The following is a 274344-nucleotide window of genomic DNA, read 5'->3' on the forward strand; positions in this document are numbered from 1 at the left end:
CGTCTTCACTCTTTCCTAACAACCCTAAACATAACCCTAACCGCAACAAGAAGCTGAACCCGAGTTAGACCCGAAAAAACACGTACGGTGCCACTTTCTGCCATCAAAAAGTGCTCTCAGCGGAAGCCTTTGGGTACACCTGAACTCCCTGGGGGAGCCTTTACGCAACCCCACACTCAACAGGACTCTGCGTCTTCACTCTTTCCTAACAACCCTAAACATAACCCTAACCGGAACACGAAGCTGAACCTGAGTTAGACCCGAAAAATCACGTACGGTGCCACTTTCTGCCATCAAAAAGTGCTCTCAGCGGAAGCCTTTGGGTACACCTGAACTCCCTGGGGGAGCCTTTACGCAACCCCACACTCAACAGGACTCTGCGTCTTCACTCTTTCCTAACAACCCTAAACATAACCCTAACCGCAACAAGAAGCTGAACCCGAGTTAGACCCGAAAAAACACGTACGGTGCCACTTTCTGCCATCCAAAAGTGCTCTCAGCGGAAGCCTTTGGGAACACCTCAACTCCCTGGGGGAGCCTTTACGCAACCCCACACTCAACAGGACTCTGCGTCTTCACTCTTTCCAAACAACCCTAAACATAACCCTAACCGCAACAAGAAGCTGAACCCGACTTAGACCCGAAAAAACACGTACGGTGCCACTTTCTGCCATCAAAAAGTGCTCTCAGCGGAAGCCTTTGGGAACACCTGAACTCCCTGGGGGAGCCTTTACGCAACCCCACACTCAACAGGACTCTGCGTCTTCACTCTTTCCTAACAACCCTAAACATAACCCTAACCGCAACAAGAAGCTCAACCCGAGTTAGACCCGAAAAAACACGTACGGTGCCACTTTCTGCCATCAAAAAGTGCTCTCAGCGGAAGCCTTTGGGTACACCTGAACTCCCTGGGGGAGCCTTTACGCAACCCCACACTCAACAGGACTCTGCGTCTTCACTCTTTCCTAACAACCCTAAACATAACCCTAACCACAACAAGAAGCTCAACCCGAGTTAGACCCGAAAAAACACGTACGGTGCCACTTTCTGCCATCAAAAAGTGCTCTCAGCGGAAGCCTTTGGCTACACCTGAACTCCCTGGGGGAGCCTTTACGCAACCCCACACTCAACAGGACTCTGCGTCTTCACTCTTTCCTAACAACCCTAAACATAACCCTAACCGCAACAAGAAGCTGAACCCGAGTTAGACCCGAAAAAACACGCACGGTGCCACTTTCTGCCATCAAAAAGTGCTCTCAGCGGAAGCCTTTGGGTACACCTGAACTCCCTGGGGGAGCCTTTACGCAACCCCACACTCAACAGGACTCTGCGTCTTCACTCTTTCCTAACAACCCTAAACATAACCCTAACCGCAACAAGAAGCTGAACCCGAGTTAGACCCGAAAAAACACGTACGGTGCCACTTTCTGCCATCAAAAAGTGCTCTCAGCGGAAGCCTTTGGCTACACCTGAACTCCCTGGGGGAACCTTTACGCAACCCCACACTCAACAGGACCCTGCGTCTTCACTCTTTCCAAACAACCCTAAACATAACCCTAACCGCAACAAGAAGCTGAACCCGAGTTAGACCCGAAAAAACACGTACGGTGCCACTTTCTGCCATCAAAAAGTGCTCTCAGCGGAAGCCTTTGGCTACACCTGAACTCCCTGGGGGAGCCTTTACGCAACCCCACACTCAACAGGACTCTGTGTCTTCACTCTTTCCTAACAACCCTAAACATAACCCTAACCGGAACAGGAAGCTGAACCCAAGTTAGACCCGAAAAAACACGTACGGTGCCACTTTATGCCATCAAAAAGTGCTCTCAGCGGAAGCCTTTGGGTACACCTGAACTCCCTGGGGGAGCCTTTACGCAACCCCGCACTCAACAGGACTCTGCGTCTTCACTCTTTCCTAACAACCCTAAACATAACCCTAACCGCAACAAGAAGCTGAACCCGAGTTAGACCCGAAAAAACACATACGGTGCCACTTTATGCCATCAAAAAGTGCTCTCAGCGGAAGCCTTTGGGTACACCTGAACTCCCTGGGGGAGCCTTTACGCAACCCCACACTCAACAGGACTCTGCGTCTTCACTCTTTCCTAACAACCCTAAACATAACCCTAACCGCAACAAGAAGCTGAACCCGAGTTAGACCCGAAAAAACACGTACGGTGCCACTTTCTGCCATCAAAAAGTGCTCTCAGCGGAAGCCTTTGGGAACACCTGAACTCCCTGGGGGAGCCTTTACGCAACCCCACACTCAACAGGACTCTGCGTCTTCACTCTTTCCTAACAACCCTAAACATAACCCTAACCGCAACAAGAAGCTGAACCCGAGTTAGACCCGAAAAAACACGTACGGTGCCACTTTCTGCCATCAAAACGTGCTCTCAGCGGAAGCCTTTGGGTACACCTGAACTCCCTGGGGGAGCATTAACGCAACCCCACACTCAACAGGACTCTGCGTCTTCACTCTTTCCTAACAACCCTAAACATAACCCTAACCGCAACAAGAAGCTGAACCCGAGTTAGACCCGAAAAAACACGGACTGTGCCACTTTCTGCCATCAAAAAGTGCTCTCAGCGGAAGCCTTTGGGAACACCTGAACTCCCTGGGGGAGCCTTTACGCAACCCCACACTCAACAGGACTCTGCGTCTTCACTCTTTCCTAACAACCCTAAACATAACCCTAACCGCAACAAGAAGCTGAACCCGAGTTAGACCCGAAAAAACACGTACGGTGCCACTTTCTGCCATCAAAACATGCTCTCAACGAAGCCTTTGGGTACACCTGAACTCCCTGGGGGAGCCTTAACGCAACCCCACACTCAACAGGACTCTGCGTCTTCACTCTTTCCTAACAACCCTAAACATAACCCTAACCGCAACAAGAAGCTCAACCCGAGTTAGACCCGAAAAAACACGGACGGTGCCACTTTCTGCCATCAAAAAGTGCTCTCAGCGGAAGCCTTTGGGAACACCTGAACTCCCTGGGGGAGCCTTTACGCAACCCCACACTCAACAGGACTCTGCGTCTTCACTCTTTCCTAACAACCCCAAACATAACCCTAACCGCAACAAGAAGCTGAACCCGAGTTAGACCCGAAAACACACGTACGGTGCCACTTTCTGCCATCAAAAAGTGCTCTCAGCGGAAGCCTTTGGCTACACCTGAACTCCCTGGGGGAGCCTTTACGCAACCCCACACTCAACAGGACTCTGCGTCTTCACTCTTTCCTAACAACCCTAAACATAACCCTAACCGCAACAAGAAGCTGAACCTGAGTTAGACCCGAAAAAACACGTACGGTGCCACTTTCTGCCATCAAAAAGTGCTCTCAGCGGAAGCCTTTGGGAACACCTGGACTCCCTGGGGGAGCCTTTACGCAACCCCACACTCAACAGGACTCTGCTTCTTCACTCTTTCCAAACAACCCTAAACATAACCCTAACCGGAACACGAAGCTGAACCCGAGTTAGACCCGAAAAAACACGTACTGTGCCACTTTCTGCCATCAAAAAGTGCTCTCAGCGGAAGCCTTTGGGTACACCTGAACTCCCTGGGGGAGCCTTTACGCAACCCCACACTCAACAGGACTCTGCGTCTTCACTCTTTCCTAACAACCCTAAATATAACCCTAACCGCAACAAGAAGCTGAACCCGAGTTAGACCCGAAAAAACACGTACGGTGCCACTTTCTGCCATCAAAAAGTGCTCTCAGCGGAAGCCTTTGGCTACACCTGAACTCCCTGGGGGAGCCTTTACGCAACCCCACACTCAACAGGACTCTGTGTCTTCACTCTTTCCTAACAACCCTAAACATAACCCTAACCGGAACAGGAAGCTGAACCCAAGTTAGACCCGAAAAAACACGTACGGTGCCACTTTATGCCATCAAAAAGTGCTCTCAGCGGAAGCCTTTGGGTACACCTGAACTCCCTGGGGGAGCCTTTACGCAACCCCGCACTCAACAGGACTCTGCGTCTTCACTCTTTCCTAACAACCCTAAACATAACCCTAACCGCAACAAGAAGCTGAACCCGAGTTAGACCCGAAAAAACACATACGGTGCCACTTTATGCCATCAAAAAGTGCTCTCAGCGGAAGCCTTTGGGTACACCTGAACTCCCTGGGGGAGCCTTTACGCAACCCCACACTCAACAGGACTCTGCGTCTTCACTCTTTCCTAACAACCCTAAACATAACCCTAACCGCAACAAGAAGCTGAACCCGAGTTAGACCCGAAAAAACACGTACGGTGCCACTTTCTGCCATCAAAAAGTGCTCTCAGCGGAAGCCTTTGGGAACACCTGAACTCCCTGGGGGAGCCTTTACGCAACCCCACACTCAACAGGACTCTGCGTCTTCACTCTTTCCTAACAACCCTAAACATAACCCTAACCGCAACAAGAAGCTGAACCCGAGTTAGACCCGAAAAAACACGTACGGTGCCACTTTCTGCCATCAAAACGTGCTCTCAGCGGAAGCCTTTGGGTACACCTGAACTCCCTGGGGGAGCATTAACGCAACCCCACACTCAACAGGACTCTGCGTCTTCACTCTTTCCTAACAACCCTAAACATAACCCTAACCGCAACAAGAAGCTGAACCCGAGTTAGACCCGAAAAAACACGTACGGTGCCACTTTCTGCCATCAAAAAGTGCTCTCAGCGGAAGCCTTTGGGAACACCTGAACTCCCTGGGGGAGCCTTTACGCAACCCCACACTCAACAGGACTCTGCGTCTTCACTCTTTCCTAACAACCCTAAACATAACCCTAACCGCAACAAGAAGCTGAACCCGAGTTAGACCCGAAAAAACACGTACGGTGCCACTTTCTGCCATCAAAACATGCTCTCAACGAAGCCTTTGGGTACACCTGAACTCCCTGGGGGAGCCTTAACGCAACCCCACACTCAACAGGACTCTGCGTCTTCACTCTTTCCTAACAACCCTAAACATAACCCTAACCGCAACAAGAAGCTCAACCCGAGTTAGACCCGAAAAAACACGGACGGTGCCACTTTCTGCCATCAAAAAGTGCTCTCAGCGGAAGCCTTTGGGAACACCTGAACTCCCTGGGGGAGCCTTTACGCAACCCCACACTCAACAGGACTCTGCGTCTTCACTCTTTCCTAACAACCCTAAACATAACCCTAACCGCAACAAGAAGCTGAACCCGAGTTAGACCCGAAAACACACGTACGGTGCCACTTTCTGCCATCAAAAAGTGCTCTCAGCGGAAGCCTTTGGCTACACCTGAACTCCCTGGGGGAGCCTTTACGCAACCCCACACTCAACAGGACTCTGCGTCTTCACTCTTTCCTAACAACCCTAAACATAACCCTAACCGCAACAAGAAGCTGAACCTGAGTTAGACCCGAAAAAACACGTACGGTGCCACTTTCTGCCATCAAAAAGTGCTCTCAGCGGAAGCCTTTGGGAACACCTGGACTCCCTGGGGGAGCCTTTACGCAACCCCACACTCAACAGGACTCTGCTTCTTCACTCTTTCCAAACAACCCTAAACATAACCCTAACCGGAACACGAAGCTGAACCCGAGTTAGACCCGAAAAAACACGTACTGTGCCACTTTCTGCCATCAAAAAGTGCTCTCAGCGGAAGCCTTTGGGTACACCTGAACTCCCTGGGGGAGCCTTTACGCAACCCCACACTCAACAGGACTCTGCGTCTTCACTCTTTCCTAACAACCCTAAATATAACCCTAACCGCAACAAGAAGCTGAACCCGAGTTAGACCCGAAAAAACACGTACGGTGCCACTTTCTGCCATCAAAAAGTGCTCTCAGCGGAAGCCTTTGGGTACACCTGAACTCCCTGGGGGAGCCTTTACGCAACCCCACACTCAACAGGACTCTGCGTCTTCACTCTTTCCTAACAACCCTAAACATAACCCTAACCGCAACAAGAAGCTGAACCCGAGTTAGACCCGAAAAAACACGTACGGTGCCACTTTCTGCCATCAAAAAGTGCTCTCAGAGGAAGCCTTTGAGTACACCTGAACTCCCTGGGGGAGCCTTTACGCAACCCCACACTCAACAGGACTCTGCGTCTTCACTCTTTCCTAACAACCCTAAACATAACCCTAACCGCAACAAGAAGCTGAACCCGACTTAGAATCGAAAAAACACATACGGTGCCACTTTCTGCCATCCAAAAGTGCTCTCAGCGGAAGCCTTTGGGTACACCTGAACTCCCTGGGGGAGCCTTTACGGAACCCCACACTCAACAGGACTCTGCGTCTTCACTCTTTCCTAACAACCCTAAACATAACCCTAACCGCAACAAGAAGCTGAACCCAGCTTAGACCTGAAAACACACGTACGGTGCCACTTTCTGCCATCAAAAAGTGCTCTCAGCGGAAGCCTTTGGGTACACCTGAACTCCCTGGGGGAGCATTAACGCAACCCCACACTCAACAGGACTCTGCGTCTTCACTCTTTCCTAACAACCCTAAACATAACCCTAACCGCAACAAGAAGCTGAACCCGAGTTAGACCCGAAAAAACACGTACGGTGCCACTTTCTGCCATCAAAAAGTGCTCTCAGCGGAAGCCTTTGGGTACACCTGAACTCCCTGGGGGAGCCTTTACGCAACCCCACACTCAACAGGACTCTGCGTCTTCACTCTTTCCTAACAACCCTAAACATAACCCTAACCGCAACAAGAAGCTCAACCCGAGTTAGACCCGAAAACACACGTACGGTGCCACTTTCTGCCATCAAAAAGTGCTCTCAGCGAAAACCTTTGGGTACACCTCACCTCCCTGGGGGAGCCTTTACGCAACCCCACACTCAACAGGTCTCTGCGTCTTCACTCTTTACAAACAACGCTAAACATAACCCTAGCCGGAAAAAGAAGCTGAACCCAGCTTAGACCTGAAAACACACGTACGGTGCCACTTTCTGCCATCAAAAAGTGCTCTCAGCGGAAGCCTTTGGGTACACCTGAACTCCCTGGGGGCGCCTTTACGCAACCCCACACTCAACAGGACTCTGCGTCTTCACTCTTTCCAAACAACCCTAAACATAACCCTAGCCGGAACAAGAACCTGACCCCGAGTTAGACCCGAAAAAACACGTACGGTGCCACTTTCTGCCATCAAAAAGTGCTCTCAGTAGAAGCCTTTGGCTACACCTGAACTCCTTGGGGGAGCCTTTACGCAACCCCACACTCAACAGGACTCTGCGTCTTCACTCTTTCCTAACAACCCCAAACATAAGCCTAACCGGAACAAGAAGCTGAACCCGAGTTAGACCCGAAAAAACACGTACGGTGCCACTTTCTGCCATCAAAAAGTGCTCTCAGCGGAAGCCTTTGGGTACACCTGAACTCCCTGGGGGAGCCTTTACGCAACCCCACACTCAACAGGACTCTGCGTCTTCACTCTTTCCTAACAACCCTAAACATAACCCTAACCGCAACAAGAAGCTGAACCCGAGTTAGACCCGAAAAAACACGTACGGTGCCACTTTATGCCATCAAAACGTGCTCTCAGCGGAAGCCTTTGGGTACACCTGAACTCCCTGGGGGAGCCTTTACGCAACCCCACACTCAACAGGACTCTGCGTCTTCACTCTTTCCTAACAACCCTAAACATAACCCTAACCGCAACAAGAAGCTGAACCCGAGTTAGACCCGAAAAAACACGTACGGTGCCACTTTCTGCCATCAAAAAGTGCTCTCAGCGGAAGCCTTTGGGTACACCTGAACTCCCTGGGGGAGCCTTTACGCAACCCCACACTCAACAGGACTCTGCGCCTTCACTCTTTCCAAACAACGCTAAACATAACCCGGACCGGAACAAGAAGCTGAACCCGAGTTAGACCCGAAAAAACACGTACGGTGCCACTTTCTACCATCAAAAAGTGCTCTCAGCGGAAGCCTTTGGGTACACCTGAACTCCCTGGGGGAGCCTTTACGCAACCCCACACTCAACAGGACTCTGCGCCTTCACTCTTTTCAAACAACCCTAAACATAACCCTAATCGCAACAAGAAGCTCAACCCGAGTTAGACCCGAAAAAACACGTACGGTGCCACTTTCTGCCATCAAAAAGTGCTCTCAGCGGAAGCCTTTGGGTACACCTGAACTCCCTGGGGGAGCCTTTACGCAACCCCACACTCAACAGGACTCTGCGCCCTCACTCTTTCCTAACAACCCTAAACATAACCCTAACAGGAACAAGAAGCTGAACCCGAGTTAGACCCGAAAAAACACGTACGGTGCCACTTTCTGCCATCAAAAAGTGCTCTCAGCAGAAGCCTTTGGGTACACCTGAACTCCCTGGGGGAGCCTTTACGCAACCCCACACTCAACAGGACTCTGCGTCTTCACTCTTTCCTAACAACCCTAAACATAACCCTAACCGCAACAAGAAGCTGAACCCGAGTTAGACCCGAAAAAACACGTACGGTGCCACTTTCTGCCATCAAAAAGTGCTCTCAGCGGAAGCCTTTGGGTACACCTGAACTCCCTGGGGGAGCCTTTACGCAACCCCACATTCAACAGGACTCTGCGTCTTCACTCTTTCCTAACAACCCTAAACATAACCCTAACCGCAACAAGAAGCTCAACCCGAGTTAGACCCGAAAAAACACGTACGGTGCCACTTTCTGCCATCAAAAAGTGCTCTCAGCGGAAGCCTTTGGGTACACCTGAACTCCCTGGGGGAGCCTTTACGCAACCCCACACTCAACAGGACTCTGCGTCTTCACTCTTTCCTAACAACCCTAAACATAACCCTAACCGGAACACGAAGCTGAACCTGAGTTAGACCCGAAAAATCACGTACGGTGCCACTTTCTGCCATCAAAAAGTGCTCTCAGCAGAAGCCTTTGGGTACACCTGAACTCCCTGGGGGAGCCTTTACGCAACCCCACACTCAACAGGACTCTGCGTCTTCACTCTTTCCTAACAACCCTAAACATAACCCTAACCGCAACAAGAAGCTGAACCCGAGTTAGACCCGAAAAAACACGTACGGTGCCACTTTCTGCCATCAAAAAGTGCTCTCAGCGGAAGCCTTTGGGAACACCTCAACTCCCTGGGGGAGCCTTTACGCAACCCCACACTCAACAGGACTCTGCGTCTTCACTCTTTCCAAACAACCCTAAACATAACCCTAACCGCAACAAGAAGCTGAACCCGACTTAGACCCGAAAAAACACGTACGGTGCCACTTTCTGCCATCAAAAAGTGCTCTCAGCGGAAGCCTTTGGGAACACCTGAACTCCCTGGGGGAGCCTTTACGCAACCCCACACTCAACAGGACTCTGCGTCTTCACTCTTTCCTAACAACCCTAAACATAACCCTAACCGCAACAAGAAGCTCAACCCGAGTTAGACCCGAAAAAACACGTACGGTGCCACTTTCTGCCATCAAAAAGTGCTCTCAGCGGAAGCCTTTGGGTACACCTGAACTCCCTGGGGGAGCCTTTACGCAACCCCACACTCAACAGGACTCTGCGTCTTCACTCTTTCCTAACAACCCTAAACATAACCCTAACCGCAACAAGAAGCTCAACCCGAGTTAGACCCGAAAAAACACGTACGGTGCCACTTTCTGCCATCAAAAAGTGCTCTCAGTGGAAGCCTTTGGGTACACCTGAACTCCCTGGGGGAGCCTTTACGCAACCCCACACTCAACAGGACTCTGCGTCTTCACTCTTTCCTAACAACCCTAAACATAACCCTAACCGCAACAAGAAGCTGAACCCGAGTTAGACCCGAAAAAACACGCACGGTGCCACTTTCTGCCATCAAAAAGTGCTCTCAGCGGAAGCCTTTGGGTACACCTGAACTCCCTGGGGGAGCCTTTACGCAACCCCACACTCAACAGGACTCTGCGTCTTCACTCTTTCCTAACAACCCTAAACATAACCCTAACCGCAACAAGAAGCTGAACCCGAGTTAGACCCGAAAAAACACGTACGGTGCCACTTTCTGCCATCAAAAAGTGCTCTCAGCGGAAGCCTTTGGGTACACCTGAACTCCCTGGGGGAACCTTTACGCAACCCCACACTCAACAGGACCCTGCGTCTTCACTCTTTCCAAACAACCCTAAACATAACCCTAACCGCAACAAGAAGCTGAACCCGACTTAGACCCGAAAAAACACGTACGGTGCCACTTTCTGCCATCAAAAAGTGCTCTCAGCGGAAGCCTTTGGCTACACCTGAACTCCCTGGGGGAGCCTTTACGCAACCCCACACTCAACAGGACTCTGTGTCTTCACTCTTTCCTAACAACCCTAAACATAACCCTAACCGGAACAGGAAGCTGAACCCAAGTTAGACCCGAAAAAACACGTACGGTGCCACTTTATGCCATCAAAAAGTGCTCTCAGCGGAAGCCTTTGGGTACACCTGAACTCCCTGGGGGAGCCTTTACGCAACCCCACACTCAACAGGACTCTGCGTCTTCACTCTTTCCTAACAACCCTAAACATAACCCTAACCGCAACAAGAAGCTGAACCCGAGTTAGACCCGAAAAAACACATACGGTGCCACTTTCTGCCATCAAAAAGTGCTCTCAGCGGAAGCCTTTGGGTACACCTGAACTCCCTGGGGGAGCCTTTACGCAACCCCACACTCAACAGGACTCTGCGTCTTCACTCTTTCCTAACAACCCTAAACATAACCCTAACCGCAACAAGAAGCTGAACCCGAGTTAGACCCGAAAAAACACGTACGGTGCCACTTTCTGCCATCAAAAAGTGCTCTCAGCGGAAGCCTTTGGGTACACCTGAACTCCCTGGGGGAGCCTTTACGCAACCCCACACTCAACAGGACTCTGCGTCTTCACTCTTTCCTAACAACCCTAAACATAACCCTAACCGCAACAAGAAGCTGAACCCGAGTTAGACCCGAAAAAACACGTACGGTGCCACTTTCTGCCATCAAAACGTGCTCTCAGCGGAAGCCTTTGGGTACACCTGAACTCCCTGGGGGAGCCTTTACGCAACCCCACACTCAACAGGACTCTGCGTCTTCACTCTTTCCTAACAACCCTAAACATAACCCTAACCGCAACAAGAAGCTGAACCCGAGTTAGACCCGAAAAAACACGTACGGTGCCACTTTCTGCCATCAAAAAGTGCTCTCAGCGGAAGCCTTTGGGTACACCTGAACTCCCTGGGGGAGCCTTTACGCAACCCCACACTCAACAGGACTCTGCGTCTTCACTCTTTCCTAACAACCCTAAACATAACCCTAACCGCAACAAGAAGCTGAACCCGAGTTAGACCCGAAAAAACACGTACGGTGCCACTTTCTGCCATCAAAAAGTGCTCTCAGCGGAAGCCTTTGGGTACACCTGAACTCCCTGGGGGAGCCTTTACGCAACCCCACACTCAACAGGACTCTGCGTCTTCACTCTTTCCTAACAACCCTAAACATAACCCTAACCGCAACAAGAAGCTCAACCCGAGTTAGACCCGAAAAAACACGTACGGTGCCACTTTCTGCCATCAAAAAGTGCTCTCAGCGGAAGCCTTTGGGTACACCTGAACTCCCTGGGGGAGCCTTTACGCAACCCCACACTCAACAGGACTCTGCGTCTTCACTCTTTCCTAACAACCCTAAACATAACCCTAACCGCAACAAGAAGCTGAACCCGAGTTAGACCCGAAAAAACACGTACGGTGCCACTTTCTGCCATCAAAAAGTGCTCTCAGCGGAAGCCTTTGGGTACACCTGAACTCCCTGGGGGAGCCTTTACGCAACCCCACACTCAACAGGACTCTGCGTCTTCACTCTTTCCTAACAACCCTAAACATAACCCTAACCGCAACAAGAAGCTGAACCCGAGTTAGACCCGAAAAAACACGTACGGTGCCACTTTCTGCCATCAAAAAGTGCTCTCAGCGGAAGCCTTTGGGTACACCTGAACTCCCTGGGGGAGCCTTTACGCAACCCCACACTCAACAGGACTCTGCGTCTTCACTCTTTCCTAACAACCCTAAACATAACCCTAACCGCAACAAGAAGCTGAACCCGAGTTAGACCCGAAAAAACACGTACGGTGCCACTTTCTGCCATCAAAAAGTGCTCTCAGCGGAAGCCTTTGGGTACACCTGAACTCCCTGGGGGAGCCTTTACGCAACCCCACACTCAACAGGACTCTGCGTCTTCACTCTTTCCTAACAACCCTAAACATAACCCTAACCGCAACAAGAAGCTGAACCCGAGTTAGACCCGAAAAAACACGTACGGTGCCACTTTCTGCCATCAAAAAGTGCTCTCAGCGGAAGCCTTTGGGTACACCTGAACTCCCTGGGGGAGCCTTTACGCAACCCCACACTCAACAGGACTCTGCGTCTTCACTCTTTCCTAACAACCCTAAACATAACCCTAACCGCAACAAGAAGCTGAACCCGAGTTAGACCCGAAAAAACACGTACGGTGCCACTTTCTGCCATCAAAAGTGCTCTCAGCGGAAGCCTTTGGGTACACCTGAACTCCCTGGGGGAGCCTTTACGCAACCCCACACTCAACAGGACTCTGCGTCTTCACTCTTTCCTAACAACCCTAAACATAACCCTAACCGCAACAAGAAGCTGAACCCGAGTTAGACCCGAAAAAACACGTACGGTGCCACTTTCTGCCATCAAAAGTGCTCTCAGCGGAAGCCTTTGGGTACACCTGAACTCCCTGGGGGAGCCTTTACGCAACCCCACACTCAACAGGACTCTGCGTCTTCACTCTTTCCTAACAACCCTAAACATAACCCTAACCGCAACAAGAAGCTGAACCCGAGTTAGACCCGAAAAACACACGTACGGTGCCACTTTCTGCCATCAAAAAGTGCTCTCAGCGGAAGCCTTTGGCTACACCTGAACTCCCTGGGGGAGCCTTTACGCAACCCCACACTCAACAGGACTCTGCGTCTTCACTCTTTCCAAACAACCCTAAACATAACCCTAGCCGGAACAAGAAGCTGAACCCGAGTTAGACCCGAAAAAACACGTACGGTGCCACTTTCTGCCATCAAAAAGTGCTCTCAGCGGAAGCCTTTGGGTACACCTGAACTCCCTGGGGGAGCCTTTACGCAACCCCACACTCAACAGGACTCTGCGTCTTCACTCTTTCCTAACAACCCTAAACATAACCCTAACCGGAACAAGAAGCTGAACCCGAGTTAGACCCGAAAAAACACGTACGGTGCCACTTTCTGCCATCAAAAAGTGCTCTCAGCGGAAGCCTTTGGGTACACCTGAACTCCCTGGGGGAGCCTTTACGCAACCCCACACTCAACAGGACTCTGCGTCTTCACTCTTTCCTAACAACCCTAAACATAACCCTAACCGCAACAAGAAGCTGAACCCGAGTTAGACCCGAAAAAACACGTACGGTGCCACTTTCTGCCATCAAAAAGTGCTCTCAGCGGAAGCCTTTGGGTACACCTGAACTCCCTGGGGGAGCCTTTACGCAACCCCACACTCAACAGGACTCTGCGTCTTCACTCTTTCCTAACAACCCTAAACATAACCCTAACCGCAACAAGAAGCTGAACCCGAGTTAGACCCGAAAAAACACGTACGGTGCCACTTTCTGCCATCAAAAAGTGCTCTCAGCGGAAGCCTTTGGGTACACCTGAACTCCCTGGGGGAGCCTTTACGCAACCCCACACTCAACAGGACTCTGCGTCTTCACTCTTTCCTAACAACCCTAAACATAACCCTAACCGCAACAAGAAGCTGAACCCGAGTTAGACCCGAAAAAACACGTACGGTGCCACTTTCTGCCATCAAAAAGTGCTCTCAGCGGAAGCCTTTGGGTACACCTGAACTCCCTGGGGGAGCCTTTACGCAACCCCACACTCAACAGGACTCTGCGTCTTCACTCTTTCCTAACAACCCTAAACATAACCCTAACCGCAACAAGAAGCTGAACCCGAGTTAGACCCGAAAAAACACGTACGGTGCCACTTTCTGCCATCAAAAAGTGCTCTCAGCGGAAGCCTTTGGGTACACCTGAACTCCCTGGGGGAGCCTTTACGCAACCCCACACTCAACAGGACTCTGCGTCTTCACTCTTTCCTAACAACCCTAAACATAACCCTAACCGCAACAAGAAGCTGAACCCGAGTTAGACCCGAAAAAACACGTACGGTGCCACTTTCTGCCATCAAAAAGTGCTCTCAGCGGAAGCCTTTGGGTACACCTGAACTCCCTGGGGGAGCCTTTATGCAACCCCACACTCAACAGGACTCTGCGTCTTCACTCTTTCCTAACAACCCTAAACATAACCCTAACCGCAACAAGAAGCTGAACCCGAGTTAGACCCGAAAAAACACGTACGGTGCCACTTTCTGCCATCAAAAAGTGCTCTCAGCGGAAGCCTTTGGGTACACCTGAACTCCCTGGGGGAGCCTTTACGCAACCCCACACTCAACAGGACTCTGCGTCTTCACTCTTTCCTAACAACCCTAAACATAACCCTAACCGGAACAAGAAGCTGAACCCGAGTTAGACCCGAAAAAACACGTACGGTGCCACTTTCTGCCATCAAAAAGTGCTCTCAGCGGAAGCCTTTGGGTACACCTGAACTCCCTGGGGGAGCCTTTACGCAACCCCACACTCAACAGGACTCTGCGTCTTCACTCTTTCCTAACAACCCTAAACATAACCCTAACCGCAACAAGAAGCTCAACCCGAGTTAGACCCGAAAAAACACGTACGGTGCCACTTTCTGCCATCAAAAAGTGCTCTCAGTGGAAGCCTTTGGGTACACCTGAACTCCCTGGGGGAGCCTTTACACAACCCCACACTCAACAGGACTCTGCGTCTTCACTCTTTCCTAACAACCCTAAACATAACCCTAACCGCAACAAGAAGCTCAACCCGAGTTAGACCCGAAAAAACACGTACAGTGCCACTTTCTGCCATCAAAAAGTGCTCTCAGCGGAAGCCTTTGGGTACACCTGAACTCCCTGGGGGAGCCTTTACACAACCCCACACTCAACAGGACTCTGCGTCTTCACTCTTTCCAAACAACCCTAAACATAACCCTAACCGGAACAAGAAGCTGAACCTGAGTTAGACCCGAAAAAACACGTACGGTGCCACTTTCTGCCATCAAAAAGTGCTCTCAGCGGAAGCCTTTGGCTACACCTGAACTCCCTGGGGGAGCCTTTACGCAACCCCACACTCAACAGGACTCTGCGTCTTCACTCTTTCCTAACAACCCTAAACATAACCCTAACCGGAACAAGTAGCTGAACCCGAGTTAGACCCGAAAAAACACGTACGGTGCCACTTTCTGCCATCAAAAAGTGCTCTCAGCGGAAGCCTTTGGGTACACCTGAACTCCCTGGGGGAGCCTTTACGGAACCCCACACTCAACAGGCCTTCACTCTTTCGAAACAACCCTAACCCGAACACTGACAATAACCCTAAACCCTAACCCTAACCCTAACCGTAACCCTAAACCTAACGCTAACCCTAACCCTAACACTAACCCTAACCCTAGCCCTAACCCTAAACCCTAAACCCTAATCCCTAAACCCTAACTCAAAACCCTAACCCTAAACACTAAACCTAAACCCTAACCCTAACCCTAACCCCTAACCCTAACCCTAACCCTAACCTTAATCCTGACCCTAACCCTAACCCTAAACCTAAACATAACCCTATGCCGAACCATAAACCTAACCCTAAGCCGAACCCTACTTAGACCCTTAAAAAGACATACGGTGCCACTTTCTGCCATCAAAAAGGGCTCTCAGCGGAAGCCTTTAGGTACACCTGAACTCCCTGGGGGAGCCTTTACGCAACCCCACACTCAACAGGACTCTGCGCCTTCACTCTTTCCTAACAATCCTAAACATAACCCTAACCGGAACAAGAAGCTGAACCCAAGTTAGACCCGAAAAAACATGTATGGCGCCACTTTCTGCCATCAAAAAGTGCTCCCAGCAGAAGCACTTTTTGCATGTGGGCTTCCGTAAAGGCTCCCCAAGGGAGTTCAGGTGCACCCAACGTCTTCCCACCCTCCTTTTTTGGGTTTCCCCCCAATATTAAGAGTTCTTCCGTCCAATTTTGCGGGACCCCACAATTTTGAGGTTCCTTCCCCTAACTTGGGGCTTCCCCTAACTTAGGCCTAACCCCTAAGAACCCTGACCCCTAACCCTATGGCACCCACAGATCTAACCCTAACCCCTACCTCAAAAAACCCTAGAAACCCTAACCCTAAAAACCCTTACAGCCCTAACCCGATAAAATTTACCACACTAAACCCCTGAAGACCTACACCTAAAACCCCTAACCCTAAAAATTAAGACCCTCTAAACCCTAACCCAAAAAATTTAGACTCTGAAGGCCCTAACCCTGGAGACCCTAACCTTAAAAAAAAAATAAGACCTTAAAACCCTAACCCTAAATACCTAACCATAAATAAAACCCTAAGACCCTAACCCTAAAAACCCTATCAACACTAAAACCCCAAAAAACTTTAAAACTTTAACACACTAACGCCCAAACCCTAACCCTTATAACTCCAACCCTAACAACCTTAAAATCCTAACCCTAATCTCTGGAAACCCTAACCCTGAAACCCAACCCTAGTGCCTTAGCCCTGAAACCTTAAAACCCTAACACCTTGTTAGAAACACTCTGTAACCAATAACATAGGCTCAGGCAAGGATCTCAGTGAGGTAGCATTTTTATTCACGATTGCAATGGCAGGCGTCCCACAAGCCACCTACTAGTTCCATAACACAGTTTATATAATTTTTTTTTTCCTCTCGGTGACCAGGACCCTCCCCAGTTTCCCCATTGACTGGGTTATCCATGTTCACAATCTATCCAGTGCTTCACAGAAAATACACAGCTGCTGGCCTGTTACAAGTCAATTTTCTTTTTTTCTTGACTGTTTTCCTCTTTGAGGTGGTAATGTTTCTTACACTGTGATTTCCACCCAATTGCTCTAAGGATTCTGGTTGTCTGCATTTTACAAGGTTGTCTGTTAAGCTTTCTTATCACTGCAAGCGTATATCAATACCACCTTCCTTCCCTCTAAACGATGTGACTCTGTGCAAAAACATTTTTATTCCCACAACCTTGATCCCCTTACCCTAAAAGCCTTATTCCCTTTAACCCTAACAACTCTAACCACAACCCTAACCCTTCATATCAACCCCCCCACCGCTAATGACACTGACTAATGATCCAAACCCCAAACTGCCCCTAACCCCAGGCAACCGACAAAGAAACTGACACAAAGCTGAAAACTACAAAAAAGGCAAAACCCTGGATACAGACCCCAAATCACAAACACGCGACCAAAATGCTACAGAAAAGCCCCAGACGCAGGCCCCAAGCACTACAGCTAGGCCCCAGAAGCTCAAGACACATCCCAAAGCCAAAATGCAAGCCCCAAACGCTACAGAAAAGCCCCCAAACACCAGACGCAGGCTGCAGAAGTCTACAAGCAGGCCCCAACCCACCCCCAGACGCAGGCCCCAACCACACCCAGATGCAGACCCCAACTGTCCACAAGCAGCTCCCAACCCACCCCCCCCATGAACTGGACCCCCCCCCCACCACCACCCAGATGCATGCCCCAGGCCCCAGGCCTCAGCCCCAGCCCCCACACCCCAGACTCAGGCCCCAAAGGTGTACAACCAGCTCCCAACTGCCCCCCTCAAAGGGAGGCCCCAAAGCCTGCCAGAGGACCCTAGAGCGTACAAGCAGCTCCCAACCCCCCCTGGCACAGGCCCCAACCCCCCCCAAGACACAGGCCCCAAAGGTGTACAAGCAACTCCCCACCCTCCCCAGAGGCAAGCCCCAAAGGTGTACAAACAGCCCCAACCCCCCCAAGACCCAGACCCCTACAGTGTAGAAGCAGCTCCCCCCCCCCCCCCCCCCCCAAGGCAGGCCCTAACAGTGTACAAGCAGCTCCCACCCCCGCCAGACGCAGGCCCCAAAGGTGTATAAGCAGTTCCCAACCCCTCCAAGGCAGGCCCCAAAAGTGTACAGGCAGGCCCCTACAGTGTACAAACGCTCCAACCCCCCCTCCTCGAGGGAGGCCCCAGACCCACCCCCCCCACCCCAGAGGCGCCTACAGTGTACACGAAGCTCCCAACCCCCTCTCAGAGGAAGGCCCAAAGGTATACAAGCAGTTCCCAACCCCCCCTCCCAGAGGCAGGCCCCAAAGGTGTACAAGCAGGGCCCTACAGTATACAAGCAGCTCACAACCACCCCCCAGAGGCAGGCCCCAACCCCCTCCAGATGCAAGCCCGAAAGGTGTACAACCAGCTCCAAACCCCCCCCCAGACGCAGGCCCCAAGCCCCCCCAGAAGCAGGCCCCTACGTTGTACAACCAGCACCCAACCCCCCCAGATGCAAGCCCCAAAGGTGCACAAGCAGCTCCAAACCTCCCCCCCCCCAACCCAGGCTTCCACAGTGTACGAGCAGCTCCCAACCCCCCCCAACACAGGCTCCTATACTGTACAACCAACATACTGTTGGTGGGACGGCTCCTCCTCTGCCACACTTGCAAGAACTGGCAGCTAAGATGGGAGGCTTTGGATGCTCTTCACTACCTCTTCCGATTCATCCAGAAAAACAGTAAGAGAAGCTGTGGTGGGCTGCCCTCCCCTCCAGACACAGGCACTGCCTGATGCACTTGCTTGTTTTCCTAAGTAGTGCCACGGATCCTTCTTGTAGAGACCTCTAGAGTGGTCTTCCCAGGGAGAGGAAGACTTCATTCACTTCCTCTCCTTGAGCGGGGAGGTTTTAACAGGCTGCCACCGCGATGCCACCGGCACTGCCTCACCTCTGCTCCTGACCCATATGCTCTCTCCCAGCCTGTTGGTGCCCCATTTATCCAAGCCGCTCCTTCACAAAGGAGACGACCCCCCTGCCCCATCTTCCCCACCTCCCCTGAAGATCTTGCATCCCTGCACTACAGCGCTCCAGCCATGCGAGCCGCACCCCACACCTCAGTTAGTCCAACAGCGTTTTAGTTGTGTGATTGCATGCAGGGCTCTCATTCCTTTGAGTGTCCCAGGCCGGGAGCATGTGCATGCGTACACCCGAGGCACATGCCACTCCTTGCTCTCTTGAGATCTCTGTTGTTCCCACCACCTGTCCACCTTTGCTTTCCGTCTCTGTCCAACGCTTCCGCCCTGGGCTCTGCATCATATCCTCCCTCCTCAGCCATTCCTACTCAAAAGCTCTTTTCACCGGTTGCTAAGCCTCTTAACAAAAGCGGCTTGTCCTTGTGAATCTTCTTTTTGTCCCCCTCCACCGTCCTGTTTAGGAAGCACAGCACCAGAAGATACTCAAGAGCCTCAAGAAGAAGCTGAGGCCATATCCTGGCTTCCTTCACCCACTACCACTGACGTTGCCTTGGTAATGAGTTCCTCCCTCGCTGGCACACTCGTCCCATCAGCAGCAGGAGACTTGTGGGAGCACAGGGCTCCAGCAGCAGTGCGGCTGGCACGGCCTCACTGTTCCTGGCCCGAGCGTTCCTGCTGTCCCTGAGTAGGACGTCTCCATAGGTGGTACTCCAGCCTCACAGCAGCAGTTCCTCCTGGCCCTCCTGGCCACCAGCAAGCCCTGGATATCTGCAGGGCCAGCACACTGGGCCCGGGCCTCCAACCCTAGTCCCTCACCCTGAGGGCTCTTCTCAGCCCCCACCACGCAGGGACTGCAGCCCCTGCTTCCTGCTTTCCTGTGGCACTGCTGCCAGCACGGCCAGGCATCTGTCTTCAGAGCTGCTCTCACCGCTCAGTTCTGCAGCACCATCAGGGCACTTGGTGTGACGTGTCTTACGTCCCTTCCTCCCTGTAGAACTTTGGACAACACCTCCGGCCGTCTCAGAGGACAGACGTCATCCTCATGGTCATTGAAGCGCTGAGAGACTCCAGCATCTACGACAAGCAGGAGGCCAGCAGCCTGTTGGACATGGCCATCCAAGACCCTGCCTCCTGGCTGACCGATGTAAGTGGCCTGTAGTTGGATTGCCCTGCCCGTTAGCCCATTTCAGGCCCCGGTTCCTCCCTCCCAAATCCAGCCCTCTCAGGCACCTCAGGCCGTTTGAAGCCATCAGAGAGTGATGGGAAGGGCGGTTGTGTCAGTAGTAGCTGAAAATAGGGCTGCGCTCAACTTTTTCCTCTCCAGGTGCCAAAGATCGTGAGATGCATCCACGGAAGCGTGGAGTGCATCAGCACGGCACCAGCCCGGCAGAGACTGGACACACTCATCCTCTGGCTGACCAACCAGTGGCCAATGAAGGTGGTCAGGAGCCTGCTGAAGATCTCGCCGTCGTCTGACAGGTACTGGCATGCCAACCTTAAGGGCTTCTTGTATGGGAGGGGAGGGGACAGGAGACTTTCTGCCTGACGGATCCACAGAAAACTCCACGCTACGTTTACAGAGCAGGGCCCTCCATGCCGCCACGCTTTCCAGCCGTGGTTCCTTGGCCACAGCCAGGGCAGCCAGAGCTGACCAGGCCAGCCAGGATCCCCGCCACCACGCTCCCTGCCCGCCCCACATGAATGTCATCCCTGCCCTCTCCTGCTTGCCCAGCCAGGGCTCTCGGGGCACCCCAAGTGAGGGGGGCGGCAGGGCCAGGGCTGCAGGACAGCCTGGGGCCTGCGGGGCCTGTGCAGGCCATGGCGCCGTGGCGGAGCGTGCCCTGCTGACTGAGTGCTCTGTCCTTGCAGCGCTGCCCTGGCCATGTGGGAAGCAATGTTTTCCCACAACCAGACTATGGAGAAGGTCCTGAGGGAGACACTTGACGTGCTCCAGGACCAGCAGCTGCGCAGGCTCCCTGGCCTCATCACAGACGACAACTGCATCCATCACTTGGCGGTGAGTTACCGGGCGAGGCCTTGCTCCTCTTCAGGGCCGTGCGTGTGCCTCTGCCCATCTACCCCCAAACTGGCAGCTCCTCCAGGACGTACGTGCGGGAGGAGCAGGCAAAGAAAGGCTGCTGGGTGCTGCCAGGCACGGGGCACTCGGGGGCCCTGCGGCCCTCCACAGCCACAGCTGCCCCAGGACGGGCTGCCTGGCCCCGGTGCCCCTGGCCTGAGCCGCCAGGAGAGCCAGGAGCCGCACGGTGCCTGCAGCCCTGCAGGCTCTGGCAGTCTCTCGATGCTGTGTTCATTTCAGCTGCTGGCCCGCGCGGATGGTGGACAAGAGGACTTGGATGCCGTGTACCATCTCCAGAGGCTCTTGAAGCATCCCAGCCAAGCGATGCACTCACTGGTGCTCCACGTTCTCCTCCCCGTGTCAGAGAGACCTGCAATGGTGAGCAGGGCACACTTATGTGAAGGCCGGTGCGCCTTTGTCCTGAAGGTATCATGGCCTACTCACGGCCAGCTGGGAGGTCTCTGCTCTGCCTGCAGCTCTGTGGCGCAGAAGAAACGATCAAGAAATGGAGGCCATGGAGGGGCCCAGCGGCTCTCTGGGGAGCTTTCCATGCGTGCAGGGTTACCAACCCACGTACCTGTTGGGGCTGGTCCGAAAAGGGGACACAGAGTCTTTGCTCAGCTGCCCTCCTTTTCCTACCCTTGCTCCCCTCACATACGCAATGGGTGCCCATGGCCATTGCCTGTCTGGTGGCTGCTTCCCGGTGCGCTTCTTGTGCTGCCTCTCCACAAGCAAGATGGGAGCCTGGTGCTCTGGCACCACAGGGTTTTGGCCAGGGTGGCCTTTCATTGCTTCTCCAAAAGGAAACTGTCCTTCATACAGGCAAGAAGAATTCCGGTCCTGCTGCCAGGCATCATGGAGGGCCTGCAGGCTGCCAAGGCTGACACCAAGTTGAAGGCCCTGCTTCTCATCGGAAACGTCATGGGTCATGTGAAGAGGAAGCAGGCCAGCTCCATCGCTCTGCAAGTGGCTGGGGAGATCCTGCCACTGTTTAACGACGTAAGGCTGCTGCGGGACCTGAGCCCACAAATGGGCACTCTAATGACAGCTGCCCCCCGTGACGGAGACCTATTACGTTCCCTCTAGTGGGGCTGCGTCCTTTCGCTGTGGCTACTGATCTGGCCACAGCTCCTTTGAGCAGACTCTGATTCTGCAGCACCTCCATTCGCTTCACCCACCCTAACGCCCCTGCTCACCGCGGGCAGGGAGCGCCTCTTGCTGAAGTCTTCCTCTCCTCCTCCCTACCAGGAGTGCAGCCAGGTGCAAGAGCTCTCCATCTGCCTCTACAACAAAGTGATGCAGCTTGTGTTACGGTGCCACAGGAGACAGATGAAGAAGATCGTGCGGAGGGGCCTGCTCCCACTCTTTTTTCACCTGAGCGACCAGACCCAGAGCGTGGCCAAGGTCCGTACGTCATACCTGACTAGAGGGACTAGCACACTGCCGCCACAGGGGTTGCCTTGTGGGGAGGCAAGGCTTGCAGCCAGGTCCCCTTCCCTGGGCTGTGGTGCCATCCCTCAGCTTCTGCTGCTCTGCAGGCCTCCGTGGAAGCCCTTGTCACCGCTGCAGACTTCCTGAAGCGGGAAGAACTCAAGCGCCTGGCCCAGACAGAGCAGACCTGGAGGATCGCAGAGTGCTTGGTAACGACGACGCCCTGGTCCCAGCTCGATAATCCTGCCCAGCTTCCCCAGAGCACGCCGCCTAAAGCCGCATCCTTGCTCCCTTCCCTCCGGCACAGAGCCCAGAGCGCTCCTCTGCAGGCCCCTCTCCCCTCCCCGTCCCCTGGAAGCTGAAGGAGCCCCTGGCCCACCTGGGTCTCAGCAGCAGGACAGAGGGGGCTGAGCACCCCCCAGCCCCCTTGGCCAGCGGCTCTCTCCAAACCTCAGCCCCACAGGGCTGGTGGCTGGGAGATGGGAACGGCCGGAGGGGAAGGGGGGGCGTTGGCAGGAGGGGGTGGTCTGTCCAGCTGGGCAGGGTCTGCCAGCCCCGTAACCTTGTGCTCTCTCCAGCTCGTGCAGGACAAGAGGATGGTGGAGGAATACCTGCAGCAGAGCCTGCCGTACCTGCAGCACACTCAGGTCACCTTGCGCGAGGCAGCCGTGAGGTTCATCGGTGAGCCACAGCCCCCGGCGTCCCTCTTTTGGCAGCCTTTGGCAGCCCCAGCTTCTGCAGTGCCCAGAGAGTCCCTCCCCGTCCTGGACTGGGTCCCCAGGGGCCCCGTGCCACCCCGTGCCCATGCAGGTGGGCCTGGGGTGCGCCTTGCTCAGTCCCACCCTCTCGGGCACCCATCTTCCGCGGGGCCAGCCCTGCTGAGGGTGTGAGGGGTGCATCCAGGCTGGCTGGGCTGGGGCCTGGGCTGCTGCGGTGGTTTTACCGTGCTAGGCAGCTGAACTCCAGCACAACTCAGAAGAGGAGGGGAAGAAGTAAAGGAAAGCCCTGCTGAGAGAGGGAGTTAGGAGACTCTTATCAGGTAGAGATAGAGCGCTGACGGCATTAAACTAGGATGCTACTTAGTGTCTTTGCTAACTATGGTGCATTGTGCCAATTAATTAAAGCAAGAGGCCTTGGGCCCCTTACCAAGGTCAGTCTCCTAACAAGAGAGTGAGCCTGTCTTGAGAAACTGGGAGAAACTGGTCCTGCAGATGGACAAGAGCCAAGGAGCGCCTGAGTCTGTGCAAAGACAGGAGGTCAGCTAGCGGTGACGAGGAAGAGCCATCCATCTTCATCCCCACGGCTCCCGACGACCACCACCAGGAGGCACTGGGCAAGTGCAGATGGGAGGAGTTTACGGAGATGACTCCTTGGAACTAACTTTAATAGGAAGCGGGGACGGGTTATGACTATGTATAGGCGCTCTGTGAAACTCCACGCACATGTATCTCTTTGCTGCACATAACCACGGCAAGTTGCCGCGTCAGGCGCGCACGGCTCTGGCGGGACTACCCCTGTGGAGTCCCTTTTCTGCAAGCCAAAGGGTCATGGGCAGGGTCAGTGGTCAGGGCTGGGGTCAAAGGTCATAGCTGAGGTCACGGCAAGGACCCAGAGGCACGTGTGGGGACACCTTGGGGGGGGGGAGGGTCACATTTGGGGCCGGGGTCACGGGCAAAGGCCAAGAAGAGGTCAGCGGGCCGGGGGGTCAGGCCCGCAGAGCGGGACCAGGCCCCGTCTCCATGGCGACCGCTCTCCTCCCGCCCCCACAATGCGCCCCGCGCCGCCGCCCAATCAAGAGCGGGTCCGGCCGTGATTGACAGCGGAGAGGCGTGACCACCGAAGGGTCCAGGGGGCGGGACCGCAGGAGGCTCCTCCACGAATCGGATCGCGGAGGCCGGGCGGGGGGCGGGCCGCGCGGCCCAATGGGAGCGGCGGGCGGGCCGCGCCTCGGGGCGAGCTCAGCCAATAGCGGCCGAGCCGAAGGGCGGCCAATAGCAGCGCTTCGTGGGCGGGCCGAAGGGGCCGGCGGGGCCCAATGGGCGGCGGGAGCTGCGCGGCTGCGCACTGAGCGCTCGGGCGGCGGAGCGGCGCCGCGGGCCGGGGGCGGTCGCCATGGAGCAGGGCTACGGCGGTAGGTGCGGGCCGGCCCCGGGCCCGGGGCGCCTCCCCGGCCCTCCCGCCGCCTCCCCGGCGGGGCTCGGGCGTTTGGCGGCGGCGGCAGCGGCCGCTTCGGGGCAAGGAGGCGTTGGGCCCGCCTCCCGTGAGGGGGCGCCGCAGCCTATTGGCCGAGCGGCGCGTCGCTCAGCGGAGGGAGCCCGCTGATTGGCGGGCGGGGCTGTGAGGCGCCGGGAGGTGTTGGGGGGGGGGGGAGGGGGCGGCCTGAGGGGGGGGTAGGGACATGGCGGCGGGGGGGGGGGGTCCGGTACTGCCCCCCCTCACCTTTCACGGTTCCCCCCCCGCCCCTTTCTGGTCGGCGGAAATGGAGCCGGGCCATTTCTGAAGACGCCACAAAATGGCGGCCGCACGGCCCCGCCCCCTGCCCCGTGCGCCCGGTGTCTGTCCCCCCCCCCCCCCCCCCCCCAGTTTAAACCAGCCCCCTTTGCCCCCCTCCCTCAGCCCTCCCCTTCTTGCTCCCTCCCTCACCCCCCCCTTTTACACCTTCCTTCTACCCCCACCCCCACCCCACCAGGGGCATCCAGCCAGCCCCGTTTTTTTGGGGGGCCTCTCGGTGCGGCCGTGCTCGGTGCCCCCCCAGTCACCGACCTGGCTGGGGGGACACGCGCCCGAACAACCTCCGCTGCTGGTGTGGGGGTGTTGCGCCCTGGTGTTTGGGGTGGCATCGGGCTGGGGCACGCCACGGCGCTTTGCACCCCGCAGCAGCCCGTGTGGAACGGGGGGGGAGGCAGTGGGCGAGCCCCGAAACGTGGAGATTGGTGAGACCCAAAGCGTGGGGCAGAAGGTGGCAGGTGACATGGAGATCCTCAGAAAGCAGCAGGTGAGCCCCGAAACGCGGAGATCAGCGGCGTGAAGTGGGGTGCAAGGGGGCCCCGAAACGTGGAGATGGTCAGGAGGCAGCAGGTGAGCCCCGAAACACCGAGGGTGCCGGCAGGACGCTGCCACTTCGAGGAGTTTTCAGTCGCTGCCTGAAGCCCTGCTTGTAAAAAGAAGCCTCCTTCCTTCGCGTGCCTAGCGGCGGCGTGCTGGGTGCCGTTTCCCTGCCTCCACCAGTTTTTGGTGTCTCTTCAAGCTTCAAAACGACGCCGACAGAGATGGGAAGAGAAAGGAAGTTGTGCCAGTGGAAGTTTAGCGCCTGATTGCTTCCTCGGTTGTTCCAGGTCCCTTTTAAGGTCGTGCAGACCCCGTGTACGGTCGATTTTTGCAGTTCTGGGACCCGTGTAGCCCCGTATCCTGGTCCTCTTCTGGCAAATTCACGCTCTGCTTACTCTGCTCACCTTCAAAAACATGCAAGTCCCCCGGGAGCGATTTTTGACGGGTCCACAGCGGCGTTTTAGAAAGAACTCAGCAGTGGTGCCCGTTCTGCATGTGTTTTTACTCACCACCCTTCAGCAAACCATGCTTTCAGGATGCAGTCCGTCTCTTTTTAAGGGAGGTGCTGTGAACGGGGCAGCTGGATCGTCCTCCACAAGTGTTGCTTTCTCTCCTTCGACAACTTGATCTGAATAAACAGCTCCAAAGTTACTGCGGAGAAGGAATCTTGCTTTTTTTTTTTTTTTGGTTTCTTGAAACTAGTGAGCTGTCTAGGAGCTGGAATCTTCCCTCAAACAGCAATACATATGTGCGGCAGGGGAGGGATGCAGATGCTGGTATCGAGTCGCTGATACCCAAACATTTTACGTAGGGCTCTTTCTTTGAGAAACGTTGGTTTTGGAATTAGATGGCGACTGCTTAATTACCGTGTTCTTAATTGCTGTCAAAGTGTTGAGGTCTCTGCTTAACCCAGATTTCTTTATTCCTTGAAAGAGCACCGCCCCCGTGGCGATACCTGTGTGAACAGCCGCCAAAGGACACAGATGTCACCCAAAACTGAGCGGCTTTTTTCTTTATAACCCAGAGGCGCAGCCCACGAGGAGCCCGCGCTTCAGCAGAGAAAGAAGTGAAACTGTTTTTGGTGCGTTTCAGGCCGAGCAGCCTCCGTTTCCTTTGCGCCGCAGGCACGGCAGAGACGAGGCTTCACCGAAGACCTTGCAGCCTCCCCGGACTGGCTTTGTTTCTCCTGCTTTTGTCCGCGTGTGCTCGGCGGGCTGTTCATGTAGGAGGATGGGGGAAAAAATCGTGACCTGGCTGCCCTGAAGTTGAACAGGGCACAGCTCGGCCTCCAAAAGCATGGAAGGAAACCCGTCAGCGCCAAGGTTCCCCTTAGAAAACGTGGTCGTTCGCCTCTGCTCCCTGTTTGCTCACCACCTGGTGATTTCCGTGGTGGTTTAAACATTTCTGCCACGATTGCTGTGCTTTATACTCCCCTTCTCCCGAGCTTTGAGGAATTCACTGCTCCAACAGCCCAAAAAAGCCTTTAAAAGGGGGCACGCGTTCTGTAGGCCCGTGGTGAGCAGGGTCGGGTCTTGGGCAGGTTTGTCTCGTGAAGCTCTCACGTAGCCTCATGCCGTGGCTGCACCAAGTGCCTTTCAGAGCTGCTTTCTCTTTCAAAACTCCACCTGTTTGTGATTTGGTTTGTTTTTTATCATTTTCCTTAATTCTCAGTGTGTCATCGACCCGAGGGTCAACGAGATGTTTTCAGAGTTAATTGCAAATAAAGTATCAGTCAGGCTTTGGGCACGTTTTCCCCAGTGCAGGTGTAATTAAAAACATCCTTGATTTTGGGACAATTAAGGGAAGAAAGTGGAACTGTGGCTGGAGGAAGCACCTGAACCTTCTGATAGCTCTGTTATTTTATTTTTTTTTTTGCAGGTTATGGCACCTGGAGTACGGGGGCCAGCAACACCCAAGGTAAACTTCTGGTGTGTTCTGCTGAGCGTGCGTCGAAACCGAAACTCCCGAGGCCAAATCGCGGCCGGGTTTCAGAGCGGTGACGGCTTGGGGTGAGAGGAGTTGGGGGGCAGCCCCGTCGCCGCCGTTCCCCCGGGCTTGGAGCTCGGGGAGAAAAAGGAATTGCAGGCAATCACGTGCCCCAAACAGTGCCTCGGCACCAAAATGCTGCCGTGCGAACTCTGCGCAGGCACCTCAGGTGTTTTACTTGAGTTTTGGCTTGGTTTTTTGGGTCATTTGAGTGTTTTCAAGTGCAAATATTTAAGAAAAGATGTCCGTTTCCCATTTCATTCTCATAAGTAGCTGCTGGAAGTCCCAGCTTCTTCCTCGCCCATTCTGAAAAGTAATTTTTACCAGCGTTGCGTTTGCTGCATCCCTCCCCTTCTAGCTGCTGCAGGGCATTGCTTCCGGAGCTGACCCCGTCTCTTTTCTCTCGCTCAGGTACATACGCGACGAACGCCACAAGTTGGCAAGGTACGTGCTCAGCGCCTTGGTGCCCTGCTCGGTCTCGGGTCGGCCACACCGCGCGGAGCTGCTTTCCCCGCTCCCGAAGAGCGCAGGAGTTTTCCTCTGGTGCAGGAAAAACGGGCTCGGGGCCATTTGGTGTCCATGAGGAGCCCTCGTTGATTTCTTCGCCGCGATCGCATGCGGCTTTTTCTTTTGCGGGGCAGAATCTCCGTCCTGATGACGGAGAGCCGTCTCTTTCTTAAAGCAGGCAAATCGCCTCGTGGACGAGAAGTTAATTTATTTCATGCCTCCGTTTCTCTTTTGATCTCAAACAGCCAGATGTGTTACCTCTGATCTCAGTAACGCCACTTTTTATTTTTCCCCCCCCCTCAAAATCCGAGGCTTGCCCTTGAAGTTCTGGCATCTTGATGGTGTCTACACGCAGGCTAGCGCCTCCTGAATTAAACATGATTTGCATTTTGCTAGTAAGTGTTTCCTCTCGGAGCGGTGTTTAATTAATTGGCCCAGATTCGGATTGTCTGGCTGTTCTGAGCTGTTAATGCCTTCCCCAGGGAAAGCAAAAGCCCAAGGTGCTTTTATGAAATACCGTTTATTTGCTCCTCACGGGGTAAAATCGAATACTGCGCGGCAGGGCTGTCGACTCCAGCCTCCCAGCCCAAATCATTGCTGAAAAATTGAATTTTTCTTCCTTTGTTTCTCTTTCTGGGAAGCCCGGGAGCCCCAGCCAAGGCCCGAGGGCGCTCCCTGCTCTGGTGGGCTCACGATCCCCCCGCAACCAAAAGCCAGGCAGCTGGGGGGGGGATGGGGGGGGGGGGAACGCAAGGAAAGAGCCAGGCAGCAGCGCGCCGTCGGCCTTAACCGTTGTCAATTTTATTGTAGGCATGGCGGCCAAGGAGAATTATGAGGGATCTTCCTGGCAGACTTGGCAGTCGCATTACGAGAGCCCTAGGACTGACATAGCCAAGGGCACGCCAGGTCAGAAGCGGCGACTGCAGGGCTGTTGGAGGAAGCTTTGCTCTTAGCTCAGGGCTCAGGAGGTGGCGAGTGGGGGGCAACCGGTGCCGTCGGGACCCCCCAACACGTCCCGTGGGGTGACCTCCGGCCTTAGGGCCTCGCTTTTTCCTGTGGTGGCTGGCTTTGTGCTCTTCGAGTGCTCCTCACTGCTTTGATTCCTTTCTTTTTTTTTCCCTGCTGGATTTATTCCGTCCCTTTGGTTCTTTGTTTGCCGGGTGTGCGGTGCTCTGGTCGTCTTTGGGTTTTGGGACTGCGGCGTAGCTGCCTCAGGCTGACAAAGTCCCACAGTATCCACTGAGCTTGTTCCTAAATCACAAACGGAACCGGCAGCGCTCCGTTTCCGTGGTTAGAAGCGCCCAAAGGAGATCCGTAAGCTTTTAGCATTGGGAAACAAGAAACCTCTGACATTCTCGCTTTAAGAAGCCAGATTTCCTTTAAAGGAGCAAAGCTCAGCCGCAGCCTTGCCCGGTAGGGTCCGTTAGCGTCTCAGCTCTTCTCCCAGACTCCCTTGTCCCAATGACCCTGCATTAACGCTGATTTTTTTCCCCTTTCTGCCAGGCTACGAAGGCTATGACTACTACAACACCCAAACCACCGCCGCCAACACGGCGGCCACGTACAACTACGCCGCGGCCGCTGCCGCCACCTCCAGCACCTGGGAAACTCCCAAAACCTCGGAGATGAGCATGAACGCCGACGTCGGCTCCGCCATGCCCGTCGCCTCGTACGGCAGCGAGACCGTGGCGAACGAGAACTCGGATTCCATCATAGCCAAAATAAACCAGCGCTTGGATATGCTGTCGAAGGAGGGCAGCGGCGGCACGGGGGAAGGAATGGAAGACCAGGAGAGGTGACTGCCCAGCTTCTTCCCTTTTTTTTTTTTTTAACGGTAAAAAAGGGTGGCCTCGAATCACTGCGACGTCAGATTAAGCTGTTCTGGTTGCACAGCATGATCCGCTGTCCGTTCCAGGGTGAACGAACGAGATTAATCGCTTAATTTTTAACCTGTCCTGATACGTGTGTGCACGTGCACACCCCTTTATATACAAAAACATTTTTAATACATGAAATATTAAGCATGTCAAACCTGATGTATATATCAGGCACTAAAAGCGACCTCCGTGGTGGATTCGGTTAACAGATTTTGTAGAAGGCTTTTTCATTTCAAGAAGCCTCAAAGCTAGAAACACCTTTTCACCTACATCCGTCTTCCCTCCCGGCTGCCCAGCGTGCTTTTCTTTCCCCTGGGCTAAACCGTGCCAGCCTGGAGAGTCGTTTCATTTTGGTGCTCGTGTTGCCGCTCGAATGATAACGCAGAGCCTGGCAAGAGTTGCTGAATCGGCGAAGCTTCGCCTCTTTTTTTGCCGTTTGATGTTACTTTGGACGGCTGAGGGGCTTACCTGAACTAATTCCACACGTGGAGGAACAGCTCTGAGTTTTGCCTTAAGGGGCTGCTTGCTTTCCTTTTGGGTTCTCCATGGTATTAAAAGTACACCTGCGTGTTGGACTAAACCTTGCAGTTTGCCTCTTTTTTTAAGCAAAGTTAGGTTTTTGTTACTTCCTACAGGGTTTCCCTTTCAAGCCAGTGTCCGTGCTTTTGTCCCTGCCGGTGGTGGCTGATTGTTTTGATGTTCCCCTTTTCCTCCAGCTGAGATCCTTTAGCAGGCAGGATGTTCTCTTCTGGGTCCGAATCGCTGACCCTGCCGATGGGAAGCAGCCTTTCTTGCTTTTGCCTCGTGTAGGCTGCAGCGGGGAAGCTTTTGGGATCTGCTTTTCAGCTGGCAAAGCAAAGCTCGGGGTGATTTGGTGTTCTGCTATAAAGCTGGTGAGGTTGTAACCCCTCCAAAGGGTTTCTGTTCAGATCGTAGAATCATAGATCGAAGTTTCTGTTCGCATACTTGTGCCAAAAACGCAGCGTTTTGATACTGATTTTCCTGAGGCTAAAGAAAAGGTGGTGGGTACAGAAAGGGATCAGAATTTAAAAAGGGTTTTTTAGTCGAGAACATTTGGGTTTTGATACGAATAGATGCAAACTCTGTGCGATACACGGCTTTACTCCTGCTGCTGACTGCTCTCTCCTCACCGTGCAGCTCCTTCAGGTTCGAGTCTTTCGAATCGTACGACTCGAGGTCCTCGATGAACGACCGCGACATGTACCGGTCCGGCTACGACTACGGCGAGGTCGGCGCCGATCGCGGCGATTCCTTCGGGAGCCAGTTCGACGGCCGCAGGGATCAGTCTCGCAACCGGGCCAACAACTACGGCCTCATCCGAGGACGGGGCCAGAACCGCGTGCAGAACCGGGGGCGCCTGAACACTTTCAACCGCTCCGACCACTTCATGCCCTCCTCGAGCTCGGAGCGCCTCTCCGCTCGCTGGAATGAGTTGAACTACATGGGTGGGCGTGGGATGGGGGGCGCCGGCCCCAACAGGCTCCCCTCTCTCTTCTCCCAAGCCCTGGTCCCTGACTACGGGGACTATGGGGACTATGGAGACTATGGAGATTACGGTGACTACGGGGATTATGGGGATTACGGTGACTACGGAGACTACGGGGACTATGGAGACTATGACTATGGCATGATGGGGATGTCGGGCATGGGAACGGGACGGTACGGTAACGTGCCGTACGGAATGGGGCGGCAGCGGAACAGAGACAGGATGGGCGCGGTGCCCTGGCACACGAACACGCTCACGGTAAGTTGTCGCCGTCGTGGGTTTTGCTGTGAGAGCCCGGGCAGCTCGCTCTCCTGCCCCGGGAGGGCGGCTTGGCCGTTGGTCGGTGGAGCTGAGCCTCCTGGAGGAGCTCAGGTCGCTTCCCCCGCTGAGTGATCTCAGGGGTCCCAAACAGGGCGGTGTCCCCGTCCTGAATCCCCTCAGAAGGGCGGTGGGACCCTTAATGGATTTGTTCAACCTGGCTTTAAGTCCACCGGCAAATCCTTTTGTAGCCGGATTAAAGTCTCGTGGGGTCATCTGGGCTTGGCTGTTGTAGGGCCTGCAGCAGACGGGTGGAATACTTGAACTTCTGGGGCGTGGGGCTGGCTGATCTGGTTGTTTCCTTCCACCTGTAGCCCAAGAGGAGAGGTTTCCGAAACCGTTCAGGAGGGCGATCGGACAGTGAAGGAGGACGCAAGCGGAAGCAGTCCCAAAGTGGAGACGAGCCGGACAGCAAACAGGCAAAGACTGACAGCGAGGGCGACGACACCGAGAACGGTACGAGCCGAGCGCTGCTCGTTTTCCCCCCCGTGTTCTTAAGCGTTTTATCTTTTCAGCTGAAAGGTGAATTATCTTTTCAGCTGAACGATTATTTCAAAGCTGCCATGTTCTTCAGTTGCTGGCATGGGTGTCGCCATAATGTGCTTGCAAATTGTACCTTGTGCGCAGGCTTCGTGGCCTAGGCCAAAATTTAATGCCCCAGGTGGGCTTTGGGGGTGTAAGGACAGCGTTTGCAGCACAGACTGGGAGGCAAGGAGAAACCAGTGAGCCGTTGGCTGTCCTTGCTGGGGTTTTGAGCCATTATTGCAGTACTTGGTGACTTCCGAAGTAGCCTCTTGGAGCGTGTAATGGGGGAGAAAACTTCCCGACACCGGCTAAATGATTTTTCTTGCATGCAGCAGATGAGGGCGAAGGAGAGGAAAAATCAGGAGATGAAGCTGACAAAGGTGTAAGTAACTTTTTATTATTTTTTCCTTTAGTCTTTGTGGCAGCCATGGGAACATTTACCCACGTCAGCCGTTTGCCTTTTTGACTGTGCTGAAGGCAGAGTTGTTAAAATCACCTAGAAGCAGCGTTCTGAGCCCGTACGTTCCAAAAGTACTCGTTCCTCCTCATTTCCCGTGCCCTTCAGCAAGGATTACTGGCAGATTGATCTGTGTTGAGGTGCCTGTGCCAAGGCGCTGAGAGCCCTGGAGCGGGACAGGATCCCGCGCCTGTCCTAATGCTTCTGGCTCTCTGTGAGGCTCGTTAGGCAGAAGTCCCAATTAGTGGTGGTTTCCTTTACTCCTTTGCCAGGTTTTTGGGGGGAGGGGGGGGTCCCTGCAGGGCGCTCCTCAGACAGTGACTCAGGCGTGGAATATTTAAACGTTGATGGCCAGGAGTGATAGTCCGCAGTGACGTGCAACCACCTGTGCCAACTGACGGCCTTGCGGTGGTGGTAGTGAACGTAGACGCTCCGTCCCTGCGTCAGCAGGGGGGTGAAATCACCTCGTCCTTCCCCAGCGCTGCCGGTGGCTGGGTGGACAACGACACCTCCAGATGGCAGCACGTGACAGCGGCGTCCTTTTCTGTTTCTGTTTTTCCAGGAGAACGGGAGCTGTGGTGACTTTGCAGAGGAAGGTAGGGTGGCTCCCCCAGCGTGCGAGCCGGACACGCTCCACCTTGCTGCCTGCCTCGCCTTCAGGCACTGCCCAGAGTTTGATTTTTTTATTTTTTTTCCTCCATCAAAAGCTGATGCAGCTCCCGCCGGGATATACAGGGATATATGGCGGGATATCAGGGTGGTAGTTTTAAAACCCACGTGCTCTAAAGGAGCTGAAACAGCTTCTGCTGGCGTTGGATTGTCCTTTTTGGTGAAGACACGTCAGCCCCAAACGTGCTGTGCTTTCTGCGTTATGGTGACTTGCAGAAGCCTCGTTAGTGAGTGATGTCGGCGCTTCTGTGTTATGCTTGGGATTGAAACAAACGCGGCTGGGTGTTAAAGTTCTTGTTCAAGCCTCCCACTGCTGACTGGGTCTTGACTGGGACTGGTCTCTGTGCTCCTTTCACCTGAAGGCGTTGTCCTGTGGGGCTGATAGACCTCTGACCCACTATTTGTAGCTTTCTCCCCTAAAATATTGCCAAGATTAGGTCAGCTGAATCTCTGGGTCTCAGCTGTTTTCCTGACAAGTCTCGAGATTACTGGGAAGGCGACGTAATAAGTCTGTTTGAAACCGTTCTAAGGAAACAGAGCTGCGATGTTAGCACTACTAACGTCCGTGCTTCTGCTGCTTAACCTGTTTAAGTAGCTTTTCAGCCTTGTGAAAAATAGGTGGTTGGGGGGAAAAAATGAGAATACAGGAAGAAAAAATCATTCTCCCCCAAAAAGTGAGACGGGGGGTGTCTTGGCAGCATGCCTCTGCGGCACTGTGGAACTAAATGACTTTGTGACTGCCCTTTCCAGTGAGGGCATGTCCTCCCAAGACTTGAGTTGCTCTGGGAATTTGAGGGAGCTGGAGGAGGGGAGGGTTTGGGTTTTACGGCAGCTGCTGGAGGCCAGAAGTTCCTTCTGAAGCTGAGAATAAAGAGGAAGCGAAGGAACTTGGTCCCGAAATACCTCAGCCAGTGAACCGTGAGCTCGCACACAGCAACTCTGAGATTTTTGTTCTTATTTTTTCCTTCCCCTTAGCATCTGGAGACGGCTGCGAAGATGATGACGAAGAGGTGAAAAAGAAGAGGGAGAAGCAGCGGCGAAGAGATAGGATGCGCGACCGTGCCATGGACAGGTAGGAAGAGGGATAGCCTGGTCTGTTCCCAGCATTTCTGTGAACGATTGCATGTTGTAATATTTACCTGGGACCTTCTCTGCAAGAAGCCTGTCTGGGGAATCACGTTTTGGGGCTCTGCGTTCTGATTCCAGCAGTTTTGGGTTTTTTCTTCCCCCTTTCTGTCCCTTAGGACTGCTCTAAGATGGGAATACCGTGCTGTTTAATACATAGCTCAGTGTAGAGTTACAAATTCAGTGTAGAGTTACAAATTCAGAAGGGAATATTAAGTGGCTATATAAGCAGCCTTGCTATGACAGTAACACCATAAATCACCGAAAGACAGCTTAAGGTGGCACCTGTGGTTCTGTATCTCAGGGCTGTCCCAAACCAGGGAGAGTATTTTTATATCTGTTCAGTCTCCTGCGGTTTGAGTTTGTCCACCTGCTTTTAAACTTGTGTGGGGTTTTGCATCCTCTCCTGTGGTGTAATGACCTATTTTGGGGAGAAGTGGATGCTGTTCATTCAGTGGGGGTTACACAGCGATCACAAAGAACTGCCACAGCGTAAAACTGTGGCGTGGCGTTCTGAGGGAAACAAAAAAAGAGAGAGAAAAGTACAGTTGGGGCACTAGCAGCTGTGATTTTCTTGATGTTCTCACTAAAAATTCAGCTCACTTGGGTGCAATTGCTCTGTTCAGGATCCAGTTTGCCTGTTCCGTGTGCAAGTTCCGCAGTTTTGAGGAAGAGGAGATCCAAAAACACCTACAGAGCAAGTTCCACAAAGAGACCTTGCGGTACATCGGCACCAAACTCCCAGACAAAACAGTCGAGTTCCTGCAGGTACATGCACAGCCCCGTGCTGGCGCGTCTCTTCTGTGTCTTCTCTGCATCACTGCTGGGTTATTTGGGATTTCCAGGCTTGTCTGGGAGTGGAAGGGGTTATGAAATCGTGAACAGTCAGCCCTCTGCCCGGCTGGCTCGCATCACCACTCGTTAACGCGTCACTCGATGACTTCATTTAGTGTGATGCGATTTCTCCTGGGTTGGCGTGCTGGGAAGGGAGGTTGGCTCTGCGAATTTAAACAGAAAGGCCAGAAATAAATGCTCCAGACATTCTTTGCCCCCTGCACAGCTAGAGCTGAGGAAGGAATGGGGTGTTTCATTGTCTGGTTTTTTTTTTTGCTTCTTGGGGTCTGTTGAGGGGCGTTGCCGTCTGCCCTGGGGGACTGTAAGGTCGGAACCTGATGGGGGGGGCACCGAGCTGGGCTCTGGGGTGGATCTTTCATTGCTGGAAGGGACGGGGAGGGGAAAACGCCTGCCTCGTCCTCTTAATTCACCAGCTATGACAAGGCCAGGAGGAAGACCACAGGGACCTCGTTTCCCTTTTGAGGGCCTTGGTGTCTCGGTGCGTTGTGGAGGACAGCGAGCTCCTTCCCCTTCCTCTCTCTAGGAATACATCGTCAATAGGAATAAGAAAATTGAGAAGCGTCGCCAGGAGCTGACTGAGAAAGAGGGCACAAAGCAGAAGCCGGATCCTTTTAAGGGTAAGAGTCTGTCCCGTGGGGGGGAAGAGGGAGGGAATCCCAAAAACACGGGGCTCTCCGGTAGCACGCAGTGGTGTGGCCGCAGCTGGTGGCAGAGCGGCGGCTGCCAAGAGGTGAAACCACCGCCGAACCTCCCGTTCACCCCGGCCTACCAAACTAATCAGAACCTTGTGGGCTCCCTGCTGACTTTGAGGACTGCTGCGGCTTAACAGGGTTTCAGTCTGATGAATGTTGCTTCCGGAGGGGCTCTGTCCTTTGTGCTGCCGTGGGTCGGGGTCTGGATGCCTCGGTACCCGCTTTGTGGGATGTCACTTTGGTGGGGATCTGTCCTGCAGTTTCACAGGCGACAGATTCACAAAGCTTGTGTACCGGTAGATCCTAAAAGTAGATAAATGGGGGAAAAACTCCAAAGGTTTGCTACCTTTGTGGCTGTTAATTGCCTGTTAACACAGGCTGGGGCCTGTGTTTGCCTCTCACACTAAGAGGAAGCAGTGAAGTTGATCCGTTGTGGGCTTTGGCAAAAAGCGTGATGAGAGAAAATCCACGTAGCCTGACCAGCACGGCCGTCCTCGGCGCACAGAGCTGGTATTTGTGCTGAGCCCAGGAGTGGGGAATGTGGCTTATATAAGCCACGGGTAGGCTACAAAATGGGAGTTCAGGCAGAAAACCTGGGCAGAGGTAGAGAGGAGTGAAGCCAACGCTGGGGGAGGCTCGAGCTGGCCGTTCTGCCGTTAAATGGGCCTGGAGAGGCCGGCTGGCTTCCCGCAGGACTGGAGAAACCGGGGTTTGGTGCCCAGCGTGGCTCAGGTAAGTGAACTGCTTCGTACCTTGGGCTGTTAGCACAATCTCTCCTCCTCCACGTGGGTACTGCATCGGTACCGTCCGTTTTAGAGCAGAATAACCCCTGTCCCTGCCTCGTGGATGTGATTTTTGTCCCCAAAGGGAAGGCAGAAGTGGGAAGGCGTACAGGTGCTGAATTAGCACGTCGGCGCTGGCATGGGGAGAGCAGGTAGAAAGGTTCTGGTGTTCCCAGAACGTCTCATTCCTTACGCATCGGGGCTGACGTCTCCTCGTGGCTGCAGGTATCGGCCAGGAACACTTCTTCAAGAAGATCGAGGCGGCTCACTGCATGGCCTGTGACATGTTAATTCCTGCGCAGAACCACCTCCTCCAGAGGCACCTGCGATCCGCAGATCACAACCGAAACCGCAGGGTAAGCAACCAGACCTGGCTTCTGGTCGCGGTCGGTCTCTGCAGGTTTTTGTGCAGCGCTGCCTTTATTTCTGAGAGCTGGCCTCTCCTCCTGCGCTGGGGGGTTATCGGAGCACGTCAGTGACTTTGTGCAGCCAGCGGGAAGCGAGGCTGCCGTGGGAGAACGTGTTCTGAGCCAAAACTGGCGCCTGGCGTTCAGACAATCCAGACAGGCCCCGAACCGCAGCTTTGTGGAGACAGCCGGTAGCCTTTTCTTTTTGCCTCCTTGGTGTTGGACTAATTGAAGTCCGGGCATGCTGTATAAATGCTCAGGCTAAATGTTCCTTCTCTCTAATTTTGCTAAAATTCTGGCTTAAAGTCCCCTTTGGGGGCACGTGAGGAATTTGGGTAGGAGACAATCGGTGTCTGAACTGGCCCAGGCTGCGGAGGGGATTTAGAAATGGGGTGAGTTAGGCTGAAGAGAGGCAGTGGAAGTGCAGTGCTTGTGAAAAGCAGGAAGCAGCTTTTATTTTTCACTACGTGGGATAAGTACAGATCCTGCCTGTCCCACGTGTAGCTGCGTCATGTCTTGGGAGAAGGTGTTAGAAGCTTAGCAAAACAAACCGCCCTCTCTGGAAGATGTTCTGGGGCTCGTGGCCTGCCAGGGCATGGGAACGCTGTGCTGAACAGCAGCTCCCAGGAGGTTTGGCGCAGGAATTCCTCTCTACGGGGAGGTTGTGGAGCTGCCTTCGCTGCTGGAAACCCCTGGGGGTGGCTGCTGTCTCTCGATGCGAGCGCAGATGCAGACAGCGAGCTTCGGTCGGACCCACACGTCCCTCAGGGTAGTCTTTGTCTCCTCGGCGTTAAACATTTGACGTGTGCGTGGACTCGTCGCGCTTGGGATGAGTGATATTTGGGGCGATGTTCCAGCTGGCGCGCGTTCCTCTCCAGGGCTCGTGGCAGCAGAAGAGGTGCAGGTGCTCGCCTCTACCTGCTCCTTGTGGCGCTCTCTGAGAAGCTGGATTTTGAGGTCAGGCTTTGCAAGCCCTGCCGAGGAGGAAAGAATTCAGTATCTCGAGCCAAAATCCTCTTTTGAACTCTTCCTTCCCGCTTAGGACTGGCCCAGTGACGCTAACGTTGGGTTCCTTTTCAGATGGCTGCGGAACAGTTCAAGAAGACCAGCTTGCACGTCGCCAAGAGCGTCCTGAATAACAAACACATCGTCAAGATGCTGGAGAAGTACCTCAAGGTGAGTGGGCGAGAGAGTCACCAGCCCGTGCGGAGGTCCCGGAGCAGTGGGGGACAGGCGCCGCGGTGGTCCCGAGCGTTGGAGCGGCGCGGAGCCGCGCATCGCTGTGTGTGCTGCATGTTGGTCACAGGACACCCTGCTGCACGCGATGGGGAGAAGCGTAGATCCCACTCCGCTGCCTTTTTGCCTCTAGTCTAAACCTTGGGTCTGGTTTCTTTTTTCTCGGTAGGCGGTTTACAACCTCTCATGTTTTTTTTAACTTGCAGACTGTACCTACTGTAATTCCCAGGCGTTTGTAGAGCAGTTATGAAACCGTCCAAACAGAAACATAAGGAGACAAAAATAGGGAAGAAAAAAAAAAAGAGAAAAAGGAACTCTGGTGTGCTAAAGCCACCCCTCGAGCAGTGGCCTGGGGACCAAGCTCCCCCTGGTGCAGCGTGCGTGAGCTGGGCAGCACCGCTTGGGTCCAGGCCGGGCTGGAGTTGGAGGCGGTCGGCTCCTGTGCCACCCGCCGCCCCCACGCTGCACTGGGGCGAATTTTGCCCTGTGTAAAGAGCTGGGCTCTGCAGCGCTCCCGGCAGCTCAACCGAGTGACGGAGCCGAGTTCCCGTGAGCCGGAACAGCCTGGCTGTAGCCCCCCCGCCCCTCCTTCCCTTGAGGTGCAAGCTGGGAAGTGGCAGAGCGTTCCCCGGCCCTTCTTCAGAGCCGAGCTGGAGTGCGAGGAGAGGGCAGGGCCGGCGCCAGGTAGGGCTCGCTAGGTCCAGAGCAGCACTCGGAATTGCAGAAAGAAGCCGGAAGCCAGTGCAGCCTGCAGAGCAGAGCGCTGGGGGGAACGCGTCCCGTGCGGAAGGGTCCGCCGAGCGCGCGGGCGGCCGCGGGCCGCCCCCAGAGCCCCCCAGCGCAGAGCGCGTTGGCAGCAACGCGGTCTGGAGGTGGCGGGGGTTACGGGCGAGGCCCGCATCCGAGAGGAAAGGTCGCAACCTCGTGGCCCCGCGAAGACGAAACGAAGCGCTTTCGCCTACTGCTGCTCCCTGGGAGCCCAGGAGCAGCCCAGGATCCGACAGCAGCCCTGTCCGCAAAGCTGGCCGACAGCGCGGGCGGCCTCCCCCCCCCCCCCCCACGCGGGGGAGCAGATGTTTCCCCTGTCCCACCGGCATCACTTTGGCCTTCCCCGGACCGAGCCTCTGCCAGCTGGCTCTCATCATGCCCAGTCTCTGCTAGACTCTAGCAAAACTGCGACTCCGCCCTCTGGGTCCAGTGAAAGAGACTTTGAGCTGAGAGTTGCCAGCGTGTGATGGCGCTGCAGCCAAGTGATGAGGCCGCCTCCCCTAACGGCCTCTCATACACGTTGAACAGGAGGGTGACACAAAAAAACCCTGCGGTACCCCACCCGAGAGAGCCCTCGGGGCAGACGAGCGTTTGCCCGGTGCTACCCTCTGGGATCTCTCAGAGGAAAGAACGGAACCACTCAAGTGCAACTCCGTCTACCCCTGCCAGGGTCCGCAGGCACGTCAACAACTCCTCATGATCAACGGTATCAAAGGCTGCCGGCAGATCTAAATGAATCAGCACGGGCGCCTGACCTTTGTCCGTCGGCAGGAGGAGATCTTCGACCCATCCCAGCACGGTCTCCGTACCATTCCCAGGTGCAAAACCAGACTGAAAGGGGTGGAGGAAATCTGAGGATTCCAGGTAATGCCCGAGCTGCCTCGCCAAAACATTCTCGGCAACCTTCCCCGAGAAAGGAAGGCCGGAGACAGGGCGATAATTGACAAGACTGTCAGCATCAAGAGCTGGTTTCTTGAACGCGGTCCTAACGATTCCTCCTCTGAGGGATGCTGGGCGCCTCGCCCTTCCAAAGGGAGGCCGTGACAGTCTCCACCACTAGTGGACTTCATATCCCCCCGTAGCTTTTACCGGCGATAACGGACACGGGTCCAGATCGCAAGGTATAGCCTGAAGTTTTCCCCCCACGTCCTCCAGAACCTCGGTAGGTGAGACCGGCTGGCTGAACCTCAGCCAGGGAAGATTTACCGTTGCTTTTGTCCTCCACCTGCATGGATCTGCTCGTGTGGAGGCAGCCAATCTGGTCTGAACCTCTGATCGATCCGGTCCGTGAGGCAGAGAACCCGAGAGGCGCTGGGACTTAGCGAGCGGGGCCGGGCCTGGCTTTACCAGGCCGGCCTCTACTGGCATGCCTCCGCTTTTCGGGACGTCGCAGGCGCTGTGCTGGAGCCGGAGAGGTCGCTCTCCTGGCCTCCAGCACAGCCACGGCGGGGGGGGAGTTGAGAAAACTCTTCGTCCCGGTCGATCAGATTTCAGGCGAGGTTTCTGCCGCTGGCATGCTGCCCACCTCCCTTCACATTTCGTCTGTTGCAGGCCAGCCCTCCGCATACCTTGGTGACCGGTGAGGAAGGGAGAGGGAGTTTAGAAGCACGGTTTGTCCCGGATGGTGGCACAGTGTGGCGCCTACTCTCCGGCAGGGCCAGCGCTAGGGCACAGCACCCACTGACCATACAGTGCTCACCCACACCTAGCCCCGAAACACAAGCAGAGAGCCAAACAAAACGGTCCCTGCCCCGATGGGAGCAGTGCTAGGATCTGATGTCGGCCTGAATAAAGGTAACGAGGTCAAAAAAATAAAAAATAAACCCAACCCCGAGGCGCTCGGGCTCCTCGTAGTGGGGGAGAGAGCGAGAGCCGTGCTCGGGGGACTGCCAGGGCTGCGTGCACGTGAGGTTAACGTTAGCGCCGTGGCTCCGGGCAGCTGGACTCCTTGATCTCCAGCGAAGGGCAAGAGGAAGGCCACCAGTTGCTGATCTTCCCACTCCTTTCCCACCGTGTGGGAGTCCTGTGCCATCCCACCCAGCCGGGACCAGACAGAGGTTGAGGAATCGCTTTTTTTTTCTTTTTTTTTTTAAATTGTCTCATTGAGCCGAGTTCCTCCCAGCCGAGAGCGGAGCCGATGCCCCGGCTCGCTCTCCCGGGTGCTGCAGCACACACGGTTCTTAGCATAGGACCCAGCCCCAGCGCCCGCACGCTCAGCAGCGTGCCGTGCAGGAGGGAAGACTTGCGTGTTGCTCCCGCTCCTCCAAGATGCGGGATCCGAGCACCCTCCCGGGGCGCTTCTCTTGCTGAAAGTTTAGCGGCTTTGGGGCTTGACGCGATGGATTTCCACGATTGAGAAGCTGCCGTTTTCCGATCGGTTGCGAACCTCTGCGTTTCACGGCTGAGGTTGCCTCCGCCTCACTGCAGCCCGGTGACTATTCTCTCTTCCCCTCTCTCTTCCCCAGGGCGAAGATCCCTTCACAGACGAAATCGCCGACCAGGACGTGGATGAAGGAGAAGCCTTGGAAGGCGGAGATGGCGGTGGGGAAGGAGCAAACGAAAACACTGCTGCGGAGGCTGCCCAGGCCCAGGAGGGAGGAGCTGGGGACACGGGTGAAGCTACGGACGCGGCTCCGGCAGCGGAAGAGATGGAAGGGCCTTCCGAAGAGCTGTCAAAATCAGAGGAATTCCTGAAACACGCGGGGGAGCAGGATCAGCACCCCAAACAGCTGCTGATGCCCCCGTTTCTGCAAGACGACGACCAGCTCGAAGCGGAGGAAGCAGCGGAGGACACGAGTGAGGCTGCGGCGCCTTCGGACGCGGTGGCGCCTTCAGAAGCAGCGGCCGAGGCAGACTCGGAGGAGCCGCCTTCGGTTCCAGAAACTTCCCAGGAGCCAGCAGCAGAAAATAAAACTGAGGGCTGGGCGGCTAAAGAGGAGGAGAAGGGAGAGGAAAGCGTGAGTGAGGTGGCTCCGGCTGCATGCAGCGAGCAGGAGGAAGAGGAGGAAGGGGGGGAGGAAGAGGCTCCGCCGGCGGCCACCGAGCCGGAGCAAGAGTAACTGTGAATGTTTGTGTGAAGGTGATTGTCCCACGCCCTTGTTATAATCCCTGGTTTTGGTTTTGTATTTTTTTTTTCTTCCTCTTCCTGTCTTACTGTGCGCGGCTGGAGGCGGCGTTCCGCTCTCCTGCAAGGGGAGGGACCCAGCTGCTCTGCCCTGCGAGCAGGCGTGCGCTCCGCTGTCTTGGTCTGTAGATTTGCTTAGTTCTGCTCTCTCCCTGCTCTTTTTGGTTGAGGTCGAAGACTGCAGGAAGCTGTACATTCCCTGAGAGGCAGCACCACCTTTTTTTTTTTTTTTTGGAATTTTAGAATTGAAAAAGCTGGGTTTGCAGAATAAAACTGTGATTAAATCCTGACAGCTGTCTTGTTTTCTTTTAAGCACAGCAGTAAAGCTGGCTGAAGTCTGGTGTGAGGAAGACTCGGTCATTTAATGATCTCCCACGTCAGTAATATGTAAAATATCAGACTGAGGGGCACGAGGAGTTCACAGAGGGGGGCTCCCCTGCCGCTGCAGCCTCTCACATCCCCGTGGGCTCCTTCCTGCCTGTTTGTTCCTTCTGTTTTGACCTCTTGGGGGCTCGCATCGCCACTCTTGGTCCCTGAGTTACCCAGTGCCCTTTCTAAAGGGCTGCAAAACGTCCCCGCGTGGTTTTGGGGGATTGCAGAGCCCTGGTCCCATTCTTTGTTCCATCCCCACCCCCTGCGTGGGCTCAGGGCAGCATTGCTCTGGATTCTAGACCCACGTACCCCACAATAAATAGCGCGTGCTTGAAATGAAAATACTCAGAAATAACCTGAGTTCTGCCATGTTAGAGCCCGACAGCTTGCAATGTGATGTGAAGGTTTGGAGAAAGCGTGGCTGTCTCGCTGCTGCTGTGACAAGCCCTAGAAATAAAAGTTTCAGGAGCCTTTTGGGTTTTCCTGGTCGTTGCCTTTGACTGTTTTGTTCTGTCCAGAAAGCAAAGGCTGCTTCCTGGGCCGGGGCAATCCCCCCTGCGGAGGGAGGGAACCCCGGCTCTGCCCATGACAAAAGCTGTGAAAGCAGCAGCATGGTTTTCAAAGGTTTTTAAAAAACGACCATTTTCACAGAATGCTTCCACGGGGGCTTTTCCTCCTGGAATAGTTCCCCTTTCTTGTTTTGCCGATTTCCGCTTTCCCGTTGATTGAGAGAAGACGCCTTCGTTTTGGAGGAGAGAACAGGCTTTTGTCGTCAGCTTCACGCGGCCCAGGAGGTGAACACAGCGGCTGTGGGCCGGGTGCGTTAATTCAGCCCCCGGCAAAGGTGAGCCGATGAGATTCGAAGTAGCCAAGTCCTTGCAGGAGCTCGGTTCCTTGCAGGCTTTGATGGGCCCCGCAATATCACGCAGCCAGAGCTTGATACGCACCATGAACATGGTCCTGTGCTTGCGATCTCCTGAAAAAAAAATGGAGTTTCCCCTTGAAATTCTTTCGACGCCTATGATTCTTCTTCACTGAGTGTCTCAGGTTGTGCAGTTGGACGCTTTTCTGGCACTGAGGTAGAAATTTGGATTTCCTTCTTCAAAAAGAAATTGGGTTTCTATATTCAAAAAGAAATTGGTTTTCTATATTCAAAAAGAAATTGAAGTTGGTTTTCTCACTCTCACTGTGACCGGAATTTGTTCATCCTTCTTAGCAGCCGTGCTTTGCCGTCATGGCTTTGCTGAAGCTGCGCTGGGAGCCGAAGGGCTCGCGGAAAAGGAGCGATGCTTTTTGGAAGGGGAGGCTGCCGGCTGGAAATACCCGCTGGGGAAGCGGCTCACCTTGACCTCTTTCCTGGAAAACATTCTGGAGAAATTTGTGTTTTCCTGATCGCTTTCCGGAGAGCCGCTTTGACATCCTTGTTCCTCAGGGTGTAAATCATGGGATTGAGCAGGGGGGTGAGGATGGTGTAAGTGACCGAGATCAGCGCGTCCTGGCCCGACGAGGAGCTGGAGCCTGGCCTCAGGTAGATGAGGGAGGCGCAGGCGTAGTGCACGACCACCACGGCCAGGTGGGCGCTGCAGGTGGAGAAGGCTTTGTGCCTCCCCGTGGCCGAGGGGATGCGCAGGACGTCAGCGAGGATGAAGAGGTACGAAGCCAGGATCAGCATCAGCGGGACCATCAGCGCGAAGATGCCCAGCGCCACGATAACAGCCTCGCCGGCGTCGGTGTGCCTGAAGGCCACCCGGAGGACGGGGGAGATGTCGCAGAAGAAGTGGTCGAGCTGCCGGCTTGCCTGGAACGGCGAGCAGAACACCAGGGGGGTGACCAGCTGGGCCACCAGCAGCCCGCTGAGCGCCGACGCGGCCACCAGCTGCGCGCAGAGCCGCCAGGTCATGATGCTGCTGTAGGCCAGCGGGCGGCAGACAGCAACGCAGCGGTCGTAGCCCATGGCTGCCAGGAGGAAGGAGTGGGAGCAGCCCAGCAGAAGGAAGAAGTACATTTGGACGGCGCAGCCCAGGAAGGAGATGGCTTTTCTCTCCGCCACCAAGTCCACCAGCATCTTGGGGACGATCACGAGGGTGTAGCAGGTCTCGGAAAAGGACAGGACGCAGAGGAAGAAGTACATGGGTGTGTGAAGGCTCCGCTCCACCCTTATGACAGTCATTATAGCAGTGTTCATGCTCAGCGTGAGCAGGTAGAGAAGCAAAAACACCCCGAAGAGCAGCTTCTGCAGCTCCGCCAGGCTGGAGAACCCCAGGAAGATGAAGTCGGTGGCCATCGTTTGGTTTTCACTCCCCATGGAAGCTTTCCCTAAGCAGCAAGGCCAAACAGGGGCGCAGGAGCTTCGAGGGGCGGTGTCCACTGCCGTGCCAAGGAGAATTTGCCCCAGCGCCCCTCAGCAGACCCCTTCCTGGTGTCCGTGCCCCCACCACGGGCTCTGTTCCCGAAATTAGTAGGGCACAGGCGTGGGCTAGGAGCTGGTGAGCGCTGCGGGCAGCCCCCAGCCTCACTGCAGCTCCCAGCACCCCCCAAGTGGCTCAAGGACCCCCTTGGGTCCTTGGACCCAAGGAGCTGGAGCTGCTGGGGAAGCAGGGCAGACAAAGCAGGGCTTTGAGCAGCGCAGCCACCTCCGGCTGCAGTCAGTCCCGGACCCAGAAGGGGGATTATTCCGGCAAGGGGAGAGTGGGGAAGGGTCTTGGCTCCCCTGCGGGACTGAGGGACACGGTGGCCTGGTGTGGCATGGCTGGGATGTCCCCTTCCACCCCCGACGGGCGTCAAGCAGGGGGGTTGGGTGGAACAAGGTTCAGACGTCAGGGTCCTGCCACGGGACCTCTCCCTCCCCTCCTGTCCCCACAATGAGGGCGCAGAAAAGAAATCCAGGCGGGCTGGAGGGGAAAAAGAGCCCTGAAACCACACCTGTGCTGGCCCGAGGGATGCTCAGGAGCAGAGAGGGCTTGGGGAGCTTCGGCATGCTCATGGCTGGGGGCTTCTACGTGAGCCCCAGCCCTCCCGTCCCTATGGGCAGGGGGACTGCAGCAATTAGCTCCAGAGGCGCACATTAACCCACCCAAGGGCGGCGATGTCAGCACTCCGTGCTAGTTGGTTGCAGTGGGCATAATTAAGAGCCAACCTCCCTTAGGCAGACCCAAAATACCGTTGGCAGCTCTTGGTAATGGCCACGTGCTGAAGCCCAGGTTGGAGGATTTTTTTTTATTATTTTATTATTATTACTGCATTATTATTTTATTATTGCATTATTGTATTATTTTATCTTTTTAAAAGCAATACACACCCCCAATGAAAGGTGAAGAAAGGTCAGTATTGTCAGAGCCACTGCTGACCCTTGGGTGTACTTTTTGAGCAACGGCAAAGGAGCAGGATTTCCCACCTACGAGCTGATCAGCAAATCCACCCCACGCCCCTAAGATTACGCTCCCCAGACGATTAGTTTCCTTTCCAACTACGTGAAAGCATGGAAGCACCAGCTGGTGCAATGGCAGCGACCATGGAGGTCTCTGCCACACCCTGTCCCTTGCAGCAAGGACTTGCAGAGTTTAGCAGAATTGTACTTGGGAACAAGAAGCACACTACACAGCTCTCTTTGTTTCTGCACGGCTTCTAAAGAAAGCCATCATGATCTCATCACTTGGGCCAGGGAAATAACCATTTCGAAAGAATCTCAAACATTTTGTTCAAAAGCTCAATCCACGAGTTGCCACCGGGGTTGGAATTCTGCTGATCCCCAGGGTTGTTCTTCTCGGAGCCACTTGTGGACTTCTCGTTCTGGTCCTGTGAAGACAGTCGGGTTGTCAGCAAGCCCAAGGCCTTCCTGCATGGTGTCTGCAGTGCAAGGGGGCCAAGAAGCAACGGGAGGGAGCCAGGTGGGCCCCCATCGCCATTCCTGCCTGCCAGCCACAGCTCTGGGCACGTCCTCTCTGCCATGGTACCTTTGATTGCTGGTTGTTCGTACTCTCTTTCTCCTTCCGCTGCTTTCTCCGACGAGGCTTTCCATCTCTGAGTACCTTCTTCAACAACTTCTTTAGGTTTTCGGCCTCCCTCTCAGCCTCCCTCTTCCTCTCAGCCTCTCTCTCCTGCTCAGCTCTCTCATACTCGGCTTTCAGATCTGTTGAGAGAGAAGCAGAGATGTCTCAAAGGCAGGAGATGAGCCCCAGGCCCCCAAGGAGTACTGTCCCTCCCTGCCGTGCCAGTCCCTCTCCAGGCAGTGGCATTTCTCCAGCCCCAAAATTACTTTTTATCTGCTCTTCCTTCTCCGTCAGCTCACGGTCGACTTTGAGGATGGTTCTGGCCATAGGCTCTCTCTTCTGGAGGAAATCCTGCAGCGCAGCATCTGCCTGCAAGGCCAAGGGGAGGGCAGGAGTGAAGGGGTGAAGCAGCAGCTCCGGGCGCCTGGTTTTTTGGGAGAGGGCGGTGGGACTTGGATCCTCTGCCCTCGCCAGGTAGCTGCTCTTATTCCTACCTTCACCCCCTTGCCAGGCAGTGCCCGGTATCGCTCCACCAGTGCCTGCTGGTCGCTTTGGAAGAGCTGGTAGCCCCCCGACACGAAGTAGACCCCGTCGTTGATCTGTCTGTCCAAGTCCTGGAAGAGCTCCTGGAGGGTGGCCATGCACGTCTTGTGGGATGTCCGCTCGTTCTGGATCCAGAAATGATCCTTTATTGCCTCTAATTGGACCTGTGCAGAAGGACACCGAGGGAAGGCATCAGCCCAGGCCGAGTGGCCTCCACCACTCTCAAACTAGGCAAAAAAAAAAAAAAAAAAAAAAAAAAAAGGCCTGTTGAGCACTGGAACAGGCTGCCCAGGGAGGTTGTGGAGTTTTCTTCCCCATGGAGATATTCAAGATCTATCTGGACACATACCTGGGCAACCTGCTCTAGGGAACCTGCTTTGATTCTCGAGGTCCCTTCCAAGCCCTACAGTTCTGTGTGTGAGAATAAAGCCAGGCTGGCATGGAAATGGGGATCTGCAGCCTGTGGGGTGATCAGCGGGGAGGTGAAGCCCCCATGGGCTGCAGACAGGGACACTAACTCCTGTCCCAGCACCCAGAACCCCCATGAGATAAACCTTTCCCGCGTATTACTGTCAGGCCTGGTGTCTTATAAAACCAACCATTAGCAAAGAACCTAAAGCCCAGAAATGTTTTTATAAATATATTTCATAAAAAATGTTTGTATAAATATATTAATGGCAAGAGGAAGTCCAAGGAGAATCTCCATTCTTTACTGGATGCAGGGGGGAACATGACTACTGAGGATAAGGAAAAGGTTGAGGTTCTTAACGCCTTCTTTACTAGCCAGACCACTTATCCTCGGGGTATTCAGCCTCCCATCCTGGAAGTCTGAGACGGGGGCAGAAGAACCACCCCCACAGTTCAGGTTGGGGACCTGCTGCTCCACCTGGCCAAGTCCATGGGGCCAGATGGGATCCACCTGAGGGTGCTGAGGGAGTTGGCGATGGGATTGCTGGGCCGCTCTCCACCATCTATCAGCGGTCATGGTCATCTGGGGAGGGCCCTGGAGACTCACTAATGGGACACCCATCTATAAGAAGGGTCATAAGGAGGACCCGGGGACCTACAGGCCCGTCAGCCTGACCTCGGTGCCGGGGAAGGTGATGGAACAGGTCTTCTTGAACGTACGACCATCCAGCTGGCGACTGGTCACCAGTGGTGTTCCCCAGGGGTTGGTGTTGGGCCCATCCTCGTTAATATCTTTATGGATGGCTTGGACAAGGGAATGGAGTGCACCCTCAGTAAGTTTGCAGATGACACCAAGATGGGGTGAAGTGTCGCTCTGCTGGAGGGTAGGAAGGCCCCGCAGAGGGACCTGGACGGGTTGGATCGATGGGCAGAGGTCAGTGGGATGAGGTTCAACAAGGCCAAGTGCCGGGTCCTGTACTTGGGCCACAACAACCCCATGCAATGCTACAGGTTTTGGGGCAGAGAAACGCTACAGGTTTTGGGGCAGAGTGGCTAGAAAGCTATGCAGAGGAAAAGGATTGGGGGTGTTGGTGGATGCTCACCCAAAAATGAGCCAGCAGTGTGCCCAGGTGGCCAAGAAGGCCAACGGCATCCTGGCTTGTCTCAGGGACAGTGTGGCCAGCAGGACCAGGGAGGTGATAGTCCCCTGGTGAGGCCATACCTCAAGTGCTGGGTTCAGCTTTGGGCCCCTCACTACCAGAAGGACATCGAAGCCCTGGAGCGTGTCCAGAGAAGGGCTACGAGGCTGGTAAAGGGCCTGGAGCACAAGTCCTGTGAGGAGCAGCTGAGGGAACTGGGGGTGTTCAGTCTGGAGAAGAGGAGGCTCAGGGCAGACCTTATTGCTCTCTACAACTCCCTGAAAGGAAGGTGCGGGGAGCTGGGGGTCGGCCTCTTCTCACAGGTAACCAGTGATAGGACCAGAGGGAATGGCCTCAAGTTGCATCAGGGGAGGTTCAGGTTGGAAATGAGGAGACATTTCTTCTCGGAAAGAGCAGTCAGGCGTTGGGACGGGTTGCCCAGGGAGGTGGTGGAGTCACCGTCCCTGGGGGTGTTCAAGGGAAGGTTGGACGTGGTGCTTGGGGACATGGTTTAGTGGGTGACATCGGTGGTAGGGGGGCGGTTGGACCAGATGACCCCAGAGGCCTTCTCCTACCCTAATGTTTCTATGATTAGAGGGCACAGCACTGGCCTGGCCAGCAGGGACTACACTACTCCCCCCAGGCTAGGGGTGACAGTTACCCCGGGGGGATCCCGGCCGAGGTGCGGAGCACCTACCGTGAGCTCTGCCTGGAACCGCTCCCTGCTCTCCGCGAAGGCCCGCGCCATGAAGAGCCTCATCGCCTCCTCCTCACACCGTGCGTGCAGCTCCAGCAGCTCCTGGGTGGTCTCCGTGGGCAGCCCCTGCTCCATCTGACCCCGGTACAAGGCCACGGCCTCCTTCACCGCCTCCGAGTTTTCGATCTCTGCCAGGGCCAGCACCGCGTTCTCCAGGCACGGCACGGCCCCGCTCTGGATGGCCTTCACGTAGCTCACCACCAGGGTCCCCAGCCCTGCCGGGGAGGGGTGACAGATGTGCAGCACGACCAAAATGACCGGGGTCCTGCCCTATCCCCGCTGCCAGGATCCCCTCGCAGCCCCAAGCTTCTTTTTCTAGCTCTTTTCCAGCCACACGCAACAGCTAAGAGCTCCAAACTCAGAGGTAAGCGCCACAGCCGGCACAAAAAAATGTGTCTGTGCCCCCCCCCCCCAGCAGCATTTTGCTCTGCATCTGAGCCTTGTCCCGACACAATCCCAAGGGCCTGGACCCTCTGGACATCAGTACTCACTGCTCCCCGTTATCTTGTGGCCACCAGGGATGGTCTTGGGAAGACAATTCTGCCTGATGTAGCTGCAGAATCTCTCCACCTGCTGCTGGAATTCAGGGTCGAGCACCACGTCCGGGAGCTCCTCCAAGTGGGGCAGGTCCCTCCTCCTGGCTGGCTGGTCGAAAACGAAGCACTTGCGCTCCGGGAAGAGCTGGTGGATGCATTCCCGCAGCCGGTTGTAGTTCTGGGCCTCCTGGCTGCTCCCTGTGGGGTGAGAAGGGCCAGAAAAAGCCCCCGGGGCTCAGGCTCGCGGTGCCTTCCACCGCAGCTGTGTCCGGGGCTGGATGCGTCCAGCAGCACAGCACCGCTCCCCTACCATCCTTCAACTTCAACGCGTTCTCCAGGTATTCGTCCTCGGAGATTTCCTTCCCGTCCACCTCCAGCTGCAGCGTGAAATCCCGGACGGCCCAGACGAAGTTTGGGAAGAACGGGGCACGTCTGTCCAAACCCGGCTGCTCATCTTCTGCCTCCTCGGGTGCTGTTTTCACCTGGACGTACTCTGTCAGCTTCAGCACGTAGCTGGGGAGCTGGCTAAGGAAGCAGGGACCTCAGCTCTGAACACAGCGGCACCCCCGGCCCGCGAGCACTTGGCACTTTGTGAGCACTGGTGGAGCCTTTTCAGGGACAGAGGCCAGCCCGGTCCCACCAGGAGGAGGGAGAAAAGCCCCGGGGACATGGAGCAGGTCCCTGGGCACCACTGGGAGGTTTCCTCTCCTCACACAAGGATCTGGGATGTGGGATCCCTGTGGCCCCCAGGCAGGGAGCAGGGGGCATCCCGTGTGCCCCCACCCAAAGGATACTGCAGGTTGTCCAGGGCCTGCTGGTCAATGGTGCCCTTGCTGTTGTAGATCAGGGTGCTGGAGAGCAGCACGGCCAACACGAAGATCCACGTGTCATTCTTGGTGTCGCCCTGGAACAACGACCCCAGGTTCTCATCTTATCCAGCAGCCCCGTGCAAGACCCCTTCAGGCACGAGCCCAAATACCTGGACCCTGAGTGCTGCCAGCCAGCATCCCATGGCAAAACCATCCCCTGGGGAGACCCCACAGCATCTCCAGGGCTTCCTACATCTCTCTATCCTCAGTTCTTTCACTCTCAGGGTCCCACAACACGCTCCCTGAGCTCCCCGGTCCTGCTCTGATGCCGTTTGCCAGTGAAGCAGAGGAATTTGGCAGCTTGTCCACCCCGCCAGCCCTCTCCTCGCTCCCCGGGCTTTCTGCCCCACGGGGACAGCTCCGGTTCCAGAAGAGGCTCCTTCGTGGAAGGGACCAAACCCAGAAAGCCCAGGCCCGAGGGAAGCCCCTCCTTCTCCCCCACCTTCTCAGTGTCTCCCAGCCCTTCAGTGTCCAGCAGCACCAGCGTGTGTCCGGGCTTGCAGGGGTGAGGCATGCACCACATCCAGATTCCTTTGGTTTGCGCCCGCACGCTGGAGCCCAGGGCGAAACCTGTGGGTACAAAGAGCCTCAACAGCGTGAAATACCGAGCAGGAGAAGCCGAGAACCTCGGCCAGGCCAGGGGATGTGCACATCTTGTCCCCTTCCCTTACCTCTCCTCTGCCCTGCCAGCCTGTTCAGGAGGTAGGACTTGCCGCTGCGGTACGGCCCGGCGATGGCCACCACCACCATGGGCTGCGTGATCCCTGACAGCAGCAACAGGGCCTCCGGCTGGACCACGAGCCCCTTCCCCTCCTCATTCTTGATGAGGCAGATGGGCTCCGGCATCCAGGTTTGGGATGCCATTGCTCACAGCCACGCAGTCTGCAGGGGAGACGGGCTGGTTAGCTGGTTAGCACCCCACCCCAGGGATATCTTCACCCGACTCCATTTCTCCAAGCCAAGCAGAAAGGATGCCCTAGCTTCCTCCCTCCGTACCTCCTCTTTTTGCCCCTTCCAGGCTGAAGCTTCAGGGAGCTCATGAAGATCTGCTTCGTGCCCGATCCCCCCAAAGGGTCCAAGCTGGGGGCAGGCACTGGGGGGTTGCACACAGGCTCCCAGCCCCCTGCTCCCTTTGCTCCATCCCGGAGCAAAGATGGAGCCAACCTCTGGACCTCTCCATCCTCCCCCTGGCAGGGAGCTCTTCGGCTTGCTGGGGTCCGTGGGATCCCTTTCCCGTGCCCCCTGCCCATAGCTGCCTGCGTGGGGTTGGGGACAAGGGGATGGGGACGGGACTCACCTTCACCTTCTCGGGACTGCAGCAGCTCTGCAGCACCGTGGGCGCTGGGCTGCCTTATATCCCGTGCCTTTGTCCAGCCCTTCTCTGCCTGTTCTGGGAAATTACAGGGAGGAAAAAGAATAGAAAGCGAAAGATGGTGACTGGAGGTCAGGAACACCCTCCTCTGCCTTTCCCTGTGTCCTGCTGTTGGCTGGGATAGGGTGACTTTTCTTCCTGGCAGCTGCCACAGCACTGTGTTGGTATTTAGAATGCGAATACTCTTGGCAACTGTGGTGGTTTAACCCAGAATCACCCAAGTATCACACTTAGGTGATAAAAAGCAGAGGTAAAAGGTTGAGGTTTATCCCAGAGTCACACTTAGGTGATAAAAAACAGAGGTAAAAGCTTGTGGTTTAACCCAGAGTCACACTTAGGTGCTAAAAAAACAAAGCTAAAAACTTGTGGGTTGAGATAAAGACCATTTAATAGGACAGAAAACGAAGGGATAATAATAACAATGATGTCCCATGGTGTGGGATATCCCTTTGGCCAGGTTGGCTCTGCTGTATCCCCTCGCAGCTTCTTGTGCACCCGCGGCCTCCTGGCTGGTCGGGCAGCACAAGAGGTTGAAAAGTCCTTGGCTTAAGGACTTAAAAGAGTTTTGGGCATCACTTCGGGGTGCAGAGGGGCACCGGAAGGTGTGGTGTGCCCCGGTCTTTCCCTGCCAGCAGTCAGAGGATGCTGGTGCACTCTGTCACTGGTTTCTCTGGCATGCCCGATGCTTTCTTCTTCTTTTCATGCTTTGCCTTTCCCCACATCTCCTCCAACCAATTCTGGCCGTGGTGAGGGCCCTCCTTTCTCCTGATGGCCTTTGGAGGCATGGGAGCCCCCAGTCACAAGAGGGTTGAGTAAATCCCATAATAAAATGATGCTGCAAGTAGATGGAGCTGTTTCCCAAAGCAGAGCTGCTGCAAAGGACTTTCAAGAGCGACGCTGAAGCAGTACTTGGAGGAGCAGAAGTGTCTCCTCATCGTGAGCTTTGATTTTACAGCAGAGTAGAATCTGCTGGATTTTACAGAAGAACAGGTTTTCCACGAAATTCCCACTTGGCCCCATTTTGCCACGGTAGTACGTGTGTTGTCACGAACGAGGGAGGTAGCTGCCGTTTTCCCAGGAGCAGCTGGTGAATGCAGTCCTCCGCAGGGGTTGGGCAAGTTGTTTGGCGTTGTTGTTGTTTGGTTGCTACGTTTGGTTTTTGTTTTGTTTTTTTCTTTCCATTTCATCAGCTCCCAGATGAAAGCCGTGCACTTGTTCTGGCCAGAATCCTCAAACACTTCAAAAAGAAATTTAAAAAGTCATTTTTCCTTGAGGTCTGAAGGGAGGAAACGTCTCTGAGCAGTGCAGAAGGCACCCAGTGACTGCAGATAGTCTCAGGACATTTTTTTTTTTTTTTCCCCAAAGCTGTGGCTAGGAGAGGCTTCCCCCCTTACCATATTACTGGCAGTGCCTATAGGATCATGGAATTATTAGGGTTGGAAAAGACCTCCGAGATCCAAGGTCCAACCGCCCCCCTACCACCAATGTCACCCACCGAACCATGTCCCCAAGCACCACGTCCAACCTTTCCTCGAACACCCCCAGGGACGGTGACTCCACCGCCTCCCTGGGCAACCCGTCCCAGTGCCTGACCGCTCTTTCTGAGAAGAAATGTCTCCTCATTTCCAACCTGAACCTCCCCTGGCGCAACTTGGGACCATTCCCTCTGGTCCTGTCACTGGTTACCTGTGAGAGAAGACCGACTCCCCAGCTCCCCACACCATCCTTTCAGGCAGTTGTAGAGATCAATGAGGTCTCACCTGAGCCTCCCCTTCTCCAGACTAAACACCCCCAGTTCCCTCAGCTGCTCCTCATAGGACTTGTGCTCCACAGAGGCATAGAAAATCAAAATACCACCCATGCCCCCCTCCAGAAGGTGGAGCAGAACGTCTCAAGCCAGACTAGGACAACTTGGGTTCAAACTCTGGTGCAGGCACCATCGGCAAAGGTTGCTGGTGGTCGAGGAGGGGTGATTAACCTTACAGAGCCACGTACACATTCAAGATTTTCTGCTTTGGCAGCACCCTTCCAACACCACGGAGCCAAGGCTCAGGTTTCTCTCGCAGTTCTGGTCACAGCTGTGGGACAAGCCAAAGGCAGGGGGATTTTCCAGAGCACCGGGTTCAATCCTATTTAAATCTGTCATGGGGTTATAATCATAGACTGCAAAGGAGACCACTAGAGGTTCAGTAAAACAAAATAAAAACTAGAATGACAACATGACACATCTCCCCTTGCTGTGTAAGCTACGAGGGAGAGAGGAGGGCCGTCTCTTCCCCAGGGGTGGGAGCCAAGGGGGGCAAAGTGGCCGCCAGGACAGTAGCCTCCCTGGCCATGACCAAGGTGCCTGAGTGAGGTGAGCAGGGCAGAAATGGGGACAGAAGCCAGGCTCAACCAACAGCCCAGGTCAGCAGGCAGGTCTGGGCCCAAAAAGTCAATCTTTAGGCCCACATTGGGCCCCACGATGGCCAAGGCTGGGAAGTCAGCCTGCGGGCAGGATCCACGACCAGCCACGAGCGTGGCCACGGCTAGGAACCAGCTCTTCTACAAAATATGCCCGTCAAGGACTGGAAACCCCAAACTGAGCTCAAACGGGACCCACAGGCGGGGGTCGGGGTGGGTGGAAGCCCCGGGTGAGGCTGCAGAGGCCATCAAGGCCTGCGGGCCCTCAGCGCCCTCGGCCATCTTGGAAAGGCCAGCGACTGAGGAGGTTCCTCGTGTCTGGAAAACAGCGATGTTGTTCCCATCTTCCAGACAAGCATGGAGGTGAATATAGAAACTAAAAACACCTGCTGAATTGGGACGGGATTGGTGATTTCTGGAGGAGACGCCGGGGACGCCTGATGGCGGCCTTCCCCTCAAGAGGGGCTACGGGAAGGCTGGAGAGGGACTCTGTCAGGGAGAGTAGTGATAGGACAAGGAATAAGGGTTGTAAACTAAAACAGGGCAGATTTAGATTAGATTTGAGGAAGAAATAATTTCTTATGAGGGTGCTGAGGCACTGGGGTGTCACCCAGCAGAGCTGTGGGTGCCCAAGGCCAAGTTGGATGGGGCTGGGGGCAGCCTGGTCTAGGGGAAGGTGTCCCTGCCCATGGCGGGGGGATCTAGAATCATAAAATCATGGTTTGGGTTATGAGAGACCTCAAATATCATCCAGTTCCAACAATTAGATGATCTAATTCGATGAAGGAAGGGAATTCCTAACTGCCTTCTGTGACGCAATGTGCACAAGGGGGACAGGGGACGTTGCGCACCTTGACCGTAGTAAGACATCTGCCGCCAACTCCCACGGTTTATTTCTCAGCGAATCGGTGAGATAGGGACCGGATAGAGGGTATTAAGATAAATATAGATATATAGATATATAGATACATAGATATAGATACATAGATAGATAGATAGATAGATAGATAGATAGATAGATAGATAGATAGATAGATAGATAAAGCGTGTGGGAAATTGCCAGCACCCTCAGGCCCAAATCCGATCAGCAGCACCGTGTCCCGAGGGTATTTCAGTGCTTATCTGTCACGGATCAGCGCTTGGGCCAGGGCTGTTTCACGTCGTCCCCAATCCCCCGGGGATTAAAAAATTGGGGCAGAGCGAGGATTAGCACGCACAATGCCGTGCAGCGAGTGCTCGGGGGGGTGCTGAGCCTGACACAAAAATTGTTTGTTGTTTTTTTTGTCATGGTGTGGGCTGGATGCATGTGGCAAAATGTCAAAAAAAAAAGGGGGGGGGGGGGGGGAATGAGGCAAAGGAGCTGTGACACTCAGCTACAGACCACAGTAGAAAATGGAAAGATTTGAGATCTGAGTCCTGGGTGGCTGGGAAGAGAAAAGGGGGTTCAGTGGCCATCCATTTTCTGACGGTGAGGAACCTCCTTTTCCTTTTCCTTTTCCTTTTCCTTTTCCTTTTCCTTTTCCTTTTCCTTTTCCTTTTCCTTTTCCTTTTCCTTTTCCTTTTCCTTTTCCTTTTCCTTTTCCTTTTCCTGGTCTGTAAGCTCCGGTAGGAGACCTTCTGGATCGATATCAGGGACTATTGGCTTCACTGATTCCTTAAGCTGAAAAATAAAACCTAAAAAAGGCAGAGAGCCACTTTTCCTTAGCTAGCCACTGAAATCTTCCCTTATTCATTCCACCCAACACTTCCCCAATTGGCCACGCAAGACTTGAAGACAATTACGGCCGGCATCGTGGCTAATTAGGACTTCTGTTTTAACGAGTGCCCCGGCGCATTTGTGCAGACGCCGAGAGGGAGCCGAAGAGAGCTCTCAGGAGGTTGAAGTCAGAAGCAAACTTGGAGGTTTCTGAAAGTCTTAACGGGTCCCTCCGGGGGCTTTGCCACCTCCTTACCGATCCTCCCCGCTCCCCGTCCCTCTCCCCAGCCTCACGGGGGGGGGTTCCCATCTCCCTGGCTTCGCCGATGCCTCCCCGGCCTCGCTGGGCGCTGCTTTAAAAATGAAGCTTGGACGCGGTGCTTGGGGACGTGGTTTAGTGGTGACATTGGTGGTTGGACCGGAGGATCCCGGCGGGCTTTTCCAACCCTAATTACTCTGGGATTCTGTAATTCTGTGATCCCAGGGGTTTGTCGATGCCCGAGTTCCCCCAAAAGCCCACTGCTCACCAGGGACCCTGCTCCCGAACTCGCTTCCAGCCTTATTTTGACGCCCTCTTCCCCCTACGAACATCCGTTCTTGAGCCGTCCCCAAATCCTGGCCCTGTTTCTGCTCCAAATATCTTCTTTCTTTGAGGTCGCCACCACCCCCAAATTACGCGGGGACTCCGGCACTCAGCTCTTCTCTGCTCCTTCCACAGCCTGGGCTCAAGCCTGGCCGTGAGGCTTCGCCCTCCTCTTCCTCACCGCCCTCCCCGCAGCCCCCTCGATCCCCGTGGGACCTCGGCATCGCCCACCGGAGATTCCCCACAGGACCGACAGTCTCAGACTTCTGCAGAATTTTGTATTCAGGCTGATTATTATTTTTCTCGCGGAAGTGATACAAACGGGCCGACGACCGCGGTGCGGAGCTCCTCCGGACGTGCTGCCCAGGGAAAGGGGCGGCTCGACATCGAAATGCGGGGCTTTGGGAAATGAACGAGCTCTCCCCTCTTCCCCACCGCTTTTTTTTTTTTTTTTTTTTTGAGACGTTCCAGAAACTCAACGCTTTCGGCCAGTTCACGTGGAAGTCCCGCTGCTCAAAGCTTCGAGCTTCCATCAGAGCCCGTTTCAACCCCAAAAGCCCGATTCTGGCCCCGGGAGAAGCATCGGGAACAATGAGGGAGGGAGACCGGCCCCAAAAGCCAACCCGAGCCCCATCCCCGCTCCCAAACCGCACCCGAAAGGCAGCCGTGCCCCAGAGAGAAATAACCCAAAGCCGGTCCCAACCCAAACCTGAAGCGTAAGGTGCCCCCGAGCCAACCCCAGAACCCCGCCAGGAAAACACCACGCTGACCGAACCCCGAGATAAGCCCACTGCCAACCCCGTCGCTAACCCTAAACCTGCCCCGACCCTAAAGCACGCCATAAACACAACCTTAAGCCCCAAAAACAGCTTCAAGCCAAACCGGGCTGACCCCTACCCCAAATGCGACCCTGACCCCAAATGCAACCCTGACCCCGACCCTGACCCCAAATGCAACCCTGACCCCGACCCTGACCCCGACCCCAACCCTGTTCCCCCCCCCCAGCCCTCCCCAAGGACCCCACAGGTCCCCCCCCAGCGCAGCTGGGCTCGAGGAGAGCCCCCCCCCCCCCAACTCTCCCCCAATGTCCCCATGTCCCCCCCCCAAATGTCCCCACATCCCCCCCCAAATGTCCCCAATCACCCCCCAAAACCTCCCCATGCCCCCCCAAAGCGCCCGCATGTCCCCCCAAAATGTCCCCAACCACCCCCAAAACGTCCCCAATCACCCCCAAAATGTCCCCAACCACCCCCAAAACGTCCCCACACCCCCCCAAAACGTCCCCCCCGAAACATCCCCACCCCCCCCCAATGTCCCCACGTCCCCCCCAAACGTCCCCACGCCGCCCCCCCCCAAAACACTCCCAGAAGCGCCGAGCATTCCCAATTTCTCCCTATTTTATGTTAAAGTCACTTTACATGTAAAATACAAAAATAGGCCCCCGGGGGGGGCCGTGACCCCCCCCAAAGCTCCAGAGGACACAGTGAGCGCCCCCCCCGCCCCCCCCCCCATAGCCCCCTCCAGGGGACAGAGCCACCAAAGGGGGGGGGGGGGGTTGTGCTGCCCCCCCCCCACCCCCCCCGAGGTTGTCAGTGCAATGGGGGGGGCACGGGCAGACCCGGGTGTCGAGGGGGGGGGGCACCGCGCTTGGAGGGGGGGGGACAGCATGGTGGGGGGCACACAGCGCTTTGGGGGGGGGGGGGACAGTGTGTGACAGGCTCAGATTGGCACCAGAACGGACAGACCCTGACTGGGGGGGGGGCACAGGGTGGCTCCGGTCTGCAGCCCCCCCCCCAAATAAAAACCCTTTTGGGGGGGGGGGAGGTGAGGCTGGACCCTCATTGCTCACCCTGGGGGGAGGGGGCACACCAGTGTCATGGGGGGGGCACCTCTGAGGGATGCCCCCCAAGTTTGGGGGGGGGGGGGGGCTGGAAAATCCCCTGGTAGTGGTTAAGTGGGGGGGGCAACCTAAAGGGGGGGGGGGGTAGTGTTTTACGTCCCTGGACAGCCTGGGGGGGGTCCAAGGCCACTTGGGGATGTCCCAGGCTATTTGAGGGGGGGTCCCAGGCTATCTGGGGGGGGGTCCCATTAAAAATGGGGGCACCCAAGCCCCATGTGAGGGTCCCAGGCTACTGGGGGGGGGGGAGGGTCCCTATCCAGGAGGGGGGGCACCCAAACCTATTTGGGGGGGGGGGGCCTCAAGCCCATGGTAGAGCAGCTGGGGGGATACTATTGAGGGGGGGGACACCCAGGTCCAGCGGGGGGGGGGTCCCAGCGTGTAGTGACGGTCCCAGGCATGTGCGGGGTGGGGGGGGGGTCTGGTTAAAAAGGGGGGGGGGGGGGACAGGTTTGGAATTGGGGTGGGGGCACCCGGGTCCTTCGGGAGGGTCCCAAAAAAGAGGAGTGGGGGGAGCAGAGAGGGGGGGTGGCGCAGTTCTGAGGTTCCAGTGGGGGTGTTTTTTTGTTGGGGGGGGGCCCTCAGCAGCGCCCCACCTTGGCGTCGCCGATGGCCCCCCAGACGTCGAAGACGAACTCGTCGGGGAAGGCGAAGTCGCCGAGCTGCGAGTCCAGCGCCTGCGCCAGCGCGTCGGGGGTCGCGGGCGTCCCGGCCCAGCTCCACCATGGTGGCGGCTGCGGGGACGCGCAGACAGTCAGGGGACACCCAAGGGACACCCCGGGGGCACCCAAGAGCCCCCCCCGGGGGCACCCACGCGACACCCATAGGGCACCCAGGAGGTCCCAGCCCAGGGGGAGAGCGTCCCACGCGCGGCCCCGTATCCGCGCCGGATCGGTGGGTGCCCCCCTCAACACCCCTGGGTGCCCCCCCCAGCACCTCTGGGTGCGGGCACACCCCTGGGTGCCCCCCCCCCGCCCCTCCCCAGCACCCACGGGTGCCGGCTCACCCAGCTCGGTGTCGCGGATGCCCATGTAGCTCTCCAGCAGGTCATCCACCTTGGCGATGGCTCGCTCCTCGAAGGCTGAGGGCTGCGTGGGGGGGGGGGGAAACGGGGGGGGGGGTTATTGGGGTGCAGGGGGGGTCCCCACCCCAAAAAAAGCACCCTAGGGTGGCCCACCTGCTCCTCCACGGTGGCGGGACCCCGCGCGCGCAGCCGCAGGGTGCCCCGGCCGGTGCCCAGCTGGGTGCCGCCGCCTCTGCCCCCGACGCTCGCTGGCTGATCATGTCTGAAACGGGGGGGGGGGGGGGAAGCAAAAAGGGGGTGCCCCAAAAGGTCGGGGTGCCCCCGTTAGGATTTGGGGGTCCCCCGTGACACCCCCGAGTTTGAGGACCCCCGGCAGTTTGGGTTTTGGGGGCTGTGACCCGCCCCGATCGGCTCCTGCCGGGTTCGTGGGGTCCCCTCGTCTCCCCCCAGGGCAGCGTCAGGCCCCCCCTTAGGGTTTTGGGGTTCCTTGGGTACTACGTAACCCTCTATAACCCCCCCTTGGGTTTTGGGGTCCCCTGGGTGCCATGTAATCCTCTATAAACCCACCCCTTAGGGTTTTGGGATCCCCTTGGGGGCTATGGAGCCCTCCATGAGGCTCCTCTGGAGTTCTGGGGTCCCTTGGGTGCTACGTAACCCTCTGCAAGACCCCCCCTTGGGTTTTGGGGTCCTTTGGGTGCTACATAACCCTCTATAAACACCCCCCTTGAGTTTTGGGGTCCCCTGGGTGCTGTATATAAGCCCCCCCTGCGTTTTGGGGTCCTCTGTGAGCTATGGAGCCCTCTACAAGACCCCTTTGAGTTTTGGGGTCCCTTGGGTGCTATATAAGCCTCTATAAGACCCTCCCTTGGGTTTTGGGGTCCCCTGGGTGCTATGGAGCCCTCTATAAGCCCCCCCTGAGTTCTGGGGTTCCCTGGGTACTATACAACCCTCTATAAGCCCCCCTTCCCCCAGTTTTGGGGTTCCCTGGGTGCTACGTAACCCTCTTTAAGCCCCCCTGAGCTTTGGGGTCCCCTGGGTGCTACAGCCCTCCCCAATTTCAGCTCGGCCCCGTCCCCACCCGCAGCACCCCCCCCCCCCGGGCGCCTTCCTTCCCCGAGCCCCCCCCGGGGCGCCCCTCAGCCCAAGCCCACGGGGTAGGGCCCCTCCTGCCCTTTGCGGCGGGGCTCCCAGTTCTCCCAGTGCTCCCAGTGCTCCCAGTAGGGGCTCACCGAAGGCTTTGCGGGGCTCGGTGAGGCGCAGGGCGAAGGGGCGCCCCTTGGGGAGCTCCTTCAGCAGCTTGGCCACCTCGAAGTGCCGCGCGCCCACCAGGCTGCGCCCGTCGATGGCCTCGATCATGTCCCCGACGCCGATCACCGGGATCCGGTCGATCACGCTGCCCTCCTTGGATCCGCTGCGGGGTGCAGGGAGAACCCAGTGAGACCCCCCCCAGACTCCGGGGCCTGACCCCACGGCCCCCTGGGTGGGGCTCGAGGGGGTTTTGGGGTCCCCCTGGGTGTCCCAAAGGGGGGTTTGGGGTCCCAAGAGAGGTTTTGGGGTCCCCCCGTGTGCCCAGATGGGGCCCGAGGGGGTTTGGGGTCCCCCCGTGTGGCCCGAGGAGGGTTTTGGGGTCCCCATGTGTCCAGATGGGGGTTTTGGGGTCCCAAAGGGGGTTTTGGGGTGCCCCAGTGTGTCTAGATGGGGACTGAGGGGGTTTTGGGGTCCCCTCGTGTGTCTAGATGGGGCTTGAGGGGGCTTTTTGGGGTCCCGAGGGGGGGGGTTGGGGTCCCCCTGTATGCCCAGATGAGGTCCAAAGTGGGTTTTGGGGACCCCCCTGTGTCCAGATAGGGACTGAAAGGATTTTGGGGTCCCCCCGTGTGTCCAGTTGGGGCCCAAGGGGGTTTGGGGTCCCGAGGGGGTTTTGGGGTCCCCCTGTGTCCAGACGGGGCCCCAGGGGGATTTTGGGGTCCCCAAGTCCCCCCACAACACCAGCGGACACCCCCATGTCCCCCCCATAATGCCCAGGGCTGTCCCCAATCCCCCCCCCCCGCCCCCCCCCCAAAACCACCCTCACACCCCCAAGACCCTCGGGGCCATCCCCAGCACCCCACATCCCCCCGCTTCCCTCAGGGCCATCCCCACAGGGTGGGTGTGTGCACGGGGGGGTCCCGTCCCCGCGGGGGGGGGGTCCTGTCCCCACAGGGGGGTCCCTCCCCGCGGGGGGGCCGCGGGGGGTCCCCCCACCTTGATGAAGGCGTAGCCGGCGCCGTTGTCGGTGATGGTGAGGCCCAGCGCCTCCTCGGACTTGAGCACCTCGACCTCCTTGCGCTGCCCCTTGGTGTGGGCGAAGATGAAGTCCTCGAGGCCGATCTGCCCCCCAGCAGCTTCTCCATGTCCACCTTGTGCGTGTTCAGCGTGCAGAACATCACCTGGGGGCGGGGGGGCGTCACAGCGGGACCCCCCCCCCCAAAACCCCCCCCACCCCAAAAACCTCCCCCCCACACACCCCAAAACCCCCCCCCCCCCAAAACCTCCCCCCCCACACACCCCAAAACCTCCCCTGCCCCAAAACCTCCCCCCCCCCGCCCCAAAAACCTCCCCCCGCCCCAAAACCTCCCACACCCCAAAACCACCCCCGCCCCAACCCCCCCCCCCCCCCCCCGTGCCATCCCATGCCCTGGGGATCCCACCCGAGCCCCCCCCCCCTCCCAGTCCTGTCCCACCCCTGCCCCCCCACCCCCAGCACCCAAGGGTGCCCTCACCCCTGACACCCCACCACCCACCACCCAAGGGCGCCCTCATCCCCGAGACACCCCCACACTCCCCAACCCCCCACCCCTCAGCACCCAAGGGTGCTCTCACCCCCGACACCCCACCCCCTACCACCCAAGGGTGTCCTCATCCCCGAGACACACACCCCACCCCTCAGCACCCAAGGGCGCCCTCACCCCCGACACCCCCCAACCCCCCCACCCCCCAAGGGCGCCCTCATCCCCGAGACACACACCCCACCCCTCAGCACCCAAGGGTGCCCCCATCCCTGACACCCCACCCCCACCCCCAACCCCCTAGCACCCAAGGGTGCCCTCCCTCATTCCCGACACCCCCCCCCTGACCCCCTAACCCCACACCACCCAAGGGCGCCCTCACCCCCGACACCCCCCAACCCCCCACCCCCAAGGGTGCCCTCATCCCCGAGACCCCCCCAACCCCCCAGCCCTCAGCATCCAAGGGTGCCCTCAGCGCCAACACCCCCCAACCCCCCACCCCTCAGCACCCAAGGGTGCCCTCATCCCTGAGACACACACCCCACCCCTCAGCACCCAAGGGTGCCCTCACCCCCGACACCCCCCAACCCCCCAACCACCCAAAGGCGCCCTCATCCCCGAGACACCTCCCCCCTCACCCCCACCCCCACCCCTCAGCATCCAAGGGTGCCCTCAGGCCCGACACCCCCCACCACCCAAGGGTGCCCTCACCCCCGACACCCCCCAACCCCCACCCCCCAAGGGCGCCCTCATCCCCGAGACGCCCCACCCCCACCCCCCCCCACCCCCTCAGCACCCAAGGGTGCCCCCCCCCGCCGCCCACCTCTCCGGGGGGGATGCGGAAGGCCTCGGCGATCTTGCCGTAGAGCTCGCGCACGTTGCTGAAGCCCTCGATGCGCCCCGTGGGGCTGCCGTGCGCCAGCTGCGTGTGGAACACCAGGCGGGCCGCAGCGCCGGGGGGCGGCGGGAGCCCCGGGGGGGCGGCCCCCCGCCGGGGCCCCCCCGCCCCCCCTCCCCCCCCCCCCCCGCTTTGGCCGCTCAAAGCTTCGCCCGGGGCCCCCCCCGGCCCCCCGCCGCTTCTTCGTTCTCCACCAGCGGGGGGCTTCTTGCGGCGGCCCAGGCCCAGCGGCATTTGGGGGGGGGGGGGGATTAAAAGGGGTGCGGGGGGGGGGGGGGGGGGGAGGGTCCCGGGGGGTTGGTGGGCGTTGGGGGGACGCTCGGGGGTGATGGGGGGGGGCTCGGGGTCGCCCCCTCCCGGAGGCTGCTGGCGGCGGGGCTGCAATGAGGGGGAAATGAGGCACGGAGCTGGGGGGGCCCCCAGAACCCCCCCCAACCAAAGACCCCCCAGATCGCTCAGGCCCCCCCCAGACCGTCCCTGTGACCCCCCCAGACGCCCCCCAGGGACGTCCCCAGACCCCTGAGACCCCCCAGACCCCTCAGCACCCCCCCACACCCCTGAGAGCCCCCCACAGCCCCCCAGACCCCTCAGGGACCCCCCAGACACCTCTGACTCCCCCCAGCCCCCCCAGAGACCCCCCAGACCACTCCAGACCCCTCAGCCCCCCCGACCCCTCAGCCCCCCCCAAACCGAGGCAACGGGGCGGGGGGGGACACCCCAGGACCCCCCACGCAGCCCCAGGCCTGGATCCCGCCGCCCCCCCGCAATTAGAGCCCCCCCCCCCCTCAGGGAGCCCCTCCCCACCCCCTCAGCCCCCCCAATACCCGGTACCGGGGGGGGGGCCCGGGACCCCCCCAGGCAGCCCCGGGGCTGGGTCCCGCCGCCCCCCCCGGCCCGGTCCAGGCCCCCCGGCCCAGTTCCGCCCCCCCGCCCGGTTTTGCCCCCCCGGCCCGGTTTTGCCCCCCTGCCCCCTCACCGGTCCCCTCCGCTCCTCAAACTCCAGCCGGGCGCTGCCGGGCCCAGGCCCCGCCGGAAGGGAGGGAGGGCAGGGGGCGGGGCTCGCCGCCTCTCTCGCCCAATCAGCGCCGCGCCCCGCTCGGCCGGCCAATGGGAGGGCGGCGGGGTGAGCTCCGGAGGGCTCCGCTCCCACCCCCCCCCACCCCCCCCTTCTCGGGAATGGTCGCGCCCGGCCCCGCCCGGCCCCGCCCGCGGGCGGCGGTACCAAGCGCGGGGCGGGGGTGGGTGTGGGCGGACTACAAGTCCCGGCATGCCCCGCGGGGCGGGGTGGGACAGGGGACGGGGAGGGCGGGGGAGGGAGGAGAAGCCCCCCGAAATGGCAGCGGGGAGGGGGAGGAAGGGGGACCCCCCAGAAGGGCACCGGGGGGGAAGGGGAGGCCCCCCCCGAGAGGATATTTTGGGGAACCCCCCCACATCCCAAACCCCCTGGAGAGGACCCCCCCCAAAACCCAGCTCCCCCGGGAGGACATTTTGGGGACCCCCCCCCCACATCCCAGCCCCCAGAAGAGATTTTGGGGGACCCTCCCCAAATCCCAGCCCCCCAGAAGAGAACATTTTGGGGACTCCCCCCATGACATTTTGGGGGACCCTCCCCAAATCCCAGCCCCCCTCCCCCAAAAGGACATTTTGGGGGACCCCCCCAACAGACACAGAGGCGGGGGCGCTCTGACGACTTTTTACTAATTACCCGTGAACTTTACAACGCTTTCTACAAAAATCTGTACAGCGTGCGCGCTCCTGTTGCAGGAACAGACCCTTTTCCGGGCGTTTTTATCCCAAAGGATAAGAGGGGCGAGGCCCAGCCCGGCCTCCGCAGCACCCCAGGGTGGGGGGCCCAAATCTGGGGGGGGGGGAGGGGGCTGCACCCAGCGAGATGAGGAAGGGGCAGCGCGGTCCTGAGCACGATTGGGGGGGGTGGCGGGGGTCCTGTCCCCCCCCAGGTGGCATCGGGGAGGGGGTCCCAGAAGTGTCCCCGCCACCCCCAGGCGGCCCCGGGAGGTGACAGCGCGGTGGAGGCCACCTCGTGGTCCCGGCCCGCGGAGGTGGCAGCGAGGAGGTCCCGGGGGGGTCACGGTGAGGTCCCTGTCCCCCCCAGGAGGTGGCAGTGAGGACACGAGGAGGTCCCAGCACGTGGCCAGGCCCCGCGGTGGTCCCCAGCTCCTGAAGGTCATCGTGGTGAGGCCACGGCGAGGTCCTTGTCACCCCCAGGTGGCGGGGAGGAGGACAGGACGTGGTCCCAGGATGTGGAGATGATGGCGAAGAAGTCACGGCGTGGTTCCTGTCACCCACAAATGATGGGGAGGAGAACATGGCGTGGTCCCAGAACGTGGAGGTGAAGTCACAGCGCGGTCCCTGTCACCCAGAAACGATGGTGAGCAGGACAGGACGCGGTCCCAGAACGCGGAGATGGTGCTGAAGAAGTCACAGCGCGGTCCCTGTCCCCCCCAGGTGGTGGCGGCGAGGACACGAGGAGGTCCCAGCACGTGGTGAGGCCCCGCGGTGGTTCCCGGCTCCTGGAGATGGTCACGGGGAGGACAGGACGTGGTCCTGGCACATGGCGAGGCCACAGCGAGGTTCATGTCACCCCCAGGTGGTGGCAGTGAGGACAGGACGTGGTCCCAGCACGTGGAGATGACGGCGAAGAAGTCCCGGCGCGGTCCCTGTCCCCCACAAATGATGGGGAGAACGACAAGGTGTGGTCCCAAAACGTGGAGATGACGGCGAAGACGTCACAGCGAGGTTCCTGTCCCCCACAAATGGCGGGGAGCAGGACAGGACGTGGTCCCAGCACGTGGAGATGACGGCGAAGAAGTCCCGGCGCGGTCCCTGTCCCCCCAGGTGGTGGCGGTGAGGCCACAGCGAGGTCCTTGCCCCCCCCCGATGGTGGGGAGGGGGACACGAGGAGGTCCACAGGTGCTCGGGGCAAGGCCCCGCGGTGGTCCCCAGCCCCCGGCGAGCCCCTCATCACCCCCAGCCGGTCACCAGGAGGCCGCGCCGAGGTCCCCACACGTGGCCAGGAGCCGGGTGCACCCCGGGGCTCCTTTTGGGGGCTCAGCCACCCCCACACACACCCCCGCAGCCAAACGGTGCCCCCCCGGCGCCCTCTCCGCCGGGGGACCCCGAACTCCCGCTCCGGTCCCAAAACAAAAGGCGGAACCCCTCCACCCCGAAGCGATGACAAAAAGGGAACCCCCCCCCAAAACCCTCCCCCCGAGTCCGCGCGGCGGGCGCTAGACGGGCAGGATCTGCTCCAGGATGGGCTTCGAGGAGGGGGGATCCTGTCGGGGAAGCGGACCTCGAACTCGATGATGAGGTCCCCGCGCTGCTCGGGGGTTTTGGGGTACGGGAGCCCCTCGCCGGGGATGCGCCGCTTGACGCCGGGCTTCAGCACGTCCTTGAAGACCATGGGGATGGTGCGGCCGTCCAGCGTCGGCGTGTTCACCGTGCACCCGCACAGCGCCTGGACGCGGAGAAGGGGGGGAAAAGGGGTCAGGACGCGCCCCAAAACGCCCCCCCCCAAGCCCCAAGCCCCGAAGAAACCCCCCGGGCCCGGCGCCCACCTCGCGGAGGCTGATTTTGGCCGGGTAGATGATGTCGGAGCCCTCGCGGCGGAAGACGCCGTGCGGCTTGTCTTTTACAACAAAGACGATGTCGGCGGGGATGTTGTTGGGGGTCTGGTCGCCCTCCTTGGGGAAGGTGATCTTGGTGCCCTCCTTCCAGCCCCGCTTCACCTCGATGGTGAGGATCTTGTCCTCGGTGCGCACCGTCTTGCCGTCGGGGTTGAGGCGCTTGTGGGAGATCTTCATCTTCTTGGTGCAGCCGGCGTAGATCTCCTCCAGGGAGACCTTGAGGTCGTAGAGCACGGGGGTCCTGCTTACGGCACCCCCCGTCCTGGCCGCCCCCGGCCGCCGCGGGGGAAGCTGATGTTGCCGAAGCCGCCCATGTGGAAGGTGGTGAAGGCGTCGTCCGCCTCCATGTCGTCGTCGCCGTTGCGCTGCACGAAGAAGGTGTCGAAGGGGTTGCGGCCGTCGAAGAACTCGGCGAACATGGCGTGGGGGTCGCCGCGGAAGGTGTAGGTGAAGGTGGGGCCGTTGGCCCCCCGGCGCCCGAGGTGGGGGCGCCGCCTTTCAGCCCTGCGGGGGAGGGGGAGAGAAGCCGGGCTTCCGTCAGCACCGTGGGGCTGGGGGGGGGGGGGCCGGGACGCGGCGCCGCAGTCGGGCCCGGCGGTGCTGGGACGGGCGGGCCAGTTCTTCCTGCTCCGCAAACCGCGGCGGCGCTGCCAACGCCGCTCCCTGCGCCCCGGCCCAGCCCCGCGGCGCCAGCTCCCACGCCCCGGCCGCCTTTTGGGCTCGGTTCCTGCCTTTTTGGGCTCGGAAGTATGGGCAGGAGGGGGGAGAGAAAAGCCTCGTCCCCGTGCATGGCTCCGCCACGGGGGCTTCATGTGGGGGGGGGGGATAGGGGCCACGTGGGGCCGGCGCTGCTCTTTCGCAAGCGGCCCCCGCCCAGCCCCTCATTAGCCCGGCCCCTCATTAGCACGGTGACGGTGCCGGCAGCCGCCCCGACCTGTCCCCGGCGAGCCCCAAACCGGCCCCACGGCCCCCCCCCGCCCCCGCCGCGCCCCGCATCCCCCTGGGGCCTGACGCCGCCGCTCCCTCCCACGCCCAGCCCCAGCCCCGCTGCCCCGGGGGTGCCCGGGGCTGGGAACCCCCCCGCCCCGTTTCAGTGGCCCAGAGGGGGACGAGCTCCCCCCCCCCAGGGTGTTGTGCTTGTCAGAGGGGGGTGCGCCGCCCCCCCGGCACGCCTTTAATCTGGGTGCCCCCCTGTCCCGTAACCCCATGGCCTGCTGCCCCCCTGTACCCCCCCAAACCAAAATCCCCCCAGAAACAACCCCCATGGCCTGCCGTCCCCCCTGACCCCCCTTCCAAATTAACCTCACAGCCTGTCCCCCCCCAAAAACGCCCCCCCCATGGCCTGCCGTCCCCCTGTACCCCCCCAAAAAGTGACCCCCATGGCCTGCCTCCCCCCTGTGCCGCCCGAAAACCCAACCTCCCCCCATGCCTCCCCCCCAAAAACAACCCCCATGGCCTGCCTCCCCCCATACACCCCCAAACGAACCCCCCAGTCTTCCTTTCCGTTGTGCCCCCCCAAACCAAGCTCTGCCCCCTCCCCACTAACCCCATTATCTCCCCGTCGACACCCCCAGCCTGCCTTGTCCCCATAACCCCCACGTCCCCCCCCCCAAATTAACCCCACAGCCTGCCTTCCCCCTGTGCCCCCCCCCCATGGGTACCTCGCCCCATTAATTCCCCCCGAGCCTGCCTCCCCCCACATCGTTAACCCCACAGTCACCCCCCCTTCCCCCAAAACCTATCCCCCCCCACAAACCACCCCCTTACAGCCCACCTCCGCCCCAACCCCCCCCCCCCCCAGACAATACCTCCCCCCAACACCCCCCGACCCCCATTTCCCCCACAAGCCCCCCCATTAGCAGGACGTTTTGGGGTCAGGGACAACCTGCCCCTATAACAACCCCCCCATGCTCTCCCCCAGCAGGGCCCAGCCCAGACCCCCCCCCCCCCCCAAAAAACCTGGGTCTCCCCCTCCCAAAACAGACCAGGGCTCCCCCACCCTCATCACACCGGGGTCTTTCTCCCCCCGCCCCCCAACTTAATGGGGTCTTCCCCCCCCCACCAAAGTACCACTGCCCCCCCCCCCCCAAATTACCCGGGTCTCTCTTCCCTCCATATACTGAGAACCCCCCCCCCCCCCAAAAAAATCTTACCAGGGCCTCCCCCTAGAAAATTTACCGGGGACCCCCAGCTTACCGGGGTCTTCCCCCCCCCAAAAACAACTTACTGGGAGCCCCCTAACTTACAGGGACCCCCCAAAAAAAACCTCCCAGGGACCCCTTACCAAGGACCTTTCTCAACCTACTGGGGTCTCCCCAAAAACTTACCACAGTCTTCCCCCCCCCCCAAAAATTTACCAGGATCCCCCTCCCCAACTTACTAGCCCCCCAGCCCCAAATTACCGAGGTCTCCCCCGGAAACCATGCAGCATCTCCCCCCGCCAGAAAAAAACACTACCGAGGACCCCCCCCCCCAACAATTTACCGGGGTCTCCCCCCAAAACTTGACGGGACCGGGACCCCACGCCCCCAAAAACTTAACAGGATCGGGCTCCCCCCCAAACTCACCGGGGCCTCTTCTCCCCCCCGCCACAACTCCCCGGCCCCCCCCCCCGCCCGCCCGCCGGCGCTCACCCTCCTCGCCGTACTTGTCGAAGATCTCCCTCTTCTTGGGGTCGCTCAGCACGTCGTAGGCCTCGGCCACCTCCTTGAAGCGCTCCTCGGCCCCGGGCTCCTTGTTCTTGTCCGGGTGGAAGCGCAGCGCCTGCCGCCGGTACGCCCGCTTCACCTCCTCCTCCGAGGCCCCGCGGGGCAGCCCCAGCGTGCGGTAATAATCCTTCCCCATCCCCGCTCCCCGCCGCCGCCCGGCCCGGCCCCGGCCCGGCCCCGGCCCCGCCGCTTAAATAGGCCCCGGCGGCGGAACCTTCCAGAGCGCCGCCGCCGCCTCCAGAACCTTCCGGCCGCGCCCCGCCGCCGTCCAATCGGCGCCCGCCGTCGCGCCGCGTGACGCGTGACGTAGGGGGAAAGGGGAGGGGCGCGCAGGCGCGGCGGGGGACTCTGGGAGGGGATTCCGGACGCTCGCGGGAAGGGAGGGGGCGTTGTCATGGTGACGAGGGGGGTCGGCGCGGTGACGTCACGCGCGGGGAGGGGCGGGGCGTCGCTATGGTAACCGGAGCCCGCGGTGATAGGCGGGGAGGGCGTCACGGCAACCGGTCCCCCGCGCGTCGCCATGGTAACCGACCCCCGCGTGTAGCCATGGCAACCGGCCCCCGCGCGCCGCCATGGTAACCGCCCCCCGCGCGCGTCGCCACGGCAACGGGCAGCCGCAGAGACAGCCCGGGCCCTGTCGCCAGTGCCACCGCCGCCAGGCCTGTCGCCATGGCAACCGTCACCCGCGTGTCGCCACGGCAACTGGCACCCGTGGAGACGGTCTGGGCCTGTTGCCAATGCCACCAGGCATGTTGCCATGGCAACCGGCACCCCGTGGACTGCCGGGCCCGTCACCGACGCCACCGTCACCCACGGTGACAGCCAGGCCTGTCACCAACGCCACCACCAACCGCGCTGACAGCTTGTCACCGCCACTCGCAGGCCGCTGTCACCCCCCGGCGGTGTCACCTGCGGCAGCCTGTCCCCTGCCACCCACCTCTCGTGGCGGTGACGGCCCGTCTCCGTGTCTCCGTCACCCCCGGCGACGCCGTCTGGGTGACAGCGGTGAGGTGACAGCACAGACGGGTCCCCTGGGGGTGTCGGTGACACGGGGACATTTGGGACACCCGGGCACGGGGACACTGGGACGCAGGACACAGGTACCTGGTGACACGGGAACACGGGCACATGGGGGGGACAGTGCTGACACGTGTCCCCAAGCCCCTTGGTGTCCCCCTGCCCCTTGGTGCCCCCCCCCCATTGTCCCCAAGCCCCCCAGTGTCCCCCCTCGGTGTCCCCAAGCCCCTCGGTGCCCCCCCGTGTCCCCTCGTGTCCCCCCCCAAGCCCTGTTGCCACCCAGTCCCCCCGGGGGGGTCACCCCAGCCCCACCCCCACCCCAGAGCCAGGCTGGGGGCGGGGTGCAGTCACCCCCCCCCCCCTTGGCACCCATGGGTGCTGCGCCAGCACCCGCCCGGCTGACTCAGCCCCCGGGGCGCACCCACCCTGACTCACGGGGGGGTGTGGGGGTGGGGGTGCGGCCCCAGGACCCCCCCCCGGCCCTGCCCCCTCCCCCAAACCCCCGCCAGCCCCCCCCAGGATCCCCCAGAGCCCCCAGGGCCCTGCAGCCCCCCTGGGATCGGGAGAGCCCCGCCCCCTGTCCATCAAGCCCCGCCCCCTGTCCCTCAAGCCCCGCCCCCTTTCCCTCAAGCCCCGCCCCGCTCTGTAGGCCCCGCCCCCTCTGCAGGCCCCGGGCCCCGCCCCTCACCCGGAGGCCCCGCCCCTCCAGCCTCACCCTTCACAGCCGGCCCCGCGGTTCCCCCGCCCCTCACGCCGACGTCACCGGCGCACCGCCCATTGGCCGGCTCCCAGCGCCGCCCTCCCTTCCCATTGGCCCCGCCGTTGCTATGCTTACCCGTTGCCCCGGAGACCGAGCCCGCCGAGCCCCCCGGCCCTGATTGGCCGCGTGCCGCCACGCGAGGCGCGCTGATTGGCTGCGGGGGCGGCCGGCCCCGCTCGCCAGGTGCGCGGAGGTGGGGGGGCGGTCACGTGGGGGCAGCGGGCGCGCGGCGGCGGCGGCGGAGCGGGCACCATGAAGCACTACGAGGTGAGGCGGCGCCGCCGGCACCAGGCCCGGCCCCGGCTCCCCCCCTCCCCCCGCGCTGCCCGCCCGGCCGAGCCTCGCCGACCCCGGGGCCGCCCGGGGGGAACAGGGGGAAGGACGCCGCGTCCTCACCGCGCATGCGCCAGGCCCCGCGGCGGCGCCGGCGCGCGTGCGTTCTGCGGGGGGTGAGGGAGCGCGCGCGCATGCGCGGCGTAGCAGCGAGGGCGGGGGGAGCGCGCGCGTGCGTGCGGCGGCAGGGAAAGGATGGAGGCGGGGGTGAGCGCGCATGCGCGAGGCGGGGGTTGCTAGGGGAGGCGGTGCGCGCGCGCACGGAACGGGAAGGCCGCGCGCATGCGCAGTGGCGGCGGCGAGGCCCGGCCCGGCTGAGGGCAGCCCCTGGAGGCCCAAGGGGGGAGGGGACGGGACATGGCCCTGTCCCCAAGGGGTGGCACCGGGGTGGCGCGGCCCCGCCCCCGGGGGGTCATGGGGGTGACCCCCCCTGTCCCCAGCGCAGTGACACCCCCCTGTCACCTGTCCCAACGCGGTGACCCCCCCCCCGTCCCCACCAGCCTGTCCCCAGCACGGTGACACCCCCCGTCCCTGTCCCCCCCCCCCATGTCCCCTGCCCCCCGTCCCCTCACCCTGGGGGGGGGGGACACATTTTGGCCCCGATTCCTTACCGGGGGGGGGAGGTGGCCCCCTGCGTCACCCGTCCCCGAAGGCCACCGGCGCTCCCGGGGGTGGTGGCCACCACTGGGCCACTGAGGCCAAGAGCCCCCCCGGGGTGGTGCGGGGGGGGCGGGGGGGGGCAGGGGGGGGTTATATTTAGCCGGGGCCCCCCCCGGCGCCGATCGCATTTCGCCCGGGGGGAGACGCCGGCAGCCCCGAAGCGTCCCTGGGGGGGGGGGAATCCCTTGGGGGGGGGGGGGCAAAATCTCTTGGGAGGGGGCAAAAGTCCCTTTGGGGGGGGGGGGAGAAGTAATTTAGGGGGGGGTAAAAGTCCCTTGGGGGGGGTAAAAGTCCCTTTGGGGGGCAGAAGAGTCCCCTGGGGGGGGGAAAAGTCCCTTGGGGGGGGTAAAAGCCCTTGGGGGGAGGGAAAAGCCCCTGGGGGGGGCAGAAGAGTCCCTTGGGGGACTGAGAAGAGTCCCCTGGGAGAGGGGGCGGCGGCGGGGGGGGGGGCAGGAAAATCCCCGTTGGTGGGGGGGGGGGGGGCGCATGGAGGGGCCGGGGGGCTGCAGGGGCTGCTGGTGGCGGCGCGGGGGCGGCCCCCCCGGGAAGAAGGCGAAGAAAGCCGTGCTCTTCTTCGAGGTGGAGATCCTGGACGCGCGCACGCGGGAGAAGCTCTGCTTCCTCGACAAGGTGAGGGCCCCCCCCGGGGGGTTCGGCCCCCCCCGGGGAATGTATGCCCCCCCGAGGGGTGTAGGGACCCCCGGAGAATTTATGGCCCCCCCCGGGGGTTTTAGAGCCCCCCATTGAATTTATGCCCCCCCCGGTGAATTTAGGCCCCCCCCGGGGGATTTATGGCCCCCCCGGTGAATTTATGCCCCCCCACACAGGGTTTAGAGCCCCCCGGGGAATTTAGGGCGCCCCTGGGGAATTTAGGCCCCCCCCCCGAAGGGTTTATGGCCCTCCCGGGGAATTTATGCCCCCCCACGAGGGGTGTAGGGACCCCCGGAGAATTTATGACCCCCGCCCGGGGGGTTTAGGCCCCCCCCCGGGGGGTTTAGAGCCCCCCATTGAATTTATGCCCCCCCGGTGAAATTAGGCCCCCCCGGGGGAATTATGGCCCCCCCGGTGAATTTAGCCCCCTCCCCGGGGGTTTCTACCCCCCCCGTGAATTTATGGCCCCTCCCCGGGGGATTTAGGGCCCTCCCCGGGGGGGTTAGGGCCCCCCCGGTCCCCATGTTGTTTTTTTTGGGGGGGGGGGGCTAAAGGGTGGTCCGGTTGTGGCCCCCCCCCAGGTGGAGCCGCAGGCGACGGTGGCGGAGATCAAAAACCTGTTCACCAAAACCCGTGCGTACGGGGGGGGGGGGGGGGGGTTTGGGGGGTCAGGGGGGTCGGGGACCTTTATGGGGTTTGGGGGGGGTTGGGGGGGCCCTGTGGGGTTTGGGGACACCTCCGGGGGGTTTGGGGGTGGTCTGTGGGGTTGGGGGGGGGAGTTGGGGATGGTCTGTGGGATTTGGGGGGGGGTTGCGGGGGGGCAGAGGGGCTTTGGGGTCCCTTGTGGGATTTGGGGGGGGGTTGGGGGGCCCTGTGGGGTTTGGGGGGGGGACCCTTATGGGATTTGGGGGGGGGGTTGGGGGGGGGCCCTGTGGGGTTTGGGGGGGGGGGACCCTTATGGGATTTGGGGCAGGGGGTTGGGAGCCCCTGTGGCATGTGGGGGGGGGGTTGGGAATTCGGGGACCCCCCCCCGGGGACCCGCGTGCTATTTGGGGACCCCCCCCCGTGTCACCCCCCCCCGCAGACCCCCAGTGGTACCCGGCCCGGCAGTCGCTGCGCCTGGACCCCAGTGAGTGCCCCCCCAACCCCCCCCCCCCCAGGCCCCATCCCCGGGGCCCCCGCGGTGCCACCAGCGGGGCTGACCCCCCGTGCCCCCCCCGTGCCCCCCCGTGCCCCCCCCCAGAGGGCCGCTCGCTGAAGGACGAGGACGTGCTGCAGTCGCTGCCCGTCGGCACCACCGCCACCTTCTACTTCCGCGACCTGGGCGCCCAGATCAGCTGGGTCACCGTGAGTGGCCGGCCCCCTGGCCCCCTGGCCCCCCCGTGTCCCCCTGTCCCCCCCCGTGTCCCCCTGTCCCCCCCGTGTCCCTCTGTCCCCCCCGTGTCCCTCTGTCCCCCCCCCTCTGTCCCCCCACCCCCCGGCTGTCCCCATCTGTCCCCCCATCCATCTCTCCCCCCCCATCCCCATGTCCCCCTGTGTCCCCCCGTCCCCATGTCCCCCCACCACCCCCCCTGTGTCCCCCCCCCCCCATGCCCCCCCCCCCCGTGCCCCCTGTCCCCGTGCCCCCGCATCCCCCAGCCGGTGCCCCCCCGTCCCTGTGTGTCCCCCCCCATCCCCATGCCCCCCCGTGCCCCCTGTGTACCCCCAGCCGGTGTCCCCCCCCCGTCCCCGTGTCCCCCCCATCCCCCTGTCCCCATGTCCCCCCCATCCCCGTGTCCCCCCCCATCCCCGTGCCCCCCCCATGTCCCCCCCATCCCCGTGTCCCCCCCCTGTTCTCCTGTCCCCCATCCCCATGCCCCCCCATGCTTCCCCTATCCCCGTGTCCCCCCCCGTCCTCCTGTCCCCCCGTCCCCGTGTCCCGCCCCGTCCCCCCCCCCCCGGCGGTGCCCCCCGTGCCCCCCCCCCACGGCGCTGCCCCCCAGGTGTTCCTGACGGAGCACGCGGGCCCGCTGCTCATCTACCTGCTCTTCTACTTCCGCCTGCCCTTCCTCTACGGCCCCCGCTACGACTTCACCGCCAGCCGCCACGCCGTCGTCCAGTCCGTGGGGGGGCCGGGGGGGCCTGGGGGGGGCAAGGGGGGTGAAAGGGGGTCCTGGGGGGTGAAGGGGGTCCTGAGGGGCTGGGGGGGGGGGTAAGGGGGGTGATAGGGGGTCCCAGGGATCCTGGAGGGGGGAAAGGGGTCCTGGGGAGTTCTGGGGGGGGGGGCAGGGATGGTGAAAGGGGGTCCCAGGGGGTCCTGGGGGGCCTGGGGGGTCAAGGGGGAGAAGGGGGGGCTAAGGGGGCCTGGGGGGGCACACTTGGGGTCCCTCAAACCTTGGGGGGGGGTTCCCTTAGCCTCCTTACCCCACAGGAGGAGGTGCAGCTACCGGGTGGCGGGTCTGGGGGCTGAATTTGGGGTGCTCCTCCCCCCACCCACCCAATTACCCCCCTAATTACCCCCCTAATTAACCGCCCCCCCCCGCAGCCTGGCCTGCGTCTGCCACTCCTTCCACTACGTCAAGCGCCTGCTGGAGACGCTCTTCGTGCACCGCTTCTCCCACGGCACCATGCCGCTGCGCAACATCTTCAAGGTGCCCCCCCCCGCAGAACAACCCCCCCGGGACCCCCGTGTCCCCCCCCCCCCCAAAAAAAAACCCTTAATTTTTGTGTCCCCCCCCAGAACTGCACCTACTACTGGGGCTTCGCCGCCTGGATGGCGTACTACATCAACCACCCCCTCTACACCCCCCGGTGAGAGCCCCCCCCCGGAAAAAAATCACCCTGCGACCCCCCTGACCGAGATCTGGCCCCCCCCAGACGAGGGGGGGGGGATTTGAGGCCGGGGGGGGCGCTGAGCCCGTCCCCGTGTCCCCCCCCCCCCGCAGCGTACGGCGATGAGCAGGGAAGCTGGCGCTCGCCGTATTCCTGGTGGGTGCTGGGGGGCTTGGGGGGTCCTGGGGGCTGGGGGGGTTGGGGGGGTCGGGGGCCTGGGGGGTCGGGGGGCTGGGGGCGCTATGGGGGGGTTTGGGGGTCGTGGGGGCTGGGGGGGCTCGTGGGGGGCTGGGGGGCACCATGGGGGGGGGTTTGGGGGGGGTCATGGGGGGGCTATGGGGGGTTGGGGGGTCGTGGGGGGCTGGGGGGGTCGTGGGGGGGCTATGGGGGGGTTTGGGGGGTCGTGGGGGACTGGGGGGGGTCCTGGGGGCTGGGGGGGTTGGGGGTCGTGGGGGCCTGGGGGGGTCGTGGGGGGGCTGGGGGGCGCTATGGGGGGGTTTGGGGGTCGTGGGGGGCTGGGGGGGCTCGTGGGGGGCTGGGGGGCACTATGGGGGGGTTTGGGGGGTCATGGGGGGGGCTATGGGGGGGTTGGGGGGTCGTGGGGGGCTGGGGGGTCGGGGGGCTATGGGGGGTTTGGGGGTCGTGGGGGACTGGGGGGTTCTGGGGGGTTCTGGGGGGTTCTGGGGGCTGGGGGGTTGGGGGGTTCTGGGGGTCCTGGGGGCTGGGGGGGTTGGGGGGGTCCTGGGGGGCTATGGGGGGGTTTGGGGGTCGTGGGGGCCTGGGGGGGGGTTGGGAGGGGGGTCAAGGGGGTATTGGGGGGTTGGGGGGGTCGTGGGGGGCTGGGGGGTCGTGGGGGGCTACGGGGGGGTTTGGGGGCCATGGAGGGGTCGTGGGGGTCATGGGGGGTGCTGGGGGGCTCAGTGGGTTTGGGGGGCTCTGGGAGGGTCCTGGGGGGCTGGGGGGTTTGGGGGGGCCATGGGGGGGCACGGGAGGGTGTTGGGGGCACGCTTTGGGGGTGCCGGGGCGCTGGGGGGGGTCGGGGAGGTGTTGGTTTGGAGGGGGGGTGTTGGGTGCCCCCCCTCAGCCCCATGCCCCCCCCAGTTCTGCCAGCTGGGGAACTTCTCCATCCACGTGGCGCTGCGCAACCTGCGGCCGGCGGGTGAGGGGCGGGGGGGCACAGACACGGGGGGGGCACAAATACATGGGGGGGGGGCACACGGGGGGGCACACACACCGGGGGGCACAGGGAGGGGCACAGACACGGGGGGGGGCACAGACACATGGGGGGGGGGGGCAAAAACACCAGGGGGGGCACAGACACAGGGGGGGCACACCGGGGGGGCACGGGGGGGGGGCAAAAACACCGGGGGGGGCACAGACACGGGGGGGGGGCGCAGAGGGGGGGGGGGACACAAACACACGGGGGGGCACAAACACCGGGGGGAGCACAGACACGGGGGGGGGGGGGACACAAACACACGGGGGGGCACGGAGGGGGGGCACACGGGGGGGGGGGCACACGGGGGGGGCACGCTCAGGGTGCAAACAGGGGCTGGGGGGGGCTCACAGAGGGGCAGCTGGGGGGGGTGCTCCTGCTCACGCCCTGTGCACGCCCGCGTGTGCCCCCCCGCTCACACTCACACGTGTGCCCCCCCGTGCTCACACGTGTGCCCCCCCCCCGCCCCCCCAGGCTCCAAGGCGCGGCGCATCCCCTACCCCACGCGCAACCCCTTCACCTGGCTCTTCCTGCTCGTCTCCTGCCCCAACTACACCTACGAGGTGGGGGGGCGCGGGGGGCACCCCTGGGGGGGGGGGCACCCCTGGGGGGGGGCACCCCAATGAGGGGAGGCACCCCTGGGTGGGGGGAGGCACCCTGTTTGGGGGGTACCCCTCTTTGGGGGGGGGGGGGGGGGGTACCCTATTTGAGGGGGGGGGCCCTGGGTGGGGGGGGGAAATCCCTGTTTGGGGGGGGGTACCCCTCTCGGGGGGGGGGGCACCCCAATGGGGGGGTACCCCTCTTGGGGGGCACCCCTTGGGTTGGGGGGGTGGCACTGCTTATGGGGGGTACCCCTGTTGGGGGGCACCCCAATGTTTGGGGGCAGTTGTGTTTGGGGGGGGCACCACAACGAGGGGTGGCACTGCTTACGGGGGACACCCCTGTTTGGGGGAGGGGTGCAGCCCTGTTTGGGGGGGGGGATCCCTGTTTGGGGGGGCACCACAATGGGGGAGGCACTGCTTAAGGGGGCACCCCTGGGTGGGGGGGCACAGCCCTGTTTGGGAGGACCCCCCCCCCAAATGGGTGCTGCCCTCCCCCCCCAGGTCGGGTCCTGGATCGGCTTCACCATCATGACACAGTGCCTGCCCGGTGAGCGCCCCCCCGTGTGTCCCCCCCCCCGGTGTCCCCAAGCCCCCTGCCCCCCCCAGGGCCCTGTCCCCCCCCGCCGTGTCCCCACATCCCCCCCCGCTGCCCCCCGTCCCTCTGAGGCCCCCACGTCGGCGGTGGCCCTGTCCCCTCGGGTCCCCTCGGGTCCCCAGGTCCCCTGCCCCCCCTCCCCCAGCGACCCTTCTCCCCTGGGGTCCCCTCACCCCCCGCCGTGTCCCCAACCCCCCCGTGTCCCCTTGCCCCCCCTGCCCCCTGGGGTCCCCCCGCCCCCTGGGGTCCCCCCTCACCCCGCACATCCCCGTGTCCCCCTTGCCCCTCACCCCCCCATGTCCCCCACTGTCCCCCTCCCCCCCGGTGTCCCCCCTCCCCCCCGGTGTCCCCCAACCCCTCCGGTGTCCCCAACCCCCCGGTGTCCCCCCGGCCCCCCCGCTGACGGTGCCCCCGCAGTGGCGCTCTTCTCGCTGGTGGGCTTCGTGCAGATGGCCATCTGGGCGCAGGGCAAGCACCGCAGCTACCTGCGGGAGTTCCGCGACTACCCCCCGCTGCGCTCGCCCATCGTCCCCTTCCTGCTGTGACACCGCGGGGACGCCGCGGGGACACGGGGGGCGCCGCCGCCTGTGTCCCCCCCAACACCCCGCCCCGAGCAGGACGCCCGAGGACCCGGCCCCGTCGTCCCCGTCCCGCGGTGACGGCAGCGCCGGCGAGGGCACCGCCGGTGTCACCGACCCGCGCCCCCCGCCCCCGTTGTCCCCAAGTCCCCGAGGATGGGAATAAACGGTGTCACCCCCCCCGTGTGTGTGTGGCCTGTCCTTGTGTCCCCCCCCCCCCCGGGGACGCGGGAGGGCGCGCGGCCACCCCCGGGGACAGCCCGCGGTCCCCCCGAGGCGGTGACGAGGGACGGGGACGCGGGACGCGGCGTCGGGCCTGGGGATTTAATGCGTGGCGGGTGGCACCGGGCGGCACCGGGTGGCACCGGGTGTCCCCGCGTGTCCCCGGGTGTCCCCAGGTGTCCCCGTCACTCGGCGGCTGCCACCTCCTGTGCCCGGATCCGCTTCTGGCGCTGCAGCAGGCGCCGCTCGCGCTCGAACTCCTTCATGCGCATCACGTAGCTGGGGACACGCGCGGCACCATGTCACCTGTGTCACCCCATGTCACCGCGTGTCACCACGGCACCGTGTCACCCCGTGTCACCGTGTCACCGTGTCACCCCGTGTCACCCCATGGCACCGTGTCACCCCGTCACCGCACCACGGGGACGGGGAGCCCCGGGGACGCCGCGGTGTCCCCGCGTCCCCAGCCCCGTCCCTGCCCTCAGCCGGTGTCACCCCCCGTGTCCCCACCGCCCCCGTGTCCCCAACCCCCCGTTCCCATGTCCCCAAACCGCCCCCGTCCCCAACCCCTCTGTGTCCCCCCCATCCCCACCCCCCTCCTTGTCCCCCCGTTCCCAACCCCCTCCTGTCCCCCCACCCCCACTGCCCCCCTTGTCCCCACATCCCCCCCACCCCCTGTCCCCAACCCGCCCCCGTCCCTGCCTTGTCCCCCTGTCCCCATGTCCCCCCCACCCCCCTGTGCCCCCTGTGCCCCCCCGTCCCCCCCCACCCCCCTCGTCCCCCTGTCCCCAACCCGCCCCCTTTCCCCCGCCCCCACGTCCCCCCTTGCCCCCCCCCGCCCCCCTTGCCCCCCTACTCGCGGTGCTGGCAGGCGTCCCAGCGGTGGCGCAGGGGGCGGCAGCTCCAGGCGCTGGGGAAGGCGTCGCGCTGGCAGCGCAGGAGCCGCAGCAGGAGGTGGGCGCAGAAGTCGCGCTGCTCCAGCGGCACCCGCGCCTCCGCCAGCTGCCGCGCTCCGCCACCATCGCTGCGGGGGGACGGGGACAGCGGATGGGGATGGGGACAGGGACACCGTTAGGGGACAGGGACACGGTCAGGGGACAGGGTCACAGGACAGGGACACGGTCAGGGGATGGGGACAGGGACAGGGGACGTGGACGGTCAGGGAACAGGGTCAGGGGACAGGGACACCGTAAGGGGACAGGGACACGGTCAGGGGACGGGGTCACAGTCAGGGGACAGGGTCACAGGACAGGGACAGGGGACGGGGACAGGGACAGGGGACAGGGACAGGGTCAGGGGACGGGGATGGGGACACAGTCAAGGGATGGGGACACAGCCAGGGGACTGGGACAGGGTCGGGGGACGAGGACAGGGACACAGTCAGGGGACAGGGTCACAGGACAGGGACACGGTCAGGGGATGGGGACGGGGACGGGGACAGGGGACAGGGACACGGTCAGGGGACGGGGACACGGTCAGGGGATGGGGACAGGGACAGGGCACAGGGACACGGTCAGGGAATGGGGACACGGTCACGGGACAGGAGACACAGTCAGGGGACAGGGACAGGGGACAGGGTCGGGGACGGGGTCAGGGGACGGGGTCAGAGGACAGGGTCAGGGGACAGGGTCAGGGGACAGGGATGGGGACACAGTCAAGGGATGGGGACACAGCCAGGGGACTGGGACAGGGTCAGGGGACGGGAACACCATCGGGGGACAGGGACACCGTCAGAGGACGGGGACAGGGACAGGGGGACGGGGTCAGGGGACGGGGACACAGTCAAGGGATGGGGACACGGCCAGGGGACAGGAGACAGGGACAGGGTCAGGGGACGGGGACACAGTCAAGGGATGGGGACACGGCCAGGGGACAGGAGACAGGGACAGGGTCAGGGGACGGGGACAGAGTCAGGGGACGGGGGATGGGATGGGGACACAGTCAGGGGATGGGGACACGGTCAGGGACACCACCAGGGGACAGGGACACCATGAGGGGACGGGGACACGGTCAGGGGAGAGGAGGCAGGGACAGGGACACAGTCAGGGGATGGGGACAGGGTCAGGGGATGGGGACGGGGTCAGGGGACAGGGGATGGGGACAGGGACAGGGGATGGGGATGGGGTCAGGGGACAGGGATGGGGACAGGGACAGGGTCAGGGGACAGGGACAGGGTCAGGGGATGGGGACAGGGACGGGGGATGGGGACAGGGACGGGGGATGGGGACGGGGTCAGGGGACAGGGTCAGGGGACAGGGAAAGGGACAGGGACAGGGTCAGGGGATGGGGACAGGGTCAGGGGACAGGGACACGGTCAAGGCATGGGGACAGGGGACAGGGTCAGGGGATGGGGACATGGACACAGTCAGGGGACGGGGGCACGTTGGGGGACACCACGGGGACGTGTGACAAGGGTGGGGACGTTGGGGGGACGTGGGGTGGGGGGGGGGCACCGTGGGGACACGCTGGGGGGCGCTGGGGGGACGTGTGACAATGGGGGGGGGGAACGTGTGATGAAGGGGGGGGACACCGTGGGGACATGGGGTGAGAGGGGGGGACACAGCGGGGACGTGTGACGAGAATGGGGGTGCTGGGGGGACGGGTGACACGGGGGGGACGCACGGGGGGGGGACACACATGGGGGGGGGGGGGGACACGGCACCGATGGGGACACGGCCGGGGGGGGGGGGGGGGGGACGGACGACAGGGCACAGGGACGGGGACGGGGACAGGGACAGGGGGAGTTGGGGCGGGGGGGACACGGGGAGGGACACGGGGGGCACGGCGGGGACATGGGGGGGGGACAAGGACAACCGGGGGGGAGGGGAAAGGGTGAGGGACAAGGACACGGGGGGCACGGGGACAAGGACACGGGGACGCGCCCAGCCCCCCCCCCCACCCCGGTTCCCTTCCCCCCCGGTTCCCCTCCCCCCTCCCGGTGCCCCCGCCCCCTCCCCGTGCCCCCCCCCCCCCCCCCCGGTACCGCGGGGCGCCCGCTGGGGCAGGCCGAGCCCCGCGGGGAAGGTCGGCATCTGCAGCGGGTCCGGCTCCGTGTCCGCGCCCCCCGCGTAGCGCCGGGCCAGGTGCGCGCCCATGGCGGCCCCGGGACCGCACCGGCACCGGAAGCGGAAGGGCGGCGCCGCCGGAACCGGAACCGGGCGAGCGGGGCAACCGGGAGCGGAACCGACGGAGCCCGGAACCCAAGCGAGCGGCGCGAGGAGCGCGGCGGAAGAGGAAGCGCCGCGGAACGGGCGCGGCGGATCCGGAAGTGGCCGCCCCTTCCTTCCCTGCACCATAGAGTTGTGGCGGCCAGAGCGGCGCGGGGGTGCTGGCGCGCCCCCGTTCCTGGGTCCTCCTGGGGGGGGAAAGGGCCCAGGGGGACGGGGACAATGGGGACGGGGGGACAGGGGGACACGAGGGGACAGGGGGGACGGAGGGGGACATTGGGGACCACCAGGAGCACTGGGGGCACTGGGGGTGTTGGGGACATTGGAGGACCACCAGGAACAATGGGGACAGTGGGGACAGTGGGGACTACCAGGGACAATGGGGACCTTGGGGGACCACCAGGGACCTTGGGGACCTTGGGGACAATAGGGACCGCCAGGGACATTGGGGACCTTGGGGACATTGGGGGACCACCAGGGACCTTGGGGACCTTGGGGGACCACCAGGGACCTTGGGGACCTTGGGGACAAAGGGGGACCGCCAGGGACATTGGGGACAGTGGGGACAGTGGGGGTGTTGGGGACAGTGGGCACTACCAGGGACAATGGGGACACTGGGGGTGTTGGGGACCTTGGGGACAATGGGGACAATAGAGACAACCAGGGACATTGGGGACACTGGCAACAAAAGGGACACTGGGGACATTGGCTGGGGACGTTGGGGACCAGCAGGGACACTGGGGACAATGGGGACCACTGGGGACACTGGGGATACTGGGGACCAAATGGGACACTGGGGACAGTAGGAACGTTGGGGACACTGGGGACACTGAGGACAGTGGGGACATTGGGGACCACGGGGGACATTGGGGGCACTGGGGACAATAGGGACATTGGGGACAACGGGGACATTTGGGACATTGGTGTCACTGGGGACCACCAGGAACACTGGGGACGTTGGGGACCACTGGGGACAATAGGGACCACGGGGGACATTGGGGATATTGGGGACTCTGGGGACACTGGGGACACTGGGGACACTGGGGACACTGGGGACCACCGGGGGCAATGGGAACCCCTGAGGACATCGGTGACCTCCCGGGACGTTCGGCCCAGGGACCGCTGGGGACTCTTGGGGACCACGGGGACACCGGGGACCGTTGGGGACCCTCGGGGCCCCCCAGGCTGTTTTGGACGTTGGGTGGCACCGGGGACGGTTGGGGACAGGTGTGGCCCCGCCCCGGGGACGGGGACAGTTTCGGTTCCCCCGGGGACTCCGGTGGCCCGTGACGGGGATGTGGTGGCCCGTGACAGGCGGGCGGGTGGCGTCTGCGGGACGCGGCCGACGTGGCCCCGAGGTGGGGACACGGGGTGGGGATGGGGACATGGGGGGGGGACGGGGACACGGGGGGGCCACAGGGACACTGGGGGGGACATGGGGACAGGGATGGGGATAGGGACACGGGGACATGGGGGGACGGGGACACGGGGATGGGGACACTTGGGGGTGGGGGCAGAGACACGGGGGGGGACACGGGGATGGGGATGGGGACATGGGGGGGACAGAGACATGGGGGGACACGGGGATGGGGACATGGGGTGGGGATGGCAACACGGGGGGACACGGGGACGGGGATGGGGACACTTGTGGGGGGACGGGGGACATGGGGTGGGATCGGGGACACGGGGGGCGTGGGGACAGTGGGGGGGACATGGGGATGGGGACACGGGGAGGGACACGGGAGGGGACAGGGACACGGGGGGGACACGGGGACAGGGCTGGGGACGCCTCGGGGTCGCGTCCCTGTCCCCAACAACCCCAAATGTGTTTTAGGGCCCCCCCCCCGGCCATGAAGCCCCGAGGTACGGGGGGGGGGGGGGGGGACATGGGGACAGGGGGGGACCGGGGGGGTGGGGGACAGGGGGGGACATGAGGACACGGGGGGGGGGGGCACAGGGGGGACACGGGGGGGCAGCTGGGGGTGTCACAGGGCAGGGGGGACGGGGGGACATGGGGGGGACACGGGGGAGGACAGGGATGGGGGGGCACAGGGGGGACGCGGGGACACGGGGGGGACATGGGGACACGGGGGGACACGGGGACATGGGGGGGGACAAGGACCCGGTGCTGCCCCCCCCCCCCCCCCCAGGCCGCCCCCGCCTGTCCAGCGACGACTACGAGAACGTGGAGCCCCCCGCCGCCCCCCCCGCCGCCCCCCCCCACCTGCCCCTCAAGGCCTGCCGGCACCACGGGGGGCGCCGGTACGGGGGGGGGGCACTTGTGCGATGGGGGGGGGTTTGTCCTACGGGGGGGGCATTTACCTATTGGGGGGGGGGGATTTACCCCTTTGGGGGCGGGATTTGCCCTACGGGGGGGGGGAATTTACCCTATGGGGGGCATTTGTCCTGCTGGGGGGGGATTTGCCCTAGGGGGGGGGATTTGCCCTATGGGGGGGGAATTGCCCTATTTGGGAGGGGCTATTGGTCCTTTCGGGGGGGATTTGCCCTTTGGGGGGGGATTTGCCCCTTTTGGGGGCGATTTGCCCCTATGGGGGTATTTTTCCTCTTGGGGGGCTATTTGCCCTACGGGGGGGGGCATTTGTCCTAGGGGGGTATTTGTCCGGGAGGGGGCATTTGCCCTATTTGGGGGGGGGTATTTGTCCCACTGGGGGGGGGCAATTTGCCCTACTGGGGGGAATTTGCCCTTGGGGTGGGGGCATTTGTCCTCTGGGGGGGGGGGCATTTGTCCTGGGGGTGATTTGCCCCTTGGGGGGAGAATTTTCCCTATGGGGGGTGAATTTACCCTATGGGGAGGGGATTTGCCCTATGGGGGGGTAATTTACCCTATGGGGGGGGGGTATTTGTCCTAGGGGGGCTATTTGTCCTATTGGGGGGGCATTTGCCCCAGGGGGGGCATTTGCCCTCCTAGGGGTGTATTTGCCCTACTGGGGGGGTATTTGCCCCCCTCAGGGGGTATTTCCCCGGGGGGCACTCACCCCCGGCCCCCCCCCCCAGTTGTGCCCCCTGCAGGTGCCCCCCCCGGCTCCGCGCCCCCCGCCGGCCGTGTCCCCGGGGGCCGTGGGGGCGCCTGCTGCTGGCGCTGGCGCTGGCCCTGGGGGTGCTGGCGGCCGTCGGCACCGCGGCCATCGGCGTGCAAACACGTGAGTGGGGGGGGGGGGGGGCACGTGTGTGACACCCTCGTGTGAGACCCTCGTGTGAGAGAGCTCCTCGTGTGAGACCCTCGTGTGACACCCTCGTGTGAGACCCTTGTGCGAGAGCCGTGTAAGAACCTTGTGTGTGAGAGCCTCGTGCAATACCCTCGTGTGAGAGCCTCGTGCAAGAGCCGCATGTGAGACCCTCGTGTGTGAGAGCCTCGTGCGAGACCCTCGTGTGAGAGAGCTCCTCGTGTGACACCCTCGTGCAAGAACCGCTTGTGAGAGCCGTGTGTGAGACCCTCGTGCAAGAACCCCGTGTGGGAGACTCTTTGTGAGGCCCTTGTGACACCCTTGTGTGAGACCCTCGTGCAAGATCCTTGTGAGACGCTCGTGTGAGACCCTCGTGTGGCAGCTGAGAGCCTCGTGCAAGAGCCTCGTGCAAGACCCTTGTGCGAGAGCCGTGTGAGCTCCTCGTGTGAGAGCCCCTCGTGTGAGCCCCTTGTGCAAGAACCGCCTGAGAGCCATGTGCGAGACCCTCGTGCAAGATCCTTGTGAGACCCTCGTGCGAGACCCTCGTGCGAGAGAGCCCCTCGTGTGACACCCTCGTGTGAAATCCTCGTGTGAGAGCCGTGTGTATGAGCCGCGTGTGAGACGTCCCCATTTGGGGTCCCCGTCCCCCTTTGGGGTCCCCGTCCCCGTTCGGGGTCCCCGTCCCCGTTCGGGGTCCCGCTCCGGGGCTGACCCCCCCTCCCCGCAGAGCCCCTGTTTCAGGCCCTGGCCGAGCTCCGGGCTGAGCACCAGCAGCTGCAGCAGGAGGTGGCCGCCCTGCGGGGCAGCGGGGGTGAGACCCCCCCGGGACACCCCCGTCACCCTGTCCCTATAACCCCCCATGTCCCTATAACCCCCCATGTCCCTATAACCCCCCCATGTCCCTATAACCCCTCCCCGTGCCCCTATAACCTCCCCTGTGACCCTACAACCCCCCATCCCTATAACCCCTGATGCACCCCCCCATACCCCTATAATCCCCCCATGCCCCTATAACCCCCCCCCATGCCCCCCCATGTTCCTATAACCCCCCGATCCTATAAACCCCCATGCCCCTATAACCCTCCCCAACCCTATAACCCCCTGTGACCCTATAACCCCCTATAACCCCCCATACTGCTATAATCCCCCATACCCCTATACCCCCCCATGCCCCTATAACCCCCCCGACCCTATAACCCCCCCATGCCCCCCATGTCCCTATAACCCCCTATAACCCTCCTGTGCCCCTATAACCCCCCATGCCCCTATAACTCCCCCATGACCCTATAACCCCTGATGCCCCCATGCCCCCATAACCCCCCCGTACCCCTATAACCCCCATGGCCCTATAACCCCCCCATATCTCTGTAACCCTGATGCCCCCCATGTCCCTGTAACCCCCTGTGACCCTATAAGCCCTGATGCCCCTTGTACCCCTATAACCCCCATGGCCATATAACCCCCTATAACCCCCCCGTGCCCCTATAACCCCCCCGACCCTACAACCACCCCCGACCCTATAACCCCCGGGCCCCTATAACCCCCTGTGACCCTATAACCCCCTGATGCCCCTCGTGCCCCTACAACCCCCCCATGCCCCCGTAACCCCCTACAACCCCCCCGACCCTATAACCCCCCCTGACCCCACAACCCCCCGCAGCGGGGGCCGTGCCCGCGCTGCCCCCCGGCTGGGTGCCCTTTGGGGCCAGCTGCTACCACTTCTCGGCGGCCGGGCGGCGCTGGCGCGAGGCCGAAGGCTCCTGCGTGGCGCAGGGGGCTGCTGCTGGTGCTGGAGACCGCGGCCGAGCAGGTACCCCCCCGGGACCCCCGGGACCCCCCGGACCCCCGGATCTCCCCGGCCCCCCGGGCTCAGCGCCCCCCAGGAGCTGGCAGGACCCAATAAAGAGATGGGGGAGAGATGGGGAGCGGTGGTCACTAAAGGGTTAATGGGGGCGGGGGTCTGGGAGAGCCCCCCCCAAATGCTGGGACCCCCCGAGACCCCCCCCGGGGCCCCTGGAGCTCAGCGCCCCCCTGGACCCAATAAAGAGAGGGGGGATGGGGGTGGTGGTCACTAAAGGGTTAATAGGGGCGGGGGGGGGATCTGGGAGAGCCCCCCCAAATTCTAGGGCCCCCCCGGGACCCCCGCCCCAAAATCCCCCCCCCCAGGCCCCCCAGCAACATCAGGGTTGGGATTGGGGAAACTGAGGCGGGGGGGGGAAAGGGGGAGGGGGGAATGGAGGGGGAAAGGGGGGAGGGGGGTCCTGGGGGTGCTGCCCCCCCCCCCACGTGGCCGTGCCCCCCCAGGACTTCGTGCTGCGCACGGCCCCCCAGCCCCGCGGGTACTGGCTGGGCCTCAGCGACCAGGACAGCGAGGGGGGTGGCGCTGGCTGGACGGGGCCCCCCGGGCTTCAGGTAAGGGGGAGGGGGGGCAGCCCCAGGTCCCACCCCCCCCAAATCCTAAATCCCAATTCCCAAATCCCACCCCCAAATCTCAAATCCCAAATCCCAAATCCTAAAGCCAAAATCCCAAATCCCACCCCGAAATCCCAACCCCAAATCCTCCCAACCCCCAATCGCCCCAACCCCAAATCCCCCCAATCCCAAATTCCCCAATCCCAAATCCCAAATCCCAAATCCCCCCAATCCCAAATCCCAAATCCAACCCCAAATCCCCCCAATCCCAAATCCCCCCAATCCCAAATCCCAAATCCCAAATCCAACCCCAAATCCCCCAATCCCAAATCCCCCAATCCCAATTCCCAAATCCCAAATCCAACCCCAAATCCCCCCAATCCCAAATCCCCCCCACAGATCCCAAATCCTAAATCCAAAATCCCAAAGCCCCAGTCCCAAATCCTGAATCCCAAATCCCAAATCCTGCCCCCAAATCCCCCTCCCCGCCCCCCCCACCCCCAGCACTCCCCCCTGTCCCCCCAGTTCCCCGTCCCGGACCCCCCCAGTTCCCCCCCCCCCAGTTCCCCCCAGGACCCCCCCACCCCCCCCCAGGACCACCCCAAGCCCCCGCCCCCCCCCCAAATTCCCCCAAGACCCCCCACCCCCCCCCCCCAGTTCCCCCCCGGACCCCCCCCCCCCCAGGACCCCCCCCCCCCCCCCGGCCCCCCCCCCCCAAATTCCCCCCCAAGACCCCCCCCCAAACCCCCCCCAATCCCCCCGGCCCCCCACCCCCCAGGACCCCCCCAACTCCCCCCCCAATCCCCCCCGGCCCCCCCCCCCACCCCCCCCCCTTCCCTCCCTCCTTGCCCCCCCCGCGCCCCCCCCCCTCACCGCGCCCCCCGCAGCTCCTGGGGCCGGGGGAGCCCAACGGGGGCCGCAGCCAGAACTGCGCCGCGCTGCTGCCCGACGGCCGCTGGGACGACCTGGCCTGCGAGCGGGCCCTGCACTGGGTCTGCGAGCGCCCCCCCACCTGCTAGGACCCCCGGGACCCCCCGGACCCCCCGGACCCCCCCGGATCTCCCCGACCCCCCCCGGGCTCAGCGCCCCCCCCAGGAGCTGGCAGGACCCAATAAAGAGATGGGGGAGAGATGGGGAGCGGTGGTCACTAAAGGGTTAATAGGGGCCGGGGGTGGGGGGGGTCTGGGAGAGCCCCCCCCAAATGCTGGGACCCCCGGGACCCCCCGGACCCCCCCGTCCCCGTGTGCCCCCACCCCGCCCCCGGTGCCACGTGCCCCCCCCCCCGCACGTGGCCGCTTCCCTTTCACTTCCCCTTTGGGGATAAAAAGGGGGGGGCACTGGGGGGGGGGCGAGGGGGGACATTGGGGGGATACTGGGGGACACTGGGAGGACACTGGGGGATACTGGGAGGACACTGGGGGGATACTGGGGGGATACTGGGGGGATACTGGGGACACTGGGGGGATACTGGGGGATACTGGGGGGACACTGGGGGGATACTGGGGGATACTGGGGGATACTGGAGACACTGGGGGGACACTGGGGATACTGAGGGGACACTGGGGGGACACTGGGGGGATACTGGGAGGATACTGGGGAACACTGGGGATACTGGGGGGATACTGGGGGGACACTGGGGGGATAATGGGGACACTGGGGTGACACTGGGGGATACTGGGAGGACACTGGGGGCCACTGGGGGGATACTGGGGGACACTGGGAGGACACTGGGGGGATATTGGGGGGATACTGGGAGGACACTGGGAGGACATTGGGGGGATACTGGGGGATACTGGGAGGACACTGGGGGATACTGGGGGGACACTGGGGGGATACTGGGGGGATACTGGGGGATACTGGGGGACACTGGGGTGACACTGGGGATACTGGGGATACTGGGGGATACTGGGGACACTGGGGGGACACTGGGGGATACTGGGGGATACTGGGGGGACACTGGGGATACTGGGGAGATACTGGGAGGACACTGGGGGGACACTGGGGATACTGGGGGATACTGGGGGGACACTGGGGGGATACTGGGGACACTGGGGTGACACTGGGGGATACTGGGAGGACACTGGGGGGACACTGGGGGGACACTGGGGATACTGGGGGGACACTGGGGGGACACTGGGGGATACTGGGGGGACACTGGGGATACTGGGGGGATACTGGGAGGACACTGGGGGACACTGGGGATACTGGGGGATACTGGGGGGACACTGGGGATACTGGGGGATACTGGGGGGACACTGGGGGATACTGGGGACACTGGGGTGACACTGGGGGATACTGGGAGGACAATGGGGGGACACTGGGGGGACACTGGGGATACTGGGGGACACTGGGGGGACACTGGGGGGATACTGGGGGACACTGGGGGGATACTGGGAGGATACTGGGAGGACACTGGGGGGACACTGGGGGAATACTGGGGGGACACTGGGGGTATACTGGGGGGATACTGGGGACAGTGGGGTGACACTGGGGGATACTGGGGGACACTGGGGGACACTGGGGGATACTGGGGGACACTGGGAGGACACTGGGGGGATATTGGGGGATACTGGGAAGACACTGGGAGGACACTGGGGGGACACTGGGGATACTGGGGGATACTGGGGGATACTGGGGACACTGGGGGACACTGGGGGGACACTGGGGGGATACTGGGAGGATACTGGGAAGCACTGGGAGGGGGGGCCCCATCCCCGGAGCCCCCGGGGATCCAGGGCGGGCCCCGTGGGTGGAGCACTGGGGGCGTGGCCTCGGTGGGCGTGGCCTCGGTGGGCGTGGCCGAAGGGGGCGTGGCCGAGCCGGCAGCAGGCGCTGCACCCATGGGCTGGGGACGGGCAGGTGGGGGGGGGGGGGCAAAGGGGGGGGTCGGGGGCTTGGGGGGTCCCGGGGCTTTGGGGGTCCCAGGAGGATTTGGGGGGGCCAAGGGGGATTTGGGGGGGGGTCCTGGGGGTTTTGGGGGGGGTCCAAGGGGCGTTGGGGGTCCCAGGGGGATTTGGGGGGGGCAAGGGGATTTGGGGGGTCCTGGGGGCTTTGGGGGGGGTCCAAGGGGCATAGGGGGTCCCAGGAGGATTTGGGGGGCCAAGGGGGATTTGGGGGTCCTGGGGGCTTTGGGGTCCAAGGCGCACTGGGGGGTCCCAGGGGGATTTGGGGGGGCCCCAGGGGGATTTGGGGGTCCAAGCGGTATTGGGGGGCTCCTGGGGGGTTTTGGGGGGTCTAAGGGGCATTGGGGGGTCCCTGGGGGGCTTTGGGGGGGGGTCCAAGGGGCGTTGGGGGGCCCAGGGGGATTTTGGGGGTCGGGGGGGGAATTTGGGGACCCCAGGGGATTTGGGGGGCAGGGAGCTTTTCGGGTCCCAAGGGATATTGGGGTGTCCCGGGAGGATTTGGGGGCGGGGGTCCCGGGAGGATACGGAGGGTCCCGGGGGTGCCGGTGCCCCCCCCGACCCCCATCCCCCCCCCCCAAAACCCGTGCAGCTCCGGTTGCGGGGGGGGGCGCTGGGGGTGCTGGGGGGCTCCTTCCTGCTGTGGGCCGGGCTCCTGCTGGTGCTGCTGACCCTGGGTGAGTGACCTCGACCCCTGACCCCCCCCACGACCCCCCCCCGGTTCCCCCCCCCATCCCCATGCCCCCCCCACCCCCAATATGTGCCCCCCCCCCCAGACGTGGGGCTCTCCAGGGACCTGCTGCGGCTGCGGGAGCACCAGGAGGGGCTGCAGGAGAGCGGTGAGCCCCCCGCGACCCCCCAACCCCCGGGGGACCCCCAGGGACCCCCCCCACACTTGTGACCCCCATTCTTGTGACCCCCCCCCCTCATTGTGTGCCCCCCCCCGCAGTGCCCCGGCTGTGGCAGCGGCTGGAGGAGCTGCGGGGGGAGATGGAGCAGGAGGAGAGGGACGGTACGGGGGGGGGGGGCGGGGGGGCTTGGGGACATGGGGGGGGGTGGGGACATGGGGGGGGTGGGGGGGACATGGGGGGGCTTGGGGACATGGGGGGCGTGGGGACATGGGGGGACGTGGGGGGGACATGGGGGGCTTGGGGACATGGGGGGCGTGGGGACGTGGGGGGCTTGGGGACATGGGGGGGACATGGGGGGGCTTGGGGACATGGGGGGGTGTGGGGACATGGGGGGGACATGGGGGGGCTTGGGGACATGGGGGGCGTGGGGGGGACATGGGGGGACGTGGGGGGACATGGGGGGGCTTGGGGACATGGGGGTGTGGGGACATGGGGGGACGTGGGGACATGGGGGGTGTGGGGGACATGGGGGGGCTTGGGAATATGGGGGGTACATGGGGGGACATGGGGGGCTTGGGGGGCATGGGGGGGATGTGGGGGACATGGGGGGTGGGGGGACATGGGGGGACGTGGGGGACATGGGGGGCGTGGGGACATGGGGGGGCTTGGGGACATGGGGGGTACCTGGGGGGACATGGGGGGGACATGGGGGGACATGGGGGGGGCTTGGGGGGCATGGGGGGGATGTGGGGGGGATGTGGGGACGGGGGGCCCTGGGGGTGCCGGGCTGTCCCCACGTCCCCGTCCCCGCAGGGTGGCAGCGGGAGGTGGCAGCGCAGCGCCTGGGGGCCGAGGTGGGCGGCTGCGCCTGGAAGGTACTGGGGGCACTGGGAGGGACTGGGAGGGACTGGGGGAGGGAGGGGGGGGGGCCTCAGTGGGGATGGAGTGGGACCCCGAACTGGGAGGGACTGGGATCCCGAACTGGGAGGGACTGGGATCCTGAACTGGGGGGACTGGGATCCTGAACTGGGAGGGACTAGGGCCCCGAACTGGGAGGGACTGGGATCCTGAACTGGGAGGGACTGGGGCCCCGAACTGGGAGGGACTGGGATCCTGAACTGGGGGGACTGGGATCCTGAACTGGGGGGACTAGGGCCCCGAACTGGGAGGGACTGGGATCCTGAACTGGGAGGGACTGGGGCCCCGAACTGGGAGGGACTGGGATCCTGAACTGGGGGGGACTGGGATCCTGAACTGGGGGGACTGGGATCCTGAACTGGGGGGACTGGGATCCCGAACTGGGGGGACTGGGATCCTGAACTGGGAGGGACTAGGGCCCCGAACTGGGAGGGACTGGGATCCTGAACTGGGAGGGGTTGGGATCCTGAACTGGGAGGGACTGGGATCCTGAACTGGGAGGGGTTGGGATCCTGAACTGGGAGGGACTAGGGCCCCGAACTGGGAGGGACCGGCGTCCCAGTGGGGATGGACTGGGGTGCCAACTGGGACTCTGGCTGGTCCATACTGGCCCGTACTGCTCTGTACTGGTCTGTACTGAGCCATACTGGCCCGTACTGGCCCGTACTGGTCCGTACTGGTCCATACTGGTCTGCGCAGGCAGCCGCTTCAGGATGGAGGAGGCGGCGCAGGAGGCCGGGCTGCGGGCGGAGGTCGCCCAGCTGGGGGGGCCGCCAGGGTCCCCCCCGTGACCCCCCGTGACCCCATGACCCCGCCCCCTTTGTGACCCCGCCCCCTGTGCCCCCCCCCCCCCCCAATAAACCATTCCACGGGAGCCCCCTCGCGTCTGGGGGCTTTGGGGGTCCTGGGGAGGGGGTGCGGGGGGGGGGGGCTGTCCCCCCCGCTGTGTCCCCAAATGTCCCCCCCGGTGTCCCCAAGCACCCCAGGTGCCCCCCCCCGTGTCCCCAAGCACCCCAGGTGCCCCCCCCCGTGTCCCCAAGCACCCCAGGTGCCCCCCCGTGTCCCCAAGCACCCCAGGTGCCCCCCCCGTGTCCCCAAGCACCCCAGGTGCCCCCCCGTGTCCCCAAGCACCCCAGGTGCCCCCCCCCGTGTCCCCAAGCACCCCAGGTGCCCCCCCCCCCGTGTCCCCAAGCACCCCAGGTGCCCCCCGTGTCCCCAAGCACCCCAGGTGCCCCCCCCCGTGTCCCCAAGCACCCCAGGTGCCCCCCCCGTGTCCCCAAGCACCCCAGGTGCCCCCCCCCGTGTCCCCAAGCACCCCAGGTGCCCCCCCCGGTGTCCCCAAGCACCCCAGGTGCCCCCCCCCCGTGTCCCCAAGCACCCCAGGTGCCCCCCCCCCGTGTCCCCAAGCACCCCAGGTGCCCCCCCCGTGTCCCCAAGCACCCCAGGTGCCCCCCCCCGTGTCCCCAAGCACCCCAGGTGCCCCCCCGTGTCCCCAAGCACCCCAGGAGCCCCCCCGGTGTCCCCAAGCACCCCAGGTGCCCCCCCCGGTGTCCCCAAGCACCCCAGGTGCCCCCCCGTGTCCCCAAGCACCCCAGGTGCCCCCCCCCGGTGTCCCCAAGCACCCCAGGTGCCCCCCGTGTCCCCAAGCACCCCAGGTGCCCCCCCCCCGTGTCCCCAAGCACCCCAGGTGCCCCCCCGTGTCCCCAAGCACCCCAGGTGCCCCCCCCCGTGTCCCCAAGCACCCCAGGTGCCCCCCCCGGTGTCCCCAAGCACCCCAGGTGCCCCCCCCCCGTGTCCCCAAGCACCCCAGGAGCCCCCCCCGTGTCCCCAAGCACCCCAGGAGCCCCCCCCGGTGTCCCCAAGCACCCCAGGTGCCCCCCGGTGTCCCCAAGCACCCCAGGTGCCCCCCCCCCGTGTCCCCAAGCACCCCAGGAGCCCCCCCCGGTGTCCCCAAGCACCCCAGGAGCCCCCCCCCGGTGTCCCCAAGCACCCCAGGTGCCCCCCCCCGTGTCCCCAAGCACCCCAGGTGCCCCCCCCCCGTCCCCAAGCACCCCAGGTGCCCCCCCCCCGTGTCCCCAAGCACCCCAGGTGCCCCCCCGTGTCCCCAAGCACCCCAGGTGCCCCCCCCCGTGTCCCCAAGCACCCCAGGAGCCCCCCCGGTATCCCCAAGCACCCCAGGTGCCCCCCCCGTGTCCCCAAGCACCCCACGCTGTCCCCAGGTGTCCCACACACATTTATTGTCCCCGAGCTCGGGGGGGGGGGGGGTCTCGGAGGGGGGCTCAGCAGCCCCAGGCCCGCTCGCACACCCACCCCCGGGGCGGCGGCGCAGGGCCGGTCCCCCCACGCCCCCGGGGGTCCATGGCCACGCAGTCCTCGCCCCCCCCCGCCTCGTCCGGCTGCCCCCAGCGCCAGTTCCTGGGGGGGGGGGGTTTTTTTTTTGGGGGGGGGGTCAGGGGGTGGCACCCCTACCCCATGGCCCCCCCATAGCCCCCCCATAGCCACAGAGACCCCTCTGACCCCATAGCTCCCCCATAGCCCGCCCCAGCCCCCCATAATCCTGCAGCCCCCCCATAATCCCATAGCCCCCCCATAATCCTATAGCCCCCCCCATAATCCCGCAGCCCCCCATAATCCCATAGTCCCCACTAACCCTACAGCCCCCATAGCCCCCCATAATCCCATAGCCCCCCCATAATCCCATAGCCCCCCCATAACCCCGCAGTCCCCCATAATCCCATAGCCCCCATAACCCCGCAGTCCCCCATAATCCCATAGCCCCCCCATAATCCTATAGCCCCCCATAATCCCATAGCCCCCCCATAATCCCATAGCCCCTCATAACCCCCAGCCCCCATGCCCCCCCATAATCCCCCCAGTCCCCCATAATCCCATAGCCCCCCCATAACCCCGCAGTCCCCCATAATCCCATAGCCCCCCCATAATCCCATAGCCCCTCATAACCCCCAGCCCCCCATGCCCCCCCATAATCCCCCCCAGTCCCCCATTACTCCCCACAACCCCCAGCCCCCCCATACCTCCCAAGCCCCCCATGTCCCCCCAGCCCCCCATACCCCCCCAGCCCCCCCATACCTCCCAAGCCCCCCATGTCCCCCCAGCCCCCCAGCCCCCCCCATACCCCCCAAGCCCCCCATAACCCCCCAGCCCCCCCCGGTGCCCCCCCCCAGCCCCACCGGTAGCTGAGGGCGCTGCCGTCCACCCACTGGAAGGAGCCCTCGGTGCTGCGGTCGTGGAGCCCGATCCAGGAGTCGTGGGGGGGACAGCCCCGCCAGGAAAGCCTTGGGGGGGGGGGGGCAACAAACGGACCCCCCCCCCCCGACCCCCCCTTCCCCCCACAACCCCCCCTTCCCCCCACAACCTCCCCTCCCCCCCAGCACCCCGCATCCATATTCCCCCACCCACGGGTGCCCCCCACCCCGTTGCAGCAGGACCCTGCGCACCCCCCCGCCGCCCCCCCCCCCCCAGCACCCATGGGTGCTCACCTGCTCCTGGGGGTCCCCGATGACGGCCAGGTGGGCGCCCAGCCCCTGCAGACCCCCTGGGCCTGCGCCCACCCCGCGGGGCCGCTGCCGAACTGGAAGCAGCTCCCCCCGTGCAGCCGCCAGCCGGGGGGGCACACGCGGCACCCCGAGGCTGGGGGGCGGGGGGGCGCGGGGTCACCACCTGTGTGCCCCCCCACGGTGTGTGTCCCCCCCGGTGGTTCCCCCCTGGAATGTCCCTCCCATGGTGTCCCCCCCATGGCTTCCCCCCCACCATGTTGCCCCCATAGTGTGTCCCCCCCATATTGCCCCCCCATAGTGTCTCCCCCATGGTTCCCCCCCATAGTGCCCCCCATGTTGCCCCCCCATAGTGTCCCCCCCATGTTGCCCCCCCATAGTGTCCCCCCCATAGTGCCCCCCCCCCATGTTGCCCCCCATAGTGCCCCCCATGGTTCCCCCCCCCCATAGTGCCCCCCCATGGTTCCCCCCCCATAGTGCCCCCCATGGTTCCCCCCCCATAGTGCCCCCCCCATGGTTCCCCCCCATAGTGCCCCCCCCATGGTTCCCCCCCCCATAGTGTCCCCCCCATGGTTCCCCCCCCCCCATGTTGCCCCCCATGTTGCCCCCCCATGTTGCTCCCCCATAGTGTCCCCCCATGTTGTCCCCCCCATGTTGTCTCCCCTCCATGCTGTCCCCCCCCCGTGCTGCCCCTCCCCCATGGTGCCCCCCCCCATGATGCCCCCCCCCATGATGCCCCCCCCCCATGGTGTGTACCCCCCCCCCATGATGTCCCCCCCCGGTGTCCCCCCCCATGGTGTTCCCCCCATGGTGTCCCCCCCCCATGTTGTCCCCTCCCATGTTGTGCCCCCCATGTTGTATCCCCCCGATGTCCCCCCCCCGTGCCCCCCTCACCGTTGTGCGCCCACAGCGCCTGCAGCAGCTGGTGCAGCGCCGTGCGGGTGGCATCGCGGTCCCGCCACACGGCCACCATCGTCCCCGACACTGCGGGGACACCGCGACACCGCGTCCCCATGTCCCCACGTCCCAATGTCCCCTGTCCCCTGTCCCCCTGTCCCCCTGTCCCCATGTCCCCCTGTCCCCCTGTCCCCTGTCCCCCATCCCCCTGTCCCCCCGTCCCCCTCTCCCCCTGCCCCCCGCCCCCACCCCGCGCCCCCGCCCCACCTGCCATCCTGGTGGCACTCTGGTTGGCAGCCAGGCCGTCCAGCAGCGCCGCTGTCTCTGTACCTGGGGGGACATGGGGGGCACGGGGTGACACCGGTGGGACGCGGGCGGCGAGCGGGGACACGGGGGGGATGGGGGGGGACACAGGGACACGGGGGGAGGGGGGCGCTGCCACCCACCGCGCTGCTGCAGCCGCGTCTGGTTCCCCTCCAGCGCCGCCAGCGCCAGCGCCAGCGCCGAGCCTGCGGGTGGCACGGCGCCTTTGTCACCCGCTGCCACCCATTGTCACCCATTGTCACCCGCTGTCACCCACTGTCACCCACTGTCACCCACCATCACCCATTGTCACCCGCTGCCACCCACTGTCACCCACTGTCACCCATTGTCACCCACTGTCACCCATTGTCACCCATTGTCACCCGCTGCCACCCATTGTCACCCATTGTCACCCGCTGCCACCCACTGTCACCCATTGTCACCCGCTGCCACCCACTGTCACCCATTGTCACCTGCTGCCACCCACTGTCACCCGCTGTCACCCACCGTCACCCACTGTCACCCCGTCCCCACGTCCCCCCGTGTCCCCGTCCCACCGTTGGCCTCCAGCCTCTCCTGGCTCTCCCGCAGGCTCCGCAGCTCCTGGCTCAGCGCCGCGTCTGGGGGGGGGCGGTGACACCGTGACACCCCCCCCCGTGTCCCCCCACGTCCCCCCCCCCCATACCCCGATTTCCCCCCATCCCCCCCATGTCCCCCCACCCCCCCATGTCCCCATTTCCCCCCTCCCCCATCACCCCACAGCCCCCCATAGCCCACCCCCCAATGTCCCCATGCCCCCCCATGCCCCCCAAGCCCCCCCACGTCCCCCCACCCCCCCGCCCCCCCATATTCCCCCCATTGTCCCCATGTCCCCAAATCCCCCCCCCATCCCCCCTGCACCCCCATGTCCCCCCTCCCCCACGCCCCCCCACGCCCCCACCCCCCCATACCCCCCCCCTTGTCCCCACTGTCCCCACGTCCCCCCCGCCCCCCCCCCCACTCACGCCGCCCCAGCAGGGCCCCCAGCAGCAGCCCCCAGGCCACAAAAGCCGCCCCCAGCAGCAGGCAGAGCCCCGGGGGGCCCCGAGGGGACCCCACGGCCCCCCCCCCCGCCTGTGGGGACAGGGACGGGTCAGGGGGAGCCGGGGGGGGGGGCACGGGGCACCCCCAAACCGCCCCCCCCCCAGCCCCACGCCTCAGCACCTGCCCGGCCCTGGCCCATGGCTGCAGTGCCACCAGTGCCACCCCCCCCACGGGTGACACCCCCAGTGCCACCCCCACGGGTGACACCCCCAGTGACACCCCCCACGTGTCACCCCCCAGTGCCACCCCCTGGTGACCCCCCCACGGGTGCCAACCCCACGTGTCACGCCCCTGGTGCCACCCCCCCGGTGACCCCCCCAGACATGTGCCACCCCCCAGTGCCCCCCCCAGACATGTCACCACCCCAGTGACCCCCCCCCAGTGCCCCCCCAGACATGTGCCACCCCCCAGTGACCCCCCCCCAGACATGTGCCACCCCCCAGTGCCCCCCCCAGACATGTGCCACCCCCCAGTGACCCCCCCCAGATATGTGTCACCCCCCGGTGCCACCCCCCACGTGTCCCCCCCCCCAGTGCCCCCCCCCCCAGCCATGTGCCACCCCCCAGTGCCACCCCCCCACGTGTCACCCCCCAGTGCCCCCCCAGCCATGTGCCACCCCCCAGTGCCACCCCCCCACGTGTCACCCCCCAGTGCCCCCCCAGCCATGTGCCACCCCCCAGTGCCACCCCCCACGTGTGCCACCCCCCAGTGCCCCCCCCAGACATGTGCCACCCCCCAGTGACCCCCCCCCCCAGACATGTGTCACCCCCCGGTGCCACCCCCCACGTGTCACCCCCCAGTGCCCCCCCCCAGCCATGTGCCACCCCCCAGTGCCACCCCCCCACGTGTGTCACCCCCCGGTGCCACCCCCGGCCACGTGCCCCCCCCCCCCCCTTGGTGCCACCGCAGCATTTTGGGCAGGAAGAAGCGGGGGGGGGCGGGGGGGGCAGGATGTGGCCACCCGCCCCGTGACAGCTCGGGGGGCTGGGGCCGGGGGGGGACATCCCGGTGTCCCCAGGGACCCCACCCGGTGTCCCCAAGGGGGGGGACAAGGGATGGCGCTGAGGGACCGGGATGTCCCCAACCCCCCCCAGGAAAGAGCGGGACGGGAGGCTGCTTACGGGGACAAAAAACGATAAAAATGATCAAAAACGATCAAAAATGATAAAAAAGATAAAAAACGATAAAAAATGATAAAAAAGGTGATAGAAAATGATAGAAAGCGGCAGAAAACGATAAAAAACGATCAAAAACGATCAAAAACGATCAAAAACGATAAAAAAGATTAAAAAACGATGATAGAAAACGATGAAAGAAAACAATGAAAGAAAGCAATCGAAAACGATAAAAAACGACAAAAAATGATAAAAAACGATAAAAACCAAAGAATTAAAAAACAATAAAAACAATAAAACTATAAAAAACTATAAAAACAATAAAACACAATATAAATAAATGAATAAACGATAAAAAAAGGTTAAAAAAAAGAAAACCACAATAAAAACCAGTAAGAGGGTCCCCGAGGGAGGCCGGCCTCCACCGGGAGGGACAAGGGACAGCGCCGGAGGGCCGCCGTGGGGACAGGGTCCCCGCAGAGGCCGAGGGCCAGCGGGGAGGACAAGGGACGGTGTCGAGGCCACCGACGTGCTCCAGGGCCTCCGAGGGAGGCCGAGGCCCACCAGGGAGGACAGGAGGCCGCTTGTAGCAACAGGACCCAAGGAAGGGGGCCCAGGGGAGGCCGAGGCCCAGCAGGAGGGACAAGGGACAGCGCTGAGGCCCACCAGGGAGGACACGAGGCCGTTTATTATGACAAAAACCAACTAAAGGCTCTCCGAGGGAGGCCGAGGCCCACCAGGGAGGACACGAGGCCGTTTATCATGACAAAACCAACTAAAGGCTCTCCGAGGAGGCCGAGGCCCACCAGGGAGGACAGGAGGCCATTTACAGGGACAAGAACCAAGGAAAGGATCTCCAGAAGAGGCCGAGGCCCACCAGGGAGGACAGGAGGCCGCTTGTAGCGACAGGAACCAAGGAAGGGGGCCCAGGGGAGGCCGAGGCCCAGCAGGAGGGACAAGGGACAGCGCTGAGGCCCACCTGGGAGGACACGAGGCCGTTTATCATGACAAGAACCAACGAAAGGGTCTCTGTAGAGGCCAAGGGCCACCAAGGGAGGACACGAGGCCATTTATTGTGATGAAAATCAATTAAAGGGTCTCCAAGGGAGGCCGAGGCCCACCAGGGAGGACAGGAGGCCGTTTACAGGGACAAGAACCAAGGAAAGGATCTCCAGAAGAGGCCGAGGCCCACCAGGGAGGACGAAGGACAGTGCTGAAGGCCGTGAGGGAGGACAAGAGGCTGTTTATTGAGACCAGGACCAACTAAAGGGTCTTTGAGGGAGCCAACCAATTAAAGGGTCTCCGAGGGAGGCCGAGGCCCACCAGGGAGGACATGAGGCCATTTATTATGATGCAAATCAATTAAAGGGTCTCCGAGGGAGGCCGAGGACCACCAGGGAGGACAGGAGGCCATTTACAGCGACAAGAACCAAGGAAAGGATCCCCAGGAGCCATCGGGAAGGACAAGGGACAGCACGGAAGGCCTCCATCGCGCCCCAGGACCCCCGAGGGAGGCCGAGGCCCCCGAGGGAGGCCGAGGCCCGCGACCCGGCCTCCGTCAGCGCCCCTCGAGGCTCTTGTCGCGGGCGATGACGGCCTCGTCGAACTTGATCATGAGCGTGGTGCCCTTGTGCCAGTGGGCCGTCACCTTGGCGGGGAAGCCGCTGGCGCCCAGCACGGCCTCCACCAGGCCGGCGGCGAAGGCGGCGCAGTTGAGGGTGCTGTTCTCGCGCGGCACCGAGATGTAGGCGTTGACCAGCGGCTCCCTCTCGATCACGTAGTAGGTGCGGGGGTCGTCGTTGGCCTGCTCCAGCTTGTCGGCCTCCTTGCCGAAGAGGGCCCGCCACACGGGGCCCTTGACGAAGAGGAGGGCGCTCAGCACCTTGGTCTCGCGGCGGCCGCCCCCGCTCGCGGGCCACCAGGGCGTCGAGGACGCGGAGGCCGACCTGGTGGCCCAGGCGGGCCAGGCGGGCCTGCAGCTCGGCCACCGAGTAGACGCGGCGCTGGCAGTACTGCACCAGCTCCGAGAAGAGCAGCGCGAAGGCGCCCAGCGCCACCTCGCCCCGCGGCCGGCCCAGCGCCCGCTCCAGCAGCGGGGACTTGGCCCGCGTGAAGCGCGCCTCCATCGGCCTGGGGGGGGGCGAAAGGGGGGGGGGGTCAGAGGGGGGAGAAACAGGGGGTGGGGGGGGCACCCATGGGGGGGCACCCATGGGGGGGGCACCCATGGGGGGGGGTATCCTTGGGGGGGTATCCATGGGGGGAGACATCTGGGGGGGGCACCCATGGGGGGCACCCATGGGGGTATCCTTGGGGGTATCCATGGGGGGACATCTGGGGGGCACCCATGGGGGGGCACCCATGGGGGGTATCCATGGGGGTATCCATGGGGGGGGCACCCATGGGGGGCACCCATGGGGGGGGTATCCATGGGGGGCACCCATGGGGGGCACCCATGGGGGTATCCTTGGGGGGTATCCATGGGGGGACATCTGGGGGGGGCACCCATGGGGGGGCACCCATGGGGGGGGCACCCATGGGGGCACCCATGGGGGCACCCATGGGGGTATCCTTGGGGGTGGCACCCATGGGGGGGCACCCATGGGGGTTATCCATGGGGAGGGGGCATCTGGGGGGGGCACCCATGGAGGTTATCCATGGGGGGTATCTGGGGGGCACCCATGGGGGGTATCCTTGGGGGGTATCCATGGGGGGGGGGGCACCCATGGGGGGGCACCCATGGGGGGTATCCTTGGGGGGGACATCTGGGGGGCACCCATGGGGGGCACCCATGGGGGGGTATCCATGGCAGGGTATCCTTGGGGGGGGCACCCATGGGGGGCACCCATGGGGGGGTATCCTTGGGGGGGACATCTGGGGGGGCACCCATGGGGGCACCCATGGGGGTATCCATGGCAGGGTATCCTTGGGGGGGCACCCATGGGGGGCACCCATGGGGGTATCCTTGGGGGAGTATCCATGGGGGGCACCCATGGGAGGGGCACCCATGGGGGGTATCCTTGGGGGGTATCCATGGGGGGGGCATCTGGGAGGGCACCCATGGGGGTGGTCTGAAAGGGGGCACCTGGGGGGGGACACACCCATGCGGGGGGCACCCAAGGGGGGCATCTGGGGGGCACTCATAGGGGGTACCCATGGGGGGTCTGAAGGGGGGCACCTGGGAGGGGCACCCATGGGAGGGGCACCCATGGGAGGGGCACCCATGGAGGGAGGCACCCGGGGTGGGGAGTTTCTGGGGGGGAAGCCATGGGGGGTGGGAATTGGGGGGGCACCCAAGGGGAAGCATCTGTGGGGGGACACCCATGGGGGGACATCTGGGGGGCATCTGGGGGGGGGGGTGAGAGGGGGCACCCATTGGGGGGGAACCCATGGGGGGCATCGGGGGGAGACCTAATGGTGAGGGGGGAGGGGGGCACTCGAGATGGGGGGGACACGGGGGGGGGGCACCCGAGGGAGGGGGCACCCAGGGTGTGTGTGGGGGGGCTAAGGGTGGGTGGGGGGCAGGGGAGCACCCGGGGGGGCACCCATGGTGGGGGGAGGGGAGGGGGAGTCCAAGGGGGCACCCGGTGCGTGCCCGTGGAGAGGGGCCTAAGGGGGGGCACCCGTGGGGGGCACCCATGGGTGGGGAGGTTGGGGGGGGGGGCACCCATGGGGGGGCTCAAGGTGGGAGGGGGCGGGGGGGGCTGGCCGTGTGGTTCAGGCCTGGCCCCCCCCCCAGGGCCCAGAACCCCCGCACCCGCCCCCAGCCCCGTGCCCGGAGCCCCCCGGACCCCCCCATCTCCCCCCCCGCCCCCCCCCCCCCCCCCCCCCCCCGCCCCCCCCCCCCTTTTAAGCCCCCCCGGTACCGACCCGGCCGCTCCGGTCGCGCTTTGCGGCCGCCGCTGTCGTAAAAGGCGCCGCGGGGGGGGGGAGGAGCGAGCCGCGTTGCTCCTGGCAACCGAGGAGGGCGGGGCCGTGCGCAGAAGGGGCGGGGCCTGGCGCACCTGGCCACGCCCCCCGGAAGCGGCAGCGATGGCGCCCCGCGGGCTGAAGGCGGTGGTGGGGGAGAGTGAGTGGGGGGGGGGGGTCACGTGGTTGGGGGAGCGGTCACGTGTGGAGGGGCGTGGGGGGGGCCGGGGGGTCACGTGGGGGAGGTGTTGGGGGGCGTGGGCGGGGCTTGGGGTCACGGGGGGGGGGGGGGGGGGGCCGGGGAGGGCGGGGGGGGAAATTTGGGGGGGGGGGCTTGGGGGGGCATGGGGGGGGGCATTGGGGGGGAATTTGGGGGCTTGGGGGGGGACATGGGGACAGTGGGGGCATTGGGGGGACACGGGGGGAATTTGGGGGAGTCATTGGGGGGGCATGGGGACATTGGGGGGGTCATGGGGGAAAATTGGGGGGTCATGGAGGGGACGTGGGGACATTGGGGGGCACAGGGGGCACGGGGGGTCATGGGGGGACATTGGGGGAGTCATAGGGGGACTTGGGGGGGACATGGGGACAGTGGGGGGCATTGGGGGGACCTGGGGGGGACACTGGGGGACACGGGGGGGTCATGGGGGCATAGGGGGGTCACAGGGACATCTGGGGGCATTGGGGGGTCATGGAGGGACACGGGGGGACATGGGGGTAAGGGGGGGCGGGGGGGACAGTGGGGCAAGATGGGGGGTCATGGGGGACATTGGGGGACATGGGGGGACATGCGGGGGACATGGGGACACTGGGGGGGCATTGGGGGAATTTGGGGGTCGTGGAGGGACACAGGGGGGACACTGGGGGCCGGGGGGTCACAGAGGGACATGGGGGGGGCACCCAGGTGACCCGGGACGGGGGGGTGATGGGGCCGAGGCGTGCTGGGGACACGTGGGGGGTGGGGGTGGGGTGGTGACATCTGGTGGCCCTTGGGGGGGGGGGGGCGGGGGGCACAGCTGGGCGCCGGATCCGGATTAACCCCGTGTCCCCCCCCGTCCCCCCCCAGAGATCCTCAACGACGTCATCAGGAGCGTGAGGAAGGAGGGGGAGTGGAAGGTGGGGGCCCCCCGCGACCCCCCCACCCCGCGACCCCCCCCCCAGGGGTCCTGATGGTGCCCCCCCCTCCCCGCCCCCCCCAGGTGCTGATCCTGGACCCCCAGCACCCGCATGGTGTCCGCCTGCTGCAAGATGTCCGACGTGCTGGCCGAGGGCATCACCAGTGAGTGCCCCACGGCGCCCCATAGCACCCCATAGCACCCCATAGTGCCCCACAGCGCCCCATAGCACCCCACAGCACCCCACAGCACCCCATAGCGCCCCATAGCACCCCATAGTGCCCCACAGCACCCCATAGTGCCCCACGGCGCCCCACAGCACCCCATAGTGCCCCACAGCACCCCACAGCACCCCATTGGGCCCCATAGCGCCCCATAGCACCCCATAGCACCCCACAGCACCCCATAGCGCCCCATAGAACCCCATTGGGCCCCATAGTGCCCCATAGCGCCCCACAGCACCCCACAGCGCCCCACAGTGCCCCATAGTGCCCCACAGCACCCCACAGCGCCCCATAGCACCCCTCAGTGCCCCATAGTGCCCTATAGCACCCCATAGGACCCCACAGCACCCCTCAGTGCCTCATAGCACCCCACAGCACCCCACAGCACCCCACAGCACCCCACAGCACCCCACAGCACCCCACAGCACCCTGTAACACCCCTCAGTGCCCTATAGCACCCCACAGTGCCCCGAAGCACCCCACAGCGCCCCATAGAACCCTATAGGACCCCTCAATGCCCCATAGCGCCCCACAGCACCCCACAGAACCCCACAGTGCCCCACAGCGCCCCATAGAACCCTATAGGACCCCTCAATGCCCCATAGCGCCCCACAGAACCCCACAGTGCCCCGCAGCACTCCCGGTGCCACCCGTGGCCACTTGTCCCCTCCTGCCCCCCGTGCCCCCTGACCCCCGCCCCCGCCCCCAGTCATCGAGGACATCGGGAAGCGCCGGGAGCCGATCCCCAGCCTGGAGGCGATCTACCTGCTGCGGCCCTGCGCCGAGGTGGGGGGCACGGGGGGGACACGGGGACGTCATGGGGGGACATTGGGCCTTGGGGACACAAGGGGACGTGGGGGGCACGGGGGGACACGGGGACACGGGGACATCATGGGGGGACATTGGGCCTTGGGGACACGAGGGGACGTGGGGGGCACGGGGGCACAGGGACATTGGGGACATGGGGACATCAGGCACTGGGGACACTGGGGACATGGGGACGGGGGGGACATGGGGGGACATTGGGCCTTGGGGACACGAGGGGACGTGGGGGACACGGGGGCACGGGAGGACATGGGGACAAAGGGGGACGTGGGGACATGACGGATGGCGGGGACATGGTGGGACACGGGGACATGGGGACATTGGGGACATGAGGGGACATGGGGGAGACATGGGGGGACATTGCGGGGACGTGGGGGACATTGGGGGGACATGGGACCTTGGGAGGATGTGGGGACATTGTGGGGACATGGTGGGGACATGGGGACGTTGGGGACATGGTGGGGACACTGGGGACATTGGGGACGTGGGGACATTGGGCACTGGGGACACGAGGGGACATGGGGGGGGCACGGGGGCATGGGAGGACATGGGGACAAAGGGGGGACGTGGGGACATTGTGGGACACCGGGGACATGGGGACATTGGGGGACATGGGGGGACATGGGGGGACACGGGGGGACATGGGACCTTGGGGGGATGTGGGGACATTGGGGGACACGGGGACATGGGGACATTGGGGGACATGGGGGGACACGGGGGGACATGGGACCTTGGGGGGATGTGGGGACATGGGGGGGACATGGGGACACGGGGACCCGGGGACACGGGGACATTGGGGACGCGGGGACCCGGGGCCAGGCTGACACGCGCCCCGTCCCCGCAGTCGGTGCGGGCGCTGATCGGGGACTTCGGGGACGCCCCCACCTTCCGCTACCGGGCGGCGCACGTCTTCTTCACCGCTGGTACGGGGCGGGGGGCACCCATGGGTGCTGGGGGCACCCTGGGGCACCCGTCACCTGCGGGGGTGGGGATGGGTGCTGCGGGGCACCCGTGGGTGCTGGGGGTTGCTGCGGGGCACCTGGGAGTCCTGGGGGTGCTGTGAGACACCCATGGGTGCTGTGCGGTGCCCTGGGTGCTGCCAGGCACCCATGGGTGCTCCGGGGTAGCATGGGGTGCTGGGGGGCACCTGTGAGCCCTACAGGGTGCTGTGGGTGTTGTGGGGTGCCCTGGGTGCTCTGAGACACCCATGGGTGCTCTGGGGTGCCGTGGACGCTTTGTGACATCCATGGGTGCTACGAGGTGCGGCGGGGCGCCCGTGGGGCACCCATGGGTGCTGTTTCTCCCCCCCCCCCAGGCTGCCCCGATGAGCTGTTCGAGGAGCTGGGGCGCTCGCGGGCAGCCCGCGCCATCCGCACCCTGAAGGAGATCGACGTCGCCTTCCTGCCCTACGAGAGCCAGGTGGGGGGCACCCATGGGTGCTGGGGGCACCCAGCGGCGAGGGGGAACACCCAGGGGTGAGGGTGGGCACCCAGGGGCGAGGGGGACACCCACAGGTCAGGGGGAGAACCCACGGGTGTCCCGTCCCGCAACCAGCTCATGCTGGGGGTCCCCATGGGTGCAGGGGGCACCTATGGGTGCCGTGGGGTGCAGCACCCATGGGTGCCCCCCTGCCCCCCCCCCCAGGTCTTCTCGCTGGACTGCCCGCAGAGCTTCCACGGGTGCTACAGCCCCCAGCGGCAGGGGACGCGGGCGCAGCACCTCGGGGTGCTGGCCGAGCAGCTGGCCACCCTCTGCGCCACCCTGGGCGAGTACCCGGCCGTGCGGTACCGCAGGTGACAGCGGGGGCAGGGGCGGGGACGCGGAGGGGACATCGGGGACGTCGGGGGGGTGGGGACGTCGGGGAGTCGCGTCCCGTGTCCCCAGTGTCCATGTCCCCGTGTCCCCATGTCCCCCGTCCCCATGTCCCCGTGTCCCCATGTCCCCGTGTCCCCATGTCCCCGTGTCCCTGTGTCCCATGTCCCCAGCACCCACATCCCCATGTCCCCAAGTCCCCAATACCACTGTCCCCATGTCCCCAACACACATGTCCCCCTGTCCCCATGTCCCCCTGTCCCCCGTGTCCCCATGTCCCTGTGTCCCCATGTCCTTGTATCCCCATGTCCCCAACACTGATGTCCCCATGTCCGTGTCCCATGTCCCCAACATCTATGTCCCCGTGTCCCCATGTCCCCTGTCCCCATGTCCCTCTGTCCCTGTGGCCCTGTGTCCCATGTCCCCAAAACCCATGTCCCCCTGTCCCCGTGTCCCCCTGTCCCCGTGTCCCCATGTCCCCGTGTCCCAATGTCCCCATGTCCCCACGTCCCCCTGTCCCATGTCCCCAACGTCCCCCGTCCCCCTGTCCCTCTGTCCCCATGTCCCCATGTCCCCCTGTCCCCCTGTCCCCCTGTCCCATGTCCCCACGTCCCCCGTCCCCAAGTCCCTCTGTCCCCATGTCCCAATGTCCCCCTGTCCCCCTGTCCCCGTGTCCCCGTGTCCCCGTGTCCCTGTGTCGCACGTCCCCGTGTCCCCAGGGGCCCCGAGGACACCGCGGTGCTGGCGCGGGCGCTGCTGGCTCACCTGGACGCCCGCCGGGCGCAGCACCCGGCCATGGTGGAGGTGGGGACGGGGGACGGGGGACGGGGGACGGGGGGGGGTGGTGACGCCCGGCGGGGGCACCCATGGGTGCTGGCCGCAGGGGCGGGCGCAGCTGCTGATCGTGGACCGGGCGTTCGACCTGGTGACGCCGCTGCTGCACGAGCTGACGCTGCAGGCCATGGCCTACGACCTGCTGGGGCTGCAGCACGACACCTTCCGGTGCGGCACCCACGGGTGGGGGGCACCCGTGGGTGGGGGGCACCCGTGGGTGGCGGGGGAGGAGTGCACACAGGGGCGGGGGCACCCGTGGGGGTGAGGGGCAGCCAGGGGTGGCGATAGCCCTGGTGGTGGGGTGCCCATGGGTGGGGGCACCCAGGGGTGGGGAGATCAATGGGTGGGGGCACCCATAGGTGGGGGGCACCCGTGGGTGGTGAGGAAATAGCGCACGGGGATGGGGGTGCCCACGGGGGACACCCGTGCTGGGGGTGCCCGTAGTGTATGGGGCAGCCAGGGGTGGGGAGAGCCCTGATGGGGGCACCCATGGGTGGTGGGGGAAGAGCACACGGGGGTGGGGGCACCCATGGGTGGGGGGAGACCTATGGGTGGGGGCACCCATGAGCGGTGCATCCTCGTGGGTGGGGGCACCCGCACGTGGGGCTCGCCTCTTCCATCGCACCCATGGGTGGGAGCACGCGTGGGCGGTGGGGGGGGGGGGATGATGACACCCACGGGGGGGGGGGGTGACACCCATGGGTGCCCCCAGGTACGAGACGTCGGGGCTGGGCCCGGTGCGGGAGAAGGTGGCGCTGCTGGACGAGGACGACGAGCTCTGGGTGCAGCTGCGCCACATGCACATCGCCGACGTCTCCCGGTGGGCCCCCCCCCCCACAGCGGCACCCATGGGTGCCCCCTCCCCCGCACCCCAAAAAATACATCCCACCCCCACCCCCACCAAACTGGCCCCGGTGCCCTGAAACGTCCCCAAAATCGCCCCCCGCGCCCCAAGGGCAGCCCTGGGGCACCCGAATCCCCCCCCTGCACCCCAAAATCCCCCCCCCAAATCCCCCCCAACCCCAAATCCCCCCCCATGCCCCAACCCCCCCATGCCCCCAATCCCCCTGCACCCCAAATCCCCCCTCAATTCCCCCCCCCCAAATCCCCCCTGTGCACCCCAAATCACCCCCCACCCCAAATCTCCCACCCACACCCCAAATCCCCCCCGTGCCCCAAATCCCCCCCCCCCCCAAATCTCCCCCCACCCCCCTCCCCCGGGCCCCAGGTCCCCCCCACCCCAAATCCTTCACCCCCACCCCAAATCCCCTCCATGCCCCAAATCCCCCCAGCACCCCAACCCCCCCGCACCCCAAATCCCCCCCCCAAATCCGCCCCCTCCCAACCCCCCCCCATGACCCCCCCCCGCCACGTCCCCGTCCCCCCCGTCCCCAGGAAGGTGACGGAGCTGCTGAGGACGTTCTGCGAGAGGAAGCGGCTCAGCACCGAGCAGGTGGCGCTGGCACCGCGTCCCCGTCACCCCCGTGTCACCCGTGTCACCCGTGTCACCCGTGTCACCCGTCATCCATGTCATCCCTGTGTCCCCCGTGTCACCCGTGTCACCCGTGTCCCTTGTCACCTCTGTGTCACCTCTGTCACCCGTGTCACCTGTGTCCCCACTGTCCCCATGTCCCATGTCCCCCCTGTCCCCAACTGTCCCCATGTCCCCCCCGTCCCCACGCCCCCCTGTGTCCCCACATCCCCAGCATCCCCCCAATGTCCCCAACGTCCCCAGTGTCCCCAGTGTCCCCACGTCCCCAGTGTCCCCAACGTGTCCCCAACATCCCCAATGCCCCCTGGTCCCCAATGTCCCCATGTCCCCATGTCCCACGTCTCCCCTGTCCCCAATGTCCCTCCTGTCCCCAGTGTCCCCAGTGTCCCCAATGTCCCCAACACGTCTCCCTGTCTCCAATGTCCCCATGTCCCTTGTCTCCCCTGTCCCCAGTGCCCCCCTGCCCCCAATGTCCGCCTGTCCCCAATGTCCCCATGTCCCCCCGTGTCCCCACATCCCCAGCGTCCCCCCAATATCCCCGATGTCCCCAGTGTCCCCTGCCCCCTAATGTCCCCACGCCCCCCTGTCACCCCACACCCTCCACGTTCCCCCAATGTCCCCCTGTCCCCAATGTCCTCTCAGTGTCCCCATGTCCCATATCGCCCCTGTCCCCAATGTCCCCATGTCCCTTGTGTCCCCTGTCCCCAACGTCCCCAACATCCCCAACGTCCCCAACGTCCCCCAACGTCCCCAACGTCCCCAACGTCCCCAACGTCCCCAATGTCCCCAACGTCCCCAACGTCCCCAACGTCCCCAACGTCCCCAACGTCCCCAATGTCCCCAATGTCCCCAATGTCCCCAACATCCCCAATGTCCCCAATGTCCCCAATGTCCCCAATGTCCCCAACGTCCCCAACGTCCCCAATGTCCCCAATGTCCCCAATGTCCCCAATGTCCCCAACGTCCCCCAATGTCCCCAATGTCCCCAATGTCCCCAACATCCCCAACGTCCCCAATGTCCCCAACGTCCCCAACGTCCCCAACGTCCCCAATGTCCCCACGTCCCCCAGTGTCCCCAATGTCCCTAATGTCCCCATGTTCCCCAGTGTCCCCACGTCCCATGTCTTCTCTCTCCCCAATGTCCCCCCTGTCCCCAACGTCCCCGTGTCCCCCCTGTCCCCAACGTCCCCAATGTCCCCAACATGTCCCCGTGTCCCCCAGGCCACCCTCAAGGAGCTCTCCCACATCCTCAAGAAGATGCCCCAGTACCAGAAGGAGCTGAGCAAGGTGCGGGGCGGGGGGGGGGGGTGGCAGGGGGCCGTGTCCCCCCCGAGGTGGCCGTGCCACGTGTCCCCGTGTCCCCACGTCCCCGTGTCCCCGCAGTACGCCACCCACCTCAGCCTGGCGGACGCCTGCATGCGGCGCTTCCGGGGCACCGTGGAGCGGCTCTGCGCCGTCGAGCAGGTGACAGCGGGGACACCGCGGGGACACCCAGGTGGCACCGGGGTCACCGCGCCCGTCGGGGTCCCCGCGGCACCCGGCGGCGTCCCCGCCCCCAGCCCTGTGACGCTGGGACAGTGGTGTCCCCGCGGGGTGACGCCGGCGTCCCCGGGGCGTGGCGGTGGGGACGTGGGGTGGTGGGGACACTGGGGGACAGCCACGGGGGGTTGGGGACCCCGAGGTGACGCCCCAGGACCTGGTGGGGATGGACGTGGGGCGCTGGGGACACTGGGGTGACAGCCACGGGGGGTTGGGGACCCCGAGGTGACGCCCCAGGACCTGGTGGGGATGGACGTGGGGTGCTGGGGACACAGAGGGGACAACCACGGGGTGTTGGGGACACCGGGGTGACGCCGCCGTCCCCAGGACCTGGTGGTGGGGGACACGGGGTGTTGGGGACCCCGCGGTGACACGCGTGTCCCCAGGACCTGGCGATGGGGGAGGAGGCGGGGGGCGCGCGGCTGCGGGACCCCCTGGTGCCGGTGGTGCCGCTGCTGCTGGACGCGGGCGTGGAGCCCCCCGAGAAACTGCGCCTGCTGCTGCTCTACGTCCTGCGGCGCGGCGGTGCGGCGGGGGACACGGGGACACCGGGGGACACGGGGACACGGGGGGACATGGGGACACGGGGGGACACGGGGACAGGGGGACATGGGGACACCAGGGGATGGGGGAACAAGGGGACATGGGGACACTGGGGGACACGGGGGGACATGGGGACACGGGGGGACACGGGGACAGGGGGGACACGGGGACAGGGGGACACCAGGGGATGGGGGAACAAGGGGACGCGGGGACAGCGGGGGACACGGGGGGACCAGGGGACACAGGGACACTGGGGGACACGGGGGGACAAGGGGACATCGGGGGACACGGGGACAGGGGGTCACCGGGGGACATGGGGGGACACAGGGGGACAGGGGGACACCGGGAGACACGGGGACACCGGGGGGAACAGGGGGTGGGGGGCATGGGGACGTGGGGTGGGGGCACCGCCGGTGGCATGGGGACTGGGGACAGGGCAGAGGGACACCGACGGGTGGCTTGGGGACGTGGGGTGGGGACACCGGTGGTGACACTGGGACTGGGAGAGGGACACCGGTGGGTGGCACGGGGACAATCAAAGGACGCTGCTGGGGTGGCGTGGGGACAGGGGACATGGCGCGGGGGGAGGGGACGGGGGCCAGGGCGTCGCCACCCAGGGGTGCCACCGGTGACCTCGGTGACGTGGGCGCCGCCGGTGCCCCAGGGGTGACCGAGGAGACCCTGGCGCGGCTCCTGCAGCACGGGAACGTCCCGGCCCAGCACCGGGTGCTGCGCAACCTGCCCCTGCTGGGCGCCCCCTCGGCCCCGGGGTGAGCACCCATGGGTGCCCCCCGCCGGGGGGGGGTCCCCGTCCCACTCATAGGTGCCCCCACCCCACCCCTGGGTGCTCCCACCCCACCCATAGGTGCCCCCACCCCACCCACGGGTGCCCCCACCCCACCCCTGGGTGCTCCACCCCATCCCTGGGTGCCCCCACCCCACCCATAGGTGCCCCCACCCCACCCATAGGTGCTCCACCCCATCCCTGGGTGCCCCCACCCCACCCATGGGTGCCCCCTCCCACCGGTAGGTGTCCCTGATCCCACCCATGGGTGCCCCCTGCCCTCCTCCCAACTCCCCCATGTCCCTTTGCACCCTTGGGTGTCCCCATTGGGTGTCCCTGTCCCTGGGTGTCCCTGTCCCTGGGGGTCCCTGTCACTGGGTGTCCCCTGGGTGTCCCCCGGGGTGTCCCCAGTGGTGTCCCCAGCACCATGGTGGCCTTGTCCCTTGGGTGCCCCTGTCCCTGGGGGTCCCCATTGGGTGTCCCCGGGGGTGTCCCCATGGGTGTCCCTGTCCCTGGGGGTCCCCGGGGGTGTCCCCCGCACCATGGTGCCCCTGTCCCTTGGGTGCCCCTGTCCCTGGGGGTCCCCATTGGGTGTCCCCAGGGGTGTCCCTGTCCCTGGGTGTCCCCGGGGGTGTCCCCAGCACCATGGTGCCCCTGTCCCTGGGTGCCCCTGTCCCTTGGGGGGGTCCCTGTCCCTGGATGTCCCCTGGGTGTCCCTGGGGTGTCCCCTGGGTGTCCCCAGCGCGGTGTCCCCGTCCCGCAGCGTGCCACCCACCCCGAGGTGCGGCCGCGCCCCGAGCCCACCTACGAGCTGTCCCGGTGGACCCCCGCCATCAAGGACGTCATGGAGGTGGGGCCGGGGGGGGGACACGGGGGGGACATGGGGAGACATGGGGGGTGTGTGGGGATGGGGGGGGACATGGGGGGGCCTTGGGGACATGGGGGGACATGGGGGGGACATGGGGGACACGGGGGCACGGGGGGGACAACGGAGACGTGGGGAAATGGGGGGGGGGGCGAAGGGACATCAGGGGGACAAGGGGGGGCCATGGGGGGACACTGGGGGGACATTGGGACGTGGGGGGGACATGGAGGGGACACGGGGACGTCGGGGGGCATGGGGACGTGGGGGGACGTGGGGGACATGGGGGGGGACATGGGGGTATAGGGGATATGGGGGGGCATGGGGGGGTGAGGGGACATCAAGGGGATATGGGGGGGACAAGGGGGGACATTGGGGACACTGGGGGGACACTGGGCCATGGGGGAGGGGTCAGGGGACACTGGGGACGGGGGGTGACAGCACTGCCCCCCCCCCGCAGGACGCGCTGGCCGACCGCCTGGACCGGGAGCAGTGGCCCTTCAGTGTGCCCCCCCCAACCCCCCCCAGCAGCCAGGCGGCCGTCAGGTGGGGGGAACTGGGGGCACTGGGGGGACTGGGGGGGCTGGGGGGTAACTGGGAGGGACTAGGTGGGTAACTGGGGGACTGGGAGGGGCTAGGGGTTAACTGGGGGGGGGGGGTCCAGGGGGACTGGGGGGTAACTGGGGGGAAACTGGGGTGACTGGGGGTGATGGGGGTAACTGGGCGGGACTGGGGTGGGCTGGGAGGACTGGGGGAGGGGACTGGGGGGACTGGGGGGTAACTGGGGGGTAACTGGGGGGACTGGGTGGGCCTGGGGGATAACTGGGAAGGATTGGGGGGTAACTGGAGGGGGCTGGGTGGGTAACTGGGGTAACTGGGAGGGACTGGGGGATAACTGGGAGCACTGGGGGGACTGGGTGGGCAACTGGGGGGGGTAACTGGGGGGGGGTGACTGGGGGAGACTGGGGGCACCGGGAGGGACTGGGTGGTAACTGGGGGGTATTGGGGGGCACTGGGGGGTAACTGGGGAGACTGGGGGGTACCGGGGGCACCGGGGGGTACTGGAGGTAACCGGGGGCCACCCGTGGGCGCCCCGGTGACGCCCCCCCCCCCCCGCCCCCCCCAGCGCCCGCTTCGGGCAGTGGCACCGGAGCACGGGGGGGCGGGGGGGCCCCCGGCTGCTCGTCTTCGTGCTGGGGGTGGCGCTGGCCGAGACGCGCTGCGCCTACCGGCTGGGCGCCCACGTCCTCATCGGTGAGCCGCGCCCGGCGCCCGGCACGCGTGGCACCTGTCACCCGTGTCACCTGTCACCCGTGTCACCTGTGTCACCCGTGTCACCCGTGTCACCTGTGTCACCTCTGTCATGTGTTATCTGTGTCACCTGTGTCACCTGCCACCTGTGTCACCTGTGTCACCCGTGTCACCCGTGTCACCTGTCACCCGTGTCACCTGTGTCACCTGTGTCACCCGTGTCACCTGTCACCCGTGTCACCCGTGTCACCTCTGTCACCTGTCACCTCTGTCACCCGTGTCACCTGTCACCCGTGTCACCCGTGTCACCTCTGTCACCTGTCACCTCTGTCACCCGTGTCACCTGTCACCCGTGTCACCCGTGTCACCTCTGTCACCTGTCACCTCTGTCACCCATGTCACCTGTCACCCGTGTCACCTGTCACCTCTGTCACCCGTGTCACCCATGTCACCCGTGTCACCTGTGTCACCTGTGTCACCCGTGTCACCTGTCACCCGTGTCACCCGTGTCACCTGTGTCACCCGTGTCACCTGTGTCACCTGTGTCACCTCTGTCACCCGTGTCACCCATGTCACCTGTGTCACTTGTGACCTCTGTCACCCGTCATCTCTGTCACCCATGTCACCCGTGTCACCTCTCACCTCTGTCACCTGTGTCACCCGTGTCACCTGTGTCACCTCTGTCACGCGTGTCAACTCTGTCACCTGTGTCACCTGTGTCACTTGTGTCACCCCTATTACCCGTGTCACCTGTCACCTCTGTCACCTGTATCACCCATGTCACCTGTGTCACCTCTGTCACCCGTGTCAACCATGTCACCTGTGTCACCCATGGCACCCGTGTCACCTCTGTCACCTGTGTCACCTCTGTCACCTGTGTCACCTGCTGCACTTGTGTCACCTGTGTCACCTGTCACCTGTGTCACCTCTTACCTGTCATCCATGTCACCTATTACCCATGTCACCCATCACCCGTGTCAGCTGTCACCCGTGTCACCCGTGTCACCCGTGTCACCCGCCACCTGTGTCACCCGTGTCACCCGTCACCCATTGTCCGTGTCGCCTGTCGCCCCCCACCCATGTCATCTGTCGTCCGTGTCACTTGTCACCCGTGTCACCTGTTGTCCGTGTCACCTGTCACCTGTGTCACCCCTCACTGATGTCACCCGTCACCTGTGACTTGTCACCCGTGTCACCCGTGCCTCTTGTCACCCGCGTTCCCATCATCCGTGTCCTCTGTCACCTGTCACCCATCGCCGATGTCACCCCCGTCACCTGCCACCCACGTTACCTGTCACCCGTGTCACCTGCCACTTGTGGTCCATGTCACCCGTGTCACCCGTGTCACCTTGTGCCACCCCGTGTCCCCCCCGTGTCACCCTGTGTCACCCCGTGTCGCTTGTCACCCCGTGTCCCCCTGTCCCCCTGTGCCACCCGTGCCACCCTTTGTCCCCCGTGTCCCCGTGTCCCCAGGCTCCAGCCACATCCTGACCCCGCGGAGCTTTCCTGGAGGCCGTGGAGGGGCTGGACCAGCCCCTGCCCCCCGCAGTGACCGGGGGCACCCATGGGTGCTGCAGCCCCGCCGGATGGAGGGGGGGAGCGGGGGGGGGTGGGGAGGGGATTACGGGCGCAATTAAAGCCATTTGGGTAATTGCTCGGCGCTGCCAGCGCGGATTGGGGACGGGGCGGGGGGCGGGGGGGCTGCACCCGCTGTGCCCTCCCCCAGCACCGCGGTAATCCGGAGAGCCCACGGCACCCATGGGTGCCCCACAGCATCCACGGGCACCCCACAGCACCCATGGGCACCCACAGGCACCCATAGCACCCACGGGCACCCCACAGCACCCACGGGCACCCACAGGCACCCCATGGCACCCATAGCACCCACGGGCACCCCACAGCACCCATGGGCACCCCACAGCACCCATAGCCCCCCCCCATGGCACCCACGGGCCCCCATGGCACCAGTGGACCCCCGTGGCACCAGTGGACCCCCGTGGCACCCATGGGCACCCCAAAGCACCCAAGGGCCCTCACGGCACCCACAGCCACCCCACAGAACCCAAGGGCCCCCGTGGCACCCATGGGCACCCCACGGCACCCAAGCACCCACGGTCCCCACAGCACCCACAGGCACCCCATGGCACCCACAGGCACCCCACAGCACCCAAGGGCCCCCATGGCACCCCCAGCACCCACGGCAACCCCGTAGCAGCCCCGGGCACCCCCAGCACCCATGGGTGCCCCCCTGCCCGCCCACGCTCCCCCCGGCTGATCCGGCTTAGGGGGGTTATAAGGCGCCGCGCGGGCGCGGGTGGCAGCACCCAGCATGGCCGCGCCGGGGGCTCGGAGGGGACGGCGCCTGCGGGGGTGAGGGGCGCTGGGGGCACCCATGGGTGGGGGGCACCCATGGGTGCGGGTATGGGGGGCAGTAATTTGTGGGGGCACCCATGGGTGGGGAGTATTGGGGGGGGGGCGCACCTATTTGTGGGGGCGCCCATGGGTGGGGGTATGGGGGGGCACCAATTTGTGGGGGCACCCATGGGTGGGGAGTATTGGGGGGGGCGCACCTATTTGTGGGGGCGCCCATGGGTGGGGGGCACCCACATTGGGGTTACGGGGGGGGGCACCTATTTGTGGGGGCACCCATGGGTGGGGGTATGGGGGGGTTGCACCTCTTTGTGGGGGCACCCATGGGGGGGGCACCTGTTTGTGGGGGCACCCATGGGTGGGGGTATGGGGGGGCACCAATTTGTGGGGGCACCCATGGGTGGGGAGTATGGGGGGGTGTGCACCTGTTTGTGGGGGCACCCATGGGTGCGGGGGGCACCTGTTTGTGGGGGCACCCATGGGTGGGGGTATGGGGGGGGCACCAATTTGTGGGGGCACCCATGGGTGGGGGCACCTGTTTGTGGGGGCACCCATGGGTGGGGGGCACCCACATTGGGGTTACGGGGGGGGAGCACCTATTTGTGGGGGCGCCCATGGGTGGGGGCACCAGTTTTGGGGGGGGACACACACACACCGTAGGTGGGGGACAGATTTGGAGGGGGGCACCCATGGGTGGGGAGTGGGGGGGACACCCACATTGGGGATATGGGGGGGGGCACCAATTGGGGGGGAGGGGCACCTTTTTAGTGGGGGGTGCCAATTTCGGGGGGGGGTCAATTTCTGGGGGGGGGCACCGATTTCTGGGGGCACTTTGTGGGGTCCTTTGCGGGGGGGGGGGGGCCACCCGCTCGCGGGTGCTCCCACGGGTGCGGGGGGGGCCTCACCGCAGCGCCCCCCCCCGTTGCAGGGGGGTCCCCGGGCGCGGGGGGTGCCCCGAGGCGGGGGGTCCCCGGAGCAGGAGGGCTTCTTCTCGCTGCTCAGCTCCGTGCAGGGCGCCCGCATGGACGAGCAGCGCTGCAGCCTGGGGGGGCGCCGGTGAGCGGGGGGGGGCACGGGGGGGGTGTTGGGGGTGGGGGGGGCACGGGGGGCACGGGGGGGGCGTTGGGGGTGGGGGGGCGGGGAGGATTGGGGCCGGGGGGGTGTGGGGGGGGCGCCGGTGGGGGGGGGGGGGCACGGGGGGGGGTGTTGGGGATGGGGGGGGCACGGGGGGCACGGGGGGTGTTGGGGATGGGGGGGGCGGGGAGGGGCATTGGGGGGGATCCGGGGTGGGGGGCACTGGGAATAAGGGGGGGGGGAATTAGGGCCGGGGGGGGCATTGGGGACAAGGGGGGGTCTGGGGGGGGCACTGAGAATGGGGGGGGGGGAATTGGGGCCGGGGGGGCATTGCGGGGGGTGTTGGGGATGGGGGGCCACTGGGGGGGATGGGGATGGGGGGGGGGGACGGGGGGGACGTAGGGGGGATTGGGATGGGGGGCATTGGGGGGCGCCGGTGAGGGGGGGGGCACGGGGGGCACTGGGGGGTGTTGGGGATGGGGGGCCACGAGGGGGACATTGGGGGGCACTGGGAATAAGGGGGGGAATTGGGGTTGGGGGGGAATTGGGGACGGGGGGTCTGGGGGGCACTGAGAATGGGGGGGGGGAATTGGGGCTGGGGGGACACGACACTGGGGGGGGGGGGGTATCAGGGAACTGGGGGCAATGGGGACAAGGGGGGGAATTGGGGCCGGGGGGGCTCGGGGATAAAGGGGGGTTTCGGGGGGGGGCTCCGTGTCCCAGCGGTGCCCCCCCCCCAGGGAGGCCCCCCCGAGCTGGCGGCGCTGCTGGAGCTGGTGGCGCACAGCCAGGGCCGGCGGCTGGACCAGCAGCGCCTGGGGGTGGGGCGGCTGCCGGGCTTCGGGGGCCCCCCCGCGGCCCCCCGGTACGGAAATGGGGGGGGCACCGGGGGGCCGGGGGCCGGGGGGCTGGGGGAGGAGGGGGGGGTGGGGGGGATGGAGGGGGGTCTGGGGGGGGGGGGAATGGCCCTGGGGGGGGGATGGGGGGGGGATAAATGGGGGGGGGGGGGGGGGGACGGGGGGAGAATATGGGGGGGGCACGGGGGGGGGGCACGGTCCCATTAGGGGAATGGGGGGGGCGGTTCTGAGGTGGGGGGGCACTGGGGGAGTCCGGGGGGGGAATATGGGGGGGGGTACAGTGGGGGGGCACGGCCCCGTTAGGAAAATGGGGGCTGGGGGGGCCGGGAGGGGATTCGGGGGGGGGGAACTTGGGGGGGTTATGGCCGTGGGGGGCACAGCGGGGGGGGGCACAGCAGGGGGGCACAGCCCCATTGGGAAAATGGGGGGGAAATAACAGCGCTCAGCTTTAGGGGGGGGGCACAGTTTTATTGGGAGGGGGGCACAGTCCGGGGGGGGGCACAGCTCAATGGGAGGCCCTAAGGGTTGTTTTTTTTTGGGGGGGGGGCAGCCCCATGGCGGGGGGGCAGGGAGTTTTTTTCCGGGGGGGGCACCCAGATGGCGCCCCCCCCCGGTGCCACCCCCCGCTGTCCCCACAGAAGTGAAGCCCCCGGAGCCACCGCGTCCCCGAGGCGTCGCCGCCCCCCCCCCCCGCCGTGTGACCCCCCTCGACGACCTCCCCCCCCCCCCCCCAATAACCCCCCCGAAATAACCGCCCCCCCCCAATAAACCCCCCCCCAATAAACCCCCCCCGAGCTCTCGATGTCGCTGGGTGTCCGTGGAGCTGGGGATCCCGGGGGGGCGCCGGGGATGTGGGGGGGGCACCGGGGACGGGCCAAGGGAGCCCCCCCGTCACTTTGAGGACCCCCCATCACTTTGGGGACATCCCCGTCACTTTGGGGACCCCCCCCCCGTCACTTGCCCCCCCCCCCCATCACCCTGACCCCCCCCCATCGCTTTAGGGCCCCCCCCCGGGCACGGTGACAGCCCCGTGTCCCCCCCCGTGTGTCCGCCCCCCCCCCCACGCAGCGGTGTCCCCAGGACGGGCCGCGGTGTCCCCAGGGTGTCCCCAGATCCCGGCAGCGTCCCCGGGGTGTCCCCAGGGTGTCCTGGGGTGTCCCCAAGGTGTCCTGGGGTGTCCCCAAATCCTTGCCGTGTCCCCAAGGTGTCCCCGAGCGTGTCCCCAGGGTGTCCTGAGGTGTCCCCAGGGTGTCCCCAGGGTGTCCCCAGGGTGTCCCCAGGGTGTCCTGAGGTGTCCCCAGGGTGTCCCCAGGGTGTCCCCGGGGTGTCCCCAGAGTGTCCCCAAGGTATCCCCGAGGAGTCCCCAAGGTGTCCCCGAGGAGTCCCCAGGGTGTCCCCAGGGTGTCCCCAGGGCGTCCTCACGGTGTCCCCACATCCTCACGGCACCCCCAAGGTGTCCCCAAAGTGTCCCCAAAGTGTCCCCAGCTCCTCGTGGCATCACCAGGGTGGCCCCGAGGTGCCCCCAAGCCCTTGCCGTGTCCCCAAGGTGCCCTCGCAGGGTCCCCAAAGTGTCCCCAAGGTGTCCCCAGGGCGTCCTCACGGTGTCCCCACAACCTCACAGCGTCCCCAAGGTGTCCCCAAGTCCTCACGGTGCCCCCACATCCTCACGGTGTCCCCAAAGCGTCCCCAAGGTGTCCTCGAAGTGTCCCCAGGGTGTCCCCAGCTCCTCACGGTGTCCCTGGGGTGTCCCCAGGGTGTCCCCAAGGTGTCCCCAGGTCCCTCACAGTGTCCTCGTGGCGTCCCCGCAACATCCCCAAGGTGCCTCCAGCTCCTCCCGGCGTCCCTGAAGCGTCCTCGCGGTGTCCCCAGGGTGTCCCCGAGGTGTCCCCAAGGTCCTTGCGGTGTCCCCAGGGTGTCCCCGGGGTGTCCCCGGGGTGTCCCCGGGGCGTCCCCTAGGTGCGGGGCCCCCGCAGCGCCCGCTCCTCCTGCAGCCGCTGCACCCGCTGCTTCAGCTCCGCCACCGCGCGCCTCTGGGGACAGCGGGCGGGGGTGGGACACCGGGCACCCATGGGTGCTGGGGGGGGGGTGGGGGGACAGGGGGACACGGGGATGGGGACGCCGGGCACCCATGGGTGCTGGGGGCGGGGGGATATGGGGATGGGATACCAGGCACCCAAGGGTGTTGGGGGTGGGGGGAGAGAGTGACAATGGGGGGGGTAACGGGACACTGGGCACCCATGGGTGCTGGGGGGGTGGGGGGACAGGGGGACACGGGGATGGGACACCGGGCACCCTTGGGTGCTGGGGGGGGGACAGGGGGACATGGGGTGGGTGGGATAAAGGGCACCCATGGGTGCTGGGGACATGCAGACAGGAACAAGGAGAGGGATGGGACACCAGGCACCCATGGGTGCTGGGGGGGCACAGGGGCACAACGTGGGGGGTGTGATGGAACACTGGGCACCCATGGGTGCTGGGGGCCCTGCTGGGGGGGGGGATGGGGCCATGGGGCGGGCACCCTGGGGACACCGGGGCCACGTCTCACCCGCTCAGGGTTGTCCGGAGGGAAGATCTCCCGCTGGGGGGGGGGACAAAAGGTGTCAGCACCCATGGGTGGGGGCACCCAGGAACCCTCCCCCATCCCCTCCCAACAACACCCTTGGGTGCCCCCCACCCCCCAACCCCCATGGGAGCCCCCAGCCCCTGTGGGAGCCCCCTTGTAACCCACTCAGCACCCATGGGTGCCCCCTTGTACCCCCCCCCACCCTTAGGTGCCCCCTCCACCCACGGGTGCCCCCCGTGGGAGTCCCCAGCCCCTCCCGGAGCCCCCTCAGCACCCATTGGGTGCCCCCAGCCCCTCCCCGGGTGCCCCTTGCCCCCCCGGGGTACCCCTCCCCACCCATGGGTACCCCCCCCCCTTGGGTGCCCCCCCACCCCTGGGTGCCCCCCACCTTGCGGCGCACGACGAAGCGCTCGAAGTACTGCGCCTGGTTGGACACCCAGAACACGCCCACGGGGAAGGAGAGGTACAGCAGCATCTGGGGGGGGGGGGGGCACCCCGTCAGCACCGCCCCCCGCGGCCCCCCCCCACCCCCCCCCCAAATACCCCCTCGGCCACCCCTTTTCCCCCCGTAACCCCCCCCCAACCCCCCCCCATATTCCCCCCCCGCACCCCCATAGCCCCCCCATAACCCCCCCCCTTGCCCCCTGTACCCCCCAAATACCCCCCAGCCCCCCCCAAATGCCCCCAAATACCCCCAGACCCCCCCCAAATACCCCCACAGCCCCCCAAACCCCTCCAGACCCCCCAAATACCCCCAAAAGCCCCCCAAATACCCCCATAGCCCCCCAAAACCCCGATAACCCCCCCAAATCCCCCCATAACCCCCCCAAATGCCCCCACAGGCCCCCCCCCGGACCCCCAGAGCCCCCCAAACTCCCCCAGGGCCCCCCAAATCCCCCCGTACCCCCCAATACCCCCAGAGCCCCCCAAATCCCCCCCCCATAACCCCCCAAAATCCCCCCAGGCCCCCGCAAACACCCCCACAGGACCCCCGGCCCCCCCGGCCCCCCAAAGCCCCCAGACCCCCCCCAAATGCCCCCCCCGCCCCCATTTGCCCCCCGCCCCCCTCACCCGGAAGACCTCCAGCTTCACCCCCATGGCTCCGCCGGCCCCGCCCCCCGCCCCCCATTGGCTGCCGGAGCGGAAGGGGCGGGGTCCGAGCGGCGCGACGGGCGGGAGGGAGAGCCAATGAAAATGCGCGCTGAGGAGGGAGGGGGTGGCGGAGGAGGAAGTGACGTCAGCGCGCGGCGCCCAGCAATGGCGGCGGAGGCCGCGGCGGTGGCGGCGATGGAGGTGCCGGAGGGAGCGGGGCCGGAACCGGAACCGGGGCCGGGACCGGAAGCGGAACCGGGAGAGGGGCCGGAACCGGAGCGGGAACCGGAACCGGGACCGGAAGAGGAGCCGGGCATGGAGCAAGAACCGGAGCCGGGGCCCGGGGCGGAGCCGGGGCCTGCGCGGGCCGAGCTGCGCTTCGTGAGTGGGGGGGCGGTCCCGGTCCCCCCCGGCCCCAAAGCGCCCCCGCCCCGTGCCCCCCCCGCCCCGATGTCCCCCCCGCCCCTCCCCCTGCCCCCCGTAGCCCCCCCACCCCCCCCATGACCCCCCCGGCCCCAAATCCCCCCAATTCCCCCATGACCCCCCCAACCCTGCCTACTCCCCCGTTTCCCCCCCCCCCCAGGAGGGGGCGGATGTGCCCCATGACCCCCGTAACCCCCATAACCCTCGTGACCCCGCACCCCTGTACCCCCTGACCCCCCCATGACCCCCCGACCCCATAACCCCCACATAACCCCCCTGTAACCCCCCAACCCTTTTTGCCCCCCGTTGCCCCCCCAGGACGAGGCGAACGTCCCCCACCGGGAGCAGCTGCTGCCCCCCTATCCCCCCCAATGCCCCCCTGACCCCACACTCCCCGTAGCCCCTGAGCCCCCTATATCCCCGTGACCCCCCATGACCCCCCTGACCCTATAACCCCCCCATAACCCCCCAACCCTTTTTGCCCCCCTGTTGCCCCCCCATTGCCCCCCAGGACGAGGCGGACGTGCCCCACGAGGAGCAGCTGCTGCCCCCTGCCCCCCATATTCCCCTATACCTGTTACCCCCATTACCCCCATAACCCCCCCATGACCCCCCGACCCCATAACCCCCCCATAACCCCCCCCCGAAGCCCCCCTCACCCTTTTTGCCCCCCGTTGCCCCCCAAGGACGAGGCAGACGTGCCCCACAAGGAGCAGCTGCTGCCCCCTGCCCCCCATATCCCCCTGTACCTGTAACCCCCATTACCCCCATAACCCCCCCATGACCCCCCGACCCCATAACCCCCCCATAACCCCCCCAACCCTTTTTGCCCCCCGTTGCCCCCCCATTGCCCCCCAGGACGAGGCGGACGTGCCCCACGAGGAGCAGCTGCTGCCCCCTGCCCCCCATATCCCCCTATACTTGTTACCCCCATTACCCCCATGACCCCCCATGACCCCCCGACCCCATAACCCCCCATAACGCCCCCATAACCCCCCTCACCCTTTTTGCCCCCCAGGACGAGGCGGACGTGCCCCACGAGGAGCAGCTGCTGCGCGACCCCTTCTCGGTGCGGGGGTGGCTGCGCTACCTGCGGGCGCGCCAGGGGGCGCCGCGGGCCCGCCTCAACCTCCTGCACGAGAGGGCGCTGCGGGAGCTGCCCGGCAGGTGGGCGGGGCCACGGGGAGGGGGCGGGGCCACGGGGAGGGGGCGGGGCCACGGGGAGGGGGCGGGGCCACGGGGAGGGGGCGGGGCCACGGGGAGGGGGCGGGGCCACGGGGAGGGGGCGGGGCCAAAGGGGAGGGGGTGGGGCCACGGGGAGGGGGCGGGGCCAAAGGGGAGGGGGTGGGGCCACGGGGAGGGGGCGGGGCCAAGGGGAGGGGGCGGGGCCTCATGTGGAGGGGGCGGGGCCTCGGGGGGCGGGGCCAAGGGTGGGGGCGGGGGGATTAAGGGTTGCGTGGGGCTAACGGAGAGGGGAGAGGCTAAAGGGGGCGGGGCCAGGCAGTGGGCGGGGCCTAGGAGTGGGAGGGGCATGTCGGTGGGCGGGGCATCGAGGGGCGGGGCCAGGCGGTGGGCGGGGCTAAAGGGGTGGGGCTAAAGGGGGCGGGGCTAAGGAAGGAGAAGGGCTCTGAGGGGCGGGGCTTTGGGGGTGGGACCACTGCTGGGGGTGGGCTGGGGGTAGGGCGGGGCACCCTTGGGTGCTGCTGGGGGCGGGGCACGGGCAGGGCACCCCTGGGTGCTGCAGGTCAGGGGTCAGGGTCGGGGCACCTCTGGGTGCTGCCGGGATAGGGGGCTCAGGGCACCCTTGGGTGCTGCTGGTCAGGGGTCAGGGCACCCTTGGGTGCTGCCGGGAGGGGGTTCAGGGCACCCTTGTGTGCTGCTGGTCAGGGGTTGGGGCACCCCTGGGTGCTGCCAGGGGGGCTCAGGGCACCCTTGGGTGCTTCTAGTCAGGGCTCAGGGCACCCTTGGGTGCTGCCGGGGGGCTCAGGGCACCCTTGGGTGCTGCTGGTCAGGGGTTGGGGCACCCTTGGGTGCTGCCGGGGGGGCTCAGGGCACCCTTGGGTGCTGCCGGGGGGCTCAGGGCACCCTTGGGTGCTGCTGGTCAGGGGTTGGGGCACCCTTGGGTGCTGCTGGGAGGGGGCTCAGGGCACCCTTGGGTGCTGCTGGTCAGGGGTTGGGGCACCCCTGGGTGCTGCTAGTCAGGGCTCAGGGCACCCTTGGGTGCTGCCGGGGGGGGGGGCCTCAGGGCACCCTTGGGTGCTGCTGGTCAGGAGTTGGGGCACCCTTGGGTGCTGCCGGGGGGGTGGCTCAGGGCACCCTTGGGTGCTGCCGGCCCCGCTCGGCTGCTCCCGGCCGTCCTCGGAGCACCCCGGGGGGGGGCCTCTGGGGGCCGGTGGGCGCGCGGGGGCACCCGTGGGTGCCCGGCGGGTGCTGACGGGGGCACCCCGGGCGCCCCCGCAGCTACAAGCTGTGGTACGCCTACCTGAAGCTGCGGCGGCGCCAGGTGAGGTTCAAGTGCGTCACCGACCCCGCCTACGAGGAGGCCAACAACTGCCACGAGCGCGCCCTCGTCTTCATGCACAAGGTGGGGGGCGCGGGGGGCGGGGGGCGGGGGGACACGGGGAGGGACGGCGATGGGGGCGGGGAGGGGACGCGGGGGCACGGCGTCCTTTAGGTGCCCCCACGCTCTGCTCCTGCCCCGTAGCCGCCCCATAGCCACCCCATAGCCCTGTTCCCTGCCCCATAGCCGCCCCATAGCCGCCCCATAACTGCCCCATAGCCCTTTCCGTGTCCCATGATCCCCGCCGTAACCTCCTCCTGCTGCCCCGTAGCTGCCCCCCAGCCCCCAGCCGCCCCCACAGCCCCCGGTCCTGCCCCACACCCGCACCCAGAGCCGCTCTGTCCCCACAACCTTCCCGTGCCCCCTCGTACTGCCCCGTCTCCGTCCCCAGCCCCACACACGCCCCCATAACCCTGCCCACTGCCCCATAACTGCTCCCTATCTCTTCCTGCTGCCCCACACCTCCATTGCCAGCCCCCAAAACGCTCCCCCGACCTCATCTACTGCCCTATAAGTGCCCCAGATCCCTTTTTTGCCCCGTATTTCCACGGGCAGCCCCCAACCGCTCCTGCACCCCATTTATTCCCCCATAACCCCACCGCCCGCCCTATAACTGCCCCTGTATCCTTTTCTGCCCCATATCTTTACTGTCAGCCCCACAAATGTCTCTATAACCCCACAGCCCGCCCTCTAACTGCCCCCATATCCGCTTCTACTGCCCCGTATCTTTACCCACAGCCCCACAAATGCCCCCATACCCCCTTCCACTGCCCCGTATCTTTACCCCCAGCCCCACAAATGCCCCCATAACCCCACAGCCCGCCCTATAACTCCCCGATATCCCCTTCTACTGCCCCATATCTTTACCCCCAGCCCCACAAATGCCCCCATAACCCCACAGCCCACCCTATAACTGCCCCCATATCCCCTTCTACTGCCCCATATCTTTACCCCCAGCCTCACAAATGCCCCCGTAACCCCACAGCCCGCCCTCTAACTGCCCCCATACCCCCTTCCACTGCCCCATATCTTTACCCCCAGCCCCACAAATGCCCCCATACCCCCTTCTACTGCCCCGTATCTTTACCCCCAGCCCCATAAATGTCTCCATAACCCCACAGCCCACCCTATAACTGACCCCATACCCCCTTCTACTCCCCCATATCTCTACCCCCAGCCCCAGAAATGCCCCCATACCCCCTTCTACTGCCCCATATCTTTACCCCCAGCCCCACAAATGCCCCCCTAACCCCACTGACCGCCCTGTAACTGCCCCCATACCCCCTTCTACTGCCCTGTGTCTTTACCCCCGGCCCCACAAACGCCCCCATAACCCGCTCCACTGCCCCGTAAGTCCGTTCCCAGCCCCCCGGCTGCCCCCCTGGTCCCCTGTAACCGCCCCGTAACCGCCCCATAACCGCCCCGTGCCCGCCCCGCAGATGCCCCGTATCTGGCTGGACTACTGCCAGTTCCTGGTGGGGCAGGGCCGCATCACGCGCACGCGCCGCACCTTCGACCGGGCGCTGCGGGCGCTGCCCATCACCCAGCACCACCGCCTGTGGCCGCTCTACCTGCGCTTCGTGCGCCTCTACCCCCTGCCCGAGACCGCCGTGCGCGTCTACCGCCGCTACCTCAAGGTACGGGGGCGCCCCGGGGCACCGGGGGCACCCAAGGGCACCCAAGGGCACCCGATGGCATGTGGTGGCACCCAGTGGTGCCCCGTGTTACCTGGTGGCGTCTGGTGGCACCCAGTGGTACCTGGGGACACCCAATGGCACCCGGTGGTACTTGGGGACACCCAATGGCACCCAATGTCACCTAGTGGCGTTTGGTGGCACCCATTGGTACCTGGGGACACCCAGTGGCACCCGGGGGCACCCAATGGGGGTGCCCCCGCGGGACAGGGAGGTGGGAGCAGGGTGGCAGGAAGGACGGGGTGCAGGGACGGAGGGGACAGGGGGCAGGGAGGTGCCACCGGTGCTGGGGGTGTCCCTCCGGTGTCCCTCCGGTGTCCCCACGTCCCTGTGGTGTCCCTGCGGTGTCCCCACGGTGTCCCCACGACCCCGTGGTGTCCTTGCGGTGTCCCTGTGGTGTCCCCACGACCCCGCGGTGTCCCCACGGTGTCCCCACGGTGCCCCCATGGCTCCCGTGGTGTCTCTGTGGTGTCCCCACCATGTCCCCATGTCCCCACGGTGTCCCCATGGTGTCCCCACGGTGTCCCCACGGTGTCCCCATGTCCCCTCGGTGTCCCCACAATGTCCCCACGTCCCCATGGTGTCCCTGTGGTGTCTCCCTGGTGTTCCCACATCGCTATGGTGTCTTTGGGGTGTCCCTGCGGTGTCCCCACGGTGTCCCCACGGTGTTCCCATGTCCCCGTGAAGTCCCCGTGGTGTCCCCATGTCCCCTCGGTGTCCCCACGGTATCCCCACGTCCCCGTGGTGTCTCTCTGGTGTTCCCACATCCCCATGGTGTCTTTGGGGTGTCCCTGCGGTGTCCCCACGGTGTCCCCATGGTGTCCCCATGTCCCCTCGGTGTCCGCGCGGTGTCCCCATGTCCCCTCGGTGTCCCCATGGTATCCCCATGTCCCCGTGGTGTCCCTGTGGTGTCTCCCTGGTGTTCCCACATCCCCATGGTGTCTTTGGGGTGTCCCCGCGGTGTCCCCGTGGTGTCCCCACGTCCCCGTGGTGTCCCCGCGGTGTCCCCACGGTGTCCCCCCGTCCCCCAGCTGTGCCCCGAGGGCGCGGAGCAGTACGTGCAGTACCTGCGCTCCGTGGGGCGCCTGGACGAGGCGGCGCTGCGCCTGGCCGCCCTGGTCAACGACGAGCGCTTCGTGTCCGCCGAGGGCAAGTCCAAGTACCAGGTGGGGGCGGGGGGCCGGGGGGGGCTGGGGATCTTGGGGGGGGGTCTGAGGGGCCTCAGGGGGTCCTGGGGGAGTCTGGGGGGTTCTGAGGTGGTTCTGGGGGTCCTGGGGGGTTCTGAGGTGGTTCTGGGGGTCCCGGGGGAGTCCTGGGGGTCCTGGGGGATCCTGGGGGGTTCTCGGGGGCCTGGGGGTTCTGAGGGGCTTGGGGAGGGCTGGGGGGTTCTGAGGGGTTTGAGGGGGTCCCTGGGGGTCTCAGGGGAGTCCTGGGGGGTCTGGGGGGGGGTCCCAGGGGGTTCTCAGGGGCTGGGGGTGTTCTGAGGGGCCTGGCGGGTCCTGGGGACCCGGGGGGTTCTGAGGGGTCTGGGGGGGGGGTCCTTGGGGGTCTCAGAGGAGTCCTGGGGGTCCCAGGGGGGTCCTGGGGGGTTCTGAGGGGCTGGGGGTCGTGGGGGTTCCAGGGAAGTCCTTGGGGTGTCCTGGGGGTCCCGGGGGGTTCTGAGGGGCCTGGGAGGCTCCCATGGGTGCTGGGGGGCCCCTCCGGACACGGGTGGGTGCTGCGGGTGCTGGGGGGTCTCTTACGGGCGCCGCTGCCCCCCAGCATCTCCGGTGGGGGTTGGGGGGGTCCGTGCGGTTCTCCGTGCCCCCCCCTTACATTTGTGCCCCCCCAGCTGTGGCAGGAGCTGTGCGAGCTGATCTCGCAGCACCCCGAGCGCGTGCGCTCGCTGGACGCGGGGGCCATCATCCGGGGGGCTGCGGCGCTTCACCGACCACCTGGGGCGCCTCTGGTGCGCCCTGGCCGACTGCTACATCCGCAGCGGGCACTTCGAGAAGGTGGCGCCTCGGGGACGCCCGGGGGCACCCCGGGGACACCCCCACCCCCCCCACACCCCCCCCACACCCCGCCGTATCCCCTCACCCTGCTGCCTGCCCCCCTGCCGCGCTCTGTCCCCCGGTGCCGCGCCAGGGACGTCGCCGTCCCCTGTCCCTTGTCCCCGTGTCACCGTAGGGCCACCGTGCCTCCCCCCCACCAGAGCACCCGCGGCCCCCGTCCCTTGTCCCCGCGCCACCTGGGGCCAGCCCTGTCCTGTCCCCAAATTGTCCCCAAATTGTCCCCAAATTGTCCCGTCCCTACCTTGTCTCCGTGCTGTCCCCCGTCACGTCCCCACCTCGTCCCTGTTCTGTCCCGTCCCTGTCCCCGTGGTGTCCCCGTTCCTGTCCCGTCCCTGTCCCCATCCCCGTGCCACCCCTGTCCCTGAGCTGTCCCCATCCTGTCCCTTGTCCCCATGCCGTCCCCGTCCCTGTGCCCCCCATCCCCATCCTGTCCCTGTCCCTGTGCCATCGCTGTCCCCGTGCTGTCCCCGTCCCTCTCCCTGTGCCCCCCTGTCCCTAAGCTGTCCCTGTCCCCATCCCCTCCCTGTCCCCACGCTGTCCCCTCCCTGTGCCATCCCTGTCCCCATTCCTATCCTGTCCCCGTGCCATCTCCGTCCCTGTCCCCATCCCATCCCTGTCCCCATCCCAGTCGCCGTCCTGTCCCCATGCTGTCCCCACGCTGTTCCTGTCCCTGAGCTGTCCCCATCCTGTCCCTGTCCTTTTCCCATCCCTGTCCCCGTGCCATCCCTATCCCCGTGCGGTCCCCGTCCTGTCCCTGTCCTCATCTTGTCCCTGCCCTGTCCCGGTGCCATCCCCATCCCTGTCCGTGTGCCACCCCCATCCCCGTTCCCATCCCCGTCCTGTCCCCATCCCTGTCCCCATCCCTGTGCCACCCCTGTCCTCATCCTGTCCCTGTCCCTGTGCCGTCCCCATTCCCGTCCTGTCCCCATCCCTGTCCCCGTCCTGTCCCTGTCCCCGTCCTGTCCCCATCCCTGTGCCACCCCTGTCCTCATCCTGTCCCTGTCCCTGTGCCGTCCCCATCCCCGTCCTGTCCCCATCCCTGTCCCCGTCCTGTCCCCATCCCTGTCCCCGTCCTGTCCCCATCCCTGTGCCACCCCTGTCCTTGTCCTGTCCCCGTCCCTGTCCCCATCCCAGCCCCGTCCCTGTCTCCATCCGTGTCCTGTCCCCGTCCCTGTGCCACCCCTGTTCTCATCCTGACCCCATCCCTGTGCCACCCCCGTCCCCGTCCTGTCCCCGTCCTTGTCCCCATCCCCGTCCTGTCCCCGTCCCCATCCCCACCCCGTCCCCATCCCCGCCCCGTCCCCATCCCAGCCCTGTCCCCGTCCTGTCCCCGTCCCCATCCCAGCCCCATCCCCGTCCTGTCCCCATCCCAGCCCCATCCCCGCCCCGTCCCCATCCCAGCCCCATCCCCGTCCTGTCCCCATCCCAGCCCCATCCCCGTCCTGTCCCCATCCCAGCCCCATCCCCGTCCTGTCCCCATCCCAGCCCCATCCCCGTCCTGTCCCCATCCCAGCCCCATCCCCGTCCTGTCCCCATCCCATCCCACCCCGTCCCCGTCCCGGTGCCCCCCGCGGTGACGCGGTGCCGTCCCGGGGTGCGGCAGGCGCGGGACGTGTACGAGGAGGCGGTGCAGACGGTGCCCACGGTGCGGGACTTCAGCCAGGTGTTCGACAGCTACGCGCACTTCGAGGAGAGCCTCATCGCCGCCCGCATGGAGAGCGGGCCCCCCGGGGCTCGGCGAGGACGGTGAGGGGCCGGGGGGCCTGGGGGGGGGCCTGGGGGGTCTGGGGGTCTGGGGGGGCCGGGGGGGCTGGGGGGGCCGGGGGGGTCTGGGGGTCTGGGGGGCCGGGGGGCGTCTGGGGGGGCCTGAGGGGGTCTGGGGGTCCTATGGGGGTCCCTGGGGAGGGTCTGAGGGGGTCTGGGGGTCCTATGGGGGCCCTGAGGGAGTCTGGGGGTCCTGGGGGGGGTTTCTGAGGGTCCTATGGGGGGTCCTGGGGGGTCTGGGGGTCCTATGGGGGGCCCTGGGGGGGTCTGGGGGTCCCTGGGGGGTCTGAGGGGGTCTGGGGGTCCTATGGGGGTCTCTGGGGGCCCTCTCATCCTATGGGGCTCCCTGGGGGTCCTTGGGGGGTGTCTCTGGGGGTCCTTGGGGGTGGTCTCTGGGGGTCCTATGGGGGGTCTTTGGGGGTCCCATGGGGGGCCTTGGAGGGGGTTCCTGGGTGTCCTGGGGGGCCCTGAGAGGGTCTGGGGGTCCTATGGGGGCCCTGGGGGGCCCTGGGGGTCCTGGGGGTCCTGGGGGTCCTATGGGGTCCTGGGGGGCCTGAGGGGTCCTATAGGGGGCCCTGGGGGGTTCTGAGGGGGTCCTGGGGGTCCTTTGGGGGTCCCCGTGGGTCCCTCACACCCTCTGGGGGTCCCTGGGGGTCCCTCACACCCTATGGGGGTCCCCGGGGGTCCCCGGGGTCCCTCGCACCCTATCCCATCCCCTGGGGGGGCCCCATCCTTTGGGGGGGGGGTCACATCCCCCGCCCAGGTGCCCCCCATCCCCCCCTGCTTTCCCCCTGCCCCTGGGGGATCCCATCGGGGGGGGGGGGGCGCGCTGGGGGCTCCCGGGGGTCCCATCCCCCTGGGGGGATCCTGCCCCCACGGGGGTCCCGTCCCCCCTGACACCCCCCCCAGGCGAGGTGGACCTGGAGCTGCGGCTGGCGCGCCTGGAGCGCCTGGTGGGGCGGCGCCCGCTGCTGCTCAACAGCGTGCTGCTGCGCCAGAACCCCCACAACGTGCACGAGTGGCACAAGCGCGTGCGCCTGCACCACGGGCACCCCGAGCAGGTGGGGGGCATGGGGGGGCACGGGGACACGGGGACATTGGGGACAGGGGGGTGATGGGGACATGGGGACACTGGGGTGGGGGCACAGTGCCAGAACCCCCACAACGTGCACGAGTGGCACAAGCGCGTGCGCCTGCACCACGGGCACCCCGAGCAGGTGGGGGGCATGGGGGGCACGGGGACATTGGGGACACTGGGGACACTGGGGACAGGGGGGTGATGGGGACATGGGGACACTGGGGGTGATGGGGACAGCGGGGTGGCGGGGGCATGGGGGGACGTGGGGACATTGGGGACATGGGGACATTGGGGTGGGGGGGACATTGGGGTGGGGGGACACTGGGGACAATGGGGTGGGGTGTTGGGGACACTGGGGGCAGGGGGGACGTTGGGGTGGGGGGGACACTGGGGACATTGGGGACAGTTGCGTTGGGGGGACACTGGCGATGGAGGGGGGACACTGGGGATGGGGGGGACATTGGGGATGGGGGGGACACTGGGGATGGGGGGGACATTGGGGATGGGGGGACATTGGGGACAGCGGCGTGGAGCATTGGGGTGGGGGGACATTGGGGGGGACATCGGGGTGGGGGGGTACTGGGGACATTGGGGGGATCAATGGGGACAGGGGGCTGGGGGCTACCGGGGACAGCGGGGGGGGTACCGGGGACAGCGGGGACAGTGCGGGGCCTGACGTGTCCCCCCCCGTCCCCATGTCCCCCCCCCGTGCCCCCCCAGATCATCAGCACCTACACGCAGGCCGTGCGCACCGTGGACCCCCTGAAGGCCACCGGGCGCCCCCACAGCCTCTGGGTGGCCTTCGCCCGCTTCTACGAGGACAACGGGCAGCTGGACGACGTGAGGGGGGCCGTCACCGGGGGGGGGCACCCCCGTGTCACCGGGGGGTGCTGGGGGCACGGGGGGCACCTCGGGGGCTGGGGGCACGGGGGGCTGGGGGCACGGGGGCACCTCGGGGGCTGGGGACACCTCGGGGGCTGGGGACACCTGGGTGTCCCCCGCGCCCCCGCCCTGTCCCCTCGTGTCCCCCCCCCGTGTCCCCAACCCCTCCCCTTGTGTCCCCCCCGTGTCCCCCTGCCTGTCCCCCTCTGTCCCCGTGTCCCAACCCCCACCCCCATTTCCCATGGCCCCACGCCCCCCCGTGTCCCCACGCCCCCCCCCATGTCCCTGCATCCCCTCCCCGTGTCCCCACGCCCCCGACGCTGTCCCCCCTGTCCCCCCCTATCCCCAACCCCTGTCCCCGTGTCCCCAACCCCATCCCCGTTTCCCACCCCCCGGCCCCCCCACGCCCCCCCCCACGTCCCCGTGTCCCCCCCCCGTGTCCCCCCCGTGTCCCCCCGCCCCCCTGACGCTGTGCCCCCCCCCCCGTGCCCCCCCCAGGCCCGCGCCATCCTGAGCCGCGCCACGCGGGTGCGCTTCCGGCAGGTGCCCGACCTCGCCGCCGTCTGGTGCGAGCGCGGCGAGCTGGAGCTGCGCCACGGCCACCACCAGGCCGCCCTCAGCGTGCTGCGGGTACGGGGGGGGCACGGGGACCCCCCCAAGTCCACGACCCCCCCCCAGCCCCAAAGCCCCCCCCCCAATCTGAAATCCCCCCCCCGATTCCAACGTCCCCCCTGGGAGCTGCGCCACGGCCACCCTGTGTGTCCTGCGGGTCCTTGGGGGGCTCAGGATCCCAGAGGGGGGGCCACGGGGACCCCCCCCAATCCGCAACGCCCCCCAATTCCAAAATCCCCCCCCAGCCCCAAAGCCGCCCCCCAATCCAAAATCCCCCCCCCAATTCCAACGTCCCCCCCGGGAGCTGCGCCACGGCCACCACGAGGCCGTCCTGTGGGTATGGGGGGGCTCAGGACCCTGGGGGGGCTCAGGACCTCGGGGGGGGCACGGGGACCCCCGTGTGCCCCCCCCCCCCGGTTTAAAATCGCCCCCCCCCCGCAGAAAGCCACGGCGCTGCCCGCCCGGCGGGCCGAGTACTTCGACAGCTCGGAGCCGGTGCAGAACCGCCTCTACAAGTCCCTGCGCGTCTGGGCCATGCTGGCAGACCTGGAGGAGAGCCTGGGCACCTTCCAGGTGGGGGCGCCACGACACGGGGGCACCTTGGGACCCCCCAGGGCCACCGGGTCGGGGTGGGGGTCCTGGGACCCCCCGGGACGCCTGGGTTGGGTTGGGGATCGTGGGAGCCCCAGGTTGGGTTGGAGAATCTGGGCCCCCCCCGGCACCTTGCAGGTGGGGGGGGCACCACGACACGGGGGGCACCTTGGGACCCCCCCCGGGGTCACCGGGTCAGGCTGGGGGTCCTGGGACCCCCCCCCGGACCCCCAAAATGCCGGGGGGTCCCCAATACCCTCACAGCCCCCCCCCCAGCTGTCAAGGACCAGTGTGGGACCCCCGCCTTGTCCCCGATGTCCCCGTTAGTCCCCGATGTCCCCATTAATCCCCCACGTCCCCCTGCTGTCCCCACTGTCCCCGCTGTCCCCAATATCCCCCCATTGTCCCCACTGTCCCCAATATCCCCCGCTGTCCCCGATGTCCCCTGAGGCTCCGCTGTCCCTGATGTCCCCGCTGTCCCCGCTGTCCCCGCTGTCCCCGCTGTCCCCAGTCGACCAAGGCGGTGTACGAGCGCATCCTGGACCTGCGCATCGCCACCCCGCAGATCGTCATCAACTACGGGCTCTTCCTGGAGGAGCGCGGCTACTTCGAGGAGAGCTTCAAGGTGGGGGCACCCCGGGGACGCCCCGGGGACACCCCGGGGACCTCGGGGACGCCGTGGGGTGGGCGGCAGGGGCGCCGCGGGGAGCCTGCGGTCACGGGGTGGGAGCTGGGGACACCACGGGGACGGGGCGGGGACCAGCAGGGGGCGCTGGGGGCACCTTGGGGACACCGCCACCACCCGTAGGGGGCTGGGGACCCCATAGGGACCCCGCCACCACCTTTAGGGTCCCAGGGACCCCATAGGGACCGCACAGGGACCCTGCCAGCACCTGGAGGGCCCTGAGGACCCCGTAGGGACCCCATAGGGACCCCATAGGGACGACGTAGGGACCCTGCTACCACCTGTGGGGCCCTGAGGGCCCCATAAGGATCCCATGGGAACCCCATAGGGACCCCACAGGGACCCCATAGGGACCCTGCCACCACCTGTAGGGCCCTGAGGACCCCATAGGGACCATGTAGGGACCCCGTAGGGACCCCATAGGGACCCCGCCACCACCTGGAGGGCCCTGAGCACCCCATAGGGACCCCATAGGGACGATGTAGGGACCCTGCTACCACCTGTGGGGCCCTGAGGACCCCATAGAGACCCCCACACATACCTGTAGGGTCCTGGGGCCACCTTAGGGCCCCCATAGGGACCTTATAGGGACTCCATAGGGACCCTGCCACCACCTGTGTGGCCCTGAGGACCCCATAAGGATCCCATAGGGACCCCATAGGGACCCCATAGGGACCCTATAGGGACCCTGCCACCACCTGTGGGGTATTGGGAACGCTGCGGGGCCACCACCGGGAGGGCTCCGGGCACACCATGGGGGAGACCCCAGTCCGGTGATGGTGCCGGGGGTCCCCCCGTGCCCCCCAGGCGTACGAGCGCGGCATCGCGCTGTTCCGCTGGCCCAACGTGGCGGACGTGTGGCACACCTACCTCACCAAGTTCGTCGCCCGCTACGGGGGCCGCAAGCTGGAGCGGGCGCGGGACCTCTTCGAGCAGGCGCTGGACGGCTGCCCCCAGAAATACGCCAAGAGTAGGGCGACGGGGAGCGGGGGGGCTGGGGGGGCAGGGGGTGGCTGTGGGGCTGGGGATGGGCTGGGGTGGTTGTGGGGCTGGGGGGCAGGGGGTGGTTGTGGGGTAGGGTGTTGGGCAGGGCATGGGGTAGGTTAGGGGTAGGTATGGGGTTAGGGCATGGGGTGGTTGTGGGGCAGGCTGTGGGGCAGGCCGTGGGGCAGGCCATGGGGCTGGCCGTGGGGCAGGCTGTAGGTCAGGCTATGGGGCAGGCCGTGGGGCAGGGCTATGAGGCAGGCCATGGGGCAGGCTGTGGGGCTGGCCATGGGGCAGGCCATGGGGCAGGCTGTGGGGCAGGCCGTGGGGCAGGCCCTGGGTCAGGCTATGGGGCAGGCCATGGGGCAGGCTGTGGGGCTGGCTGTGGGGCAGGCTATGGGGCGGGCTGTGGGGCAGGCTATGGAGAAGGCCGTGGGGCAGGCTGTAGGTCAGGCTATGGGGCAGGCCATGGGGCAGGCTGTAGGTCAGGCTATGGGGCTGGCCGTGGGGCAGGCCCTGGGTCAGGCTATGGGGCTGGCCGTGGGGCAGGCTGTAGGTCAGGCTATGGGGCTGGCCGTGGGGCAGGCCGCAGTGCCCCCACGGAGCCGCGGTGCCCGCAGCCATCTACCTGCTGTACGCCAAGCTGGAGGAGGAGTTCGGGCTGGCGCGGCACGCCATGGCCGTGTACGAGCGCGCCACGCGCGCGGTGCTGCCGGCCGAGCAGCGCGACATGTTCAACATCTACATCAAGCGCGCCGCCGAGCTCTACGGCGTCACCCACACCCGGCCCATCTACGAGAAGGCCATCGAGGTGCGGGGGGTGGGGGGCATGAGGATGTGGCGGGGGGGCTGGGGGGGGGACGTGGGGGGACATGGGGACATGGGGACATGGCGTGGGGGTATGGGGGGACTTGGGAGTGGGACACGGGGACATGGGGATGGGGGTGTGGGGCATGGGGACGTGGCGTGGGGGTGTGGGGGGACATGGGGACGTGGGCACGGGACATGGGGACGTGGCGTGGGGGTGTGGGGGGACTTGGGAATGGGACATGGGGACACGGGGAAGGGGGGATGTGGGCATGGGGGACAATGGGGACATGGGGACATGGCGTGGGGGGATGTGGGGGCCATGGGGACATGGAGATGGGACGTGGGGACATGGGAATGTGGCACGGGGCGGAGGGGGACAAGTGCCAGGGGCCGTGGGTAGAGGCCGTAAGGACGTGGGGACGTGGGTAGAGGGCGTGGGGACATAGCATGGAGGGACACGGGGACATGGCGGGGGGGGACAGTGGGAATATGGGCATGGGGGACATGGGGACACGGGGACGTGGCGTGGGGGGGACACAGGGAAGTGGGGACATGGCATGGGGGGACGTGGGGACGTGGCGTGGGGGACAAGGTGGCGGTGGTGGGGGGTCCCGTGGGGTGGGGTCGCGGTGCCTGGCACTGAGGGGGGCACCCATGGGTGCAGGTGCTGGGGGACGAGCAGGCGCGCGAGATGTGCCTGCGCTTCGCCGACATGGAGTGCAAGCTGGGCGAGGTGGACCGGGCGCGCGCCATCTACACCTACTGCTCCCAGATCTGCGACCCCCGCGTGAGCACCCCATGGGCAGGGGGGGCACCCGGTGGGGGGGGGGGGCACCCGGTGGGTGGGGGGCACCCAGGGTGACGAAATGGCACCCACTGGGGCAGGGGGGCACCCGCTGAGGTTGTCACCCAGTGCCACCCATGTCCCCAAGGTCTCACGGTGCCACCAATGTCCCTGAGGCCACCAGTGCCACCAGTGTCCCCGAGACCTCAGGGTGCCACCAGTGTCCCCCCTCACGGTGGCCTCACGGTGTCCCCCCCACCCCCCGCAGATCACGGCCAACTTCTGGCAGACGTGGAAGGACTTTGAGATCCGCCACGGCAACGAGGACACGATCCGCGAGATGCTGCGCATCAAGCGCAGCGTCCAGGCCACCTACAACACCCAGGTCAACTTCATGGCCTCCCAGATGCTCAAGGTCTACAGCAACGCCACCGGCACCGGTCAGCGGGGGCACCCAGGGGTGCTGGGGCGGCCGCGGGGGTGGGGAGCGCCCCGGGGGGTACTTGGGGAGCAGCTGGGGGGCAGAAGGGGGCGCCTCTGGGGGCTGGGGGCACCTGCGTGGGGCTGGGGGCATCTACGGGGTGTTGGGGAGCAGCTGGGGGGCAGCAGGGGACGCTTATGGGGGGCTGGGGGCACCTATGGGGGAGTGGGGAGCACCCATGGGGGTCCAGGGAGCACCCGTGGGGCAGAAGGGAGCACCTGTAGGGCGTTGGGGGTTACCTGTGGGGCATTGGGGAGAATATGTGGGGCAGAAGGGGGCACCTGTGGGGGCTGGGGGCATCTGTGGGGCATTGGGGAGCACCCGTGGGGCACTGGGGAGCATCCGTGGGGGTTCAGGGAGCACCCGTGGCCATGGGGCTGCAGGGGACACGGGGATGGAGGGGACGTGGGGACAGGGGAGGTGCGGACGGAGGGGACATGGGGGACACGGGGACGCGGGATGTGGGACGGAGGGGACGAGGGGATGGAGGGGACCCGGGAGGGCAGGGGCACGGGGACGGAGGGGACCGGGGGCGCTGGGGACACGCGGCGACGCGGCGGTGACGCGGCGGTGACGCGGCGGTGCCGCGGGCGCAGTGTCGGACCTGGCGCCGGGGCAGAGCGGGCTGGACGACATGAAGCTGCTGGAGCAGCGCGCCGAGCAGCTGGCGGCCGAGGCGCAGCGCGACGCCCCCGCCCCAAGGACAGGGTGCTCTTCGTCAGGTGGGTGCCCCCCGGGACCTCCCCCCACCCCCCGTCACCTCCCTGGGTGTCACCTCCCCGAGACCCCCCTTCCCCCCCAGCGTCCCAGGGCTGTCACCCATTGTGCCCAGGACGAGGTCCCTTGGGTGCTGTCCCTGCGCCACCCCCGTGGTCCCCTGTCCCCTCCCCACCCCAGGGTCCCCTTGGCGAGGCGGGTGCTGCCACCCCATCCCCCCCCCCACCCCTGGGTGCCCCCACCCATGGGTGCTGACGGCGCCCACAGGGCCGAGGGCCCGCGGGAGGCCCTGGCCGCGCTCTCCCAGCAGGGGAACCCCGACGAGATCGACCTGGGGGACGAGGACGAGCCCGAGCCCGACGGTACCGGGGGGGCAGGGGACGGGGGCTTGGGGACAGGGGACAGGGGTTTGGGGACAGGGGGACAGGGGGACAGGGGGACGGGGGGACAGGGGGACGGGGGGACGTGGGGACGGGGGGGACGGGGGGACACAGGGACGGGGGACAGGGGGACAGGGGGACACGGGGACATGGGGATGGGGACATCGTGCTGCTGGGGGGGGCAGGGACACAGCACAGCGGGGGGGGGGACAAGGGGAGGGGACAGAGGTGCCCTGACCCCCCTGTGCCCCCCCCCAGAGGTGCAGCTGGAGCAGAAGCGGGTGCCCTCCTCCGTCTTCGGGGGGCTCAAGGACGACTGAAGGGCCGGGACCCCCCACAGGGACCCCCACCGGGACCCCCCCCCCACCTTGTCCCTCCCCCCATTTGTTGTGTTCCCCCCCCCCCGTTTGTTGTCCCCAATAAATGCCATTTTACAAGGCCCAGCCTCCATTAAATTACTTTATTAAGTGACAATGACACCATGGGGGGGGACCCCCCCCCAAACACCCCGTGCCCCCCCCCACCCCCCCAAAAAAGACCCCTCCCTTATGGACAGACATTCGCAGGGTGGCAGAGCCAGCAGCACCGTGGGGACAGCGGGGACACCGCGGGGGGGAGGGGGTGGCAGTGGAGGGGGGGGGGGGCTTTGGCACCATGGGGGGGACGCGGTGGCCCCCCGCGCCCCCCGTTGGGTGGGGGACACCCTGGTGGCTCCTGGTGGCTTCGTGTCCCCCACCCTGTGACCCTGGGGGGGGGCACCAGGGTGGGCAGAGCCCAGGCACATTGGGGGGGGGGGGCGGGGCGCAGCCCAGGCACAAATTTGGGGCTGTGGTGAAGGCCGGGGACCACCCCGGCTTGGGCCCACCCCCCCGAACCCCCTGTCACCATGGGGGGGACACAGGGGCTTTGCCCCTTCCCCTTAGAGCCACATCACCCCTTCATGTGCCAAATTTGGGGGAGGGGGGCTGGGGGGACAACTCCCCCTTCCCAAGCCCTGCCCTCGCTCCCTTCTCATGACCCCCCCCCATGTCCCTACTTGGGGTTGCTGGGTTTTTTGGGGGTGCTGCCCCCCCATTACCCCCAGGTCCCTTTTTGGGGAGGGGGCTGCTGGTTTTTTGGGGGCTGCTGTGCTCCCCTTAAACCCCCCAGGCCCCTACTTGGGGGTGCCGTTCTTTTGTGGGGGGGGGGCATGTTCCAGTTTTTTGGGGCTGCCAGCCCCCCCCAATATGACCACACCCCAGGCCCCTACTTGGGGGTGCCGGGCTTTTCGGGGTGCCAGGTTTTTGGGGGGAGGGTTCCAGTTTTTTGGGGCTGACGGCCCCCTCTCCCCCCCGCCCCCCATATGACCCCCTCCCCAGGCCTTTACTTGGGGCTGCCGGGCTTTTTGGGGGTGCTGTGCCCCCCCTTAACCCCCCCCAGGCCCTACTTGGGGGTGCCGGGCTTTTGGGGGTGCTGTGCCCCCCTTTAACCCCCCGGCCCTACTTGGGGGTGCCGGGCTTTTTGGGGGTGCTGTGCCCCCCCCTTAACCCCCCCGGCCCTACTTGGGGGTGCCGGGCTTTTGGGGTGCCGGGCTTGCGGGGCTGCCAGAGGTGGCCCTGGATGGTGAAGGCGTCGACGCTCATGGACATGGTCTTGGCGGGGATGGGGGCGAAGCGCTTGCGGTCCGAGAGGTACTTGTAGATGCCCTGCACCATGGGCAGCGGCACCGTGCGCGGCCCCGAGCCCGCCAGGCGGCTCAGCTCGGGGGGTCCCCCCCAGCGTGTAGAGGGCGCGGAACTGGCAGCCGCCGTCGCGGAAGAGGATGAGGAAGTGGTTGGCCTTGCTCTTCTCCACCTCCTGGGGGGGGGACAAGGGGTTAATTGGGGGTAACAGGGGGTTAACGGGGGCGAGGGGTTAATGGGGGACGAGGGGTTAATGGGGTAACAAGGGGTTAATGGGGGGACGAGGGGTTAATTGGGTAACAAGGGGTTAATTGGGGGTAACAGGGGGTTAATGGGGGGGCGAGGGGTTAATGGGGGACGAGGGGTTAATGGGGGACAAGGGGTTAATGGGGTAACAAGGGGTTAATGGGGGACAAGGGGTTAATGGGGGACAAGGGGTTAATGGGGGGACAAGGGGTTAATTGGGGTAACAGGGGGTTAATGGGGGCGAGGGGTTAATGGGGGCGGGGGTTAATGGGGTAACAGGGGGTTAATGGGGGGACGAGGGGTTAATGGGGGACAAGGGGTTAATGGGGGACAAGGGGTTAATGGGGACAAGGGATTAATTGGGGTAACAAGCGGTTAATGGGGGCGAGGGGTTAAGGGGGACGAGAGGTTAATTGGGGTAACAAAGGGTTAATTGGGGTAACATGGGGTTAATGGGGGACGAGGGGTTAATGGGGTAACAAGGGGTTAATGGGGATGAGGGGTTAATAGAGGAACGAGGGATTAATTGGGGTAACAAGGGGTTAATAGGGGGACGAGGGGTTAATGGGGGCAAGGGATTAATTGGGGGTAACAAGGGGTTAATGGGGAGACAAGGGGTTAATGGGGGACGAGGGGTTAATGGGGGACGAGGGGTTAATTGGGAACAAGGGGTTAATGGGGGATGAGGGGTTAATGGGGAACGAGGGGTTAATTGGGGTAACAAGGGGTTAATTGGGGTAACGGGGTTAATGGGGGACAAGGGGTTAATGGGGACAAGGGATTAACGGGGGACAAGGGGTTAGTTGGGGTAACAAGGGGTTAATTGGGGGATGAGGGGTTAATGGGGGCGGGGGGTTAATGGGGAACAAGGGGTAAATGGGGGGATGAGGGGTTAATGGGGGCAAGGGGTTAATTGGAGAACAAGGTGTTAATGGGGGAACGAGGCGTTAATTGGGGAGATGAGGGGGGTTAATGGTGGATGCAAGGGGTTAATGGGGACAAAGAGGTAACGAGTTAATTGGGGTAACGAGGGGTTAATGGGGCAAGGGGGAATGAGGGATTAATTGGAGGGAGACAAGGGGTTAATGGGGATGGGGGTTAAGGGGGGCAAGGTGTTAATGGGGGAGATGAGGGGTTAATGGGGAAACAAGGGGTTAATTGGGGTAACAAGGGGTTAATGGGGAGCAAGGGGTTAATGGAGGCACAAGGGGTTAATTGGGGTAACGAGGGGTTATGGGGTGACCCCCGCCCCCCCCCCCCCAACTGCCCTCAGGGTGTCCCCACGGCCACATCCCCATGACCCCCCCCAGTCCCAGCACTCGGCGCTTCTGGGGCTCACCGAGCTGCCCCAAACGCCCCCCCGGGGTGTCCCCGAGGTGCCCCCAGGATGTCCCCAGGGTGTCCTCAGGGTGTCCCCAGGGTATCCCAAGGGTGTCCCCATGTCCCCATGACCTCACATCCCGGTCCCAGTGGCGCTTCTGGGGCTCACCAAGCTGCCCGAATGCCCCCAGGCGTGTCCCCAAGGTGCCCCCAGGTGTCCCCAGGTGCCCCCAGGATGCCCCAGGATGTCCCCAGGTGCCCCCAGAATGTCCCCAAGGTGTCCCCAGGTGCCCCCCTCACCTCCAGCATGCCCCCAACTGTCCCCAGGGTGCCTCAGGATGTCCCCAAGGTGTCCCCAGTTCCCCCCAGGTGCCCCCAGGCTGTCCCCAGGTGCCCCCGGGTGCCCCCAGGCGCCCCCAGATACCCCCAGGTGCCCCCAGGTGCCCCCAGGAGCCCCCAGGCTGTCCCCAAGGTGCCCCCAGGTCCCCCAGGCGCCCCCCGGCACCCCCAGAATGTCCCCAGGAGCCCCCAGGTGCCCCAAGGTGCCCCCAGGTGCCCCCAGGTGCCCCCAGGTCCCCCAGGTGCCCCCGGGCGCCCCCTCACCTCCAGCACGCGGTTCTTCTGGGGCTCGTTGACGCGCCCGGCCAGGCAGCAGTGCGCCAGCGCGTTGTGGATGATGTGCTTGTTGGACTTGGCGCTCGGCTCCTTGTACAGGCGGGGGCCTGGGGGGCACGGGGGGGGGCACGGGGGGGGGGTCACAGGGGTGTGGGGACAGGGAGGGGACGTGGCGTGGGGGGGGGGGGGAATTGGGGGGTGGATGGACTTGGGGGGGAGGGCATGGGGACCATGGGGGGGGGGGTGAGGGACATGGGGGCAAAGGGGGGGTGACGGGGGGGGGCATGGGGGGGACATGGGGACCATGGGGGGGGGGGGGAGACACACTTTTTGGGGGGGGCGGTTAACAGGGATGTCAGGACAGGGAGGGGATGTGGCCCGGGGGGGGGGGGGTAGGATATATTGGGAGGGGGTCAGTGGGGGGGGGGGGGCATGGGAATGGGAGGGGGGCAAGGGGGAGGGCATGGGGACATTGGGGGGGCCATGGGGACCATGGGGGGGGCACGGGGACAGGGGTGCCACCCTGGGGACGTGGTGGGGGTGGCACAGGGATGGGGGGGGGGGGGACACCTGACACTGGTGTGCTGGGGGATATGGGGGGGGGGCACCTTTTGGGGGGGGTACGGGGGTGGGGGGGGTCACGGGGGCACCCACCGGTGTACTCGGGGACGGAGGCGGGGGACGAGGCGGTGGAGGCGTTCTCCCACTCGCGGTCCCGCCCGGGGGGCGCGCCCGGGGGACATCGGCCCCGAGGGGGAGGCTGCCCGGCTGCGGGGGGGGCACAGCGCCGTGTGGGGGGGGGGGGCACAGCACCGGGGGGGGAGGGGCACACACCAGAACCCCCCCTCACCTCCCCTTGAGAACCTGACCCCCCCCCCCGCCCCAGAACCCCCCCAAGACCCCCCTCAACCCCCCCGACCCCCTCCTCACCCCCCGACCCGCCCCCCCCCGCCAGACCCCCCCCCCCGCCCCAACCCCATTCTAACCCCCCGGACCCCCCCTTGCCCCCCCCCCCCCCCACTTCCTGCCCCCCCATCCCCTCCCTTGCCCCCCCCGACCCTGCCCCAACCCCACTCTAACGCCCCCCCCGACCCCCCCCCCCCCACGTCCCCCCTCATTTTGCCCCCCCCGCCCCCCCACCTGGGGGCCCGCCCGCTGCTGGGCTCGGCGGCCACGGTGGAGAGCGAGAGCGTGGACTGGGAGTACACCTTGGAGAGGCGGGCGCCTGGGGGGGGCACGGTCAGAGACCCCCCTCATCATCCGGCCCACCCCCCCCACCTTGGGTGCCCCCCAGCACCCACAGCCAACACCCCCCCCCCACATGGCCCCACAGCCAGGAGCCCTTGGCAGGGCTGTGCCCCCCCCCCCCGTGCTCCCAAGCCCCCCCCATGTCCCCATGCCCCCCCCCATGTCCCCCCCATGTCCCCCCCCATCTCCCCCTCAGCCCCCCCCATGTCCCCCCCATGTCCCCCCCATCTCCCCCTCAGTCCCCCCATGTCCCTCCCCAGTCCACATGCCCCCCCCCCCCATACCCCCAAGCCCCCCCCCCCCAATGTCCTCATGACCCCCCTGTGCCCCCCCCGGTACCCAGGAGTCCCTTGGCAGGGCCAATGCCCCCCCCCCATATCCCTATGCCCCCCCCATATCCCTAGCCCCCCCCCATGTCCCCATGCCCCCCCCATGTCCCCAAGCCCCCCAAGCCCCCCATGTCCCCATGCCCCCCCCCATGTCCCCCCATCTCCGAGCCCCACCAAACCCCCCCAATGTCCCCAAGCCCCCCCCCCACATCCCCATGCCCCCCCCGCCCCCATACCCAGGAGCCCCTTGGCAGGGACATGTCCCCAAGCCCCCCAAGCCCCCCATGTCCCCAAGCCCCCCCATGCCCCCCCATGTCCCCATGTCCCCCCAATGCCCCCCATGTCCCCATGCCCCCATGTCCCCAAGCCCCCCCATGTCCCCAAGCCCCCCCATGCCCCCCCCATGTCCCCATGTCCCCCCAATGCCCCCCATGTCCCCATGCCCCCCCATGTCCCCATGCCCCCCCCATGTCCCCAAGCCCCCCCAAGCCCCCCATGCCCCCCATGCCCCCCCCGCCCCCCCGTACCCAGGAGCCCCTTGGCGGGGCTGCGCGCCAGCGCCGAGTCGTCGCAGAAGACGCTCTTGGGGCGGGGGCGGCGGGGGGCCGCGGGGGGGCGCGGGGCCGCAGCACCTTGTCCAGCTCGGCCATCAGCTTCAGCTGCTGCCGCCGCTCGTACTCCTGCCGCGTGAAGTCCCCCCGGCGCCCCCCTCCTCCTCGGCGCGGGGGCTCCGCCGCCACCCTGGGGGGGGGGCACAGGTGGTGAGACAACCCCCCCACACACACAAAGCTCTATATGGGGGCACAGCTAAGACCCCCCCCCCCCCCCAAAAAAACCCTATATGGGGGCACAGGTGATACCCCCCCCAAAACCCTATATGGGGGGGCAGAGCTGAGCCCCCCCCCCCAAAAAACCCTATATGGGAGCACAGATGAGTCCCCCCCACAAAGCCCTATATGGGGGCAAGGTGAGTCGTGTCCCCCCCCCAAGCCCTATATGGGGGCACAGGTGAGTCCCCCCCCCCAAGCCCTATATGGGGGGCAGAGCTGAGCCCCCCCCCCCCCAAAACCCTATATGGCCCCCCTCCAGTCCCTATATGGGCACCTGGGGTGGGGTGGGGACAGGTGAGACCCCCCCCCCAATTCCCTAAATGCCCCCCCTCCCAGTCCCCCCTCCCATATGGGCACCTGGGGGGCACAGCTGAAGCCCCCCCTCCCCCCATCCCTATATGGGTGCCCTGGGGTGGGGGGAGGCCACATGTGACCCCCCCCAGTCCCTATATCCCCCCCCCCCCCAGATATGGGCACCTGGGGGTGGGGGGCACAACTGAAGCCCCCCCATCCCTGTATGGGTGCCCTGGGGCATGGGGAGGCCCCGTGTGACCCCCCCCCCAGTCCCTATATCGCCCCCGGGGGGGGGGTCCGAGCGCCCCCCGCACCCACCTGGCCTCGGCCTCCTCCTTCTCCCTGCGCTCGGCCTCGAGCCAGTGCCGGCGCTGCCGGGCCTCCTCGCTGCGCCTCTGCTGCCTCTCCAGCAGCGCCGCGCGCCGCTGCGCCATCGCCGCCTCCGCCTTGTCCTCCCCCTGCGCGGGGACACCCGGCGTCACCCGCCGGCACCCGGGGGCACCCACGGGACACCCGCGGGACGCCCACGGGCACCCACGGGACGCCCACGGGACGCCCAGGCCGGCGGCCCCACGGCCTCCGTGCCTTTGGGGTGCGGGCTTGGTGCCACCGAGGTTCCCCCCCCCCCCCCGTGGGGACGTCACCGCAATCGTGGTGGTGGCCTCGTGGCCTCCGTCCCCACGGCCTCCAGCCCCGCGTCCCCACGTCCCCCAGCCTCTCCATCCCCACATCCCCCACCACGTCCCCGCGTCCTCCAACCCCGTGCCCTCCATCCCACCTCTAGTCTCCATGTCCTCCATGTCCCTGCGTCCTCCATCCCCATGTTCTCCATCCCCACATCCTCCATCCCAATGTCCCCACAGCCTCCAACCCGTGTCCTCCACTCCCATGCCCCCACATCCCCATGTCCCCCACCATGTCCCCGTGTCCTCCATCCCCATGTCCCCCACCATGTCCCCATGGCCTCCACTCCCCGTCCCCACATCCCCCACCACGTCCCCATGTCCTCCATCCCGATGTCCCCATGTCCCCCACCATGTAGCCCCATGGCCTCCATGTCCCTGCGTCCTCCATCCCCATGTTCTCCATTCCCACGTCCTCCATTCCCATGGCCTCCAACCCATGTCCTTCAACCCATGTCCTCCATCCCTGTGTCCTCCACTCCCAGGTCCCCACGTCCTCCATCCCGATGTCCCCATGTTCTCCAACCCATGTCCCCATGGCCTCCACCCCATGTCCTCCACCCTCACGTCCCCATGTCCTCCATCCCAATGTCCCCATGTCCCCCAACATGTCCCCATGGCCTCCACCCTCGTGTCCTCCATCCCCATGTCCCCCATCCCCATGCCCTCCATCCCCGTGACCCATGTCCTTCAACCCATGGCCTCCATCCCCGTGTCCTCCACCCCCATGTTGCCATGTCCCCCACCCCCATGTCCCCACGGCCTCCATCCCCATGGCCTCCATCCCAATGTCCCCATGTCCCCCACCATGTCCCCATGTCCTCCATCCCCGTGTCCCCCACCATGTCCCCATGGCCTCCACCCCCGTGTCCTCCACCCTCACGTCCCCATGTCCTCCATCCCGATGTCCCCATGTCCTCCACCATGTCCCCATGGCCTCCACCCCCGTGGCCTCCAACCCATGTCCCCATGTCCCCCACCCCCATGTCCCCATGTCCTCCATCCCCATGTCCCCATGTCCCCCACCATGTCCCCATGGCCTCCACCCCGTGTCCCTCCACCCCCATGTCCCCACGTCCCCCACCACCTCCCCACGTCCCCCACCCCCCCCCCATGGCCTCCACCCCCTCGTCCTCCACCCCCTTGTCCCCCACCAGGTCCCCACCCCCCCCCGGTCCCCACACCTTAAAGAAGAAGCCGAGGCTGGCGCGGTGGGGGCCCGGCCCCCCCCTCGGTGGGCGACCCCTCGAGCGAGTCCCCCTCCTGCTCGTCGCCGCCCCCCAGGCTGCCCAGGGGCACCTCCACCAGGCTCCCGCGGCGCTCGCCCGGCGAGGACGCGTCGCTGGTGCCGTCCCCGGACACCCGGGCGGCCCCCCCGGGACGCAGGGAGCCGGGGGGCGGCGGCGAGGAGGAGGCCGGGGGGCCCTTCTTCGTCCTCCTCCTCCTCCTCCTCCTCTTCCTCCTCGGAGAAGTGGATGGAGGAGCGCGTCTGCACCGGCACCTGGCTGGGGGAGAACTTGCGCAGGTGGGGGAGGTTGTCCACGTCCCGGGGGGGGTCAGCACCCGCGTCAGGGGGCAGGCGCAGCTCGGCGGGGCGGGGGGGCCGCCGGGGGCTTTTCGGGGGGCGCCGGGGTCTCCCGGGCGCAGCGGCGGTGGAAGCGGCGGCGGCGGCGGCTGTGGCGGCGGCGGCTGAACTCTTGGGGGGCGCTTTGGGCGGGGGGGGATGACCCAGGCTTGCCCCGGGGGGTCCGGGGGGCTCCTGCTGCAGCAGCCGCTCCTGCTGGCGGCTGAGGCGCTGCATGTCCTGCTGCAGGCAGCTCAGCGCCGTGCTCAGCTGCGCCACGGCCGCGCCGTACCCGGCCTCGGCGAACGTCACCTGCTTGCGGCTCCCGGCGGCGGCGCCGGCGGCGGGGGTCTCGGCGGCGTCCCCCCCTCGTCGGCTTCGGGGGGGGTTCGGCGGGGCCCCCCCCGCTGCTGCAGCTGCAGGAAGGCGCTCTTGCCCAGGCGCTGGCGGTGCTTGGCGAAGATGGCCTCGATGCGCTGCTTCTGCGCCTCGATGGCGCGCCGCTTCTCCTCCAGCCGCGCGCCCAGCTGGCTCATCTCGGCGCTCAGCGCCCGGCCGCAGGCGGCGGGGGCGCGGGGCCCCCCCCGGGCCCCCCTCGGGGACCCCGAGCTCCTCGGGGGTCGGAGGCCGCCGCCGCCGCTTGGGCCCCCCGCCGCCGCCTCCTCCAGCTGCTTCTTGCGCTCGGCGAAGCTGGTCATGCGGACGGGGGGGTCGGGGGCTTTTTGGGGGGCGCGGGGGGTTTCGGGGGGGGTCGCCCGCCGTTTCGCCGCGGGGGGCGGGGGGCGGCGCTCGTCCCCCCGGCCGGGGAGTGGAGGTAGAAGGCGGCGGGGGCGCCCTCGGGGAGGAGGCGCTGGGAGCTGTGGATGATCTGCAGCGCCTCCTCGATGCTGGGGGGGGGGACGGGGGGCGCGCCGCGGCGGCGGGGGGCGCCGAGCGGCGCCGGGGGTTGGCGGCGTGGAGGGGGGGGGCCAGGCTGTCGCTGCTGGCCGAGCGGGCCAGGGGGCCGCCGCCCCCCCCAGGGGGTTGCCCATCACGATGTCCACGTCACTGTCCAGCCCGAAGGGGATGCTGAAGGAGACGGCCTGCGACAGCGGGTGGCTGCGGGGGGGCGGGGGGCAAGGGGGGGGCAAAAGGGGGGCAAGGGGGGCGCTCAGTGGTCAGCCCCCCCACCATGGCACCTCAGACCCCTGAGACCCCCCCCATGCCCCCCCCAACGCCCAGGACCCCCATATTTGACCCCCCCCAGCACCCCGTGCCCCCCCCATGGCCCCCCCAGACCCCTGAGACCCCCCCCATCTGCCCTCCCCAACGCCCAGGACCCCCATATTTGACCCCCCAGCACCCTGTGCCCCCCCCATTGCCCCCCATGCCCCCCGTGGCCCCCCTTACCCCCCATCTGCCCTCCCCAACCCCCCGACCCCCAATTTTGCCCCCCCCCCCCAGCACCCTGTGCTCCCCCATGGCCCCCCCAGACCCCTGAGACCCCCCATGCACCCTATAGCACCCCACTGCCCCCCTCTGACCCCGAGACCCCCCCCACCCCCCCACGGCACCCCACTACCCCCCATCTGCCCCCCCAGCCCCCCAACCCCCCCACCCCCCCAACCCCCCCCACCCCCACCTGCCCCCCCCACACCCCCAAGACCCCCCCACGCTCCCCTTTACCCCCCAACTGCCCCCCCCACGCCATTTGCCCCCCCCGCGCCCCCCCCCATGTGCCCCGTGCCCCCCCCCCCCCACCCCAACGCAGCCCCCCGTGGCGCTCGCTGCCCCCCGCCCCCCCATGCCTGCCCCCCCCGCCCCCCCCACCTCAGCGGTTTCTTGCTCCAGCCTTTGCCGAAGGCGCCCTCGGCGTGGGGCAGGGAGGGCGAGTGGGGCAGCGAGCCTGGGGGGGGCACGGTGTTACCCCCCCCCGTGCCCCCCCCGGCACCACAGCCCCCCGGCCCCCCCATAAACCCCACTGCACCCCCACGCTCCCCTAAGCCCTCCCCATAGCCCCCCCCCCGACACCCCCTTCCACCCCCAGAGCCCCCCCAAGGACCCCCCACCCCCAGGACCCCCCTTTGTACCCCCCACCCCCAGGACCCCCCCTTTGTACCCCCCCCACCCCCATGCCCCCCCCAAACCCCCCCCCAATCCCCCCATCCCCAAGACCCCCCCAAATCCCCCCCCATGACCCCCCCCCACCCCATGGCCCCCCCATGACCCCCCCCCAGCCCCCCAACCCCAGCCCCCCGACCCCAAGACCCCCCCCATGGCCCCCCAACCCCCCCGAACCCAGCCCCCCCAAATCCCCCCATGCCCCCCCCAGCCCCCCCCAACCCCAGCCCCCCCCAACTCCTCCCCCAAGAAACACCCCCCCCCAAAATATTTCCTTTGGGGGGGGGGCACACCCCAAGGTTATGCCCCCCCCGTGCCCCCCCCAATGCCTTTTTTTGGGGGGGGGTCTCACCTGGGGTCCCCCGCAGCAGGGGGGACAGCCCCCCGGCAGCAGCGGGTGCCGAAAGTTGAACCCGGGGGAGCTGGGGGGCAAAAGAGGGGGGGGGTTATTTATTTGGGGGGGGCACCTGCCCCCCCCCCCCCTCAGTGCCCCCCCCCTCACCTGCTGCTGGGGGTCAGGGCGTCCTCAGTGCCTGGGGACTCTGGGGGGGGGGGGGGAGATCCCCCCCCAGTCACTGGTACCCCCCCAGTGCTCCCAGTACCCCCCATCGCTCCCAGTGCCCCCCAGCCCCCCCCAGTACTCCCAATAATCCCCCAGTGCTCCCAGTACCCCCCAGTGCCCCCAATAACCCCCCAGTACTCCCAGTTGAGCCCCCAGTGCCCCCATCGCTCCCAGTGCCCCCCCAGGACCCCCAATAACCCCCCAGTGCCCCCAGTTCCCCTCCCAGTGCTCCCAGTACACCCCCAGTGCCCCCCCAGCACCCCCAATAACCCCCCAGCATCCCCAGTACCCCCCAGCACCACACCAGTGCTCCCAGTGCCCCTCCCAGTACTCCCAGTACCACCCAGTGCCCCCCCCAGCACCCCCAATAACCCCCAGCGCTCCCAATACCCCCCCCCGCACCCCCCCAGTACTCCCAGTGCCCCCCAGCGCTCCCAGTCCGCCCCCAGCGCTCCCAGTCCCCCCCCAGCACTCCCAGTCCCCCCCCCCAATGCTCCCAGTTCCCCCCCCAGCGCTCCCAGTCCCCCCAGCGCTCCCAGTCCGCCCCCAGCGCTCCCAGTCTGCCCCCCAGTACTCCCAGTGCCCCCCCCAGCACTCCCAGTCCCCCCCCAGTGCTCCCAGTCCCCCCCCGCACCTTGCCCCCCCCCCCCAGCTGGCGGGGGCGCACGACGGGGGCGCAGCACCTCGAAGCACAGGAAGAGCTCGGCCAGCAGCACCCCCACGTTCAGCTGGGGGGGGACACGGGGGGGGGGTCACAGCCACCCCGTGCCCCCCCCGGCCGCGTGCCCTGACCCCTGCGGTGACCCCCTTGCCCCACCCCATGTCCGCCCCCCCGCCCCGTGTCCCCCCCATACCCCCGTGCCCCCCATTGTCCCCCCGTGCCCCCTTCTCTCCCTTTGTCCCCATGTCCCCAGTGCCCCCCGGTCCCCAATGCCCCCCCCCCCCCCACTGTCCCCAATGCCCCCCCACCTTCCTCGTGTCCCCCCCAATGCCCCCCCACCCCAATGCCCCCCACCCCCTCCTGCCCCCACCTCTCCCCAATGTCCCCCACACCCCCCCTGCCCCCAACACCCCCCCCCATTGCCCCCCCACCCCCCATGTGCCCCCCCGTGCCCCCCCATCCCCGGTGCCCTCCCACCAATGCCCCCCCCACCCCCCCACCTCTTCCCACACCCCCGCTGCCTCCTGCTCCCCATCTCCCCCCGATCACCCCCCAATCCCCCCCGCCCCCGAAATGACCCCCCCGGTGCCCCCCCCAGACCCGCAGCGGGGGGGCCACATAGAGCAGGTCCCCCAGGGCCACCCCCATGCCCCCCATGTCCCCAATCCCCCCCAATATCCCCCAATACCTCCCCCAATCCCCCCCCCCAATCCCCCCATACCCCCCCCATACCCCCCCACGTCCCCCCCCGTGCCCCCCCCCGCACCCGCAGCGGGGGGGCCATGTAGAGCAGGTCCTCGAGGCGCAGGGGGCAGCGGCCGGGCAGGTGGCGCAGGCAGAAGTCGCGCACCAGGCGCAGGTTGTGCACGCTGTCGGCCACCGACATCGGCTCCTTCAGGCACACCTCTGGGGGGGGGGGCGCGGGGGTCACGGCACGGCCCCCCCAGGGAGACACCCCCCACACACACACAGGGGGACATTATCCCCCCCCGGGCACAAAACGCCCCCCCCATAGACCTGGGGGCGGCAGCCCGGCACTGACAAACCCAGACGTGCCCCCCCCCCAAACCCCCCCATGTGCCCCCCCCCCATGCCCCCCCTCATTACCCCCCCAAGACCATTAATGCCCCCCGACCTCTCCTGCCCCCCCAGACCCCCCATAACCCCCCCACCCCCCCATACCCCCTCCGTGCCCCCCGTTACCCCCATTACCCCCCCATTATGCCCCAACCCCCCCAACCCCCCCCAGAGCCCCCCCATCTCCCCCCGGCCCATTCATGCCCCCCCCCCCAAATCCCCCACTCCCCCTCTGCCCCCCCATTACCCCCCGTAACCCCCCGCATTCCTGCCCCCCAAGCCCCCCCCCCCAAGAGCCCCCTAAGCCCCCCCTCTTATACCCCCCATACCCCCCCAACCCCCAGTGCCCCCCCCGGACCCCCCCCCCCAAACACCCCCATACCCCCCCCATTACCCCCCCCATTACCCCCCCCCCCACGCCCCCCCAACCCCCCAGCCCACTCATGCCCTACCCAGACCCCCCAAATCCCCCCGACCCCCCTTCCCAACCCCAACCCCCCCAAATCCCCCCATTACCCCCCCATGCCCCCCCGTGACCCCCCCCCAATGTCCCCCCCGTGCCCCCCTCACCATCCAGCCCCAGCGCCTCGGGGGCAGCAGCAGTGGATGGGGGCCACCAACGCCCCCAAATCCCCCCCCATAGCCCCCCCCAAATCCCCCCCAAACCCCCCCCAAACCCCTCCATACCCCCCATGACCCCCCCCCGTGCCCCCCCCGTGCCCCCCCGTGCCCCCCCGTGCCCCCCCCCCGTGCCCCCCCTCACCGTCGAGCCGCAGCGCCTCGGGGCAGTAGTAGTGGATGGTGGCCGCCAGCGCCCCCGCTAGCCAGGTCCTGCAGGGCCAGCACGGGGGGAAGCAGGGGCTGTGCCGGGGGGCACCTTGTCCTTCCGGTACCGGATCTGGGGGGGGGCACACACCGGGGGGGGTCACCGGGGGGGGCACCGGGGGGCACCACGACCCCCCCCCCCCCCCGCCTCCCGGCTTCCCCAGGCCACTGTAACGGAGCAGGCGGCATGCGGGGGGGGGAGCGAGGCTGCCCCCCCCCTTAAATAAATGGGGGGGCGTGCGGGGGGGGGGGGGGGGGGGCGCAGAGAGGGGGGTTAAAAGGCGGGGTTAAAAGGGGGGGGGGTTAAAAGGGGGATTAAAAAGGGGGGGGCACAGACGCAGCACACAGACAGACAGACGGACGCTCCTGCAACGCCCCCAACGTATTCCCCCCCCCCAAAATAATTGTGGGGGCCATCAGTGCCCCCCCCCCCAAAAAAAATGGGGGGGCAACAGTGCCCCCCCCCCAAAATACAACGCGGGGGGTGGGCACAGGGGTGCCCCTCCCCAAGTCTGTATGGGACAACCCCCCCCCCCCCAAAATCACCCCAATCTGGGGGGCACAGTGCTGCCCCCCCCCACCGCAACCTGGGGTGCCCCCCCCCAAAAAAAGAGTATGGGGGGGGCAAAAAATGTAATGGGGGGCACAGGGTTATTTTTTGGGGGGGCACAGGGGTGCCCCCCAATCCAAGCTGGGGGGGCACTGTGTGCCCCCCCCTTTTGTAATGGGGGGCAATGTGTGCCCCCTTAAAATTGCCGCCCCCCCCCCGCTACAATTTTTTTGGGGGGGGGTCTGCTGAATGTAATGGGGGGGGGGGGCACGCTTTGGGCCCCCCCCCACAACCCCCTTCCCCCCCGCCCGGGATGGCGTTGCAGGAGCCGGGGGGGGGGGGTGTTGTTTTTTTTTTTTTCGGGGGGGGGGGGGGGGGCATGGGTGTGTGCCCCCCGCGGGGGGGGATACGTTACCACCGGAGGTTTATTCCCCGATTCCTTCAAACAAAAGGCGATGGCGTGCTGGGGGGGGGGGGGGCACAGAGAGAACCCGTCAACGGGGGGGCACGAACGGGACCCCCCCCCCCCAAAAAAAAAACAGCCACCAACCCCCCCCACCAGCATGCACCCCCATGCACCCCCCCCCGAAAAAAATTGGGGGGGCGGGGTCTGTCTGTCCATCTGGGTGCCCCCCCCCCTTTATAAATGGGGGGGGTCAGCAGAAGCTGGGGGGGGCACGCTGCTGCCCCCCCATGCCGAGGTCGTTTTGGGGGTGCCCCCATTAGCCGCACACGTGCGCGCCCCCCCACACTTTGCCCCCCCCCCCCCATGCATTTTCATGCCCCCCCCACCGTGGAGCCGACGCAGAAGTTAAGGGGGGGGGTGAGCGGAGGATGCTGGGGGGGCACTACAGGGGTGCCCCCATTTTTTTGGGGGGGGGTTCAAAGGTGCCCCCCAGACCCAATTATTGGGGGGGGCATTGCTATTTGGGGGGGGCACCTGGCAAAGGCCCCAAACCCATTTTGGGGGGGGTCCACACAACCCCCCCCCCATTTCAAGGGGGCCACGAGCCCCAACCCCCATTTTTTTTGGGGGGGGGGGGCACATGCCCCTAATCCCATATGGGGGGCACACCTGAGAGCCTTATTTTTGGGGGTGGGGGTCCGAAAGCTGCAGCCCCCTCCCCAAATTTTGGGGTGGAAACCTCCCAAACCCCAATTATTTATTTTTTTTGGAGGGGGGGGCCACAAGCCTCGCCCTCCTATTTTTTTGGGGTGGGGGCAGCATGTCCTTATACGCACATTTTTTTGGGGGGGGGGAACAAAGGCTGACCCCCCAAACCAATTTAAAAGGGGGTGGTGAGGACCCCCATTTATTTGAGGGGGGCAGCTCCCAGCATCCTTGCTCCGGCGCGAGATGGGGGGGGGGGTCTGCACATGGGGGGATGAGATGGGGGGGGGATTTTTTTCGGGGGGGGATAAAAAAAGCCCCCACTTACGGGCACCAACTTCCAGTACCAGCGGGTGGGACACTGAGGCCAGAGACAGAGAGAAGAAGAGGAAAGGGGGGTCAAAGGAGGGGGGGCGTCCCCATCACCGGGGGGGGTCCCCAAAATGGGGGGTCCCAAAACCGGGGGGTCCCAAACCGGGGGGGGGTCCCAAAACCAGCGGGGGTCCCAAACCAGCGGGGGGTCCCAAAACCAAGGGGGGCAGCGAGGAAGCGGAGAAAGGGGGCGAAGCCCACCCTGGGGAGCCAAGCAGCAGCACGCCCCCCCCCAAAATATAGCCCCCCCCCCCCAAATATTGCCCCACCCCCAAATATTAACACCCCCCCCCACCCAAAATTGCCCCCCCCCCCAAACCTTGTGGCCGGGGCCGTCCGGGGGGCGCGGGGCGCTGGGGCCCCCCTCTCGGTGCTCTCCTGCAGCTTGCGGTTCACCTGGGGGGGGGGTGTTAGTGGGGGGGGGTTTTGGGGGGGGGTCCCCAAAATTTGCCCCCCCCCCCAAAAAAAATATAATAGGGGTCTTACCGTGTCCACCCAGCGCAGGATCCGCGGCTCCCAGGCCCCGGGGGGGGTCGGCGTCCGCGGGGGGGCCCCAGGGGCCGGGTGGCCTCGGCCACGAAGGCGCCCATCAGGGAGTCGATGAGGGCCAGGTGGGCGCCCTGGGGGGGGGGGGGGGGCAAAATTAACGGGGGGGGCCCAAAATTTGGGGGACCCCCCCGAAAGTCGTCACATTTCGGGGACCCCCCCAAAAAAATCGGTGCCCGCAGGTGGGAGCATTTTGCCCCCCCCAGTCACACTTTGCCTCCCCCCCCCCAAAAGGTCCCATTTGCCCCCCCCCCCAAAAAAAGTCCCATTTTGGGGGGGGCAACCCCAAAATTCAAATTTTGAGCCCCCCCCCAAGAGTGTTTTTTGGGGAAAAACCCCGAAATCACCAATTTTTGGGGGGGGGACCCCAAGTGGGCACTTTTAGCCCCCCCCCCAAAATGGGCAAATTTTTTTGGGGGGGGCCCCAACCCAGTCCCATTTTGTGCCCCCCCAGGCCCATTTTGCCCCCCCCCGCAGGCAGCATTAATGGGATTAATGGGATTAATTAACAAGGCGGCCTGTGCTAACGAGCTTAGTGGGGGGGGGCAGGCTCCCAGTGCCCCCCGCAGCCAAACCAGTGCTCCCAGTGCCCCCCAGCGCCCCCCAGCAGCTCCCACTGTCCCCCCAGTGCTCCCAGTGCCCCCCCAGCATCCCCAATAACCTCCCAGTATCCTCCCAGCGCCCCGCCAGGACCTCCCCAGTGCCCCCAGTACCCCCCCAGTCCCCTCCCAGTACGCCCCAGTGCCCCCAATAACCTCCCAGTACCCCCCAGTCCCCCCCAGTCCCCCCAGTCCCCCCAGTCCCCTCCCAGTACCCCCCAGCACCCCTCCCAGCAGCCCCAATCACCTCCCAGCAGCCCCCAGTGCCCCCCCAGTCCTCCCCCAGCACCTCCCAGCCTCTCCCAGTCCCCCCCCAGCGCCCCCCAGCATCTCCCAGTCCCCCCCAGCACCCCCTAGCGCCCCCCAGTCCCCTCCCAGTCCCCCCAACACCTCCCCAGTCCCCCCCAGCCCCCTCCCAGCACCTCCCAGTCCCCTCCCAGCATCCCTCCCACCAGCTCCCAGTATCCCCCCAGTGCCCCCGATCACCTCCCAGTGCCCCCCAGTCCCCCCCAGCACCTCCAGTCCCTCCCAGTACCCCCCAAGTCCCCCCCAGCCCCTCCCAATCCCTCCCAGCTCCCCCCCAATCCCTTCCCAGCCCCCAAATCCCTCCCAGTCCCCCCAGCACCTCCCAGCTCCCCCCAGCCCCCTCCCAGCCCCTCCCAGTCTCCTCCCAGCCCCCCAATCCCCTCCCAGTCCCCCCCAGTAACCTCCTCAGCCCCCCAGTGCCCCCCAAGTCCCCCCCAGCCCCTCCCAGTCCCCACCCAGCACCTCCCAGCCCCCCCCAGTAACCTCCCAGCCCCCCCAGTGCCCCCCAAGTCCCCCCAGCCCCTCCCAGTCCCCACCCAGCACCTCCCAGCCCCCCACAGTCCCTTCCCAGTCCCCCCCAGAAATCCCTCCCAGTCCCCCCCAGCGCCCCCATTCCCCCCCGGCCCCCCCCCCCTCACCATCTTGATGGGCTGCTGCCGCAGGTCGGCCTCGCGCACGGGGGCGTCCTGGTAGGTGGGGGCCAGGCCGCGGCGGGCCAGCAGGGCCAGCAGGGCGGCGGTGTCGGCGGGGGGGCGCGGGGGGCGCAGCGCGTGGCGCCAGGCCCGCACGTAGATGTCGGAGGCCGCCAGGAGCCGGGCCACGGGGGGCTTCAGGTGCTCCTGCTCGTACTGGTCCCGGTAGAAGGGGTCGCGCAGCTCCTCGGGGACGTTGTCTGCGGGGTTTTTTTTGGGGGGGGACACGGTGAGGACGCGGGGGGGGGCGCGGAGGTCCCCGAGGGGATCGGGGGGTGGGGGGTGGTCGTGGAGAGGGGTGCGGGGGGGGGGGGGGTCGGGGGCCGTGGGGACACAGTCCCATGTTCACGGCCACGGCGCCCCCGGATCCGCGGTCCCACAGCCACGGCCACGGCCCCATAGCCCCATATCCCCGGCCCCTATATGCCCAGCCCCACAGCCCCATATCCATGGCCCCGTATGCCCGGCCACAGCCCCATAGCCCCCAGCCCCATAGCTCCGTATCCCCGGCCCCATATGCCCGGCCCCATATCCCCCGGCCACAGCCCCACATGCCCAGCCCCACAGCCCCATATCCCTGGCCCCCTATGCTCGGCCCCATATGCCCGGCCACAGCCCCATATCCCTGGCCCCATAGCCACACACAGTCCTACAACCCTGGGTACAGCCCCCCTGGTGCCACGGCCCCATATTCGTGGCCCCCCAGCCATGGCCCCACTGCAGCCTCATAGCCCCAGCCCCACATCCCCAGCCCCACAGCCCCATATCCCCGGCCCCATACCCACGCACAGCCCTACAACCCTGGGTACACACCCCCAGGTGCCACGACCCCATATCCATGGCCCCGTATCTACAGCCCCATTGTAGCCCCACAGCCACGGCCCCATATCCACAGCCCCATCGTAGCCCCACGGCCCTGGCCCCATATCCATGGCCCCATATCCACGGCCCCGTATCCACGGCCCCCCATAACCCCACAGCTGTGGGTACAGACCCCCAAGCGCCACGGCCCCATACCCACGCACCCATCACGGCCCCATATCTGCGGCCCCATATCCCCGCACAGCCCCACAGCCACGGGATCAGACCCCCGGGGGCCACAGCCCCATAACCACAGCCCCACAACCGTGGGTACAGACCCCCGGGGGCCACGGCCCCATATCCACACACCCCCACGGACCCACGGCCATGGGATCAGCCCCCCTGGTGCCACGGCCCCATATCCACGGCCCCATATCCACGGCCCCCCCATAACCCCACAGCCGTGGGCACAGACCCCCAGGGGCCACGGCCCCATAGCCATGTACCCACCGCAGCCCCACAGACCCGCAGACCCCCCCAAAGACCCCAGACCCCCCCAAAAGCCCCCCCATGCCCACATCACCCCCCAAAGACCCCAAAGCCCCCCCCAGGACCCCAAAGCCCCCCCAAAAGCCCCCCCCATGCCCACATCGCCCCCCAAAGACCCCAAAGCCCCCCCAAGGACCCCCCAAAGCCCCCCTCAAAAGCCCCCCAGCGTGTCTGGGGGGGGTGGGGGGCACACAACACCCCCCAGCCCCCCCCCCAGGGGTGCGGGCGGTCCCATGGGTGCTGGCCCCCACCCCTGGGTGCTGGCACCCTCCCAGCCCCCGCGGGGCCCACGCCCGGCCCCGCCCGGCCCCACCCAGCGTGGGAACCCGCACCCTGCCCCCCCGGGGGCAAGGCCCCCCCCGCCCCCAGCACCCATCCCAGCACCCAGCACCCTCCCAGCACCCATCCTGCCCCCCCAGCACCCATCCCAGCACCCAGCACCCTCCCAGCACCCATCCTGCCCCCCAGCACCCATCCCAGCACCTAGCACCCATCCTGCCCCCCAGCACCCAGCGGCCCCGCCCCACTCCAAAGGGCGCAGCGGGGGGGGGGGGGGCACACTTTGGCCTCAATCCTGGGGGGGTCCCCAGGACCCCCCCCCCCCAAAACCGGCACCGCAGGGGGCGGCGCCACATCGAGGGGGGGGTCCCCGCCCCGTGACGTCACGGCGTGACGTCACTCGTGCGACGTCACACCTCCCCCCCCCCCCAAAGACCGCAACAAAAGCGGGGGGGGGGCACCTGCCTCCTCCCCCCCCCCGTACCGGGCCCCTCCCTTAAAGGGGCCGAGCCCCGCGCGGAGACCCCGCCCCCCCCCCCCCCCGGTATCCCCGACCCCCGTTCCCGGTGCCCCCCCCCCGGTACCGGCCCCCCCCCCCTTAAAGGGGCCGCTCCCCAAACGGAGACCTCCCCCACCCCCCCGGTATCCCCGTACCCCTTCCCGGTGCCCCCCCTCGATATTTCCCCCTCCGGTCCCCCTTCCCCCGGTGCCCCCCCTTGCCGGTAGCCCCCCCCCCCCCGGTATTCTCCCCCAATCTCCTCCCCCCCCCAATCTCCCCCCCCCCCGGTACCCCTCCCCTCTCGGTACCCCCCCCAATCTCCCCCGGTGGTGCCCCCCACGCCGGTACCCCCCCCCCGCTGCTCCCCCTCCCGGTTCCCCCGCCCCCCAAATCCCCCCCGGTCCTTCCCCCACCCCCCATTACCACTCCCGTTGCCCCCCCCAATCCCGGTACCCCCCGGTGCCCCCCCCCGGTGCCCCCTCCCCAGTACCCCCCATCCTGGTACCCCCAAGAAGCCCCCCCTCCCGGTGCCCCCCCCGGTGCCCCCTCCCCAATACCCCCCCATCCCGGTACCCCCCCTCCTGTACCCCCCCCCAATACCCCCATCCCGGTACCCCCCAAGCCCCCCCATGCCGGTACCCCCCGGTGCCCCCCCGGTGCCCCCTCCCCAATACCCCCATCCTGGTACCCCCCTCCTGTCCCCCCCCCAATACCCCCATCCCGGTACCCCCCCCAATACCCCCCATCCCGGTACCCCCATCCCGGTACCCCCCTCAGCCCCCCCCCTCCCGGTGCCCCCCCCGGTGCCCCCCTCCCGGTGCCCCCCCCTACCCGCTCCCCCGTAGCCGCTGGCGATGGCCCAGGCCAGGCTGGCGGCGCTGCGGGCCCGGGCCCCGTCGTAGCGCTCGAGCGGGCGGATCTCGGGCTCCAGCAGGCCCCGGCGCATGGCCGACACCGGGCCGGGGGCCGGGGGCGCCGGGGGTCCGGGGGTCCCGGGGATCCCGGGGGGGCCGGGGGCACCGGGAGGCTCCGTGAGGCGGCTCCGGGCCGCTCGGGAGCTCCCGGAGGGGTTCGGGTGGGTTCGGAAGGGTTCGGAAGGGTTCGGAGGGGGCGGGGTGGGCTCGGGGAGGGGCTCGGGAGGGTTCGGGTGGGCTCGGGGAGGGGTTCGGGAGGGTTCGGAAAGGTTCGGGGGGGCCCGGAGGGGTTCGGGTGGGCCCGGCGCGGCTCGGCGGCGGCGGGCGCGGCCCCAGGTGCGTGAGGGGGCGGGGCCGCGGCACGTGACCGCAGGTGCGCCCCGCCCCCTGCTCCTTCCCCGGCCCCCGCCCCCTCGGTCTGCCGCCAGAGGGGAGGGGCTGGGGGGGACTGGGAGGGACTGGGGGGACTGGGGGACAGCAGGGGGAGTGCGGGGACTGGGAGGGACTGGGGGGACTGGGGGACATTAGGGGGAGTGGGAGGACTGGGAGAACTGGGAGGGACTGGGGGGAGACTGGGGGGACTGGGGGACAGCAGGGGGAGTGGGGGGACTGGGAGAACTGGGAGGGACTGGGGGATGCTGGGGTGGCCGGGGGGCACTGGGAGGACTGGGAGCACTGGGGGGCACTGGGGGGACTGGGGGACATTAGGGGGAGTGGGGGGACTGGGAGAACTGGGAGGGACTGGGGGGCACTGGGGGGACTGGGGGACATTAGGGGGAGTGTGGGGACTGGGAGAACTGGGAGGAACTGGGAGACACTGGGAGGAACTGGGGGATGCTGGGGTGGCTGGGGGGGCACTGGGGGGACTGGGGGACAGCAGGGGGAGTGTGGGGACTGGGAGAACTGGGAGGGACTGGGGGGAACTGGGGGGACTGGGGGACAGCAGGGGGAGTGCGGGGACTGGGAGAACTGGGAGGGACTGGGGGGAACTGGGGGACTGGGGGACAGCAGGGGGAGTGGGGGTACTGGGAGAACTGGGAGGGACTGGGGGATGCTGGGGTGGCCGGGGGGCACTGGGAGGACTGGGAGCACTGGGGGGCACTGGGGGGACTGGGGGACATTAGGGGGAGTGGGGGGACTGGGAGAACTGGGAGGGACTGGGGGGGACTGGGGGACAGTAGGGGGAGTGGGGGGACTGGGAGAACTGGGAGGGACTGGGGGGACTGGGGGACAGTAGGGGGAGTGGGGGGACTGGGAGAACTGGGAGGGACTGGGGGATGCTGGGGTGGCCGGGGGGCACTGGGAGGACTGGGAGCACTGGGGGGCACTGGGGGGACTGGGGGGACATTAGGGGGAGTGGGGGGACTGGGAGAACTGGGAGGGACTGGGGGGGACTGGGGGACAGTAGGGGGAGTGGGGACTGGGAGAACTGGGAGGGACTGGGGGGGACTGGGGGGACTGGGAGGAACTGAGGGATGCTGGGGTGGCTGAGGGGGCACTGGGGGGACTGGGAGCACTGGGGGGACACTGGGGGGATACTGGGGGGACCGGGGAAGGCTGGGGGGAGTGGGGGACACTGCGGGGATGGGGGGACACTGGGGGGGATGAGAGGGGACTGGGGGAACTGGGAAGGACTGGGGGACACTGGGGGGACACTGAGGGGACTGGGAGAACTGGGGGGACTGGAGGACACTGGGTGGGCTGGGGATGCACTGGGTGGACTGGGGGGAACCGGGGACGCTGGGGCAAACTGGGAGAGACTGGGGGGCACTGGGAGAACTGGGGGACATTAGGGGGAGTGGAGGAACCGGGTCAACTGGGAGGGACTGGGGTGACTGGGGGACACTGGGGGGAACTGGGGGCACTGTGGGAATTGGGGGGCCTGGGGGCAACGGGCAGAACTGGGGGCTACTGGGCGGTACTGGGGGTACTGGGAAGGACTGGGGGAATTGGGAGAGCTGGAAGGAACGGGGGGGGCACTGGGGGCTACTGGGTGAACTGGGAGGCACTGGGAGCGATGGGGTGCGCACACGCGTGGCCCTCCCCCCCGGCATCCCCCCCCGCGTGTCCGTGTCCCCCCCCGCGTGTCCGTGTCCCCCCCGCGTGTCCGTGTCCCCTCCCCCGTGGCCGTGGCCGTGCCCCCCCGCCCCCCCGTGCCCTATTTTCCTGCCAGCGGCCATGGCAACGCGGGGCCGGGGCTGGGGACACGGGGGGGGGTCACGGGGGGGGGGCGTGGGGACGTTGGGGGGGGGGCACTGGGAGGACCCGGGGGGGCGCTGGGGACACTGGAGGGGGCACTGGGGCCACTGGGGGGGGCACTGGGGGGACACGGGGGGCACTGGGGACATGGGGGGGCACTGGGGACATGGGGGGGCACTGGGGGGAGACAGGGGGGGCACTGGGGGGAGACAGGGGGGCACTGGGGGACACGGGGGGGGCACTGGGGACGTGGGGGGCACTGGGGACACTGGGGGGGCACTGGGGGGACATTGGGGGGGCGTTGGGGACACTGGAGGGGGGACTGGGGACGTGGGGGGGCACTGGGGACACGGGGGGGCACTGGGGGACACGGGGGGGCACTGGGGACACTGGAGGGGGGACTGGGGATGTGGGGGGGGGCACTGGGGGGCACTGGGGGGACATTGGGGGGGGCGTTGGGGACACTGGAGGGGGGACTGGGGACGTGGGGGGGGCACTGGGGACAGTGGGGGGCACTGGGGGACACGGGGGGCACTGGGGACACTGGGGGGCACTGGGGGACACGGGGGGCACTGGGGACACTGGAGGGGGGACTGGGGATGTGGGGGGCACTGGGGACACGGGGGGCACTGGGGGGACATTGGGGGGGGCGTTGGGGACACTGGAGGGGGGACTGGGGACGTGGGGGGGCACTGGGGACACTGGAGGGGGACTGGGGATGGGGGGCACTGGGGGGCACTGGTGGGACACGGGGGGGCGCTGGGGACACTGGAGGGGGACTGGGGACGTGGGGGGCACTGGGGGACACGGGGGGGACACGGGGGGGCATTGGGGACCCGGGGGGGACACCGGGCGCGGTGGCGCTGCGGGGCATGCCCCGCCCCTCCCCCTCCCAGTTCCACCAGTTCCACCAGTTCCAACCCGCCCCCCCCCCAACCCCCGCTAATCCCCGGAGCCGCCGCGGAGAGGATTAAAGGGGGGGGGGATGGTGCCCCCGGCACCCCCAGACCCCCCTCCTGCCCCTCCCCCCCCCGAGAAACTGCTTGTGCAAGGGGTGGGCGTGCAAGGGGGGGAAATGCGTGTGCAAGGGGGTGGGTGTGCAAGGGTGGGTGCACGGGGTAGGGGTGCGAGGGGTGGGTGTGCAAGGGGTGTTTGTGCACGGGGTGGGTGTGCAAAAGGTGTTTGTGCATGGGGGAGTGTGCACGGGGTGGGTGTGCAAGGGTGAGTGTGCAAAGGGCACGTGCACACAGGGTGGGTGTGCACGGGGTGAGTGTACACAGGGCGGGTGTGCAAGGGGTGTTTGTGCATGGGTGAGTGTGCACGGGGTGAGTGTACACAGGGCGGGTGTGCAAGAGGTGTTTGTGCGTGGGGGAGTGTGCACAGGATGGGTGTGCAAGGGTGAGTGCAAAATGTGGGTGTTCGTGGGTGGGTGTGCACAGGGTAAGGGTGCAAGGGGCGTTAGTGCATGGGTGAGTGTGCACGCGGTGGGTGTGCAAGGGGTGTTTGTGCATGGGGTGAGTGTGCACGGGGTAATGGTGCAAGGGGTGGACGTGCAAAGCATGCATGTGCAAGAGGGGAGTGTGCACGGCTGAGCGTGCAAGGATGCATGTGCAAACTGCATGTGCACGGGGTGGGTGTGTCAGGGGTGCACCTGCTGGCAAGGGGTGGGTGTGCAAACCTTGCAGGTGCAAGGGGTGTTTGTGCCCGGGGTGGGTGTGCAAGGGGTGCACGTGCAAAGCTTGCAAGTGCAAGGCCGCCTGTGTATGGGGCTGCAACTGCAAGGTGCGCGTGCAAAGATGGGCGTGCGCAGTGTTTGCACGTGCAGAGGGGGTTGTGCATGGGGTGTGCAAGCAAGGAGCGTGTGTACAACAGCTGCACGTGCAAGGCGTTTGTGCACGGGGTGGGAGTGCAAGGGGTGGGTGTGCAAAATGCACGTGCACGGGGCAGGCGTGCACAGGGGCGTACGTGCAAAACGTGCGCGTGCAAGGGGCATTTGTGCATGGGGCGTGCATGTGAGGAGCGAGTGGGCAACGGCTGCACGTGCAAGGGGTGGGTGTGCAAGGGGTGGGTGTGCAAGGGGTGGGTGTGCAAGGGGTGGGTGTGCAAAACGCACGTGCAGGGGGCGGACGTGCAAGGGGGGTGGTGCCCCTGCTTGCGAGGGGCGTGCGTGCAAAACTTGCAAGTGTTGCGTGTGCAAGGGGTGTGCGCGCGTGTGCAAAGGGGTGCGTGTGCAAGGGGGGGTGCGGGGGGGCGTGCAACATTCCCACGTGCAAGGGGAACGGTGCACGGGGGGGGGTTGCACGAGGGCCGCACGTGCAAGGGACGCGTGTGCAAGGGCTTCGCGTGCACACGCGCGTGTAAAGGGGGGGGGGGGCGATCCCAGCGAGCACACGGCGGGGGGGTCACGAGTCTTTTATTGGGGGGGGGGGCGGGGGGGCTGTACAGGGCCCTGGCCCCGCCCCGGGGGGGGGCCCGAGGGGCGGGGCCCAAGCAGGGAAAAGGGGGGGGGGGGCTGTGACGTCATACCATGGTGCCCCCCCCCCCCGGGGGGGGGTGAGCTGCCGGGGGGGGGGCGTGGGGGGCTCCGGGGGTGGGGGGGGCTGGAATGTGATGAAGTGCCCGAAATGGGGGGGGGGGCGTTCAAGGGGGGGGACAGGGATGGGGGGGGGGGCATAATTGGGGGGGCATAAAGGGGGGGCACAAGGGGAGGTGTCCCTTAAGGGGGGGTGCCCCAAATTGGGGGTCCCAGGACATGGGGGGGATGGGCCTAAATGGGGGGGGGGGGGGTCCCCTAAATGGGGGGTCCCCTAAATGGGGGGAGTCCCCTAAATGGGGGGGTCGCGGACTGGGGGGGGGGGGAATCCCACACTGGAGGGGGGTCCCACAATTGGGGGGGGCCAGTCTGGGGGTCCCTGTACTCGGGGGGGGGGGGTCCCAGACTGGGGGGGGTCCCGGGATACAATGGGGGGCAGTGTGGAAATTAACGTTTTTCCCCCCAAAATGAGCTTAAAAATGTGTTGTTGGTTTTCTTTTGGGGGGGGGGGGGATGGCACTTGGGTGCTGGGGGGGTCCCCTTTATGGGGGGGGTCCCTAGGCTGGGGGGGGTGGTCCCAAGGTCCCCATGAGGGGGGGTCCCTGGGGTGTCCCCATGCTGGGGGTGGCACTTGGGTGCTGGGGGGGGGGTCCCATTATGGGGGTCCCTTGGGTGCTGGGGGATTCCCATTATGGGGGGGTGTTCCCTTTATGGGGGGGTCCCCATTATGGGGGGGTCCCCATTATGGGGGGGGTGTCCCCATTATGGGAGGGGGGTCCCCCTTTTGGGGGGGGTCCCCTTGGGGGTGTCCCTATACTTGGGGGAGGGGGTCCCTATGCTCGGGGGGTCCCCTTGGGGGTGTCCCCATACTTGGGGGGTCCCTATTATGGGGGGGGGTCCCCATATTTCGGGGGTCCCCTTGGGGGTGTCCCCACGGTGGGGGTGCCCCACGGTGGGGGTGTCCCCATACCTGGGGGGGGGGCCCTGTGCTGGGGAGGGGGCCCTTGGGGTGCTCCCCCCCCCTCAGGCAAACACCTGCCTCTTGGGGGGGCCTGCTCGGGGGGCGGGGGCGGGGGGGGGCAGCTGGGTCTGGGGGGCCCAGCAGGTTGGGGCTGGGGGTGGCCTCGGACCAGTCGGGGAGGGAGGGGGCGAGGGGCTGGCCCAGGGCTCGGGGGTCTCGGGGGAGGGGGTGAGGTAGGGGTGCTCGCTGGGCACCCCCAGGAAGGCCCCCCGTACTCCTCTCCCCCCCCGGGAAATAAGGGGGGCCCCCCCCCCCCCCCCCCGCCCTGGGGGGAGCGGGGCGGGGGTCCGCGCCCCACGGCGCCGTGGGGCAGCAGCAGGGCGGGGGCGAAGCTTTGCCCCGGGGGAGGGGGCAGGGGCGGGTGCGGGGGGGCCCCCAGCCGCACCCCCCCGGCCCGGGGTGGGGGCTCCTCGGCCGTGCCACTCGTAGGGGACGGCCACCAACCGGGCCGAGGAGGGCGGGGGGGACGACGGGACCCCCGGCCCCCCCCCGGCAGCCTCGCCACCCCCAGGGCGACGGCGAAGGAAGGGGGGGGGCCCCGGCGGCGGCTCCAGCCCGGGGGGGCACCCCGAAAAGCCCAGGGGACGCGGGGTTGGGGCCGTACGGGGACCCCAAGGACTCGACGGGGGACAGGGTGACCGAGCTCTCCAGCCCGGGGGGCACTCGGCCTTCTTGCCGCGCCCCTTGGCGCCCCCTTTGCCCCCCGGGCCGCCGGCTCTTTTGGGGGCAGGAAGGCGGCGGAGGGGGGGCCCAGTAAGGCCGGGGGGGCACGGAGGTGGCAGGGGCTGCGCCCCCCCGTGGTGGTCCAGCAGGCGGACGATGTCGTGGTGGCGGCGCTGGTGGCCGATGTCCCGCGGCAGGCGGTCCAGGTGGTCGCTGATGTCCCGGTTGGCGCTGTGCTCCAGCAGGATGCGCGCCGCCTCGTAGCTGCCCTCCCGGGCGGCCAGGAACAGCGGGGTCTCCTCCTGGGGGGGTGAAGGGGGTGGGGGGAGGGGGCGGGTGAGGGGGGGCGGCGGGGAAGGCTATTGGGGGCTACGGGGCCGTCTATTGGGGTCAATGGGATCAATGGGGCCGTCTATTGGGGTCAATGGGGTTAATGGGGCCATCTATTGGGGTCAATGGGGCCGTCTATTGGGGTCAATGGGGCAGCTCACTGGGGCAATGGGGCCATCGCCTGGGGTCAATGGGGTCAACGGGGCAGCAGCTGGGGGCAACGGGGCCATCTATTGGGGTCAATGGGATCAATGGGGCATCTCCTGGGGTCAATGGGGTCAATGGGGCAGCAGCTGGGGGCAACGGGGCCATCTATTGGGGTCAATGGGATCAATGGGGCAGCAGCTGGGGGCAACGGGACCATCTATTGGGGTCAATGGGGCCGTCTACTAGGGTCAATGGGGTCAATGGGGCATCTCCTGGGGTCAATGGGATCAATTGGACATCTCCAGGGGTCAATGGGGTCAATGGGACACCTGTTGGGGTCAATGGGGCATCTCCAGGGGTCAATGGGATCATTGGGGCATCTGGGGTCAACGGGATCAATGGGACACCTCCTACGGTCAATGGGGACATCTCCTGGGGTCAATGGGATCACTGGGACACCTCTTGGGGTCAATGGGGCAGCTCCTGGGGCTGTGGGGTGAGCGGGCCCCAGGGGAACGGGGGGCTGGGGGTGCAGCTGGACGCTGGGGGGCCCCCCCGGGGGCGGGGGTCCCTGCGGGGTCGCCCCCCACCTTGCTGTCCTGCATGTCCTTGTTGGCCCCGTTCTTCAGCAGCGCCAGCGTCGCCTCCATGTTGTTCACGGCCGCGGCCCAGTGCAGGGCGGATTTCCCTGGGGGGCACGGGAGGGTGAGACTGGGACCCCCCCCCCCCCCAGAATGCCATGGACTCCCCCAGGACCCCCAGACACCCCCAGGATGCCCCCAGGTCCCCCCAGGACCCCCAGACCCCCCAGGACACCCCCAGGTCCCTCAAGGACACCCCTAGGTTCCCCCCCCCAGGACACCCCTAGACCCCCATGGACACCCCCAGAACACCCCCAGACCTCCCCAGAACACCCCCCAGCCCCCCCAGCCCCCCCCCCCCCCCAGCCCCCCCCAGACTCCCCAGACCCCCATGGAAACCCCCAAACCCCCTCAGACCCCCCCCCGGACCCCCCAAATCCCCATGGCCCCCCTATAACACCCCCAGCACACCCCCAGAACTCCCCAGCCCCCCCCAGGACACCTCCCAGCCCCCACCCCCACCCCCCAGCCTCCGGGGTGCCCCCCCCCCGCCCCGTGGCCCCCACCGGTCTCATCGACGGCGTTGACGTCGGCGTGGCAGGCGATGAGCTCCTCCACCATGCCCTCCACCGCCAGCCGCGCCGCCAGGATGAGCGCGGTGGAGCCGTCGGCCATGCGGGCGTCCAGGTCGGTCGAGCGGTTCCGGATCAGGATCTGGGGGCCGGGGGGGGCAGTGGGGTGAGGGTGGGGGGTGGAGTTAGGGGTAGGGGGCGCCCCACAGTGGGGTCGTTGGAGCTGGGGAGGACGGTGGTGCTCCAGGGCACGTGGGGGGTCATCGGGGCAGCGCCCAACTCCTGGTGGTCTTGGTGGGTGCCCCATGACCGATGGTGGTGCCCCATGACCAATAGTGGCACCCCATGACCCATGGAGGCACCCCAAGACCAATGGAGGCACCCCATGACCAATGGAGGCACCCCATGACCCATGGAGGCACCCCAAGACCAATGGAGGCACCCCAAGACCCATGGTAGCACCCCATGACCCATGGTGGCACCGCGTGACCCATGGAGACACCCCATGACCAATGGAAGCACCCCATGACCAATAGTGGCACCCCATGACCCATGGAGGCACCCCGTGATCCATGGAGGCACCCCGTGACCCATGGTGGCACTCCGTGACCCACGGAGGCACCCCATGACCCTATGACAGCAGGCAATGCCCTACAACCACTGACCTTGCTGGGTGCCCCAATGACCTTGCTGGGTGCCCCTTAACCATCTCGGGTGCCCCCATAACCGTGTTGGGTGCCCCATGATGAAGCTGGGTGCCCCATGACCATGTTGGGTGCCTCACAACCATTTGGGTGCCCCAATGACCTTGCCAGGTGCCCCATAACCACGTTGGGTGCCCCATAACCACGTTGGGTGCCCCATGACAATGCTGGGAGCCCCGTAACCACGTTGGGTGCCCCATGATGATGCTGCCCCAGGACCTTGCTGGGTGCCCCATATGACCGTGCTGGGTGCCCCATAACCACGCTGGGTGCCCCACGATGAAGCTGGGTGCTCCATGATGAAGCTGGGTGCCCCATATAACCGTGCTGGGTGCCCCATAACCATGTTGGGTGCCCCGTAACCACGCCGGGTGCCCCCACCTGGAAGACGCCCTGCGCGTCGGCGGTGACGGCGGCGTGCAGCGGCGTGCGCCCGGTGTTGTCCTGGGCGTTGGTGTCGGCGCCGGCGTCCAGGAGGCGCTTGGCGGCGTCGGCGCGGGCGTAGCGGGCGGCGAGGTGCAGGGCGGTCTCGCCCGTGCGATCCGTCTGGGCGCCCAGGCTGGCGCCCTGGCAGATGAGGTCGCCGATGATGCCGGCCGAGGCGTCCTCGCCCTCCTCATCCTCGGCCACCTCGGCCTCCACGCCGCCCCCGCAGAAGGAGGCCAGCATCAGCGGCGTGAAGCCATCTGCGGGGACACCCGGGGCCGGGTGCTAGGGGGTCTCCTGGCGCCCTTGGGGACCCCCGTCACGCCCACGGTGGCCGCCGGACCCTACGTCAGCCCCTACCAGGTCCCAGGCGGCCCCAAAAGCCGTGGTAGCCCCCTCGTCCCGTCCCATCCTACTCCTGGCCCCGTGTGTCTCCCATACCCATGGTGGCCCCATGGTGGCCCTACAAGGTCCGTGGTGTCCCCATGCCCGTGGTGGTCCCACAGGGCCCACGTCCACCCTACCTGACCCCACAATGCCCCCCATACCCATAGGGGTCCCCGCATGCCCGACATCCACCCTACCTGACCTACAACGCCCCCCATACCCATGGTGGTCCCCCGTGCCCCACGTCCATCCTACCTGACCCCACAACGCCCCCATCCCCATGGGGGTCCCCCGTGCCCCACGTCCATCCTACCTGTCCCCAAAACGCCCCCCCATACCCATGGTGGTCCCCCATGCCCCACGTCCATCCTACCTGACCCCACAACGCCCCCATCCCCATGGGGGTCCCCCGTGCCCAACATCCATCCTACCTGACCCCCACAACGCCCCCATACCCATGGTGGTCCCCCGTGCCCCACATCCACCCTACCTGACCCCACAACGCCCCCCCATACCCATGGTGGTCCCCCGTGCCCCACATCCACCCTACCTGACCCCACAACGCCCCCCATACCCATGGTGGTCCCCCATGCCCCACGTCCATCCTACCTGACCCCACAACGCCCCCATCCCCATGGGGGTCCCCCAGCCCCCCTTTCGCCCCCCGCTGCCCCACCTGGCCCGCGGACGTTGACGTCCACGCAGTCGGAGTCGAACTCCCCTGGGGGGGCGTCAGCGCCATGGTGGGGGGCATGCGGATGTCGGCCGCCACCAGGTGGTGCTGGGTCCACTGCCGGCAGTCCACGGGGTCCTGGGGCTCTGCGCCCCCCTCCTCCACCTGCCGGGCCCCCGCCGTCACGTGGGGGTGGGGTGAGGGACCCCCACCCACAAGGGTGCTGGGGTACGGGGGTCCCAGAGCCCCCCCCCACCCATGAAGACGCCCAGGGTGAGGGTGCTGGGACCCCTCGTTCACCCATGGGGGTGCTCAAGCATGGGGAGCCGGGACCCCCCACCCACCCATGAGGGTGCTGGGACCCCCACCCATGGGGGCATCCAGAACCGAGGGTGCCGGGACCCCACCCATGGGGGCACCAAGAACTGGGGGTTCTGGGACCCCCTCCCATGAGGGCACCCAGAATCGGGGGTGCTGGAACCCCTGCCCACGAGGGCACCAAGACCAAAGCTGGGGCTATGGGGACGCCCTGCTGGGGGGAGTACCAGGACCCTGTGCCCCCCCGGTGCCCCTCCCGGTGCCCCCCCCCCCCCCAGTACCTTGAGCCGCTTGGCCTCGGGGCAGGTGCCCTCCGGCCACTCCTCCGAGGGCTCCCCCACCAGGCTCTCGCCCTTCCCCATTGTCCTGGGGGGGGGGGGGGCAGGTGTCAGCCACTCGGGGTAGGGGCACCCCCAGCTGCACCAGTACCCCCCCCCCCGGTTCCCCCATCCCCACCATCCCCAGTGCCCCCCAGTTGCCCCAGTGCCCCCAGCTCCCCCATCCTCCAATCCCAGTGCCCCCCAGTTGCCCCAGTGCCCCCCAGCTCTCCCATCCTCCAATCCCAGTGCCCCCCAGTTGCCCCAGTGCCCCCAGCTCCCCCATCCCCCCATCCCAGTGCCCCCCAGTTGCCCCAGTGCCCCCCAGCTCTCCCACCCCAATCCCAGTGCCCCCCAGTACCCCCCCAGCTCCCCCATCCCCCCATCCCAGTGCCCCCCAGTTGCCCCTCTACCCCCAGCTCCCCCATCCCCCCACCCCAGTGCCCCCCAGTTGCCCCAGTGCCCCCCCAGTCCTCACTTCATGCCCAGGGCGTCCTGCCCCACGGGCTCGCGCCGGTCCTTGTTGCTGCCCTTGGCCAGGCTGAAGCCCTCGGGGAACCAGAGGGTGCTGTGCTCCCGCTTGCGCCGCGCCACCAGCACCCCCAGCACGGCGATGGCCAGCAGGATCAGGCCCCCCACCACCACCAGCGGCAGCAGCCGCACCGGGTCCGGCTCCTCGGGGAGTTTGTCCCCTGCGGGATGGGGACGGTCAGGGCGGTGGCACCACGGGGACGCCTGGGTGCTGGGGACACCATCAAGGTGCTAGGGACACCAGTGGGGTGCTGGCACCACGGGGACACCCATCCCATTGGGGACACCGTAAGGGTACTGGGACCGTGGGGCCACCCATCCCACCGGGGACACCCATCCCATTGGGGACACCATAAGGGTACTGGGACCATGGGGCCACCCATCCCACTGGGGCCACCCATCCCATTGGGAACACCATGAGGGTACTGGGACCATGGGGCCACCCATCCCACCGGGGACACCCATCCAATTGGGGACACAATCGGGGTGCTGGCACCATGGGGACACCCATCCCACTGGGGACACCATAAGGGTACTGGGACCATGGAGTCACCCATCCCACCGGGGACACCCATCCTACTGGGGACACCATCGGGGTGCTGGCACCATGGGGCCACCCATCCCACTGGGGCCACCCATCCCATTGGGGACACCATCGGGGTGCTGGCACCGTGGGGACACCCATCCCACTGGGGACACCATCCCTCATCGTCCCTTGTCCCCGGGGGGCCTCCCCTGCCTCGGGGTCCCCTCCCCTCGTCCCGGGGGCCCTCACCGCGCACGGCCTTGATGGGGTAGGGGAAATGGAGGCGCTCGAGGGCGGAGAGGGCGCCCAGGTAGTCGGCGGCGCTGCGGGTGTCGGGGAAGCACTTGTCGGACGCCTGCGAGCACAGGCGGTTGTCGATCTCCAGCGTCACCACCGAGCTGCGGGGACACCGCGGTCAGCGGGGACACCGTGGTCAGCGGGGACACCGGGGGCAGCGGGGACACCGGGGGCACGGCCCCATGGGGTCCCCCGGTTCTTGGCGCTCGGTGCCCATGAGCCCCCCGGTCCAGCTGGTGACGATCGTGTGGCCCTAGAGAACCGGCAGCCGAGGCCCTGTGCTCCGTGACACCCAGCACCCGTGGCCCCATGGCACCCAGCACCCGTGGCCCCCATCCCGTCCCGTCCCATCCCATCGAACCCTACCCATGTCTCCCATTCCCGTCCCCATCCCATCCCCATGCCCCCCACCCCATTCTATCTCATCCCGTCCCATCCTATCCCTATCCCACCCATGGCCCCCATCCCATCCCATATCCCCCATCCCCATATCCCCCATCCCATACCCCCCATCCCACCCATGTCCCCCACCCCATTCTATATTGTCCCACCCCGTCCCACCCCACCCACATCCTCCATCCCATCCCATGTCCCCCACCCCATCCCATCCCACCCATGTTCCCCATCCCAATCCCATCCCATGTCCCCCACCCACCCATCCCATCCCACCCCACCCCTATCCCACCCATGGCCCCCATCCCATCCCATATTTCCCACCCGATCCCATCCCAACCCACTCATATCACCCATCCCATCCCACCCATGCCCCCATCCATCCCATCCCATCCCATCCCATCCCATCCCTTTCCCACCCATGTCCCCCACCCCATATCCTCCACCACATCCCATCCTACCCTTATCCCACCCATGGCCCCCATCCCATATCCCCCACCCCATCCATGTCACCCATCCCATCCCATCCCATCCCATCCCATCCCATCCCACCCATGTCCCCCATCCCACCCCATCCCTTTATCACCCATGTCCCCCACCCCATCCCATCCTACCCTTATCCCACCCATGGCCCCCATCCCATATCCCCCACCCCAACCATGTCACCCATCCCATCCCATCCCATCCCATCCCATATCCCCCACCCCCAACCATGTCACCCATCCCATCCATCCCATCCCATCCCATCCCATATCCCCCACCCCAACCATGTCACCCATCCCATCCCATCTATCCATATCCACCCATGGCCCCATCCCATATCCCCCACCCCAACCATGTCACCCATCCCATCCCATCCCATGTCCCCCATCCCGTCCCATCCCTATCTCATTATCTCCCCACTCCATGTCCCCCATCCCACCCCATCCCATCCCATATCCCCCACCCCAACCATGTCACCCATCCCATCCCATCCCATCCCACCCACGTCCCCCACCCCATCCCATCCTACCCCACCCCACCCATGTCCCCCACCCCATCCCACCCCATCCCATCCCATCCCATCCCATATCCCCCACCCCATCCATGTCCCCCATCCCATCCCCATCCCCCCCATGTCCCCTCCCCCCCACCCCACCTCCCCCCCCCACTCACCCTATAACCTCATCGTGCTCCCCCTCGGGGTCTCCCCCTCTCGGGGGTCCACCTCGCGCCTCCTCCTCCTCCCGCCGCGGGGCCGGTAATAGGGCCGGATCATCAGGTTGCCGTCGGCGTCGAGGCGGAAGCGCAGCGAGGTGCGCAGGATGGCGCTGAGGCGCTGCAGGAAGGCGGTGCTGGCCCGCCGCAGCTCTTCGGGGGCAGCAGCACCGTCACCACCAGCACCCCCGGGCCAGCGCCTCGGGGACCCGGCGGGCGCAGTCGAGGCCGTCCCAGCCGCACTCCTCGCTGTTGCAGCCCTGGTCGCAGCGCCCGTCGGCGAAGTGGTCGGAGCAGTACTGGGCGTACAGGGGGCTGCGGGGGGGGGCGGGGGTCAGGGGTGTGGGGGGGTGGCGGGACATAAAGGGGTGTAGGGACATGAGAGGATATAGGGACATAAAGGGATATAGGGACATGAGGGGGCATGGGGACATGGGGACATGGGGACATAAAGGGATATAGGGGCATGAGGGGATATAGGGACATGAGGGGATATAGGGACATGAGGGGGTGTGGGGGCATGGGGACATAAAGGGATATAGGGACATGAGGGGATATAGGGACATGGGGACATAAAGGGATATAGGGACATGAGGGGATATAGGGACATGGGGACATAAAGGGATATAGGGACATGAGGGGACATAGGGACATGGGGACATAAAGGGATATAGGGACATGAGGGGATATAGGGGCATAAGGGGATATAGGGACATGGGGACATAAAGGGATATAGGGGCATGAGGGGATATAAGGACAAGAGGGGGTGTGGGGACATGGGGACATAAAGGGATATAGGGACATGAGGGGATATAGGGACATGAGGGGATATAGGGACATGAGGGGACATAAAGGGATATAGGGACATGAGGGGATATAGGGGCATAAGGGGATATAGGGACATGAGGGGGTGTGGGGACATGAGGGGTGTGGGGACATGAGGGGGCATGGGGACATAAAGGGATATAGGGACATGAGGGGACGTGGGAATATTAGGGGACATAGGGACATTAGGGGGCACGAGGGAATGGGGGGCATGGGGATATGGGGACATAAAGGGATATAGGGACATGAGGGGATATAGGGACATGAGGGGGCATGGGGACATAAAGGGATATAGGGACATGAGGGGGTGTGGGGACACGAGGGGAATGGGGACATGGGGACATAAAGGGATACAGGGACACAAGGGGACGTGGGGATATAAAGGGGCACTGGGGGACATGAGGGGACATAGGGACATGAGGGGGCGTGGGGACATACAGGGACACGCAGGGCATGGGGACGTAAAGGGATATAGGGACATGAGGGGGCGTGGGGACACGAGGGGACGGGGAAGCATAAGGGGGTGTGGGGACATGAGGGGGTGTGGGGACAGGGGGACATAAAGGGATGTAGGGGCAATAAGGGGCGTGGGGACACGAGGGGATGGGGGAGCATAAAGGGACGGGGGGACATGGGGGATATAGGGACACGGGAGGACACGGGACATAGGGACATATAGGGCCGTAAGGAGACACAGGGGATATGGGGACGTAGGAGATACGGGGACGTGGAGACACGGGGGGAGCCATAGGGACATGGGGGGGACACGGGGGGAACACGGGGACACGGGGGGGACACAGGGGACACGGGGGGTCACACCAGCCACCCAACCACAGCACCCAGGACCCACGCACGCACCGGGGGGGCGCACACAGGGTGTGGGGGGCTGCCTAACGGCTCTGGGGGTGGGGTGGGCGAGGATGGACCCCCCCCGGGGACCCCCCTCCCCTCACTCACTTGCAGGCGCGGTGGGGCGGGCGGCAGTCGAAGTTGTCGTAGAGGCACTGGGGGTGTCGCAGCCCCCGTCGCAGCGCCCGTTGCCGAAGAGCCCCCGGCACTGGGGGGGGGCGCAGTGGCGCCAGGGGTCCCCCACCCGCAGCGAGCAGTCCCCCCGTCCCAGCCGCAGCCCGCCGTGTTGCACTGCCGGTCGCACACCCCGTCCCCCCCCAGCTCCTCGCACCCCCCCCCGGGGGGCACCCGTCGGCCGGGGGGGCGTCGCGGGGTCTCCTCCTGGCACCGCGCCCCCCGAAACCCGGGGGGCAGAGGCAGCGGGCGAAGGGGGGGCGCGGGGAGGGGGCGCAGGTGCCGCCGTGCAGGCAGGGGGAGGCCGGGCAGGTGGTGTTTATTCGGGGGGGGGCACCCGCTGCTGGCACTCGGGACCCCCGAAGCCGGGGGGCAGACGCAGCGGGGGCCGGCGGGGGGGCTGGCAGTGGCCCCCGTTGGCGCAGGAGAGGTGGCGGCAGGAGGGGGCCCGGCGCTCGCACTGGGGGCCCCCGAAACCCTGGGGGTGGCAAGGAAAAGAGGGGGGGGGGAGGAGAAAAAAAGGGGGGTCACGGGGGGGATTGATGGGGGGCGCCTGCTGGGGTGCACCCAGAGGCCCCTGGCAGGAGCAGATGGGGCTGTGGAGCACCCCCCACCCCGAGCCCCCCCTGCCCCCCCAGCACCCAGAGGTGGGGCACCCACCCCCATGGCACCCCCCCCGAGCCCCCCCCCCCCCCCCCCAGCACCCACCCCCATGGGATGGGGGCACCCACCCCCACGGCACCCTGAGCCCCCAGCCCCATGGAATGCCCCCCAGCCCCATGGACCCCCCGACCCCCCCAGCACCCAACCCCATGGAATGGGGGCACCCACCCCCACAGCCCCCCATGTCCATCCCCCCCCAACCCCACGCCCCCCAACCCCCAGCCCCCCCCACGTCTCCCCCCCCCTCAACCCCCCCCCCGTCACTCACAGGGGGGCAGCGGCAGGTGAAGCCCGGGGGTGCCGGGGTGGGCTGGCAGCCCCCCCGTGGCGGCAGGGCTGCGACTCGCAGGCGTTCACTGGGCTCTGGCAGCGGTGGCCTTGGGGGGGGACGGGGCGGGGGGGGACACAGGACAAAGCGGGGGGATCAGGGGGATGTGGACAACCCCCCCCCCCAAGGTCCCCGTCCCCCATAACCCGCCACGTCCCTGTCCCCCCGTAGTCCCCCCATGTCCCTATGCCCCCCCTTAGTCCCCCATCCCCCCATGTCCCCCTTACCCCCCCACGTCCCCCCCATGTCCCCCCCCGTGCCCCCCCCAGTCCCCATATCCCCCCATGCCCCCCAATGTCCCTATATCCCCCCATAGTCCCCCCAGCCCCTATGTCCCTATGTCCCCCCGTACCCCCCCCACGTCCTCCATGTCCCCCCCATGCCCCCCTCATCTCCCTATATCCCCCCATGCGCCCCCCCCCCATGTCCCTATATCCTCTCATGCCCCCCCAGCCCTCCCCCATGTCCCTGTCCTCCCCATGTCCCTATATCCCCCCACAGCCCCCTATAGTCCCCCATACCCCCATGTCCCCCCCATGTCCCCCCCCCGTACCGGTGTAGCCGGGCCGGCAGAGGCAGCGGTAGCTGTTGTCCCCCTGGACGCAGCCCCTATAGCCCCCATGTCCCTATATCCCCCCATAGCCCCCTATAGTCCCCATGTCCCTATGGCCCCATGTCCCCCCATGTCCCCCCCATGTCCCCCCCATGTCCCCCCCCCGTACCGGTGTAGCCGGGCCGGCAGAGGCAGCGGTAGCTGTTGTCCCCCTGGACACAGCCCCTATAGCCCCCATGCCCCCCCCCATGTCCCTATATCCCCCCATCATCCCCTATAGCCCCCATGTCCCTATGGCCCCATGTCCCCCAACCCCCCCCCATGTCCCCCCCCCGTGTCCCTGTCCCCCCCATATCCTCATGTCCCCCCCATGGCCCTATATCCCCCCATAATCCCCTATAGCCCCCATGGCCCCCCATAATCCCCCATGTCCCTATGGCCCCATGTCCCCCAACCCCCCCCATGTCCCCCATGTCCCCCCCATGTCCCCCCCCGTGCCCCCCCCCCCCGTACCGGTGTAGCCGGGCCGGCAGAGGCAGCGGTAGCTGTTGTCCCCCTGGACGCAGCCCCTATAGCCCCCATGTCCCCCCCCCCATGTCCCTATATCCCCCCATAGCCCCCTATAGCCCCCATGTCCCTATGGCCCCATGTCCCCCCATGTCCCCCCCATGCCCCCCCCCGTGCCCCCCCCCCCGTACCGGTGTAGCCGGGCCGGCAGAGGCAGCGGTAGCTGTTGTCCCCCTGGACGCAGCCCCTATAGCCCCCATGTCCCCCCCCCATGTCCCTATATCCCCCCATAGCCCCCTATAGCCCCCATGTCCCTATGGCCCCATGTCCCCCCATGTCCCCCCCATGCCCCCCCCCGTGCCCCCCCCCCCCGTACCGGTGTAGCCGGGCCGGCAGAGGCAGCGGTAGCTGTTGTCCCCCTGGACGCAGCCCCTATAGCCCCCATGTCCCCCCCCCATGTCCCTATATCCCCCCATAGCCCCCTATAGCCCCCATGTCCCTATGGCCCCATGTCCCCCCATGTCCCCCCCATGCCCCCCCCCGTGCCCCCCCCCCCCGTACCGGTGTAGCCGGGCCGGCAGAGGCAGCGGTAGCTGTTGTCCCCCTGGACGCAGGCGCGGCTGTGCCGGGGGTGGCAGGGGTGGCGGCGGCACTCGTTGACGTCCCCCTCGCAGCGGGCGCCCCCGAAGCCGGGGGGGCAGGCGCAGGTGAACCCCCCCACGGCGTCCACGCAGGTGCCGTTGTGCTGGCAGCCCGGCCCCCCCGCGCAGTCGTCCTCGTTGATCTCGCACAGGACGCCTGCGGGGCGGGGGGGACACGATGGGGACATCAGCGTGGGACATGGGGGGGGGGGGGGTCACCGGGGGGGGCATGGGGTGGTGGCATCATGGGGGGGGCATGGGGACACTGGGGGTGGTGGGAACATTGGGGGGGGGCATGGGGATACGGGGTGGTGGCATCATGGGGGGGGGGACATGGGGACACGGGGGGTGGTGGGGACACTGGGGGGGGGCATGGGGACACGGGATGGTGGCATCACGGGGGGGACATGGGGACACTGGGGGTGGTGGGGACACTGGGGGGGGCATGGGGACACGGGGTGGTGGCATCATGGGGGGGGCATGGGGACACGGGGGGTGGTGGGGACACTGGGGGGGCATGGGGACACGGGGTGATGGCATCACAGGGGGGGACATGGGGGGTGGGGGGGTCACCGGGGGGGGCGACATGGGGTGGTGGGCATCACGGGGGGGGACATGGGGACACGGGGGGTGGTGGGGACACTGGGGGGGGCATGGGGACACGGGATGGTGGCATCACGGGGGGGACATGGGGACACAGGGTGATGCCAGCTGGGGGGGGGACACATGGGGTGGTGTCACCACGGGATGGGCCATGGGGACACGGGGAGGTGCCACCAGGAGGGGACGTGGGGACGCGGGGAGGTGGCATCATGGGAGGGGACGTGGGGACCCCCCGGTGGTGCCACCACAGGAGGGGACACGGGGACACGGGATGGATGTCCATGGGGACATGGGGTCAAGGGGACCTGGGGTCAAGGGGACCTGGGGACATGGGGAATTGGGGTCAAGGGACTTGGGGTCAAGGGGACTTGGGGACAGAGGGACAGGGGTCAATGGGATGTGGGGACACAGGGACTTGGGGACACGGGGACTTGGGGACGGATGTCCATGGGGACAAGGGGTCAAGGGGACCTGGGGACATGGGGAATTGGGGTCAAGGGGAACTTGGGGTCAAGGGGACTTGGGGACATGGGGTCAAGGGGACTGGGGACCTGGGGACATGGGGAACTTGGGGGTCAAGAGTGGACTTGAGGAGGGAGAGGGACAGGGGTCAGCGGGATGTGGGGACACAGGGACTTGGGGACATGGGGACGGATGTCCATGGGGACAAGGGGTCAAGGAGACTTGGGGACACGGGGACTTGGGGTGTGGGGACGCGGGGACAAGGGGACGTGGGGACTTGGGGTCATGAGGCTGTGAGGTCGCAGGGACTTAGGGACACGGGGTCGCGGGGTCACGGGGACCCTGGGGACAGGGGGACACGTGGGCCACGCACCCAGCGTGCCGGGGGGGCAGGAGCAGAGGTAGCCCCCCGGCAGGTCGAGGCAGGTCCCCCCGTGCTGGCACGGCCGCGACTGGCACTCGGCCACCTCCAGCTCGCAGTCCTGGCCCGCGTAGCCCGGGGGGCACTGCGGGGACAGCGCCCATGGGTGCTCCCCCCCGCGCCCATGGGTGCCATCCCCAGCGCCCGCGGGTGCCCCCGCGGCAGCCGGCACCTCCCCCCATCCCCCCACCCCATTCAACAAGGGCAGCACCCACGGGTGTGTCCAGTCCCCCCCAGTGACCCCTCCCAGTGCCCCCAGTCCCCCCAAACTGGGAGGCCCCCCAGTGTCCCCGGTAACCTCCCAGTCCCCCCAGTAACCCCTCCCAGTCCCCTCAGTAACCTCCCAGTCCCCCCAGCACCCCAAACTGGGAGGCCCCCCCAGTGTCCCCAGTAACCTCCCAGTCCCCCCCAGTAACCCCTCCCAGCGCCCCCAGCACCCCCAAACTGGGAGGCCCCCCAGTGTCCTCAGTAACCTCCCAGTCCCCCCAGTAACCCCTCCCAGTCCCCTCAGTAACCTCCCAGTCCCCCAGTAACCCCTCCCAGCGCACCCAACACCCCCAAACTGGGAGGCCTCCCAGTGTCCCCAGTAACCGCCCAGTCCCCCCAGTAACCCCTCCCACCGTCCCCAGCCCCCCAAACTGGGAGGCCCCCCAGTGTCCCCAGTTTGGCGCCGTGTCCCCAGAGGGCACCCAGAGGAGGGAGGGGGCACCCATGGGACCCCCCCCCCCCCTAAAATCTCCCATGGGTGCCGTGGGAGCGACCCCGCGACCTCTCTCGGTGACACTCGGGGCCACCGCTTTCCCACGCCCCCCCCCCCCACCCCCCCTGCCACCCGGGGGGGGGGGTCCCATGGGTGTTTTTTATTTTTGGGGGGGGTCCCGGCACCCACCTCGCAGCGGTACCCCCCCCACGAAGCTGCGGCAGGCGGCGCCGTGGCGGCAGGGGTTGTGCTGGCAGGGGTCCGGGGGGGTCTGGCAGTAGGGGCCCCCGAACCCCCCCTGGCACAGGCAGCGGTGGCCCCCCCCCGCCGGCACGCAGCGCCCGCGGCCGTGGCACACGTGGGACACCGGCACGCCTGGGGGGGGGACACGGGGGCAAGGGGGGGGCACACGATGGGGGGGGGGGCACACGATAGGGGGGGACACGGGGACAAGGGGGGGGGGCACAATGGGTGGACAAGAGGGGGGGGCACACGAGGGGGGGGGACATGGGGATAAGGGGGGGGACACATGGGGGGGGACAATGGGGGGGGCACGATGGGGGGGCACACAATGGTGGGGGGGCACAACGGGGGGGGGGAACACACAATGGGGGGGCACGGGGGGGGGACAGAGCTGAGGCAGGTGGTGGGGCTCGGTGCCCCAACCCAGTGCCCCCAGCCCCCCAAACTGGGAGGGCGCCCAGTGTCCCCAGTAACCTCCTAGTCCCCCCAGTAACCCCCCCCAGTGCCCAGTAACCTCCCAGTCCCCCCAGTCACCCCTCCCAGTGTCCCCAGTAACCTCCCAGTCCCCCCAGTCACCCCTCCCAGTGTCCCCAGTAACCTCCCAGTCCCCCCAGTAACCTCCCAGTCCCCCCAGTCACCCCTCCCAGTGCCCCCAGTAACCTCCCAGTCCCCCCAGTAACTTCCCAGTCCCCCCAGTCACCCCCCCCAGTGCCCCCAGTAACCTCCCAGTCCTCCCAGTAACTTCCCAGTCCCCCCAGTCACCCCCCCAGTGCCCCCAGTAACCTCCCAGTCCCCCCAGTAACCTCCCAGTCCCCCCAGTCCCCCCTCCAGTGCCCCCAGTAACCTCCCAGTCCCCCCAGTCACCCCCCCCAGTGCCCCCAGTAACCTCCCAGTCCCCCCAGTCACCCCTCCCAGTGCCCCCAGTAACCCCTCCCAGTGCCCCCAGTAACCTCCCAGTCCTCCCATTCACCCCCCCCAGTGCCCCCAGTAACCTCCCAGTCCCCCCAGTCACCCCTCCCAGTCCCCCCAGTAACCTCCCAGTCCCCCCAGTAACTTCCCAGTCCCCCCAGTCACCCCCCCCAGTGCCCCCAGTAACCTCCCAGTCCTCCCAGTAACTTCCCAGTCCCCCAGTCACCCCCCCCAGTGCCCCCAGTAATCTCCCAGTCCCCCCAGTAACCTCCCAGTCCCCCCAGTCACCCCTCCCAGTGCCCCCAGTAACCTCCCAGTCCCCCCAGTAACCCCTCCCAGTGCCCCCAGTCACCCCTCCCAGTGCCCCCAGTAACCTCCCAGTCCCCCCAGTCACCCCCCCCAGTGCCCCCAGTAACCTCCCAGTCCCCCCAGTAACCTCCCAGTCCCCCCAGTCACCCCTCCCAGTGCCCCCAGTAACCTCCCAGTCCCCCCAGTAACCTCCCAGCCCCCCAGTCACCCCCCCCCAGTGCCCCCAGTAACCTCCCAGTCCCCCCAGTCACCCCTCCCAGTGCCCCAGTAACCTCCCAGTCCCCCCAGTAACCTCCCAGTCCCCCCAGTCACCCCTCCCAGTGCCCCCAGTAACCTCCCAGTCCCCCCAGTCACCCCTCCCAGTGCCCCCAGTAACCTCCCAGTCCCCCCAGTAACCTCCCAGTCCCCCCAGTCACCCCTCCCAGTGCCCCCAGTAACCTCCCAGCCCCCCAGTCACCCCCTCCCAGTGCCCCCAGTAACCTCCCAGTCCCCCAGTAACCTCCCAGTGCCCCCAGCCCCCCCAAACTGGGAGCCGCCCCTGCCCCCCGCTGACCTCTGCGGGCGGCCACCACGGCGCAGGACACGTTGGGGACGTCGCAGTGGGTCCCAGCCCAGCCGGGGGGGCAGTGGCAGGTGACGGCCCCCCCCTCCTGCTGGCACCGGCCCCCGTTGTGGCACGGGGGGGGCTGGCACAGGTCCTGCAGGGTCTGGGGGGGGGGGACGGACACCGGCGGGGGGGGGGGGGGACGGGGACGACATATCAGTTTGGGGGGGCGCCCGTTGGGTTTTGGGGGGGCACCCAAGGGACCCAGCTGCTGGTGCCCGGCCCCTGGGGAATTGGGGTGCTGGGACCCCAGTTTTCTTTGGGGGGGGGCGTGGACCCCCAATTTTTTTTGGGGGGGGGGGGCATGGACCCCACTTGTGGGGAATTGGGGGGGTGCATGGGGTGCCCAAGTTTTGGGGTGCCCGAGCACCCCCTGCACCCATTTAATGGGAAATTAGGGTGTTGGGACCCCAAGTTTTTTTTTTAGGGGGGCACCCACACCCCAATTTCTATTGAGGGTGGGTGCGCAGGGTGCCGGGCCTTGGGGGGGGGGAGGGGGGGGCGTGTACCCACCCCTCACTGGGTGACATGGGGATGAATTATAGGGACCCCCCCCCCCCCCCCCCCAGCACCCCGGGGCTCACCTGGCACTGGGCTCCCGTGTAGCCGGGGGGGGCAGAGGCAGCGGTAGGACCCGCCCGCGGCGACGCAGGTGCCCCCCCGCAGGCAGGGCTGCCCCTGGCACCCATCGGCTGGGTGCTGGCAGTGGGCGCCCGTGAAGCCGGGGGGGCAGCGGCAGCTGAAGGAGGCGACGCCGTCCACGCACGTCCCCCCGTTGAAGCAGGAGCTGGGGGGGCGGAATTTTTTGGGGGGTGGGGGTGAGCGTGGCACCCATGGGTGCTGCATGCGCTGGAGGTTTGGGGGTGGGCGGCAATTAGGGGTGAAGTGGGGGGGGGGTTGTATGGGCAGGGGGAGGGTACCCAAGGGTGTAGATGGGGGGGGGCACAGAGCACCCATTGGGGGAGGGCACAGAACACCCATGGGTGGGGGGGTATGGGGGGGTGGGTAGGGGGAGGTTTGAGGCTGTCTGGGAGCACCCATGGGTGCACGGGGTGTTGCTTTGGGCCACCCATGGGTGCCACCACCTTCAGTTACCCCTGGGGACATCGCGTGGCCATGGCTGGGGCCGCCTGAGGCCACCCATGGGTACCACCACCTTCACCTACCACCGTGCACTCTGCATGCCCACAGCGGCCCTTGGGGCCACCCGGGGGGCACCCATGGGTGCCACCACCTTCACCTACCACCGTCCACTCCAGGCAGCCACAGCTGCACTTGGGACTACCCGGGGGCCACCCATGGGTGCCACCACCTTCAGTTACCACTGGGGACGCTGCATGGCCATGGCTGGGTTCGGGGCCACCCAGGAGCCACCCATGGGTGCCACCAACTTCAGTTACCACTGGGGACACTGCACGGCCATGACTGGGCTTGGGGCCGCCTGGGGCCACCCATGGGTGCTACCACCTTCAGTTACCCCTGGGGACACTGCATGGCCACGGCTGGGGCCACCTGGGGCCACCCATGGGTGCTACCACCTTCACCTCCCACCGCTCACTCCGCACGCCCCCGGCTGCGCTTGGGGCCACCTGGGGGCACCCCTGGGTGCCGCGGGGCGGGGCGCAGCACCCCTGGGCGTACCTGTCGGTGCAGTCGGGGACGTCGTGCTGGCAGCGGGGGCCGGTCCAGCCGAGGGGGCAGGCGCAGGCGAAGCCGTTGACGTAGTCGGTGCAGGTGCCCCCGTTGCGGCAGGGCCCCCCCCGGCACTCGTCCACCTCGGTGCCGCAGCGCGGCCCCGTGAAGCCGGGGGGGCAGGCGCAGGTGAAGGCCCCCACCCCGTCGCGGCACGAGCCCCCGTTCAGGCAGGGGTCTGGGGGGAGGGGGGGGGGGTGGCACCCCAAAATGTTCGCTGCAACCCTACAGGGCACCTGCGCCCTGCCCCGTGGCACCCCAACACGGCACCCTGAGCCTGCCCCATGGCACCCAATGTGACACCCCAAAATATGCACAGAGCCCCAGCGCAGCACCCCAAAATGTGCACAGCACCCCAATGTGGCACCCCAAAACGCTTCCTGCACCCCTATGGGGCACCCCAATACAGCAGCACCCTGACCCTGCCCCATTGCGCCCAATGCAGCACCCCAAAATGTGCAGAGCACCCCAACGCGGCACCCCAAAATGTGCATAGAGACCCAATGCGGCACCCCGAAATGCACACAACACCCCAAAATGGCACCCCGAAATGCACCCAGCACCCCAAAACGCCCCCAGCACCCCAACATGCACCCTTCCCCACCCGGCCCCCTCTCCATGCCACCCCAAAATGCACCCAGCACCCAAGCACCCCACCCCCAGCCCCGTAGCACCCCCAGACACCCCCCCACCCCCCCGTCCCTCTGTGCCCGCCCCCCCAAGCCCCTGTCCCCTCGGGGGGGGGGGGTCCCCACTCACCGGGGTCGCAGTCATCGAGGTCATGCTCACAGACGCCCCCCCCATAGCCGGGGGGGCAGAGGCACCCAAAGGTGCCGGGGCGGTTGGCGCAGGTGCCCCCGTGCTGGCAGGGGCTGGCCCCGCACTCGTCCACGTCCTCCTGGCACCGCTCCCCTGGGGATGGGGGTGGGGGGGCCGTGGGCACCCATGGGTGCTGGGGGTACCCAAGGGTGCCCAAAGGGATGCACAAATGTGGGAGGGGGGGAGGGACCCAGGAGTGTCAGAGTGGGGGACCCAAGGGTGCTGGGGGGACACCCGAGGGTGTCCAAGGGATGGGAGGGAGAGACCCAGGGGTGCTGGGGATGGTGAGGGGGGGACCCAGAAGGGTGGGGGGGACTTAGGGGGGACTCAGGGGGGACAGGGGAACCCAAAAAAGCTGGGGGGCGGACCCAGGGTGCTGGGGGGGACCCAAGCTACCAGGGAGGGACCCAGGGTGGCCGGGAGGGACCCAGGGGCACCTCAGGGTGCTGGTACCCTTGCCAGCCGGGGGGGGCAGCGGCAGGTGAAGCCCCCGTAGTCGGCGGGTGGGGGCGCAGGTGCCCCCGTTGTCGCAGGGGTTGGGGGTGCAGGGGGCCAGCACCGCCTCGCACGCGCGCCCTGCGCCACCGCGGGGACACCGTCAGGATGCGGCCCACCCATGGGACCCAGCACCCGGCACGGTGCCACCCATGGGGGCCACCAGCACCCGGCCCGGTGGCACCATCACAGCACCGTCACCGTCACCCATCAGGACACGGGACGCAGCCACCGGGCACCCAGCGCCCTGTGCGCCCCCCCCCCCCCAGCACCCCATGGGTGCCCACCTGTGAAGGGCGGGGCGCAGAGGCAGCGGTGGGTGCCGGCGCTGCCCACGCAGGTGCCCCCCGTTGCGGCACGGCCCCGAGGCGCAGGCGTCCACCTCCGCCTGGCACTGGGCACCTGGGGGGACACGGGGACAGTTGGGGACGTGGGGGGGGGGGCACGTGGGGACAGCTGGGGACGTGGGGGCATTCGGGGACGTGGGGGCATTTGGGGACAGCTGGGGACGTGGGGACATTTGGGGACATGGGGACATTTGGGGACGTGGGGGGGACGTGGGGACAGCTGGGGACGTGGGGACCAGGGGCCAACGAGGTGTCCCCAGGGTGCGTGGAGGGGGGTCCCCAGGGCGTCCCGCTGGTGTTCCCGGGCTGGGCGAGGGGACAATGCCACGATCAGAGGGTGGGGCAGCTGGGGGGGGGGGGTCCCCCAAGGTGTCCCCGAGGTGTCCCCACCGTACCCTGGTAGCCCTGGCGGCAGGCGCAGCGGTAGCCCCCCCCCAGGGGGGTGCAGGTGCCCCCGTGGCGGCAGGGCCGCGAGGCGCAGGCGTCCCCCCGCTGGGCGCACGCGGGGCCCCCCCAGCCCGGCTCACACTCGCACGAGAACCTGTGATGGGGGGGGGGGGGGTAAATGTGGGTGTGGGGTGCCGGGGAGGGGGCCAACAGCACCCCCTGGCACCCCCATGGGTACCCAGCCCCAGCACCCATGGGCACCCCCATTGGCACCCATGGGAACCCTGAGGGGCAGCCACGGACAAGCCCTGGCACCCCAACGTTCACCCACGGGCAACCTTGAGCACCCAACATGCACCCATGGGCACCCAATGTGCACCCATGGACATTTCAGGCACCCCCGGGCTCCCTTTTGGGCACCCATGGGCATCATGGACAGCCCCGGGCACCCACCCAGACACCCACGGGTAACCTCAGGCACCCCCAAGGGCACCCATGGACAACCCTGGGCACCCCAACACGCACCCATGGACAACCCTGGGCACCCAACATGCACCCACGGGCAACCTTGGGCACCCCAACACGCACCCATGGGCAACCTTGGCACCCAACATGCACCCACGGACATTTCAGGCACCCCTGGGCTCCCTCTTGGACACCCTGGGGCATCATGGAGAGCCCCGGGCACCCACCCAGACACCCATGGGTAACCTCATGCACCCAGTCAGCCCCACCGCGTGCCGTGGGTGCTCACCCATCCCCGTGGTCACGGCAGGTGCCGTGGGCGCAGGGGCTGCTGTGGCAGGGCAGGGTGCCCAGGCGGCACTGGGCGTCGCGGGTGCCCGGCGGGCACAGGCAGGTGAAGCCGTTGGCGCCGTCCACGCAGGTGCCGCCGTCGTGGCACGGGTTCGAGGCGCACTCGTTGATCTCCACGTTGCAGCGGGGGGCCTGGAGGTCGGGGGGGTGTCGGTGGGGCACCCAAATTGGGGCGGCACCCAACAGGGGCTCACAGCGTGGATGATCAATGGGGCAACCAACTGGGGCACCCAGTGCGTGCACCCAACAAGGGCGATCAACATGGGCACCCAACGTAGGTGACCAACTGGGGCACCCAATGTGTGCACCCAATAAGGGTAACCAACAGGGGCACCCAACGTGGTCAATCAACGGGGCACCCAACAGGGCACCCAAGATGGGTTGTCAACGTGGTCAATCAAGAGAGGCACCCGATGTGGATAATCAACGTGGGCACCCACCGTGGGCACCCAACAGGGGTAATCAACAGGAGCACCCAAGGGGGGTAATCAACACGAGCACCCAACAGGGGCACCCCATGTGGGCACCCAACACCGCAACCCCAAGCAGAGGCTGGTGGGTGCCACGGTTCCTCCAAACGGGCACCCGTGGGTGCACTGGCACCAGACATCGCTTCAAGTCCCTTCCCACGGGTGACAGCCCCGTGGTGGCACCCGGAGAGCAACGAGGCCACCCCAAACCCCGCCGAGCACCCGATGGGCACCGAGGGCACCCAGCACCCACCCGTGAAGCCCGGCTGGCAGACGCAGTCGTAGCGGCCGATGCCGTCCTGGCACACGCCGTGGACGCAGGGGTCGCTGGCGCAGTCGTCGGGGTTCACCTCGCAGTTGACGCCTGGCACCCAAGGGTGGCGGGCGGTCAGCACCCAACCTGCCACGGGGCCGGGCACCACCAGGCACCCAGGTGGGCCCCTGCCTGGGCTGGTTCTTGTCCCGTGCTCAGGTGGGACCCAACGCCACGTCCAGCACCCACCCCACGCCCAGATGGGCCCCACCACCACCTCCAGCACCCACCCCACACCCAGATGGGACCCACCACCACCTCCAGCACCCACCCCACACCCAGATGGGCCCCACCACCACCTCCAGCACCCACCCCACGCCCAGATGGGCCCCACCACCACCTCCAGCACCCACCCCACGCCCAGATGGGCCCCACCACCACCTCCAGCACCCACCCGACGTCCAGATGTGCCCCACCACCACCTCCAGCACCCACTCCACTCCCAGTCAAGACCCACCACCCACCTAGTGCCCAGACGGGCCCCACCACCACCTCCAGCCCCCACCCCGCTCCCAGACGGGCGCCCCCCTACCCCCCCAGCCCCCCCACCCCGTCCCGTACCGGCGGTGCCGGGGGGGCAGTTGCACTGGTAGGAGGCGATGCGGTCGATGCACTTGCCCCCGTGGCGGCAGGGCTGGCTGTGGCACTCGTCCAGCTGCAGCTCGCAGCGGTACCCGGTGAAGCCGGGGGCGCAGGCGCAGGAGAAGCTGGCGATGCCGTCCACGCACGTGCCGTGGTGGCACGGGTCCGGGGTGCAGTCGTCCGCGTCGCGCTCGCACAGGGCGCCCTCGAAGCCTGGGGGGGGGGGGGGGGCGGCGACAGGGGTCAGGGGCACCCATGGGTGCAGGGTTTGTGATGCCAGGGGTCAGGGTTTGTAATGCCAGGGGTGAGGGACACCCATGGGTGCAGGGTAGGCAATGCTGAAGGTCAAGAACACCCACGGGAGCAGGGTTTGCAATGCCAGGGGCCACCCATGGGTGCAGGGTTTGTAATGCCAGGGGTCAGGGTTTGTAATGCCAGGGGACACCCGTGGGTGCAGGTTGGGAACTGCCAGGGGTCGGGGGCACCCGTGGGTGCAGGGTGTGCAATGGCAGGGGTCAGGGTTTGTAATGCCAGGGGACACCCAAGGGTGCAGGGTTTGTAATGCCAGGGGTCAGGGGCACCCACAGGTGCAGGGTTTGTGATGCCAGGGGACACCCAAGGGTGCAGGTTGGGAACTGCCAGGGGTGAGGGGCAGCCGTGGGTGCAGGGTGTGCAATGGCAGGGGTCAGGGTTTGTAATGCCAGGGGACACCCAAGGGTGCAGGGTTTATACTGCCAGGGGTCAGGGGCACCCATGGGTGCAGGGTTTGTGATGCCAGGGGTCAGGGTTTGTAATGCCAGGGGACACCCAAGGGTGCAGGTTGGGAACTGCCAGGGGTGAGGGGCACCCATGGGTGCAGGGTGGGCAACAGCAGGGGTCAGGGGTGCCCGTGGGTGCAGGGTGGGCAATGCTGAAGGTCAAGAACACCCATGGGAGCAGGGTTTGTAACGCCAGGGGCCAGGAGCACCCACAGGAGCAGGGTTTGCAATGCCAGGGGCCACACGTGGGTGCAGGGCGGGCACTGCCGGGGTCCGGGAGCACCCATGGGTGCGGGCTCACCCTCGGTGCAGCGGCACTCGTAGCCGTTGGGCCGGTCGATGCACTTGGCGCCGTTCTGGCAGGGGGTGCTGGCGCACTCGTCCATGTCCGTCTGGCACGTGGGGCCCGAGAAGCCTGGACGGGACCCCGGATGACCCCAAAGCCAGGAGCACCCCAAGCCCATGGGACCTCCACCACAAATTATCCCAGCCCCAGGAACACCCCAAATCCAAATGACCCCAAAGCCAGGAGCACCCCAAATCCAAAGGGCACCAACCCCCCGAGCACCCCTCAGCCCCAAGAGCACCCCAATTTAAGTGACCCCAAGGCCAGGAGCACCCCAACCCCACGGGACCCCCAACCCCAAATGAACCCCACCCCAGGAGCACCCCTAACACCAGGAGCACCCCAAATCCAAATGACCCCAAAGCCAGGAGCATCAATGGGTGGGTGATGACGGGTGCGGGTAGGTGGGTGCTGGTGGGTGCTGACGGGCGCCCATGGGTGCTCACCGGGGGGGCAGGAGCAGGCGAAGCCGTTGACCAGGTCGGTGCAGCGGCCGCCGTTGGCGCAGGGGCTGCTCTGGCACTCGTCCACCTCCAGCTCGCACAGGGGGCCGCTGAAACCTGCGGGGGGGCCGCCGGCTCCTGACCCCCCCTGCCCGTACCAGTGCCCCCCCCCCCCTCCTTCCTCCGCCAGGTCCCATGCCCGTCACAGCACCCGTCCTGGGTGCACCCCCCCCAAAACCCCATAACCGCACCCTAACCCTATTCCCAGGACCCAGACCCGGACCTCCCCAGACCCCCCCCCCCCCAGCCCCCCAGGGCCCCCCCTTGCCCCCCCCCCACAGGCCATGCAGATGCAGGTGAAGCACCCAGGCACCCCGCAGAACCCCAGGACCCCCCTAGGACCCCCCAGCCATACAGATCCAGGGTGAAGACCCCCCCAACTGCAGCCCCCCCAGCCCCCCCCCAGGGCAGATGCCCCCCAGCACCCCCAGATCCAGGCCCCCCCCTGCCCCCCAGGGCCCCCCCCCTTGCCTCCCCCAGCAGCCCCCACCGGCCATGCAGATGCAGGTGAAGCACCCAGCACCCACCAGCCATACAGATCCAGGCTAAGCCCCCCACTCCCCCCCCGCACCCCAGGACCCCCCCCAGGACCCCCCCAGCCCCCCCCCAGGCCCCCCCCCAGCCCCCCCCCAGCACCCACCGGCCATGCAGATGCAGGTGAAGCGCCCGATGCGGTCCAGGCAGGTGGCCTGGTTGCGGCAGGGCCCCGACAGGCACTCGTTGACGTCGCTCTCGCAGCGCGGCCCCGCGTAGCCCCGGCCGCAGCGGCACTCGAAGGAGCCCTGGGTGTTCACGCAGCGCCCGAAGTGCTCGCAGGGGTTGGCGCCTGGAGGGGGGGGGTGGGGCGGTCAGCACCCATGGGTGCCCCCCCCGCCCATGGGTGCCCACCGTCCCTGAACACCCCCTAACCAGTGGGTGCCCCCCACTCATGCTGGGGACGCTCTCTGCACGCAAATCTCCCCCCTCATGTGGGTGTCCCCCACCCACGGGTGCTCCCCACCCATGGGTGCCCCTGAGCCCCCCCAACCATGCTGGGGATGCTCTCTGCACCAAAGGTCCGCCTCGCATGGCTGCCACCCCACCCATGGCTGCCCCCCCAACCCATGGGTGCCCCCCCCCACCCATGGGTCCCCACCGCCCCTGAGCACCCCCCAACCCGTGGGTGCCCCCCACACATGCTGGGGATGCTCTCTGCACGCAAAGGTCAGCCTCGCATGGCTGCCCCCCACCCATGGCTGCCCCCCACCCATGGGTGCCCCCCCCCACCCCACCGATGGAGCACTCGTCGACGTCCTGGTCGCAGGCGCCGCCGGTGAAGCCGGGGGGGCAGGTGCAGATGGCGCGGCCGTTGACGGGGTTGGTGTCGCAGACGGCGTCCTCGTGGCACGGGTTGCTGACGCAGGCATCGTCCAGGTGGCACAGCAGCCCTACAAAAGGGGTGGGGGGGCTCGGGGGGGGGACACCCCACAATGGGAACTCCCCCCCCCCACCACGCACATTGGGTGCCCACCCCCAGCCAGGGTGCCCGTGGGGTGATGGCCAAGCCGTGCCAAAGGCACCCAACGTGAGCCAGAGGCACCCTGAGGTGCTCAACCCGTGCCGTGGTGCTTCTGGGGGTGCCCACCCCATAACGGGGTGCCCACGGGGTGATGCCCACCCCATGCCATTGACACCCAACCCACACCAGGACCACCCCAAGGCGCCCAACCCCGTGCCATTGACACCCAACCCGCACCAGGACCGCCCCAAGGCGCCCAACCCCATGCCATTGACACCTAACCCGCACCAGGGGGACCCCCAAGGTGCCCAACCCCATGCCATTGACACCCAACCCACACCAGGACCACCCCAAGGCGCCCAACCCCATGCCATTGCCACCCAACCCGCACCCAGGACCGCCCAACCCAACCCCATGCCATTGCCAAAACCACCCATACCTCTCCTCTCCGGGTGCCCACCCCATAACTGGGTGCCCTTGGGGTGAAGCCCACCCCATGAAAGCACCACCCAACCCACTTCAGGACCACCCAACCCACACCAGGGGACCACTCCAAGGCGCCCACCCCATGCCATTGACACCCAACCCGCACCAGGACCACCCCAAGGCACCCAACCCCATGCCATTGACACCCTACCACACCACAACCACCCCAAGGCGCCCACCCCATGCCACACCCCCAAACCACCCCCAAAGCGCCCTCCCCGTTACGCCTCTCCTCTCTGGGTGCCCACCCCATAACTGGGTGCCCTTGGGGTGAAGCCCACCCCATGAAAGCACCACCCAACCCACACCAGGACCACCCAACCCGCACGAGGACCACCCCAAGGGGCCATCGACACCCAACCCGCACCAGGACCACCCCAAGCCCAACCCCCCACTACCACCCAACCCGCACCAGGACCGCCCCAAGCCCAACCCCATGCCCTACCACCCAAACACCCCCAAAGCGCCCTCCCCCGTTACACCTCTCCTCTCCGGGTGCCCACCCCATAACTGGGTGCCCTTGGGGTGAAGCCCACCCCATGAAGGACCAGGACCGCCCCAAGGCGCCCAACCCCATGCCATTGACACCCAACCCGCACCAGGACCGCCCCAAGGTGCCCAACCCCATGCCATTGACACCCAACCCACACCAGGACCGCCCCAAGGCGCCCAACCCCATGCCATTGACACCCAACTCGCACCACCGCCCCAAGGTGCCCAACCCCATGCCATTGACACCCAACTCGCACCAGGACCACCCCAAGGTGCCCAACCCCATGCCATTGACACCCAACCCGCACCAGGACCACCCCAAGGCGCCCAACCCCATGCCATTGACACCCAACCCGCACCAGGACCGCCCCAAGGCACCCAACCCCATGCCACTACCACCCAAACCACCCCCAAGGCGCCCTCCCCGTTACGCCTCTCCTCTCCGGGTGCCCACCCCATAACCGAGGCCCAACCCCAGGACCCTCACCCGTCTTGCCCATGGGGCAGGCGCAGTAGAAGGAGGCGACGCGGTCGTGGCAGGTGGCGCCGTGGAAGCAGACGGCGGTGGCGCAGTCGTCGATGTTGTCGGCGCAGCTCTCACCCGTCCAGCCGTTGACGCAGACGCAGACGTGGGCGCCCGGCGAGTTGAAGCAGGTGCCCCCGTTGTGGCAGGCGTTGGGCTGCAGCTGGCACTCGTCCACGTCCTCGGTGCAGAACTGGCCTGGGGGGGGGGGGGAAAGGGTGAAAAGGGGGGGTGAAAGGGTGAGGGGGGGTGTGAAATGGCGAGGAAGGGGTTAAAACAGCGAGGAAGGGGTTAAAATGACCGGAGGGGGGGGGTTAAATGGCCGGGGGGGGGGGGGGTGAAAGGGTGAGGGGGGGGGATTTAAAATGGCGGGGGGGGGGGTGCGAAATGGCGAGGAAGGGGTTAAAATGGTGCGCGCAGGGGGGGGTGTTAAAAGGGTGGGGGGGGGGCAGCGAGGGAAGGGGGTTACAATGGCCGGGGGGGGGGGGGTAAAAGGGCAAGGGGGGGGGGGGGGGTAAATGGGCGGGGGGGGGGGGGTGACCCACCTGGGTGCCCCCCTCCACCCACCCCCCCATTGTCCGTCCCCGACGCCCACCTGGGGCACCCATGGGTGGCCGAGCACCCCCCCCACCATCCCGAGCACCCTGACCCACCACCCCGCGCCCCCCCCGGTGTCCCCCCCCCCCCCCGGTGTCCCCCCCCCCCCCCCCCCCCGTACCCGTCCACTCGGGGGGGCACTGGCAGTTGTAGGTGTTGACCCCGTCCACGCAGGTGCCCCCCATTTCCGGCACTTGTGCCCGGGGCAATCGTCCACGTTGGTGTCACAGCCCTGCCCCGTGAACCCTGGGGGGGGGGGGGGGGGCGGGGGGGGCACCCCCACGTTAGAGGGAATCCCCAAACCCACCGCTGTGCCCCCCCCCCAAAAAAAAAACCCACGCTGGGGGACCCCAACGGGCACCGGAGAGCCCCGTGGGGTGACAAGGACGTGCCAAGGGACCCCTGGGGACACCCCCACGGTGACGGGGACCCCACGGACCCCCCCCCCCCCATTGCCAGAGACCCCCAGGGACACCCCCACGGACCCCCCCCATTGCCAGAGACCCCCCAGGGACACCCCCACGGTGCCAGGCCCCCCGCCCACTTTTAGGGCCCCCCGCCCAGTCCCAGGGACCCCCTGGGGACACCCCCCACGGTGCCAGGGCCCCCCCACCCCCTGCCAGGGAGCTCAATGGGTGCTGGGGACCCCCAAACCCCCCCCCCCCACCCGAAGTTGCACCCCCAAACCAGATCACACACCAGCCCTGCCCCCCAAAACCCTCGCACCCCCCCCACCCAGCAAGGGCACCCATGGGTGCCCAGCACCCACCGGGCAGGCAGCTGCACTCGAAGCCCCCCTCCCCGAGGGGGCGGCAGGTGCCCCCGTTGAGGCAGGGCGAGGGGGTGCAGGGGTCCGGCAGCGAGCAGGAGGGGCCTGGGGGGGGAAGGGGGGGACAACAGGGGGTGGTCAGCACCCCAGGGTGGGGCCTCAAGGGATACCTTCAGCACCCATGGGGTGCCGTGGGCAGCAGCAGGCACCCACAGGTCCCATCTGCACCTCCCAGGAGCCCTTCAGGAATCCGTGGGTGCCTTGAGCACCCGTGCATGTGGTAGGCTTGCCTGCTTCTACTGGGCACCCATGGGTGCTAGGGGCACCCACAGGCACCCATGGGAGCTGACTGCACCCCCTTGGGCGCCCACAGGAACATCTGCCCCGCCCCCCCCACCCTGGGGTGCCCTTGAGCACCCATAGGTGCTGCAGACCTGCCTCCATCTATTGGGCACCCGTGGGCACTGTGGGCATTACTGGGCACCCATGGGTGCTGTGGGCATTATTGGGCACCCATGGGAACATCGGCACCTCCTGGGTGCCCTCAAGGAACCACTGGATGCTTTGAGCACCCACGGGCATGGCAGATCTGCTTGCGTCTACTGAGCACCCATGGGTGCTGTGGGCATCAGTAGGCACCCAAGGGTGCCAATGGCACCTCCTGGGTGCTCTCAAGGAATCCCTGGCTGCCTTGAGCACCCATGGGCACCTGGGGCCTGCATGGCTCCACTGGGCACCCATGGGTGCCATGGGCATCAGTAGGCACCCAAGGGTGCCATCGGCATCTCCTGGGTGTCCTCAAGGAACCCCCGGCTGCCTTGAGCACCCATGGGCACCTGGGGCCTGCCTGCACTTACGGGGCACCCTTGGGTGCCACGCTCACCCTCGGGACCTCCCTTCACCCCTCGGGCGTCCCGGGCACCCCCAGCTCCTCTCCTCCTCACCCCCTTCCACGACGGGCACCCACGGGTGCCACAGCCACTAGGGGGGCACCCTCCCGCCTCCCCCCGCACCCAAGGGACCCCCCACTCACCACGGAAGCCGGGGGGGCAGAGGCAGAGGTGGCTCAGGGTGCCGTCGTGCAGGGTGCTCTGGCACAGCCCCCCGTGGGCGCAGGGCGAGGGCACGCAGGGTCCCGCAGCTGGCACCGCTCCCCCAGCGCCCCCGGCCGGCACCTGCGGCACCGCACCCATGGGACCCCCGCCGCGCCCACCACGGGACCCCCCCCTCACCCCCCTCACCGGGACCCATGGGACCCCCGCGGGGCGCTTGGGACCCCCACGGGGGTGCTTGGGACCCCTGCAGGGTGCTCACACCCCCTATGGGACCCCCCCGGGCACCCATGGGACCCTCACACCCCCTACGGGACCCCTCCAGGGCACCCATGGGACCCTCACATCCCCTATATGGGACCCCCCCCCCTATGGGGGCACCCATGGGACCCTCACACTTGGGACCCCCTGGCAGCCCCCCTATAGGACCCCCCCCCTGGGACTCCCCCCCCGGGCACCCATGGGACCCTCACACCCCCTCTGGGACCCCCCCATCTGGCACCCAAGGGACCCTCACATTGCCTTTGGGACCCCCCATGGCAGCCCCCCCCCAGCACCCTTAGGACCCCCATGGGACCCTCACATCCTCTACAGGACCCCCCCAGGGCACCCATGGGACCCTCACACCCCCTATGGGACCCCCCCTCTGGCACCCATGCCCCCCCCCGGGACCCTCACATCCCAGCACCCACAGGACCCCCACAGGACCCCCATGGCACCCCTGGGGACCCCCCCAGGACATGGGGGGGAAGGGGCACAGGGTGATGGGGGGGGGGGGGGCACCCTGGGAACGTGCCCCCGGGCAGCTCCCACGTCCCCCCCCCCCCCCATCCTGTCCCCCCCCCCCCCCACCCTGCCCGGGCAGGCACCGCCCTGCCCGCACCCGGCCCCGCGGGCAGCGTGGGGTGGGGGGGGGGACACGGAGAGGGGGGGGGGGCCCGCACCCGGCCGGCGGCGTTGGGTGCTATGGGGGGGGGCCCTTGGGGGGGGGCTGTGGGGTGGGTTATGGGTTGTAAAGGGGGGGGGGGGCACAGGGATCCTATAGAGCACCCCATGGTCAGGGTAACGGGGGGGGGGGGGCACAGAGCTGGGGGGGGCACCCAATTTGGGGGGGGGGCTTTGGGGCAGCTGGGGGGGCTATGGGGTGGGTTATGGGTTGTAAAAGGGGGGGGGCACGGGGATCCTATAGGGCACCCCATGGCAAGGGCAACGGGGGCAGGGGGGGGACACGGAGCTGGGGGTGGGGGCACCCATTTTGGGGTGGGGGGCACCCATTTTTGGTGGGGGGGGCACTCACAGGCAGGCGGTGCGGGCCGTTGGGGTGCAGCACGCATTGCCCCCCGTTCTCGCAGGGGTTCGTCCCCCTCCGGGCATGGCAGCACTGGATGGGGGGGGGTCGAGGGGGGGGGTCAGCCCCATAGCCCCCCCCCCCCCCCCCCCCCATAAATCCCCTGCTGACCCCCCAGCGCCCCTAACAGCCCCCCCCCCAAAGCAGCCCCCACAGATCCCTCCTTGCCCCCTGCCCCCCCCCCCCCAAATGAGCCCCCCCCGGGGTTAGGAAATGGGGGGAGGGGGGGGCAGTGGGGGCCTCTGTCCCCACCCCTACCCCACCAGCACCCTGGGGTGCCCCCTTGTGGGGTGGGGGGGGGGGGGGTGAAGAGGGGGAGGGGTGGGCTGAGCGTGGCTGCACTGCACGCGCACTGCACGGACACGGTGCACACGCGGTGCACACGTGCACGGACACGCACGCGCACACGCACTGCACGGACACTGCACATGTGCACACATGCGGTGCACACGCACTGCACCAACACGCAGTGCACACGCGCACACGTGCGGACACGGTGCACGGTGCACACGGACACGGTGCACACGTGGTGCACACGCACTGCGGACACGGTGCACATGCGCACACGCACTGCACGCACTGACCGACGCGGTGCACACGCACTGCACCGACGCGGTGCACACGCGGTGCACACGCACTGCACACGCACTGCACCGACGCGGTGCACACGCACTGCACGTGCACTGCACGGACACGGTGCACACGCCCTGCACACGCACCGCACACGCACTGCACAGACACGGTGCACACGCCTGCACACGCACCGCACACGCACTGCACGGACACGGTGCACACGCACTGCACCGACACAGTGCACACGCACTGCACACGCCCTGCACCGACGTGGTGCACACGCCCTGCACCGACGCGTACACGCACATGCACCGACACAGTGCACGCGATGCACACGCACTGCACGCGCGCTGTACGGACACGGTGCACACTCGCTGCACGCACGTTGCACGCGCGCTGCGTGTAGATGCCACGCACACTGCACCCGCACTGCACATCGCACGCACGCCGCACGGACACCACGCGCACGCTGCGGGGACATTGCACATGCGCCGCACGCAGGTTGCACGGGCATCGCACGCTCACTGCACGGACATTGCACGCTCACTGCACGCTCACTGCACGGACACTGCACGGACATCACGCGCTCACTGTGCACGGATTGCACGCACACTGCACGCACGTTGTACACGCACTGCACGCAGATTGCACGCTCACTGCACGCACATTGCACACGCACTGCACGCTCATTGCACGCACACTGCACGCACGTTGTACACGCACTGCACGCAGATTGCACGCTCACTGCACGCAGATTGCACACACACTGCACACGCACTGCACGCACACTGCACGCTCACGTTGTACACGCACTGCACGCAGATTGCACGCTCACTGCACGCAGATTGCACACACACTGCACACGCACTGCACACTGCACGCTCACTGCACGCTCACTGCCCCCTGCACAGCGCAGCTGCAGCACGCACTGCACGCCCATGTTGCACCCCTGCACTGCACGCACGCGCACTTGCACGCGCGCTGCCCCCCGTGCACAGCCCTGTCAGCACGCTGCACGCCCCAAAGCGCCCTGCACTGGGGGCACCGCACCCCCGTGTCGCTGTCCCCCCCCCCTGCATCGCTGCCCCCCACCCCCCGGGGCACCCCCTCCCCCAAATCGCTGCCCCCCCCCCCCCCCCCCCCAAATCGCTGCCCAACCCCCAAACCCAGCGCCCCCCCCCCCCCCCCCGAATGCGTTTGAACCCGGGACCCCCCCCCCATCACCGCGCGCCGCCCCCCCCAAACCATTGCAGCCCCCTTCCCCCCCAAATCGCCGCGGCCCCCCCCCCAAACCCCAGCTCCCCCCCCCCCGGTCACTGCACGTCCCCCCCCCCCCCCCCCCCCCAAATCACTGCCCCGTTCCCACGCTCCGCCCCCCCCGGCCCGGCCCCGCGTTCCCACGGTCCCGCTGCGCCCCCCCCGCTCCCCCCCCCCCCCCGCGTTCCCACGGTCCCGGTTCCCCCCTCCCCCCCCCCCCCCAGTCCCGGTCCGGTTCCCCCCCCCCCCCCCCAACAATCCCGCGCCCCCTCCCCCGCCCCGGTGCCCCCAGCCCCGCCCCTCCCCCTACGTTCCCACGGTCCCGGCCGTGCCCCCCCCGCGCGGTCCCGAGGCCGGGACTGGCCCCCCCCGCTTCTCCCCCCCCCCCCCCCAAATTGGCCCGGTTGGGTCCGGGGTCGCTCCGGGGCCCCCCCCCCCCGCTCCAACCCCGGCCTCTCTCGAAACTTTTCCGCGCCGCCCGCGGAAACTTTTCGCCTCCCCCCATCCCTCCCCCGGGGCCCAACCGGGCCGAACCGGGCCGATCCGGGCCGGCTCCGTGTCCTCCCCCCCCCCCCTTTTGTCCCGGTTCGGCCCGGGCCGGTCGGTGGCGGAGCAGCAAAAGGGGGTTTTCCCCCGACCCCCCCCCCCCCCCCCTTTTGGCCCGGTTCGTCCCGGTTCAACCCGATTAGACCCCGGTTCGGCCGGTTCAACTCCGTTCGACCCGGCTTGTCCCGGTTCGGCCCGGTTCGGCTCAACGCGGGGGGTCCCGGAGCCGCCGCCGCTCCGCTCCCCTTGGCCCGCTTCGGCCCGGTTCGGCCCCGCTCCGCTCCCCCCCGCCGCTCGCCGCCTCCCCCCCGCCCTTTGGCCCGCTTCGGCCCGGTTCGGCCCGGTTCGGCCCCGCTCACCTGCGGCCCCCCCGAGGTGCAGCAGCAGCACCAGGCCCGGGAGCCCCCCCGGAGCCCGGCCCATGGCGCCCCCCCCGTTACCGAGCCATGGAGGGGCCGCGGTTCGGCCCGGCCCCGGCCCTCGGCTCGGCTCGGCCCGGTTCGGTCCCGCTCCTCGGCTCCGCGCCGGCCCCGGGAAACTTCGCAGCGGCTCCCGCCCCCCCCCCCCCCCCAACCCGCCCCGCCCCCGGGGCGGAGCCACCCGGTCCTTTTGGGGGGGGGGGGGGGGCGAAACCGTGCGGGGCTGACCCGGGACAAAACCGGCCCCGACCCCCCCCCCCCCCCCCCCCCCAAACCCGGCCCCCCCCCCCCCCCCCCCCAAGGGGTCCCCCCCCAAGGCGGGGATTGGGAGGGGGGAGGGGGGATTAAAGGTGGGGGGGGGCTGGTGGGGGAGGGGCTGCGGGAGGGGTGGGGGGGGGGGGGCATGCAGCTGTTCCCCCCCCCCCCCATCGCCCCCCCCCCCCCCCCCCCCCTCGCCCTGATGTTTGCAGCAGCTGCAGGGCCCGGGGCCAGCGAGGGGCCCCGAGAGAGGGGCGCAGGATGGGCACGGACCCCCCCCCCCCCCCATCCCCCAAGGGACCCCCCCCCACCACCCCTAAGGGGCCCTCCCCCACCAAGGGACTCCCTCCCACCACGGGGTAACCCCCCCCCGGCAGGGAGCCCCCCCCCCCATCCCAATGGGGCAACCCCTAATGGGACCCCCCCCCCCCCCCAGGGAACCACCCCGTAATGAGAATCCCCCCCCATGGGACACCCCCCGCCCCGGGGAACCCCCCCCCGTAATGAGAATCCCCCCCCCCCGCAATGGGACACCCCCCTCCAAGGCTGCCCCCCCCCCCCCCGAAATTCTGTTTCTGCCCCAAAAGCTGCCCGGGCACATTCCAGCGCGGGGCCAGGCTGGCATTGTCACCCAGGGGTGCCATTGTCACCTGGAGGGGTGCCATTGTCACCGGGGGGGGGGGGGCCGCCTGGCACCCCTGGGTGGGGGCTGGCGCTGCCACCCGCGGCTGGCATCGGCCCCTGGGGCTGGCATTGGCACCCATGGGTGCCCGTGCTGGGTGCTGCGGGTGCCAGGAGGGCGCAGCGTGGGGTCCCCATGTGTGTCCCCCCCCCATGTCACCACCCCCCCAAGCAGCCCCCAGCCACTGGCGTCACCGCACTTTTATTCAGGGCACTTGGGGACAGAAGGCACCAGACCAGACGTTGGGGTCCCCATCAGGACCTTGGGGCTCCCCCTCCAGATGTCGGGGTCCCCATCCAGATGTTGGGGTTCCCCACGAGGACCTCAGTGTCCCCATCCAGATGTTGGGGTCCCCATCCAGACATCGGGGTCCCCATCCGGACATCGGGGTCCCCACCAGGATGTCGAGGTCCCCATCCAGACGTTGGGGTCCCCATGAGGACCCTCAGGTCCCCATCCAGATATCGGGGTCCCCACCCAGACGTTGGGGTCCCCACGAGGATGCTGGTGTCCCCCCCATGCAGATGTGGGGGTCCCCACCCCGACACTGGGTCCCCATGAACACCCCAGTGTCCCCATGCAGATGTTGGGGTCCCCACCCAGACAGCGGGGTCCCCTACCCAAATGTTGGGGTCCCCACCCAGACACCGGGTCCGCAGGAGGACCCTGGTGCCCCCACCCAGATGTCGGGGTCCCCACAAGGATCCCGGTGTCCCCACCCAGACGTCCCCACCATCCCCGCGGGCAGCACCCAGCTCCTCTCTCCCACTGGGGGAGCACCCCAGGGTGCCGTCCCCGGGGTCGGGGTGCGCGTGTGGCGGGGGGGTCCCCGCTCACTCCGTCCCCCGCAGGAAGTCCCAGAGGAGGCGGTTGACGGTGTCGGGCTGGTCCTCGGGCAACCAGTGGCCGGCGTCGGGGACGAGGTGCAGGTGGGCGGCGGGGGGCCATGCGGCGGCGCAGGCAGGGCGCGAGGCGGGCGTCCAGGAAGGCGTCGCGGGCGCCCCAGAGCAGCAGCACCGGGCAGGGCGGGCGCTCGCGGGGCACCGGGGCATCCCTGCGGGGTGGGGGGGGGGGCGATGGGTTAGGGAGGGGGAGAGCTGAGGCTGGGGGGGGGGGGGCAAATGGGGGAGTGGCCCAGTGGGAGCACCCGAAATGGGAGGATCCCAGTGGGAGCACCTGAAATGGGAGCATCCCGATGGAGCACCTCGATGGGAGCACCTCGATGGGAGCACCCAAAATGGGAGCATCCCGATGGGAGCACCTTGATGGGAGCACCTCGATGGGAGCATCCCAATGGGAGCACCCAAAATGGGAGCATCCCGATGGGAGCACCTCGATGGGAGCACCTCGATGGGAGCATCCCAATGAGAGCACCCGAAATGGGAAGATCCCAATGGAAGCACCTTGATGGGAGCACCCGAAACGGGAGGATCCCAATGGGAGCACCTCAATGGGAGGACCCAAAATGGGAGCACCCGAAATGGGAACACCCAAAAGCGGGGCACCCAGAATGGCAGCACCCGGAATGGGGGCATCCAGATGAGGAGCATCCCAATGGGAGCACCCAAAATGGGAGCATCCAGACCAGGAGAACCCAAAGGAAGAGCCCCCAAAGAGAGAGCCCCCAGAGAGAGAGCACCCAAAGAGAGAGCACCCAAAAAAAAAGACCACCCCAAAAAAAGAGCACCCAAAGAGGAACGACCTGAGCCAGCAGCACCCCGAAGTGAGAGCGCCCCACACCGGTGTTCCCCGGGGGGCCGCCGCCTACCCGAAGATGTTGCGGTAGTAGTTGATGGGGGGCGTGAGCCCCCCGGGCTGCGAGAGGCCGTAGAGGTAGGCATCGAGCTCAGGCTCCGTCAGCCGCCGCGCCGGGTTCTGGATGCCCGTCCAAGGCCCCGTCAGGAAGGTCTTCACGAGCTGCGGGGCCACCAGAAGGGTCTGGATGCGGCCCCCAGCCCCAAATCGGGGAGAGGGGACCCCCGCTCCCCACCCTCGGCTTCGTTCCTGGTCCTCAAGCGGCGCTTGAGGCACGGAGGGCGGCGCGGGTGCCCTGTGGGGGACGAGGTGGGGATGGGGACCCACCTCGAAGTCGGCCATGGAGAGGAGCAGCTCCGGCAGCAGGGGCAGCTGGAAGAGGAACATGTAGCTGGAGCGGAGCAGCTGCGATGGGTGCCAGGCGCTGAACCCTGCGGTGCCGGGAGAGGAGCAGCGGCATCAGCGGCGCGAGGCGGGGAACGGCGTCTGGGGGCAGGGCCGCGGGTGGTGGCACCCAACGGCGTGGCCATAGGAGAAGGCACCGAAGGGCATGGCCATGGAAGGTGGCACCCAAGGGTATGGCCACATGAGAAGGAACCCAAGGGCATGGCCATGGGAGGTGGCACCCAACGGCACGGCAATGGGAGGTGGCCCCCAATGGCGTGGCCACAGGAGATGGCACCCAATGGCATGGCCATGGGAGACGGCACCCAATGGCGTGGCCATGGGAGTTGGCACCCAATGGTGTGGCCATGGGAGGTGGCACCCAACGGTATGGCAATGGGAGATGGCACCCAAGGGCATGGCCATGGGAGGTGGCACCCAATGGCGTGGCCACACGAGAATGCACCCAAGGGCATGGCCATGGGAGGTGGCACCCAAAGACACGGCCACGAGGGATGGCACCCAACGGCACAGCTCTCACGACACAGCCATACGGTGGCACCCAACGGCACACCACGGCCACCAGAGGTGCCACCCCATGTCCCGAGCCAGGTGCCACCCCTTACTGGCCATGACGGCGCGGTGACTCGCGTCGACGATCACCAACTTCTCCACCAGGTCGGGGTGGCCGGCGGCCAGCTCCCAGGCCAAGACGCCGCCCCAGTCGTGCCCCACCAGGATGCACTTGGGGTGCCCGGCGGTGGCACCCATGTGGCCCTCGGGTGTCCCCAGCACCTCGATGACCTCGCGGATGTCCTCGAGGAGGACCTCGGGCCGGTAGCTCTCCTTGCCCGGTGGCTTCTCGGACGCTCCGCAGCCCCGCAGGTCCAGGGCCACCACCCGGTACCGGGTGCTGAACTCCAGCAGCTGGTGACGCCAGCAGAACCTGGGGGGGGGACACCTCCGGTCACCCCCCACGCCGGGTGTCACCTCCCTCCCCCCCCGAGTCCCCATTACCCACCAGTTTTGGGGGAAGCCGTGCAGCAGCAGCATCAAGGGGGCTGTGGGGGGGCCCCGGGCGACGTAGTGGAGCTGCAGCCCCGAACTCTGGGGAGGGGGAAGGGGTGGGGGGTCAGTGGGGGAGCCCCCATCCCAAAAGTTGGGCCCCTCCCAGCACCCTTAAGACATGCCCCCCCCGAACCCCAAATCCTCCAAACACCCCTCCAGGGCCCCTCCTGGGACCCCCAAGACCCCCTCGGGCCCCCCAGAACTCTTCCAAGGCCCCTCCTGGCACCCTCAAGACTCCCCCAGGAACGCAAAACCCCCCAAGACCCCTCTCCAGGGCCCTTCTCAGGACCCCCAAGGCCCCCCAGGGCCCCCCAGAACCCCTCCAGGGCCCCTCCTGAGACCCCAAAGACCCTCTCAGCCCCCCCAGAACCCCTCCAAGGCCCCTCCCGGCACCCTCAAGACCCCCCAGGAACCCCGAACCCCCCCAAGACCCCTCCAGGGCCCCTCCCAGCACTCTCAAGACCCCTCAGCCCCCCCAAAACCCCTCCAAGGCCCCTCCCAGCACCCTCACGACCCCCCCAGGAACCCCATCCCCCCCCCAGGGCCCCTCCCAGCACCCTCAAGACCCCCCCAGGAACCCCAAACCCCCCAAGCCCCCCCTCCAGGGCCCCTGCCGGGACCCCCAAGCCCCCCCCCACCTTGAGCCGCAGGCGTCCGTGCTCCCCGTAGGTGCCGTCCGCCAGCCCCGGGGGGGGCTCTGCCCGCACCCGCCAGCGCAGGGCCCCCCGGGGCCCCCGCCGCAGGAGCACCCCCAGACCCCAGAGCCCGTAGGCGACCCCGGCCGCTGCCACCGCCGCTGCCACCGCCAGCCGGGCCACCAAGCGCTGCAGGGCCAGCAGCGCCCGCGTGGGCGCCAGCAGCGCCGTGCAGAGGGACAGGAGCATGGCGGGGCCGATGTCACCACCGCTGTCACCTAGGGCAGGGAGTGGCACCTGTGGGGGTGGACCGGTAGCGGGGGTTTGTCACCTGGGTGGGTTTGTCACATCCGGTCCCCAGGTGGCTTTGGCACCGGGGTGTCCCCACAGCCAGGCGTCCCCATCCCCAGGTGGCCTTGTCACACCAGGGTGCCCCAGCACCGGGATGTCCCCATGTCCGGGGGTGGCTTTGTCCCTCTGGTGGCCCCGTCCCTAACATGTCCCATCCCAGGGTGGCCCTGTCCCCAGGACGTCCTCACACCAGGGCGCCCACATCCCCGGGGTGGCCCTGTCCCAAGGTGGCCTTGTCACCACGGTGTCCCGGCACCAAGGTGTCCCCAGGCTGAGGGTGGCCTTGTCACCGGGGTGTCCCCATCCCCAGGGTGGCCCTGCCTCCAGCACGTCCCATCCCAGGGTAGCCTTGTCACACGTTGTCCCCATGCTCAGGGTGGCCCCAACCCAGGGTGGCCCTGTCCCCAGGGTGTCCCCACACCAGGGTGGCCTTGTCACCAGGTGGCCCTGTCCCCAGGGTGTCCCATCCCAGGGTGGCCTTGTCACCGGGGTGCCCAGGGTGTCCCTAGGGTGTCCCATCCCAGGGTGTCCCATCCCAGGTGTCCCCGTCCCCAGGTGTCCCTGCCCCCAGGGTGTCCCATCCCAGGGTGGCCTTGTCACCAGGGTGTCCCCACACCGGGGTGTCCCAGTCCCCAGGTGGCCCTCTCCCCAGGGTGTCCCCATCCCAGGGTGGCCTTGTCACCGGGGTGTCCCCATCCCAGGTGTCCCCGTCTCCAGGTGTCCCTGCCCCTAGGGTGTCCCCACACCAGGGTGTCCCAGTCCCCAGGTGTCCCTGCCCCCAGGGTGTCCCCATCCCAGGGTGGCCTTGTCACCGGGGTGTCCCCGACCCCAGGGTGTCCCCATCCCAGGGTGGCCTTGTCACCGGGGTGTTGTCACCGGGGTGTCCCATCCCAGGGTGGCCCCATCCCAGGTGTGTCCCCGACCCCAGGTGGCCCTGTCCCAGGGTGGCCTTGTCACCGGGGTGTCCCCAACCCCAGGTGGCCCTGTCCCCAGGGTGGCCTTGTCACCGGGGTGTCCCATCCCAGGGTGTCCCCGTCCCCAGGTGTCCCTGCCCCCAGGGTGTCCCCATCCCAGGGTGGCCCTGTCCCCAGGGTGTCCCACCCCGGGGTGTCCCGTCCCAGGTGTCCCCGTCCCCAGCAGGCTGTCCCCACACCGGGGGGGGTTTGTCGCCACCACGTCCCAGCCCTTGTCCCCCCGGGTCCCGGGGTCCCCCCCGGGCTGTCCCCGGGGTGTCCCCCCCCCTGGGGTGTCCCCACCCGGGGTGTCCCCTTCCGGGTGTCCCCCCCCCTGCGGTGTCCCCGCGGTGTCACCTCGCCGGGCTCGCCCCTGCCCCCAGGCGGGGCCCGTCCCGTCCCGTCGCTGTCGCCGGGGCTGTCGCGACACCGGGGGGGGCGGGGGGGGGCCGGGGAGCCCCGTCCCGACCTTCTCGCGCCACCTCCGCCCGCCCGAGCTCGGCCGCGCCCGGCCCCGCCCCCCCCCCCGCCCGCTGATTGGCCCGCGCCGAGCGCGGGGGAGGAGGGGGCGGGGCTTCGCGGAAGGCAGCCAATGAGAGCGCGGGGGGAAGGGAGGGGGCGGGGAAAAGGGGGCGGGGCGGGGGCAGAGGTCACGTGGGGGCGGGCGGGGGAGGGGTAAGGGAGGGGGCCCCGCAGCCCATCCCCCACCCGGCCGGGGGGACACGGGGGGGGGGGGGGGGGGGCAATGGGACGGGGGGATGGGGGACGGGGGGACAGGGGACCCCAGGGTGCACCCAGCCAGGGGGGCGCGGGGACCCCCGGGTACGGGCACAGCCCCTGCAGCTTTTTGCCCGTTTTCACCCTTTTTTTCCCCAGAACGCGCGGGATTCCGGGGGACATGACGACAGCGTGGGGGTGACACCCGCCGTCGGTGTGAGGGATCGGGGGCCTAACCCACCTTTGGTCCAAAACCAGGGAAATTCACCCCAAAGCCGTGAAAATTCACTGCAAACCAGGGAAATTCACCCCAAACCTGGGGAAATTGACCCCAAAGCAGGTAGATTTACCCCAAAACCAGCGAAATTCACCGCAAAACTAGGGAAATTCACCCCAACAACAGGGAAATTCACCACAAAAACGGAATTTCATCCAAAAATGGGGAAATTCACCCGAAACCAGGGAAATTCACCCCATATGCGGGGAAATTCACCCTAAACTGAGGAAATTCACTCTGAAACTGGAGAAATTCTCCCCGAACCAGAGAAATTCACCCAAAACCATGGAAATTCACGCTAAAACTGGGTAAATTCATCCCAAACTGGGGAAATCCATCCCAAAACTGTGGAATTTCACCCCAAAAGTAAGGAGATTCACTCCAGAATCAAGTAAATTAAACCCCAAACCAGGCATACTCACGCCAAAACTAGGAAAATTCATCCCAAAACCCGCTAAATTCATCCCCAAACGGGGAAAATTCACCGCAAACTTGGTAAATTTACTCCAAACAGCGTAAATTTACCCCCAAACCAGGGAAATTCACCCCTAAACTAGAGAATTTCACCCCCAAACTGGGGAAATTCCCCCTCAAACTGGGGTAATTGATACTGAAAATGGGTAAATTAACTCAAAACCGGATAAATTTACCCCCAAACTGGGTAAATTCATTCCCAAACTGGGTAAATTCACCCCTAAACTGGGTAAATTCACCTGAAACTGGGTAAATTTACCCCCAAACCAGGGAAATTCACCCCCAAACTGGGGAAAGTCACCCCAAACCCTGCGAAATTCACCCCCAAACATGGGAAATTCACCCCCAAACCGGGCAAATTCATCCCCAAAGTGGGTAAATTCACCCCCAAACTGGGTAAATTCACCTAAACCGGGTAAATTTACCCCCAAACCAGGGAAATTTACCCCCAAACCAGGTAAATTCACCCCCAAACATGGGAAATTCACCCCAAAACTGGGGAAATTCACCCCCAAACCAGGCAAATTCATCCCCAAACTGGGTAAATTCACCCCTAAACTGGGTAAATTCACCTGAAACTGGGTAAATTTACCCCCAAACCAGGGAAATTCACCCCGGCACCGGGCAAATTCATCCCCAAACTGGGTCAATTCACCCCTAAACTGGGTAAATTCACCTGAAACCGGGTAAATTTACCCCCAAACATGGGAAATTCACCCCAAACCAGGGAAATTCACCCTAAAACCGGGGAAATCCACCCCAAAACGTGCACGGGAGGCTCCCGGGGAGCGGTCCCGCGGGGACGGACAGACGGACGGACGGACGGACGGGCGCGGGGGCGCTTTTTTTAAAAAAAAAAAAGAGATGCGTTTATTCCATGATCGGTACAGACCAGATGCATATTCACTGTAGGAAATAAAACCATCGAGTTACTCCAGAGCTCGCCCAATACTGACGCGCCAGGATTGTACTGTATAGTGGGTATTTATGGCACATAACGTCCAACAGTTCCAAGAATAAAATTAAATCGAAGAACGCGCGCCGCCGCTCCGCGGAGGGGGGGGGAAGCCCCGTGCCCGTGGTGGCGGCCGGTATAAAAACCTTTTTTTTTTTTTTTTTTTTTCCAACTTTTTCTTCTTTTTTTTTTTCCCAACGTGTTTTTTTTTTTTCTTGTTGTTGTTCGTTTTGAACGTATTTTTTTTTATGACGCTTTAAAAAAAAAAAAACAACAAAAAAAAAAACGACCAAAAAGACCAAAAAACCGCGGCTTTCTGGTTCTTACAGTTAAAAATATAGACTAAAAGTTTGAAAACTGAGCAAAATAGAAGCCGTTGTGTTCTTTACACCAAATTTGGTGGGGCTCACCAAAAAACCTCAAACAAATATATGCCAACTATATTCACTATACAATACAGCCACAAACACTAGTGGCAGGGCGGTGACGTCCCCCGCTGCCGCTGTTTCTTTTTATTTTCCCCCGCGCCACCCCGCGATGCAGAGGGACGAATGACACCCGGTGAAGAGGTTGAGCAGTGCCGAATTTTCTGGAGGAAGGAAAATTAAAAAAAAAAAAAAAAAAGGGGTGGTGGTGGCGGTGGTGGTGGCGGTGGCGGAGGTGGGGGGGGGTTAGGGGGGGGAAATATAAACGAACGAACGAAAAGACTGAAAGAATCTGACTTTGGTTGGTAGTCGAGCTCCGGTTCCCGGAGCGCCGCGCGCCGCCGGAGCCTCCACCGAGCGGCCGCACGCACGCGCGCGCGCTCGCCGCGGTTCCCTTTTTTCGCGAGCGGGCGCGGAGGTGGGGGGAGGACGGCGGCACCGGGAGCGCCGGCTCATGGAGGGAAGAGAGAGAAAGGCCCCCCCGCCGCCCCCTCGCCGCCGCCCCGGCACTGCTCGCTCTCGTGGACGTTCGGCAAGTCGAGGAGGAGCCTGGCGTCTAGAAAAAGGCGTGACGAAGATGAAGTCCTGGGATATACGGCGAATACGTTTGGCATAGAGGATGTCGAGTGACGACGGGGGCGCGCGCCCCCCCCGGGGTGGCTCCCCCCCACCGGCTTCGCGCGGGGGCGGTGGTCTTCGTCGGTATTCGGGGAGGGGGGTGGGGGGGCGGATGGCGGGCTGTAAGGCAGACCCTGCTGATCCTCCGGAGGCCGCGTTGAAAGAGCCGCGCCGGGCGAGCATGCAGGGGGCCGCGGGCGCGCGCGCGCTCCCCTCCCAGCCGCCGGTAACACTATGGAGAGTTCAAAGGTTTTGTTTTTTTTTTTTTTTTTGCCGGGGGGGTTGGGTTTCGAAAGAGTCAGGAGGAGGAAACGAGGCGCTATTAGAAAAGGTTCTCTTCGAATATTGCCAACAAGTCGCTCTGGAAATTCATGTCGATCGTAGCTGCCATCTGCGGGGAGAGGAGGAAGGGGGCGTCAAGGTGGCGCCAGGGCTCTACGGTGGCGCCAAGGACGTCACGGTGGCATTGGGGGCATCAAGGTGGCATTGGGGGCATCAAGGTGGCACCAAGGACGTCACGGTGGCATTGGGGGCATCAAGGTGGCATTGGGGGCATCAAGGTGGCACCGGGGGCATCAAGGTGGCACCAGGGGCATCAAGGCGGCACCAAGAGAGTCAAGGTGGCATTAGGGGCATCAAGGTGGCACAGGGGGCATCAAGGTGGCACCAAGGACGTCATGGTGGCATTGGGGGCATCAAGGTGGCACCGGGGGCATCAAGGTGGCACCAAGGACGTCATGGTGGCATTGGGAGCATCAAGGTGGCACCGGGGGCATCAAGGCAGCACCAAGAGAGTCAAGGTGGCATTAGGGGCATCAGGGTGGCACAGGGGGCATCAAGGTGGCACCAAGGACATCATGGTGGCATTAGGGGCATGAAGGTGGCACAGGGGGCATCTAAGTGGCACCAGGGACATCAAGTTCGCACCAAGAGAGTCAAGGTGGCAGTGGGGACGTCAAAGTGGCACCAAGGACATCAAGGTGGCATTAGGGGCATCAAGGTGGCATGGGGGGGCATCAAGGTGGCACCGAGAGTGTCAAGGTGGCATCAGGGGCATCAAAGTGGCACCAAGAGAGTCAAGCTGGCACCAAAAAGCGTCAAGGTGGCATTTGGAGGCACCAAGGGCGTCAAGGTGGTACTGGGGGCGTCAAGGTGGCACTAGGGACATCAAAGTGGCACCAGGGGTGTCAGCGTGGCACTGAGGACATCAAGGCTGCACCAGGGATGATGCCGATGTGGCACTGGGCACCTCAAGGTGGCACCAAGGGCATCAAGGTGGCACTGGGTACATCGAGGTGGCACCGCTGAGGTCTAGGCGGCACCTGGGGCACCGAGGTGACACCGGGGAGGGGTCTCCACGTCCCTCGGCCATTGCACGGGGACGCCGGGGGCCTGGAGCTGCCCGTCCCTGCGGCCGCACTCACCGCCTCCCTGCGCCTCCGCTCCTGCTCTCGCTTCCGGGCCATCTCCCTCTGCTGATCCAGCATGGACTGCGAGGACTGCGGCTGCGAGCTCTGGCCTTGGGGCGCGGAGGCTGTGGCCGGTGGCACCTGCTGCTGCTGCTGCTGCTGCTGCTGCTGCTGCTGCTGTTGCTGCTGCTGCTGCTGTTGTTGCTGCTGCTGCTGCTGCTGCTGCTCCTGGCGCCGCCGCACCTCCTCGTGCACCCTGCGAGCCTGCTCCATGGCGTCCTCGTCGTCGCGGCTCCTGCAACGCCGCCAGCAGCACCCGTGAGACCCCACGCTGTGCCCGGAGCACCCCCCTTTTGCTGTCTGGGTGGTGAGGGGGGGCTGCGTGGAATACACCCCCTCTCCCCCCCCCCAACCCCGACCCGAACGCGGCAGCCGGGCGTGCGTACGGCGCCGCGCCAGCCTCGAGGAACCCCGCGGCCCCAAAAATGCCGGCAGGGCATCGGCGAAGCCGCCCTCACCTCATCCGCTCCTGCTCCCGCCGCAGCCGCTCCTTCTCCCTTTCCACCTGTTCTGCCTGAGCTTTCAGCGCCTTCTCCCGCTCCTCCTTCTCCCGCGCCGCCCTCTTGAACTGCTCGAAGCTGTCGCTGGAGGACTTGGCCGTGGAGGAGGGGGTGGTGGGGTGTTTCTGAACCAAGCTCGCCCACGAGCCCATGTTCTTGATTTTCAGGTCCTGGGGAGGGGAGGAGACGTCAGGGGGGACAAGGCTCGCCACCAGGACGGGCCGGCGGCCGCACGCACCGCGCTCAACGCGCAGCAAACCCCCTGCGGCGGCTGAAACCGGCAAATCCCCGGCAGAAACCAGTCCGGGCTCAAGGCCGCAGGACTGGGGGCGCTGGAGCGGGGGGCGCACGCAGCCTTCGGCTACCCCGAGGGTGAGAGGAGGGAGCCGGCACCCTGCCAGAAGCGGGACCAGCTCCCTCTGACCGGCGGCTTCCCGCTGCGATGCCCCCACTCGGCCTCCCTCCGCTTCGTTTTGGGGAGGAATTTCCAAAATCGAGGCAAAGGAACGTAAACCCCCCACCCCCCCCGAAAGCGTGCTGAGCTCAGCCGTACCTTTTTAGGGGCAACGGGCGTTTTTGGTTCCTGCTTCTGTCTGTCTTTGTCCTGCACTCCCGGCGGCGGCGCGTTCTGCTCGGGGGGTCTAATTACGGGCCGCCCGCCCTCCATGGGCTTCATCTCCGTTCCTGCAACGACGAGCGTCACCGTGAGCGGCTGCGCCGCGGGTCCCAGGGGCCGGCCCGTGGCGGATTTCCCGGGGAGCTCGCCTGCCGACCCGCCGGGGCGCTCGGACTCACTTTGCGGGATGTGCGCGGGGGGCTTGATGCTCTCCGGGTGTTTCGGAGGGTCCTGCCGCAGCGGGGGGCTGAAGGTTTCGTTTCGGATGACCGGCGAATGCATCTTCTCCTCCTTCACCACCATCGGCTGCGACTGCACGACGGAGGCGGCTCTCATCTCCTGCCACGTTAGCAGATGGCGAGGGTCAGGCACCGACCAACGGCCCCTACCCCTTCGCCAGCCCCCTCGCCCGTCCCCCGGGAAGCAAACCTCCTTGCTCTCTCCAGCAATCCGCCCTGGGTGGGGGAGGGGGGGGAGAAAAAGGCGACGGCTCCCGGCTGCGCCCCCAGGTGCGGGCTCTGCCTTCCCTTTACCTGTTTTTTTGGCTGGATATTTTGCTGAGGTGGCGACTGGTGGACCAAGCCCTGGAACGGCGGCATCTGTGGGGAATGCATCATGAGAGGGGAAGGGGCTTCCCTCAAGTGACCTGGAACAGTGCAGCACCACTCGGTTAGCCGGCAGCAACGCTCCTTTCGCCAAACATCACCCCCCCCCCGGCCCCGAGCGCGCCTCGCCCCGACGGCCCCGGCGCCGCGACCCGTCACGGGCGACCCCGACGCGTCCGACCGACCGAGGCCGGGCCACCGCGGGGGGACCGCGAGCCGCCCCGAGGACACCGGGGTGTCACCCGCTGGCAGAAGCGGCGCTGAGAATCCGCACAGATGCTTTTTCCTGCCCCCCCCTTGCGCCCGGCGGCGGAGGGGCAAGGCCGAGGCACCCGCCAGCTCCAGGAGGAAGGGTCGGCGAGCCCGAAATCAGACGGCGCCGATGCGGAAAGTGGGTGGCAAGGGGGTGCTTTTGTGGAGGGCAGCGCCCTTGGGTGCCCCCGTCCCCGGTGAAGGGAGCAGGAGGCGAGCGCTCCCCTTGGGATACGACCCTGGGAAACGCTTCTGAAAGCTTTGGGGAACCTGCCCCGGGCGGCTCCGCCTCTTGTTTCGTGTGAAAGCTTGCCTTTTTGGCAACAGCTCAGCGAAAAGAAGGAGCCGCCGCCACCGAGGCCGCTCGCTGGAGGCTTTCCGGAGGCCTCGCCAGCTCCAAGCCTCGTCCGGCCTCCACTGGGGAGAGCGGAGCCTTGCGCAAGGCTCCAACGCTTCCCCCCCCTCAATCCGCCTCCGTGCGAGGCTGCGGGAGGCCGGGAGAGAACCTCGGCCCCGCTGAGCCCTCGTGGGTGGCTTTTTGGGGTCTTTAGCAGGAGCGTGTGCCCGTGCCGGGGGGGGGGGGGCGCGTTTTGAGCCAAAGGATGCGCAGGGGGAAAGGCCACGGCGCGACACGCAGCGTGGCCACCAAACTGTGCGCCAAGCGCAGGGAACCGCGGCTCCGCGGTCCCCAAACCCGGACCGACGAGCAGCTCGACGCCACGACCGCGAGCCTGGAGAGCCGGAGCCGCTCCGCGTCCCCTGGCCGTGTCCCCACGGAGCCGGGGTGCCCAAAAACCGGGCCGTGGCCACGCGTGGGACGCGTCACACCACGTGGATGTCGCACAGGTCGCGCACACGGTCCCTGTCCTCCGTGACAACACGGACAACCCCCGCAGGACGCTTTGAGCGGGAGCAGGGAGGAGCCGATTTTCTGTTTTTGGGGAAGAACGGGACGGAGACCTCGGGCTTAGCACGGTCTCCGAGGTGGGATGTGGCCAAAGGAGCTTGCCCGCTCCCAGCAGCGCTCAGCCGAGTGCTTTCCGTGCTGGGAAAGGCCACGGGGGGACCAAGCCGGGAAAAGGATCAGCAACAGGGCCGGGGGGGCCACGGAACGCCCGGCGGTGTGTGGCCAAGCGCTGATCGCCAGCAACAACACGGCCCGTCCTCGGCTTTCCCCCAAATCCTTCCTCCTCCTCGCCTCGGCAGCTCAGCGGCTGCGCTCCCGGAGGCCCCGCTGGCGAGGCCAAGCCTCCGCTCCTCCCTGGGAGCGCTCGGAAAACGGCGCCCGAAGGGGACGCGCGACCCTGAGAGCTCTACAACCGCGGAGCGGCCGGCGCCGGCGCGCGACGAAACGGTGCCGGCCGCATCCAGCGCTCGGCCCGTTCGGCAACGGCAGTGCCCAAGACCCCAAATCCGGGATCCTGCCTCGGCGAGGGGTTTGTCAGGCTCGGGGCCGGACCGTGGCGACTCCCCCCGAGCCCAGCGCCGTCTTGGACCGCCGGGCGCCGCTCGGGCTCGGAGGACGCGGGGCGCCGGCCGCCACCCCACAGCCCGGCGTCGCCGAGCGCGACCCCAGCGGGGTTCGAGGCTCTCCAGGGGCGGCCGCGAGTCCCGCTCACCGGTCGAGTAGGGGTCGGGCTTGTGGTGCCGCGGCGAGGGGTGGTGCTGGATGACTTGCTGAGGTTTCGCCGGCTGCGGCGGCTGCGGCGGCGGCGGCGGCGGCGGCTGCGGGGGCGGGTGCTGCTGCGGAGGCGGCTGCGGTTGGGGGATGTGGGAAGGGAAGGACATGGGCTGCATGTGCATGGGCCTCTGCTGGGGCTGGTGCTGCAGCTGCTGCACCGCGGGGTGCGCCGGAGGCTGCAGGGGAGGCTGGGGCTGCGACTGGACCTTCACTGAAGGGAGAAGAGGAGTCTGCGGCTGCACTTTCTGCAGCTGTTGAAGGTAGAGCTGCATCTGGCTGGTGCTCAGAGGCAGGCTGTGGTGAGGCGGGGGCGGCTCCTCGTCCTCCAGCAGGACCTGGGGAGGCTGGGGCAGAGGCGGCTGCGGGAGCAGAGGCTGCTGGCTGATGGCTGGCGAGACGGCCGGCGGGCGCGAAGGCTTCGGGGGCAGCGCGGCGGCGCGGTTGCTGGGTCTCGAGGGCTGCTGAGGCAGAGCGTTGTGCAAAGCTGGGGAGAGAGGGGACGAGACGGTGGCACCGCCTGCGTGGACGCGGGCGGCCTCCTCCCCGCCCGCCCTCCGGGAGCGAGCCAAGGCCGCTTCCTCGCTCCCTCCTCTCCCTCCCGCCCCGGGTTCGTGGCTCTAGCGGCCAGCGTGGGGTGTCCAGCACCCAACACGGGGTGTCCAGCACCCAACAAGGCACCCAGCACCCAGTACAAGGTGCCAGCACCCAACATGGGGTGTCTAGCACTCAACACGGGGTGTCCAGCACCCAATAAAGTGCCCAGCACCCAGTACAAGATGCCAGCACCCAACACAGGGTGCTTAGCACTCAACACAGGGTGTCCAGCACCCAACATGGAATGTCCGGCACCTAAAAAGGTCCCCGGAACCCAGTACAAGGTGCCAGAACCCAACATGGGGTGTCTAGCACTCAGCACGGGGTGTCCGGCACCCAACACAGCGTGTCCAGCACCTAACACAGGCTGTCCAGCACCCAACAAGGTACCTGGCACCCAGTACAAGATGCCAGCACCCAACACAGGGTGCTTAGCACTCAACACAGGGTGTCCAGCACCCAACATGGAGTGTCCAGCACCTAAAAAGGTACCCGGCACCCAGTACAAGGTGCCAGCACCCAACGCAGGGTGTCTAGCACCTAATGTAGAGTGGCCAGCCCTCAACACAAGTTGGCCAGCACCCAACAAGGTGACCAGCACCCAACACAGGGTGTCCAGCACCCCATGCAGAGTGTCCACCACCAAACAAAGGGTGCCCAACACCCAACAAAAGCTGCTCAGTGCAAGGTGGCTGGCACCCAACATGGGGTACCTAGCACCCAACGCTGGGTACCTAGCACCCAACGCGGGGTACCAAGCACCCAAGGTAGGGTACCCAGCACCCAACGTGGGGTACCTAGCACCCAACATGGGGTACCTAGCACCCAACATAGGGTACCTAGCACCCAACGTGGGGTACCTAGCACCCAACAGGGGATACCTAGCACCCAAAAGGGGGTATCTAGCACCCAAAAGGGGGTACCTAGCACCCAACATAGAGTACCTAGCACCCAAAAGGGGGTACCTAGCACCCAACATAGAGTACCTAGCACCCAACGTAGGGTACCTAGCACCCAACGCGGGGTACCTAGCATCCAACGCAGGGTACCTAGCACCCGACGTAGCGTACCTAGCACTCAAGCAGGGTCCCTAGCACCCACACCACGCTCACCTGGAGGAGAGACCACCGCATGTTGGTTCAGGTGGGGAGGAGTGCTGTGCTCAGGTGGCTGGGGAAGATGGGGTGGCATCTCCGGCTGGGGAAGATGCATGATGGGTTGAGTGAAATGTGGCATAGTGTCGAACATGTTCCCTGGGAGTGGGTGCTCCATGACGGGGACTTGCGCGGGTACGAAAGGTGGGGGGGAGGACTTCATCGGTGGCGGCGCTTGCGGAGGGACGGGCGGCGGCGGCGGCGGCTGCTGTGGCTGTAGCTGCTGCGGTGGCAGCGGCTGCGGCGGTGGCGGTGGCGGGGGCTGCTGCTGCGGCGGCGGTGGGGGCTGCTGCGGCGGCTGCTGCTGCTGCTGCTGCACCGGTGGATGGTGGTGATGGTGATGCTATGGAACAAACGCTCGTTACCCAAAAATGCCTTGCTGGATTGGACCCCACGGCCGTGACTCGGCTGGCCGCGGGACGGCTTCCAAGCAAAGCAAAAGCCTCTCGTGCTGGAGGGCTGGAGTCTTTGAGCCAGCTTGGCAGGACACCCCGTGGCCCCACAGCTCCCTGGGGACTCGATCCCAACCCAGTGGGACGGGGAGGATACTCTGGGTCCTACCTTTTTTTGCTCTCGCCCAGAATGCCCTTTCTTCTTCAATTTTGGTGCCATTTCTGCAAAGAGAAGAGGGGACAGAGCAAATGTTAGTACCCGGACTGTGCTGCTCCGCGCATCCACGGTGAAAGAAACAGAGCGGCCAACCCGCGGCAGCGGTTTGCTATGACCCACTCAAACCCACTTAATCCCCTGAGCTGGCTTTTCCTGAGCTCCCCACCTGGGACCGGGGAGGATCGGGGTTTTCAGCATCGTGCTGCGGGCCCCGCACGCGAACGCAATGAGATGGGAGCCTCCCTCCAGCAGCACCTCTGCTGCTCGGGTTTTGGCAAAGCAGCGCACGAGAGCAACGGAGCTGTGCTTGACCAGACTCAGCTATTCCAGGAATGCCGCCTCGCTCTGAGGCAGAGATAAGGAGAGAGACGCTGGAACCACAAGGAGATAAAAAAAAAAAAAGAAATGGAGCTAGGCAAACAGCGACCCTGCCTCCTAACCCAGAGGATTTGGGTCTGGCTGTGTGAGCGGACAAAGGGTGATCTCTCACGCCTCCTCCCTGTGCTGCGCGGAGAGCCGGAGATATTTTTAAAGCACGATCATCGCAACAACTGGCCTAAGTTCGTGTACACAACCACCCTTTCCCAGGATTTCCTCTGCAAGTCCCCGCCAAGAAACGGCGAAGCAACAGAAATACATTTGTCCGATATCGGGTTATCCAGCCAAAAATTCCTCGGCGGCAAATTCCAGCCCGACAGCGCTCGACTCCTTTGGCCTTATGTGGCGTTATTTCAGCCGTGCTTGGCACGGGAGGCAATTTCGACCCCAACGCCGTTTCCAAAGGTGGCTTGAGACAACCCTGGCAAAATCAGCCTTGCCTGTTTTTTTGGCTGATTTTTTAGGCTCGCCTCCTCTTCCTCTCCTGGGTTGAGGCACAGTGGAAGACGTTTTGATGAGGACACAAAGATCTGGGCATCATCGAACACCCAAAAGCAAAGGGAACGTGCTCTGATTTTGCAGATGACGAGGCCGAAGCAAAAAGAAATGTCAATTTGGAAAGAAAAGGAAAATCTCAGCTCAGGGCACCAACCACAGCAGAAGTGTCCAGCCCCTGCTGCAGACAACGTGCCTGCAAAGAGTCCTTTGGAAGGCAAGAATTGTTTGATGTGGGTGCACGAAGGTGGCAGAGCCCCTTTGGAAATCTCCACGCTCGCAGATCCAGTGGAAGAGGGGGCACGGTGGCCGTTTCCAGCTCCTGCAGCCCAGCTCCGGGAGATTTCGCCTTCCCAGGGCAAAAATACAGGGATGAGTTCGTGGGTGGAAGCTGGTCAAAGGGCAAGGTGGCTGTGGATGCAGGGAAAAGCAAGACGGGCTGAGAAACGGGTGACTTCTGTGGATGCTCCACTTACCCAGGGCTGCGCGGCCACGGGGCCGTGTGGCCAAAAGCCTCCCAGCCCCACAGCGAGCAGTGATATGGGGGGGTTGCAAGGAGCCCTGCTTCCGCCTTATTTGGGGTAAAAGCGCTCATGGGAAGGGAAAGGACTTGAAACTCGGAGGAGGTTCACTGCAGACTGCGGGTAGCGGGGAAGAGAAGAGAAAAGCGTTGGGTGGCCTGGAACTAAGATGTGTCCTCGAAGGAGATGGGCCGGGGCTGAAAAAAGCCCCGCGAGCATCGTGGCAGAGCGCCTCTCTCTGATCCGGGTTGGAGACGCCAACCCGCGCGGCTTTGAGGCCGAAAGATGAGGAAGGGGAAAACCCCGAGGGCCAGCGGTGGGGTCGGAGCGAGCAACCGCGGCGAGAACGGACGGGGATCCAGCGCTGAGGAGCCGGCACCTTTTCTCATCGCTTCTTTAGGGAGATGCTCGCGTATTTCCCCACCGTCCTGGCTGAGGTTCGGTGCAGGCAGGGCGCACGGCGTCCCCGGCGTACGCTCGGTACCGCAGGCGACCATCCAGGCTGGGAAGCGGCGCCGGTCCCGCTCGGCATTGGGAGCACGCCGCGATGCGATGGAAGCGTTCTCCGGCACGACAGCCGATTGCAGAGGTGCAAGAAGATCCGAGCCCTGGCTGAGGATGGGCAACTGAGCATCCTCCACTGGCTTGGCGCGATGGCAACTGGTGGGCAACCGGCGGCGAGGCTGCGGGGGCCTCCCCAGGGGAAAAAAAAACAAAAAAAAAACAAAAAAAAAGGGGTTTGTGCCCAAAACGAGCCCTGTCCAAGCAGCTGGGAGCTGGAAGGAAAAAGAACATCGGCGGGCCTGCCACTCTGCTTTCTGTGCGTGGGTGAAAGCACCGAAAAACACAGGAATGCAGTTTCCATGATGTCATTTCAGCGCGTTTGGCAGAGCAGGAGGATGGTGCTGAGCTGCTCAGCACCCAAGCGGCTCCCGCGGGCGCACGCCTTCCCTGGAGGCTCTCCGGCACCTTCCCCTCTTTAGGGTTTCTTCCCTAAATTCTTGGCTCCTGCTCCCACCCACATCTGTCCCGAATAGCAAATCCCTAACGTACGCTTCCCTAGCGGCAAGACTTCCATCTCCACGTAAAATAGTTAAAAACTACGATTCCAGGATTATACAAAAGGTGCATTTTTCTGGAGCAAGCCAAACACTTTATTTATTTTATTATTTAAAAACAGAACGAAACGAACAAAAAAAAAAAAACTATACAATTTTTTTTTTCTTTTCTTTTTGGAAGGAGGTTGTGGTTACATGGCTGTTATAATCCAAAAGCATGCAGACAAGATATAAAAATAAACAGATTTGTATAAAGTAATTCTTTGTAGCAGGTAAAACACTAACTGGAAGAAATCTGAATAAAAACGGTACGAAAACAGTCCATTCTTGGTCAAATCCATTCCAACTTTCAAACAGTTCACACTGGTGCAATCGGAGAGAGCTAGAGTTACAAGTTTGCTGAAGAAACATGCAGTTATACATTCCAATCAAAGAGAGCGCGATCCCACCCCCCCTGCGCCTCGCAGGGAAATAACACGCGGCAGAACAAACGGCTCGGCCGGGGAGAACATTTTAACAAGTGGCTAAAAGAGACCCGAATTTCAGGAAAACGGCACGAGAAACGACTTGGGAACAGGCTATTGCTCAGCGACAGAGCTGCCCCTGGGTAGAAAAGCTGACTCAAAGAGGTTTTGGGACCGCGGAGCCGTCTGCGGCCCCACCGAGGGGTCCTGGGGTCGGGTCTGGGTGGTTTTTTAGCACCTAAGGTGAAAACCTGAGCCTGGGTTTCCCCTTTCCAGCCTCCCAGCCGCAGCAAAGCCCGTGAGCTCCTAAAAAAGGCAGGAATCATCTATGGGAAAAGCAGGGGGATTTGGGGTTCTGGGGGAGAGCAGGAGCTGCGGGATCAGCAAACGAGGCTAAAACGCGCCCGAAGCTCTCTGCCCTCTGCCATCCAGGCAAAACCATCGCGATGGAAGCGTGGAAAGGGCTCGTGGTGCCGAAACGAGCGGCACCCGGCTGCACCGAGCCCAGAAACGGCCCAGGAAAGGGGGCGGAAAGGAGCAAATCCTTCCCAAAAACCCGCTTCGAACAACCAACGGTTCGGCCGTGGCAGCGCCAGCCCTCTCTCGAGGCCGCAGAATGGATCCGGGGTTAAATAAAAACTCGCTCGAGACAATAAAAGTTGCCCTGAGCAAGCAGGAGAGCATCGCGGAGGACACCAGGACCGGCTTCGCGACGACAAAACCCGAGCCACTGGCGGCGGCGGGATGTCGCTACGCCTCGTCGCGCCGCCTCACATTAGCTCCTCTCTTCCCAAGGGCAGAAACAGCTCCAAGCGCGGGCTTGCAGAAAGCCCCAAAACGGCTTTTCTCCCATTTCGCAGCCCGGTTTTTGAATCCTTAATAACAAACTGCCCGCACCAGCCCTGGGCTTGACACCGCTGCCATTGCACCTGCGCCTTAAGCAAAGCCTTTACGCACCTACGCGCTTGGATCTCGTTCACAACTCGCTAAAACAGGGGGATTTTGGGGAAAAAAAAAAAACAAAAAACAAACAACAAAATCCACAAGCACGAAACCCAAGAGGCCGTTGCTGCTACCCGAGAAGTGTAAAAGCCACGGCTGTTTTCCCCAAAAGCTCGGGGTCGTTTGCATGCACCTGGGCGCTAATTACGACGAGTTAGACTGGAATAACCCTCTCGTTCTGCACCGCTGGTTTCGCAGGGCTTAAGGCAAAGGCTGCTCGGTCTCGTCTCCTACACGACAAAGCCCGTATTTATTTTTCCCCCCCCCCCCCTTTGAAGCCTCCTGCTTTCAGAGTATCGCCGTACCTGCGGGTTTAGAGGAGGAGAACAACGCTCCCGACTTAAATAAACACAACACGCTCTGCTGGCAACTGAACCGAGGGCTGGAGACATCGCTCCGAAGTGAGCAGGAGAAAAAGGACCCAGGAAAAAGGATCCACAAAAAAAGGACCCAGGAAAAAGGATCCACGGAAAAGGATCCAGGAAAAAGGATCCTCGTCTTACGAGCTCTGGGCTGCAAAAAGCAAGAGGCAGCTCGTGGGAGAGCGCTGCCCGACAGCAAAGCTGCGTGCAGCTTCAAAGCAAGTCAACAGCGCTCGCAGTTAATTGCAGTTAATTCTCGTTGACGGCTTTACGGCATCTGGTTTTGCTTGCACCCGTGAGCACGGCCTGCCCGGCTTTTTTTCCTCAAAGCGCTGAACCAAAGCAGGAGCAAACTGAGGTAAAACAGAAGTCGTGCACCAGCACGTGTCGGGTTTTAACACCCCCAACGTCTACTGCGCAAAACCCAAGGCGTGATCCCACCGCGCAGCAGCTCAGCAGCCAAACCAAGCGGCCAGAGAAAAAAGACACAGAGAAAGCTCGTGAGATGCCTGACCCCAACTCAAATCGCAGAGCAAACTTCGGAAGCCTACCAAAGTGGCAAACCCAATTCTCCACCTCCCCGGCAAATACAGGAATATTTAACAACAGCAAAAAGGAACGGCCTCATCCTGCTCCAAGGTCCGCAGGGACCGGGGACAAGGACAGGGCTGCCGTGTCACCGAAAGCGCGGTCACGCACGGCATCGGAAACGTGCGCCCCCCCCCCAGCAATTAAACAGGGCCCCGATAATTTAGAGGGAACGAAGCGGCTCTGCAGGCACCTGGCCACGCTGCCAGCGAGGGCTTTCGGCAGCTCGTGGTGTTCGATCGGGGGGGGGGGGGAGGCTTGGCTTTTTTAGGAAAACCAAAGCCCCGATGGCTGTAAATTATTAAAAAAAGAAAAAAAAAAGGAGTTTAATCATCTGTTTGCCACATCGCATCATTGATGCGGTTCTCTTCTAAATCCAAAGGTCTGGGCTTCTATCTGCAAATTGTTTCCTCCCTCTCTGCATCTATAGCCCCGTCGCCAGGCACGGTTTGGGAGAAAAAAGAGCATTTTCAGTTTCATCAGGGGCCGGTTTTGTCAGCTGGAGCGGATTTGGGGCCGTGGGAGGCTTTGACGCTGTTACACAAGCGCAGCTCCCAATTATCCCCACCTAATTCCATTAGCGGGGAGGGCTGGGCACCGTTTTGGTGCGCGGTCCAGCGCCGCCTCTTTGGCAGAGAAGAATTTCCAACCAGCACCACATTGCCCTCGTCAGATTCGCCTCCGCGGGCCGTTTTTTCGTCCCGCGTTTCGTTTGGAAACGGGACCGGCACACCCCGGCCTCAGGTGGGGTCGGCCCCTGATGAAACTTTGGGTCTAGTGGGAGGTGTCCCTGCCCACCGGGGGGCTGGAACCCGATGGTTTTTAAGGTCCCCTTCCGACCCCAACCACGCTGCGGCTCTGGGACCCGAGACGGCGAGCGGCGTCCCTGGGGGGGACGCGTGGAGGTGCCACCCCCGGGGAGAAAAGCGCTCGCTTCTGCTTCGGTCTATTCCATCACGAGCCCTCTGCACCCTAGGAGTTATTAAAATCGCTTCGTTCAGAGCTCTGCCCGTCCCTTCCAGTGCCTGCTCGCAGCAAAACACGGCCCCGACAGAGCTCTCGTCCCACCTGGGACCGCGGACAAGCAGAATGGCGCTCGGCCAGGCGGCCGCACGGCGCGGCGAGCCCTCGGGGTGCCCAACACGACCAGGGGGGCTCCGAGCCCCTGGCAAAGCCACGCAGAGCTGCAGGCAGGAGGAGATAAATGGAAATAAGCGGCCCGAGTGTTGTCTACGAGCACAAACACGGCCGGTTTGTGTCACTGCTTGGCCAAGGAGCATGGGTCCCCCTTCCCCTCTTGGCATTTGTCACCGACAGATTTAACCTTCCGATCGCCACCTACGAGTTATTTCAACACAACAAAACCTCTCAAGTTCCTCAAAAAAAAAACCCCACGCAGATCCTACTGAAAATACGTGGAAGTAGGCAACAGCACGCAACCTCCGCGTGTCACGTTAAAAGACAGCGCACTCCGGCATTACCCCAGACGCACACATCCTTAAAAACTGAAGCATTTACGGGAACTGGTGCCAGCTTGGCTCCACTGCAAGTCCAATCAACCCCAGCTGCTGCGTTTTTGGAGGAGAAAGGAAGACGGAGAGGAGCCTTCCGACAGCTCTCAGGCCCTGCTGGTTTCGGAGCTGCAGAGCTGCGAGCCCCCAGCCCGTGCGTTTCTTTTCTCCTCCTACCAAAAGGACGCGAGGCCGGAGGCCGGCAGGATCGCCAGCGGATTTCTGCCCGGTCCTGGTGGCGTTTGTGCCACGGAGCCAGCCCCGCTCTGAAAGAGGAGGAAGGACGCCTCCTGCCTCGTGCAGAAGCCCTTCTGCTGACCTGCGTGCTGGGAAGAGCCCGGGGTCACCTCTGGAGGCCAAGCCGGGTTAGCAGCTAGCGGGGGAAAGAGCTTTAGTCGACCGCACGGCTTTGCTGACGTAAAAGCAAGCAGGGAACGCCAGCACGTGATGTTAGAGGACAGAGCAACGCGTCGCGAGAGGGTGAGGGCAGCCTCATCCAAGCCCAAATGACAAAAGGCTGAGGTCGCACCAAGGCAGAAGCACGGAGCTACGCAGAGCAGACGCTGCCCTGGGAAGTTTTCACCCTACTTTTTCTACACAGACCTGCCCGACGCCGTAAAAAAGGCTCTTACGCACAAATAACGCACGTTTCCCAAGTCTTTCTCCACCACACCGCTCTGTTGCACAAGCGTTCCTGGTGAGAACGCCTCGTGCCTCCCGTGAGGACAATAGAGCGGCTTTCTAAAAATACAGATCTAGGTCATCAGCCAGACAAAGAGCTACCTTGGCACACGCCGCAGTTTGGCTCCTGCGCCCACATCCAACTCGAGAAAGGAAAGCTTATGAAAATATCTCGTAGCGCTCGAGAACTGCCAGAGACAACAGCGCTACTGCCAAGTTGTACACGGAGGGCCCGAGACGGGCAACATGCAGCATCTCCGCTGGGTACATTGGTTTGATTACAAAGACAAAAAATTAAAGACCAAGCCGGTAATGAAAACATATTTATTTATACAGAAAACAGGTATAGGACTGAGTCTTTAAATAAGCTGCATCTAACCTGTTTCTGAATCTTCACTGTCGGAGGAGCTCGACTCGCTGGTGCTCTCAGACTCTGAGGACGAGAACCCCTTCATTTTAGAGGAACCAGCAATTACATCCACTTTTTCTGCTGCAACAAGACAACAGTACAAGAGCGTCAGAAGGAGAAGCAGCCCCCCGGCACCCTGCCTCCTGCTGCGTGCTCCTCCCTGACTGCTGCTAACAGCGAGACCCCCGGGGGGCCGCGTGGCAAACCCCCCTCGATTTTGCTGCGCTTATCCCCACCGCTGACTTGCCCGAGCTGGGCTGCAGCAGGCCCTCGGAGGTCTTACAGGGGGCGATTCCCTAAGGGGCGGAAAATGATGGGGGTTTCCCCTCCCACCGTGTCAGGCCAGGGCTGCTGCCGAACCCGGGCTCCTCTCCGCAGCTCGCGGCCACCCCGAGCTCGCTGTGCCCAGCAGCAGCGGGTTCTCGCTGCTGAAAATTCACTTTTTTTTTTAGCTGCAGCACCTTCCTGGCCCAGGTAGGCAGCCAGGCAGGTGGCTGAGGCAGCGGGAAGTAGGCAGCCGCCTGTTTTAATAGCTTAAGCCCCAATAAAAACGGGTCGCTACAGCTGAAGAGCCCTCGGGCCCTGCTGTACCTCTTTACGACCTGCTAAACCGAAACAGAACTATCTAAATGTTTTAATCGGGTACGGGAGCATAAAGCAACCTCCCGAGGTTTGGGTAGGTTTGTTTTCCACTCTGCTTTATAGCACGCTGTGATCAGCCCCCCCTTGCCCACGGGCAACTAGGAGGTTCCTTTCAAATCCCCCAAGATTTCGTTTCAGTAACCAAAATGCTGATCAGTTCCTCAGCCGTGAATAAACGGGGACGGTGAAAAGTGGAATAAAAAGCCTCCAGAAGCTGGCAGAGAGGAGGGGCGAGGTCGGGAGCCTCAGCCCCGAAGAGCAGGCAGCTCAGAGCGAGCCCCGTGCCCTGCAGGACGCCGTGGTCCCCCCACCCGCCTCCGCTCCCCTGCCCCACCGCAAGGCTGCTGCTCGTCACAAAGAGCACCCGCGGTTTGTATAAAAACAGCCTGCCTCGGGCTGAAACGGCGGGTGCCCTTCCACCTAACTGGCAGCAAGTGGCACGCTTCGTACCGGTAGGATTTGGAAGAAAATATTTACGTTAGAGGGAGGCCGAGGATCAGCAGCCTCGTGTCTGAGCAGCTGGATTCAGGTCCAGCAGCAGGATTTAACAGCCACGCTGTGGTGGCACTGCTCCTTTGGCTAGAGAAGTAACAGCTCCCCTCTTTCACTGAGCAAGGATATAAACCGCCCAAAAACCGGCACGCGTGCACCCATCTCTCTCTGCAAATCCGTCACCCGGCTGGGAACACCCGGCCGGAACACGAGGGGAACAGCTCTGAGGCTGACAGGTACCTTGAGGTTTCCTCTTCTTCCGTAAACACGAGGTCACGTATCTCTCCAGCTCCCGTAACGTGGAGGGTTTCAATGTCTCAAAGTCAATTTCAATCTCATCGGGATTGGAGTTTTTAAGCGAGGGTTCTCTCGACTGGATGATATGGACAACTCGGCCCAGTTTCTCACCAGGGAGTTTGTTAATGTCCAGGCTCAGCTGCCTCTTCTCCTCATAGGACATTGGCTTACACTTCTCCTCCTCCTCAGACTCGTAGGCTGGGGGGGGCTTGCTGTTCTTCACCGTCACAGGCTCCTTCTTACTACTTAAGAATAATTATAAAATGTTATTACAGAGCACACCGAAACACAGAGACGTTTCAAAAAACAGCTGCTTGGCTCTAACACCGTGTAACAACCACGTCGCTCTTATTTTACAACTACCGCTGCGGCATCAGAGAACGAACCGGGCACGAGGTGCAGGAGGGAGCTCTCTGCACGTTTCCTTTCAATCCCAAAGGGCATCCTCTTATTTTCCAGCCCAGCCACGAGGCTGGATGCGGGATGCTCAGCCTGCTACCCGTTGGACATCCGAGTCTGAGCTCCCCGTCCAACTTTCCCTCAACTCAGACAGAAATGAGCAGCTCCAGAGGTTAATTCTTCACATCTGCGCTCGGACGGACGGAAGCCTAACTGAGGCTGCGCATTTCCCTGCTGGAAAGGCTTCTGCTGTGTGGAGTCTGACACCGCAGCACCACTAGGGCAGCGCAATCTCCCTGTAGGCTGCACGCAGGCAGAAGCAAAAGCCAGCATCCGTAAAGAAATACGTTCACAAGAAGCAACGACTCCTTAATTTCATCTCGTTACAGCTAAATACGCCAAACTCCTCCCTTTCACCTCCTTTTCGGGGTTCAATACCAAGGCACAACGTCCCCTTCCCGTTCCAGCAGCAGATACTCGGCTCTTGGCACCTTACCTCTTCGTTTAAAACCTCCAGCCCCAACAAAAGGAAGGGGTAGGGAAAACTAGAGAACGCAGGGCGCTGAGATGCAGCGCCCCGACTCTGCGGGGTTTTCTCTCCTGTACTTAACGTGCTGAAAGCAGCCCCAGCAGGCAGACACCGAACCACAGCAGCACGAGCAGGTGCTGCTGCTGAGCTCACGCCCGCGACTCAAACCGATCACACCAGCGCGAAGGCGAGGGGCCTTGCTGCGAGCCAGCCCTACACCAAAGGCATAGGAGTTACTTTTCAAGAATCCTGTGTGTAAGAAAGTTAATTATCACAAGAAAAAAAGAGTGTCATGCTCCTCAGCGCAACAAAACGTGAGGGAACAGGAACAGGGCTGACCTGGAGGTACTGCTGTTGCTGTTACTTTTCTTAGCCTTCTTGGGCGGCGGTTCCTTGGCTTTACTTTTCTTGCTGTCTTCCAGTTCTTCCTTCTTTTTGTGCTTCTCCTTCTTCTTCTCCTTCTTGTCTTTCTCCTTCTTCTTTGGTTTGTTTTGCTGTGGCTGGGACAGGGCTGCAAGCTGTTCATGCACTGCTTTAAGCTGAGAGGCAGACACACAAAGATCAAGATACTTTTGCCCAGCACCTCCTTCTCTCCATATTAATCACCTCTCCCTCTCTTTTCTCCATCTTTCAGTACCGCCCGTGCTTTCTTATCTTTTACTACTAACTAGGTCACCTTTTCCAGCTTTTCAGCGCGCTGATTTTTGTATATTTAAGCGTCTTGACCTCCGCAACAGGAAGGAGGCAACCTTTTTATAGAGCCTGGCACAGCTTTTCTCCCCGCTAGGGCAGAAGCGGGCTGCTCGCTTCCTCAGCACCACTCAACGCTTTTACTTCCCAGTGCCAGCAACGTCACGAACTGGAAGGACGCACGCTGGAGCTGCCTGCTCTTTATCTCACCGCCTTCCCCCGCAGAGTGTCAGCTGGCCACAGCGGATAAATCCTCCTCCTGAGGGCTCGGGCAGCCCTGGAGGCGTTCAGCCCGCTCACACGGCAGCACCTGACCGCAGGCAGCGAGCTCCTGCAGCTGGGGACTATTTTGTGCAGCTGCGAGAGCCCTGGGAGGACCGTTCTGGACTGCACCCACTCCTCCGTACTCCACCGGCCCTTTACAGCTCGTGGAGCACTTTACAGCCGACACTCGCTATCAGACAGCGGTCCCAAGGCTGCGAGCTAAATAAAACAAGCCGCCTGAGGCGGTCGAGGTGAAGAAGGACACCCCGGGGCGCCCCCGATCCGTCGGGACGGACACGGTACCTGCTCCTGGAGCTCTGCTAACCGCTGAGCTCGCTCTTCCTCGGAGTCGTCCGACGAGCTGTCGCTGTCCGAGGAGCTATCGCTGCTGCTATCGCTAGAGGAAGGGGGAGCCACCTTGGTCGGAGGTGGCACCACCACGGGAGAAGAGGCTGGAATCACAGGTTCTTCTGGTTCGTCTGGCATCTTAGCGAAGCGCATCTCAAAGACGTCCTGAAAATAGCATGGAAAAAAATCAGGCAGGGTTTGGCAGAGCACCGTGCTACAAAGGCAGTTAGCATCTCCAGGGTGTTCCCCACATACCTGCGGTCTCTACCCGAGCAACAAACACACACACACAGAGTCCCGCCTGTTGCAGACAGCACCATTTCCTCAACGCTCCAAGTCTGCCCTTCGAGTCTGGTTGGAATTTTGACTGCATCCAGGATGGTTTGGGGGGAAAGTTTCCCGGCAAGAAAGGCAAGGTTCGTTTTCAAAGCTGCAACGCTGACGAGCTCAGCTCCAGCACCGCCAGTCGCTCCCTCTCCTTTTCAGCCCAGACACAGGCTGGATTTCCTAAGCGCAACTGCTGCTGCCTACAACAACTGCTCTCCTATGGCCGTGCGGCGAAAACCACCTCGATTAAATCAAACGCTTGTGCGAACACTTCCCCCTTATCCCGACGAGTACGAAGCTGGGTTATTTTCACCGCTACCCCACGGCTGGGAAAGTCGTTTTTCTCTAAAGCCCGATTAAGATCCGCTTTAATTTAAACCTAAGACAAGCCGGCGAGATAAGGAGCGAAAGGCTGATTGTGTTTCTTATCGAGGCAGTTCCAGCGAAAGGCTGTGTGTGTGCTCGCGCCGTTTCGCTCCCGGTACTCGAGGTGAAGCCACCGGCGATCCCTTAGGGACCGGGGCCACAGCAGGAGGCAGGGAGCAGGCGCGGGTGCAGCCGTGAGCTGAGCCAGGCTGCTCCCCCCCGCAGCAGGGTCCTCTCCATCCCTGCCCGCGCCCTCACCGCTCCCGGTCTTGTTTTCTCGTCGAGTTTCCCGGAACAATTGCCACCTGCGTTAGATTTTAATCTCGATGCCACGCTTCCAGCCAAGGTTGTGATCCCTGAGTTGTTTCCCATCAATCCGACTGTTTTGTACACGCCCACGCCACCAAAGCAACTGAAAAAGAGCTGGTTTTGTCCCTGGGCGCGCCCCTCCACGGGGGCACGTTACCACCTGAACTGCCGCGCGATGGGAGAAGCACTTGCAGAAAAAAAACGCCACGTTTTGGGCAAGCGAGACCTGAAAATGGGCTCAGCTCCCCTGCTTTTACGTGTTTAGAAGCCAGGCAGCTCCGCAAGAGCTCAGCTGGTCACTCCAGGCTCCTTCTGGAGGCCCCAAGGAGGAGAGGAGCTTCCAGGAGGGGATCCAGCTGAGCCTCGGGGCTTTGCAGGGAGCGATGCTGAGCCGGGAAGCAGAGGAGCCAACGAAGCAGCTTCGGGAACTCTTTTTTTTTTTTCCTTTTTTACGTAGGAAGGAAAGGAGGCGACATTCTCCTGTCCTGGGTGCGCGGCACCGAGCAGGAACCCGCCACCCAAGGCCCACGGCTTCCTTCTACGCCCCTGCAGTCCGTAAACGTTAGCTGCACGCAAACCGATGCGGATTTCTGTGACTTATTTAAAACCGCTTAGCAAGTCAAACGCCCGGTGACATTGAAGCCCCTGCTTGAACACCGAGCTGACTTTAAGCACGGAACTCCAACGCCTCGCCTTGCAAAGCAGCTTTAAGCACTCCCGAGGACCTGTGACACCTTTGAACAGGAGATGTTTTTCCATCGAGCGCAGACAACAACCGGATCCCCTCTCCCTGCGGCCCACACCTGGGCGCGTGAGATGCTCGCACACGAGGAGCAACCTTCTTCAGCCCCAAGGCTTCCGAGACTTTCAGGTCAGGCTCGTCCTCGCTGTTCATTTAAGGACCTGGTGGTGCTCGAAACTCGCTCAGCATTTCCCTGAGCTCCTTTGTTCGCCCCTCCTCCTTCGTTTTGTGCAGGTGGAGCGCTGCTGGGCGGCATTTCTCCGTCCTGAACCTCCCGTGCCTCTGTTCAGGGCACGCTTCGGGAGCTGCAGATGTTGTTTCGCTGCTTCCATCTGCTGGCAGAAATGCCAAATTCGCTTCTGTGCTCCCCCACACGGGACCAGCAAGGCTGGAAGGGGAAGGAATTGCTTCCCTTGCTGCGCTGCAAGCACAAAGCGCTCCGGAGCACACAGTCGAGGAAAAGGAGAGCTTTCAGAGGGCTTGCAGCACGACAGAGGCACGCAAGAGTGCTTGTCGCTTCGCTCCCCCTGCAACAAGCTGCAGTGCTTCAAGGCGCTGAGTCACCGCGCTTAATGTGTGTTTACAAACTAATTACTGCTCGCCATGAACCAGAAAGTCCGGTGCTTCGTTACCGCCGGCAGCCAATGCTAAAACACTGCTTACATACAATTTCTAAACTCTTTCGGGTCAGGAATAACAACTTCCCAGATCTTTATGCCTTAACACTTAGGGAGGTTGATTTGAAGTCCAGTTGAGCCAAGTTAAAAACAATCAATCGATTCAGAAGCACCTGGGTTAGGAAAAAGCCCTCAACATTTGGAAAACCCCCTAGCACTCCATCTGCGTTCACCAGGAACAGATAAAAGAAAAAAACCCTAACGAGGAAGCAGGTAACCGGCTAATTAACATCTTTGTGATCAGGGATTCTTACTGCTATGCAAATCCCCGGTGCCACCGGCCTGTCCTCGCTTGGACAAACATCAACCAGGACGAAGGCGGTGCCCGGGGCTGTGACTGCAGGCAGAGGGATTTGTTTTGGCCACCCCGGCTGGTTAATGCACAATTCCCAGCTCCACGCCCGAGTGGCACAACCCCGAGGGAGCTCGAGCTCCCTGTTAACACCGGAATTCCTAGAAAATCAGCTTCCAACCAGAAAGCGGGAACAGAGGGATTTGGACAGGGTTAATGCAACGGCTGATGCAAGGACAGGTGAATAACTCGAGTGGGCAGAACCAGGGCTATCTGTTAAGCAACGCCCGGCGCTCCCGGCTGATGGTAACTCACCAACCCGTGCCCAGACTTGCATCCTCAGCCTGGTTTCCAAACCCCAGCAGCGCTCCAGAAACCTCGCTCGCCTGCTTGGCTCCTTCCCACCCGAAATGAGTTCTCTGAGCAGGGAGCAAGCGAAGGGAGAGCTGCTAGCCCGGCTGCCTGGGCTTTGGCACCCACCCCTATCGCGACAGGGAGCTCCAAGAGCCACAAACGCCGGCCAGGAGTCCTCTTGAAATGCGCTTTCGGGGGATCGTTATGCACGGCCACACAAGGAGGGTGAAAAGACACGTTATTAGCCCCGAGGGAATGCAAGGAGCTGAAGTAACCGGCTCCAACCTGCGGAACGTAAAAATCAGCTTTACAAAGCAGCCACGGGGACACTTTCCCTGTCTGCCACCAACACGCGGTCGTGGCGTTGCATTCAAAAAGCAAGATTTTCATCTTTGTGTTGGGAAAAGAGTTTCCCGAGTGGCTCCGGGCAGGGATGGGCTCCTGAGCCTGCCTGCGGGGCTGACTCAGGTGAATAAAATCCCGGTTGCAAAGAGCTTAATGTGTCCTTTATTGCCTCCACGGGGCATCACCTGGCAGCGTCGGCTGCTGAGGACTTTCCCCATAGGACGGGGTGAGAGAAAGAAAAGTCTCAAGTTTCTGCGCAGCTCTTTACAGCTCTGCAGCCTGCGACGACAGTGACCAGAATTTCAGATCAGATCCGGCCGGTTCCTTCTGCTGCTCGCTAGCAAAACGCTTTAGGACGCCACTTGAAGTGGCTGTGAAGTACTTCACTGGACCAAAACAAGAGAACGAGTGGCCAGAGGGCGAGCATCGTGTTTTTCAGCCCTCTGTCAACCGCAGAATCCAGAGGGGGGAAAAAAAAAACCACACCACCAACAGATGCTGAACGCTACGCATTTCACATCAAAAGCGCGCCGAGACACATGTTTAACTCAGTGTACGTTTATCTCAAATTCAACCAGCCCAGAGCTGATTTTACAGAAGCATCACGAGGAAATATCGACCCTAAACTTGATGAAACCTCTCAGGGGTCAACCAACTCCCAAGGATTTCTAGGGATTTCAGGATTTCCTGACGGCCGCCGTGCCATGAAGATGAGAGAAAAGGCTGCGCCAGTGCGAAGCGTGAAAGGTTTGGGAACATCCCCATTAAAATCTAGATGCTAGCCTTGGGCACCGGACACAGGAGTTTACACAGAGCCAGGAACAATCTGGAAGCATTCTTCTCCTATTACTTCCTCTAGAAACTGCTCTTTAATCATTACAGACCCAGCCCAAAGCTATTAATATCCAGTTTCTACTTTTTTTTTCCCTCCCTGAACCTCATGTCCTTCGCGTTTTTCCCAGCTCTGGCGTTTTCTGATGTAAATCAGATCCCTGCTTTCTGAAGGTTAAAAGCAAGCCACGCTGTGGTTTTTTTTTTCCTCCTTTCATACAGCGAGACCCCAACGCCTTGTCATTCAAATAGTCCCTCCGCTCCATTCAGCTCGAGTTCAGCTTTTCTTGTGCAGGGATGGCCAAGAACTGTAAACAGCAAAAATCTCCGCAGGGCTTTTTCTGATGACGCTGTGTTATCTTCCTAAGAAAGAAGCTGAAGCTGCTGCTGAATCCTTCCAGCAAGCCCCACGGTGATGACGAGCACGTGAACAAAGCCTCTTCCCAGCAGCTTTAGCCCTGGTGTCCTTGCACGCTTCTCGTCCCGTCCAGCCCGGACCTCGTGTGCTGTGAACAAGCCCCGCTGAGCCCATCCTGCATCCCCTCCTTCCACTACCGGCACGCGTTTCCACGTGGCTTTTGGGAGGTTACCGCACGTGAAGGCCTCCTGCCGCCCAGTTTGGGTCGGGTTTGATGTGCTAAAGTTATCCAGGAGGGACCAAGAGACAGACGGCACGAAGTTTTAGGAAACGACAGCTGCACCCACAGCCCTCAGAAAGCAAAAACGGGGGAGAAATCAGCATTTAAGTGAAAGACCTGCCTGAAAACAGAGAGACAGGGAATCCTCAAGTGTTTCTCAGTGAGAGCTGCCAAAATGCTTGGGTTAAACGTGCAAAGCAGGAGCGGCCGAGGGCTCTCGGTGAAGAACCACTACTAAGAGAAGCCGCTTTTGCACGGCTCCCGAAGAGAGCTCGGTCTCGCTCAGACCCGCGGGAGTGACGTGCTTCTGAACTGAAGTGAAACAAGGGAACCCAGATGTTTTGGGGGTTTTTTTGGAATACCGGTTCTTGCATCAAGCAAAAACGTCGCTCAACGTACGTGGCTTCTTTTTCAGCTACACCATTCATTACAAAGGTTGCAGGAGCAAGTGGAGTGTAAAACTTCACTGTAAGGATGATCAGGAAGGTAACTACAACGACTGCACCAAGAAGGGGGCACGATCCCTATTTTCTCTACAGGTTTCTCGAGGAGGAAAGAGACGTTTCAGAGCCTTACTTTTTTTTCCCCACTCCTTTACCAAAAAGATAAGAGGACAAGGAAAAGATGCTACGAAACAAAATAGTTCAATGAGGCAAACACAAATCGGGCTGAGTCAGCCCGCTCCTATCGCTTCCACAGCGAGATCTGCTTACCATGCTGGCGTTTCTTTATGCTTTTTGTTATTTTACGTTATTTCTTTGTTATTTGGAGATGATGCACCACTTGTGCCGGAGCAATTAGGAAAGGAAGACGCAGGCACTCCCGGAGAACTGAAGGTGGCCGTGCGGCGCGGTTCTTACCTGCAGTTTCCGTGCCATCGCCACCACCTCGTGATCGGCAGGGTTGTACTTGTAGCAGTTGGAGAACATCAATCGCACGTCGGCTGCGAATTCCTGAGCATCTCTGTATTCCCGGTTCTCCAGTTTAGACTAGAAAGGAAGGGATTAAAAAGAACTTTCAGCTATTAAGGGTGTAAATGCAATAATCCGATTAAGTGAACAAACACAGCACCGTGGCACCCGTGGAGGCTTTGGAAGCCCAAGCGTCTCCCTGCACTGGAACAAATAAGGAAGAATCGCACCAGGTTGACAAAAAAAAATGGAGCAGACCGTGGGCATCTTTAAGGATAACTCAGGGTGTGTTCAAGAGGGGGCAACGTGCTCTTCAGGCTCCCTTCAGATGACAACGACTGCTGGTGCTGGATGTATCAGGGAAGCAGCGCTCGCAGCCAGGATCGCCCACTGAACCCTGGCTCTGTCTGACCTGCAGGCACTGAACCTCCACGCACACCCCCAAGGCCCAATTTCTTCGCAAAAACCAGCTCTGCTCAGATGGATTCCCTGGGAGGAAGAGCTGGTTGTGCTCAAGGGTCAGCTGAAAAAGGAGCTTTGTTCGAGGCTAAGACACCGGGGACGGGATTCAATCGCCATGCCCGCTTTTGGGGTTCCCAAGCTCGCCATCTAGCCTCCCTATCCTGGAAGAAAGCCGACCTCCGCAGAGTGGGATGCCGACACCTGACCTAAGAGGAGCCAGATCTGCTCTAACGCCCCTGGCAGAGGCTTGAGACGATGGTGCTGCATCCAGCCGGGAGCGCCGGGCGACGCCAGCTGAGCGCGGAGGCTTCCCGAGCCCCGTGCAGATCTCACGCCCTCTCTGGGAAAGAGGGGCTGAACTTGAAAACAAGCAAACGGAGAAAGCCGAGCAGCTGTCTCGGTGATGTCTGCCAAGGGTGAGCTCAGACAGGCGCACGGCGATACCACCAGCGCTCCGTTTGCAGCGCTGGGGGGTTCTGCACGGCAGCCCTGCAGCCTGCTGTCGATCAGAGGGCAAGCAGCCCGAGCTACAAAGCTTCACGGCTGGAAACGAGCCTCTGTGTATCACCGAACGGGACGTGAGCGCCAAGGTACGAAGCCAAGGAGCGTGAAGATCTTGATTTATCAACACTTGCCTGCACCATCTGCTGATTGACTCGGGTTTTTGTCCGCTGGAGACGAGGAGAGCGCAGCCCCGAGGGCTCGCTCGCTGCTCTGCCGCGCTTGCCAAGAGGGAAGCCGAAGCCGATGGCGCGCTTGCAGAGGGGAAACATCTGGCCACCGGCGCCCGGAGCCAGCATCAGCAATTCATTTCACGCAGCCAGGTGGCAATTACTGCGGGCAGCACGGTATGTGCCTATCAGCCCGGACCGTGCTTGCATTACTGAGCCAAAGCAAAGAATTTCATAACGCGTTCCCAAGCTCTGGCTCAGGAAGATCCCAAACGCGAGGCTGAAAATGGTTTTTGCCACTGCAACTCCTTCGATGGAACAGAAGGGAAGAGAAACGTGCTCCTAAGTCACCCTTCAGCAAAACGGTTTGAGCGCAGCGGCGAAGGAAGAGCTGAAATCCCCGCGCAGACCTGGCGCAACCTCAGTAAGGAGAAGGCTGCGGGAAGGAAGAATTCCCTCCTCTCGTTGTAAAACGCAAGCCCAAATTGGGTGAAGCAGGATTCAGCCCTAACCTTTTCTGCTTACAGGTGAGTTCATCACAGAGCCGGGAAGTAAAAGACTTGTCAGTAATGAATTAATGCTTCAAGTGGAAACGTGGATTACGTTGAAGTCACATTTCTACAATCCGCGACGCCAGCCTATCGGCAGCAGAACCTACCTCTGCTTAACAGAAGGCTGATTCAGACAACTTCAGGAACACGGGCCCTTATTTTAAGAGAACAGAACACGTTTTGTTTTAAATCCAATCCCCTTATTAGTGTAATTTATGCTCTCTGAGGCCATCTCCTGGGCTAAGAACAGAAAGCGTAGATTTAGACAGCAATGGAAATTTTCTATTAAAAAAAAAACAAAACGGGCAAGCGTTTCCTAAGAGCCCTTCTGGAAGGATGATGGGTTGTTTGTTTTTTTTTCCAAATGTCACGATAACAGCAACAGGCAAATAAGAGGGACCGAATGTACGAGAAACCCAGGGCCAAGAAAAGCCTGGCAGACATCTGAAGGCGCTGGGTGCGCACGCGCCGGGAGGAGTCGTCGTCTCCTGCGCCATCCACGCCCTGCCAAGCCCCCGACCTCCCCACACCTCCCGTGAAGCTGAGCTTACTTTGATCGTGCTCAGATCCATGGGATGTTTAATGATATCGCAATAGTCGTGCAGTCCCAGTGCTTCCACATCCACAGGTTTGTAGAAGGGCCAGGCGTAGGCAGCGTGCTTCTTGGCAAACATCTCTTTGATGATGCCGCTGCAGTATTTTAACTGCTCGGACACTTTGCTACTCTTCTCTACCATGTGCTGCTGGGAATCTGGGACGTCCTTCTTCGGGGGCTTCACCGGTCGGCTGCTTTCCCTCCGCGGCCCCAGCTTGGTGGACTTGGGTTCAGCAGGCAGCGATGATGATTCATGAATCGGGTCTATGGTCGTCGGTGTTGTGGTGTCTGCTTTCCTCTTCACTCCTTTTTTCGTCTACAAGCAAGAAAGAAATCAGGATTACCAAGGGCCGTACGCTGTCTTCGACCGACTTGTGCTCCTCGTAGCACGACTCGGGCTCAAGCTGCGGCACGGAGGCAGCGCTACGGGGTGGAAGTTGGAAGGCCTCCCCTACATACTCGAGATACTGTCTGCCTGCACCGAGCTCTGCAGAAAACCATGCGGATTAGCTCTGTCGTACCAAGAAAGGTCAAGAGCGTGAGTCACTTCAGTAAGCCGAGATTTCGTCCTGAGTCACGTAGGGCTTAAATAAGGAAGAGGATGAATTCCACGCGAGGCTGGGTGGAATTCGTGCTGGCTAACTTGTGTCTAAGAGGGGTCCCCGCAGGCTCCTTTTCTACTCAATAGAGAGGAGGAAGCCTTTTCCAAACAGGAATCTTTTGACCAAACTGTGGTCGTCTGCCTTAAAACGAAACCCCAGCGGTGGAGACCTGGCACGGACACCGGCGCTGCAGCTCTTCCCACCCAGCTGAGGCACCGAACCACCCCGATCCCGAGCCACGACCGCAGGAACCACTCACCTTCACGGGCTGAGCGGGTGTGGGGATGACGGGAGGGTGAGGCTGGATGGGTTGGGGGGCCGGGGCCGGCGGAGCGGGGGCCTGGGGGGCCGGCGGAGGCGGCGCAGGAGGCTGAGGAGGCACCATCGTCATTACTGGCATCTGGACGATAAGGTCGGGGGTGACAGAAGGGAAGGAATGAGTCGTCTGCGCCGACTGGAGGTTCTGCTGCGGAGCCTGCGTCTGCGCCGGGGACGCCGCCTGGGTCGCATTCTGTACCGTCGATGATCCTGGCTTGGATGTCACTGCCGAAAGAAAGGAAAGGAAAAGCGTTGCTTCTCTCTTCCAACTCAATCGCTTTAACGGGAAAACAATGTTTCATAACGAGCGCTCTCGCCACTTAAATAGTATTGCTCGTTAGATAATTAATACTTTGCAGATCCTGTTCTTGAGCAACCAGTCAGGGACAAACAATCGTCACGTTTTCCTTAATGAGAAGTATTTGTACAGCTTGCTAGGTGAGATGGTGAAGAAACTCAGGACCTAACTGTACCAAAACCACTTCAGCAAAGGACCAAGGACCAGGCCAAAGGCGTACTCCTCTCTTCCCCTTCTCCTTACAGGAGACTTTGGGGAGGCAGGGTACGGAGCTGAGCGTTGTCACCTTCCCCTGCCTACCCTTTTGTCCCAGGCAATGGCTCTTGACTCTAATTTTGGAGCCAAACCGTGCTCTGTTACCGAGAGCAGGAGTCTCTTACTGGTTGGTGGCTCAACTCCTCCAAACCCCTTCCGTCCTGGGGAAATCTCTCCCGACAGCTAGCGAGCAAACTCATCGCTAGATCACATCAAACACGGAGCAACCGCAGAGGTTCGGACACCAGACGGGAGAGCAGGAGAGTGGGGAAGACCGGAGCTGCTGCCTCTTTGCGGGGCAAAGCTCCCAGCAAGTTTCCAGACTCTCCGGTGGAAGGCGTTGCGAAACGCCCTCCGAGCGGCGATGCTTGGCCGGGACGCAGCGCGAGACGGAGGCATCAGCAAAGCCGGATCCAGCCCCAAGTCCCCAGTCCCGCAGGAGGATTGGTAGCAGCGGCTCATTATTACAGGAGCGCCTCCTGCCAGGTATCAAACGGCCCTCCGAGAGGCCTTGAATTTGTATGCCCAAGGGAAAGCCGGGCTCTTGAGCTGTACCCGTCCAGAAGGACTGGGTTTTGGCTGCTCTTTCACCAGGGAGAATCTCCCGCGAGGGATACGTCAGCGGGTGCTCACCGTATCGTGCCTTTCGGACCACCCAGCAGACCTTCCGAGGCTGCCCCCAAAATACATTTGTTAAGAAAAGAGCTGCAGCCAGACCCGCTCCCGGGAGCTGCAGCGGCTGCGATCCCACCGGAGAAACGTTGCGTGGTAACGGGCGAGCTGCTGAGCTTACATCCGCGAAAAAGAAACTGCGGGCTGCTGGCAGCATAAACCTGGGAGCTTTCAGCTCCTAGCAGAGCGATGACCACGCTCCTGGGCTTTGCCAGGAGCAGGAGTGAGCTCTGGGAAGTGCCAGCGCGTCCTCCAGCGCATGTGCTACTCACAGATGTGATCGAGAGCAGCTGGGCAGCGACACGTCCAGGTAGAGCGGACGCGATTCGCCTCCTGCCTTGCAGGAGTTCCTAACACAAACGGGTTATCTCACAAAAACCCCGGCGGGCATCGTTTTTCCAGCACGTTTTGAGCCCACCGCTCCCCGAGCCGAAGCAGAGCCCGTACAACGAGAGGCGAAGGCTCTGGTGTGAGCTGAGCTCACCGAGCATTCGTCCTCAGCGAGCGGCGTCGCTTCGGCTCCCTACCAAACCGCGGGCCGAGGCGACGCAGCGGGCGTGCTTGCGAATGTTAACCCTCACGGCATCAGGAGTACAAGAAAAGGGCTGCTGAGAAAGGTCACGGTCAACAAACTTCCTGAGCGAGGAGGGTTTCTCCTTGCACACGCGGTCAGAATGCGATAACGGGGTAGAGAGAAATGGGGGAGAGTGCCAACAAAAAAAAAAAAAAAAGGCAATAAAAAAATCTCAAATGCAAGCGATGGTGTTCGGGTCACACGCCTCGTGCAGGAAAAATTCCATCAGTCAGCTTCCAAATCTGCTCCCCGTGGCCAAGGAGCTGCTAGCAGTGGAGACGTGTTAGTGGCAAGCAGAGGAAAACTGCAAAGGGAAGGAAAAACGCATAAAGCCCCGACGATTAAAGCAGTTCCAGATGTTAGAACTTGTGACTTTTTTTTTCTTGTGGTGTTTTAGACAAAAAAGACACCTAAGGTAAGTCCCTCCGGTACGGAAAGACGACAACCGACAAGCAGAAAAGGCTCAAGGGACTTAGCAAGTACTGCTGCTGATGGCGCAGAAGCACCTTCTCTTCCAGCAGCTCCCAAGGAGGGGGTTTGACAGCAACCCCCAAGGCCAGACTTTGTTTCTACTTGCCCCCGTGCCCTCTGAGGGCTGCCCACGGAGCTCCCTGGGCCGCCACTGCTGCTTTTCGCTCGAAACCTCAGAAAACAGCCCGTTCGATCGCAGCACCATCGGTCTGACGGCGAGGCTCGGGACGGCCGCGAGGTTCACAGCACAAAGCACTCCGCAAGGGTTACGGGATGCTCGTGCAAGCTCACGGACAGTAAATGAATCGGGGCAAAGCAGCTGAGCGGCTTTTTGGTGCCACTGCAAGCTCGCCAGTGGCGTGCTCCCGCGCGTGACGCTTTGATAAAGCAATCGCCTCGGCATCGCGCAGCGGTTTTGGTCAGAGAAATGAGGATGGCACAAGGTCGACATGACACACGTTAACTCAAGAGCTGGATCTCCAAACCAAAGTGAACATGCTTTCTGATGGGGTGCCGCTGAGATCGGTCATGGCCGGGACGCTCTCAGCCCCGTTATGAATGATCTGGCGCCTTCGCAGGCCGAGGTGCGCGGCGCGGCCCCGCAGGACGGACGTCTCGCTCTGCCAGCTCCGCGTCGGGAAGAGGCTATGGGGCATGGCGGGTAACCGGTTGAAGCCGAGCTCTTGGGGTGATGTTATGGCCAAAAATGAGCTAATGAAATCCTTGAGGTGTAAACAGGGGAAGGGGAAGGCTATTTTACCTCTGCATTTGGCACAGTATTCTAGTAGCAGTCACATCTATGTCCAGTTATGGTGTCCACAGTTATTTATGTGAAAAACTGGAGAGGGTTCATAGAAGAGCTGTAAAGGAGGACTAAGAGATTGGAAACATTCCTTATAGCGAAAGAAGCCGGTTATTACGGAGAACACAGATTTGAAAACACGGGAGTCTTCAATATAACAAAGTTACTTAAAGAGGAGACAGCGGTTCAGGGTTTAGAGCAGAAACATATTACGAAAAATACGTAACGCGGCAACTAGCTAGCGAACTCCTTCTCAAAAGTGCCAGTAGAGATTTTTTTTTGCACTCTATTTTAGATGTTCTTCTACAAGACAGACTTCTAAACGAGGTGGTGTTGGTACTGCTCTTTCACGTGACGTAGCAGGCAGAGGACTGGACTGGATGAGCACAATGGTGCCTTTTGGTCCCATAATTTACCAATCCAGGAAAAAAGCTTCAAAAACCAAAAAAAACCTAAATCATTAAGTCTTAAGATGTACACAGACAAACCCACGGAATGTAATTTTATCGATTTGTAACTTTTAAATGGCTTTCCACGTGCTGCAGTTCAACTTTGTGCAGGGCCTCAAGCCTTTGGGCTGGAATTTCACCCTGGGCGAAGCCCGGCTAAAGGTCGGAAAATGGGAGCAGCCCCAAAAAAAGGCCTCAGCTGGGATTTTAGGGGAGCAGAGGCAGGTCTGCACAAAGTGAATTCCACTTCAGGGACTAGCGCATGTGGCAACGCGTCCTTGCGAAGGACGCCGAGTTATTTTAGTGCCAACACACGCGGTATGTCCACAATCACCGCAAAATTAAGGAAGGAGCTACGAAAACTGCGACTCGAAGGAGTCTGCGTGTGTGCAAGGAGGACGTCAGCGCAGCAGGACGCTTGCAGCTGGTTTCTGCTGCTGCCCACGTGAGGATTCCCATCGCTGCAAAGCCTTCGTGTCCCAGAGTCATCGCTCTTTACCTGCAGCTTCTCAACATCATTCTCGGCTCTGCGGTCACCGATTCTTTTTGGACAGAACGCGGCATTTTTATTTTTTTTTACAACGCTGAGTACATCCGGACGTACACGGAAAGCAGTGTACGACTCCGAGATCTGATAGGGCAGCGTGCGTGCTGCTGCTCGTTTACTTTAACAGCTGTCATTTACCCTAGAGGCACTGCGAGTGGTATTTCGTAATCCCCCTCAGCTTCCTGCCCGTACAACTGAAATACTTGGACTCTCGTTCTCAGCTTTTCACCTTGCTGGGCAGGCGGGGAACGACAACCTTTCACTGGTCCCAGCCACGCACGTGCCTCAGCAGCGCTCTGATCGCTGCCAAGGCTGTCCCCGGCACTCCTCCGCCCCCCAAAAAGGAAAGAAGCCATGTGTGAGGGAGCCTCAAGACACTGCAAAGCCCTTCCTTTTCACCAACAAGAGTCTCACGCACACATGCAAGAGCCTTGGGTGGCCACGCTCCTTCCCCCCCAGCTCGAGATCCTTCTCGAGGCCCCTGCTCCACGGAGCGAGGCGCCCTGCGAGCACCGATGACCGCAGCCAGCCCGCGGAGCGCTGGTGGGCTTTAGCCCCTCAATTAAACGCCCCGATTTACGCGGGATGAGCCAGGTCTGTATGCGGGGACTCGTGGTCACGACACGCGGCGTGGCAGTGAGCGTGGCTTAATGGCAAACGCGATGCAACGGCAGGGCGAGCAGCGTACCTGCTTCCTTCCGCGCGCGTCCTCTTCCTTTTGTCTGGGCTATAACGATTTCAGTTTCCTCCTGGGTCATTTCGGAGATTTTCTGCAGGAAAAGCTTTTCTAGAGCTTCTGCCATTAAGACTATGTCATCTCCTGGCTGGATGAATAACAGATACAATAAATTAGACGAGGCACACATCTACAGAGAGAGGACTGCTAGAATCTAAACAAATCAACGTTGCTTTGAAGATTTTGCTCGTGCTTTTCTCCATTTAACATTAATTGTAACCGCAAATTAAAAAAAAAAAAGAGAAAGAGAAACATTTCAGAACAGCTTTTGTGAGGCAAAGGAGAGATGTGAAACCCAGGCTGCACGCTGTTAATTCTTATCATTTCCCAGCTGAATAATTCCTGGAGCTTTCCCTTAGAGCATCTCCACCTTTCTTTGCGCTATTTCCATTGCGATACAGCCCAAAAGTGAACGGGATACTGCCCCGAGTCTCAACAGACAGAAGAGGCCTTGCCCTGAAGCATTTTAAAGCAGGGGGTGGGCAGGGAGCTAACAGAGCACAACCAGATACACTTCGGAGTGAGCCGACCTCACCTGCCTGCAGCACTGGCTGCTTCCTGAACGGAGGGAGGAGGGCCGGCGGAGGGGAGGAGTGGGAAAAACAAGCACTGGATCTTGGTCTGAAGTCTTTTTGCCTTGTTTTGCTGACAGCGAGAAAAAGAGGCAGCGAGGGAAGGGCACGCGACAAGAGAACAAGAGCCTGGATTGATGAGAAGATGACGAACGAACGGCTGCTGGTGTCAAGACAGGGTGATAAGAAGAGAAGACGGCCCCAGCCCCGTGGATCAGCACAAGGACGGTTAAAACCGCGCTTGCCGACGGGCCAGATTGGCCGGGGGAAGCCAACGGAGAACCGGGAGGACCGGGGATATCAGGGAGAGAGCAAGGGGAAAGCAGGGAAACCGTGCAAGTGCGTGGCAGCAAAGAATAAGGAAGCGCGTGTGAATAATCTGAAGCCCCGTTCAAGTTGCATCATGCTGGCTCAAAGTGGAGAAGGCAAAGGCCAAGGGCATGATTTTGAAGGACCAAAACAAGACCAAAAAAAAAAACAAACGTTAAACCCAAAGAAAGTCGAACGTGCCCAGTAATGTCAGGGTCAGAAGTTGTTATGTGGTTAAAGAGGGCGTGGGTGGCATGCAAACCTGGAGAAGCGGCCTGTGGCAGTCACTACGGACATCAGAGGAGCACAGAAAGAAGTGACTTTGGATAATCAAGGATGGAGGAAAGGAACCACGGGGGCTGCTGCCATTAGCGGTTCTGCTAACGACCATCAGCACTTCTGCTAATGACGGTGCGTTGGGAGCAAAGTAGGACAAGGTCTTGTGCAACGTTTCTGAGGGGAGGAGGAGAGAAGGGTCAAAACACGCAGGGGTGAAGCAACAGGGAGAGGCTGAGGGCCAGAGACGAGACCTGGGAGAAACAGAAGAGCAGGAACCGAAAGGGAACCGAGCCGCTCAGGCAAGCCGTGGGAAGGACGGAGGCAGGCGGGGAACGCTGGAGGAAAGCCTGGCGCCCTGACCACATCTCCCTGACTTTCATTTTGAAGCCAGCAGTAAACTCGCGGTTTGCGTTTGCTGTTCTCGTGTTACTCAGCACGGTAACGAGCTGCCTCTCCTGTGCTCGGCGCAGCTGACATCTGCCCGTTTCAGTCTCGGAGAACCTGACGGTTCCCCATCTTCGTGGAGTACCAAACCCACTCGGGCTCCGTCGCCCACGCCACCATTTGTGGCGAACGCCCCGCTCAAGATGCCCCTTCCTGCGCCCCAGACGTTTGCACGAGTGTTTACAAAGCAGTTTCTCGGTCAAGGGAATCTTCCACAGTGCATCGTGAGGCCAGAGCCAGGCACGGCAAAACCCAACGCGCTGCTCTGAATATCCACTTGTTTCTCCCCACCGGCAGACTTCAGGGTTTCAAACCACCCAGACGGCTTTGTAACAAAGCTACAGAAAATACGGAGCACAGACAGACCTACACGGCTGCTTCCAAGTATTTGTTTGATCACACTTGTAGCTCTGCTCAAGTCATATCCCAAGAAAAAGTAGTTTCTTTTTCTTTTTTTAAAAGTGATTTGTAAAACAAACCGCATCTGAACTGATCGTCTCCACTAATTCTTTTGGGAGGGAATGCTGCTAAGCCAGCTCTGTCCCTGCCTTGCTTCTCTGCAGAAGACACGCGCGCCTGAACTGCCACCAGCTTAATCCCCTTTGTTTTTCCAAAGAAACCGATCTCGGTGTTCCCTTTAAGGACCATTAAAAATACAAATACAAGCATTTCTGAGCTGGTACAATGAGAACGGAGGACTCCCACAGAAAATACATTTTCGGGAACTTCTCGTACCTTATTGTAGATGTAGCAATTTGTAAACATCGTGTTGAAGTCCTGGATACATTCTTGAGCGTTCCAGTAGTAGTTATTCTCCAAGCGTTTCTTTATTGTTCCCATATCCATAGGAGTTTTAATAATCTTATAATAATCCTGCAAAGGGCAAAGAGGTACGAGTCAGCCTGGCACCCAAAAACATCACCATCACGGAGGTGAGACCTCGACCAGCTCAGCACCGAGCCCGCCTGGATTAGATTCTCCAAACCCAGCTCCGGCACAGTCTCCATTCCTCCTCAATTTTCTTTTTAGCCCCCATCAGCTAATTTCCAGGTGTGATTTATGATTAAACATTAGGCAAAACCCCACAAAACACTTTTCAGCCCGTATCCCAGTCTGCTCTGGGTAGGAAGAGGTAAACACGGGCTATCGGTGGTTCTGCTGTGCTGTCCTCCAGGGAGCGAGGTGTTTGTAACTCAGCACAGCAGCCTCACTGGTCGAGTAATTCACCCCTCAGCAGACAGAGGCACAAAAAAGCACAGAAAGTGGGTTTTTGGGCTGTAACGGAGCCGAGCAGCTTCCCAAAATCTGAAATGAATGACCCTTCGCAACAGGTCACACGCCTAATGCAGTAACAGACGGAGGAGCGAGGAAATCAGATTTACTTTGAGCCTGTTAAGTGCATCCAGATAATACACGAGAAGGTGTTTCTATTTTAGGCATCGTGTTCAGAAAAAGGGGCTGAAAGTCTGTTGCTATAGAACCAGCGATCTCTAGATGCAACCGTGAGATTGTTCCCGCTGCACAGAAATTAAATCGCCTGATGCTCAGGCAATAGATTATATATTTGTTACATCTTCAAGGTAAAACAGACGAGGGAAGTGGGTGTTATCATAGCAGGTTACAAAAAAAAAGAGGCACGTCATACAAAGGAGAGCTTCTGGAGGGGAACAAATCTCCTCCGGTGGGAACCAACAGGATCCAGACACGCAGCAGGGATGCTGTCGTGATTCACTACAGGAAGCTAGCTCGAAATTGTGCTTTTTGCTGGCTCCTTGGGTTCTGCTCTCCAGCTCCTCCTGCCCAGGAGGGACAGGGACCAAACTGCACAAGGCACACGTGGTGGGGGCTTCGGGACCAGCAAGGCAGAGCCCGAGCTGAGGGATTTATCGCTTAACGATCTTTGGTGCCTAACGAGGAAGGGACAGAGGGCTGGCTGGTGACCCGGCCTTGAACATCAGCAGGCTCCTGAAATGTTATTCGTATTTTCTCCTCCGTGTCCCACCCGAAGGACCGCTCCTGATTGTAAAAGCCAGACCGGGAGCTGAACCACCCAAAGCCTGGCCCCTCGGGGCTCCTTCCTTAAAAGATTTTGGAGGCAGGGCGGACGCGCGCGGTTCCGTTCCTCCCACCGTTACGCGAGGGGAAACTCGGGCGGCTCGCTCAGCCTCTACTTACAGGGAGGTTCAGCTTGACGGCGTCCACGGGCTGCTGGAAAGGCCACGCAAACTGGTGCTTCCATAGCGTCTTGAGCACCACCTTGAGCAGGTACTGCAGCTGGTTGGTCTGGCGCTTGGGCTTGTTGGGGTTGGAGGTCTCCGGCGGAGGGGGGTTGACGCCGACGGTGCTGCCTTGCTGCGGTTGCGCCTGCGCCTGCGTCGTAGACATTTGGGTGGCTTCCAGTCCATCCCCCATCACCGGCAGGTTTCTCAGTCTCGTCCCGGGGCCGCTCTCCGCAGACATGCTATTGATCCCATTGCATTCCTCACCAGACACCCTGCGAAACAACGGCACCGCACACGGGTCAGCTTCCCAGCCGGCTTTCGCGGCGAGGCGCTGCGTAAAAACGAACCCGGCGCGCCTTCGGGAGGCTAGCTCAGGCACCCCGCGCGCCCGGGGACGCTGGCGCGGTGTCCGAGGACACCCAGCAAACGAACTGGGTCAGGATTCTAGATCCTGGGGTAATAATGGGCATTCTGAGGCGTATCCTTGCTCCTGCCCGATCTGCTCGGCGAGGGCTCCGGAGCGGCCGCGGCCTCGCTGAACGTTCTCAGTTACGGGGCTAAAAGGAGCACAACCCCCACCAGCGCTCTGCAGGCGCCCCAGAACACGGAGTTTTGGCTCCGGCCAAAAAAAAAACAGGTTGTTTTTTTTTGAAAGGTTTGGTTCGTCTGCACGAGCAGAGAAGTTAAGGCAGCGCCAGCGAGCCTTTCGTTACAGCGCCCTGGCTGGAGGAGCGCAAGACGATGAGTTTTACCCCATTTCAGTTCACCGGAGCACTGCCGCCCCTCCCTGCTCCACCACCACGCCAGCTCCCCCCAAAAATTTGCTGCTCAATTTGTTCTTTTAAGCGAGCGTTAAACCTCCCTAGTACGCTTCAGCTGAATTATAAAGCAGGCAGGCACGCTTGTACGGGGCGTGCACGCTATCTGCTGGAGGTAGGGAATTCTGACGTCGTCCTGAAGACCAGAAAGTTGATAAAAATTGGTAAAAAGACATTTTTGCTGACTCTAAGGCATCCCTCCAGGGACAACACTTCCCGTGCACATACCCAGAAGTGACAATAACGTCACGCTGGGCCAACATGGCACGCTTGAAGCAATCGGAGAAGACAATAATAGATTTTGTGCAAGACTGAGTTAAATGAGAGCTTTGTTCACCGGTTTCGAGTGACACCTGGGGAAACTGAGGAAGGAATCGTGAGCCCCGGGGCAACATCATCTGGCCCCGTTTTCTGATGCCGTTAGCAGCCCCCGTGCCTCTGGTCGTGGTCTGGGCATACAGATGCGGCCTCCACAAGGACCACGGGCTTCAGTTTCAGGGCTCTGAGGAAGCCGAAGCATCCCTCAGCGAACACGCTGCCCGCAGGCCCAAGCTGTGCCCTCTGCTCCCCCTGGGATGTGTCACTGGTGTCGGATTGTGCCGTGCAGATCCCAAGTGTCACATCCAGCGAGCTGCTGGCTCAGCTGTCCTGGGAAGCCTCTCGCTTAGAGCTGTGTCTGGCACCCGGTTTTCCTCCCCACTAACAACGTGGACCCATCGCGGGGGAGGCCTGACTCAAAGGTGACGTGATTTTGGACGCAATTTGGATTTTCTCGTTGCGAAATTCCTTGAATTTTGCTTCTGGGCTCTGCTGATCCCTCTGGGTCGGACATGAGGGTGGCGTGGGGAAGGAGCGAGGCACTGTCCCTATCACCCGGCAGCCAAGCCAAAGGAATCCCTCTTTACTCACTGCAGGGGCTACATTACCTTGTAGGATACATTGCCATATAACTTTGCCCCAGAAAATGATGCAGAGTCAGAAGTTGCTTGGCTTGTCCATCTATCTTCCGTGGCTTCAGGCACAAATGCCTTTAGATACTGTATCTGATGAAACAAACAAAGCAATTAATCTGAGGCATCAGAAACGAAGGCTACCGCCAGAGAACTGTATTTTTCTTTACACAAACAGCCCGGTTTTGGCTCTCAGCAGGGCAGAGGAGCCCGCAGACGCCTGGACGTTCAATCCCTGCGAACACGAGACACCTACACGCAGACAAGGAACGGGCAACTGCTGTTTGAGGCTTCCCCGGGCATCTGCCACCTTTTTGGAAAGCTCCCTCCTCAAATTCGTCACCCCAAGGCCTACAATCAGGCGTCTTCCTTTTGCTCCCTGCGACACCAGCTCTCCCAGAGCCAACCGTCAGAGGAAGGAGGTTTATTTTTATTTAAAGACAAGGGAAAACACGTCCTAACTGTTTTAATTTCTCCCCGTTCCGCTTAGGAGATGCTAACCACCTGTCGAGGCAGCTCAGTGCTGCACCCAATTTAACTCTCCGTCTTTTTCACTGTCTTCTTGCTGACCTGAACGACCCTAACAGTCTCTTCTTGGGAACTCCTTTCTAAGGCACTCGTGCCTTTTTTTAAGCACGTTAGCTGCAAACGCACCATTTTCCACCCTCCCTTTGCCCTCTCTCACCGCTAAGGCATGCTTTGAGTCTCTCCTCTGTGCGGGCGGTTACGTTACAGCTCTCCTCTCGCGTTATTACCCAAATAGCACAGAATCACCCACGCTGCTGCGCGTGGCCAGGGTATTCCCAGGTCCTGCTTTCACCTCTCCCTAAAAAAAACGCAGGGACTGGGACAGGGAACGTTCTCGGACCCAGAACACCGACGCTGGGGAGCTGACCGCAGCCCAGCGCCCGCAGGTAACTGCAAAGAGCAGCAGGACGGAGCATGTGAACCCCAACTTCACCGTCCAGCGAGGTGTGACCCGTATTACCAATTATAAATTCGGGCTGTGGGTGTCAATGACGGATCACCAGCACCACGTTTTGTGAGCAGGAAGCCTTCCTAAGAGGCAGACCACCCCGAAAGCTTTCCGCGTGCCGGTAAACGAAGGTGGGATGAGACGAGGCGAAGCCCGCAGCAGGAAAAGCGGCCCCGAGCACTGGATGGCTTTCCGGGAAGGGTTGTTTCAGGCCAGTGGGCAAGAATATCGCAGGCGGCTTCTCCTCCCCTTGCTTTGCGCTTATCTGCTCATCGCGCATTCCAGCCTGATTTCCCCGAAGCGGGGCAGATTGCATTTCATCCCCGCCTCGCGCCGAGATGCTATCGAGCGCAGGGCGGCTCGAACTCGGGCAGGGTGTGCTCCCCCCGAGCCGCACGGTTGGGTTTGTTGAGCTCCGGCTGCAAGGAACCCGATTTTGTGTGTCCTCCCCCGGCGGCGCCGCGAGGCGGGATGGGGCTGTAATGCGGCGCGGGAGCCGGCAGAGGGTAGTGCCAGGCTGCGCCGGGGCAGGGATCCGGCTCCCGGGGAAGGGTTTTCCTCCGTCGCCCACCACTGAGTGGAGCGGGATGGAAATCGCTCCGGTGAATTCAGGCGCCGGGCAGGAGGAGGAAGGTGGGGAGCGCCCCTGCACGAGGACAAAGCCCTCGGGGAGAGGCAGGGGCCCAGAAGCAGGCAGCGGAGGAAGGCAGAAACGCTCGAGGAGGTGTGGGGGGAAAACTGAAAGGTTGGCAAAAGCTCGGGCAGGGAAGGGCTGCGCAGGGCTGGGGGGGCAGAAAAAGGCCCTAGGAACACCCCAAGCGTCGTAGGGCAGCCGCTCCAGGAGGGCAGCGGAGGCGAGGAAGACGCTGCTGCTCCTTATCCACGCGTTGCTGCTCCTTCTCCGCGCGCTGCTCGTGTCGGGAAGGGCGATGGCTCAGACCAAAGCAGGAGGCGGGCGATGAACAGAGGGAGCAGGCCGAAATCCCAAAGGGGTCGCTCCCGTTACGGCAGCGACCGGCCCCAAAAACGCCCTGAGACCCACGCGCAGGGCAGCAGGGGGCAAAGCGGAGCCGGCAGGCTGCGCTCCAGCACGCTTCCCCTCCCTCCTCTGCGCCTAAACAAATAGGTCATAAATTAAGCTTTTACAAAAGCCCCAAAGAAACGAGCCTTGTAAAGCAGCAGAGCGACCTTGTAGGTTTTTTACGGGGGTTCCTTTGAGGCCACTGGCCCCCCCCCGGTGGGTGCTAGCGAAGCGGAAAGCGGGTTTTTATTTTGAGCGGTGCCTTCAGGAGGAAGGCGGAGAGGCAAAGCCCGGGCTGGGGCTGACCGCCTGCTCACAGCGGCCACCCCAACGCATCCCTCCCTGGCAGCTCAGCGCCTGCCCCGAAGAGCCCAGGGGGTCAGGGCCGGGTTTTTATCGCCAGACCCAAGGTTTGGGGCTGCTGGCAGAGCACCCCAGCTCTGATTTCAGGTAAACAGACGTACCCCGAGCACTGCTTTCAGATGACACATGAGGTTTAAGATGCCTGAGCAGCAGCAGGAAGGCAGCGCAGCCTCGCGGGGCATCCCGCTGCACCAGGGACGAGCTGGAGCAGATTGGGCGTGGAGCAGGGACCGAATTTGAGCCTCAGCTCGAAGGGGAAGGCGCAGCAGCAGGAGCCTGCAGCCCCTGCTCCGGTTTCAGGCCGTCTCCTGCAGGCTTTGTTCTCGGCTCAGTCCCCGGCTGGAACCGCACATGACAGCGCCGTGACTCACCCCAAAGCGCTGATTCACTGCCGGCACCGGCGCACGAAGCCAGGCCGCGGGGCGGCGGTGGACCCCGGAGCCAAGTCCGCGTCCCTCAAACCGCTGTGCCTTATCGCTCCCGACGTCGTTTTAAAGCAAAAAAAAAAAGGCCCAGGTTTCAGCCAGGGGGATGCAGAGGAAGGGAACGGCTGGAGTTAGGCCAGCGTTTAAAACTTGTGACTCACGCCCAGCACAAGCCCGTGTTGGGGACAGCTTCGCTGCAGGCATGCACATGCCCCGGGGGGGTGGTGCCGCAGGAAAAGCGCAGACAGAAAATAAAGGAGAGGAGCAGACGTGGAGAGCGGCACGCGGGTGAAGGGAACAGCAAACTGAGAGCCAGAGCTAAAGCGCAGGGTTTCGGCCGTACGACGAATCCCAGCCCTGGCTCTATCACACGCAAACGCCCTGCAAAAGGAAGCTGGGCTGCAAAATCCGGCAACTGAAAGGAATAATGGGAATAACGATCCAACGTGTGGTGGCCAGCGCTCCCTTTAGTTCTCACCCTGCTGAGCCGGGAGGAGGGGATCAACATGTGCAATGAGCATCCCCGCACCTCAAATACACGAAAGGGAAGGCAGAGACCCGAGCTTTAACAGCATGGGGCAAGCGGGATGTTTCCTAACTTCCCGGTTCTTCTCTTTACAGCCCCCCCGAGGCTGTTTTGGGCCTGTTGCGCTTGACATCCCCGCGAACGCTCTTTGAACGCTGCCGTGCGAGCGCAGCGGCTTCCCCCCTTTAGGCCGCGGATGCTCAGCTGCTGCTGCTGTTATTAAAAGCCAGGCTCCCGGTGCCCAGCACATGCTGTTCCCTGCCGAAACCATCTTCCAACGAATCAGCGCTGCGAGTTCTGGCCGAAAATCCCTGAGATGCGCTCCCCCGGCTCCCACGCCGATAAGCGTTATTTTTGTTCCCCCCTACGTGCAGCTCACCGAGAAGGGGGCCGGGTGGATGGGAGAGCACTTGCTCCTCAAGGACCTGCTATCAGCTTAAAAGCACGTGTAAAGCCCGGCCTGCAGTGGGATTTCTCCCTCCCCCCTTCCTGCTGCATCCCAAAGACGGGACCAGAGCTGGCGTCGAGGCTCCCGCACCGCAATTCAGCGGCAAACTTCCCCGGGAGGGCAGCAACAAAGGAGGGAGCCGGGCACGCTGCAGAGGCCTCATAAAATGCTGACGGAGATGGATGGGGTCTGCGCCTCCCACGTGGCTACCGGGCTGTTCCACCCCGGGGCCCGTGCAGTGCTCCAGGAGACACCGATGGGCCCCGTTAAGAGAAGCACAGCGCCCCAGGCTCGGTCACGACGCCCCCACGGGGGTAACGGGGCATCAGCCGCGCCACGGAGCTGAGGAGGCCAAGAAATAAAAGCAGTAAAAGCCCAGCCTGTAAGAGCAGTGAGCTTCTAGGGGTGGGGAAGGAGCGGTTGGAAAAGCAGTTGGTGTCTGCGCTCGCACCAAAACAACTCGACTCCACAGGACTCGAAGGGGAAAAGGGAGCAGGGCGCCGGCCAGCGAGGGCTGCGGAGAGTTCTGGAACTACAACAGCGAGCTGGAAGAGGGCAGAAGACCTGAAATTATGTCTCTTTGGGACGAGGAGCAGCTTTGAGACAAGCCTCTAGCCCCGTCAGGCAGTTCACGAGAGCAAGGCAACAAAGGACGAACGTTTTAAGTGAGCTCCGAGGCTTCTTGTCGAGCCTCGGGTCTCTATTAAGAAGGCCCCAAACTTCCTACACAGGGAAAAATCAAAATCAAACCGGGGTTCGTTTACTAAAGGCGGTTGTTTTTATTAAGCAGAAGGAAAAGAGAAGCGGTTCTGCTCCTCTCACCTCCGCTCGTGCCTCCCAGCGAGCGTTTTTTCCCCAAAATACAGCACCGGTTACGTGCCCGAGGCAATGCCCCAGCCCACCAGCGCTGGTCGTGCCCTGGAGCCCTGCTCCAGTCCCGCTGGCTGACAGAAACAACCCGCGTGGGGCCAGGTGCGAGCACCACAACACCCAAACCCGCTCCAGTTTGCAAACTGGTTCCCAGCATCGTTCAGAGGGCGAAAGCCAGAAGGGGACCAAGTCCGACCTCACCCTGCAACGCTTACACCGAGACCGTAAGCGAGGGTTTAACGCCGTGACAGCCTCAGAGGCTGATGTGCAGCGAGCACGCAGGTACACGAGCGTGGTTTTTTCCTTTTTTTTAGGGTTTTGCTCTCTCTGAGCCCAGGAAGGGGACGCACGACTGATCTGACAGGGAGAGCCCCTTCTAACGCAGCCGCTGGCAGCGGGGGGAAGCTGCCTCTGCTGCAGCTTCTTTCAGCACCCGAGACATCATTACCCACCTCAGCCGATAGCCCAGCTGGGATATCAGAGGAAATTCGTGCCCTCCGCGGCAGCTGGTGGAAGCAGCGTGCTCTGTACTAACCCAGCGTTTCGGGGTTTAGCCACCAGGACCCTACAGCCGTAACGCAGAGCGCTCTTGAAGGCGGCTCTGAAAAGATGCCTAAAATAATGAAAAGATCCCTAAAATAAACGCCACGGGTTTTATAAATGCCATGGGTTTTATAAATGCCACGGGTTTTCAAGCACGCCAGAACTCCCCGACTCTCCTCGAGGCCACAGCGACATCCACCTCACGTGCCAGCCAGCTAAATGGGACCGATTTATCCCAAGACTACTCAGGCAGAGCCAAATCCCCACTCTCCTGGTACAGGTGCGGAAAAGCCTCGTTCTCTTACCCCTCCCTTACCGTGGCTTCGGGAACACCCACACGGTGCCGTCAGAGCAGGCTGGGTTCTGCAGGGGATTAACCAAACCCACACGGCAGGCGTCCTCGTCCGACCCGAGCTCAGCCCGGCGGGCCGAGGAGCGAAGGTTTGGAGCCCGCAGATCCCCCGCGATCACCACGACCTTATCGCGGAGATCTCGGGATCCCTGCACAGACCTGATCCAGCAGCTCCCCCCGGCTCCCTCTCGCCTCCTCTGGTCTGCAGCGGTGCAGTTTCCAGAGCAGGAAGCACGTTCTGGGCAGCAAGGCACAATTTAAGTGAATTTAGCTGCATCTGGGCATTTGAAACCCTTATCCTGGAGGAGCTCTGTGCGGCTCCATTTCCCTGCAGAAACGGGAGGCTACGAGACCGCAAAATCCTCACGCAACAGCTTGCGGTGGACATTTGCTGCCCTTTGTAACTCCTACCAGTTCCAATCGCACCTCGGCTATAAACGAGGAGAATAAAAAAAAAAAGAATACGCTGGAAGTTAATTCAAATTCACAGCAGATCTGCCCCACTTTAATTACGCAATCTGTGTCAGTGGGGAAGCACAAATAGGATTACTTTTCCATCTGACCGATTTAGGCAGCTGGGGAGAGCGGCATTCATGCCACCGGGCAGACTGCATTGTCTGGAGCCGGTCCAGCGGTCATGCTGCAGGAGGCTGTTATTAGCAGCCCTAATCCTCGCTCGCACGCCGATGTGGGCGCTGACCTCCGCAGCTACCTGGATGTACGGGTGTTATTTGAGCGTTTCCTGCTTAATTTCACAGCTTCTGGCTGCCTCAGATGCCGGCCGCTCGCGTTCGGTGTGAGCTCCGGGGTCGGGCGTTGAATTGCTCCGGCCCGTTCCGGGCCCTGAGTGCGGCAGGTTTCACCGCTGGAAGAGATTTCACTGCTGGAAGAGATTTATTCCTTCTTGCGTCCTAAGCGCTGGGGATTCCCCTTCTGATCCAGGACGAACACGCAACAGGAACCAGCCTCGCAGCTGGAAAATCCTCCCTCCGGTTCGTTCCTCGTCCCCGCTGTTTCTCCGGGAGCCTTTGCCCATGCTCGGCCTTCCGTGAGTGAGATAACATCAAACCGAGCTCTGCGGGGGTTCACACCCAGCATCACGACCTTAAATATCCTCAGCTTTTTGCACTGCGGCTCCCACACGCTCAGCACTGAGGTCCCTGCCACCAAGAGCCTCCAGCCCGCTGGAGGAAAAGGAACGGAGAGGAAAAGGAAAGCTTTTGCCACACCTGAGAGACCAGAGAGGAATCAGCTTTCGCTGAGCTCAGTCACACCAACCACACGTCCAGCAGCACGCACCCAGCCCAGCTTTTGTCACTTGTTCGGGTTTTGCGCGGCGTCAGATCCCCAGAAACCTCTTCAGGGTGGATGTTCGAGCAGGACACGTGCGTGGCAAAAGCTGGCTCACGAACCCCAGTGCTTCAAAAAGGAACCGGAGGAGAGATGGGGCGTTGGGAAATGGAGGTGAAGGCTCACAGCCGAGGCCTTCCTCGCCTGCAGGGCCACCAGCATCCTCCTCAGCACGGCGGGCTCCGCGCCGCCGCCGCTTTTCGCTTCCACCGCCCCTCTGAGCCGAGCAGAAGCGTTCCAAGCAAGCAGGCTGCACTTGGTACGGCCTCACAATTTTGAGGCGGTTTTTGGGCCACGCTGCAGAAAATCCGCAGTGAATATTTTATCAGCTTTTTCCCTGGCTCGGCGCGGTTACGTATTTTAGTTTACAACTCAAACAGATCCTCGTTGCACCCACGTTCAGTTACCAAGGCGATTCTCTGGACGGGATCCATTCGCTCCTGAAAATGAATGATCCCAGCAACCAAAAACATTTGTGGAAAGCAACTGCGTTGGCTCGTAAACCAGCACCAGGGGCTCACGAGCAGAGCTGGACTCCACGGACAGAGACCCAGCACGGCGAACCCAGACGGCCTCAGCACCACCAAGTGGCAGCTCCTCCCTCCATCCGCCGGGGAGCCGAGCCCACAGCTCAGGAGCAGCAGCTTCTGCCCGCTCCACTCACCCCTCATCACCAGTGCTGGTGTGTGAAGCACCCCACGGACACGACCCAAGGGAGGTATTATTCCCACCCCCCAGGAAAAGGGCGACTGAAGGAGACGCGACGCCCTCCGTGTCAGCCTAGCCTTCGCCAAGAGCCGTTCCTTTCCTTTTCCTGGAAAGAGCGAGGGTTTCTTTTCCCTATTTTCCTTCTTGCTGTCCGCTATCAGAAAAAAAAAAAGAAGCAGCTCCAAGGTCAGAGCATTCGCAGAACGGCTGGCACGCGTATTTAAAACACGGACTTTCCCACAGGAGACTTGAGCAAGCCAATCGCTAGCCGTGCCCGGGCCGTGGCCGTAACCATACGCGACTGGCGGTAAATATTCCTCCCACTCCGCCTGTGCCAAAGCATTCAGGTGTCAAAGCCAACCGGGAACTTTTAAAGCTGAAGTCACGAAACAACAATAGTTGGATACCTGGGGTAATTTTCCGTTTTTTTTTTTTACCGAGCGTTTTGATGGCAAACTACCAGAAACAAAGCGCTTCTGGGAGAGCGAGCTCTCGGAGAAGAGGCACCGTGAGGCGTTACGGCTGCGCCCTGCTTTCCTGAGCCGGGTGACACAGCGACCCCGAGAGAAGGACCCCGAAACACACCCAGGGGAGCAAGAAGCAGCTGGTGCGGCCTCGACAGCAGCCAGAGCCCCCAGCCTCACTCAGAGCCTTGGCGGAGAAGCACGCAAGGTGTACAGGTACACGAGGGGAAGCTAGACACCTCCAGGATGCGTCTGATGTTCTAAAATGCCAGAGAAATGGTCAAAGGTGGATAATTCGGAGTTAGAGCGCAGTTGGGGAGCTTCTTACCGCCCTCACTCCCTCCTCACAGCTCTCCGCTGCTCCTGTCCCTCCTGCGAGCCTCCTCTCCTGCCTGCTGTCAGCGAGGCAGACTGAAACCCCCCCCACGTAATAAAGCCACCGGGACGGAGCCTGGCCCCACGTCAGCACAGCTTGTGCTCCAAGCTCACCGCCACATCAGGCTTCTGGTCACCGTCACTGCCCCACAAGAGACATTTCCGCCCCCAAAATACAGGAAATAAAGCCACACCTTGCCATCCCCCAACTTATTTGCACAGTAGCGGAACTTGCTGCGACAGTTACCTTAAATCAGAGTCGACCCTTCGAGGTGTTCGGGACTTCTTCACCAGCTGAACCCTCTGACCTTCATTTTTGAAGCTACTACCGAAAGAAAAGTCTGTAAGGAAAAGAAACGGGTGTTACTTCAAGCACATCCGAAACAGTAACTTGCTCCCGTCGCGCAGCGTTTCTCCTTTGGCTTTTGGTCTCCAGCTTCTGGTTTTTAAGGAAAAAACCAGGCGAGTCGGGTAAGCAGCAGCAGCCCGGACGTCAGGATCCCGAGAAAAGGCATCGCGGCGCGGGCACGGATGGGGCAAGGAACCCCCCAGCCCCCAGCCCGCAAGACAACAGCCCCAGCTCACGCTTTGGGGTCCCAACGTGCCGAGAAACGGGATCGTGTTCGAGTTACCCAGCCCCGCACACCTCTTCTTCAGCCATCCAGCCAGCACAGGCTTCGGGGAAGCATCAAGCCTTCCCAAACCAGAATGAGCAACTCGGAGATTGCTCAGCGAGGTCTTTACGGTCCAGAAAGCCCCTTCTGGGTGTTGACGCTGGTTCTTTAACTGGTTATCGGCTGTGTGAGCTGCCAAAGCCTGGGCTAGCCGCTCGCGAGGAGCCTCAAGCTGCAGCAAAGCCCCGACACGAGATGAGCAACAGCTCCTGTGTGCAGCCACCACCTTTTCACGGAGTTTGTCCAAAAACCCCGCAAACAAGGCTACAAAGGGGAGCGCAATCGTGACCAGAACCCTTTAAACATCCCTGCCGCTCGTGAAGTTCCCTGAGGGCGACGGGAGCGAGGTGCTGGCCAAGTGCTGGCCCTCCCGAAAACCGCCCACGAGCTGCTTCCAGCAGCTCCTTGCCCCCACCGCACTTCACGCGCCTGCAGAGGGGGCACCCCTAAAACAAATCCTATCACCAGTGACATTTTGCTACAAAGGCAAACGAAAACGAGGCGACTTAGAAGGCTGGTGTTATCTAGAGAGGACGCGTCGAGCTGGAGCCCAAGGCGCAGCACTGCATTTCCCCCTCCGTCAGGATAAATCTGCACGAAGAGGTTCCGTTTGCAGGCTGGCAATCCCGTTAACCCGAGGCAAAATCCTTTTAGCTGTGATTAACGCAGACACGCAAGGCAAGACGTGAACAAGAGCGGGGTGCGATGGTTGTCATGAAAATCAACACCAGAACAACCAATAAAAAGAAGTTTCCCCCCCACAAAGAAAGGCTAAGATCAGGAAAAACCCTTACAATACCAGCAAGGTGCTTGTGCACTATCGAAAACGAGTTGCATTATGAGAAGGTGTGCGGAAAGCTACAGTAATCGCCTTACCAAGGTTTAGATCCATCATCCGAAGCTACACAGATCCGCTTTCTGCCAGTAAAACTGCACTTCAGGGCTCCCTCCCTTACCCGACCTCAGCACTAAGGGCGGACATTTCTAGTTTGGCTCGTAAAAGCACAACGTGCAAGCGGTGAACCTTTAACCACCGCAGCTGAGGCCCGAAGAGCTCGGAAGAACAGCGAGAGGCGCTTCCCTGCGACGTCTGAGGCAAAATCATCATCTAGCAGGCCCAGGGACGCGAGGCAGCAACTCCTCCCTCTTGATGCCAGGGCAATACCGGCCCCAGAGAGCCGCCCCGTTAGCAGAACGCCAGCAGGGAGCACCCGATCATCCTGGAAATCGCAGGTTGTGGTGTGGACCCAACGCCGGGAGAAACCCACGGAAAGGTGGAGGAGCTACTGCCCCGCTCGCTAGCTCAGCGATGCCCTCAGTGCTCTCCTAGAGGCTAAATTTCCTGAATTCCTAAGGGAAGCAGGTTTTTGCTTCCCAGCCGGGAGGAAACCCGCCCGGGAAGGCGAAACTACTCACCTCGTGCAGAGTTTGAGGTTCAAGCAAACCTTGGCAGCTACGCCGGGCGGATTAACGGCCACGCCGGGCGTCCCGAGGCTCGCTGCGCCCTGTAGGTGCAGCCACGTCCCTGGGGTCCCTCCTCTGCTCCTGAAACACGCCCCCGGCCAGCAGCGAGCAGCGAGGATGGGCTTTGCGCTCTTCCTTCGCTCGCTGCGATGCCCTACACGCCTCGCTGCGGGGCGAGGAAGGCTTTTGGAGGAGAACCGGGGCGGCAGAGCCTCAGCAAGGCCACGTCTTCCAGCTGGAGCATCGCTGCCAGGCCGCAGACCGCTCCTCAGCCCTGCTCCTCGAGTCTCTGCTCAGCCGGGAGGCCGCAGCTCGTCCTCCTGCACACGCCGACAGCCGAGGCTCCGGGTTCTCGCCCCAGCGGGGCGGCAGATCAGCACCGGCTCGACCCACAAGGCCAGCCAGCTCCGCGTCAGTCAAAACCAACGCCCCGAGCAGACGCTGTGCCAGAGGAAGTTTTATTTTGTCTGGAGACTTATCTGAAGGCTGCTCGGGCAAGCGAAGGCTGCGCTCTTCAGGATTTGTCGAGCTCTGGGACAAAGATGACAATTCAGCTGCAAACGGTCACAAGACCCCAGTATTTTCCACGTTCCGCACTCGGATTTTGCTATCTCAAGCCGTTGTTAACACACAGGCGTTGCCTTACTGCAGAGAAACCCCACCAGGATTTCATAGCGAGACGCATTTGGGCCTAAATTCACGTTAAATCGCTGCTTCCTGCTTCTCTAGAACGAAGAAATGGGGGAAAAAAAACCCACCTGAAACAAGTCTCTGAGCAGCTCCCGAGCATAAGGGGAAAGAGTTAACACGTGTTCCAGAGAAAACCCCACACCTCGATGCCACCTGCGATAATCAGCACAACACAAACTCCAAGGTCACGCGAGCGCTGGGTCCAGACGCGCGTCCGACGCCAAGCGCGGCGTGCTTCGGGGAGCAAGGGAAGCTCGTCCTGTTTTCTAGGGAACAGGACGTTTTGGTGACGGGTCGCGGTGTTTCTGTCCCAGAGGGAGGTGTAGGACACGGCCCGGACGTTCCCCGTGCTGCTGTTTTACCTTCTCAGCCTGCAGCACGCTCGGCTTCCCGCACGGAGCTGGCGTGAGGGCTCGGTGACGGCGCCGGGTGGCTCGGCTCCCAAACCCGAGCAGCTCCTCCGCCGAGCCCACCTCGCTCTGCTGCCTGCAGGACGCCTCTGAGACAGGTTTTCTCCTCATCGAGGCTTTTAATTTCTTGCCTGCCTGGCCGAGGGGGCTGACTTCAGGGAACGAAGCCGCCTGCGCGCTGTGCTCCCATTCCCTGTGCCTTTTTGGCCCCCGACCGGGCTGTTCCCTCCTCAAAACACGGAAGGAGCGCGCGTGCAACCTGATCACGCACCTCACTTGAAAACAACCAGAAAATAAGGCTGCGATTAATAAAAACACCAAAGGTGGAAGACACCGGGAGGACCTGACCGAAAAGGCGGCTGGCACCAAGCTGCTTGGCCCCCGTTTTGGGGACACGGAGCCGCGAGTTTTTGGGACAATGCACCTGGATCCCAGATCTCCCCTTGAGCCGACACAGGTGCAGCCACGACGCCGACAACGCCGGCGCCACGCAGGCAATGCCAGCAGGAGCTGGGGACAGGGCTTTTCCTAGGAAAAGCTCCCAAACCAGCCAGACCATCAGCAGGCGCTGCGAGAAGCGGGAGTTAGCGGTGCCTCGGCTCCTGGGCAGGATCCCGGCTCCCTCCTGCCATCACAGATCTCCAAAGCGCTCAGAAACCCCTCAAAAAAATCACTTTTTAAGCTTTTAAATGAGACGGCACCTGCCTGAGGACCGCACAGAAGGCCGTTTGCACCAGCCCGCGCCTAGCAGCCAGGTTTCGGTTCCAGCTCTGCCATGAACCGGCCGCGGTCAAGGCGATCCGGGGCGCGAGCCACGAACACCACGCGGCCCTTTTGATTCGAGAGCAAACACCGCAATTTTCTGCGGCAGGAGCGCTTCACGATGCCTCTGCAAGAGAGCTGCTGGCAATTTTAGAGCCAGACAATACCTGGAAAAGAAGAAGCAAGCAGCTGCTTCAACAGACCCGAAGCGAGGGCAGAGAGCGGCGCAGTGACAGCCCGTCACGCCGGCTCGCTGCCCCGAGCGGGGAATTTCTGGTATTTAGAGGACGGGGACTGCGTCTGGTGCTGGAAGAGCCGAAGGAGTTGGACTCGATGATCCTTTATGGGTCCCTTCCAAGTCGGGATATTCTAGACTGGGCTAGAAATCGATGAGGCTGGTGGAAAAAAAATGACGGAATTCGATCTTATCCTTCTGTGAAAGGGAGGACGCAGCGGGGCGAGGTTCGGACCCAGCGGAGCCCTCGACCCAAGCACGCAGCGACCCGGTGCCCCACGCGAGGTGATCCAGCCCCAAATCGGCCTCAAACCACCCCGTGGGGTGAGCGAAACGCAGCGCTCCTCCTTCTCCCAGCCCCTTAGGGCCGAGGCTCTCGGTAGTTTCTACGCCCCACTCGAAGCCGAGCCCTGGCCACGTTTCCCCAGCTGCCGCCCTGGGGCGGCCGCGTAATTTGGGCGCTCAGAAGCTGTCGCAGAGCGGGGCCCGATGCCTCACCCTCGAGCCTGAGGGGACAAACTTGACCCCCGCAGGTCTGGCAGCGCCTGAGAGTCACGACACCGATGTAAGAGCAAAGCTCTCGACACGCCAGGTACGAGATTTCACCTGGTCACCAGCCGCCCACTGCCCCCCAAGCATGCCGTAGCTTGTAAGACGCCTTTAAACGAGACCAATTTGGCCTCAAATCCTTTAATTAGCGACAGGAGACGCAGGGTACCCAGCTATGGGAGATCCACGGGCTGAAAACTCCGGCTGCGGGGACTGAAGGAAGCGGCACGATGGCGAAAGGCGGCGCTTCCAAAGTCTTCGTGCCCAGAAAACGCTCGTGCCCCGAAGGCTCCGGGCACTGCCTCCCTCCACGCACCCTCAGCGCTCGCTCTCGAGCTCGCTTTGACGCTGCCGAAACCGAGGAGGGCAGAAACCCGCGAAAGCTTACCCGAGATCAATGCAGGGCACCAAGCGACTGGCCTCAGATCTTCAAAGCACGCAAACCTCAACCACAGAGTGGAAGTCACCCGCGCGCGCGCCTCCGACAGCGTCTCGGAGCGCGATCGATGAGACAAACCGAGCGCGGAAGGGAGCTGGTGCAGCGCAGCCGTCGAGCCCCAGCCGAGCTGCTCCACACCGCGATTCCCCCACGCTCAGGGCGTTCACGCGGGCGCAGCCTCCGTGCTGGAGCTCTTCGCCTTCCCCACACGGCTGTTTTCAGCCGCCCCGCGCTTCTGAACCGGCGGGAGGCTCGGTAAAGCTCAGCCGCTTCTCCACCAGCCCCACCTGACGGCTCCCGGGGTGCGATCGCCGCTTTTGTTTCAGGGATTAACGAGCTAAAAACAGCCCCCCCCCCCCTTGCACGAAGGGGCAAAAGGAAAAACAAAGCCTCATCCCGGCAAGTGTCTAAAGCAGAGGTGCGTTTACGCTCAATACCTGCCTGGTCAAGAGACTCGCAAGTCTACTGGCCCCCAGAAACCAGCTCCCAGTTTCCTCTGACCGAGCTGCAGAGCCTCGAAAGACCCGTAAATAAGAGGTTTAGGAAGTATTAGTAGCTGCTAGTTGCCGTGCGAAGACTTTCTGTCCCTTTCTACCCCACCGCTTCGGTGCGAGAGGGAACTTGGACTCGGCTAAGCGATCATCTGGCCCGGAAATCTGAGCACGCGCCGCGTTTCACCAGCCCCGCGAGCTGAAGGGGCCGGGCAGAGCCATCGGCGCCCAGGGGAAGGAACGCGGCGCTCTCCTTTCCGCTCCCACGTGAAGCGGGAGCGAGCGGCTCCGCAGAAGCGCGGCGCTCGGCCGGCGACCGCGGGGTCAGCCCGCCCCGAGCGGCTCCGCAGCTCCCAGCGGTGAATTCAGAAAGCCAGCGGGGTAAATGAGTAACCCGAGCTCACCTGCCAGGTATCGCACCCTTCCCAGCTCCGGGAAAATAAACTTTAACCGGCGAGGCGGGGAAGAAAACATCCTCCTGGGTATGAGGGGGGAGAGATTACTCAGCGCCCAACCGCTCCTGCTGATCCTTACCAGGGAGCGAGGGACTCGTTTTGTTCTGAATTATGCCCCGTGCGCCGGGCCAAAGCCCCGGGGAAGGACCCAGGACAGTTCAGCCCCGGGAGCTGACGTTAACCGTGCTGAAAAGGGTCAAAAAAAGGATGCAGCCCAGGTTCTGGTCAGCCACAGAAACCCCCGGAGAGCAGCCCGGTCCTCCAACAGCCACGGCAGGCTTACAGGACAGAGCCCGGACACAGTCTGGGGGTGACAGAGCCATTTTTGACTTGTTCCGCGGGATTGAAAGGGCTTCTGAAGCCTACGGGGGCCGAGCAAAGCGCTCTCCATCCCGGCGCTGGGAGAGGAGAAGGGGGAAACCTCCGCACGGAGCACACCGAACACGCGCCTGGGCCCTGTCTGCAACGAGAAGAGAAGCCTCGCCAGCCTCCTCGGGAGCTGTCGGACAAAAATCCCTGATCTCGGTGCTGTCAGGACACGTTTTGCCCTACTGAGCCTTGAAATTCGGGGTTAGGGCTTTAACCCAGCTGTTGCTCTCTCGGCCAGCCCTCCGGCACCACCAGGTCCTTTCTGGACCCGTTTTGAAATCGGGAAGTTCGTTATTCCCCCAACTTCCTACGTGATTTTTCGAGCACACTGGAAAAAAGCAGGGGCCCAACAGACCGAGGGCTGCCGAGCACCTTCCTCCACCAGCTACCGCTCGTTCCCGCTTGAGTTTATTACTAAAGCCTGCGATTACAGAGGGGCTGTCAGCTTCCTCGAGCTTCCTTGAAGTTTTTCGGTTCGCCCAGAGCTCTCGCAAGCCTCCTTCTCCTCCGGCACGCATCTGCAGACACGCAGAGCCCACAGGCGCTCAGCGCCGCATCCTGCGGGCGCTATCAGCAGCCCGCGAGAACACAGGGCTCCCGAAGAGCCGGGTGTCCCAGAGAAACCCAACTGGAAGCGGAGGTAGGAAGGACAAGCCAAGGTCAGCCCCGAAATAGCAGATAAAAAAGCAAGGGCGGAAGGCAAACATTCGAAAAATGCGAAAAATGCGGCGCGCTTAACTGGTTAAATCTGTTTCGAAAGGGCCAAAAAAAAAAAAACCACCTTGAAATCCAGCGGGATGGTTAAAGCAGGAGAGCCGCCGTGAGCCTGCAGCGAGGCGAGGACGCGCGACGCTCCTATCTACGCCCCCGGTGCCTGGTCGGCGTTTCGGGGAAGGGCTGCCTCCCCCCGCTGGGCACTCACCTCTCCTTTTTGCACAGCTCCAGACCCCGAGAGACTCCCGAGGAAGCACCCCGTGCAGCCCACCAGGCTCGGAAGCGAGAGGGCCACGGCCTGGTCCACGAAGCGGGGGCTAGGGCACAGCGAAGCGCTCCGGGAATTCACCTTTCCATCCGCAGGCTGGAATTTCCCCCCTCCGAGACCAGAGCAGCGATCATCGGCAGCTCTGCAAACAAATACCTGCCAGCAGGCGCAAGGTCGCGTCGCACAAACCCCTCACCAAGCAGCGGGAGCTCTCCCCGGCCGGCCGGCGAGCGGGTGGAGCTCTTCGAGCGCCTCTTCCACGCCTCCCCCGCTCCCTTCGTGCCCACCGATTCGGCTCCTGGCTTTTGTCAGCGCCTACGCCGCGGCCTCCTTCCTCCTCCTCTCCCCAGCCGCGCTTATCTGCTAACAGCTCCGGGGCAGAGGCTCACCGAAAAGCAGCCCGAAGCGGAGGAAAAACGCTCCCCGCGTGGATTATTAGCGGAGGTTTTTAACGCTTCCCGCTTTACCCGTTACAGAGCCGTGCGCGAGGTTTCCGCCGTGCCGGAAAGCCGCCGACAAATCCAGAGAAAAACAAGGCACGAAGCCGCCAGCAACCTTTGGACCTGCGATCTGCGCTCGAATCCCTTCCTCCTCCCGCTCCCCTCGCCGCTGCGTTTGGGCACCCTGCGCCCCGCCAGCCAGCCCTGCCTGCAACGAGCGGCGAAACGCCAGCGCGGCTCCGCTGCTGGGACCCCAAACACAAATGGGTTCTGCAGAGGGTTTGCGGAGGCGCCGGGGCTGCCGCTGGTCTGGCAGGTTGGGAAGTTTTACCGCCAGAGCCTTCGGGAGCTCTTCCCACGTAGAGCAGGGGAGGCGGCCGAGCTGCCTCCTGGCTCCCAGCACCAGGACCGATCAGGGCACGAGATCAGGCAGGCTCCCAGGGGGCAAGGCAAGCGATTTCAAGGGATTTCTGCTCCCTTCTTTCTGCTCAGCCCTCCTGTGACAAGTTAGACTCCTCTGGTGGGGCAGAAGCCCTGCTCGTGCCACAGGACTCCCTCCAAAACCCCCCAGAGTGGTTTTTTTTGCAGCTTTACCTTGAAGAGAGCCAAAAATCGGCTCTCCCAGCAATCAGTGCCTTCCCGAACGCGACGCTTTCAAACTGCTTTTACCGGTAGCGATCAGAAGGAAGAGCCAGAGCAGCTTTAAGCCCATTTTAAACCCGTAAAAGCGGCTTTCAGAACCCATTTTACTCGCAGCCCCGCGCTAAGATCGCACCAAGGTAACGCCGCTGCCTGAGCCAGCCGGTGAGCAGGGGTGTCCCCAGAGCAGAGCCTGTTTCTGCGGATTTCATCATAACACTCACGGGGAAACCGAAAGCCACGGGGCAACCAGCTCCACGATCGAACCCAACAGAGCGAAGGACGCAAGAGCAGGGTCAAAGGGAATCAGAACCGCGGGTTTTATTCCGCCTGGGTCCTCGTTTCGGAGCCAAGCGGCGGCGAAGGGCTGGCCACCGCGCAGCTCGCGCCCAGCCTAGCGAACCTTCCTGCCCCAGGGGTGTTTTGCAGGGTTCTTCCTCCCCTCCCTGCCTCTTAGCACCTCGCCAGCCCGCCGAATGAGCGCCGAGAGGCCATCCGAGCACGTCCCGTCCCCGGGACGGGCAACACGGAGCCGTTCGAGGAAGTTTTAAGCGCTGGTTAATTGGCAAGCGGGGCCTGACGAAGTTCTCGAGCTCTTTTCTCTTTTGTATCTCCCTTATTAAACATTAAAAGCGGCGCGCAGACAATTCAATTAAGCTGACATGATACCGTGAAAGACTACTTAATTGCAGAAGTACCTAGGTTTGTTTAAACACATAATTGCTTAATTGCACACACATACCTTCACCATTACTCATGTTTTTCAACGCCAGCGCCGCAGCTTTTCCGAGAGCTTCCTCCTGCAGCGCTGCACTGTCCGCCCCCGAGATCTGGGCGCAGGCCACGGTCACTAAACATTGCTTTGTTGTTTTGAGGCACAAAGCGCACCGAACGGGAACAAAACATTCGGTCACCGCTAACGAGAAGGCCCGTGACGAGCTCGTTACCTGGTGAAGTACACCAGCTTCAGCCAGGTGTCCGCGGGCGTCGCTCCAAGAACTCCTCCCGAGGCTGCGCGGTGCCCACGCGCAGCACGGTCTGCTCGGAGTCGAGCCCGGCGTATCGCGATCAGCGATGTGCTCATCACTAATTGCGCCAGATTCCTTTTTTAAACAACCCCCCGGGACGTGCTCCACGCCCCCCCAACCCCAGGTCAGGGAGGAAAGCAGCCCGTGAATTCTGGTTCGTGCGCCCGCGGTTTCTCCCTGCTCGCCATCCCGCGCCACGGCCTGAAGGTCCGGCGGCGTTTTTTTAGGATCCTTAATTCGTCTCCCAGCACGGCTGCTCCAGCAGTCCTGTTATTTTCAGCACAAATCCACCACAAATGCGGCAGGAGAAAGGTTTCGGCGGCTAAAAGCAGCTTCCTGAGCCCCGATGCGGACAGGGGAGCCACCACGCCGCCGACTCCAGCGCTCCTCGGGAGGATGGGGGAACTTCTCCGTGCGCACAAGCGGGGAGGGAAGCGATGCGCCGCGCTCTGGGGCACTCCCGGGACTTGAAGCCTTCGTTGGGAGGCAGCGAGCAAACGTTAACCTGCCCGGTCGGAGACAAACCCGCCGGTTCCCATTTCCGGGACGCTGCCTTCCACGGGGTTTCTGATTTCAGGATGTTTGCCTCGAGCCCTCGCCGCTACCGAGCGGTTCCTGTTTTCGTTTTTCGAGCTGTTCTGCATTTCCCTGGACCCGTGCCATCCCGCTCCTCCTCCTCAGGGCTTCGCGGTGGCTCCCGGCGAGAGCAGCCAGCAGGGCAGATTAAGGAAAACTGGGAGAAAAACCTCGATTTCCCTCCGGCCCCGAACCGAGCAGGCGCCGTGCTGCGCTACCGAGCCACCGCGGGACGAACCGTGCGCGCCAAGATCTCCCACGAGCCGCACGAAGCAGGCGTGAAGAGGAAGAGTCAAAACAGGCTCTGCGGTTTCGGGTCCTCCTACCCGGTTCCCAGCTGGGTATTTCGTGGTCTCGCTGTGAGGTTTTGCCTCGTTCCAGCACCCGCACGGCCTCAGTTTACCCGCCCGCTGCGCGGCGGGGACACGAGCCCAGCGAGCCCGTGGGAGGCGGCGCGCTCCTAATCCTTCGGGTGGTGGCAGCGGGGTACACGAGGCTGGTTTGGGGCACCCCCGCAAGCTTTTTGGGCACCCACAGAAGCTCTCCGTCATTTCCCTGAACACCACTGAAGTCAGCAGAAGCAACAAGTGACCAGACACCGCTGCTGGGACCAGCCCGGCCACGCTGAAACTTCGCTTCAGGTCGTGGCCCCGCGTGACCCTCAGGTATCTGCGCAGAAACCGAACCCCGAAGATCCTCCTCGACCTGCGAAGAGGCTGCGGAGTCCCCCAGGGCTCTCCCGAGCCATCCGGTACCGCGTTTCGGCCACTCCGAGCTGGTCAATAAGCGCCAGAGGCCGGGGAGCGGTCGCGAACCAGAAGCTGAGAGCAGGGCTGAGGCCCGCGAACAGCGCTGCCGACCCTGAGACGCCCCAGCTCGCTCAGGAAGGCTGAAGCAGAAGCTGACGGCAGTAAAATCGTCCACAGCGCCGAGCTGCTGACCTGGCACAGCAGAGACACAGAGCCCAGGGCCCTTTTTCTGTCTCTGGGGATTATCCACGCTCAGCTCCCGGAGCAGGAACGGCACCGCTCCGCAGCCAGGCCTCCTCCATGCCCGATAAGGCGAGTTCACTCCCCGAATTATTGCAATATTTGGCTTCCAACAGCAGACCCTCAGCCTTGATTCCGAGCCGCAGCTCAGCACCCTCGGAGCGCGAAGGATCGCAGCAAACCAAGCCACGCGCCCAGCGCTTCTCCCAAGCCCTGGGAACTGACACGTTACAGAGGCTTGAAACGGCGCACGGACCGGGAGGTTTCCTCCAGCAGCACCAGAAGCCGCTTCCCCCCGCCCTGCTGGATTGCGAGGCGCGAGCCGGCCTCAGGCAGGAGCTCGAGGGAAGAGAAGCAGACGCTTTTTTGGGGATGCAACCCCTAAAACGAGACGCCTCCTCACCTCCGAGCCCTTCTCCAGCAGGAGGGCGATGTCCACCAACAACCCGCGTGCCGGAGAGCCGGGCTGCTTCGCCCAGGGAGGGCGACCAGCGGCGCCGACGAGCAGGAGGAGGCTGCTCGGGCACAAATTCGTCCTCCCCCAGCGACCCGCGGGGGGGAAAAGCACGGCTTTCCGGCAGACCCCGGGCACCTCCGCAGCGGTCAGGGGCTCGTTGTTTCTCGAGGAGCGAGGTAAAACACCTCCGTGCAAACAAACCGCCGGCATTCTTGAGTTTCGGCCAAACGCCGAGCGTTCGCCAGCGGGTAATTACCGGCCTTACGAGGTTACTCGGAGAAATTGTTCCAAACAGTCGGCAACCGTAGCAAGGGCGTTCGATTACGGGCCGGGGAGCCGAGCCCGCCTCGACCGAAGCTGCCCGAGGGTGGAAGACGGAGCAGGAGGATTGTAAAAGGCACAACACAGCCCTGAGACCCCCCCCCCCGCGGCTCCCCAAACCACTTTCCCTCTTCGAAACACGGACGGCGTTTACGCTAACGAGGGCTCGGCTGCCAAGACTCATTTAGCTAATAGCTGGTCACCTCCGTTTGGGTCCCATTCGCTGCAGGATCGTCAGATAATACGGCAGCAACAGTTATTCAGCTTAGGTAATTAACGTGGTTCGGGGCAGGGGGGAGGAAGGAAAAAAAAATCAGGAAAGTCACGTTTCACCTGCTCAACGCTCTGTGTTTTTACTACTTTTAAAATGAGTAATCCCTGCGTTTGCCAAGGTGCAAAGATTAGAAGCTGTGTGGGAACGGCCGGCCCCACGCAGGTGCTTCTGCAGCGCAGCGCATTTATTTACAGCCGCTATCGCCGAGCGCAGTTCACCAAGTTCAGAGGGAGAGGTGTGGAGAATCCAAAATTTATTTATTTATTTATTTTACCTGCTGCTTTAAAACATTAAAGTGCCCTCACTTCATTCCACAAAACAGCTCTGGGTGACCTTTAGTTTACACAGCATCAAGTTTAATGCTAGAAACTCGTACGGATATAAATTTAAGTTGTATTAATCTCTGCAAACATCCTCTCATAGCAGTCCCACTGAATAAGAGTTACTTATGAACTAAAGCAACAGCAGCTTCAAGTGTTTGCAAGGAAGTTTAACCTTCAATATCTGCCTCACCTAAAGCAGTTTAGCTGGATTCAGGCAAGCGAACTAACCAAACTTTTACTGAGATGCTTAAACGGAGCGTTTGAGGTTTAATCTGAAGCCGGTACGCCATAGATCGGTAAAACCAAGTTTCTGAGAACTACGACAAGCATTTTAAGTCACTCAAATCGCCCCCAGATCCAGAGGACGACGTATTTGTGGGCACGCAATCAACAGGAGCAGCCGAAGCCCAGCGAAAGAGCACACAGCTACGGGTCACCAGCCACGGTCCTTGCCAACCGGCAGAGCCACCGGTTCGTTACTAACACCACGTTTGTCAGCTTAATTCTTTCTGTCCCGCTAATAACACGCGTTTCAGACAGAAACCCGCCAGCGACACCGCTCCCTGCATCTTCCAAACCACGCTGCAAACTCTTTTACGCAGCACGTGGGGTAAATTCAAGCAGCAACACAGCCTCAAGAGTTTCCTCGGGGAAACTTCTGCTGAAGAGAGCAGTTTGCAGGAAGCTTCAGCTTTTTAAGTTGAAAACGACGCTTAAAAAGGAAAACACTCGAGGAAAACAACACAGGAGCACCCGGGGACAGGAGGATGTGCTCGGATTGAAGGTGAGAGCAGCCTGGCCCGGACAAACAGCCCTCGTGTGCCACGAACCAGCCGTGCAGAGCCGCACCTCGCTGCCGAGGGGCTCCCCTTGCACGCCCAGTGACCGCAGCGACCGGGACAACCCAGAGCCCGTTTTCACCGAGGTCTCGGGTGCTGTAAACACACCTTGGCTTTCCCGTTGCCATACGCACATTTCAGGCCCCCGAAACCCACCTTTTAGCCCCCAAAACCCACCCTTTCCCCCCCAAAAACCCCAGGGGATGAGCGCTCAGACGGGTCCCGGTGCCCCTTCCCCACGGCACCGGGGGTCTCCCTGACAACATGTGGGGGGGGGGGGTGGCAGGGCCTCGTCCCCGACCCCTCTCCCTCCAGCTCCCGAGCCCGTTTCGCGAGTTCTACCGACTATAAAAAAAGAAATCTGCAAAAAAAAAAAAAAGAGAGAGAGAAAAAGGCTTAAACCCGAACGTAAACAAAACGGCGCACCTCAAACCCCCAGCTTCAGACGAGCGGCGAGCGGGTTACCTCAGCGCGGGGCCCAACGGCTTAAAAGCGACCCGGGCCCGCTCCCCCCGCCCCGACCGGGGCCGCACCGGGCCCGGCAGCGCTCCCGGACGGCCCCAAGGGCGCGGCGGCCCCGGCCCGGCCTGCCCCGGGCCCAACCAGGCCGGGCGCGGCTCCGCGGCCCAGCGCCGGCCCCGGAGAGGGGGGGGAGCCCCGCAACGGCCCCGGGACGGCGGGGGGCGGCCGGGAAGGGGCCTGGGGGGGAGACGACGGCGGCGCCACTCACCGCGGGCCGCGCCGCGCCTCAGCCGCCGCTTCCTCCGGCCGTCCGCTGACAAAATGGCGGCGGCAGGAAGTGCCCCGCGCTCCGCCCCGCCCCGCGCCCGCACTCTGCGCACCGGCCCGCCAACGGCGCAGCCCGCGGCGCCCGCCGTACGCCAACGGCGTAGCGGGATGAGCTCGGGGGGCCGGGGGGGGGAGGGGGGGGGTGGGGAAGGGCCGCGCGCCCCCGGCCCGCGCCGTGCGCAAAATGCGCAGCGCCGCGCGCGGGGGAGGCCGGCCTTACGCAAGTGGCGTAACCGGAGAGAGCGGGGACGGAGGGGGGCCGGGAGAGCGCCTCGCGCCCCCGCCCGCCCGCGGCTCGGCCCCGGAGCCGCCGCTCCCCTCCCCCGCCCCGTAACCCCTCCCCCGGGCGCGGCGCAGCGCCCCCGCCACCGCCAGGCCGTCGCTTGCGCAAAGTGCGTAGGGCGCCGAGAATGCCGCCGCCCGCCCCTCCGCTGCGCAGCCTACGCAGCCGGCGCGTGACCAGCGCTACGCCAGCGGCGCAGTCGGCGGCGCGGAGCGGCCCGGCCCGCTACGCCGCTGGCGTACGGCGCGCGCGGCCCCCGCCGCCCCCTTACGCCGTTTGCGCAGCAGGCCTCAGCCTCCGCCGCAGTTTACGTAGGCCTCCCTGACGCAGCGGCCGCATTACGCAATGCGGGTTACGCTGGCAGGGCGACGTAAGCGGCGATGGTGAATACCGAGCCCCCCCCTCCCGCCCCCTCTCCCCGGTGCCCCCCCCCACCCTCCGTCCTCTCCGCGCTGCGGGCGCCGCCGCATCGGCGCGGGCCCGGCTCTTACCTGAGGCGGCGGCGGCCGCGGGCGGGGCCGGGCCGGGCCGGGCCGGGCCTGGCGAGCCGCCCTCCCGCCGGGGCCGGGTCCCGCGGGGCCCGGGAGGCGTCGCCGCCTCCGCCGAGGGAGGGGGAGGCGGGCGCGGGGGGGGAGGGGGGGGGAGACGCCGGGCACCGAGGGGCAGCGGGTCCGGCAGCGGCGCCGCACTGACCTCACCGCGCTGCGCCTGACGTCACGGCGCAGCCGGCCCCGCCCCCGCCGCCAACCGCCGCGCCTCGCGCGCCCCGCCCCGCCCCCCCCCCCCCAGCGCCCCGCGCCGTGACGTCACGGGAAGGCGGCGGGAGCGGCACCGGGGGGGCGAGGACCGGGGGGGGGGGGGGGGGGGGGGCACCGGGGGGGCACCGGGGGGCTGTGCTCGGGGGGGGGGGGGAGTGAGTGCAAGGCACCGGGGGCGGAACCGGGGGGGGCACCGGGGGGCAATGCACTGGGGGGGGGAAGCACCGGGGTGCACCGGGGGGCTGTGCACGGGGGGGGGGGGCACCGGGATGCAATGCACGGGGGGGGGAGAACCGGGGGGGACCGAGTGCAAGGCGTCGGGGGGGGCACCGGGGGGCAATGCACTGGGGGGGGGGAAGCACCGGGGTGCACCGGGGGGCTGTGCACGGGGGGGGGGGGGCACCGGGATGCAATGCACGGGGGGGGACCGAGTGCAAGGCATCGGGGGGGGGCACCGGGGGGCAATGCACTGGGGGGGGGGAAGCACCGGGGGGCTGTGCACGGGAGGGGGGAACCGGGGGGGGGCACCGGGGGGCTGTGCACAGGGGGGAGAAGCGGGGGGGGGGGAACGGGGGGCAATGCGTTGGGGGGCGGCACCGGGGGGCAATACACGGGGGGGGGGACCGGGGGGGGGCACCGGGGGGCAATGGGGGGGGGGCACCGGGGGGGGGGGAGGGTGCAATGCATTGGGGGGGCGGCACCGGGGGGCAATACACGGGGGGGGGGCACCGGGGGGCAGTGCATTGGGGGGGGGGGGGAAGCACCGGGGGGCTGTGCACGGGAGGGGGGAACCGGGGGGGGGGGAACGGGGGGCAATGCATTGGGGGGGGGCACCGGGGGGGCATTGGGGTGGTGCACCGGGGGGGGGAGCAAGTGCAATGCATTGGGGGGCGGCACCGGGGGGCAATACACGGGGGGGGGGGCACCGGGGGGCAGTGCATTGGGGGGGGGGGGGAAGCACCGGGGGGCTGCTCTTGGGGGGGGGGGGGGGCACCGGGATGCAACGCGGGGGGGGTGGAGAATAGGGGGAGGGGTCGAGTGCAATGAATTGGGGGGGGACGGGACGGGGGGGGGGGGATCGAGTGAAATGCATTGGGGGGAGCACCGGGGGGGGGGGGGGAAGCAATCGGGGGGGTGTTCCCTGGTGCAATGCATTGGGGGGGGGGCACAGGAGGAGTGTACTGGGTGCAGTGCGTGTGGGAAGGGGGGGGGGGGGGTCGGGACCCTGGGGGCTGTCCCCTGGTGCAATGCATGGGGTGGTGCGGGGGGGGGGGGGGGGGGGGGTGCCTGGGCTGCAGTGCATGAGGGGCGCGCTACCACAGCCCCCCCCGTCCCCAATCGTTGTCCCTTTGTTGTTGCAGGGCGCGTTCCGGGGCCGAAGTCCGCCGCGCCAGCGCCGTGCAGGGCTTTGCCCCCTCGGCCCCCACCCAGCGCGGCCCCCGTGCGCCTCCCGGGGCTGCCTGCAGCACCCAGGGGTGCTCCCGCAGCACCCAGGGGTGCTCCCGCAGCGCCCGCTGGGGCTGAGGCCGGGCTCGGCTCGGCGCAGGAATGAGCAGCCCGAGGGCTGGGGGGAGAATTGCACCAAAATTCCTCTTTGCGTTGCAGGGAAACCGATTCCGTCTCGCTGCTGCTGCTGCTGCTCCCCAGGGCTGTCCAGAGCCACGGAAGACCCTCCCAGTATGCCCCAGTTCTGCATAGAGCCTCCCAGTATCGTTCCAGTGCCCCCCGGTACTGCCCAGAGCCTTCCAGTGTCATCTTCGTGCCTGCCGGTGCTGCCCAGAGCCCCCAAAAACACTCAGTTTCCCCCCCAAGTGCTCTGTAGACCCTCCTAGAGTGCTCCCAGCGCCTGCCCCAGTACTGTCTAGAGACCCCCACATCCCTCCCAGTACTGTCTAAAGCTTCCCAGTGCTTTCTAGTGCCCCTCAACACCCTCCCAGTTCCCACCAGTGCTGTCCAGAGCCCCTCAGTAACTTCCCCGTGCTGCCTGCAACCTCCCAGCGCTCTCTGTAGCCTCCTAGAGCATTCCCAGTGCCCACCCAGTTGGGTCTGGAGACCACCAGTTCCCCCCCAGTGCGCCTCGGTGCTGTCTACAGCCATTGCAAGTGCTTCCAGTCCTGCCCCCGTGCTGTCTAGAGCCTCCTAGAATACTCTCAGTGCCTCCCCAGTTGGGCCTAGAGACCACCAGTGCCATCCCAGTGTGCCCCAGCGCTGCCTGGGCTCCCCCAGAACCATCCCAGAGCGCCCCACCGAGCCTGCTGGAGTTGCTGAAGTGCTCGGACAGCGCTCTCAGATACAGGGTTTGGTTTTGGGGTGGTGCTGTGCGGAGCCAGGAGCTGGATTCGGTGATCCCGGGAGGCCCCTTCCAACGTGGGATAGTCTGTGCTGCTACGCTACGAGCGTTGGGTGCTGGGGCGCGCGTTTAGCAGCAGCCGCTTGGCCAGTTAGGGGAGCAGAAAGGTCAAAGGAGTCTTGTGAAATCGACTCCATCACTTGCAAATAGCAGCAGCGCCAACAAAACGAGATTGATTATAATACGGTGGAATTATATTTTTTTTTTGACTGGAGTAGCATCCTAGTCAGCTGGACCATCCTGTGTTCTTCCAGAGCGGAGCCGGAGGTGCAACTGGTTCGTTGAACAGCCGTTTCCATAGTGGAAGCGTTGTGAAATATTAAACGTAGCACAGTCAATAGCCCAATTAGAGAAACCAGGGAGACAGAAGTTGTCTGGGCACTGAATTATTTACTGCAGTTGTCAGAGAAAAAGTGAGAATTCACCATTATTATACAATGGTAACGATGAAAGTTCTCCCACAGGTATAAACCCATTATAATTATGCCCACCTAGATATTCAGACCATAACCAGAAGACTCTATATTCAGCAATATCAATCCGATATCCCCATGGGAGGGATAAATCATCATTTATTTGAATAACCGGGGGCGC

The 274344-nt window shown here is 64.2% G+C and overlaps 19 protein-coding genes and 1 long non-coding RNA gene across 37 annotated transcripts; 8 read left to right on the forward strand and 12 right to left on the reverse strand.

Moving 5' to 3' along the window:
• The first annotated feature begins 18467 nt into the window (after positions 1–18467).
• Positions 18468–23321, forward strand: LOC136788218 (maestro heat-like repeat-containing protein family member 7). The gene is made up of 10 exons (XM_066986385.1): positions 18468–18602; positions 19297–19388; positions 19830–19979; positions 20160–20314; positions 20705–20852; positions 21153–21290; positions 21735–21911; positions 22161–22316; positions 22451–22552; positions 22922–23321. The coding sequence occupies exons 3-10, from the start codon at positions 19878–19880 to the stop codon at positions 23231–23233; spliced, it is 1290 nt and encodes a 429-aa protein (XP_066842486.1). The 5' UTR covers positions 18468–18602; positions 19297–19388; positions 19830–19877; the 3' UTR covers positions 23234–23321.
• A 1030-nt stretch (positions 23322–24351) lies between these two features.
• AKAP8 (A-kinase anchoring protein 8) lies at positions 24352–42516 on the forward strand. Of its 11 annotated transcripts, XR_010827138.1 has the most exons (17): positions 24352–24474; positions 27270–27308; positions 27789–27821; positions 28695–28790; positions 29388–29679; positions 30920–31526; positions 31901–32042; positions 32444–32493; positions 33131–33164; positions 34213–34309; positions 34989–35130; positions 35741–35834; positions 36917–37047; positions 38179–38274; positions 39772–39966; positions 40654–40896; positions 41568–41705. XR_010827138.1 is itself a non-coding variant. In XM_066986383.1 (15 exons), exons 1-15 carry the CDS (start codon positions 24456–24458, stop codon positions 38571–38573), a joined length of 1905 nt encoding a protein of 634 aa, XP_066842484.1. In that variant the 5' UTR covers positions 24352–24455; the 3' UTR covers positions 38574–39764. The 11 variants fall into 11 exon arrangements, 9 of the variants coding, with proteins under 9 accessions (XP_066842484.1, XP_066842482.1, XP_066842477.1 ...); XR_010827139.1 differs by lacking the exon at positions 40654–40896 and having other exon boundaries at positions 41568–41703; XM_066986383.1 differs by lacking the exons at positions 39772–39966; positions 40654–40896; positions 41568–41705 and adding an exon at positions 38541–39764.
• A 1289-nt stretch (positions 42517–43805) lies between these two features.
• Positions 43806–45265, reverse strand: LOC106029459 (olfactory receptor 10K1-like). The gene has a single exon (XM_013170758.3). It carries the CDS (start codon positions 44901–44903, stop codon positions 43938–43940), a length of 966 nt encoding a protein of 321 aa, XP_013026212.2. The 5' UTR covers positions 44904–45265; the 3' UTR covers positions 43806–43937.
• A 534-nt stretch (positions 45266–45799) lies between these two features.
• Positions 45800–52248, reverse strand: GBP1 (guanylate binding protein 1). Of its 2 annotated transcripts, none has more exons than XM_048056291.2 (11): positions 52137–52248; positions 51511–51721; positions 51282–51409; positions 50765–50874; positions 50281–50483; positions 49926–50168; positions 49375–49649; positions 47082–47294; positions 46854–46956; positions 46552–46727; positions 45800–46393 (listed from the first exon to the last, which is right to left on the reverse strand). In XM_048056291.2, the coding sequence occupies exons 2-11, from the start codon at positions 51701–51703 to the stop codon at positions 46247–46249; spliced, it is 1791 nt and encodes a 596-aa protein (XP_047912248.2). In that variant the 5' UTR covers positions 51704–51721; positions 52137–52248; the 3' UTR covers positions 45800–46246. The 2 variants fall into 2 exon arrangements, with proteins under 2 accessions (XP_047912248.2, XP_066842485.1); XM_066986384.1 differs by lacking the exon at positions 52137–52248 and adding an exon at positions 51836–52072.
• A 6022-nt stretch (positions 52249–58270) lies between these two features.
• On the reverse strand, positions 58271–63711 carry GIPC1 (GIPC PDZ domain containing family member 1). The gene is given in 11 exon segments (XM_066986435.1): positions 58271–59485; positions 59487–59524; positions 59797–59878; positions 59968–60056; positions 60059–60076; positions 61044–61215; positions 62056–62192; positions 62195–62240; positions 63403–63615; positions 63618–63681; positions 63683–63711. Coding segments are annotated over 11 exon segments (1002 nt in total). The 3' UTR covers positions 58271–59371.
• Positions 63712–66588: 2877 nt separating this feature from the next.
• DNAJB1 (DnaJ heat shock protein family (Hsp40) member B1) lies at positions 66589–72045 on the reverse strand. Its single transcript, XM_066986433.1, is given in 8 exon segments — positions 66589–66763; positions 66766–66955; positions 67056–67362; positions 67364–67398; positions 67400–67590; positions 67593–67628; positions 69758–70936; positions 71685–72045. Coding segments are annotated over 7 exon segments (1008 nt in total). The 5' UTR covers positions 69969–70936; positions 71685–72045; the 3' UTR covers positions 66589–66725.
• A 1028-nt stretch (positions 72046–73073) lies between these two features.
• On the forward strand, positions 73074–79235 carry LOC136788242 (very-long-chain enoyl-CoA reductase-like). The gene is given in 13 exon segments (XM_066986436.1): positions 73074–73232; positions 73835–73886; positions 74338–74382; positions 74497–74600; positions 75236–75351; positions 75778–75883; positions 75973–76042; positions 76175–76192; positions 76195–76220; positions 77166–77223; positions 77755–77843; positions 78384–78429; positions 78895–79235. Coding segments are annotated over 13 exon segments (1002 nt in total). The 5' UTR covers positions 73074–73088; the 3' UTR covers positions 79023–79235.
• A 130-nt stretch (positions 79236–79365) lies between these two features.
• NDUFB7 (NADH:ubiquinone oxidoreductase subunit B7) lies at positions 79366–82372 on the reverse strand. The gene is given in 4 exon segments (XM_066986434.1): positions 79366–79556; positions 80134–80290; positions 80293–80301; positions 82261–82372. Coding segments are annotated over 4 exon segments (372 nt in total). The 3' UTR covers positions 79366–79462.
• A 4925-nt stretch (positions 82373–87297) lies between these two features.
• LOC136788269 (uncharacterized) lies at positions 87298–89066 on the forward strand. Its single transcript, XR_010827149.1, has 3 exons — positions 87298–87439; positions 87934–88041; positions 88929–89066. It is a non-coding gene; the product is annotated as an uncharacterized lncRNA (long non-coding RNA).
• Positions 89067–89160: 94 nt separating this feature from the next.
• On the forward strand, positions 89161–93552 carry LOC136788220 (uncharacterized). Its single transcript, XM_066986387.1, has 7 exons — positions 89161–89181; positions 90619–90900; positions 91534–91618; positions 91718–91780; positions 91891–91953; positions 92606–92667; positions 93410–93552. The coding sequence occupies exons 1-7, from the start codon at positions 89161–89163 to the stop codon at positions 93509–93511; spliced, it is 678 nt and encodes a 225-aa protein (XP_066842488.1). The 3' UTR covers positions 93512–93552.
• Positions 93553–94970: 1418 nt separating this feature from the next.
• LOC136788253 (C-type lectin domain family 4 member G-like) lies at positions 94971–98644 on the reverse strand. Its single transcript, XM_066986456.1, has 8 exons — positions 98430–98644; positions 97983–98045; positions 97569–97631; positions 97390–97452; positions 97120–97209; positions 96211–96361; positions 95902–96006; positions 94971–95125 (listed from the first exon to the last, which is right to left on the reverse strand). Exons 4-8 carry the CDS (start codon positions 97394–97396, stop codon positions 94990–94992), a joined length of 489 nt encoding a protein of 162 aa, XP_066842557.1. The 5' UTR covers positions 97397–97452; positions 97569–97631; positions 97983–98045; positions 98430–98644; the 3' UTR covers positions 94971–94989.
• Positions 98645–100849: 2205 nt separating this feature from the next.
• TRAPPC5 (trafficking protein particle complex subunit 5) lies at positions 100850–103644 on the reverse strand. The gene is given in 3 exon segments (XM_066986461.1): positions 100850–101526; positions 101528–101753; positions 103491–103644. Coding segments are annotated over 2 exon segments (567 nt in total). The 5' UTR covers positions 101750–101753; positions 103491–103644; the 3' UTR covers positions 100850–101181.
• On the forward strand, positions 103551–116423 carry STXBP2 (syntaxin binding protein 2). Its single transcript, XM_066986460.1, is given in 20 exon segments — positions 103551–103689; positions 104596–104645; positions 104729–104745; positions 104747–104808; positions 105578–105654; positions 106538–106616; positions 107009–107112; positions 107338–107486; positions 108225–108309; positions 108389–108507; positions 109052–109159; positions 109735–109792; positions 111053–111118; positions 111215–111295; positions 111757–111895; positions 112578–112683; positions 113461–113547; positions 114020–114105; positions 114686–114813; positions 116284–116423. Coding segments are annotated over 20 exon segments (1656 nt in total). The 5' UTR covers positions 103551–103652; the 3' UTR covers positions 116302–116423.
• A 779-nt stretch (positions 116424–117202) lies between these two features.
• PCP2 (Purkinje cell protein 2) lies at positions 117203–120134 on the forward strand. Its single transcript, XM_066986388.1, is given in 4 exon segments — positions 117203–117229; positions 118109–118261; positions 118995–119119; positions 120113–120134. Coding segments are annotated over 4 exon segments (327 nt in total).
• A 37-nt stretch (positions 120135–120171) lies between these two features.
• PET100 (PET100 cytochrome c oxidase chaperone) lies at positions 120172–122911 on the reverse strand. The gene is made up of 4 exons (XM_066986455.1): positions 122746–122911; positions 122063–122149; positions 121657–121689; positions 120172–121141 (listed from the first exon to the last, which is right to left on the reverse strand). Exons 1-4 carry the CDS (start codon positions 122770–122772, stop codon positions 121064–121066), a joined length of 225 nt encoding a protein of 74 aa, XP_066842556.1. The 5' UTR covers positions 122773–122911; the 3' UTR covers positions 120172–121063.
• Positions 122912–122913: 2 nt separating this feature from the next.
• Positions 122914–139628, forward strand: XAB2 (XPA binding protein 2). The gene is given in 22 exon segments (XM_066986454.1): positions 122914–123147; positions 124208–124356; positions 125650–125773; positions 127189–127386; positions 128475–128609; positions 129275–129348; positions 129350–129437; positions 131101–131216; positions 131218–131243; positions 132171–132322; positions 133060–133179; positions 133720–133851; positions 134275–134406; positions 134936–135049; positions 135917–136079; positions 136714–136904; positions 137568–137690; positions 137956–138127; positions 138765–138854; positions 138857–138890; positions 139153–139247; positions 139524–139628. Coding segments are annotated over 22 exon segments (2706 nt in total). The 5' UTR covers positions 122914–122931; the 3' UTR covers positions 139586–139628.
• A 991-nt stretch (positions 139629–140619) lies between these two features.
• On the reverse strand, positions 140620–160560 carry CAMSAP3 (calmodulin regulated spectrin associated protein family member 3). Its single transcript, XM_066986389.1, is given in 29 exon segments — positions 140620–141014; positions 141016–141101; positions 143096–143214; positions 143762–143829; positions 143831–143875; positions 144248–144332; positions 145212–145289; positions 145292–145425; positions 146127–146266; positions 147676–147933; positions 147936–148411; positions 148414–148852; positions 148855–148949; positions 148952–149054; positions 149057–149153; positions 149865–149940; positions 150508–150534; positions 150537–150577; positions 150658–150697; positions 151313–151445; positions 152145–152284; positions 153219–153329; positions 153332–153353; positions 154246–154293; positions 155270–155302; positions 155633–155711; positions 155800–155933; positions 157403–157656; positions 160416–160560. Coding segments are annotated over 29 exon segments (3747 nt in total). The 5' UTR covers positions 160531–160560; the 3' UTR covers positions 140620–140743.
• Positions 160561–166238: 5678 nt separating this feature from the next.
• Positions 166239–201185, reverse strand: LOC125181308 (neurogenic locus notch homolog protein 3-like). The gene is given in 47 exon segments (XM_066986390.1): positions 166239–167216; positions 167982–168079; positions 168539–168686; positions 169630–169934; positions 170738–170776; positions 170779–170899; positions 171334–171418; positions 171848–172061; positions 172676–172824; positions 174272–174288; positions 174324–174469; positions 174472–174498; positions 174501–174628; positions 176096–176144; positions 176147–176251; positions 176254–176397; positions 176400–176501; positions 176504–176639; positions 177093–177142; positions 177145–177201; positions 178774–179010; positions 180292–180424; positions 181229–181246; positions 181248–181414; positions 183054–183207; positions 183689–183718; positions 183720–183891; positions 184746–184974; positions 185556–185706; positions 186068–186191; positions 186398–186512; positions 186853–186998; positions 187599–187790; positions 188383–188494; positions 189005–189238; positions 190085–190198; positions 190576–190689; positions 191273–191458; positions 191904–192059; positions 193596–193829; positions 194350–194410; positions 194413–194474; positions 194998–195102; positions 196031–196172; positions 197347–197430; positions 200133–200379; positions 201082–201185. Coding segments are annotated over 47 exon segments (6906 nt in total). The 3' UTR covers positions 166239–166253.
• Positions 201186–201823: 638 nt separating this feature from the next.
• On the reverse strand, positions 201824–206792 carry LOC106049798 (epoxide hydrolase 3-like). Its single transcript, XM_066986478.1, is given in 8 exon segments — positions 201824–202073; positions 202075–202186; positions 202901–203049; positions 203215–203318; positions 203898–204217; positions 204293–204378; positions 204978–205271; positions 206636–206792. Coding segments are annotated over 7 exon segments (1125 nt in total). The 5' UTR covers positions 205224–205271; positions 206636–206792; the 3' UTR covers positions 201824–201965.
• A 2170-nt stretch (positions 206793–208962) lies between these two features.
• BRD4 (bromodomain containing 4) lies at positions 208963–271275 on the reverse strand. Of its 7 annotated transcripts, none has more exons than XM_066986512.1 (22): positions 271134–271275; positions 256412–256505; positions 247720–247836; positions 245929–246247; positions 244489–244626; positions 242102–242237; positions 237287–237570; positions 236382–236741; positions 234096–234224; positions 228310–228519; positions 227392–227591; positions 226068–226369; positions 224664–224774; positions 217177–217229; positions 216574–216958; positions 214806–215351; positions 212863–212975; positions 212509–212668; positions 212267–212397; positions 211672–211883; positions 211169–211448; positions 208963–210135 (listed from the first exon to the last, which is right to left on the reverse strand). In XM_066986512.1, the coding sequence occupies exons 3-22, from the start codon at positions 247737–247739 to the stop codon at positions 210067–210069; spliced, it is 4158 nt and encodes a 1385-aa protein (XP_066842613.1). In that variant the 5' UTR covers positions 247740–247836; positions 256412–256505; positions 271134–271275; the 3' UTR covers positions 208963–210066. The 7 variants fall into 7 exon arrangements, 6 of the variants coding, with proteins under 6 accessions (XP_066842613.1, XP_066842615.1, XP_066842612.1 ...); XM_066986514.1 differs by lacking the exon at positions 271134–271275 and adding an exon at positions 270301–270425 and having other exon boundaries at positions 226068–226366; XM_066986511.1 differs by lacking the exon at positions 271134–271275 and adding an exon at positions 270301–270425.
• Positions 271276–274344: the final 3069 nt, after the last annotated feature.

Source organism: Anser cygnoides, chromosome 34 (assembly GCF_040182565.1).
Source record: "Anser cygnoides isolate HZ-2024a breed goose chromosome 34, Taihu_goose_T2T_genome, whole genome shotgun sequence".
NCBI classification, from domain to species: domain Eukaryota; kingdom Metazoa; phylum Chordata; class Aves; order Anseriformes; family Anatidae; genus Anser; species Anser cygnoides.

Bases quoted from the DNA above. Each gene is read 5' to 3' on its own strand.
- LOC106029459 (XM_013170758.3), bottom strand. From the start codon at position 44,903: ATGGGGAGTGAAAACCAAACGATGGCCACCGACTTCATCTTCCTGGGG.
- LOC136788220 (XM_066986387.1), top strand. From the start codon at position 89,161: ATGGGGGAGAGATGGGGAGCG. The intron at 90,901-91,533 runs GTGGGGGGGGGG...AAACCCGTGCAG, and splicing joins CATGGGCTGGGGACGGGCAG to CTCCGGTTGCGGGGGGGGGC. The intron at 91,619-91,717 runs GTGAGTGACCTC...CCCCCCCCCCAG, and splicing joins GCTGGTGCTGCTGACCCTGG to ACGTGGGGCTCTCCAGGGAC.
- AKAP8 (XM_066986376.1), top strand. The intron at 32,043-32,443 runs GTACGAGCCGAG...TCTTGCATGCAG, and splicing joins GGGCGACGACACCGAGAACG to CAGATGAGGGCGAAGGAGAG. The intron at 35,835-36,916 runs GTAAGAGTCTGT...TCGTGGCTGCAG, and splicing joins GAAGCCGGATCCTTTTAAGG to GTATCGGCCAGGAACACTTC.
- BRD4 (XM_066986512.1), bottom strand. From the start codon at position 247,739: ATGGCAATGTATCCTACAAG. The intron at 228,520-234,095 runs GTAAGAACCGCG...TGCTATTTTCAG, and splicing joins CGATGGCACGGAAACTGCAG to GACGTCTTTGAGATGCGCTT. The intron at 216,959-217,176 runs GTAGGACCCAGA...TTTGTTCCATAG, and splicing joins CTGGGCGAGAGCAAAAAAAG to CATCACCATCACCACCATCC.
- GBP1 (XM_048056291.2), bottom strand. From the start codon at position 51,703: ATGGCATCCCAAACCTGGATGCCGGAGCCCATCTGCCTCATCAAGAAT. The intron at 46,957-47,081 runs GTAGGAATAAGA...TTGGCCTTGCAG, and splicing joins TGCCTGGCAAGGGGGTGAAG to GCAGATGCTGCGCTGCAGGA. The intron at 46,394-46,551 runs GTACCATGGCAG...CTGTCTTCACAG, and splicing joins CGAACAACCAGCAATCAAAG to GACCAGAACGAGAAGTCCAC.
- PET100 (XM_066986455.1), bottom strand. From the start codon at position 122,772: ATGGGGGTGAAGCTGGAGGTCTTCCGG. The intron at 121,690-122,062 runs GTGGGGGGCACC...CCCCCCCCCCAG, and splicing joins GCTTCGTCGTGCGCCGCAAG to CGGGAGATCTTCCCTCCGGA. The intron at 121,142-121,656 runs GTGAGACGTGGC...CGCTGTCCCCAG, and splicing joins CTCCGGACAACCCTGAGCGG to AGGCGCGCGGTGGCGGAGCT.
- LOC136788253 (XM_066986456.1), bottom strand. The intron at 96,007-96,210 runs GTGAGCACCCAT...CCCCCCCCCAAG, and splicing joins TCGGGGACCCCCAGGAGCAG to GCTTTCCTGGCGGGGCTGTC. The intron at 95,126-95,901 runs GTGGGGCTGGGG...CCCCCCCCCCAG, and splicing joins GGCAGCGCCCTCAGCTACCG to GAACTGGCGCTGGGGGCAGC.
- LOC136788218 (XM_066986385.1), top strand. From the start codon at position 19,878: ATGGTCATTGAAGCGCTGAGAGACTCCAGCATCTACGACAAGCAGGAG. The intron at 21,291-21,734 runs GTGAGCAGGGCA...TCCTTCATACAG, and splicing joins TGTCAGAGAGACCTGCAATG to GCAAGAAGAATTCCGGTCCT. The intron at 22,317-22,450 runs GTCCGTACGTCA...GCTGCTCTGCAG, and splicing joins AGACCCAGAGCGTGGCCAAG to GCCTCCGTGGAAGCCCTTGT.